The following is a 264,950-nucleotide window of genomic DNA, read 5'->3' as shown; positions in this document are numbered from 1 at the left end:
GTTTGGGAATGCCACCTACCATCATACGGCATTCGTCGCTAATATCACGGACCCCTTCATTCTCGGATTGGACTTTTTGAAGAAATATGACTTCACTCTCGACTTCAAGACTAATGAGCTGCACTCGATGAGAGAAGACATAGCCGTTTTCCCTGCAGAAAGTGATGTAAAATCCGCTCCTCAAATAATAGCTCAAACAGATTTATCGATTCCCTCAAGGTCAGAATCATTAATACCTGGCTCCCTTGAAGAAAGCAATAGTTTTCGATTTGGACTCATTGAATACCCTAACCTAAGCAATAACCTAAAAGGAGTGCTGGTAGCATCTACGCTTGTGGACCTTTCTAAGGATGTAATTCCCGTGAGAGTCGCCAACGTGAGTGAAAGGCCAAGGAATATCCGGAAAGGTGAAGTGTTAGCAACTTGTACTCCAGTAAACTGCATCATTAGAAGAATCAATTCCCCCGAGACTGTGTCTTCTGAGTCCTTGACATCGAAGTTAATTGGGAGTGCACCATTAACGAAAGATCAAAGAACTGCTGCGGAACAATTGGTGGACGACTTCAAGCATCTGTTTTCATCTACATCGGAGGATGTGGGTCGGACGAATTTAACGCAGCATAGGATCTACACTGGAGAACACCCCCCTATTAAACAGCATCCAAGACGACTACCGTTCGCTAAGAAGGAAGAGGTTGAAACCCTTCTGAAAGAGATGAAGGAGAATGATGTAATCGAACCTTCATCCAGTCCTTGGGCCTCTCCCATCGTCTTGGTCCGAAAGAAAGATGGCTCCACCAGATTTTGTGTCGATTACCGACGACTGAATGAAATCACCAAGAAAGACAGTTACCCTCTTCCACGGATAGACGACACCTTGGACACTCTTTCCGGACACAAGTGGTTTTCGACCCTGGACTTGAAGAGCGGCTACTGGCAGGTTGAGATACACCCTGATGACCGAGAGAAGACAGCGTTTACAACTGGACAAGGCTTATGGCAGTTCAAAGTTATGCCCTTCGGCCTCTGCAATGCACCAGCTACGTTCGAGCGTCTTATGGAGACAGTGTTAAGAGGACTCTCTTACGAATCCTGTCTGGTCTACTTAGACGATATCATCATCGTGGGACGCAGCTTCGAAGAACATCTGGCAAATCTTAGGAAGGTGCTGCAAAAGCTTAAGGAAGCCAATCTGAAGTTAAGCCCGTCCAAATGTAATTTGTTCCGCCGGGAAGTGAACTACCTTGGTCACATCATCTCTTCTGAGGGTGTGCAAACCGATCCAGAGAAGGTATCTGCGGTCAGGAGTTGGAGTCGTCCCGAAAACATCCATCAGTTGCGAAGTTTCCTGGGGCTTTGCACGTACTACAGGAAGTTTGTGAAGGGTTTTTCCAACATTGCACGACCTTTGCATAAGCTGACGGAGAGCAAGCAAAAGTTTCAATGGTCCAAAGAATGCGAAGATGCATTTCTACGACTGAAGGAGGCCTTAACAACAACGCCTATCCTCGCCTATCCTCAGCCTGAAAAATCCTTCATCCTGGACACTGATGCGAGCAACGAGGGCATCGGAGCTGTTTTATCCCAAGAAATTGACGGAAATGAACATGTCATCGCTTACTGGAGCAAATGCTTATCAAAGTCGGAGCGAAATTACTGAGTTACCAGAAAGGAGTTACTGGCCATAGTGAAAGCTGTAGAACACTTCCATCATTACCTCTACGGCCGAAAATTTCTGCTTCGGACAGATCATGCCTCATTAACTTGGCTTTTGAACTTCAAAAATCCGGAAGGCCAGATAGCCAGATGGATACAGCGACTCCAGGAATATGACATGGAGGTCAAACACCGAAAAGGGTTATCTCACGGTGATGCTGACGCTTTATCAAGGAGACCCTGTCCTGAGAACTGCCACTATTGTTCCCGAATCGAGAAACAGTATGGAACGATGAGCCCTACCGCCTATCAGGTGACAGTGACTCCAATATCATCAGAACCTGATCCATGGAGTGACGACCAAGTTCGAAAAGATCAACTTGAAGACCCCGACATAAAACCAATTTTGGAGTTCATGGAAAGTGACAGTCGGCGACCTAGCTGGCAGGACGTTTCCATCTTCAGTCCTGCAACAAAAAGATACTGGGCTTTATGGAACTAGCTCCATTTACGGAACGGCGTGCTACACCGAAAATGGGAATCTGACGACGGCAAAACATCTAGGTGGCAGTTACTACTTCCCCGATCAAGGATTTCAGATGTTCTGAAAGAAATACATAGTAGTGCGACTGGAGGACATTTTGGTGTCTTGAAAACCCTCAATAAAGTTCGGGAGCGCTTCTTCTGGAGTAAGGCAAAGGATGACGTGGAGAAGTGGTGCCATTCTTGTGACGCCTGTGCTGCTCGTAAAGGACCGAAGAAAAGAAGCAGAGGAAAGCTACATCTGTACAACGTTGGAGCTCCTTTCGAACGAATTGGGATCGACATCCTGGGTCCTCTACCAAGAACTGCTGATGGGAACAAATACATTCTTGTTTCCATCGACTACTTCACCAAATGGCCGGAAGCATATCCCATTCCAGATCAAGAGGCTACTACCGTAGCAGAGACTCTAGTCCAACATTGGATCTCGAGATACGGAACACCTTTGCAGATTCATTCCGATCAAGGGAGGAATTTCATCTCTGCTGTGTTTAAGGGCCTATGTCAAATTTTCGGAATTGAGAAAACTAGGACAACACCACTACACCCACAATCGGACGGCATGGTGGAGAGATTTAACCGCACAATCCTGAATAATCTCTCACTTATGGTCTCCAGAAATCAACAGGATTGGGACAAGAAGCTTGGCGAACGGTAGTCGTCTTGGGTGCTGTTTAATAGGGAGGTGTTCTCCAGTGTAGATCCTATGCTGCGTTAAATTCGTCCTGCCCACATCCTCCGATGTAGATGAAAACAGATGCTTGAAGTCCTCCACCAATTGTTCCGCAGCAGTTCTTTGATCTTTCGATAATGGCGCACTCCCAATTAACTTCGATGTCAAGGACTCAGAAGACACAGTTTCGGGGGAATTGATTCTTCTAATGATGCAGTTTACTGGAGTACAAGTTGCCAACACTTCACCTTTTCGGATATTCCTTGGCCTTTCACTCACGTTGGCGACTCTCACAGGAATTACATCCTTAGAAAGGTCCACAAGCGTAGATGCTACCAGCACTCCTTTTAGATTATTGTTTAGGTTAGGGTATTCAACGAGTCCAAATCGAAAACTATTGCTTTCTTCAATGGAGCCAGGTATTAATGATTCTGACCTTGAGGGAATTGATAAATCTGTTTGGGCTATTATTTGATGAGCGGATTTTACATCATTTTCAACGTTGAAGATGGCTATGTCTTCTCTCATCGAGTGCAGTTCATTAGTCTTGAAGTCAAGGGTGAAGTCGTATTTCTTTAAAAAGTCCAATCCGAGAATGAAGGGGTCCGTGATATTAGCAACGAATGCCGTATGATGGTAGGTGGCATTCCCAAACACTATTTCAAAGTCCACTTTACCCTCAATCTCAATTTTGTCACCTGTCACAGTCTGGAGACTTACGCGTGGCGATGTCCACAACAGTTTCAATCCAAATTCACGAGCCACATCTGTCCTAATGATTGTCACATTGGCTCCAGTGTCAACAATCAGTCTGCAGGGGTTCCCATTTACATGTGCGTAAATGAAAAGTCCATCACTGCCACTACTAGAAGAGGAAATCTGCAGAGCTCTGGTGGTGGTGATTTCCTTCCCTCGCGTAGCTTGGCGAGCCGGACAACTCCTTCGCAGGTGTCCTTCGCTACCGCATTTCCAGCACTTCTGCTCTTGCTTCTTTTGGGCTGTTATGCTGCTCAGATGTCTTGTCAAGTCACCGAGTTGTCTCTCAAGTTCAGCGAGATGGGACAACCTGGAATCAGACTCATCAGCTTCCTGAGTCCGGATTAGATGGCGATCCACACGGGTTGCTTCTTGGGCGGCCTCGTATCTCATTGCATACACAACAGCAGAATTCAGGTCTTTGACATCCGCCATCCGTAGAGCTTTCTGGATTTCCGGATCTCGAACCCCGTCGATGTAGTAGTTGAGTGCCAGGTTGTCTCGAACATCCGCAGGGCAGTCGTAAAAAGCAAGATGAGACAGTCTCTCGATGTCCGCCGCAAGCTCTTGCAGGGTTTCCCCGGTTTTCTGGAAACGGGATTTCAACTGGAGTCGGCTGAAATCTTTCTGGCACTTCTCACCGAAGCGAAGCTCCAACGCAGATGTGAGGGCGGCGAAATCCAGGCGCTGGCTGTCCGGAAGGGTCTGGAGAATGTCCGCTGCGTCACCTCTCAGGGATGCTGCAAGATGACAGGCCTTGGTAGCAGAGTCCCATCCGTTCGCTTCCGCCACTATCATGAATTGAGTTTTGTAAACCTGCCACGAAGTTTTCCCATCAAATGTGGCAAGTTTAATGGACGGTCGAGCAACCGATGTGGGAGCGCCAGAGCTGCTTTCCGCGGTAGCCAATCTCCTTTCCACGTCCTTAAAGATCTCTTCTTTAAGTAGATGAAATCTTCTATCTTCATCTTCAAATTTATTTTCTACAGCATTGAATCGGCTTTCAACGGTATCAAATTTTTCTTCAATTGCATCAACTCGATGCTCTATGTCATTAAATTTATTTTCCATCACAGTCTTTACCGAAATAAGGTCGTTTTTAATTTCTTCTTGGTTAGACGTTAAGTCCTTTTTCAGCACCGTTAAATCGCTTTTTAACTGGTCTTGATTTGCCAACATACTTGCAGTCAGATCACTTTTTAATTGTTCTTGATTAGCCGCCATATCATTTTTTAATTGTTCTTGATTAGCTACCAAACTTTCGGTCAAGTCACTTTTCACAGCATTAATTGCTTCCAGAAGTTGTTTTAATTGGTCATCCATTGCGCGAGTAATCACCATAAAAACAAAGACTATAAATTCAAACAGTCTTTATGAAAAAATGTCCAAAGTCACACTTACTCCAAGAAAGTCCAGAAGAAGCCCCACGTTGGGCGCCAAATTGTAACGGATCCGGCGCGACTTCCACTTTCTTGAAATGAAGACACAGTTCTTGATAAAAGCACAGGAAATTTATTTACACTATGTACAGGAAAGATCGTCAACAACTGCAAAATTATTCATCAGCAATTAAGCAATTATCACGCAACACCGTAGACTCAACGTTTACACACGTATTTACTTCCAAATACGAAAACAACACAGCGAAATGCCTCGCTATAAACAGAGCTAATACACACATTCAGTTCGAAATCTGAATCGAAACTAAACTGTTTATCCATCGCCAACGGCTTAAATACACCGAAAAGAAATTTCTCAAATATTCCACACGCTTCTGTAAAGTAGTAGACCGTTATCAATGAAAAGAAAGAAAATAGGGGTCGTATACTTTAGCCGAATGAAAAAGGGGTTGTATATTCATTACGGGAAACTATTTACAGGTTACGTTCCTACAATAATTACTATTTACAGGATTTGTAACAATATATATATATATATATATATATATATATATATATATATATATATATATATATAGATAGATAGATATATATATATATAAAAGATCTTTTCAAATTTAGGTGGTGTCGATGTTTCCGAGAGTTAAAGGTTTTTGGACCAATTTATAGGTATCATCGTTTTTTTTTTTTTTTTGTTTTTTTTCATTTTGAAGATCGATGTTTTAAAACATTGATGTTTTTCAATCGATGTCGCTTCTCTGTGAGAAATTGTATAATAATATTCAATTAAAATACGAAAACATGAACATCGAAAAAACATCAAACCCAAAACATCGATGTTCCTAAAACATCGAAAGTAAAACATCGATGTTAAAAATCTCGATGTTTTAACAAAAACATCGAAAAACTTGGACATCGATGTCGCACCACTACTTCTGTATGCTGTTTTTTTCCCCCTTGATGTACACTTGTTTCAGAAATGAGTTCAAATATAAAGGATACTTCTGTGTTAAAAATAAGCTCATAATATATAAAAATATGATCTCGTGTTATTCTGTTTTTATATTAAAGCTATAATAGATATTATTCAGTGACAGTACATGATGTAACAACGTGATAACGATAGCTTAAAGAAGATTACATTTGCGCATTTCAAATGAGCGAATTTTAACTTAAATGAATGCGTTGTGTAAAGTGTGCGAATGCAAAGGTACATTGAATTAAGGACGATCGACAGTCTTTTTCTGCTCCGTAGACCTAATTTTAAAGATCCTAGATCACATTGTACCAAGAAATATCGCTTCAAATTTTTAAAATTATTTTGGAAAGCTTCCATAATAAGTGTTTATTAAGACAAATATTAAGACAAATATTAAGTTTATTAAGTCATAAAGCGAAAATAGTTTTGTTGTTAATATTATTTAAAGACATTTCTTTAATGACGTGTTTTGTCGAAATTCCCCTACAACATGTCCTTCTTAATATTTTATACATAAATGTCATTATATTTATCTTAATTTTTTCTTAGTATTGTTTTTTTTTCCTTTGTAAAACAGTTCGAATTTTTATGAAACAATATTTCGGAAGAGAAAGCAATCTAGAAAATTTAGCATGTTTTCATTTTCTCTTTTCTTTTCTTTTTTTTTACATTTAGGAAAGGTTGTTCTTATTGTCGTAGTATTTATTTTAATTCTTTCTTTTTTTTCCAAACGTTTTCACGCACGTTTTACTGCATTTATTTAAGGTTAAATTGATTGCGTGTATTTTAGTCGGTTTTCTCTTCGTCTTGCTGTATTTGCAATGCGGATTTTAATTCGAAACTTTTTTTTCTTGAGGGTGCGGAATGATTATTTATATAATTTGCGTTGCATATTTATGTGAGCTAATTTTTTTTTTTTCTACGGGGGATGAAGGAGCGAGATTTTTTATTTGTTCTATATACAATATGTTTTTAACTACCTACTTTTCGAGAAGGCGAGAGAGCGCGATTATCGTTTAAACGCTTTCGTTAAAAGGTTGTGTCGCTAATCGATCGGAATTCGCTTCGCTCGCAAATCGATTGGGTTACGGTTGCGTGGTTACTTGGCGAGTTTGCAGAAAAAAACTACAGAGTTTTTTCATTGTTTTGCATTTTAAAGCAACTGTTTATGCAGTTTAATGTCTTTTTCATACATCAAAATATTTTTAAATGCAGATTTTTTTTTATTTTAGGTTTTCTCTTACAGAATGTACGCATTTTAGTATAAGAAAATGATTATTTTGAATCAGAGATGGGAGGGGGGAGGATTTTCACTTAGTCAAGTACCTTCCTTTAAATTCTTAACATGGGCTTCGTCATGCGGGTATAGCTTGTAATTAATAAAAGTACTCTCATAATTTTCGAAATGGCTTATCTCACCAATGCAACGGTGTGAATAGCCTGTGAGCAAGGGCGCCCATATACAAAATTGCAAGGGGGGAGGGCTCAGATATTTTAACCATGGTGTAGCAGGATATTTTCCCCATTGAAACCAATTTCAGGACAGATTAGAGTCATTAAAAATTGACATTTTTAATAACTTATTCATTAATGGCTGGAGAAGAAATGTTTTTAAATTTTTGCAAAGAAAAAGTACTAAAAGCAAGGAAGTTCTAGTTTCTAAGGGGGGTTAGAGCACCCCCCCCCCTCCGCTTGCCCTCCGATATGGGCGCCCTTGCCTGTGAGTACAGACTAATGGCACGAACTCGGCGCAAAATATGCTAAATTTCCCCTCTTCGCTATCTCGTTTTTTAATTGTCAATTCTACACAAATGAAAGCAGAAAGAAAAAAAAACATTTGTAGCTTTTCAAATCTCAAACTTTCTGCTTCCAACAAAGCATATTTCAAGAAAAAAAATCAGACATGACTGTATAATTAATTTCTAAATGGAAACAAGTCTTCATTGTTCGTGCAATAAGTCATTTCCAAAACATGTGTTGCCGACGATTAAGTTGCGATATTTGGATTTTCATCACTACTTTATGGCTAACTTTTTAGTCATGATTGATTTTGGCTTGAAGATTTTCCCTGAGATGTAATTTTGTAGAAATTCGGGTTTAAGAGGGATTTTAACTAGAACCGATTTTAAATAGAGTTCTGGGGAGGGGAGTACACACTAAATTCCTTACTTGTCATTAGGTTTGGTTTTGGAATGAAAATTATATTTAAAATTTGTGTCACAAACACTGAAAGGTTGAGAACCACGGCCTTAGGTTTAACAGCTGGGACCGGTCAAGTATTATGTAAGCAGAAAGGGGAGGCTAAGGGCTGCTTATATTCTCTGACAAGAGGAGTGGGGTCACAAAAATTCTTAGGAAAGCATTAAATAATGAAGCAGTTACAGTGCAACAACAAACTAGTATGTTGTGGCCATCACGAAACTTTCTTCTATATTTTTCCTTTTTCTGATCCCTCCCCATGCTTGACGAGGAAGCAATATTCCTAACAGAAACAAAATTACACATGCAAAAACTTGACGACCATCCCAATGTCTGAATTATTGTAAAAACAAAACAAAGAGCGAAAATTGAAAGCTACTTTAAAAGCCTTACTTGCATTAATTACAAATATTTTATTTATTAACAAACATAAGATGGCAACAGTTAAAAATTTTAAATCATTGAGATAATATTTCCGATCATTTCCATACAATTAAAATCACGAGAAATACGCAGACGACAATCTATTACGATTTATCTTTCTTATTGTTGCATTAATAAAACTATTTTTATTCGCAAAAAAAAAAAAAAAATCAACACCTCTTGGAGCGATTGGAGTCAAAATTGAACCAAAGCCTGTTTACGTATGGATTCACATATATTCCAAATTTCAACCAGAACGTAGCATTACTTCTTGAGATAGGGCACTCACAATGGAAAAAAAGAACGGGCGATTGCGCTACCCCCTTTTTAGCTGTTGACACCAAAATAAAATCAGCTCTTATACCCACTAAGGGCTACTTGTCAAAAAATTTTTGTTTGATTCCGTTCGTTATTTCTTGAGATACAGCAGTCACAATTGACGACAAAAAACGTTCTATAGCTCAACCCCCCTTTGAGTTATTGACACCAAAATTGAATCAGCACCTGCTCCTGTTAATGGCAACATATGGACCAAATTTTGTTTGATTCCGCCAGTTACTTCCTGAGGAATAGCAAGCACGCGTAACTCAAAAAACGTCCCATTGCTCCAACCCCCTTGGAGGAATTCGCGCCAAAAACAAGTTCACATAGGGGCACATATGTGTACCAAATTTCGTTCGATTTCATGCGGTAGTTTTTGCTGTAGAGCGGCCACAAAAAACTGGTCACACACAGACGTGACACACATACATACACACACACACACACATACATACATACACACACACACACACACAGACAGACAGACATTTTCCAAAAATAGTCGAAATGAACTCAGCACACCTCAAAACGTTCGAATCCGTCAAAATTCGAAATTCGAAAATTTGCACGAATCCAATACTTTCTTCTATATATTAGATATAGAAGAAAGTAAAAACATAGGAAAAGAGCATTCTGTGACGCACAATATGTCATAAAATCTTATGTAAGCAAAAGGAGAAGGGGTATAGCGTATGCTTATTTTTTCTCACCATGTGGATGGGGAGAGGGGGACAAAATGACCAAAAAATGTTTACTCAATACTTGAATGACACCTTATTAGCGATCGCATATACTTTCAACTGAAAGTATTCACATATAGAAGTGCAAATACGAGAACTACGTACTCATAGCTCAGTCGAAGATCTAACGCCAAGAGAAAGAAATTTTTTAGAGGGCACTAGAGTTGCTGGGGAGTGTTTTTGCTGCTCCTGAGATAAGTGATTTTTTTACTGTAATTGTTTATTTTACTGCTTTAGTTTTAGTATTTTTATTGTATTTTATCATATACACAGTCCAGTCACATTAATGTGACCACCACGTACTTTCCACGTCAGAGTTAAATAACCAATCACAGAAGGCAGGTGGCAGCACAGTGCAGTTGAGCGTATATAAAGGGTGTGTGAGGGCTTCGGAAAACATTTCAATCGTTGGCGTAATGCAGAAAGGAAGCGATTTATCCGACGTCCAAAAGGGCATGATCATTACCTTTCAAGCCAAGGGTGGAAGCATTTCCGAAACGGCTGAGTTATTTTAAGCTACCTCTGATGAAGTAAACTGAAGGGATAAGGCTTGAGGAGAGTTTTTTTCTTTTTCAAAACTATTTGACTGCTTTGGTTTTCCATACAGAAACTTTCAATTTCCAGAGAGATAGGTTATTTGTTTGAAATACGTCTGCAGCTTCAGTAAAAATACTTTTAATATTTTAGACTACTGTAATATTTTACCCTGATACTTTAAGTCTATTTTTTCTCTTTAAGTATTATGCCTCCTGAATCTTTTAATTAAGTTTTGTTTTACTTTTTTTTCTTGAATTCAAGTACTTAGAAAATCTGGTGTGATAATTCATTACAATTTTTTGAATCTTTCTATCTGTATTTCAGTTTTTTTTTTTTTAAACGTATTTCACTCGTCGAGGTAAGGTAATTTAATAATACAGAATCTCGATGTTCCTAAATAATATTTTAAGATTGCATTTAGAAAAAATAAAAGAAAAGAAATATATACGTATATATCTTTTTTTTTTTCACTTTCACTGTATTTACTCGTTTAACATCTAATTATTCATTTTTAAGAGTGTGAAGGTTTTCTTTTTTTTTTTTTTTTCTTAATCATTAAAATGAAATTGGAAGGTCAACTTCCAACAAAAAGGGCGAGGGGGTGACACATCTGTTATAAGAGGTGGTCTTCTTCTACTGTTGCAGGAGTTTTGTAGAAACCCAGAAAAGTTTCTTGGGGATTTAAAGTGTCTTCTAATTTTGACATAATGCATAACCCTGAAATTTCTGTCCTGCCATCGAAAATCACGGAGAAAATAAAAATGGATTTCAATTGATCTTCTTAATAAGATATAACGTTATCATTTGTACTATCTCATTTTGAATATCTGGTTGAGTACATTTTCTCTCCCTTTGAAACCTCTGCCTTAAAAAAAAAAAAGAAAAAGAAAAATAACTTGTGTAATGTTCTTTCCTTCACTGCAAAACCCTCAGTAGCTGCATAAGGTTTCCTTCATCATTGCCATGTCTTTGTGGCTTCCTTGTCTTGCGAGCAGGCCCACTATTTAGGGCCCTCTAGATTTGAGAAAATACTGTATTTGGCACATGTAAGTGAGCGAGTTTTTTTTTTTTTTTGTGTAATTTACATTGACCTTTTACCCCCCTTTACCCTTTGCCCCCACCCCCGTCCGTAAAAATTCGAAATGACGGACCTGCTTGCGAGGTAGCTTAGACTTCTGATAATAATTAGCAGAGCTTCGGCAGCAATTCTTTGCTTCTAAGATTTCATTCTAGACAGTTGCTTTACTTTTGTGCTCGCGAAGTTCATTTTGATTTTAATACATAAAAATTAAAAATTCCAACTGCATTTCACATGAAAAATTATGTTTTATGTAACTGTGCATTACGTCCTGTTTTGGAATTAAAACAGTAATAAGTTCCCGAAAATAACGGATTTGATTTTCACAAATTTCAATTTTTGAGGGGGTCCGGACCCCTCGGATCCCCGGCCGTGACGCCCATGAGGCGAAGACGGTTGCGGAGATGCGTTCGGGCAGATAGACGGGCTACCGTTGAGCAACTGACCACCAAAATAAACCAAGGGGCCACCAAAAGTGTCTCCCAAACCACTATTCAGCGAACATTGCTGCGTCTGGGCCTCCGAAGCAGACGCCTGGTTCGTGCACCTATGCTGACTGCTGTTCATCGACGACGAAGGCTAGAATTTGCACGCCAGTACAGCAGCTGGACGTCCACTGAGTGGCGACAGGTAACGCGTTTTCAGATGAATCGCGTGTTATGCTCCATCGGACAGATGGACGTTGGCGTATAAGGCGTGAAACCTCTGAAAGGAACCACCCTACAACCATTGCCGGAACGGTCCAAGCTGGAGGCGGGAGCATTATGGTCTGGGGAATGTTTATCCTGGCATTCTCTGGGTTCACTGATCATTGTGGAAGGCACGATGGATCAATACAAGTACGCATCTGTCCTTGCGGACCATGTCCACCCCTACATGCACATTGTTTTTCCTCAGGATGATGGCATCTTCCAGCAGGACAATGTGAGGTGCCATACAGCTGCCAGTGTACGTGCGTGGTTCGAAGAGCACCAGGATGAGTTAACCCAATCGAGCATCTGTGGGACCATCTCGATCGAGTTGTTCGCGCCATAGATCTTCAACCGCGTAATCTAGCGCAGCTGGCCACGGCATTAGAGTCGGCACGGCACAACATCCCAGAGAACACCTTCAGGGACCTAAGTAACTCTCTTCCTGCACGTCTCGCAGCAGTCCGCTCTGCGAAAGGTGGTTATTCTGGCTTTTGACAGATGGTCACATTAATGTGACTGGACTGTGTAATTAACTATTTTTGTGCTTTTAAGTCTTATTTTTGATTTACTTGCTTTCTTAAAGTGTTTTTCTATTCTTTGTCGCTAAGCCTAAATTGTGCTGATTTCTTGTTGTTAAGCCTGAGTGCTCTGTTTGGGGTGTAACTTGTTTATTTTAATTTACTGCTTGTCTTAGGATTTAGTAATATTTGTACCTTTTACTTCTAATGCTTTCTAATTCTAATAATTAGGATTATTTCTTCAATTTTGTATGTTTGTATTGACTTTTTAAGTGTACCATTTTGAGCTAGAATGGGAGTTATATGCATAATGAAGGAGGTTAAAAGTGGTAAAGGGGACAAGTGGATTTCTTGTGACCTATGTCAGATGTTCTGCTTGTTTAAGGGGAAGGATGAGTCTGAGAAGGATTTCATTTGCACTAAGTGTGTTGAACTCTCAGAAATCAGAGTTAGGATGCTTACTTTGGAGGGTGAGTTAGCATCAGGCTACAGGCGTGTAGATGGGGTAAACACTCCAGAGGGAAAGGGGGAAGTTAGTAAAAAGGAGGTGGGCATTAGCTGTGTGTTAGATAGTGGGAATATTCCAGAGGTAAAGGAGGAAGTTAGTAAAAAGGAGGTGGGCATTAGCTGTGTGTTAGATATTGGGGAAATTCCAGAGGTAAAGGGGAAAGTTATTGCTGAGGCGACTGACTGGGAAACGAAGGGTATAATTTTAGGAGATTCAATGGTGTGTGAGCTGGGAAACTCAATAGGCAGAGTTAGACGTAAGGTGGCTAAATGTTGTTTGTCAGGGGCTCGGGTGAGAGATGTAAATAGGGTTGCTGAAAAGAAGGGGGTATTTAATAAAGAGGATGTAGTTACTTTGTGGGTGGGAACTAACGATGTAGGCCATAGTAACAACGATGAGTTTGCAAAGGAATGGGATTCCCTGTTGGACAAAGCAACCAACTGTTCGGCAAATGTCCAAATGGTTGGTTTGCTTCCCAGGTATGGAGTGCATATGAGTTGGTTAAACCAACGGGCTAGGTGTATGAACCTGGTACTCCAGGAAATTTGCGTTAAGCGTAGTATCAGGTTTATTGATGTGTAGTAAATGTAAACGCGATTGGATTGCTAGGGATGTCCTGCATCTGAGCTCTACAGGGGTCAAAATGGTTAGTGATTTGGTTTTAGAGGCTTCAGAATCAAAAAACTAAGTTGGAATGGGGGGCATAGTATAAGGAGCAGAATTCGAAAGGGTACTCTATTGGGATTTTAGTAGAAACGGAAATAGGGTGGCTAATAAGGGAAAAGATTTTAACAGTTGAGATTCAAATAATCGTGCAGCATTAAATAAAAGTAAGATGGGCTTACTTAAGGTTTTTTATACAAATGCTCGTAGTATTAGGAACAAGATGGAAGAATTGAAAAGCATAATTATAGACGAGAGGTTGGATATTATTGGAGTTACCGAGACATGGGCTACCGAAAGCGATGATGATTTATTATCTATTGCTGGGTATAATTTGTTTAGACAAGATAGAGTAGGCAAAAGAGGTGGTGGGGTTTTATTTTGTGTCAGAGACACTTTAATTCGCAATGAATTGGTAATTAATGATAAACCTAATGAGATTGATATGATTTGGCTGGAGTTGATGAGTAATAAGGGCAAAAAACTACGTTTAGAGAACATTTATAGGCCACCCAACTTAAGTCAGGGTCAAGATGAACAGATGTTTAGTATTATTAATGACATTTCTAGCAAGGGGTCAGTCATCATAATGGGAAATTTTAATTTTTCAGGAATTGATTGGAATAATTTTTACCATAGTAATAGCAGAGAAGAGGAATTTTTGAAAGTAATTGGTTACTGTTTCTTAGATCAAATTGTAACTCAGGGTACTCGACAGGACGCGATTTTGGATCTAGTTTTCTGCGACATGGAAGGTTCTGTTCAGGGATTATGCGCAGGGGAACACATTGAAGATAGTGACCACAACAGTATAGGTTTGGGATTAAATTTGATATGCACAAAGTAGAGAATTTTAGGTTTGTGCCCAATTTCAGAAATACTGACTTTGTGGCACTTAGGCAGAGTTTGAAAGCAATTTTTTCTTCTGGATTGGACAATAGCGATGTGAATCTTCAGTGGGTAGAGTTTAAGGAAAATCTATCGAATACGGTTGGGGATCATGTTTCCTTTAGGAGAAAGGGTGTCAACACTAAAATTTGGCCAATGTGGTTCTCCAGGGAAACTAAAGACGCTCTAAATTACAAGCAAGCTGCTTTTCATAGGTTAAGAGAAACTGGTCACAGTGCAGATTGGCTCCAATATTGTAAGGCAAGGCGTTAATTTGTGTATTTGGTACGGATTCAGAAAAGAGAATCTGAGCAAAGACTGGCAGATAACATAAGCAGGAATCCCAAGAGGTTTTTTGCATACGCTAATTCGGGGAAAGTTCGAAATAATCATATTGGGCCACTGGTTCATGAGCACAGAATTTTAATTCAGGACGATAGTGATATTGCTAATGTTCTTAATAACTTTTTTCGAGTATTTTTAATGATAACTATCTCAACAGTTGACACCAACAAGACACAAGCTATAGTACAACTTGAGGACTTTGTATTTTCCAGGGATAACATTTTACTTCATTTGAAAAAAATTAAAGAGACTAAGGCTCCGGGACCAGATAATATTTATCCAAAAATTTTAGTTGAATGTGCGGAGGAATTAGCAGATGTAATCGCAAATATTTTCAATGCTTCTTATAACTCGGGGACAGTGCCAGAGGACTGGAAGCTGGCTAACATTACACCGCTGTTCAAGAAAGGGTCTAAAGGGAGTGCGGGAAATTATAGACCTGTGAGTCTAACTTCGGCGGTTTGCAAAAATTTTGAAACATTGATGAAAATTAAGATAGTAAATTTTCTAGAGACTAATAATCGATTGACTAGTTTTCAGTACGGTTTCAGGAAAGGTAAATCTTGTGCAACTAATTTATTACATTTCTATGACAAAGTTACCATGGCTTTGGACAATAAGAAGCCTGTAGATGTTGTTTACATTGATTTTCAAAAAGTTTTCGATAAGGTACCGCATGTTGCTCTACTTAGCAAATTAGCTGATATAGGAATAGGAGGGAAAACTTTCATTTGGGTAAAAAACTGGCTGACCGGAAGGAAACAAAGGGTAGTTGTAAGGGGAAATTTTTCTAATTGGAGTGAGGGGTCTTAAGCGGGGTTCCTTAAGGATCAGTGTTAGGGCCTGTTTTGTTCATTGTCTTTATGAACGATATTCATAAAAATACTTCTGGGAACATGAATTGTTTTGCTGATAATGTCAAAGTTATGGGGAGTGTAGAAAATGAAGAACAAGCAAATCAGCTGCAAGAGGATCTAGATCATATTACGCAGTGGGCTGATAAATGGGGTATGGCTGTTAATGTAGGGAAATGTCAAGTGCTACATTTAGGGCATGGAAATAAGTGTACAAGTTATTATTTGCAAGGTTCAGTCATTCGTCAGGCAGACAAAGTTACTGATCTGGGGGTCTTGATAAGTCAGGATTTAAAGTTTAGCCAACAGTGCAGCATTGCTAGTAACAAAGCCAATAAGATGCTTGGGTTTATCAATAGATCTATTTCAAACAAATCTAAAGAAGTTCTTCTGCCCTTATATAGACGTTTGGTAAGACCCCATTTGGAGTATGCTGTTTAGTTTTGGTCTCCTTATCTTAAGAAAGACATTAATGTATTGGAAAGGGTTCAAACGCGGGCTACAAGGCTAATAAATGGACTTTCCCACTTAGATTATGATTCCAGGCTCAGAAGGCTAAAAATGTACAGTCTTGAGCAAAGAAGAGACCGAGGGGATATGATTCAGTTGTTTAAATTTATTAAAATGAAAGATGTTATGGGGCTAAAGTTTAGCACTGAAAACAGGAGCTATTTAAATTTCAGGCTAACATTGATATTAGGAAAAATTATTATTTTAGCAGGGTAGTGGCACCTTGGAACAGCTTACCGGAAGAGGTGGTAATGAGCAAGCGAGTAAATAGTTTTAAAAGGGCCATTGATCTTCACTGGGGATTGTAAATTGACTAGGACCAGTCCAGCTGGGCCCAGAGCCTGTTGCTGGTCGTAACTTTTGTATTTGTATTTGTATAAAAATGAGGTCGAAGTTTTGAATATCTATTGGCACGATCTTCACAGGAACGTGGTAGCACACTCCAATCCCAACGAGATGACATTATATCAGCCTAGTCGGAAACTAGGGACCCGACTAAGGATCAAAGTAGTATAAATTTGACTGGTTTTATAGGGGGAGGCGAACCTGGTGACGAAATTTACAAGGGACTCGATTTGGCTCTCGGCGGCCCTGGGGCGCCCTCCTTTATAGTTTCTACCACTTGCACGCCGCGCCGTCACATTGGGAGCGACAGATGTGTCGTCTACCTGTTAATCTAAAATCTTTCGTAATCATTTCGGGCTTTGGTCAAGGATTCCCGGCCACTTCGCGAGATGGCCAGCCAAAGTAGAAAATACAATATTGCAAGTATTTCGGGCTTTTGGCCAAACCTCTTGGCCAATTCGCGAATTGGCCAGCCAGTTCGCAAACTTACCGAACTTCGGGCTTTGGCCGTAACATATATATGAAACGAGATTACCTTTCAATGAAATTAAAAACAATAAATTAAATTGGATATGTACCTATTAAGAGTTAAGCTTTATTTTAAGCGAGTGGTTTAAAAAAATAAACTTTTTTTAGCTAGAGTCCAGGACACCCCCCCCCTTTTTTTAAAGACTTACTAACAGTATTATGCTGTAAAAGTTTTAGTTTCTTACTCAAATTTTAAGAGGGTGCTCAATTTAACATTAGTCGTCGCATGGAAAATGTCACAAATTTGAAATCATTTAATTTCCCCAGCTGTGTTTTTGTAAATATTTTTTTTTGCAATGTATATTCCTATTACTTTTGTATATTATAATATGTAGCATTGGTTTTTCAGTTCAATGTAATTTTTAACGCCACTCCCCATACTTACGATGTTTGGGGGAGGGAGTTGAGCACCCTCTTTCAGCTGAAATAAGAAGTCAAAATTCTTCCAGTATATTACTATCCACAAGTCTAAAAATATCTAGGAGAAACTTTTTTTACACGTATTTTTGAACCACCCTAGTTAAGCTATTTACTTATTCACTAAAAAATAAACATACAGTCCTCCTCAACTTACAGTTAGTCAAAACAGTGAAAAAAAGAAATATGCATGCGTTTTATAAGATAAGAATTCTAAAAAACAGTCTTCTTTTCAGTCTTTGATAAGTTTTATTAAAATATTTAAAATACGAAAAGCATATGGTTTCCTTTTTTTCTTCGAGCATTTTATTTCAGGTGTTACTTTTCAAAAGAAAAAAGGAAAATAAATCAATGTTCTACGCTATTTTTATTCTTTCTTAGTTTATTTAATTCCATATTATTTCCTTTTTTCCTTAGAAAAAAGAAAGGTGTTATTTATTTTGATTGTTAAAAAATGTCTGGGAAATACACCTATATGGATATGAGACTTTATACGTATATGGTAGCAAGATTTTATCAAGCTCTCTGATGTGTAATTATTTTTTACTGATTTCTGAATTACTCAAACTTAGATTTTATGAATTTTTAATCATATATAGGAAAAGAATTATCTAACTTAACATCTAACTTGGGCATTTTAACTTGTTAATATCAAATACTATATTTAAGGGAGTCCGGGACACATTTTGAATTTTTTTTATTATATACTTTAGAGTTTAGAAATTTTTTGCACTGATTTACCATTTATTTAACAAGCAAAATCATAACATAAATACGAAAAAAAAAAATTTTATTATTTAAATTTAATTAGTTTTTTTTTTAAATGGGGTTGCTTTAAATTGCCATAACTCAAAATATTTTTGATCAATTTTAATTTTTTTTAAAATAAATTACGCACAAATATCTAAGCTTTAATTTTTCTTCGGCGATTTTAAAAATATTGATTCAATAAAAAATAAAAAATATTTGAAAAAAATTTTCGAAAAATTCGAAGATACCTTTTTTTTAAAAAAAATCATAATTTTTGCTGTAAACGTTTTTTTTTTTTTCAAATTCACCGAATAAAAATTAAAGTAAACTGTGTGAAAAAGATATGCTCCAAGTTTCATTACTTTATCTTTATCGGTTCCTGACTTATAAAAGCTTGAATGCAAGAAATCGAGAAAAATTGCCTCATGGAGAAAAACGCGTTTAAAGTTTTAAAGTTAAGTACACATTAGTTAGGTGCATGCAACAAAAATAATTATATCTTTCGTTCTATTTAAGGTGGAAACAAGATTCAAACGTCCTCTTAAGCAGAAGAGAACGGCATAATTTTTCACATGATAAAAGAAAATTGCAAAATTTGACGATTTTTGTGTTCCGGACCCTCTTAAATAAATTTAAATTCAAAAATTCTATTTAAATAAAAAAAATCCGATTTAAATTTAAAAAAATCCGAGTTTTATATACATGTATTTAAAAATTCTGATTTTTATCAACCCTGTTATGAAGTAAGATCCAACAATTTAAACACTATTTTATAATCTGTTTAATAAAATATGTAGAGTTTTTTGTTGTTCTTGAGTACTGATTAAAAATTTCCCGATTTATCTGTTTAAAATCACTGTATTCTGTCAGTGCATTATGTTTTTATACATCATTCATTAAAACTTTTTAAAGAGTTTAACCTCAAATTATTTGACAAAAATTCCCAGCAGATTCATGGCGGCCAATGGAAGCAGTATACGAGTCGTTCCTCTACCATATTATAGAACTCTTTGGTGCAGCACCCCATGGGCCCATGGCCCCCTTAACGACGGCCTTGCACCCTCCATCAGCGGGCTTGAGCCTTGCTTGAGCCCATGCGTAAAGAGAGATTGAAATTAGAGAATTTACTTATTACATAGCGGCATTTACATTTTACTGTATGTAGACAGGGCAACTGATTGGCCCGAAACATGACCGGCCCACAGGGAAAATGCCCGGTTGGCCGCAGGGTGTATCCGCTACTGAAGAAAACACGTGGAATGGAATGTTTTACTTTTTTCTTTATTAGTATTATTAATCACCGCAAAGTAGCGTATTCAAACTCTGGAGTTGCGAATAGCGGCACAATAGAATGCCTCGTCTATCTCGCAATGGTCTAATTTTGGGCGCCCCTTAAAAGTATGGGCCCTAGGTCAGCTAATAGCTACCTAGTACTAGCAACCCCAGAGGTATCGTTTCACTTGGAGGACATTGAGACCACGAGCATATTTAACGTGTCCCAGTCCCCTTTAATGACGACGGTGGGTCTTCGACCAGCGAGGATCGAGCCCGAGGCCACTCTCTGATTTAAAACACCCGCAGATGAAAGGACCGTTGTCATACTATTTTTAATGGTTCCGAAACTTTATGCAGATTTTTTTTTTCCGTTTTGTATTGCTTCAAGTCTATGCTTATCAGCTCAAAATCAAAAGCATATGAGATTGGGGAAAAAATTTTGTGTTATTGCTGCAAACTAATAAATGTGCTCCCGGCTATTCGCAACTCCAGCGCTCGAATACGCTACCTTGCGGTGATTTACAAAACTGCCGTAAAAACTAAAACATTGCCACATTGCGTTCCACGTAAGTATGTTGACTTAAATATAGGCAGTTTGTTCTGAGTAATTATTAACGCAATCGATGTGTCTTGGATTGCTTTCAGCAACAGAAAGTGTTCGAGCTCCTCAAAATAATGTTAGTTTTCATTATTTCCCTCTAAAAAGTGATTTGATTGAGAAATGATGAAAGCGCGTTAACACGTCCAGAAAACTCTGGATTAACAAACTTGGATAACGTTATACCAGGTAAAAATTTTATTGTTTTGTGTGAATTTGTAAGAATATGGTTTTTTTTAATCTTAAATTAATTTAAGAAACCATATTTTACAGCAGCATTTAGTTGGAATAGACAGTATGCAAAATTTTTTCGTGAATATATTATCGTAGAACGAAATGAAAAATGTTCAACAGAGAAAGAATTTATTTTGTTGCTTTTATTCTCAGCTGAAAGGTTTCGCCAAATTTGTTTAGGGTTATAGTTTTAGTATTGTGCGAGCTAAGTATCCTTGGCGAGATTTCGCGTTTTTAGTTAAACCATTTTTAATTTTTATCATGAGTGGAATAAAATGGTAGTAAGATTACAGAATTCGATAAGTAAAGAGAAATAATGGTCAATCAACTGAAAAGAAAACTACCACCATATATCCATGAGAATTTTGTTGATGATTCGCATAACATGACACAATTAAATCGTAGTTCAGAAATTAGAAAAATCGAAACAGAAAATTTTTAAATTAACCGATTCGGGAATTCGAGAGAAATAACTCAGCTACAAATGCAAAACAATAAGCGCTAGCCAAGCAAGGCAAAAAAGTATCATCTTCTTTCGATAATAATTTGTAATGTCATATTGAATTTTCTAGCATTAATTGTTATTCTTGTCAGGCCACAATTATTATTTAGTTTTATCAAGAATTGATAAATATCGAATTCAACATCGTGGAAATAGCTGCTTAGAACTACGAACTACGTAGTTTGCATTAATCTTTGACGTTTAGTAATGCTTCTTGAATTCTCATTTCTTTCTACGTGGGCCAGAATATCCACAAGACTTTGAAAATTAATTTAAAAAGAATAAAGCGAAAAAATCATGCATACGAACAAAATTTACTAGACTTATTACCATTTTCTTCGTTACCACATGCGTCTGTTTTAGTTTTTTCGTTCGCCATTAGTCAGTGACTGCAGTGCCCTCTATAGTTCGTTGGAGTTGCGAATTATTCGGTTCGCTGAGATCACCCAAAAGGCGTGGTTTAATTTCATGATCACCACGCCTATTTTATATGAACAGAGTGGGTGACAGTTCTGCAGCTAGCAGCTGTTCATTTACGTTGATGTTGTTTACAAACGTTTTGAGATGCTTAGCTCTATGTAAAAGACAGATTAATGTATTATGTTTGACCTGCTCATCTTGTTTCTGAACACTTATTTATTTAATGTATATCCTATTAAATTTAAGTAGCAAGGACATTTTCGTATAGTATGTCATATTTTTATTCAGTTCTAGACCATCACGTGAATTTTTTTATCATGTTTCATATATACTCAAGTTCTTCTTTGAATGATATCTTCAACATTTAGTGGTAATTGAGTAGAATTAATTTATTTGTTTAAGTTTAGTCAATTCAAAAATTACTTTACATCTTCAAAAAAGTGATCTTTTTGTACTAAAAAAAAAACGTTCTGTACGATGGACGATGCTAAATAAGTGAAAATACAAATAGGACAATATTTAAAGTTTCCACAACAGGGAATATTTCATTTGCTTTATTGTTATCCTATGCACGTCATTCGTCTGAATGTATGTATGTGTGTGTGTTTTCTCCTTCGATCCCTATTTGAATTGCAAGTTAAATAAAATATGAAGTTATGTGCCAGTTATTTATTGTACCATTATCTTTTTCTGTTCAAGTTTTTTTCTTTTCAACTGTGTTGGTCAAAAAAAAAAGTAAAATTAGTATTTACAGAAGACTATTTTTATGCTGATTTTTCAAAGTGCCCAGTTTGCTATTATGGGCTTAACAGAGGCTGGAGTGTGGCCTGATCCATAAGGGGTCGTCGAACTTGTAACTAAACGGGACCGGTCAGTTGAGGATCCTCCATGTTCTTTATTGAGGTCTGGGTCTTGTTAAAAATCTTGTGGATCAAAGTCCTCCAAGTGAATCAATATTGCTAGGTTTGCTGGGCCAGAGATTGCTCAGCTTCTGGTCTGGATCCAAAAAAAAAAAAACAGCTGTCTTCAAGTCCCCATCCAACCAGTTAAATCACAAATAGTGAAGGTACAAGTGATCCTGGGCAGTCATTCCAAGCTCGTCAACTTGCGAGATCGAGATTCTCGCTCACGTGATCGATTGTGACGTATAAATGTGGCTAGGTAGCATTTTAATCTACTCAAATCTAGCCACAAGATAACTTCGAGTAAATTAGAATGCTACTTTGCGACATTTCTGCATCACAACTGATCACGTGAGCGACAATCTCCATCTTGCAAGTTGACAAGCTTGGAATGACCGCCCTGGAGTGTGATAGGATATTATGGGCTTAACTGAACATTTATGGATTTAACTATCCTATATATTTGAGATTAGAAGTTTTTTGAAATCCCTGTTTATAGATTGAGAAATAACAACCATCAAACCTGTATTGCATGTTTATATGTTTGAATGTCTGCCTGTTTCAAATAAAATTCTTCCTTGTTTGCTCTATAATTCTGCCCCCCCCCCCTCTTTTCTTTTTGGTTATGTTTGATTGTTTTTTTTTTTTTTTTGGAAAGGGAAACAGCTGGAGCTGCCCTCCTCTGGTTACATTCAGGTGAATAGCTGCAATATTAAAAGAAAGGGGGTTCTTAGATTCTTTTGCTGTGCCTGTCAATGGACAATATTCATGTGACGTCACTGCGGGTCAAAATCGTCACTGCAGTGCACTGTGGGAACTGTAGCAGACGAAAATTCGGTACTACAGCATAGAATAACACTTGCTTTTGTGCGGCTTATCAACTCTTCTTTCTATTTAAAAATGAGATTTTTTAAGTTTTTAAATAAGAAACGTTGTAAAAAAATGATGAACGATTCATCTGATACAAAATACTTTCTTTATTATCGTATTTTCATGGGTTTAAGTCTCTTTGGTTCCTCATCAGAAACATGGTGAAAACTCGAATTCTCTTTTCCCTTTTCTCGGCATTTTTCATGCAGTCATAAGTTTGAGTAAGCTTGAAGCATGTTCATTATGCGCATAAAGTCCAGTAATCCTTAAATAAAACGAGTTTTCTTACCACTGCTGACCCTACGTAGTTGGTCAAAATACCCGCAGACGGACAGCTGATGGGACCGTTGCCAAACTGTGAATAAGGTCCATTCTAGTGCATGATGCACTTTTCAGCAGAGTTGTTATTTTGTTTACTTTTTAACAAAAAGTCTGGAGAGTTGAAGAAAATGGGCAAAATAGCCAAAATGAAAAGCCATATATGCTTAGTACATACAGTTATTTTGATGCTGTCATAGAATTATGAAATAATTTGATTACATTATTTATTAAAAGAGGAATTCTTTTAAATTAGTCAGTTTAAATTAGTATTTAGTAGAAACATAATGATTGTATTTTAATCATAATCTAATAAATCTGGGAGAATATTAGATTATGTTGCACAAAAGTATTTATACATTTATTCAACAATTTTTGGGCAATTTTTCATTGTTAAAGCAATTACATTAAAATAAATGAAATAGCTGTTGAACATAATTTGCATTATTGCTATTAAATGTAAAAAAACGGTTAGTTTTTATTATGATACACATATTTAAAAAAAAATATGTATAATAATAATAACAATAAATCCAAAATAAATACTGTATCATTAGTTTGAAGCAAAGAATAACATCTTGTTATGGAGGTAATTTTGATGAACATTATAAATAAAATCTTGCATTGAAAAAAAAGCATATTAAATAAAATGAGCTTAAAATGCTCCTTCTCTGACTCCTGAAGTTCCAATTCACAGCATACATTTTTAAATAGTCTTCTGCTGAATTAAGCTGGAAACTTTTTTAATGTCAGTTTTCTGGGCAGCACTTTCCACTCTGCTTTATTTTTAAAGAAACAAATAGCAATTTAATACATTTTGCAAAATAATAAACATTTGTAATGCATTTTTTAAACTAGTATTTGATTTCAAAATTGTTATAATTTGTAAAATAAAGATTTAAATATTTTAAAATTTTACAGATATTTCAAAATAGATCATATTATTACAAGAAGCTTTGACTTCAGTTCAGTTAGATAATTAATAAAAAATAAAACATAGTGATCAAAACCTTGAACAAAAAAAAAAAAGAGAGAGATCAGCTTTAAATTTATATTTATGTCATAACCAACTTGTTTTTTTTCCAATGTAACATTTTCTTCATTAATGTACTTTTCTTATTTCATATTTAAGGCACATACATTTTTCAATTTTTTAGATGTTAAATCAAACTTTTTATCTCTACAACTTTATGATTGCTGCTAAATGCATTAAAGCTTGATGTTAATATTGATGTTGATCATGATGTTTGCATGAATTGTTTTGCTGACGATGTAAAAGTTATGGGGATTGTCGAAAATGAAGAACAAGTAAAACAGCTGCAAGAGGATTTAGATCATATTACTAAGTGGGCAGATAAATGGGGTATGGCAGTTAATGTAAGGAAATGTCAAGTGCTACACTTAGGTCATGGAAATAAACGTATGAGATATCGTTTACAGGGTTCAGTCATAAATCAGGCAGAAAATGTTATGGATCTGGGTATCTTTATTAATCAGGACTTCAAGTTTAGCCAACAGTGCAGTATTGCTAGTAACAAAGCCAACAAAATGCTTGGGTTTATCAATAGATCTATTTCAAACAAATCTAAGAAAGTTCTTCTGCCTTTATATAGGAGTTTAGTAAGACCTTATTTGGAGTATGCTGTTCAGTTTTGGTCGCCTTATCTGAAGAAAGATATTTTTGTATTGGAAAGGGTTCAAAGAAGGGTAACTGAATTAGTAAGGGGACTCTCAGATTTAGATTATGATACCAGACTTAATAGGCTTAACATGTATAGCCTGGAGCAAAGGAGAGTCGGAGGGGACATGATTCAGTTATTTAAATTTATCAAAATGAAAGATGTAAATGGATTAAATTTTTGCGGGGAAAGCAGGACAAGGGGTCATTGTTTTAAGCTATTTAAATCTCAGGCTAACTTGGAAATCAGGAAAAACTACTACTTTAGCAGGGTCGTGGGCACTTGGAATAGCTTACCGGAAGAGGCGGTAATGAGCAAGGGAGTGGATAGCTTTAAGAGGGCCATTGATCTTCATTGGGGACTAATTAATTGACTAGGACCAGCCTAGCTGGGCCCAGAGCCTGTTGCTGGTTGTCACATTTGTATTTGTATCTGTTTTGTAAGCAGGCTACCTTTTAAATAAATTTATCAATATTTCCCATAATATTGTGCTCATACAACTAACTGCATGTGTGATTATTTGATGTAAAAAATCTTCCTTCAATAAGAAGAATCAATGTATTTATTTGTCATCGCTAATGGGCATAATTATATTTTGTCTGGGCAGTTTTTTCTGGGGTGGAAAAAATGGAGCATCTCTTCTTTTCAGGGCTTAGTTTGACTTGTAACCCTGTCTAATAAAGAGGTTATAGAAACCTCAAAAAATTTCTTTAGTTACATTATTATTGTATATTTGTTCATTTTTCAAGGACCATGCTCTTGGAGCTATGTGACTGGTGCCGAAAATGCAAGAGAGGTGCAGATGGCTATGTTTCGTAAGTTGTTTTTACTGAATATTTTATCACAGTTCTTCTTCATTTTTTAATTTAAAAATACTTTTCTTTTTCATAGTTTCAGATGCTAACAGAAACATTATACCTTCTTTTTCATCCAAAAGTGCCACTCTTTATGTTTACCATGCTTTTATAAATATGCAGAAAAGTGTCTAAAAAGTTTAGCATCCAAGAAGCATAGGCGGATTTACGGGGGTGCCAGGGGGTGCGCCGCACCCCCAAAACTTTTGGTTGGGTTTTGAAAAAAATTAGTATATTATATTTCACTCGGAAACGCAGTTATGGGAACAAATTCATAGCTGCTATACTAGTAAATTTACTTGAATCCAGTGTATCACCACACGTCGCTAGTGCTAGAAAAACATAACTGTGTTCATATTAAGAATTAAAGTAATTTTATCCATTTGGAAAAAAAAAGAAACCTAATAAATAATTTCATGCAAATAAAGAAACGTCTCAAACAATTTATTGTTCTTTATTGTTCAGTGCTGTGTTATTGTATAGAATAATTGCATGTTCTGTAATTGGGTATTTATTCGTATATCAATACCAATTTTTCTATTTTAAAACAACAATGGCTAATAAAGTCAAAAAAAAAAAAAAAAAAAAACATGGCTATTGCACGAAACTTTATCAATAAAATCTACACCAAAATCAACCGAAAACCAACATATTTTCAAAAATTTTTGAAAATGGACTCCCGGACATTTTGCTGCTGTGGTGCATCCAGGGGTGAGGAGGCAGAAGACTAGTGACCCTCCTCACAAAATGCTGAGTAGATGTTTTTTAAAAAAAATATTCTTTATTATTGAAGAGAAGAAAAGATCTCAGTTTGGGAAAACGCAGTTATTTTACGAAAAAAAAAAGAATGTTGGGGAAAAAAAATCTTAATTTCTTTCAAAAAGAAATATTGACATTTAAATTTTTCAACAGCTTCAGATTATTGGTGGTGAATTGTGTGCCTCCCCTCCCCTCCTCTCACAATCCTCTTTCTTCCATATCTCCCCCCTCCCTTTTTTCTTCATTTTTTCTATTTCATTTTCATTTTTTCTATTAGTCCTCAAAATTTTTCTTCTCCAAAGCCCTTTCTCCAGCCAAAGTTATTACAGAGTACATCAAATTTCGTTTATTGGGCTTCACTTTCGCAAAATTTCCAAGGAAGACCTTCTAATCACCTAAATACATCGAAAATCGTTTAAAATTGCGTTTTTGGAGCTTCAGTTTTGAAAAACTGCAGTGTCCCTAACGTTACCAAATATGGTCTTACACTCATGTGTTTAAGACTTTAATTTTGGAAAATATTCGAACAAGGGCCTCCGACCCTCTTTCTCTAATATCGTCAAAGAGTTAATATTTTGATTTTGAAAATTACTATTTCGAAATATTTAAGTGGGAGAATCCTTTTTTTAAATACCATGGAGTATTGCAGAAGAACTTCATTTTTAGAACTTCAATTTCGAAAATTTAAAAGGGGAGAGCTACAGAACACCCCGTCCGGTAACAACATCAAAAAAGTCCTCCGTGGTATTTTTGGAACTTCACTTATGAAAAGTTGAAGAGGTAGCATGGGGGAGGGGAGGGGAGGGGTTACGTATTTCTATCTGCTTTTCAAAAACTAGATTAGAGACAGTCATGAGTCTCATTCCTAACCCAAACTATAAATATGGACTATAATCACATTTATAAGACTAAAATTTCTAAAAATAGCTTTGGAGTCACACGCACTTTTCTTGCCCCTAAAATATCACCAAGAACTGTAAAACTGTGTTTTCAAAACTACTATTTCAAATTTGTTCTGGGGTGTGAATCCTATTCCAAACCAGTACCTGGATTCACCCGTTGCTTCTAATATCAACTTTCATTTAAGACTTTTTCTGCAGTTTGAAATGTTAAGAATTGCCCATCCCCTAATCTTACTAAATATGGTTTACATCACGTTTTTTAGACTTAAAAGTGTGTCCCGCCCTAAAAAATTTTGCTGATTTCGCCACTGCTTTGTTATTCCGGGAATCCCCCCCCCCCCCCCTAGATCCCTGTTATTGTTGCACCCCCAAATATTTCGGCCTAAATCTGCCTATGCCAAGAAGTATTATTTCTTTTGTACATACATTATTAGTACACATCCCCACTCTTTTGGGTTTTATTTTAAAGTATTCAAGAGCAATAGGCATACAAGGAAGTAATGTGGGGTTCCACATTGCTCCTCCCCCCCCCCTTTCACCCCACATTAGATTTTTTGATAATGGACTTGCACTACAACTAATGGAATTTCACCGTAACTAATAAACAGTCTTTTTTGGATCCCAACAAAGTTGCACATTTTTAATTTTTACAAAAAAGACTAAAAATAAACTTTTTATGATTTTAACTGTATTCACCATGTTATGACGTCACTCATAGCTTTGCAGGTTGTTGGTTGGTTATAGCTGTTTTAAAGCTTTCCTTCTTTTTCTCAGTTGCTTTTTTATACTTGCATTCTTAGTATGTATCAGTAACTGAATTCTGTAAAAGTTGTTTCTCTGCCAGTGCACTGTAAATGTAAAGAAAACAACTTGTCCTAGCTACAATATATTGAATATTAGGTGGGTTAGTTGTTTATTGTTTTGCTTTCAATAATTGTCAAGAAAAGCAAAAGGAAAATACTAGTAATAAAAATTAAGAAAGAAATAAAAGATTTACAGTTTAATTTATGCGTTGTATCAGTTTTAAAGTTATATTTACTGCTGTTCTCATTTTTGTGGAAAACCAAATGTATTGAATTTTCTGACATAAAATCAATCTCAGTATTTAATAAATTTTCAATCTAGTTATTCTTTTATCATTTCTTCTTTCCATCATATATTTTTTAAATATTTAATGGTGCATAGCTAAAACTAAAATCAAATTTTGCCATATTTTAAATTTTAAAATTTGTCTAGAAACCATTTTAAAAAATAATAATTTTAAAAAAAATTCAGATTTCTGAAAATTACTCCCCGCTACTGAAATAACTCTTTCTGAAACAAAATTTGTTCAATATAACTACAATTTGATTTCATTTTAGGAATTGTAGGACCGTAGATGTGATTTGTGGGTCATACATTAAAATAAAAAATATCAATAGTATATTAAAATAATTGAGACTGGTCTATTGGACAGCAAGCCCTGTCTACATGCTCTATGTCCCAAGTTTTTTCTGATACAATTTGTGAAAAGCAAATCTACCTGTTGTGTTAGAAGTAATATAGGGTGCAATTTTTCTCTTAGAGCCAAGCATTAATTAACATGCAGTAACACCCCTCCTAACGGAAACCCCTCTTATGCAGACAAAAAGAATTGTCCCATTAGTGTCTGCATTAGAGGGATTTCACTGCATTAGTGAGGTATTCTGGTAAAGATCTCTCAAACAAAAAGGAGTTATGCTCAATTAAGGAAACTATGAAAAAACCATACTTAAGTGCGTAAATCATAATGTCCTTAATAATGGGAATAACGAAAAATTATTTAAGATTAACACTTAAAGCCAAAGAAAAATGAAATACATATATTTCCAATAAATTATAAATGTAGCACTTGCAGTGAAACATGTTAGTGTAAAAGGAAAGCAAAAATATTGATAGTTCTGTTTCTTTGCAGGTTGAGAAGAGTTTTTCTTCTGGTGATAGTGTTGCTAGGTTTTCTGTTGTATGCGGGCCCTTCTATGTTCCGATGGCTGAGGAAGAAGACGCCCATTATGATAGGTGAGCTTCTAAAAATCATTAGAACGTGATGATGCAAGCCTGCAAGAATTGAAACAATTTAATAATGAAGGGCATACTAGAATAAACCAGGGCTGCGGAGTCGGAAGGAAAATGGCTGACTCCGACCCCGACTCCTGGATTTTGAAATGCCCGACTCTAAGTTCTGATTTTTTAAAAAACTTTTTTGAAATTGTATTTTTCCAATTCTCTCTCTCTCCCTTCAGGGGAAGGGGAAAAACCTCTAAACAGAGATTGAAATATTAATTCCTTTTTATGAAAATTTCACATTTTGTTTTTTATTGTAAACCCAAGATGCATACAACATTAGAAATTCAATTCAAAAATCAAATTTTCCAATAGTTACGAGTTTAAAAGTGAGATGACTTAAAAATCCCTTTAAAAAAATTGAAAAGGATTACTTGTAATCCCCCCCCCCCTTCCTTTTAATGTTTAACAAATAGATATTGATCAAATTGTGTGCTGTCAATTTTTGAAAGCTGTAACTTGAGAGAGAAAAAGCTTTTTTTCTAAGTCCAAGTTCTTGAGAGGGTGTGGTTTGCCCCGGGTGACACAGATCTGGTAGGTGACACCCAAAGTTAATTTCAGAGTTTATAAAAAAATATAAATATTTTAATTCTGAAAATTTCCCAAATATATTTTAAATTATATTTCTTCCATAAAATTTCAATTAAAATAGGGCGCATATACGTCAGGAGCTAATTTGACACAAAATGCGGTGGCATAAAATTTTGTACGAATAGCTATTACTATACCTATATTTCTTCTTCGCTAAATTTTTAATTTAAATTTTATTGGCTGCTTTAGAATTAACCTTAATATGAAGATTTTAAGATTAACTGCAATTATTGAGTTGTCAGGGCCGTGCCGTCCCTGTGTGCAAGGTCGTGCGGGGAACGACGGCGCCAAAGCCAAAAAGGCGCCGAGCTGTACCGATCAAAATTGCTACAACTGAAGGGGGAAAAAAACTCTAACCAAGAAAAGTAAAATTGAATTCTTCATTATATTTAATGGTGGCATTCATATTATATTGCTCACTGAAACATTTAATTCAGTCTCGCTGAAAATCTTAAAGGATAAATTATGACTTGTTGTGTCTAAACATACTATTCAAAATCGCAATCTTTTGCACTGCAAACAAGTGACTTTAATTAATGCATACATTAGCATTTTCCTTCTTAATATGGAGCCGTGAATGCTATTTCGGTATGTCTATAGTACACAAGTTTGAGCATACGAGACAGGCGCAAAAAGTTTGCTAACATCCATTTTGGTTCTTGCGGTGAAATACCTTGTATTATAAAATTCGCAATTGTAGTGTTTTTGTAATTTTTTATTCGTGGTAATTCTACTGCTTGGTGTTATCGTACATAAAAAATATGGTAAGCACATTTGCATATTATTTAGATGTGGGTAATATTTATGTATTGTAGACAATAATTTAGGTTAACTTTTTAATTCCGAAAAGTAACGACTTGATCATAATTACTCGATTCTCTCCCCCCCCCTTTATTTCTTTAACTATTTGTGCATTAAAGTTTTTAAAAAAGCTTTGGGGACATTATGTATTTGTTTTTGATATTAAACTCAAGGCCTTTTTAAAGGTTCCGTATTTTAGAATTTTTGATTTTGTTCGAAATGATTTCTTTTTCAAGGTTTTAAGGGGGAATATCCTTTACTCCAATTTAAAAATCTATTCTGTATTCTCTTGTCATGATTTGACAAGCATAAAACTTTGAACAATTATCTATTTACCAATTAGATATTAGGTAGATATTTAGAGCGGTATCAACTTTAATAGCTAAAATATTTTCTTTTTTCCAAAAATGCATTAGCACATCAAAGGCAGGGTTGGTCAAACCGGCCTGGTTTTCTTTTATTTTCAGGCAGGCATACGTGGAAAAACCCACTATCTCAGTAAAGTGGGTTTTTAGCAATTTTCTACATCTTGAAACATTTACTTAAGAAACAAACTAAATATTGATCAATACGAAGTCTAGAAATAAACATCTTGCTTTCTGGACAGTATATTAAATATTAGAGATTTTAAGTTGTGCAATAGCCGTTTCCCTTTTCTTTTCTTTCTTTCTATTTATTTATTTATTTATTTATTTATTTTTTTGAGTACTTATTAAACTAAAATGAACAATAATTATTTCAATCAAATTCCAAGATTTCTTTTCTTTTAATTTTGGGGGTAAAATACTTTGATTAACTGAAACTGGCCTCCTCCTTTTTAACAGTGGCTCAATGCAAGTTTTGTAAGAGGAAAAGTCAGACTTCAAAAGTTAATTTCGATCGCCCCTCCCTTACATCCGCTCTTACTTGAAATAACTTCGAGACAGGAAGTAAAAACGTACACTGCGTTCCAAAATTAAAAATTTAAACTGTTTCTCTTTTGTTAAATTAAATGCCAAACGTATTTTCTTCCATATTGCATTTGTCTACAAATCCTAATCCCAGGTGTTAACTATATTTTTCCTGCATAAAGGCGCTTAAAAGACATTTGCACGACAGCGCCAATCAGGCTTGGCGCGGGCCTGAGTGTTGTAATCAAGAAATCATTTACACTTATTTTGTTCCATACTTTTTAGTGAGAACCAAGCTTATAGAAATAGTCTTAATAAAAAAAAAAAAAAACATTAGACAGGGCTTCCAAATGATCCGCTTTTCCCGCCAAAGTCCGTTTTTTAAGGTTAAGTCCGCTTTAGATCATATCCGAAATTAATGAATGCATATTAAAGTTAGCAAAAGATGTGTTAAATAATATACAGGATTATAAAAGTCGTCTACTTCCCGAGGAGACACTAGGTTCTGGAAGAATAAGATATTTCACTTATACGCAGTTTTATTATCAACATTTGGGGGGGGGGACAACTTTTTTCTCCATTGTGTCTCCTGAAACAGGCGATTCTCGAAAAAATGTCCGTGCGTAACGCTAAGTTTATTTTCTTCAAGTAACTATTACTTAAATATGGGATTAACTGTTATGCTTTGATAGTATATTAAAGCATGTAACAGCATTAATTTTTAAAAGCTTTGGTTACCTGGAAAAAATACAAAATTTAGCACTATGGATGGGACATTTTTTCCGAGAACTGCCGTAATATTATTCTTCTATTTTTGAAGTCATTAATCCTTTTTCAAGACATTATTTATTGCTTTTTCATTTGCAAATGTTGCCACTACATGCTGACCAACTTTTACTATCACCATTATTTATGCTAAAATCATCTACATGTTCACAAATCCCTTCCCACGTTGGAGTTGAGGGTAATGAAAGGGCTGACTTTTTGGCTAGATCTGCTGCTGCGGAGGGTGTGAGCCCTTGTGGAGATCTTACTTTCAGTGAGATCTCCACAATTTCAAAAATGGAGCTCAATCGCCAATTTAAAACACCTCCCAGACACGCCTGGTATTTTGCAAAATGTCCTGGTGAGTCCTTTAGACTCAAGGGTAGACTCCTCCAGGCAACATATTCGAGATTCCTGAGTGGCCACACAAAAGCTCTTAGATTCTCTGGGAATATCAAGACTTTTCCGGAGTGTCACTGGTGCTCTGCTGGAGAGGTTTCACCTGAGCACATTCTATCTTGTTTGGATTTTACGAAGGACGAGGTCCTTAGTGACCCATTGCTGTTCTTGGATTTTTTGCAGATATTTGGATTCATGGGGGTTGTTTAGCATTGCTAAACATGCCCGAGATAAGTCAAAAAAAAAAAAAAAACATGTTCACAAAAATCAGCACTGTAGGGATTAAGCTAAGTCCAGTTTAATATCGTTCGAATTGATGAGCGTTTACTGTATATCGTTGTATAATTTAATTTTTACTAGGTTAGACCCTTATGTAAGCCACTGCAAAAGTGGCATAAATAATTGCTTTTATAATTTGTATTTGCACTAACAGAAGTTAGTTTTAAACGCATTCTATTGCATTTAGAAGTGGTGCAAGTCTTGGTTATACCATTTGCCTATAGGCTTTAATCAGGAAACGGAACAGCAGTAGTGTTTTGTGCAAAAGTAGTTCATTCTCAAAAACTTGTTTAATTGACTGAAACCACTTTTGCTCTCAACGGATCATGCAATAAATAAATAAATACTTAAACTTTCTGTTTTGTGTCCATATTTTGCTTTTTTTGTTTTCATTTTAGATCCCAACATTGGATGTGTTGCGGCCAACATGAACTCCTTGGTACGAGAATCCACCTACTTTGATGCAAGCATCTTTCGTTCATATGAACCGGATGATGAATTTCTCCTTCCATTTATAGGTGAGTCAGAGATGTCTTGTTTCTATTTTATGTTTTGCATGCATTATCTCCTTAGCTGTCCCCTTTTTATTTATTTATTAGAAGTAAATGACAATGTAGCACTGTTTTTTTTTTTTTATGGAAGAAGAAATAATTCAGATGTTATTCTAAAACATTAATGTAGTTAAACTGGATTAATAGGATAGGTGAAAAAGTCAGGGAAATTGTTCATATTAGCTGTTGCCAGTCGCAGATACAAGGGGAGGGTCATTGCCCCCCCCCCCCATCCCCCAAACCGTGAACAATAGTATCCGTCCATATTGTATTCGAACTTCATGAATAAAATGCAGGTCCATAACCAGACTTTTGTTTCGGGAAGAGTTTTGTTTTGCTAAGTACATTTCTCGGGAAATCTGTATAGTAAAATTTTATTTCATCTATTCATTCTTGTTACACTAATGCTACTTGTAAGTTATTTAAAGGGCTTTAGAGGCATTAATATTATAAGCATGTAAAAGAAAAGTATGTCAAATCTATTAGATGAAGGGGGGGGGATCTAATGTTTAGACTACATAGTTTCACCCCTGTTAAATATTCAATGTCTGTTTGATTATTCAAAAGAATAGATAGGCGCATTCGAAGTAATACTTCTTTAATTTATATTTTTGGACATTTAAAAAGTATCTTAAATATAGAGTTTGCCACTTTCAAATTTAAAGAATTTTTTTAGCGACATGTTTTCAAAATATAATGAAAAACGCTGCATTCTTTTGCAAGAAATGAAAAAACGTATAATGAAAAGCAATTTTAGGAATAGTTTTGAAAACTTTTGGAGGGAGTTTGAACACTAAAAACCCACTCCTTAAATAGGGCCCTGATATAACAATTTCAATTGTCGTTTCAATTCATTAATTATTTTTGAGAGTAAATTTTTGAAACTTCTTCTTTTATTGCTTATGAAATTATTTTGAAACATTTGTGCCTATTATAGTACAGTAAAAATAGGGATCAGACCCAAACATTCAAAAAAAAAAGTTTAAACCAGTTGTAAGTTGTTTATTGCCTTCCCAATATGAACAGGTAAAAAGTCCCACTCCACTGAGCGGCAGGTTTTGGAATGGGGGGGGGGGCTAAAAATTGCTATTTTGGGTATTTTTTAGGAATTTTTAGTGTTCATTTAAAGTGGGAATATTATGTCATTCTAAATTTAAAAGCATTAAATGAAAGGTGTTTACAAAAGACGGATGACACAACCCATCAATGCTAAAGATCCCCAAAGCAGTACCCCCCCTCCCATACACTTCAAGTGGAAATATTATTTTATGCAAAGTTAAAGTTAGAAATCCAATGTTTTCAACCTTTAAGAGGGATGGGGCACGCCCTCCCAAAGCTACAGCACACCCCCTCCCCACCACCACTAAATAAAATATTACCCCAATCCCCCCCCCCCACCTCTCCTTTCCATTTCAAGTAGAAGTATTATTTCATGCAAATTTAAAATGCATTAACTCAGTACTGTCCACCCCACAAGAACAGTGGCTCAAATAATATACTTAAAGATTACCCCCCCCCCCCCTGGCGGCATGTTTTATTAAATGGTCAGAAAAATGAAGTTGAAATGGCTTTTTCCCTTGTAGTATATATTGCTTTTTTGCAGTATTTAAAATCAAAATTTTTAGCTTACGTTGTATATTTCATTCATGCATGCCTCAAATATGTCGTCAGCTTGAGATTAACTCTCCGTCAGAACTGGAGTTTTCAAATAAATTCTCCTAAGGTTGTCACAAAAAGTTGTCGCTATCATGATTGTGTTTGGTATCTAGATCCTCGGCAAAATCATTATTGTTGCAGCTATGTCTAACCCAGTTTGTGCATATAGTTAGGCACTTCAATCCACTTTCAGACTTTTCAAACATTCACTATATCCAATGAAACCCTCAGAGCAAGCACAACATATGAGACCCAGAAAGTCTTTAGAGCAGAAGGCTTGGCTGTTGTAATAGGGCGCAGATGATATTTCTATGGTGCTTTCTCCTTCTTTGTACCCATCAAAAATGACACTATCTTTCCCATATTTATGAGTGACATATACACATCAGGATCGGCAAGGTTTTGGACACGACGGTTTTTACTGTCCTGTCCAAAACCCTTGTGTCCAAAACTATATTTTTAGAAAAATTGTATTCTGTGAGAAAACATCAAAAACACATTAAAAAGTATCAAAGTAATGTTTTATATTGAACATTTATTCAATGAGAACACTCAGCTTATTCATGCAGTTGATTTTAATTTAGTTACATAGAAATTGAATTCTTGATTAAAATTTCAATTTGTATGCATGAGTTTATTTGGTTATTATTATTATTTTATTTGTTTATTATTATTATTTTATTTGTTTATTTATTTATTTATTTATTTATTTATTTTTATTTATTTATTATTTATTTATTTATTTATTTTTATTTATTTATTATTTATTTATTTATTATTTATTTATTTATTTATTTATTTTTGATATTAGAAACCAAATTTTCCTATGTTCCCATATGTGCAAATAAAAGCAGGGTTGGTAAGGTTTTTACCAGCCTGTTCAAAACCCATGTCCAAAAGTGTACAAAACTACCTTTTGAAAAACTATATTTTGTGAGAAAATATCAAAAACCAAACAAAATGTGTCAAAATTATTTTTTTGACTATTTAACATATTTATTCAATGTGAACATTTAAGTATAAATATATATTTAATTTAATTATACAGCTGATTTTAATCTAGTTATATAGAAATTAAATTCTTCATTAAAAATTTCAATTTGTATGTAGGAGTTTTTTTTTCTTTCCATAAACCTTTTTTGCATGTACGCAAAAATTTATGCATGTATGCAAATGAAAGCTCAAAATATAGTGCAATAATTGATTTAAGTGCAAAAAATTACAATTTTTTCTAGTTACAGAACGTATTATATTAAAAATATGAACTAAAAGAAGAATAGCACAAGTTTTATAACCTAACTCTTTAATCAACAATTTCTTGTTCTTTAACCTATGATTTAAAAAAATTATTATTATTATTATTATTATTTTTTTTTTGCATCTAAATATTGCACATTTAATAACATTCATTCCTTTGAGTTATAAATAGAACTGAGATTAGTTGTCTTGGTTTTGTTGTGCATTTCCTTTCATAACTACCAACTGTTGCATAAGGAAGTTTTTATGTAATAGTTATGGCAGTATTTTGAATTAAAATATTTTTTAAATGAACATTTTGAAGAAAAAATTATCAAATAATCATTAATTAAACCTCATTTATACCTATATTTATGCATTATGAATATTGCAGTATATACGAATTGATTAGATTACACTGCTTTAGCTTTAGCATAGTTTTGGACACTTTTTGACAGTTTTGGACGGTGAAAACCACTTGTCCTGTCCTAAACCAGTTTTGGATAGTCCAAAACCCTGCACTGCATTGCTGGCATATTTCCTTGAAGCTTGCAGATTATTACCGGGAAAAAAAACATGATGGAAAAGGTATCTTTTATCTATAACATATATGACACCAGCTTTTTGTTTTGTGATGGTGGATGGGTTTTTTGTTTCAGTTAATAATACTTCAACAATACAGGATTTCTTTCCTTATGGAACCAGATTCATCAAATACTGATGTAGGATCAGCTCATAACTTGTACTGGAAGTTTTTAGCAATTTATTATTCGATCCTTACTGTACATACCAATTGGTGTAAAAGATGGTTTGAGCTTACACATCTTTACAAATATTAACTACTCTTGTAACAGAAGCTAGACTTAACTGCATACTTCCTGTACAATGAAATACCATTAAATTTTTTGTCTTCAATATAATTTTATGTTACTGCCTCAACGTTAAAGGCCTCATCACAACTCACCTTATTATCATCGACCAACCAGTATCAGCTAGCAATACCACTACCAACTTGAGTCAATACCCATAGAGAGGGAAGAAACTTCTGGTGACTTTAAAAATGGATTGTGATCCCCAAACTGGGAGAAAAGGTGTAAATGTTTAGCAATTTACTGTTGTATTGCTCATTGCTCTTATCAAAACTTGTTCTATCGTTGAATCACTACAGGTCCTGGACCACCGAAAATTGTCACTGCGTTGGATCGTTGGGTAGCTGATGTGACACCTTTATCAAATTTTTTTATTACCTAATGTACTCAAAATTCACATAACCGGCTTCATAAAAGGAGGCAGCTTGGTGTTAGCAAACAAGAACTTGGAATCCTATTTTTTCAAATATAAACCTTGAAGGGGCCAATACTGGTGTGTTCACCTTACTGCATATTGATTATATTTGAAATTGTATTCTTACAATTACAAAGAAAGCTGTAGCACAAACATTGATACAGGTCCCTAATTCTCAAAGTAAATTTTATTCCAGACTCAATATTTGTTTTCCTCATCAATTTTTATTCAGTAGGTATGTTACATGCATTATTGTTAATTAACAAACAAATTTTTAATTTTACCACAGCAAAACAAACAAGACCTTTAAAGTTTATCTGACAACTGCAGCACTAGTTTGTGTGTGTGTGTGTTGTTTGGTAGCAATCAATTTCTAATGTTCTCATTTGTGTGTTAGGAAAGAGACACAAAAAAAAAGTTTAAAATTTTAAATTCCTAAAAGTTACCTAGTTTTGCTGAAACTTTTCATCTTTTTACTTGTGAAAAGTATATTGGTTTTTATGTAGTTAAACATACACCTAAATTGGTTTTAGAATTCCATGAGTATTGTATGAATGTTCTTAAATACATGTACATTCAGTCTGCTACTTTTAACATCCCAAATATTAGTTTACAAATGTATTTTCTACACGGCAGTCAAAAAAAAAAAAAAAAAAAAAAAAAAAAGCTGTGCTGTTTTTGAGTTCAAAATTTTATTTTAATTTCACTTCTATGTACATGGTTATTCAAAAATAATAGTGGAGTTTCGTAAGACTAACGATCTGAGAGTATTGAGCCTACTGCTCTCTGGTGGAACTTTAATGAGATTGTGAATCTTAAAGTTTCATTTGGCTGTCGCTAGATGTCTCTACATGTTGTGGTAAGTTTCCCATTTGCTATTAATTATAAAGTTAGCCAAAATGGCTATCAGGAAGGGGGGGGGGGGTTGAGTAAGAATATGATTTGTTTTTATTATTACAGTGGATTATTTTTTATTTGAGCTAAAATAATTTGATATATTAAAAAATTCCGAGTAATATTTATTCCTCATCATTATTATGATGCCTGAACAAGAATTATGTGCCTAGCAATGAAAAAATATATGAATTCCTCTTGAAATCAACTCAGAGGTGAGGTTGCATCCATACTTAGTGACTTCTAAATGCTCTACTCAATCATGTATTCTGTTTTGATAGGAAATGGAAAGATGGGTGTCCCTCTGGATGAGGAAGAGAAGTTGTACCTCTTCTACAGGCGGTCCCTCTCTGTCCCAGTCCCCTACCGCCCGGTTGTACGTGTCGACATTCCCGGAGCCCCCCACAGAGGTGAGGACTAAATATCACTTTTCTTGTTGATAAATATATATATATTTATAACATATGGTTTCTTTATATAGCTATGTTGGGTTTTACAAATGGTTCTTCATTTAATAACACTTGATTTAAAGACGACTTTTCACGGTCCTTAAGCCTCCACTGTAGTTTTAGAAGAATTATGCTTAGGGACACATTCTACTTAAAGACCATTTTTTATGGTCTGGTGAAGATCGTTAAATAGAAATTCCATTCTATTTGTTAACTCTCTACCAAAAATTAAGCACAGAAAGAAAAATGTTTATTTCCGGAAACCAATCTGAATTGTCTACATAGGAGCTCCAAAAAAGGACCTGTTTATCAAACTCTTATTTTAACTGATAGACAAAGGAGCTCCCAAGACCCCCACATTTTTGCCAGATTGTTTCGGACCCCGTTGATTGTGAATTTAACATTTAAAAATAAATTTTATAACACTTTTCTCATACTCCATTCTACTTAGCCACTGTTACAGTTTTATCCCTTAGCCTCCCTGAGAGGCCATGAGGCCCCAAAAATTCATTCCGACAGGCCCCCCGAAGCTAAAGGTCTGTCACTTGTGGAGAAGCTGCTATTTACTGCAGAGGTAGAGTACATAATATATTTAACAATCTGTGCTTAACCTTTGGAAGTGAGAATATTATAGTTATACATCTTGCTCAGCCTCTTGGACCTTTAAATACAAAACAAACTAAAATGAAATAAAGTGAGTTAAGAAATTTTTAATTTATGTTAACCTCTCATTAACTTTAAAGAAAAAAATAAATTTATTTTTTTTAAAAAATCAGTAAATAGAAAATAACATTTTATTGTTTGTTTATTAATTTTCTTTTTTAAAATCTATTCCTGATTTTTTTTTCAATGCCCTACTAAAAAGAAAAATATAATTAACAGATATTTCATTCAATTTAATATTATAATTTTTGCCCCATTCATTTATTTAAGAAGTACAAGATGAATAAATAATTTTTATTTTATAATCACTTTTGTTACATCATTGTGTTGAGTTTAATTTTTTTCCCCTTGTAGAAGGGTTTGCCACTCAGTACAAGAATGGTATTGCTTACAAATTCCAATGTTTCAACATGGTATGTTTTCTTATTTTCATTCATTGATCTACATGTGCATGAGTTTAAATCTTTTAAGGGTATGTTTTTGAGGATAGCAATTTAATTACTCTCTGAGGAAAAACTGCAGTGAGATCAAAAGCATTTTGCAAAAAATTATTCTCTTTAAAAAATAAATGAATAAAGTAAAATAAATATCATAGAGAGTGAAACACATTTCACCTGCTTTTATATTAAAAAAAAAATTAGTTTCAATAGTTAATTATATACATTTTTCCAATTTTTAAAATGAGAGTCTTATTAGGTCATTAAACAGTAATATGCATAGTGTTACAGAATTTGTGTAAATATGTTGATGATTCTATTTCCTTGTAATAAATTATAAATTGGCGAATGATGATATCATCATCTACTTTAGAGGTTTGTTGTACTGCTGCTAAAACAATAGGAAATCTAAATGTAATAAAATGAGAATTGAGTAAAATTATTTAAAAATGCTTTATATAAGCTTGAAATTTAATCATAATAATATGAATTAGACCCAAAAAGTCAAATTTTTAATCAGTCACCAGTGGCTAATAGACACTTTCAGTTTGAATTGAAAATGCTTGTAAATTAAAAGAATCGTAAACAACATATTAATACACAAATTTGTAGAAGTGCTGCATACACGTCTTTCTGAACTTCAAGGAAGACCTTTTTCATTGACAAAGTAGTGCTCTTATGTTGGATGTTTTTTCATCCATAAGCTTGTCTGTTGCATTAAAAAATAGGTTCCTGGTAACTGTGTAACATTTGTATGCAACATTCCTGCTAATTTGTGCATTAATATGTTGTTTATTATTCTTTTACTTTTAGTTTGGTACTCACTTTATGCAGCACTATTTTTTTAGCAAAAAATCACTACACACACACACACAAAAAAAAAAAAAAAAAACAAGCTGTGAAAGAAATCATCGGCAAATGTGACCTAATTGCAATTTTATTCATATGCATTTCTTTCTCCCTCAGGGTGCATTCAAACCTATTGCAGCTATTAACGAGTTTGGTTGTGCTAGTTCTTGAGGGATAGATGGAATGCTAAGAATTTAGATTGTGTTACGTCACGAGCGACAAAATAGAAATTAGTTGTTTTGAAAAAACATCGATATTTTAATAACTATCACTGGTCAATTGGGTTTTTAAAAAGTAATCAGTTGAGTATTTTATTTAGTTGCAAGAGTGCATATAATTTTTTTTTTAATATTTTTTTTTTGTGGAATAAAAGTAATAAAAAGAATTATGCATTTTCATTCATTATTCTAAAAATTATATTAATTGACAAAAACAATGCTTTAAAATTCTTTAAATTGGTTTAGATTTCTTAAAAAATGTCCATCTCTAACAAGTCTTATGTTTTTGATTTCAGAGGAGACACCCTGTCAGTGTAATTCACCAGTTTTATGCATACCGAGTGGTACCCTCCATTTTCATCCAGCAGATTGAAATCACAAACCCATTGGTAAGTCATGTAGATCATGGTTATCTAAAAGGCAAACTTTAAAAAGACTTAAACTAAAAAAACACACTGTATTTTCTAAGCTGTCTGATAAGTTTCTTTGATAAATATTTCTTTTGAACTAAATGTGACAATAATATGATAAATTTCAATTTCCCATTTTCTTATTCCCCTCAGAGGATAAGCCCTCTTTCTAGATAACTGTATATTTTGTGTCATTTGGTGAACATTGGTGACACAGAGCTCTCATTATTATTTTTTATTACTGTATTGCTTGCAGTTAAAAAAATTAAGTATGCCTAACAACAATTCTTGGTGCTCTTATTATGCTTTAGGTATTACATTGAATCTCAGTATTGATAAAGAAAAGCTCTTTTATAAATGTAAGTAAAATGCGTACATAATATAATGAGGGGGCAAGGAAGTTAAGCCAGATCACTTCTTGGTTATGTAATTGAATTTGGTGTCAAGTTGAAATCTACGTAGCTGCTCAATTTTGTGTAATGATCTTTCACCCTTGTCATTTCAGAATGAAGATCTGACGCTGATTTTGAGACAAGAATCATCCGTCATAAATGATCACACTCCTTTAGTCATGTAAGCTTTTTCTAGCTACATCTAGTTTTGTTTTGGCTTCCAAAAAAAAATGTTTTAAAAATGCCTTTTTTTTGTGAAAAATATATTTATTTTTTTCATAAAACACACTCCAAACACAAACAAATTGTTTCAAATATACTTTAGTTTAAAAAACAAATACTTAGTTATAAAGACATTTGCTTTGAAATTTGAATAAAACCAAACCAAGATTCTAAAGGAAAATTTCATGTACCTGAGTTGAAACCTTTCCGGGGCTATTAGTTAATGGATATTCAAACTGTTTATTTTTAAAGACATAATTTATTACTTAGATTATTGCAGCATAGATGACTTATTTATGGTTGTCCTTCTAGTATCTGTTCAGAATGTTTCTTTTATGAGAAAATTGCTAGGACAATTTTATCCTTTTAAGGTGTAGAGAATGAATATTGACAAAAGTTCCTCGAATTTTAAAAAGAGGGAGGAAGCAACAAACTTTTAAAGACTCTTTTGTCTAAGCACCAGTTCTTTCCTAATTCAATAGCATGTAGCACTTTTAATGTTTCATCGCCTAGAATTGTGTCATGCCTGATATACAGGGAATAGTGCATAAGTGTTGTACAGATAAAGAAAATTCAGTAAAAAAAAAACTACCTCGAATAAGAATATTCAAATTAATCTTCTTTAATTTTGATCCTTTTCTCAAAAAGGTTTTCCTTTAGTTCTGAGAAGATTTAGACAATTTTTAACTTCACACCAGGTACTAGTACAGCCAGAATTATTCACTTTCGGAGGGGGGGGGGGTTGCAACAGTCCTTATATGGATATTAACTGCCGTACTAGTTTTTGTAAAAAATGATAAAACCAATGGTTCTGTAATTTGCGAATAATAAATATTGCCTTATTGTTACTCATTATCTGCGTGCCCAGCAGTGCAACCAAATAAAAACATATTTGGAACACCTTTATTATTATAAATATGTTATACTTTGTACTGTGTACTACTGTAGAAATATAAGAAATATTGCAATTGCTGCAGAGTTACAGCAAAATGCTAACATTACACATGACATCTGGCACCAAAAAAAAAAAGCAAACACACACACACACACACAAATAAGCCAAAAATAAAGAATTCAACATGTAAAAGCTGAATGTGAATAATTTTGGACATTTAACATCAAAAGAAATGCCTTAACTATTGAAAATAAAACAAACAAGCTTTTTTCAAAATAGTGCCTTTTATTGGTTTTGCTTCCCTGTGGTGGTGGTTATTTTCAAAAAGAATTACCACTTTTAGTTCAAAGGTTTTTTTTTTTTTTAAGTAGCAGTTAAAAGCATTAGTTTTAATTATAAAATGTTAAAAAAACTTTAAAATATTCAATTGTATAATGAAGCAATTTGTGTGTTTTTTATCTAAAAGCAAACTATCAAGCTAAGATCCCCCTAAAAGTCCTGTTTTGTTCAGGGATTTCTGATTTAGTAATTTCTGAAAAAGTGCATCAAACATTTTATGCATTCAATAGTTTAAGTTTTAATGATATTGAATTCATCATTTTGCATTGTAATAGTTTTGGACCCTGTTCAAACCATAGATTTACTGTGATTTTTACTTTCTTCTATATCTAATATATAGAAGAATTGGTTTCGTGCAAATTTTTCGAATTTTGAAGAATTCGAACATTTTGAGGTGTGCTGAGTCCATTTCGACCATTTTTGGAAAATGTCTGTCTGTGTGTGTGCGACCAGTTTTTTTTTTTTTTTTTTTTTTTGTGGCCGTTCTACAGTTAAAACTACCGCATGAAATCAATTGAAGTTTGGTACACTTATGTGCCCCTATGTGAACTTGTGCCCATTGGTTTTTGGCACAAATTCCTCCAAGCCTGCTACTCCCCAGAAAGTAACTGGCAGAATCAAACAAAATTTGGTCCATATGTTGCTCTTGACATGTACAGTTGCTGATTCAGTTTTGGTGTCAATAGCTCAAACAGGGGCTGAGCTATAGAACGTTTTTTGTCATCACTTGTGTCTGCGATATCTCAAGAATAATGGAATTAAACAAAAATTTATCGACAAGCAGCCCTTAGAAGGTACAAGAGCGGATTTTATTTTGGCTTCAAGAGCTGAAAAGGGGGTGGTGCAATCGAATACTCTTTCTTTTTCATTGCGAGTGCTATATCTCAAAAAGTAATGCTACACTCTGGATGAAATATGGAATAAATGTAAACCTATATGTAAACAAGCGTTAGTTCAATTTTGGCGCCAGTCGCTCCAAGAGGTGCTGATTTTTTTAAATTTTTTTTTGTGCGAATAAAAATAGCTTTATTAATGCAACAATAAAAAAGATAAATCTAAATAGACTGTCGTCTGCATATTTCTCGTGATTATAATTGTATGGAAATGATCGGAAATGTTATCTCAATGATTTAAAATTTTTAACTGTTGCCATCTTTTGTTTGTTAACAAAAAAAATATTTGTAAGTAATTCAAGTAAGGCTTTTGAAATAACTTTCAATTATCGCTGTTTGCTTTGCTTTTGCCATAATAAAGAAATTCGGACGGTCCTCAAGTTTTTTGTGTGCGTAATTTTATTTTTTCTGCAAATATTGCTTTCTCCTCAAGCATGGGGAGGGGTCAGAATTCATAAGAAATATATAGAAGAGAGTTTTCTGATGACCACAACATACTAGTTACCTTTGTTTATAAAACTAGCAGGCTCCGCCCCTTGCTCACTGTCCCTCACCAACCCCCAAAGATTGCTTTGCAATCTTATTTGATTTGCAAAGATTTAAATCATCAATAAATAAAAAAATAAAAAACATATTAAAAATGCATTATGAGTTCCCTTTGGAACAAAAAGCACCCCTTCCTTAGGTTTAAAAATAACTTGTACCAACTTGCAGAGCTGTAAGGGCTAAGGAGCTGCTTGGCATTGCAAAACTGCAGTTTTGTACGTTTGAAAAGTTATTTTCATATTCGTAGTGTCTAGTAATATATTTTCCTTTTAATTCGGCTTCAACCGAGTTGAATCTAAAATTTTCCGTTAAAATCAAAACTCTTAAAATTTGTGAATAAGAAAGAAGAAACAAATGAATCTAAAAGACGTAACTATGGCAAGGCCGAATAAAACATCAATAATTTGAATGGAGATAAAATTTTTTGAACCTGTTTAAAACAGATTGTAACTTTTTTCCCTTTGGAGATAGAAACTTAGTTTTTTCGACCATAGGTCGAGTTAGATTTGGAGTAAAAAAAACCGCTCTTTCCAGTGGTGTCACAAAGAAAACTGTGAGACAATTCTTTTTACTTCTTACCAATAGATTTGATGAAGAAAGTAGTGCCTAAATTTCAGCTAAGCCTAAAAAAATTTGTGCTAAAAGAGCAAATAACTCCCCCTGTAGTTAAGTTAGAGCATTGAAACAAATTGCATAGAACGTGGAAGATTCCACCCTTTCCAACGATATATAATATTAATATATGCAAGTAATTTTCACCCTTTTAATAGGCAACTTACATGAAATTTGGGCTTGAAAATTTAATTACAAAAAAACTAATTCAAAATTTAAAAAACAAAACTTCAAGTGCAAATCACCGGGTCTCGAAATAATTTTGTACAAAATTTCAAGGCTGTAGGTACTATGGGGTCTCCTGGATGCAGGCTCGCCACAGACTCCCTTTCAGAATTTCTTTGACCTCACCTTTTAATATTAAGAGACTAGAAACCATGATTAATATATATCTCTTTTCTTGGTGGACTTTCATATTTCATGTGGTATTCTCTTTCTCTCTTTCTGCAGAACACTGCCAAATGGAAACCGATTCGAGTACGGAGTCTTTTCGGATGTTGTGGCTATCCCAGGGTCTTCTGAAAAAATGGTGGTATCAGTGGCCACTACCAAAGTGCTGGGGACAATCGTAATATCCCCAAAGAGGTATGTTTCCCTCTTTTCACTTTATTGACTTTGCGTTGCAGAAATTACACTGATTCTGTTATGAATTTCATAGTACTGTTTATTAATCAGATATAATGCAACTAATCCAAGGCTGAGAGTTTAGGCTTTATTTCTCATGAAGAACAACACATACTTCTTTTTACTAAAATGGATCTTAGGTAGGTGTAAGAAGTAAAATGACGCTTGATTCAAAAGCGCCAATGTGGGGACATGATCATCTACAAATTTGCTAGTAACTTTTGCAAATGTCAGACACAAGCAAAAACATTAATTGGTTATAATTTGTAATTCTTTCTCTTTATCATTGGAGATATCGCCTTCGTCTGCTATAATTCTTATCATCTATGATTCCTTGACTTGCTCAAGGAATTAGCAAGGAACATTATGTATCATTTGGCCTTGTGTAACAGTGGTCCTGGTGTAGATAAACTGGAGGGTAGAATGCTCATACCCTCTTTATTGACCCTTTTTCCTGAATAAACTAATTATAGCCTTGGGATGTTTTTGCAGCTCAAAGAAGCTTGTGATCCGGACGGCCGTCCACTACTCAGAGCCGTCAAGTGTCTCAGAGTCTGAATCTGTGAAGCAGAAGCTGGAATCTCGAGCACAGATGGTGCGGCCACTTCCTTCCTTTATTGTGTTACAATCAATATGTATTCATATATGCTGGGTTGATTTGATCTAATATGCCAAACAAAAGGGATCATAGAAGAGCTGAAGAACATACAACCACACCCATGACCTTGTCCAATCCTTGACCATTTTCGAAGTACAGTAAATCAGAGAAAAACAAGTCAAAAAACAAATTTTTGAAAAAGAGCTTAATTTCTAAAATTACTGGAAAATCTACACACAAAATAAGTCCATACTTTAAAACAAGAAGACAAAAATCTTATATTAAAACATTTTCCTTCAAGATAGTTGAATTTCACAGCAAGCTACAAGCTTTGTAACATTGGAAGTACTCAAAACTGAATTAGCTCCAAAATCTGCAATCTGCATTTTCAAAAACAGCCATTTGAGTTACAATCGGTCAAATCTACCGAAAACTAGTCCACCCCATTAGCTTTCTAATTATACCACAGTAAGTCATATTGGGGTTCAAGTTTGGCAGAAACTAAACGCTTTCTTTAAAACTTTGAAATTGGTGTTTGTTGAAAGAGGACACTGATAATCCCTTTAATAGTCCTTTTAGTGCATGATACCACTGCAAATTTCTGCCCCCATGTGTTTTTTAATTAAAGCACAATTTTTATACATAGTTATGATTAGAAAAATAGGTTTTAACCCTGGTTGCTTGTCAAACTATGGTTTGAAATAAATGGAACTCTCAATTTTAGGTGAGTTTTTCATTTTACTTGCAAGTAGAGTCATGTGTTGATAAGTTAAGAAGCATAAAATTACTTTTAAAAGGTGTTATTTTTATTGTAACTGTTGGAGTTTCAGATATATTTAATTCCAAAGTTCGTGAATGTTAATCTAGAGTATGAGCTAAAAAGAAAAGTAAGTTGTAGGGAAGTAGTCAGTTTTTGAGAAATTCAACTTTGAAATTAAATAACTCTGCACCTCTTACAGCTACAACAAAAATTGAAACACTTTTTTAAAAGAAATTTTATGCTCTTTGATATATCAATGAATAATTTTACTCGTAATTCATATTTTTTGCGATATGAAATGAAAACTGAAGAAATGTACTTAAGACTCCAAGAAAGGGACGTGAGTTCTCTTTACTTCTAGCCACATTTTGGTAGGGAACCTGATAAAAAAATATTTTTCAAATTATAATTACGTATAAAATCGTGTTTTGTTTAAAAAACAAATGGGGGCAGAAATTTGCAGTAGGAGTTTATACTAAAAGGACTGGTCCTATACTGGTATCTTTTCCCTACCCCCAGCTTTACTAGTCTCCTTTTGTGACTCATGCCAATTTCAATGTCTAAACTAGTATGTTGTGGCCATCACGAAACTTTCTTCTATATTTTTCTTTTTTTTTCTGATTCCCTCCCCATGCTTGACGAGGAAGCAATATTCCGAACAAAAACAAAATTACACATGCAAAAACTTGACGACCATCCCAATGTCTGAATTATTGCAAAAGCAAAGCAAAGAGCGAAAATTGAAAGTTATTTTAAAAGCCTTGCTTGAATTAATTACAAATATTTTATTTGTTAACAAACATAAGATGGCAACAGTTAAAAATTTTAAATCATTGAGATAATATTTCCGATCATTTCCATACAATTAAAATCACGAGAAATACACAGACGACAATCTATTACGATTTATCTTTCTTACTGTTGCATTAATAAAGCTATTTTTATTCAAAAAAAAAAAAAAAATCAACACCTCTTGGAGCGATTGGCGTCAAAATTGAACCAAAGCCTGTTTACATATGGATTCACATATATTCCAAATTTCAACCAGAACGTAGCATTACTTCTTGAGATAGGGCACTCACAATGGAAAAAAAGAACGGGCGATTGCGCTACCCCCCTTTTTAGCTGTTGACACCAAAATAAAATCAGCTCTTATACCCACTAAGGACTACTTGCTGATAAATTTTTCTTTCATTCCGTTCATTATTTCTTGAGATACAACAGTCACAATTGACGGCAAAAAACGTTCTATAGCTCAACCCCCGTTTGAGCTATTGACACCAAAATTGAATCAGCATCTGTTCCTGTTAATAGCAACATATGGACCAAATTTTGTTTGATTCCGCCAGTTACTTCCTGAGGAATAGCAAGCACGCGTAACTCAAAAAACGTCCCATTGCTCCACCCCCGTTGGAGGAATTCGCGCCAAAAACCAATGGGCACAAGTTCACATAGAGGCACATATGTGTACCGAATTTCGTTCGATTTCATGTGGTAGTTTTTGCTGTAGAGTGGCCACAAAAAACTGGTCACACACAGACGTGACACACATACACACACACATACACACAGACAGACAGACATTTTCCAAAAATAGTCGAAATGGACTCAGCACACCTCAAAACGTTCGAATCCGTCAAAATTTGAAATTCGAAAATTTGCACGAATCCAATACTTTCTTCTATATATTAGATATAGAAGAAAGTAAAAAGGCTTAGTTTCTTCTGAACTTCTACCCAGTGCCCCCACATCAATCTGTGACCCCTAATGCCAGACCATATAAAAGGTCCTGCAACCATTACAGGTCGCAGGATACAGGTGCTGATACTGGACAGGTGCCCCCCCCCCCCCCCAAACATTTTGTTGTTGTTATTTAAGTTTACATATTTGTATGCATTTGATTCAATAAAAGCAGTTTGGAGAACAGAGATTATTTTTGGTGTTATATATATTTTAACTAACTAAATAAATAAAGCATGCAGTTTATTGCATGATCTTTGTTTTATATACATAGAAAAATATAGTTAATTACCATTAGAGGTAGATATGCATAGATTGTATGGATAGAATAGTAAGGTAGATGGTCAGTAAGAGAGAGGTAGTCCCGTTATTTAAGAAACTTCAATGGGTAATCAATGCTCCCCCCCCCCCCCCCCCCCCCACCGACTTTGAAAGAAAAACAGGGTTTGTATAGGTCATGGAAATCCTGGAAAGTCACGGAAAACAAACTAATTTCAGACCTGAAAAAGTTATAGAAAATTAATATTTTCAGTAAAAGTCATGGGAATTAATTTTAAGGCGTGGAAAAATGTCTTAGACAGTAACAGTAACTAAAAGAGAATTAGAAATCTTGAATGATTTAAAAGTATTGCATATAAATACTCGAAAATTGAACGATCCCAAAAACAAATCTGAGTTTAGGAATCTTATTGCATCCGCTTTTGTAACAGCCACCTTTTTTTTTTTTTTTTTTTTGTAATGTAATTTTACTGCTGGGACATAACTCATTTTAAATTCAACCTTACTTTCAGCGCCTCTTAGGTTATATTCTATAGTAGTGGACTTGCATGTTCTTGATTTTGCCAAGCCCTCTCAAAAAGTGTTATTCAATTGCATCAGAGTTTTTTTTACCACTCGTAAAAGAAAGCATCAAATTTATCAGAGTTTAATTTAATTTGTTGAGGGCTTTAGAAAGTAAGGAAAGAAAGTCAGGTGATATAACATAGAACTTGTGGAATTCTAATAGTTAAACAACATGCCCAACATACAGCTTGCAAAAATGATCCATGTGGGCCAGGGGCGGCATTTCACTATTTCATTTGGGGGGTCGAGTTTCATAAATATGTACAACCTTAAAGCGAAACCAAACACACATTAGCTAACAAGAAGTTGTCATAAAATCGTTTTAATATGAATAAAATTAGTGCTTAGAAACAATTAAAATTTTGATTCATTGACTAAAAAGTTATTATACAAAACATCTCGCTACTAAAGTTTTTATACCTTTTGGAAAAGTTATAATGCATTTTTTTTCGAATTTGGAAGAGCAGGGAATCGTGTTACTAATTTATCATTGTGTGCTGTTTTGCCAGTTCAGCTAAATGGAAAAGTTTTTTTTCCCCCCTTTGTGTGCTTCGAAAATATTTCTCTAACCTCCTGAGACATAAAAAAAATCTTTCTCTATTAGCTGAGCTGATTGTAATAGTTAAAAAATAATTGAAGTAACACAAAGTTATATATGAAAACACTTTTTATATCTTGCTCTTCGAAATCACCCTGGCTACTTCAAAAACTGTGAGGGGCTTAAACTTTTCATCATTGAATAATCTAGTCCTGTCAGCGCTCTCAGCTTCAATGAGATATCATCTGCCTCCAGCTATGTTATTCACTATTCCAGACTGATGAGTCCATAACACGGACGAAACTGCAGTCTCTGGATGTGAAAACCATTCTGTCGGTATATTGCTTGTAATTTTTCTTGCCTCATCTATTACTTCATTCAAAATATTCTAAAATCAATGTTTGATTTCACATCATCATGTGGATTTTTGTCACTTTTTCTTTTTTTTTTTTTGCGCCTCTTTGAAATTGTCTCGGAGGAAGAATTTTTTTGAAAAATTTCACCATTGATTGAATTATACATCTATTAAAAATCTATTTCCAGTTTCAATTGTAGATTGAACTGCGGTAGTATGGTGCACGGATCAATTGTAGATTGAACTCTGGTTTGAATAGTCGAGTAGCAGGAGCGGATTCAGAATTTTTCGAATGGGGGGTCAAGTTTCAATCGTCAGAGTGTTATACCATATAAAAAAAACTAAACAGGGTTGCCAATCCCCCCAAGGGTGATGGCATACCAACTCATAAGTTACGACTGCCCCACCAAAAATTTAAATCAAAACCCTTTCAAATTACCCCCTGCCCCTAAATTTTTCAATGGCGTAACCTGTGCCATGCATCATATTCCCCCAAATTTTCACTAAAAATCATATTTCTTTTCCAGACAGGCTGGTCACGTTACAGTATTAAATAGTTGGATACATTTACATAAATATTTTATAGCACACAAAACGTTGTGATTTGAAGTGGAAGAGTAATCGGAAAAAACTTTAAGCTCATTGGAAGTGATTGTTCGTTTGAAAATGAACAAAAAACTCTTAATAGCAGTAGCCCAGTATACGAACTCAGTCATATATCCTTTGGATTATGACGTATTGGGAAGAAAAACCTTATAGAATGAAGCAAAAATGGGAAAACATTAATTCTATATACTATTGTTTCGGATCTAAAAAAATTCAGTTTGAATGATAATCATTAAATAAAAATCTTGTCAGAGGGGGGTCAGCTGACCCTTTGACCCTCCCCTGAATCCGCCCCTGTCGAGTAGCGGATTGAAGATATAGATTTTGATAGAGTAAAGCATTTTTCAAAAACCTTTTCCCGATGCAAACAAATTTGGATAAAAATTCAAACGAAGTCATACATGCTAAAGTGCATGAGCTTTTTCACCACTGAAAGAATCGTTTTGCAATAATTCTTCCAGTCGCCAAATCACTGCTTTGAAGTTATAGAGAAATGTTTTTATCGTTTTAACTCTTGAAGATTATCTTGTGTCACTCCGCGATTGCATAATTATAGAGCCCTATAAAAAGGTATTTGGTTGATATGTCTTTTTTTATTCAATAATTACATGCATTTTTAAGAAGTTGCTATGAAAGCATTATAATGTATTGAGCAGCTGAAGCGTGTTTCTATCAGAAGAAAGCGATGAACACTTATTAAATAAATATACATTAAAAAAAAAATGAGTGTAAAAGTGATTGTAAAATATCAAGGAATTTTCTTGTGAAAACCATGCAGATACACCACTTTTCACGAGCCTCTCATATTGGACATACCATCGTTACACTGGGCACACAAGTGTGAAATATTTAGCCTATATGAGGCACTGTCTTCTTTAGTTAAAATTAACCAGGGTTCTCTATCAGTTTCCTATGTTTTGAAAAAGCCGAAAATGCTTCATGAATTTCCAAGTCATCATCCAAATAACGAAAAACACTTTTTCTGGTCTGAGAATGTGTCGAGTTTCATCAAATAGTTGCTGAGAACCTGTGAGATTTCCTTTAATGAACATTGATTTCCGACTTACATAAATTGAATTCACTCATTTTCTATCATTCTGCTCAAAAAATTTTGGGGGTGCGACCGCCCCCTCTTGACCCCCCTATTTGCCGCCCCTGATGTGGGCAGCTGAAATATCTGGTTCAGAAAAATGAATTAACTGACAAATGTGACTTGACTTCAATGAACGAAAATACTATCAAGCTACATGGATGATTAGAAGCCCTGTTGCAAAAAGCTGAAATTTTTGCTGAAGCCCCCAAAGGGCAATATTTTTATGAAGTAAATTTATAATTGGAAACTTTGTAATGAGTCATTCAAGCTTTGTTCCATTCACTACTACTCTGCCCTATTTATTAAATTATTATTAGACATTTAAACATCAGTGCATTTCTTCACTATATATTTTCAGTCACTATATTTTTTTCAGTGCTTCAGTGAGCTAGTGGCATTTACATAAAAGTTTTGTTCATCCCCATTTGCAAAAATTGGCAAGTTTGACATTAAATAGTACTATTTTCTTTGTATAACGAGGTCATGAAAATTTTTATGAAGTTTTAAAAAAAGTCATGGATATTTTTTATCCGAATTGAGTATGAGCCTGAATAAAGCATTTACATAAAAGAGGACGTGCTTTTTGTTATTTTCCGACAAAATGGGCATTGAGAGTACACCTCCCCCCTCCTCCCTTCTTTGGGGCTGCTTGCATAGAAAGGCAAATAAGCTGATCGCCGCAGGTGGCTATCTGTTTATGTGTTTTGGCGAATAGTTTTGAATTCCAAAGAGACTTTTATAGGTTTTTTTGAAAAGGTGTGTACGCATTTTAGTTAAGAAAAATCATTATTTTACATCAAATGGGGGGGGGAGGGGTCGGGGCGTGATTTTTTTTTATTCAACAGACATCTTTTAAATTCTTAGAAGAGGCATCGCCGTGCCGGTACTGCTAGTGTGTACCTAAAATAGATCCAGATCCAACCTCCCATCAGAAAGCAGAACCAGTCAGATATTATTTTTACAAAAAATGTCTACCATGTGGATTTGAGTAGGCTTATTATGAGATTAGTAATTAATGGGTTTCAGTGCAGCAAGCAAAAACATTTGAAAACTGAGGGAATTTTTTTAACTGATCAACATATTAGTGGAAAAACTTTTATTTATTAAAATCACTTTGATGCTTCAAAGTCATTAAATGAAAGCAAGTTGACTGTTACAACTTATCTTTATCCTGATTTTCTGAGAAATGATGATGTCAATAAATGTTTGTTTTATGTTTCTATTGAGACATGAATACGGGTTCCCAGACTATAACTAAAAATTTACTCTTGTAAATAGTGATATTATTTAGATCCAATTTTAATATTAATGTCTAGAAATGAAAAAGGATTCTTCCCTCTATCTTTTTTTTTTTTTTTTTTTTTGAATTTACTCTTTGATCTTCCATGGTTTACTGATTATTTTTCATCCTTGATTAGCACAAAACCAAAAATGAGGCAGTGAGAAGCAAAGAGATGTAAGTGGACTTTTTATGATTTCAAGTAAAATGTGTTTAAAGTTTAGATCCTAAGCAGGCTTTCATTATTTTTCTTTCTTAAATCATGCTATATAGCAGCACTCATCAGAGCTACTACCATCTCTTGCCCTAAAACAAAGGAGAGGCTCTCCTACCATTTGTACTGATTATCTCCAAATTTTTAATATTGCCACTTACATCTGTTTGCTTCTCACTGCCTCAAATGGTTTAATACTGCTTTTCAATGCATTTGGTGGGAGATGAAGAAATGTAAGATATGTTTTACATTGCAGGATCTTAGGAATGCCTTGGACTCTGATCCACTTTACCTGAGGATGAAGCATATAGAGAGTTGGAAGAAAGTAAGTCGTTAAACTCTGCAATTGCTCTTTATTGTGCTCCTGTTCCTTCCAAGAGAAAACTTGCTCATGAATGGTTTTACAATTTACTGCAAATAATTTTAGTATAAATTTCTTAATTCATCAAAGTGTGAATTCAATTTTATTAATTGCAGTATTTTTTCTTTGTAGTAATTCTTAAATACAGTCTCTATTAAACCTATTCACGAAACCCTAAAACTTTGGGCTGAAGTTGACAGATGTTGCAACTGTTGTAAAACCTTTCTTCTTTGGAGTGTTGGGGAATCTGCCAAAATGCAACAAATTCTGTTTCTTGCAACATCCTATCCCCCAGTAAAAATGTCGAAAATCATGTTTCTCACTAAATAAGTATCTACAGTGAAACATGAAAACAGTTCAACATGAAGTGATATAGTAGGATTCGTACTCAAGAAATAAAATGAAGGAATTTTGGAGGAGTTTTGAAGGACTAAAATGATATTTTGAAGGAGTACTTTTGGGATGTCCTTAAATGATGTTAAACTTTTTTTCCTAAATATTTGACCCCCTTTCCCTTCTGTCACAAAGTGTCATACTTCACCTTCCTCCTTCTTGTCTCATGCAGGGCTGGATTTGGGCTTAATGGGGCCCTAAGCTGTTTCAGGTATGGGACCCCTTTTGTAGTTTCAACAACGTTTCTCTCGGTGGTGTAAGAGGCAGTTTTTAACCCCCCCCCCCCCTTTTACTATGCTTGTCTCTTTCCTCATCTACATACAGCAATACTTTTACTTTTTTGATCATGTTTTCGTGTGTTTCCTCTGATGTCCTTTTCAGATTGACCTTAAGAGGGGAATGGTATCAATAGAGTGACCCAGGACAGTGGAGCATAGAATATCCCTAATTGTAGGTTGCCCTAGGGGAGGAAATTTTGAAAAATAAATATAAAATTCTGCATTTTGAAGCTTTATAATATGTAGTGGAACTACAAAAAATATCAGGACAGAAATAGGCAAACAAAACATTTTTAAAGTTATGTACTCTTTCGCAAAAAGATACTACACTGTAAAAATTGTTTTTGATTCGACAATAGGGAAGTTGCAACCTATTAAATGTTCATATTTTGGCTATTGCATATTGTTAATTGACCCTCAAAACTAAAAAATTCACCATCGCCGAATTTTAAAACACCGTGGTTGATTTTTAATGAATTTTTAAAAATCCACGCGCAAAAGTGCGCTCTTCTGAAACGTCACGAGCCTACGTCATAGGGCGCGAATGGGCAGCCTTCCGCCGAAGATCCCTTGTTTTCGCTAGGGACATTTTGAGCGCGCTGATATTTTTATTTTTTAGAAATTCAATAATCCTTTTGAACACACTATGGAGGCCGGATTCGTTAAAGCACAATCTAAATAATCTTCCTCAAATAATATCAATGGTGATATTCGAATATTTCCGAGAGGATGAGAGGTTTAATGTTCCAGAAACGCGAGGAGTTTAATGCGAGGAGATAAGCCTTTTACGTTTCATCTTCGAAGTCGAATGCACGTTCTTCGGTTTCTCCCATGACATGGGAACCGGTTCGCTAGCGTTTCTCTCCTATCGGACGTCACTTCCTATGCCATCTGACGTCACAGGCGCTTGAACTTTAAAAATTAATTTTAAAAAAACTACTTATCGTATCGCAAAAATTTTTTCACCTATGATGTTCATACATGTTACTCTATCATATAAAAATAAAATTGAAAAATCGAAAACTTCCCTATTCAATTACAGCAGTTGACAAAGAGAAAGAGCGCAGGAAGAGAAAAGATAATGCATTGATACTTGCTCACATTGGCTTTCAGTACAATTAGTTTTTAATCACCTCTGCAACCCACTGACAAATACAACAATGAATGATGTATAAAATGATCAATAGTAAAAAATATTTTTAAAGAAATGGTGAACAGATTTAGAGAGTAGGTAACAAGAGAGTAATATACTGCCCATTTGATTGAACAATTCATAATAATGCACTACTAGATAAAAAATAAAATTGGAGCCCACTTTGCTTAGGATTTTTAAAGACTTATCTCATTTTTTCAAGGACGCTAGAACAATTAAAACTATTTAACAAACTTCATTTGTACTTTCCTGTGTCTGATATTTTAGTATTTGATTATAAATTTTTATAGTCCGGTTCTAAATTTGTAAGAAACCACTATTTTAAATTTAAAAGAAAAAAAAACTACAGATTTCTCATGACAGCAAATTTTCTTCAGTTGTTAGTGGGGCTGAAAAAGAATAGGAATAGAGGTAGTGTATCCCCCCCCCCTCATGCTAAACAGATTGACAATATGCAGAAGAAGTAATGTAAAAGCAAGCAATAAAAGAATTCCAAAATACTGAATTATATAAATAGCAAGATACAAAACATGCGAGTCACTTCAGAAATGTAAGAACCATGGTTTTTACATTTTTGGAGCAAAATGTAGCAACGAGCTGAATTTGAAACATTGTCAATCCTTCTCCCTCCCCCCTCCTATTAGTGGTTTGTAGCCACACTTTTTCAAGCACTTGAAAATGAAATTTATTTTTTCAAGTACTTCTCTCTTTTTTTCCTGGAATGAATCATGCTAATTTCTGGGAGTTGGGGACCCCTAACAAAGCGGGGACCCTAAGCTTTAGCTTGTATGTAATTCCAGTCCTGGTCACGTCATGCTTTTCATAAACATACTGCTATAATAACTGTGTGATGTCAATTTTTATCACCCTTTCTCTTCTCTTTGTCAAAATTTTATGAACCTGTCTGCCCTTTCCCCCCTTTTACTATGTTCTCTAACTGGGTGTCGTGCTGTAAGAAGTGAGAGGTGCCATGAAGTGTCCATGAAATCAATTTATATGCTAGGTGGGTTTACCAAATAGATCAATAAAGCCATTCACATTTTTTTGATATAGCACAGTAAAAACTCGCTAGCGTGTGACTTCATTGTCATCAGAAAGTCTAATTGATGATAAAGCATTATCTTCACCTGGAAAAATGTAGCAAACATTATTACAGAAGAGTGATGTAAAAACTACCTGATCTTATTTTGTTGAAGTTTTGCTTCTACATGGTTCACTGTTAGGGTTAAATTAAATAGGGTTATATGAAGTATTTTAAATGACTGTCATAGAGGAAGATTATGTAGCCTTGAACTAAAAAAGAAGGATTTTTGAAGGAGTTAAACCAAATTGAAGGAGTTTGAAGGGCCCTTCAAAAAATTTCCTAAATGAAGGAATATTGGAGTAGTTTTGAAGGAGCGTATGGACCCTATATAGCAGTCTGGATACTAGACTGCAATTTAATACAAATCTTATACCACGAAAAAATATTTCAGTCCCCTCAGTTTCGTGTTAAACTTTTGGTTTTTGTTCAAAGCAACCCTTTCATGTGTGTTAATTAAGCACTAAATTTGGCAATAATGTTAAAACCAAGGCCTCTAGAGGGTGGTTTTACCCCTAAAACCCTCCCTTCACTGTGCCACTTCCATGAATCAGGTGCTTAATTGAAATAAATGGCCCTACTATAGAACTCAACATATGATACTGAAATGTTATTTTTACTCTTTGCTTATCCTGTTATTTATTGCAGCTGTGGCACAGTGGGTTCAGCATCAGTTATTCCAAGGCACAGGGTGCCCTGAATGGGGACCGCATCAATGCAACCCTCTATTATGTCCTGTCAAGTGCTAGAGATCCCCCTTCAGAGTCAGATGCTACCCCTGGTCAGAGAGCGGCTGCCCTCCGTTACCTGTACATGCCAGACAAATGCTACAGTGGACATCACACACTGTGAGTAACACAGCAACATATAAACACATCGATTCTGCTTGCAGTGTACAATACAAATCTTATTAAGTTTGAAGTTTAGATATAAGCTCATTGACCTTGATTGATACCTATAGTTGCTTAATGATATTATTATTATTTTTATATTTTTTACAATAAGTAATTAAGTTTATTTTCAAAAATTTTTAATATTTTTGAAGGCTTAAGCTATTAATTTCTTTATTTTCCTCTCTTTTAACTACAAGTTTACTCATCAGTGCAGTCAGTACCGAGTAATCTCACTATCTCAAACTTCCATCCTATTGAACTCAATAGATGTTCAACACCTTTCATTGATTTTTCTTTTACACACAGGCAAGCATCAACGCTATGGTCTGACTTGAAAACAATGAACGATGTTAACAGAATTGTGGATCTCTGGATTTTGACTCTGACCAAGCAAGGATGTCACCATCTACTGATGGCAGGTGAGACCCTGAGCTTGACTCAAAATCAGCGAATATGCAAAGTCTTGATGATTTTGGGCTTCCCTATTTTTAAGAGTAATCTCGGGTTTTTCTGTCTTATTTGTACAATATATTATCAGTTTCTGTTTTCCTCTGCTTTGTTTTTGATGCTTTATTTTCACACCTGTTAAAACCATGTATGTTCAGGAAGGAAGTTATGGCATAAGATAAGGCTCAACCTTTTCAGATTTCCCTTTTTCAGAATATATGAATGATTCAGCATTCTTTTACTTGCTGTTTTTTTTCCTTTCTTTTGTCACCATTGGGCCCCTTCCCAATCAAAGAAGCCAAGAACTCTTATTACCTAATCTTTCTTGATGGAAATAGTCTGAACTTTGCATGCATTATGAATATTACTCATAGCAACTATTCCATAAAAATTTTTCTTTTGAGGCAAGAAATCCTCTATCAAATATATTTTACTTTGACTCAAATCCGTACCTCAGAGCCAAACTATTGCAAGTCAAAAATTGGGATTTGCAGTTTATTAGTGCATTGTAGGAAGGATTCTATTCTGCATCGAGCCATGTGAACGTAATTCTAAAAAAAATCCTTTGTAATTATTTGCTAATGTTAAAAAAGTGCAAGTCCTATACTTAGTATGCACCAGGCAAAAGTTTTCTCTCTTCGTATTTATGTCACAGTAGTCATAAAATAGAAATAATGTGACTTAGATTAGTCTCGCTCTGATGTACAGAAATTAGATTCATTTTTTTTTGTCCGGAAAGAAATTTTATCTTATGAATTAGATTTTTGGGATGGTGTATGAAACCTTCTGAGCATTTTTTTCTTCCTCCAGGTGCTGAGGGCGTGATGCAAGCAATGCTGCTAAGTTTTGGTGGCTTCAAGTTCAGCCAGCACCACCTGGAGTGGGACACAGAACCAAAGGATCTACACCGGGACCTATCCTTCCGGCGCATGGTCTATGGCAATGCAACACATGTTAATGTCAGTGTTGCAGTTAGGCAAGAGGATAACAAGGCTGTCATATGGACAGCCCTGGACCGCAGTGACAAGGACTACTATGCCTGTGATGGGGGTTGCCTTGACCCTCCCATCAAGCTTGGGTTAGAAGGTTTTTTGTTCTCCTCAACGACATTATCAAGTTTTATTCATAGTACAGTTAGTATGAAATAAAGTTATCATTTAAACACTGTAGTTGATAGTTAAGTGCAAATTCAAAATAGTGTAATCTGACTAACAAAAATCCAGTATCATGGCACTTGATTCAGTCATTGTCTCAGTATTATATGGATAAAAGCACCATGTGGTTTAGTGTTTGTGACTGCTGATAAAAACTCATCTAAAAAGTTCAAAACGTTTGTAAAAAGTAGTAATTGCAATTCAACTAACATACTCTTTCTTCTACCAGATCTGATCCTGTTCAGCTGCCGGTCAAACTGACCAGTCCTATAACAGCCATCCTGTACATAACAGCGGACAAGCAACACATGGAAGAACTCAAGCACACCATACATGTGGCAGAAGTTGTTGAAGGTGAGCAAAAAAACACTTTTCTGGCCTTTAATTCATCCTAACCTCTTTAGACTCAATACTTAATTTGAATGATAATTTAAAAAAAAAATGTATGAATTGAATGGAAACACTTAGACAGTTCCGAAAATTTCTTTAAAAAAATTATTTTTACTTTTGAGAAGATTACTGTCTCCTAAAGGAGCTACATTAAAATAATAGGGTTTCAAATCAGAAGAAAGATTTGAAGGTGAAATTGATCATCTCACTTAAAAACACAATATTTAAGGGCCAGTTTTTATAAGAGTCAGGCAGGTCAGATACATGCCATTTTTGATTTCGCTAAAGAATTTACAGTGGTTTCTTTGAATGATTTTAGAAAACACATATTTTTTCTTTTCTTCCAAAAAAAATTTTTGTGACCCACAAAAATTCTGAAAGTTGGTCTTAACTTAGGGTTTTTCTCAAATCGACATTTTTTAATATTCAATTATCTCTGCGAATTGAGCATCAGCAAAAGTAATCTTTGTGATTACATCATGATATTACATCATGAAATATATTGTAAATTTTATGGCTGACCATCAGCGGACCCTGGCAGGAGTGGCTAAACTGTGCCGAAGAAACTGAAAATGTGTCATGTTTGAGGCATCCTTACACGGTTTTTTTAGTGATCTTTGTTTTTGTTAGTTCATATTTTGGAAATTCTTCAAATTTTTATAATGCTTCAATTCATGCTTTCGTTTCAAAATGAATACTCGTTTGTTCTTTACACTTATTGCTATTTTACTTTTATGGGTAAGGAAGAAGCTTGGTTTTTAATCACTTCAAAGCGGTGTGTTTTGAGTTTTTTCGGTTAAAACAGAAAATGAAACAAAGTAGCGATTGTTTCTCACAATTATTACTGACCCAGGCAATGCCGGGTATTTTTGCTAGTACATGTATATGTGTCAGTAAAACCATGCCCAACACAGCCAAAATGAAGGTATTAAGTTCTGTGCAATCTTGATCTTACAGCTTAAACTCCACTAAAAATGAAGAATGCACCATTTTAGTGATTTGCACTAACATTGCATACATGGAGTAATGCAGTTTTTGAAATGTACTAATGTTGTCTTATGCAATGTGTTTTACGCAGGGTTGAGCGATTTAAATCATGATTTAAATCAATTGATTTTTTTTTAAATCATGGATTTAAATTATAATTTAAATCAGTAGATTTTTTTTAATCATTGCTTTAAATCATGACTTAAAAAAATGGAATTTTTAAGTTCAAAAGGAATGAACTTAATGTGTATAAAGTTCAGAGTATTTTTATTAGAAAAAAACAATAAAACAGGGTTCGTACGGATCATGGAAATCCTGGAAAGTCATGGAAAAAAAATAAGCAAATTTCAGACCTGGAAAAGTCATGGAAAATTTAAATTTTCATTCAAAGTCATGGAAATTTATTTAAGGTCATGGAAAAATGTCCTGCGCACAGAGAAAGTAACTGTATCTAAAAGAGCATTAAAAATTTTGAGTGATTTAACAGTATTGCACATAAAAGTTATTAAAAGTGGAAAAGTGAACGATCCGAAAATCAAATCTGAATTTTGAAATCTCATTGTACACTAAAAAGTACACTATCCACTTCTGTTGCAGCCACTTGTCTTTTTTTTTTTTTTTTTTTTTGCAATGTAATTTTACTGCTTGCACATCACTCATTCTGAATTTACCATTATTTTCAACGCTTCTTGCATTTTTTATTCTGTAGTAACGAACTTGCACACTCTTGATTTTGCCATGCCCACTCAAAAATGCAATTCAAAATTGTATCAGAGTTCGTTTCCATCACTCATAAAAACTTTATTATTAAATTTATCAGAGTTTATCTTAATTTGTTGAAGGTTTTAGAAAATAAAGATCTTTAGTCAGGCGATAGTATACAGAAATAGGGGAATTCTAATACTCTAAAACAGTAGTACCCAACATACGGCCTGCAAAACTCAATGTCAGGAATCAAACACTACGTTCTAGAATTTTTAAACCTATTAATTAGTATGCATTTGAATATGTGCGAATAAAAGTACATTCAAATCAGAAGATTTATTCACTACTGAATGTTTTTTAAAAATAAATATCTGGTTGAGAAACATTAGTTTACTACAGAATGTGGCTTTACTTTAAAGAACCAAAATGCTGTTAAGTTATGTGGATGATTAAATGCAATGTTGATACTAATAGGAAACTTTTGAAGCAAATTTATTGAAACTTATTAATGAGCCCAGTGGCACAAAGTTTTGTAGCTGTCTGCGACAAGCTTTTAGAACTTCATAATCTGTCTGCAAAATTTCGGGAGTGGGTTCAATAAAAAAAAATAAACCAGTCTTTTTAAATAATTATTTTTGAAATAAGGCAGGACCCCCCCCCCCCCCCAAAGATGATGGTTCACTTCCCCAAATTCTTTGAAGCACTCCCATCCCAAGAAAGAGACCCCTCCCCCCAAACTGAGACTAAAATCTTTCTCAAATTACCTCCTAAAAGTTTCAATGGTGCAATCTAATGACCCCTCACCCCTCTGTCCTTGGTGGGCACCTGACATTTGCAAACATGTGTTGGCTATTGAACAGGGCTTTGTCCAGGATTTTTCACAGGGTACATTTTATTTGTGAAAAATCAATTCATTTTTTGAAAGTATAAAAATGGCTCATAAAAGAATTTTTTAAAAATAGTTTTAGAATTGCATTTTAGAAGCCTATGATAAACAGTTCATTAATATCTATAGACACAGTTGCAGAAAAACTAAAATTAAACCATCTATTCAGCAGTTAAGTTTTTGACTCAAACAAAAACAGAATTTCGTTTTAAAATGGTGTTTTAATGGACTTTTCATTTATTTGCTTCATATGGATGAAGCAAAGTTAGGTTGAAAAAAAAGAGTAAAATTTCAATTCTCATATCGGATGCAATCAGATTGCATTTATCAAAATGGAAGCAATAAAAGTATAAAAAAGGTAAATAAAAAAGTTTATTAAAATAAAATAATTTTAGAATTACCATTTAACCAGGGTGCATATTGAATTTTATTAATATCACTGACATATTCACCGAAAATTCGGAGTCTTGAAAAAAAAAGGATGCGTAAAGGTTTAACACCAGACACTAAATGGCGATAATTTTAAAGCTGGTAACCGTATTTGAAGTGATCGCATTTTCAATGCGATGATAATTTTCTTTTTTTTTAAAAAGTCATTAACGGGAAGAAAAAGTTCTTACACTGCGTTTTTAGAGAACTTTATAACACTGCTAACGATATAAAAACAAACAAGCAAAACTATTCACTACGTTAGTTAAGTATCGCTTGCATCATAGAAATATGCCGACTTTATTTTTTTGTACACAGAAATATGCGTTTTTTTTAATTTTAGATTTACTTTTCCAGTAAACAATTTGAAAAAGATCGTTTTGCTTTGGTTTATAAGTGCCGCAGGCAGGCAAACAAGAATAATCAAGTGTGTGATCATTCTCTCCCTGCGTCAGCAGTTCATTATGTCCGACAGGTGCGGACAGCTTTATTTATTTATTTTTTTTTTGCGGACAATTTTTATTTTTTATTTTTTTAGCGCGGACAGAACTGTCCGCGATAGGGTTCCGTTGTCCGCGACATCGTCGCCGTGTCGCGGCGTTTCTGCCACTGGGTTAATGAGTCATTCAACCTTTGTCTCATTCATTGTCATTCTGCCTGTTTACAAAAAAAAAAAAAAGTTAGACATTAAACAATCATTATATTCCATTCATTGTATTTTTACTTAAATTTATGTGATGAAGACAAATAAGAATAGCTTAGATTTTTTGGTAAACACTGATATTTTTTCAATCACAAGTAAGTGCTTCAATGAGGTAGCGGCATTCACATAAAAGTTTTGCTGATGCTCATTTCCAAAAAACTTGGCAGGCTTGGTATTAAATTGTACTATTCTCTTCATGTAACAAAGTCATGAAAATTTTTATGAAGTCATGAAAAAGTCTTGGAAAAGTCATAGAATTTTTTCATCCAAACAGAGTATGAACCCTGATAAAAAAGCAAATATTAATTATAAACAACCTTACCAAAAGAAAATAGAATGGTTCATATAGTTGTTAAATAAAAGTAAATTGAAACCAAAGAAAAATAAAACAAGAAGTTCTGTCTAGAACTAAACAAGCCTACTTTCCCATATACCCATGCTACTTTCTAGTACCTGATGAATATTCTCAAAAATAGCTAAAATCGCAAACTGTTTCAAAAATATTTTTTAAATATTTTAAGCTGATTTCTAGGAATAAAATATTCCTCACTCATCTAATACACTTTTTTCCATTAAAAAAATTCTTTAACAGCTTTCAAAACGAAAAAATAATAATTAAAATTAATAAGCTGATTAAAATAAATATATCAAAAAAAAAATTGTTTCTTTTTCCGCTGTTGCCAAAAAAATTTTTTTAATGAATTAATGCAATTACCAAAATAAATAAAAACAATAAAATGTTAACTTAAAGAAATAAATTTCATTGTCAAAAAAAAAAATCATCTGCGAATATCTTTATGTAGAAACATGAATGACTTCGAGTTTATTCGCCGAAAACTAAATACCTAAATTAAAACTTCAGCGTGAAAATAAAAACAAGTCATATCAACAATAATTATTTCACAGTTAAAACCATAGCTGTGGAGTCGGAGTTGGAGTCAATCTCATTTTGGGAGAAAAGAGTCGAATATCCAAAAATCGGAGTCGGTCATCTGTCCGTGTATAAATTTTTGCCAAAGCTACGGAGTCAGAGTCGAAGTCAGGGAGTTGGAGTCCGATTAATTATCGGGCACAGGAGGTGAGTCGGAGTCAAGTGCCCCTAAATTCTCGGAGTCGGAGTCGGGAGTTTGGCGTCAAGAGCTATTTCCAACAAAATTTGTTTGAAGTAAATCCGCCTTCAAGTACGGAATCTACATCGACTTTCAGTTTCCCCGTAGGCGCTAATGTTAAGGGATTTGAACTGTTCAAAATTGAACGGAAACTTGTGTATAAAATATATTTTTGATTTGAACAATATTATCATCAAAAGTTTTTTCCTACAAAGTTTGTATGAAGCAAATTCGCCTCAGAATTCGGAATTGCCTTAAATTTCCCGTAGGCGCTAATGTTAAGTTTTTTTAGAACTGTTCAAAATTGAACAAAAAATAGTTCAAATCAAAAAGTGAAATATGGGAATGAGGTGTCTTTGCCGAGATCTTTTGAACAAAAAAAAGTTTGTTCGAATCGGACTATTCATTCAAAAGTTATTAGGGGGGACATACAGACAGACCGACAGACATTTTCCCCCATCTCAATACCCTACTTTCCAATTTTTAATTTTTTGATATTTAATTATTTTTATTTATTTTTGACTTTTTTTTGTTTTTTGCAATATTTTTAAGATGCATTAAGCCTTTTTTCATGCTTTTTTCTTCTTTTTCTGACTTTTATTGGGAAAGTAGGCTAAAAAATCATGGTGTCAATAAAATTGAAAAGAAAAATTGCAAAGGATATATGAACTAAGACGTTTGTGTTTGGAATTAGGAGGGATTCATCTGTTGGGAGTTAAGCTATTAAAGGATTCATTTAAAATGAGCTTGTCATACAATCCTCTTCAACATTCAGTAAGTCAAAACAGTGCTATAAAATAAAATATGCATATTAATAGGACAAGAACTCGAGGGGGAAAAAGTCTGATTTTTGTTCTTGGTGAATTGCATTAAAGGTTTAAAAGGCAAGATGTAGTTTTTTTTTTTTTTGAAATCATGGATGTTATTTTATGGTTCTTTAAAAAAGAATTAAATAAAAATTAATAAAAAGCATTATTTGAAGAAAATAATTCAATGTTCTATGTTATTTTTATTCTTTATTTCTACAGTTGTTAGTATTAAACATACTTAATTAATCTTAAACTAAAAAACTTCTATTCAAATTTTAAAAAATCCTTTTTTTTTTAATCGTGATTTTTATAAAACCTGGTTTCAAGTGTTAGCATTCTCTTTTGTTTGTTACAGCACCAGCACACGAGCACCACATCCTAGCACAGCACCGCCACGGTCATCAGCTGGGTGGTCTGCCGGCATTCTTCTGGGTGTCAGTGGCCTTCCTCATAGCAGTCTTCCACCTGTTCTTGGCCAAACTTGTCTACAATGAATACTGCAGCTCCCAAGAGAAGTCCCGGGGCAGATACGTTGTCTGACATCCCCTGTACATACTTCTTTTCCTTCTTGTGTACATAAAGCTCTTTAATATATACACTTATTTATGACAGCTTGCCCTTTGACATTCATTTTGTTCTGATGTCTTTATAAACTATAAACCATCTCCCTCAAGTTCAATGATTGTAAGCATACATTGAGATGTCAAAGTTTTGAAAAGAATTGTCAAACTGCTTATATTATCTGAAGCAGCTGACGTTCTAACCAACATTAACTCCTTGTTCTTCATTTGGGGAGATGAAATTCAGAAAAATTCAGTAGTCTTTAGAGAATTGCTTCAGATCGCAAGTTAGGATGAGGGGGAGATTCAGCTAGATACCTTTTAAATATGATGCCCCTGACTCACTCCACTAAATTATATACAACCTTATGAAAGAGGAAAAAACATTTAACAACCACTGAACAAAATTAGTCTCCTCTAATTCAAACTTGATAGTTATCTTCCCGAGTTGAGTTTTCAATTTTAGCTTATCTAATGGATAAAAAGTAAACCTACTTAGTTGAACTTGTATTCACAAAATCAATTTCCTCTTAAGCACATAAAAAAAAAAGTGAACTGGAAATGGTATTCCACTATGTATACAGCCTTTGAACTTTTTTCATGATTATTGAAGTTGTGTGGTTCCCTAGTTAGTAGCACATCCAAACAGTGTTTAACCTTTATCATTTTTTTTTAAATTTATCATCTTTGAGACATTTTAAAACATTACTCAAACAAGTTAGCGATTCCTCCATTTTTCAGCCTTGTGAAACGTATGGTACCATTACAAATCTGGCAACACTGGAAAGAACAACAACAGCGGTAAATCAGCACAAACTAACGCAGGTTTAAGGAAATGAGAAATTAAGTTTAATCAGAAACCTGTTTCATGGTGCAATTTGAGAGCTCTACTAGCGTTTTTTAAATGAATTCTAACATTGCGGCTCGATTGGGCGATAACATAAGAAATACTAAGAAAGAAAGGGGGGGGGGGATTTCTTCAGATACGCTGCAGAAGTAAAATTTCAACTTTAAAACATGTAAAAGCCACAGCTTATCCACCCAAAATTACAGTAAGCGTTTTGCCGTAATTGTGCATCAATCTTTTCACATCCACTTTCGGTTAACGACAATTCTTTTTTTCTTCTCATAAGTATGCAATACAAAGGAGTCTATTGAAAAAAAGTAAAAAATCATTTTTAGTAAAAATATGTTTTTTTTTATAGTGTTGATTGGCACATTGCATAATAATAAAAAGCAACATCTGTGAATACGCCGCTGCAAATTATCTTCAAATGTTGTTTTAGCATAATGAAGCCTACTTTTGTTCAGATTGATCAAAAAATTTAAAAAAATCAGCACAGACATTAGCCAATCCAGGAAAATTGAGACAAATACCGCATGACAGGAGAGTTTTCAGTATTTTTTGCGTCGGAATCTGAAATCCGGAAAGGTCGCGGTCCCAAGCATTCTAGATTAGGGGTCCCAGATTGTATTTAACTTCGCCCAATCAACATTTTGCGGTCAAGCATTCAAAATTAAGAATAAAATAGCTGTTTATTCATATCTCTCCTTGGTTTCATACAGAAAAAAGGTTTCACTTAAATTTTCTACATTTAGCATTATTTAAAGCCTTGAGGCCAATATTTGCCAACAAGCGCATCATTCATATGTGACGGTTGCATTTGTGCAGATTCTTGATACTTGGGTTCAAAACCCTGAAAGTACTCCTTGTTTATGTACTGCTTGTTAACTTAAAGCTCCTTGTTTATGTCACTCAGTTTGCTTTGTAGCACTATCATAGCATCCAGATGGCACAGTAGCATTTACTTTATTTTCAATGATAAAATGTTTATTGCTATTCATATTTTGATAGTCACATAAGTGTTTCAATACTTATGTAAAGTTAATTAAATAAAATGTCTCAAATGCTTAAGGCCTTGATGGGTAAATGGATAATTTCAAGCATTCGAGTTTCCATTGCTTCAGGAGGGAGCCTTCTGAGACATCTTGGCAATCATCCGCTTTCTGAAGTTCTGTGAACGTGTAGTTTGCTTCTTGCGGTACTCTTCCTTCCTTGGGCAAGTGAATGTGATACACTGCAGAAGAGGAGAGAAAAGATTTTTTAAAAGTTGTTTACAAAGTCACCATTTCAAAACACAGAAAAGATGTTTTGCTATGAATCTTAGAACTGTTGATAAATTATTAGCACCGCTCAAAATATTTGTGGAGAACTGGGCTCCCTCACTACACATAAGTTTTTGAATTGTTCAAAAAATAACTTAAAAACAGCTAAATCAGAAAAATCTTTATCAAAAGCTTTTTCCGATAAAGTATGTTTGAAGCAAATCCATCTTTGAGTTCAGGATCTATATTTGCTTTAAATTTCTCCATAGACACTAATGTAAATTGTAAATGAACTGTTTATGAACTGTTCAAAATTGTATGAAAAATTTATCGCATCAAAAAGTGAAATGTGGGAAGGAGGTGTCTTTGCCAAAATCTTTCAAACAAAAAAATTGTTTAAATCGGGTTATTCACTCAAAAGTTTTATGGGGGGATGGGGGGACAGACCGACAGATATTTTTCCCCATCTCAATACCCTACCTTCCAATTTTTAATCTTTTGATATTTATTCAGTTATTTTATTTTTTTTTTCAACTGTTTTTTTTGTGATATTTTTAAGATGCATTAAGCCTTCTTTCATGCTTTTTTTCTTCTTTCTCTGACTTTTACTGGGAAAGTAAGCTAAAAAGGAGTGGTACTCACAGAAAAAAATATTGGTTTTTTAATTTGATAAATTTGATGGAGTAGAGGGGGGGGGGGCACAGAAAAGTGCAATTTTAGTAAAAATTTGATATTTATTTAAGCTCTCAACGCCAAAGCAATATTGAACGTATAAAATAATACATTAAAGTTTCTTGTTTTGGATAGTATTTTTTGCAAGATTTTATAGCTTTGTCCTCTTACACCTAGAAAAGAGGTATTTAATTTTAGCAAGTAATATCATACTTAAAACAGAGAAATTTACCACCCAGCTCTTACAGCTTGATTCCTAAAAACTTTATATTCATTACAACTTCACTAGCTACTCTTTAAATAAGCTCTCTCTTTTTTTAAACAGGACATTTCAAAAAATAAAGCATCAACATAAAATGTTTTTGTGCCTGTTTGACAATTGAATAAACTACATTGGAAAAGGCAATAATGAACCCACCTGCTCATCCAAAAAGTCCATCAGCTTCTGTATGGAAACTTTGATTCCTTTGTCTCGGAGTTCCTGTTGAAATTCCGTCAAATTCAGGGGCTGTTAATCAAAGAGTAAAAAGATAATTTTATTTATTTCTTCATTAACAGTTTCAAAAAAGGCATAATATATAAGAGTACTCATAGCCTTCAGCAACAAGCATTTGCCCCAAACAAGCTACTGAAGAGCATATTTCCGGATTTTGGAACTTACCGAACTTCAGTTCAGTACCAGTATTGCAACGAATAGTGATTTGGCTGAATACTAAATATTCAGACACAACTGGGGCCAAATATTCGGTCGCTGAAGAGTTAACTTGTTATTTTTAAAAGCAAAGCACAAGTTGCATTTAAATCATAATTTGGTGTGGTAGATAGTTCAATATACTTAGACTGCGTTCCCATACCTCGACTGATAGCTACCTGTCGTTTGATCACGTGACAGCTAATGACGTCAGCGGTTACAAACCGGGTAATGCTTCATTGAGCGCTTTTGGTTGATCACCAGTTACTTGAGCAGACAAAAAGACACAGGTGAAAAATACTTATTATTGGTTAAAAATGTCACGTGGTTCAATCAATCAGCTTAAATTTAGGTTGATTAGTTGATCAACCGGTGAGGCTAATAGAAGGACGTCGGTAGCAACCAGTTAACCGGTAGCTCTCATAGAATGCTGCGGTTAGTCACCGGTCGACCGGTTGAGGTATGCGAACGCAACCATAATGAAATATTTTTTTAAAGGTTTGGAGTAAATTTTCAAAAATTTAATAGCGTTAGTTTAAGCTTTGTGATTAAGATATGCAGGTGAAAAGATGCCAAAAAGAAGAATACATTTTCTCAGAAACAGTTCTTAAAGATCAGAGTTCTGTATTTAAGCTTTTAAGATACCATTTTTTTTCTGTTAGGTGCATTATTTCATAAAACTTCTGTTTTCCGAAATCTTAATGCTGCACCATTTTTGATTCAATAAGATTTGGAAGGCAATACAATAAAACCTGTAAAGTTGACCACCACCCTTGTGAGTTGACCACCTGTCTAAGTTGCATGCTATTTTAGGCACAGATTTAGATCTGTATAATATAATTCAACCTCTACATAAATTGACCGCCTGTTTAAGTTGAGCACTAAAGTAGTGCATTACAAGTGGTCAATTTACACAGGTTTCACATATTTTTTTCTTGAAAAATTTTATTTCTGAGATTTTGCTTTTTTTTTTGCTCCGCAGATGAGTAAAATTTGGTATTTTTGATCTTTTTTCCAAGAGCTCTAGTAAATTAATTGATTAAAAGTAGTAGGGAGATCAAATATGACTTATTGTCAAGTTTAGATTGTTTCTTTTTTATTTGTTCTTAAAAAAAAAAAAAAGCCTAACTAAAAATTGTCTGGGATCAAACCCTGGTTCAAAAACAACCGTTTTTGTTATTTTGAGCATAAAAAATAATCCATGAAGGACTTACAGTAGGAGGCTAATTTTTTTTCCCCCGTTGTGCTTAGTTAAACAAACTAGAAGCACAGAAAGAAGCATGCTAATACTGGACGTCCTTAATTATGAACAAATTGCTTAAACATATTAAGAAAAAATTAAAAATTGGCTTTTCCTTCCCTGAAAAATAATTGTGGGTTAGGTGATAAAAATTTGAAAATGCTAAGATTTTCTAATTTAGCTTTTACCTTGCCCTTTAAACTGAAACAAAAATAACAATGTAACATTATATTGCTAAAATCTACTACTTTCAGAGCTAAAGTGATTTATATCAAAATGGAACTTGGATTCACTTTAGCTTTGAATGCTGCAAATAGGAATTATTAAGTTCAGAAAATGTTGTAAGGAAAGTTGTGAAATACTTCCCAGATGGTCCCATGGTTTTGATCTGAATCTGTTAAGGGGTCTCGGAGAAATCCAAGAAACCTTGAATTTCACACGTTGTGGATATGTAATCCCGCTTACGTAAGCGGGCGGAATACGTCACAGGTCACATGGTTTTTCTGTGACCGGTGCATTTTTACAGCAAAGGTTTTCCTTCGTCTTGAGCGATAATTCTTTCGGTATATGGATGATTAATTTTTGCCACCTGTTAATTTTCACTTATAGGCATTACTAATGTTTTACTACGGAGCAAAGCAGTAAAAAATATATTTTGCTACTTTAATAGCTGAATCAATAACCTTAATCAATAAACTTAATATTATTTTAAACTAAAATAACTTTATTTATTCACTAAAATGTTTTTTTTTTTTTTTTTGATAATTCAGTTTTTAAACATATTTAGTGTTCAATACAAGGGGATTGAATACAGAACACCCCTCCCTCGATGATTTAACTTATATAATAACATGTTGTAACTGGTGTCTGATTTCTCAAGTTTGACCAGTCTTCTAGATTTACTGTTTCACAATGCCACAATCATTTTAATTTGAAATTAGGGTTATACTAATTAGCAGGCTCCAAAAAAAGGAGAACGTTCTGATCTTGTCGGATTTGTTTTTTCTTTGTACAATATTCCATAAATACTTGAAAACACCTGTACCCGGGGGGGGGGGGGGGGGAGAACACCTGTTGGCCCGGGCCTGAGTATGAAGGGAGCCCAATATTTTTTAAACTAGGTGTGAACTATAGGGGTGAACAATATGGAGAGAGGCCCGGAAAAGTCATTTGTGATAATATGCCATAAAACAAAGCTATGTGTTTTCTTTACCTAGAGTGAAAGAAAGTGCTAAAAAACATTATTATGAATAATCATAATGAACATTTTGAATCAAGGATTCTCTGAAGCAAATATAAAATTCATGCTAGTGGTTTTTTTTTTCTTCATCTATAATGTGGGCATTTTTAGAACCATGCAACTTTTATAACGAGTTACCTAACACGTATTGTTATGAAACATAAACTACAATTTACAATGTTACAATTTGTAATTTACAATTTTATGACTTGCAATTTACAGTTTTTTTGCAGTTTGGGAAACCGTAAACTTTTAAATGATTCTAACTAAATACTGAATCCAGTCTACTTTTCATCAGAAATGAGATGAATCAATTGTTGCATTTCTGCTAATGCTCGTTCATCGTGAGGTTTAGTTAAAAATTTAAAGGGTTCTAAATCCAATCGAGCTATTACTTCTAGTCTTGACTCTGCTGAGAGCTACGTATATTTGTCCTTTCGCAAAAATCTTTTTTCCTAAATCTATGACAGTTTTATCGAGGGTTGTTTGATATGTATTGTTGTGAAATATAATTTACAATGTTACAATTTTAAAACTTACAATTTTAAACTTGAAGCAACTTTTGTTGTTTTTTTAGTGACTCGTGCATTTGCTTTCGGAAAGTAAACTTTGATGAAGACAAAAAAGTTTTGTACATAGTTGCGCACTTGAAAAAGCCTTTCTTTACAGTCGTCGGAAGTCTTTGAGACACTATGGTCTATTTCTTTCTCTATCGTGCTCATCTTAGTTGTTTTCAGATTCATGTGCTCGACGATTTCTTACTTGAGATGCACATAAGAAAGACCTCAACGTCATGTATCACATACTCGATTCTATGAACGTATTTTATATTTACACCTCTAAAAAGCAAAGAATAAATTACTTTTAAATTAAAAAAAACGCCTTCAAAAAACACCTAGGAACTAAAAAGCAAAAAATAACAGATTACACTTACACACTATTTCCTACCCAAACCTAGAAATGAAATTTATTTTACAATTCCAGTACAAAAATCAACTAAACTAAACACCCAATTATAAAATAAACACTGATTTTAATTACTACATGATGAATTATTTTAAATACCCAACTAATTATATAAAATCTCGTAATTTTTAATAACCTTTTGAAGTCCGTCCCTCCTATAAACTACTACGTAACTGAGTAGATTTAGTTTTAAAGACTAATTTCCTGTTTAGATAAATTAGTGTTTAATTCAGGATTCGGTGGGTTGTCAGTTACGTCAGGTAGTAATTATTGGAGGCCCTGACTTCAAAAGGTTATTGAAAATTAAGAGATTGTACATAATTAGTTAGGTATTTAAAATAATTCATCATATAGTAATTAAAATCAGTGTTTATTTTATAATTGGTGTTTATTTTAGTTGATTTTTGTACTGGAATTGTAAAATAAATTTCATTTCTAGGTTTGGGTAGGAAATAGTATGTAAGGGTAATCGGTTACTTTTTGAAGGCTTTTTTTTTTAATTTATGGTGTTTGAAAATTACATGTTATGTAAACAACAAAATAGGCAGTGAAGTATTTTAAGAAGTCAAAAAATTATTTTTTACCTTGTAGTGTAAAATACTTTCAAATAGTTTTTCATCATTTAAAATTTGATCCCGCACTAATGAGATATCTCCTTTTCCTGGACCTTCCTCCTCATTGTCGTCTTGTTGTGAGGGATTCCATTCCACTATTTCATCCGCTCTGAAAATCAGATGGACACATATCCATAAGCAGAATATCTTCCCATCAAAAATCAAAAGCTTCCTGATAACTATAGCAACTAAACAAACTGTAAAATTAGGTGCAAAACAATTATAACTTTGGCTAGTAATTTCTCTTTCTGAGTTACCAGAATTTCTTGTTAAACTTTTGCAACATCACCAATATTTTTCAGAAATGCTAACTTTTTTTATATTAAAGCATGAGTTAAGTAATGTGGCATAATAGCTAATCTTGAAAACTAAAAATTCAAAAGAATCTGAAAAACTAAAATGAAAATATAGTGATAAAATTCTATATCCATTGAGGCAAGAGTGTGATGAGTTAAGACAGTTTGCATATACATGTTTAGATTTGAATTAAAAAGATAAATTGTTTGTATAGCTTACCAAAAATATTAAGATAAAAAGCCATCTACTAATGATGTCAAGTATGACAGTTTGACAATGGGGAGTGAAAGGGTAACAAGTGTGAGGTCTTTTCAACAAAAATAGGTTTATGAAAAATAGCCTAACCCCTTAACAATCGAATAATTTTCAAGAAAACAGTCATAAAAGTGTCTTTTTTATTTAAGAAAATTATATAAAAATAAGTGTAAGAACAACATGTGCATTCAATTTTTAATATTTGTTATTTTTTAGATTAAAATTTTAAAATATTAAAATTTTATGAAAAGCCTACATTTACGATTATTTTGACTGAATAATGGTTTCTAGCAAGCAACGAAAATTCAAGTAATACGTCTTTAAAAACATTAAAAGAGAATTTTATTAATCTTTTGTGTAATATAAGTAAGATTAGTAAATTTTTCTTGTGTAGTAAATTTCAAAGCATGAGATACAGAAGTCAACGTCACAATATGACAGTAGTACAGTTACCTTCCAGCATCTTTTATTGTTTTCGCCTATCCTGGAACAACATGCTTTGCATTCTCTTGATGCAAAGCCGGATCTACGGGGGGGGGGGGGGGGGGGCAAGCTGGGGTTCTTGCTCCGGGCGGCAAATTTTATTGGTGCTTCCAGGGGCGAACTGGCCAACCGACCCGCAGGCTGGTGTGCCCCCTTCCCTTTTTTGTACGTCCTTGCAACTTCGTTTTTTTTTTTGCGCCCTTAAACCTGTTTGCCCTTGGTTCCTTTTTTCCACCCCCGATTTTTATCCTCAATAAAATTGAGCCTCTTGTCATTGGGAAAAGTAAAATGCCCAGGTGTCAGAAGAATGTTAAAAAATATCCTGTTGCATACACTCACTCAAAAAAACGCATGGATGACTCAAAATATTTTTAGTAAGTGGCTCAAAGGCTTGGATAATAACATGAAAAGACAAAATAGAAATATTGTTTTGTTTATGGACAATGTTGGGAACCACAAAACTGAGGATTCCATAGGGCTTTCGAACGTTAAGGTGACATTTCTCCCAGCCAATACAACCGAAAATGCAGCCCCTTGATCAAGGGATAATAAGGTCATTTAAAGCCAAGTACAAACAACAAATAATCAACGAACTGCAGAAATTTTTGCATTCAGGCGAAGAGGGAGGCGACGAAACATTCCGTTTCTCGAAAAAGTCAACCTTTTGACTGCAGTGCACTTTTGCAAAAAGGCTTGGAACGACATTTCCTCTACTGTTATCAAAAATAGTTTCAGAAAAACTAACTTTAGGAAACCAAACTATGATGAAGAGGATTCATGGGATGCCAAAACTGTCATCTATGAACATGAGAAATTTCAGTCTGAAGTCTGCGAAAAACTTGGAATGACACAACGAGATCTTTTAGAGTTTATAGAGATCGAGAAAAACGATGAAACAGAACTTAATGAGTTTGACTCACCAGTTCAGAACAAAAATACTCACACCGAAGACGACGATGATGATGTAGTAGAACCTCCCCCATCTTTGAGCGAAGTACAGAAATCATTATCTGTTATACGAAGACACATTGAAAATTGAGGAGGGGACTATAATGTGTTTTATGGCTTGGAAAAGGAGTTAGAAAAGTGTTCCCAGAAGACACTGAGCAAGCAATCTACTATCGTGGCCCTTTTAAAAAAATAATGTAAAAAAAGTTCTGTAACAATGACTTTGTATCTCAAAGATGTAAGTTACTATTTTCATAATTTCCATACATATTTTAAATATATATATATACAACTTGATTATTATAGTATAATGTTGTTTCTTAGATTATTTCAAAAACTTCAGTTATTATTTCGTTTTGAGACAAATGTTGTCAATTTGAACAGGTAAAGAATATTTCCCCGCTTAATCAAATGCCTCGAATAATATTTCTTGGAACCAACGATATTCTGTTAAGCGAGGCCAACAGTATGTATTTTGACAAGAACATGTCTGTTGAAGCTTGCCTTTGTTAATTCTGCAAATTCTGTGTTATGCAAAGTGCATATTATGATGAAATTTGTTTGTACCCCCTCCCCTTACTGTAAACTACACTTCACTTGAGAAATCAAATTCCTGTATTTCTAGGAGGAAGAAAGAATACCTTTGACCTCCCCAACAGAAACAGTACGATGCAGTGACGAACATTGCAGATTTTTGTGAAAGTCTATAGATTATTTCATAGCTGGGGGTGAATAAGTACAAGAAAATTTTTAAGAAAAAATATTAAATTTCAGTGAACAAAATTTTGTAGCGTATAATTTGGGATATATTCCACAGGTAGAATGTGCTTGTAGATTTTAAGGTTAGCATCTTATTTTAATGCATTTCTCAGCTGATTTAGGTTTTAGAAGCAAAAAATTAAAAATGCAAGAAATGAAATTGGAACTTTGCCAAAAAGACGAATAATTAGTGAATTTAAATGTCAAGCCGTGGCATCGATATCAGTATTGTTTTTAGATTATTAGATTTATCTGAATATTATAGAAACATCAAAAGAGGGGAATCAAAATAACTGCCTGAGTGAAAAACAGGCAATCAAGCCTACAAATAAGAATGATCCATAAAAGATTGAGTTAACAATCCATAAAACAAAAAAAAACTTTACTAAGTACCTGTACTCATCACAACTCATGTCATCCTCGCTTTTGGGAACTGAATCTATCTTTCCAGATTGGCTCTCACTTCTGACCCTTTTGGCAGTCTCATCCTTTTTCTTGCATGAACTTTTCCGTTTCTTACGATTGACCACTTTCTTTTCATCCTTATCTGCAATGCTGTTCACAGGATGGATGATGGAACCATTTTCCACCCCTAAATATGCAAGATCATTTCTATTAGGGTTAGTATTGTAAGTCATATATAAGTCATTTTTATTTCGAAATTTTTAATGCTTAAATCCAGCTAGTAAATAACGTTATATGTTTTGGAGTGTAAGAATTATCATTGTAAAAATTGCAACCAGAGTCAGATAAAAATATAAAGTATCTGTGCACGCAACTCAAAAGTATCTGCAAGCTAATCATTGTCTATTACGTAAAAAATAGGGGGGGGGAATTGTCTGGATGACAAAAGAAAAAAAACATTTTTAATGATAAGAAATAAATACTTGCAGGTACATGCTTTGAGGTTACAAGGAAATAATTTTTATGCTAATTATGTGAGTCTATAGATGCAAAGACTTAAGCTAAACTTCAAAATTTTAAAACTATGCTTCTTTTAGCATATATCTTTGCATTCGTAAGCTCACATATTTTTGAAAACTATATCTCCACTAAAGATCATGAAATGAAATGAATGAAAGGGGGGGGGGGGGGCTCAACCGAACCAAGCACAGCAACCAGAGGTCTATTGTACTAGTCCCAAAACAGAAGTCTTAAAACAGACCAGTAGCTGAAGAAGAATTCAGCAAACACCTAATAGGAATATCATGAACCTCGCATGGTTCATGCACATGATGACCAAACCTATAGGCAGGAAACACTTCACAATCACACAGGGTGTGAGTAATATTGGGTGAGTGCAAAAGTTCGTGCGGAGTTGCAATAGATGGCGTTAGAACAAGCGTAACGTGTTGTCATTAATACCACTATCTACGTAAGTCAGATCGTTGGAAAGGTGACGTGTGCAGCTTTCATTCCAATCAAAATAATTTGCGCAGATACAAACTGCTTCGAGAAAGATCACTTTTAAAATGAGTGTTGATAAAGTGCATTTACGGCATGTTATGCTTTACGAGTTTCGGAAGGGAATAAACGTTGCAGCAGCCGTAAAATACCTTCAAGACGTTTATCAAGATCAAGCACCAGCTAAACGAACTGTGGAAAAATGGCTTTCAAAATTTCGTTGCGGAGATTTTAAGCTGGAAGACGAGCCACGCTCAGGTCGACCTTCCGACATTGATGACGATGTTTTGCGTTCTTTAGTTCAGAATACTCCGCGAATTTCAACAGAGGAAGTTGCTACAGCACTTAACGTTGACTGATCAACCGTTTTTTCGGCATTTAAAAAAATCGGATTTGATTTAAAGCTCGATATATGGGTGCCCTATTTATTGACCGAGAGCAACAAAATCCAGCGAATTTCTGCTGCCGTATCTTTACTCGGGCAGCTCAAAAACGAGCCGTTTTTGGATGGATTAGTGACGGGCGATGAAAAATGGGTCCTGTACAACAACGTTCAGCGCAAACGCACATGGAAACAGGCAGGTGAACATGGTGAGGCAATGGCAAAGGCCAGTTTGCACCCGATGAAGGTGATGCTCTGTGTTTGGTGGGATTGCAAGGGTATAATTTATTTTGAGTTTCTCCCCACCTGCCAAACGATTGATTCGGACAAGTACTGTAGTCAATTAGCTAATCTGAACCAAGAAATCAAACAGAAACGCCCGAGTTTTTCAAATCGCAAAGGCGTAGTCTTTCATCAAGATAGCGCTAGACCACACGTTTCAAGACAGACGCTACGCAAACTGAACAGCTTGAAATGGGATGTCCAAACTCCTCCACCGTATTCTCCTGATATCGCACCATCGGGTTATCACTTATTCCGGTCATTGCAAAATCATTTAAATGGAAAAAAACTTGACTCTTTGAATGCCTTACAAAACGACGTGTCTTCGTTCTTCGAATCTAAACCACGCAGTTTTTATGATCGGGGCATCCGTATGATGCCAGAACGTTGGAAGAAGATTATAGACTACGATGGCGAATATATCATTGATTGAATAAAGAGTTTTGCTTGCCTAATCACTGTATGACTTTCTTTCACAAACTCCGCACGAACTTTTGCACTCACCCGATAGTTTCCTCCTTAAAGATGTAACCTCTGCAAATTGGATCATTACTGACACCTATTATAGCAAGGTGCTGTTTTAAGGCGTAAAGTCCAGTAAGAAGACCAAAAGCCTTCCTAATACTATTTTTGTTAAGAAGCCTATTGCATTTTTGGCATATGATCCTCATAGGCGGATTTAGGACTGAGTTCCTGGGGGGGCAGGATTTTTTTTTTTTTTTTTTTTTTTTTTAGCAACATTTTTATTGCTTTCCACTCTCATGTTTTTGTCTGTTTCCTGTGATGCATAAGTCCATGCTTTACTTTTTTGTGTGTAGTTTTCATTAATGTGTGTTTTCATGCTGTCCTTTTTGAATTGACCTTAAAAAAGGGAGCTGGTATCAAGAGAGTGATGCAGGGCTCCCTTTCACGTGGGAAATGGAATATAGACAATTTTAGGGGGCCGGGGATTTTTCCCCCGGAGAAAATTTTGTAAAATGGATAGAAAATTCTGCATTTTGAAGCCTTATAATGTTTAATTGGATAGACATAGAAATTGATAACTACATTATACAGTTGTACAGTATTGTTCAAACTTTGTAAGAAACAACCATTTTAAGTTTGAAAAAAAAAATAAATAAACTATAGATTTCTCATTACAACAACCTTTTTTGAATTATAAGTAGTGCAGAAAACGAAAAGGAATAGAGGTAGTGGATCTTTTTTTTTTCTGGTTAAACAGATTAACAATATGCAGTAGAAGTAATTGGAGCCCACTTTGCTTAGGATTTTCAAAGACTTATCTAATTATTTTCAAGGACTCTAGAATAAATAAAATTATTTAACGCACTTCATTTGTACTTTCCAGTCTCTGATATTTAAGTACTTGATTGTAAATTTTTACAGTCCTGTTCTAACTTTGTGAGAAATAGCTATTTTAAATTTAAAAGAAAAAAAAACCCACAGATTTCTCATGACAACAACTTTTCTTCAGTTGCAAGTGGGGCAGAAAACAAATAGAAATAGAAGTAGTGTGTATTTTTTTCCGTGCTAAACAGATAGACAATATGCAGAAGAAGTAAGATAAAAGCAATCAATACAAAAGAATTTCCTAAATACTGCATTCGGGATTCAATAAATAGCAAAATATGAAATATGTGAGTCATAAAAATTTATTTCAAATGATACGTTACCAACGTGGGAACCATGATTTTTACATTTTTAATACAGGATGAGGCAAGGAGCTGAATCTGACATATTCTGGCATTCCTCCCCCTCTACCATTTGTTAGAAATTTTAAAATTTAAGGTTTGTAGCCACACGTTTCCAAATATTCAAGGTTTTCAAGCACTTAAAAATGAAATTTGTTTTTTCAAGCAATTTCCATTTTTTAAGGAATGAATCATGAATTTTTTTGGGAGTTAGGGACCCCCTTCAAAGCAGGGGCCCTAAGCAATAGCTTGTTTATCTTATAGGCATTTTTGGCCCCATTTGTAATTCACTCTTACCTGCAGATTTTGCTTGATTTTTTGCAATTTTAACGAAAATTCGTCAGTTTTTATGGTTAAAGGATTTTTACGATTTTACCAATCTTTGTTAGGTTTTTATAAACTTTTATAAAATTTCAGCAAATTTTTGCAAAACTTTTGATGACTCAATTATTTAGATTTCAATAATGACAAAGACTGACTCACTTAGACTTAGATGATTATGACTTATCTTACTTTTTAAACAGTATTTATAAAGTAAGTAAAATTGTACTCTCCCTCTAAGTAAAAAGATTCATTTAATCAAAACACAATGATAACTGAAATTTATTCAGTTTGCGACAGTATTTATTTTCTCTCTCTCTCTCTCTTAAAAAAGAGAGAGAAGGAAAAAAAACTATGTTTTTTAGAATTTCTCAAAAGGCCAATTAATCTACAAAGAACATAAATATTATGCACAAATATACTTTAAATATGGATACAAATCATAGATCGTTCTGTTAGCGCGAATGGGGGGGGGAGTTTTTTTCCCCTTTGCTTTAGGTTCTAATTTGTTAAAACAATCGTCAATTATTATGTGTTGCAGCTTAATGCATAGCTCGTTTAGCCTATATTTTCATTCATATACTTGCGCAAATGGTTTTCGTTTCAAAAAAATGAATTCAGACACATTTTCAGCACCCCAGTGACAGCTGTACTATTTGTATTTAATGTTCATTCCCCCCCCCCCCCCCTTTTTCTTTTCTCCTATCAGAAAAGGACATTTGCTTTTCTCTTCATTTTCATTGAACTATTCAGAAAAGAAAAAGTCATGATTTTTTTTGTTTTAAGATTTTGGAAGATGTGTTGTTACTATATAAAGTTCTCCAAAAACTGGGGTGCATTGCCCCTATGCCCCTCCTATAAATCCACCCATGCCCTTCTGAAATATTCAAAAAAGAAAAAATATCTGTATTTTTTTAATTTTTGGAAAATGTGTTGTTACTACATGAAGTCCTCCCAAAACTGGGGGGGCATTGCCCCCCTCTGCCCCCCCATAAATCCGCCCATGATGATCCTCAGAAAGAATCAGGTCTGTCCTCCTTAAAGAAAGACAAGCTGAATATGTTCAATGTCATCGCGAGATAACTTCTCCGATGGGAAAGTTTCTCTCATAACAGCCATCTGAAACATACGCATTGCTTGATCATAGGACTGTGGTTGACCAGTCCTAACTCTTTAAGATGCAGCAGTTTGTGCAGGGGAATGAGTTGAAACCTCCGATCAATGACGTTTGGTTTGTCCTACCTTCTCAGGAATGCGTGGCCCAGTGACGTTCGCCTTCTGTAACAGCATCCCTTCTCCTGCCTGTGCCTTTTGCATTTTTGTGCATAAATGAGTACTCCCTGCCCCCCTATTTCAGGTCAGTGGGTTGCACACCTGCGCACCCTCACCTCCTCCATCAGCAAGGTTACTGGTTCTCTCCTTCAAGCCAGTATTCAGCTCCAAAGAAGCTGGGAACCGGGCGCAGAGCCGCGCCATCCCTATGTGCGAGGTCGTGCGACGCACACCGGAGCCAGAGTCAAAAAGGCGCCGAACTCTACCAATCAAAAATGCTCCAAATAGGGAGAATCACTTGAAAAAACAAAATATAAATGATTTTTTAAATATATCAAGGACCCGATCAAGCCAAAGTGATATGTCCAGACTCTGCAAAATTTGATGTCTCTCTCGCAAGAAAATCTGCACATTTTTTATATGACAGTTTCCAAAAAAGGGAAGAAATAAAGAAATTGGTCCTGATTGTAATGGTGGCGGTGAAGATACACTGCTCATCGAAACAAGCAATCCTCTCACTGCCTATATAAAAGGAAAAATTATTGCCTTGTTGTGCCTAAACATGCTATTCAAAAGTGCAATCTTTTCTACTAAAAACACGTGACGTTAATGCATACAATAGCGAAACAAGCAATCCTCTCACTGCCTATATAAAAGGAAAAATTATTGCCTTGTTGTGCCTAAACATGCTATTCAAAAGTGCAATCTTTTCTACTAAAAACATGTGACGTTAATGCATACAATAGCATTTTTCTTAATAATGTGGAGCCATAAATGCTATTTCGGTGTGTATCGTACACAAAACTAAGCATATAATTCACAAGAAATTTGCTATTCTTCATTATCGTTTTGGAGCTGAATATATTTTATTGTAATTTGTGCAATATGCCTTTTCGTTGCTTGTAACTATTGTTCCTGGTAATTCGACTATTTCATGTTATCATACATAAAAATATACTGTAAGCCCATTTGCATTATTCAACTTGTGCGTAATAGTTGTATATTTGTTAGCAACAATTTTGGTTAACTTTTTAGTCCCAAAAAATAATGACTTTACCATATTTATTCGATTCTCCCCCCCCCCCCTTTTTTTCTATAACTATTTGTGTTTTAAAAAAAAGAACTTTGGACAACGTTATTGTTTCAGATATTATAGTCAATGCCATTTTATCAATTCCGCATTTTAGAATCACAGGCTTTACCGGAAATGATTTCAGTCCCAGATTTTTAAGTGGAATATCTTCTACGCTTCAATTCAGAAATATAATGAGTATCCTGTTGTTATGTTTTACAAGCCGTTATGCTTTACTTGGTTGCAATTTGCAAATGCGTTCAATAAAATGCTGAAATTTATACTAAACTATAATATGCATGAAAACAAGCTGATATATATGTACAATGCATTAAAATAATGCATTTTGAAATCACCTGCTAAGTTTATACAAGTACCATAATTACTATTAACTTAATTTAGTGACATAAAACCAAAAAAAAAATCTAGATTTTAAAAGTATTAAAAATATTGACAAGATGCAAAAGGATTGCAATCTCGAACACGATACGCAATTTTCCACAAAGTACAAGTTTAGTGTTGGAATGATTTCGAAAATAAATTTATTCATTAAAAAGAAAAACAAACGCAGAAAATAAGTTAATCTGAAGTGGCATGCAACTAATTGTCAAAAAATATTAATATATTTACAAGATGCAAAAGGATTGAAAGGTCAAAAGCGAGAATACACTTCCCGCAAAGCACGTGCTCATTGTCCGCATGTTTTGAAAAAAATAATATATTATAAAATTAAAATAAAAAAGAAAATAAGCATATATAAAGGTAGCATATGTAAAAACAAATTCTAGATTTTAAAAGTATTAAAACATTGACAAGATGCAAAAGGATTGCAATCTCGAACACGATACGCAATTTTCCACTAGGTAAAAACAAGTTTAGTGTTGGAATGATTTTGAAAAAAAATTACTCATTTAAAAGAAAAACAAACGCAGAAAATAAGTTAATCTGAGTGTCATGCGACTAATTGTCAAAATATTAATATATTTACAAGATTCAAAAGGATTGAAAGGTCAAAAGCGAAAATAAACTTCCCGCAAAGCACGTGTTCATTGTCCGCATGTTTTGTAAAAAATAATATATTATAAATTAAAATAAAAAAGAAAATAAGCTAACCTAAAGGTAGCATATGTAAAAATAACTTCTAGATTTTAAAAGTATTAAAACATTGACAAGATGCAAAAGGATTGCAATCTCGAACACAATACGCAATTTTCCACAAAGTAAAAGTTTAGTGTTGGAATGATTTCGAAAATAAATTTATTCATCAAAAAGAAAAACAAACGCAGAAAACAAGGTAATCTGAAGTGGCATGTGTCCAATTGCCAAATAATATTAATATATTTACAAGATTCAAAAGGATTGAAAGGTCAAAAGCGAAAATAAACTTCCCGCAAAGCACGTGTTCATTGTCCGCATGTATTGAAAAAATAATAGGTTATAAATTAAAATAAAAAAGAAAATAAGCTAACCTAATCGTGTAGCATATGTAAAAATAACTTCTATATTTTAAAAGTATTATAATATCGGCAAGATGCAAAAGGATTGCAATATCAAACACCGGAACTATTATTCCGAGAATAACGTGTTCAGTATTGAAAATTGCATTTATGATGTGTTTTGAAAAACAATTAAGCGCAATTTAATAAATATCTTTAAAAATAATAATAAAAATAAAAAAAGCGAATGAACCGCCTGCACTAATCAACAGGAAAACTACTTATTGTTTCGACTCTTGCAGTAGGACAACCATCGATGAATCCAGTATCTTCTTTTTTTCCAAAATCTTTACAAACTTTACATACCATCAGGTCTTCACCCTTTCTTTCCAACCACGGAAACTGCTTTTGCCACTTGATGAAAGTTGCAGCGTTGACACTTTTCCGTGTACATTTAGAAGTCACATCTACTTCGTCATTATTTTTTTCTATTTCGACTTCATCGGCAATCCTTGGCCATTTATTTCCGCTAGTATTTAGTGGCGTAAAATATGACTTTAAGTTACGTTTACTCATATTTTCAACAAATAAAAAACGATGGTAGCGATGATTAAAAAAAAAAGATGAGCGAAATCCTGTGCGAAAAAAAGGGATCCTCGTGCTCGCCGTGCGTTTGTGTTAACCCTGAGATGAGTCCGATTTTGGAGGGGTGGGGCAATCGGGGGTAAACAACACTAAGGGAACAAAGGGGAGAAAAGATTACTCCAGAAAGAGGAGGAATGGACGGGTGTGCTTGCAATGACACTGGCTGCTACAGTTCGCGGGCGAAGGTGGGGGGGGGGGGGGGATTGTTCAAGCTTTTCCGACTGAAAGCGATACTTCAAGGAAATTTTCCGTGATCGCAACGCACACAGATGTTTCTGGAGACAAATCTTCCGAAAGTGAAAGCTTAGTAGGGGGGAAAGCTAGGCGTCACAGTGACGACTACGTTTCAAATCGCGGTCATCAAAATGAAATTTACAATTGCAAAATACGACTAACGACCGCTAATTTCGAGCACTGCATGGTTGTCCATCAAATGAAAGTTGTTTTTTATTTTTCGAAAACGATTTCGAGGCATAACTGTTGGTACAATTGGCACAGATGTATCTTCTGCACTGCTCCAATACATATCTTCAGAAGGAACGGAATGGTACCCACTCAATAGCAGCATACCGAAACAGTGTAGGATTTTATCTCTGTCAACATCTATTGATTCCCCTTTTTGCAATGCATACAAGTTTGTCATATTTGCTAAGTGTTCAACATACTGCTAAGGTAAAATTTAAAAAAATAAATCAATTGGAGATAAATCCACTATATTCGGAAATGCGTGTCGAAGCGGTTCAATACTTTCTGACAAAATCAGTTTCTGAAAATTAGCTTTCTTCTGCCGAGTTAAATCCATTTTCAATCTTTTTCTACTTTTATTTCCTGATAATTTAAACTTTTTCTTTTTTTTTCCGTTTTCATTCGCTTTTTACTTTTATTATCTAATGATTTCAGACTTTGTTCTTCCTCCGATTTTTTTGTTAAATTTTCATGAGAGTTGGCGGAAAAAATGTCCACCTGTCCACATACATCAATTGGTGTAAATAGGTTGTAACTCGTCTTCTAGAATGTCTTCTTCCTCAGTGATATTGCCTGGTTCATCAGGGGGTAATTTGGCATATATCTACATCTGACAAATCCGAATCTGACAATGTCTCTAAATAAGCCACAGCTTGTTCTACAGTAAGAAATCTTGTAGACATTTTTTAACATTTATGAACAGTTGGTATACGTCAAACAGAATTTCGTTTCGCTCGAAAACAAAGCTAGCGAATTATTGAACTTCATTTAAAATATGAAAAATAAAACGCTCATTAATATTATTTTTTAATATCACGTGACAATGCAGCTGTCCCAGCTGGTGTGGATTCGGAGCCATATAGTCCATCAAACAGCAGACTGTTATTACTTTCTTTGCTAAAGAAACGTCATATCCTTTCAAAATATAAACTTACTTGGTTTTGCCAACATCTACATCAGAGTACATTCAAAATGAGAAGAAAAAAAGAAACATATATTAGGAAAGATGAAATTTCCCCTTTGAAGTCGAACGATTTCCTTCTTGGAAATTTGACTCCCTAAAAGCACCAATGTTCCAAAATTGGAACATGCTATTTTGAAGGGGTACACCTTTTGGAAATATCATTGTACATTTCTACAAGCATTTTAAAATCATACATTGAAATATTTTTTACAACTATAATAAATATCATCACATTTTCTGAAAAAGCCAATTTTTGGTAAATTTTATAAGAAAAAGTTGCAAAGAGCTAAAAAAAAAACACTCATCTTTGAAAAATCGCAATAAATAATTGAAAATATATAAACAATCAAGCAGGAAATCAAAAAATACTTTGAAATAAGACTAAACTGTGTTAAAAAAAACTTATTTTAACGTTATTTCTTGGGAAAATTTTCAGTTAAATATGGTGTTCCATTTTTGGAACATTGGCAGGTAAACGGAATAGCTCAATGCATACAAGGATTCCAAAACTACACCGTATTTTCAGACATAAGCGGCGCAGCACTTACGAGTAATAAAAGGTGAGAAATTGCCGATGCGGCGGATAGAGCAGGTGCGGCACATATGTTTTTTTTTTTTTTTTTTAGTTTACAACATTTTACAGAAAATAAACTATTTTGAAAAGAAGGAAAATGAAATGTTTGGAACTTTCTTTGAAATATCAGAAATGTGTTCAAAATGTGTTTTGAATAAAAAATAACAAAATTTTCCTTTTGAATTTCTGGTAGTATTATTAAACATGCTTTTTTTTTCCCCCAAGCGATCAATTATGCAAAAAATTGATGAATTCATAATCGGTGTGTCCAGCCTTTTTGGCACAGTTTACTGTAATTTAAGACCTTTTTAATTATCGGGAAGATAATATAAAATTATGCCAGAGTCTGTACTATGTCTTTAGTTTTTAGTTAAAAGGATTGAGCTAAAATCGTCCAAATTTTCGAGTAAAGATCGGGAAAATTTGCGGAATTTTTATTTTGCAAGGAAGTTTGAATCTCCTGATTAAAGCATCATTTTTTGGACTAAGGTGCTGAAATTTAAGCGAGTTTATCCCGCAATTATTTCAAAGAAAGTTCATAACTTTTTTAAACCTCCATAAAGGCCATCTTTCAAAGTGTTTTCATGTGCAATGTAAAAATTTTCAGCAGCACTCCGAAGTTCGGCAAAGTCGGTGGTTGTCGAATTAAGGTTAATTAACTATCAGTAAGTAATTAAGAAGTTTTATTTATTTATTTTATTTATTTATTTTTTGAAATATTTAATCTGTTTAAATTGCATTTCAGATATCTTCAAAAAAAAAAAAACTAACAGAAACAATTTTTCTTTCACATAGTGTGTTAAACTGAAAGTGCGGCGCTTACGCTGGGTGCGGTGCAAACTTCCAAAAATACGGCAAGTGCGAACTTGCTGGCCCCATATGATAAGCTTTAAAGCCACAGAGGTGCTTTTGTGATTTGATATGAGCACAAAAAAAGGGGGGGAAAAAGGAAATACAAAGCAACATGAAAAGAATTGCTCAGTTGTTACCACTTGAAAGGGAGGATTAACATTTTAGTAATTTTTTAACCAAAGGAAAAAAAGGATAGGTGGAAAACTAGAACATTACTTGCAATTATGGCGAAGTGTGCATGACCACAATGAATATTGTTAGGCATGAATGCCTGTTAGCAACAACAGAAAAGTAATCCTATCTCATCACCTCACAATAATAATAGTAAAAGAGCATGTTTTTCATTACTTACAATGCATTTTCAATCATCCTGCATGACTGGGGGGAAAACGCGTATCACCACTCATTCGCGTTGGTCGAATCAACCGAATGCAGGGTTGCCACGGAAGTTCAAGAATGAAATTCCCTGACATTTCCAGGTTTTCCAGGTGGTTTTGAGAAAAACTCCAGGTTATCGATCTCCACCTTCATTTTGCAACATTAATATATACATCTCAAATCTTGATAAAACTTACCTCATTTTCAAACTTTACAAACAATGGTTACCAAATTTAATTTTCTCAAGCTGAAATAATCAAAAATATGTACTAAGGGTGGTTTAATTTTTTTTTTCTCTTAGCTCGAGTCCAAGACACCCCTTATTCTTTTTAGACTTACTAATAGTATTGTGCTGTAAAAGTTTTAGCTTCTTACTCAAATTTTAAGAAGGTGCTCAATGACCCCTTAATTTAACATTAGCTCTAGCATAGAAAAAGTCACAAATTTAGAAACATTTAATTTCCCCAGCTGTTTTTTTTTTTTTTTTTTTTTTAATGTAAGTAATTATTTTATTGCAATGAATATGTATATAACTCGTGTAGATTATAGTATGTAACATTGTTTTTTCAGTTCAATGTATTTTTTATCCCCCTCCTCATACTTATGAAGTTTGAGGGAGGGGGTCGAGCACCCTCTTTCAGTTGGAATAGGAAGTTAAAATTCTTCCAGTATTTTACTATCCACAAGTCTAAAAACATTGAGTAATGTCCTGTTTTCTAGGAGAAACCTTTTTTTTTGAAGTGTATTTTTGAACTACCCTAATGTACTAACACAAGTGAAGCAAATCACGGTAATAAACAATTAATGTAAATGTAGCATATCTAATTTTCAATAGCGAGGAGCCACTGCCTTACATCAAGTGAAAGAACTGCAAAATTAACAATTGTGACATCTGTATCACAAAAATAAAGTTAATTGCTAAAAGAATCTGAACTAAAAACTTATGAAACCTAAACTTTTTCAATTATTGCCTTCTATCCCTCCAATCCATTGAACTCAAAGCGATTTTAGACTTTGGCCTGTAAAAAAATCATGCATCTTTTAGCTTCACATATTTCCCCGGTTTGTTGCTCATAAAACAGGGGTGCTCCTCCCCAAGTTCAATGGCACAACCCCCCCCCCCCCAATATTTCTGAACGCCTTAGCGCTTTTTTTATTTTTAACATTCTTTTTTATTTATTTTTTTTTTACCTATTTATTTATTTTTAATTATTATTGTTTTGAAAGAAAAGTGTGATCGCTCCCCAATAAAATACATACACACAGATGAAAATAATAAAGTAAAATAATATGAGTAAATAATTTGAATAAAAATAAAGTAAAATAAATAATTAAAAAATCCCCCCCCCCCCCAAAAAAATGATAGCGCAACTTGCGCCATAATCACTCCTGTGGGCACCTTGTCATACAATTAAATTTTGAGCATTGATCAGAAACTTCTCTGATGTGCAAATTTTTTTTCAATCGGATTACTTTTATTTTGAAAAAAAGAAGCGCATTGGAAGTCTTTAAAGATCACTACCAAACTACTAAAAGATTAGCGATACTTCTGTAAAAAAGAAACTTTCTAAGTTTAAAATTGTCTAATGAACTAAATTTACAGAACAAAATTGTTTAGAATAATACGATTTCATTAATTAATTTAAAGAAATAATATAAAATATGAAAAGATTATTGCAGCTCATTAAAAACTTCAGTCGCACTCGCAGACAAAACAATGTGCTGTGCATCATAACAACTTCAGAACTGCTGACGTAAACAAGCAGCGTTTAAACAGAACCCGCTCAAACGAGGAAGAAAAGAAGTACCTTCAGCGCATGTCCGCAGCGGACTGCTATGGCGCAAGCGCCAATGGCAGAGAGTTGATAAAAAGAACTGCAAGGGGAAGAAGAAAGAGGGGAATGACAAAACGACGAATGGGAAGGGAATGGCGGCGAAAAAAACAAGGCTGAAAGTTTTTTTTTTTTTTGACGTCATAAACCGCGGGCCGCGCTAAGAACGATCAGAAATATGCAATTTTTCATTTTCCCTGACATTTCCATGATTTTCGGCCATTTTCATTTTCCCTGACAATTCCAGGTTTTTTCGGTTTTCCCGGTGCGTGGCAACCCTGCGAATGTTAGTTTCACCTTTGTTCACTTCAGCGGAACTCAGTAGTGGATGACGTCACGTAGAAGCTTCTTGATGGAATCTGATGGCACATGTGCTCAGCGATAGCAGTGACCAGTGTCTGTTCATGTGACTCGGATATGCTAATGACCTTGGGATATTTAAACCGCTCGCGGTTTATGTTCTCTCTCTTTGCTTATCTCTCATTGTCGTAGGCGGTTGCTACGACAGCATTTGAATTTGCTTGTTCGTGCCACTCGTCCCTCTACAATATCATGAGCGTGTAGCAGCTTATTTCCTAATGGACTTATAGTTTTATATTGAAGCTTTAGTTGATAACAGTCATGCAGTTTAGATTTCATCAGTTTTATGTTAGTCATCTCGTACATAGTAGCATCTAGCACGAGGTGTGCCATAATTTGTAGTTGAATGTGAGATGCATGAGCGCCCATATGCAAAATTGTAAGTAGGGTGGTTCTTATAAATCCGTCTCGAGATTCAGCTCCACAAACTTTTCCTGAGACCTTTCCAAGACGAGTTTTACGCAGCGTTCAATAGTCTGTGTCTGCAGTGGGAATTGCTTGAAATAAATGTTCAAGACAGCCAACAAACTTTTCATCAAGACCAATTGGCCCTTTAGAGGTACTGGGCTCCATTGTCCTGCCATCCAACAGCTTAAACTTGTGGCGAAATGGCAACTCATTGAAATGAAGGAGACAAATTGCCCATTGCACAGGCAAATATCATGACAGAAAACTACAAGAATTTCAGAATGAAGACAGCTAGATCGAACTAAATAATAGTTTACTGAGATCACTACTGACATATGCAGACTGGAAAAACAGTGTTGTTTACAGTGTTGTTTACTACCCTGGTTGTAGGAAGGCGGGGATGGCTTGGAGGAAAGCACCCCCAGCCAAGCGAGTGACGCTGTCTGGATTGCTGTCCGACGTCTGCGCACGATATTTTATAAGGCTTTGCACTACCGGAAAACATTGACTCAACCTGACAGTTTTTTTTCTATCTCATTTTCAGTTCGACTGAAAAAATACTTTGTCAATTATATTTAAATACTGATTATTCATCAAATGCCGAAAAATCATAAAAATGTAATTTTTTTATTATTTTGGAAAATTTTGGTTTCTATGCGCGACCGAAAGATATCAGCTAATCAAAACCAAATTTAAACACAATGTTTTGAGGCTCTGTTTAAAGACGTTACAAACTATTACATTAAGAAAACATCTAATTTTTATAAAATTTTAAGTATCTCAAAAATAATGTTTTTTTCATATTTTGTCAAACTTTAGGCCCCATGCAAGAACGGAAGATATCAATGGATTTCCATAATTCTTTTTTTCCTTTGTTTTTCTTTATAATTCGCAACTTTTCCTCACTATTACAACTTCGAAATAAAAAATGAGTTTTTTCGGCCCACCCTACAGTATACGTGGCAATAACATTAAACATGATGCTAATCATTCTCTAACAACGCTAAGCAAGGAGCATAGCACTAGAGGAAAAACTCACAAGGATGTGTTGCATCATAAACTTGGGAGAGTAGAGCAATGGCTTTCCTCTTGGGCATGGCCTTCACTCCAATTTTTTTCAGTGCCATCTTGATGTGTGGAGTCATCATGCCACTGTAATTGGGCAAAGGAGTCACTGGAGAGTCAGATAGACTAAAGCTAGGCTCACCACTTGCTGTACGGGAGTCTAGATACAGGGGGAAAGATCATGAATGCAAATCAGCAAGAACATTTTCATAGTTAGAAAAGAAACACTCAGCTGGGTATACAAAATGAAAAATCATGAAACAAATATCAAAACATAAAATTTGTACAATACTTACACTCCCTTCGCCTATATGATTTGCTGTTATACTATTTGATCAGCACATTGCCTTTGAGGTTTTCAAAGCAATTGCGTTGCTTCACTTTTAAGGCTAACTTGTAATGAATTTTCAGCAGGATAATGAAAGACATATTTTTATCAATCTAAGACCTATTATGCAGAAATTCGGTTGTTTCCGAAATTTAAAAAACATTTTTTTTTCTGAAAGAGCATGCTTAAAAACATAGGACTTAAACATTTTAAAAATAATTTGACTAAGTTTAATATTTTTAAAAAATTATTTTAATCAGTGAGCAATTCAATTTCCTTTTTTACACTTCTGCTCATGACATCAACAGTGGTGAAATGTCATTCACTGATGCCATTAGCAAAAAATGCAATATTTTGGCATTAGATAAAAATATTATAGTGCAACCATAGTACTTAAGGTTGTACATAACATAGTACTAAGCTAATTTCTTGTTTGCTTCAGAAAAGCCTTCATTAAAAATTCTCATTATGGTTGCCATTAATATTACTTTTTAATGGCAACCTTTTTTGTTTCAAAATGGATAAACATTCAGTGCGCCAAAGTTCATCACTTGTGACGTCATACAGATCAAGCCTTATTTTCAAAATCGGACATTTTAAAAAAGTGACCAAAAGTAGTGCTTTTGACTGAAGGAAGCACCCTCATTCTTCATTTACAAAAATGCATTGTTGCTTTGACCTTTAAATCTTTAAATCTCTGCAAAGCATTAAACATATGTCATTTATAATTACCTAATGATAGACTGTAATGCCAGATAAACTTTGAAATATGTAGAGGCAGTATGGAAGAACATATCCATGGTCTTCTCCATTCTAAGCCAAGACTTGTACAGTACATCAATTACTACAGCAGTTCTAGCAGCACAATGTATGGATTTCATCATGCTTACAACTAAAAGGATTTAATTGTTGGTATTTTCAATCAAATGACGCTTGTACATATCATTAGATTCGATATTATTGATTTTTTTTGTGTGTCGCATTTTGGATACCCAGTTTTTGCTTTAAAAAAAAGGCAAAAAAAAAAAAGACTTGAATTTGCTTCTGACAAATTACTTTCACAACCTGTGCTGATTATAATTATAATATTTCATACATTTCAGTTAACCTTTTCAGATTTTTTATTCATGCTAAAAATCATACAAAAAGAATGCCCATGAATCGTAATATTCTATACATAAAGCAATAATCAAAAAATAATTTATTTATGCAGGAAGAAATGTACCCAATTATATGAAAGATACTGCTAAAAATTATGATATTTTAAAAAAGTAAAAGGAAAAAAAAATCATTTTAATGAAGAAAAAAAAAAAGAATTGACTTCAAAACTGCAGCTGGAAATGGAAATTGCTCAGAAAAGTGAAAACTAATTTCATTCTTTGAACAATATTGATACAACTTTTAAACAGAATTTTTGAAGTTGACTAAAAAACGATAGGTAAAATGATGTGTAACCATATTGCATTGATATTTTTGAGAAAATACACTTTCAGTGGATTTTTTCAAAATCCACTAAAAGTGGATTTTCTAGTGGAAGACTGGAATAGACCTTCTATTCCTCATGCTAATTTTAAGCTTGTGAAATAAATTAGAAAATGTAAAAAATCTGCTTAATGCTTTTACTTAGTCAATGGTGGTTTTGCATGATCAATAATGAACATAGCTTTACCTTTGACTTCAGAAACGGAAGGGCAGCTCTTGACACAGGAGGGTGCGCTTGAAACTATTTCATTTTTAGTTTGCTCTTGTTTCTTACTTGACTTCAAACCTGCAGCTAGAAATGGAAATTTCTTGTAAAAGTGAAAAATAATTTCATTTTTCAAACAATATTAATACAACTTTTAACAGAATTTTTGAAGTTGGTTAAAAACGATAGGTGGTAAAATGATGTATAGCCATATCGCGTTGATGTCTTTTAGAAAATCCACTAAAAAAACTAGAATAGAGCTACTATTCCTCATGCTAATTTTAAGCTTGTGAAATAAAATTGGAAGAAGTAAAAAATCTGCTTAATGCTTTTAATTAGTCAATGGTGGTTTTGTTTGGTCAATAACGAGCATGGCTTTACCTTTGACTTCAGAAACCGAAGGACAGCTCTTGACACAGGAAATTGCTCTTGAAACTACTTCATTTTTAGTTTTCTCTTGTTTTTTACATGGCTGGAAGTCCTCAAAAGATTCATTGCACTTTGTTCCGAAGAGTCTCTTTGACAGAGGGATGAAGGGGGAAGATTCAGGAGAAGAATTCTGACAGAAAGATGATATTTAAATAAAATCTATGCATTACACAATGCATATTACACACAACTCATACAATTGTCAAAAGATGCTTATTTGGTAAAAAGATATATATTTGGCTTTAAGAATTTATAAACTATACTATAAGAAATTAGATTTAGGACTCATGTTCAAAAATAGGGCAACACATCAACAGTAAAACATGAAATGACAGTTTCAGGCTATGATTTGTTGTGTTAAAGTCATGACCTCTATGAACCACCCCTTGGATCTGTGCTCGATTTAAACACACTATTCGTATTTTAAAGAGGAAACAAATCCACTGGTACATTATAAAAATAACATAATTGCATTTAAAGTAGAAACATTCAACAAATTCAATGAACTTCAAGGAAAGCCTGATATTACTGTAAAATGATATTCAAAGTCCTACTGTTACGTTCAAGATTCTAATATGCAAGCACGAGATATTTTTATTTTTCATGTCCAAGGTAAGCTTTTTAAAATTGCCTAAGAAAAGTTTTTTTTAATTTTCTATCAATTTTAATTTGAACTATTGAAATTATAACCTCAACCTCTACCCCTTTCCTTCATCCTATATAAATTACTATGTCAGTTTATTTACTTTCAATTTAAAAAACCATGTTGACACTAAATTTACGTTATTTTTATCCAAAATTTTTCAAATGTTAATGAAGAGTGATTTCCTTAGATGGTAAGCCAAGCTGAACCTAGGGGAGAGCAAGCCTGGGCTCCTGTCTGGGGTGGCAAATTCATCCTATTTATGTTTTTTGTCCTTGAAAGTGGATATAAAACTAGAAAGAAGATGGGTAAGGAGTAAAGAGAGCAGTTTCAGGTTCTGACCTAGCTCGGAACAATCGAAGATCTGGTTGACTAATTGCGGATAAATATTAAGAAAGTTGTATAGAATGATTTAGACATTTTTTTAACACTATTTTGAAGTAAAATACTTAGGATTTTCTTAATTCATGGACTGCACAATCAGGTTCACAATCAGGTGAAAAACTCTCTTGCGAATTGTCATTTTCTTCTACGGTAGTTTGAAATCTTTTCTTCTCAACTAAATATTCAGAAACACTAGCAGTATTCCCCTTAATATTTTCATGCAATAATGTATTGTGCTTTGCTTGACACAGCATACACTTTAAATGTGAATTCGGACAGTCTTTTACCCTGTGCAAATTTAAGCACAAATAACACAATTGGTTTCGTTTTACAAAATTCTTTCTCCCACTAAAATCCATGCTTTTAAATTTCACGCATTTAAACAAGGGATGCACTCCATGGCACTTAATGCAATTTTTAGTAATTCTGACATCTGAGCGATTTTTTATACCAACATTATTTTTCATTGGTTCTACTTTTTTTAACTCGTTGTTCATTATTAACTCAAGAGACGAACACCTTGTTTTCAAGAAATCAAAAAATGATTTCAAAGAAGGAAAGTCTACGTTAGCAGTCTCAGAAGACCAAAGCCTTCTACTTTCTGTATCAAGTTTTTGAAGCATTAAATAAATTAACCAAGGATCTCTACTTGATGCTTCCTCACCAAGAGCTTTCAATCCTCTAATAATTTCATCACTTGTATCCATAAAGTTCTTTAAATTTGTATCATTCGCCTGTGAGATACCTTTCTGTTCTAAAAATGTTCCTATCAAAGACTGTACAATTTTCTTCTTTTTATCATACCTATCCAATAGCTTTTCTCATGCTTCCAAATATGAAGCGTTAGATAAGGGAATTTGCTTAATTAAAGACGCTGGCTCATCGGTGAGCAACCCTTTCAAATATTGAAACTTTTGTACATTAGATAATGAATCTTGATTATGAACTGTTACAAGATAAAGATCTTTAAAATTTATCCAATCATTAAAATTGCCAGAGAAAGGCGTAATATTTAGCTTTGGCAATCGGAAATTACTTAAATATGTCTCCGCATTTTGCATTACAGTAGAACCACCACCATTAATTTGTACTTCTCTTATCTGAGACGGAACATGAAAGCTTTCGATTTTATTTTGATACTGAGCTTTTAATCTAAAATAATTTTCCTCAAATTCTGCTATTTCAGAATCTTTATCATCTAATAATACATCAAGTTTTTCAAATTCCGTAAATAAAGTATCTAACCTTTGAATACGTATCAAAACTTCATTTTTCGTATTTATATCATTAAATGTATTCTCAAGTCTTGTTACAGAAGCTTTAATTCTTCCTCTCGAAGCTATTATTTGAGTTCTATCTGCCCCTTCCATAATACTAAATCGAAAGTAATCGAATTAAAGTCCAAATTCTTAATTCAAATAAATTTATACATCTTGCATAAACCAATATCAAATCAGCATCAGTTCCAAAAAATTAAGTGTAATCCTCAATAAGAACTCATCAAAATATTAACCGTAAAATATTCTACAAATCAAATTAATACTTCAAATAATAATATTTTCATGAAACATCGGAAAATGATCTTATGCAATAAATACAAGTAAATAAAATATCAACTGTAAATCTTCTCAAGACGTCCAATTATCTTCTTAACAGATTTTATAAATAGAATAAAGAATTTTAGAATAAAGCACTTATCTTAGTATAAAGCACTTATCTCATCGTGTGCCTCCAATAATTTATGTTCTTCCAATTCACTCAGAAAATCTCATAAATCAATAATTCTAAACTTCATTAACTAATTCCAAAACATATTTAAACAAAGGAAGATATTTTATTGAATATACCATAATACAGTTCTCCACCGACGTAGGGCGAGAAAAAAAAACTATTCAACTACTACGTTGTTATTCACAAACTCCCACCTGTTCCGTTACAATTACGTTGTTATTCACAAACTCCCACCTGTTCCGTTACAATTCTTCGCTGTTGCCATACATAAAAAGAAATATAAACCGCAGACGATAAACAGAAAAACTATTAAGCCGAACATTGCACGTAAAAGGAAGAAGCCGTAACAATATTTATGAAATAATGCATAAAAAGTGCTAAGAAATAAATATGTAACAGCCTTTGTAATGCTTATCACTAATGATGTAACGACACTGACTATAACTAGATTAACCAAATACTTGATTCAATTTCTAAATACATAAAATTTTTCAAAAGTTTCAATTTTTCAGGGTCTAATCTCAACATCACTGGGCTTAAACTGAAAATTCATAAAGTCTTTGTTTTCTTTGTATTTTTGTCAATAAAATTTTTTAATTACATAGATATATGTAGGCTATTCAGTCTGGCTACCACAGGTGGCAAATTTTGAATTCTGTCAAAGTTACGTAGATATTCAAAAAATATTGCCACACATACAACAGAAGTTATCTGTATATACATAAAGCTGAACCAAAGGATCTCAAGTGGATACTGCTAACCTATAATAAGAAGTGAAATATTTACTTTCGTGGGTAAACAATTAAGGAACAACCGTGTTGCTCCTTAATTGTTCACAAATTGCAAAAAGATGGCATGCATAATAGATTTACATTATATTTACATTTTCATTACAAAAAAGTTATGAGCTTCAAAATGCTAAAAAGAAATTGGCTTCATTGTGACTGCAGATAAGTTCAATTTTTTTTTTTTTTTTTTTTTTTGCATAGATAAAAAGGGTTTCTTGTAAGTCCAATTCATTTGCATGCAGTATTTGTTTTGAAAATTGTGCAATAACAAAAAAAAAGAGCAACTAGAAAAAATTATGGAAATTATGCACTGGTATACTCATTAACACCATTAAATATTTTCCTATAAAGATAAAGAGATTTAAAAGAAATGATTGAACATTACAATAATATAATACAATATAAGTGTTCTCACTTCTTTTAGTTTGCAAGCGATTCCAATAGCCGAACCATCATCACTACTGGTGGCACTCTCATTCAGCTCATCAGTTAGTTCATCCTTATGATCATTGTAGTCATCCTCACAGATAAGGGGTTTGGACAAAGGATTTTCAGAAAATGATGTATGGTTAGAAACTACAACATTATTGCTTAAGCTCAACTCATTCTGAGATATAGTTTCTCCTGGTAATGGCTCGGAGAAGAGTTCATCATCTGAGCTGAAAATAATTACTTCAGGCAATGGACTGCTTAAAAGAAATTTTTTTGTGATTTTATTTGGAGAAAATGAAGTGAGTGAAGATACTTTTTGTGGTGTGGAGCAAAAGTTCTTTTCACTTATCGAATTTTGCACTTGACTTAGACAGCTTTTTTTAGTTTCTGGTCTTAACTTAGGGGAATTATCCTCATCAGACGTAGATGAAGCTTTGAAGGTTATAGGCCCAAAGAAATCTTCTTCTAAAGTTGAAATTCCATTTTGCAGGGCCAATTCATTTTGGGGCTGATCTATTTGGTCAACAGTTGTTGAATCACCAAAATATGAATCCATGTTTGCTTCAGCTTTAGATTGACTGTTATCAGCTGAACTCTTACTGATTGATTTTAAACATTTATCGCTTGAAACAAATGGTGTTTCCATTTGTTTATCACAATCGAAGCTGCTATGTAATACAAAAACATCATCTTCCATACTTTCAGCATCACTACTCCTCTGTCTATATTTTTTCATACCAGAAGTTTTGGATTGATAATCAAGATCCATATCATTTGCACAAACAATGTCAGGTTCATCTTTCCATCTTTCATCCATAGAGGAAAAACTATTCTCTTCATTATCTTTCTGGCACTCCTCAAAAGATTTCTCATTGTCTTCCATACAATCCTGAAAAGTGCCACTGTCACGTTTACTCATTGTAGTGGAACTCAAAGGATAAGGCCTCAACACATTTAAGTTAATTTCTCTAGAATCCCATGTACAAGAGCTTCTGGCTTCATGTTCCAGATCTTCACTTGAGTAGTAATTTTCAAAATTGCTCAAGTTAAGGTTTCTGGGGCAGGCATTTTCAGCCTCAAGCTCCACTTTTTCTCCTATTGATTGTGCAAATACAAGTTTGCTATGATCCAGATGAACACTAGAGTCAGATTTTAAAAGTTCTTTTTGTTTTTCAGATGGGGCAAAACTATACTGAAGTTCATTGTGAGCTTTGGGGCAAAGTTCATTAATGGAAGATGAAGAACTCCTTCTTTGCCTTTTACAGCCATTCTGCGAAACCTCCAAAACTTCTACTTCTCTACAGGAGGAATCAGAAGCGACGCTTTGGTTTTCCAATCTCATCACCTCCACACTTTCAGAATTACTATCGTCATCATGAACTACTGTCTCCTGAATATCACTCAAGTCAAGACAATCATGCTGAGTATTTTTTAAATCTTGTGAGGAGGGCAGCTGTTTGGCCAACTCTACTTTTTCCAGTTCAACATGATGTAGATAGTACTGGCTTCCACTATCACTGTCAGATTCTATCTGACAAGGACTGCCGACATCTAAGTGGCATCCAAGCTCACGTTTCAAGTCTTCCTGTGGTGTTGGACGTAGGCTGGAGTTTATGCAATTGTAGACTATTTCCAGGTCATCATCACTTGTTGTGGAGAGTATATCATCATTACAAATACTTGTTGTGGAGAGTTTATCATCGTTACAAATATTTCTAAGACATTCTGCACTTGCAATTATATTTTGCTGCAAGTTTGATTCAGTTACTCCTGAAAAAAAATAAATAAATAAAGAACAAAATTAAAATTCATACTAGTATAAAAAGTCAAAATTTGTTTATCTTTGTTTCTTTTTAAAAAATTGAGCTTGCTTTAACAAATTTTATGATTGAAATAAAAGCAGTTTATGTAAAGGGGATTCAAAAAGATGGACTCATTTTTTTAAATATGAAAAGTGCACTATATGTTGCTCTTGAATTCTCTCTATATTTAAAAGAGGATGCCATAAAGTTTGAAAGAATGTAACTCTGATGATACTGCCAGCAGAACATGTCTATTTTCCCACAAAATGTAAAGAGGAACACTAATACAAAAAAGGCGACCAGTAACAGGCTATGGCCCAAATCATTGGGCTTATAATAGTCAACCAAGGATAAAACATAAAATTTTGTTTTCTCTAAATTTTCTTTAAATGAAAATTGTCAAAGTACTCTTTTAGAGAAGAAAAACATTTTTTTTTTTTTAAATTTCAGTCCTGGAAACACTCAAAATGTGAAGAAGAAAACACATCACTTTCAAATTAAAAAAAATATCAAACTAAATATACTCATTTAATCCCTCATCACTCTGCAGGAAACAAAGTCTTTGATCTGTGGAACATTTTCAGTTCTGAGTATGAGAGCTTTTCGTTTTCTTTTACCCAGGACTGTACAGTGGTAATAACTAAATGAAGGGCACTTAATCTAGCAAGAAGCTCTAGATAGGTGCCCCTCATTCAAGGGGGGGGGGTGAGGACTAGAACCTCAAGCACAAAAAGGACAAAAGAGAACTAAATCAAAAACTGAAATGATGGGAAATTGAGAGATTTTCTTCTCTCAAAAGCAATTAAATTGGGAGTACAATGCTAGAAGGAAAAACTAAATGTATCCTCAGAAAAACAGTGAGGTATGAAATTAAAAGACGCATTAATTGTGCATAATAGATATTGCAGCCACATACATAAGGTGCAGGCATGAGGTTGTGGTGCTAGTTTAGATCGAGGGACCATAGTGATGCAAATCCGGCACATCAAACTGTCTGACCAAAAGGCATCTATCAGCTGAGTAAAAGTTGGCTAGCATTCATTGATTGCATGCCTCATGGTCTGTGCCCCCCTCCTCAAAGCCAAGTAAATGGACAGAATGGTGAGCTATGCAAGAACCAGATGGATACCATTACATAATTTTATATCCCATGTGGTTAAGTGGTTAGGATTGCTGTCTATTATCCAGAGAACCTGGGCTTAGGCATGGGAAGAACAAATTTTTTCTTCCGTATTACGTGGCAAAGAGTAATAGTTCCTACACTAAAATGTGGAGAATTGTGGAGAAAAATATTTTCCTGGGAGATTATTGATGTGCAAGAAGTGTAGTTTGTGAGAGAATGAGTAAAAGCAGAAGACATCACAAGCAAGCCTGCCTTGCTAAGCACAGATGTGGTTGGTATCTGCACATTTTGTCAAAATTGAGTTATTGTCACCGGGTGGTCATTAGTAATTTAGTTTACCTAAATCTCAAGTTTTTTGGCGATTTGTAAATGCGATATATTTAAAAAAAAAAAGCTTTTGCAAGAAAGCGGTATCTGCATATTTTGCGTAGTTTGCAGGTAATTGCAATTTGAACGTACTAGGCTTGAAAGGCTTGGTACATGACAGATACTAAGCCTTTAAAGTGCTATCTGAGCAGTTACCCTTTTTTGACTTAGTATTATGTAGGTAAGACTTTTGTACCTTAGTAAAGCAGCATATTTAATAATGTGGCAGTTTATTGTAACAGAGTACTAAAATTAGTTTACTTTTGAATAGTTGATATAGGTAGATACTAAAACCAATACAAATTTGAATAAATATTGTAAATATTCAGCTTTTACTATTTAAAGTTTTATTTTAATACAAATTCTTAAAAATGAAATGCATGTAAAATATTCATATCTAGTTCTTTCATGCAAAAAAAAAAAGCATTTCATTCTACGGTCAATTACATTTTTATTTAAGAATCGTCTGTTGTCAAAATTATATTCATGCTCAGTAAAAATGAATATAGAAAATAAAGCATTATAAATGATAACATCAACACATTCTTTGAGCATAAAGATCAGAAAATTATGGTTTACATTCTTAACTGTCCGGAATTTTGAAAATGGTATTTTTCAGAAAGCAGATTGTTGGATTTGTATCAACAAAATAAAGCACAGCTAAGTCCAAATAAAGCAGATGTTTTTAGTATTATTTAATGATACACTAAGCATGTTTTACTAAGCTATTTTCTGTGCAGATATCCCTAAAAATACCTAGTATTAGTCACTTACGGTGAAGTTAACCTAGTATATGAAAAGATTTTGAAGAGAAAATTTGTCATAACTGCATTCATTAATTTTAAATAAAGATTTTTAGAAAAATACGCTCTTACGTTGGTTAAATAAATTATTTACGAAACAACTATCATGATTGAACATTTAATTAAGTCCCAAATCAATGAAACGAGTTGTAAAACTTTTATCACCAATTTCTCATTTTGAGCTCTTCTGCAGGTACCACATCTGTGCTTAGCACGGCAGAAGAAACAATATCAAAGGGCCATGGTATCATAGCCAGACTCTATGATATGCCAAAATATCATAGAGCCTGTTAACTTTCAAGGTCACGGTCTCTAACTGTGGCAATAGTGTGAAAATGCTGTATGATTCCTAGTTCCTAATTGCAACAATTGATGGTAAATACTGCAGACGTATGCAGTGAATGAGGAGGCTGCAGCAATGGGTTTTGATAAAGAAATCTCTTCAGTGTGAACATAGTGCCTTGAAACACTTGACCAAAGGACCTATTATGGTTAGAGGAATGGTTTAACTGCATTTGTTAACTCATACACCACACAAGTGAAATTGAAAGCCGCAACAAAAGCTACACATGGAAACAGAATTACAAAAACATACATGTCCATACAGAAAAAGCTTATGATCCCTTTGCAAAAGTGAAAAATGAGGTGTGGTGAAAAAGCTTCTAATCATTTTCAGGATGTCAATAGAATGAAAGACTAGTGCAGCTACTTGAAAGAATAGAGATATTATGAATAAATATTATAAAGGTCAATGAGAACAAAATTAGCAAGAAACATTTTCTCTTTTTGGTATTTAGAATATAAAAATTAAAGTACGTGAGAATGACCCTAGATATTAATCAAACAAAATACAATTATCTGTATTTGGTTTTTGAAGGTTGAATAAGACTTTTATCTAGGCCTTGGCTTGAACTACTGTCAATTCATTGTTGATCATACTAAAACTTTATTATTACTTATATTTTGTGTGTACATTATTGTAGGTTGTTAATCTTAGAAGGTTAGTGAAAAAAATCTCTAATTTTAATAATAAAAAAAACTATGTTCCCTTAATAGTATATCAACAAATCTTACTTGAAGTAGTATTAACCACATCATCTTTTTCACTACCATCTTGTTTTTGATTTTTATTGGATTCAACATTCAACAGTCTTTCCAGTTCTGTGATATGATACCTATTGAAAATATAGTTTTTAGTTACCACAATTAAATGTAGTAGGCTCATTAGATTCTAACAGTCTTTTACTTCTGATACAATGTGGGTCAAAATTATTTGCTTTTGTTTTTGCCTTTTAATACATATACCAGCTGCGTGCCCGGCATTGCACGGGCTACCTAAAAATTGAGAGATGTACAGTAGTTGTTGTTTTTGTAGTACTCTGACATCAGTTTCAAATGCATTAAGATTGATTATGTGAAACAAAAGCATTAAGACTTAAAAAATATCACTAAGCATAATTTAATACCAAATCATCAGGTTCCAATTAAGCTCTAGTTAGTTTAGTTTAGTTAATGTGTTCTTTTAACTAAACAGGAAGGAAAAAATAGTTACAGGTATCCCTCGTATAACAAGGTTAATTCATTCCGTGTAATATCAAAACTGTGTTATACGAGACTATTTTATAAATATGTTTTTTACTTATATTTTAACCTAATTAATCATGTACATATCATAAATCATGTCAATGTGTATCATGTTGTATTGAAACCATGTTCTGTGTTGTATCAAAACCGTGTTATACGAGACCTTGAAATAATGTAAATCAAGGAATGTGTATTGTGTTATATCGAAACAAAGTCATAAGGCGCAAATTGTATAATTGCTGAAACTTTGGCTCAATAGAATATACAAACCAAAACTGGCTACCAGAACATACAAAGACCCACTGATTTAAAAATAAGAGTTGTTATAAGCAATAAAACTTAAGCATTTTACATACTTCAAATTAAAACTGTTATGCACAACAAGAAAAAACTTTATCAACTCTCTTAGCTAAGAACAAAACGAATTCTATAAGAAAAAAAATCTGAGCTTAACTATAGCAATAAAGTTTGTTTGAGCAACAACAACAAAACAAAATATAAAATGAAGAGCATTATTCTATTTATTTTATTTCATATTTTGTTTTGACTACATTTTTTATTTAACATTTGCCAAATTTAGCTTATGTTTAATCCTAATGTTATTTTCTTATAATGCATTAGAAATAAAATAATATTCATCTTTTTGCTTTTAGAACACTGATGAGAGAAATAAAGCATGTATTTAAAAGTTAAAAGTTAGAGTCATACACAGACAATTTTTTGTAAAAGTTTCATAAAAACAAAGTGAAAACTTAATACAGTGATTATCATACATTTTTAAGTGTATTGAACAAAAACGAAATTTCTTCTTTTAAAATTCGTGTTGCATCAAAACTGAGTACTATTTAAATTTAAGTTTTGTACCATGTATTATATCGTAACCGTGTCATAATGATCGCAAATTTGGTATTGTGTAATATCGAAACCATGTTCTAGAAGTGTTATACGAGGAGTGATCTAGAAGTCACAGTGTTATATGAGGGACGCCTGTATTATAATTCGAAAACTAACCCATATCTTAAATTTACCGAACTATGAGGACGGTAATGATAAACTTGCACTACAATAAATAAATATAACTAAAGAAATATTTTTCATGTGCTGAAAAGTGTTAAGAATGTTGGCTGTAAAAAATAAAAAAGGGCAGATGATAAATAAAGGTTATGTCTGAATAGAGCAACCGATTAACTCGGTTGTTTTGATGACGTTAGTCCCACTGAAACAATTGTTAAAATGCTATTTATTAACAGAAATGTAAAACGGCAACAGAAAGAAAAGGAGACAGCACCGGAGCAAATTGTTGGTTCTTTTATGCCGCTAGGGCTAAATTTCTTCCAGCTTTCTAACCTACATGTTTTTAAAGGCAGAGATACGACTGTAGGGTTAGAGGAATTTTTAGAGCGGGTGTCAGAGGCCGCGATCCAGTGGAAGTGGACAGATCAAGAAAAGTTGTTCGTGTTGAAGGATAGACTATATGGGGAAGCTAGAGAGTGTATGCGAGAATTAGGCGAGGATGCAAAGGATTTTGATAGCCTAGTTTGCGTACTTAAAAGAAATTTTAGCAGAACCATACCTCCTAATGTAGCATTACATGAATTTTTGACTTTCAGACAACCTCCAGATATGCCTGTAGAGCATTTTCTCGCCCAGGCGGAGCAGGAGAGTAGAAAGTTAGAAAAACAATGCATTCCTGGGAATATTATTTAAAATGAATGTAATATTGTGATAAAAACTGTAGAGGAAAGATGAGTATCTTTGAACGAAATGGTTAAGTTACCGCTAGAAATTGCTGGGATTACTAGGAGTGTTTTGTTTCATGTTGCTAATTTTTCGCTGTCTAAGAATTTCAAAGTAATACTGGGTAATATGTTTTTGAAAGAGAACAAATGTGTTTTAAATTATGACCAAAATTGTATTTCTTTTGATAAAGTTTTGTGTTCATGGTCCACAGGTAATGAGCACTCAAATGAGAAAATAAATTTTATTATGACTAATGAGACAATTAAACATGATGAGGTTATTAAGAATAGGGACACAGTTAGGAAGAAATCAAATGTAGTTTTATCTAATGAGACATTGAGGAAAAAAGTATTTTTGAAAATAATTATGCCTATGTGCAGGGTAAAAGTATTTTCCAACCTTTTTCACAGACTTTAATTAACGTTAAATTAAAAAGACCATTTGATTCGGAATTATTTATGGTTGAAACATGTAATAAGTCTGAAAAAGAACATTTTGTTGCTCGTTTGGTCCATAAGTTAAATGACAATTTGGTTTTTTTCTATTTTAGTTTTAAATCCCACTGATGATGTTATTCATCAAAATTGTTAATTTTTCACCAGTAGTTTCGGAAAATGAGATTGAAAATGAACTCTTCACAGTTGAAAATGAAAATCAGTGGGGAGAAGGCACTGAGGTTGATTTGCATTAGGATGCAATTTTGATTTCTCTCATTTATGTCAGGGAACTAAATTTAAACTTTTAGAATTTTTGGAAGAAAACAAAGATGTTTTTGCAAAATCTGTACTTCAGTTACCGGGTTGTGATAATGTTTTGCATAAAGTCCCTTTGACAGATGATGAGCTGGTTAGAAAACGTCCGTACAAAGTGCCATATAATTTGAGGAAGGAAATGAATGACCAGTTAAATATTTTAATAGAATCTGGAGTTCTGGAACCCTCCACATCGGCACTTTCTGCTCCTATTTTGCTTGTTAAGAAAAGCTCAGGAGATTTTAGAAGTGTAACAGATTTTAGAGCTTTAAATGCAAAAGTCGTCCCTGATTCCTTTTCTATTCTGATTATTAATGAGGCTATTGATAATTTTAGCTCGGGTACTATTTTTTTGACACTGGACTTAACAAGCGGATTTTTTCTGCAAATTGTGGCGCCCGAAGATAGGCATAAATTAGCTATCGCCTCACACAGAGGACTATATCAATTTACGCGATCTCCTTTCGGCCTTAGGACGTCTGCAAATTCATTTCAACGTCTGATGTCAATTGTTTTATCGGGGTTAGAACCCAAAATATTGGAATTTATATTGACGATATTATTATCAGCAGTAAGTCAATAGAGGATCATTTTCCTAAATTACAGACAGTTTTCGATCACTTGCGTCAGCATAAGTTAAAACTAAAACCTAGTAAGTGTAAATTCCTAACTGATACAACAAAGTACCTCGGTTTCGTTATTACAAAAGGAAAAGTTTATCTCTCCCGACAAAAGTAATCTCGAAATTGTTCAAAATTTTAATGTCCCCAAAAGTAGAAAGGACATTTGCTCATTTTTAGAAGCAATTAATTACTATTGTAGATTTGTTCCTGGTATTAGTCGTAGGGCTATAAATTTGACTAATTTAACAAAAGAAAAATTAAAATTTAATTGGAAAAAAAAAGTAGCTTAACAGGAATTTTTGGATCTGAAGTCGCTTCTTGTTAAAGAGCCTTGCCTTTCTTTACCTGACATGACGAAAGAGTTCCACCTTTATACTGACGCGAGTAATACCACCGATATGCAGTTTTTTATGTCAATTAGACAACTCAGGATACTATAAGCCCATTGCTTTCGGAAGTAGAAAATTGAATATGGCTGAAACTAGATACTCTGCAACTGAGAGGGAAGCTCTGTCCATTGTTTATTTTGCCAATTACTTTCGACAGTATTTGCTGGGTAGAAAATTTTTCATTTATATCGACCACGCCCCTCTGACTGGCTCTTTAAAAGTTAAAGACTCCTTTTGCAGAATTGCAAGATAGTCGCTTTCTCTATCCCAATTCGAATATGAGGTAAAATTTGTGCCGGGGAAAGTGAATAGCATGGCAGATTTCTTCAGTAGGCATGTTAGTACCTGTAGGGGGTACAGGTACTAACATGCCTAAAAGATGACCCTGAAGTACCTGTTCAGGGTCATCTTTTTATGTATGAACAAACTTCTGAACTTGATATAACTATTCCAGAAATAACTATGGAGATCATTAAGAAGGAACAGGATCATAAATGTAAGGAAATTCGGGAGAATATAAAAAACAAAATAACGAGTAAGCCATCAAACTTAAGATTTTATGAAAAGGAGGGCATTCTAATGTGTACTGACACGCACATCAACATTGAAAAAAGAAAGGAAAGGTATGTTATCCCCCAGTCTTTAATTAGAAATATTTTCCAAATCCATCACGATTCACCCTTGGCTTGTCATCCTGGGATAAGAAAAACTTTGAAGAAACTTAAGGAATTGTACTACTTTCCAAAGCTGTGACAACACACAATAAACTGGATTAAGTCATGCGTAAGCTGCATGAAGCGTAACGCTCATAATCCAAAAGTTAGTGCGCCTCTACAAAGAATTCCTTTGCCAGACGGTCCGTTTGAGAAAATTTCGTTTGATATCGTAGGAGCCCTGCCCATTACTGAATCTGGAAATAGGTATCTTGTCACATTTATTGACTATTTTACTCGATGGGCTGAAACTTTCCCCGTTCCTTCTATCACTAGTGATGTTATTGCTGATGTCTTGTTGCAATACATTTGTCGCTATGGTGCTCCTAAGAAAATAGTTTTTGATAGGGTTTTAAATTTGATTAGCGAAAGTATGAGAAAAGTGTATTCGGCATTTAATGTAAACAAAAGGGAGGTTATACCATGGAGGCCCCAGTCCAATGGCTGTATAGAGAGGGTACGTAAAACCTTGGGAAATTCTCTCAGTCATCTAGTGAATCAATAATTTAATGACTGGGATAAGAAAATTAATTTCGCTTTACTAGCATACCGTACGTCGGTTCATGAAGCGACAAACTTTATGCCTACTTTTCTAGTATTTGGAAGGGAATTTAATTTACCAAACAGTTTTTTAAATACTCGTGCCCCTTTTTCATACTGTGATAGCATAGACTTTGCTAATGAACTATTAGTGAATTTGAGTAAGACATATAACGCTGTAAAACAAAACTTGACGACATCTGCTGAAAATAATGAAAAACGCAGAAACGCAAAAGCTAAGGACAAGAACTTTAAAGTAGATGATATAGTATATTGATATAACCCTGCTGTGAAACCTGGCCAATGTAAAAAGTTTTATAAACATAACGAAGGTCCATTTAAGATCACAAAAATTTTATCTCCTGTAGTAGCCGAAATTTCAAAAATTAATAAACCTGAAATTAAACGTTTAGCCCATTTTGAGAATTTAACCCTTGCTACAAAAAGAAATGAAATTTTGAGCTCAAAGTCGGATTGTGATGGTCAATCCGAAGACGGAAACCAAGGTCAAAGCCATGAAACTGCTCTTGACCAAACTGACGTTCCTCCAAATGTTGTATTTCATGGAGTTATTGGTCTATTTGTACCTAGACATATAATTTACGACCACGTCGCCATGGTAGAGTTATGTACAACAGTAATAATTAACAAGGAAATTAATTCGTTGTATATATTTGATTATTAATGTATGATCTTCTAGTGTTCCGTTTCATTACAATGAAATTACACTCTGTGTGCAAATGGTATTTTGCATGTATTTATTGTATTCTGTATTCAAGGATATGTTTCATTGTTACTTTTAAAAAAAAATGTATAATGTGTACAACCTTTTATGTTAATTTCTACTGGTCCACACTGTGCTTCTATCTGATAGCTGTTTAGTGACATTTGAACTTGTAAGCACAAAACCAACTGTAATTTTTCTGAACATTTTGCTCCAACGGGACATTGTATTTGGGGGATTGTATGCACGCTACAGTCTTCTGAGTCAGCATTTCGGGGTTTGTTCACCTTTAGGAAACGAGTTTGGCTCTTGTAGCCTTCGTGGTGCTTTGATTTTCTGTTGTGAATAAGCTTGGGTCAATACCTATTTTGAACTCTTCTGTTCTAATTAGTTTCGATTTAGTTTGCGTGTGCCTTAGGCAAAGTAAAATATATATATATATATTTGTTTCCCGGGAGGACGTAGGTATTTGCACAGTTGATTTTGTGCAACAAAGGTCAATTAGAAATTAATAATAATAATAACAAAATAAGGAAGATTGGTCACCTTTTACAATGAGTCACGTTAAATAAAAAAAAAAAAAGAAAGAAAAATGGAATAGAACTCATGTTTGCAAAAGGAAGAGATCACCATGAGATTGGCCCACAGTTTTTCTGAGGAGACTCTCTGACTGACCCACCGGGGGGTAGAGGGAAGGAGAGCAGGTTTTTTTTCACGGAGTTGGTAGTTTGAATTTAGAAGAGGAAGGAGAAAGTACGACGGACGAGATTTCCGAGGCTGAGATCTGGAAACGGCAAGGGGTGAGAAGTCCCGTGGACGGGCGACCCCGTGGATGATGGAATTGATATGTGGACATAATGTTCAATGTTGCTGACCAGCGCAGTACAAAATGAATGTTCCCATTCTCCTGAACACCACTTATTCCATCGTTATCCCGGACTCCGAACAACACGAGATGACTCCCGATGACTCACAATTTATATAAAGGGGCCCCTAGCTGCAGTAAAATGCGGTTCCTTGCTACGAACTGTAAGTTATTTTACGGACATTTCTTTGGTGATCATGACCTAAATAGTTTTTGTGTAATTTAGATTAACAGTAAATAACAGTGCGTATGTCAATTGAAATAATTAATTAAAATTTTTATATAATTTTAATGAGTTGCGTTTTATGAGAATGCTGTAAATCCTTTTGGAATCTAAGAGTTTTTATTCTATGTTCTTATGGGAAAATATTGATGGCATTCCATTCATATCAATCTTAGGAATAGATATTGATGAAATTAATAGTTCTTTTCACTCTAAATATCTGCAATGTGAGGAGATTGAGATTCTCCGAACACGTGGCGTCGCAGTCGTTTACCTGTGCGAGTACGTTTGTAAGGTAAATAAACGCATTTTTGGATCTGTGCAGACGGTTTGATTGGTAATACTATACGATCATTAGTGTTCCCACTAGGCCGTTTTTGAAGGGCACAGCGCCCTGCCCTTTTTCACATCAGCAGAATGCGCCCTGCCCTTTTTTTAGATCGCAAAATGCGCCCCACCCCTTAAGAAAAAAGGAAATTGCACCTTGGGTTTTTAAAAAGATGCCTCAAGCATCGTTTGTACTCGCACAATATCGGGGCAATTTTACTTGTCCAGCGATCGTCCGCAAAAACGCCCATTTCTTATCATTATTCCCAGAATTTCATCCTGAAAACGGCCCCATAAATAAAAGGGGAAGCAAACACCATGGCAAAGAGGGGAAGGGGACGAGATTCTAGGAATTCTAACAGGCTTATCAGTAGGAAACAAAGGCATGTTCTTCCTTCTACTGAAGGTGGGTTTTTGACACTGGGTGAGAAGGGGTATGGTTCTCTGGGAAGGAAGAGATCATTGTTTCATTCATCCCCATCCTTGATCTTCTGAGAATCAACAATGAGAGAGGGAATGGGACATTTTCCTAGCATTTCAGCCCTTTGTGTCTGTTTTTCGTTTGCATGTGGAAGTTAGGCTTAGCAATTTTAATTGTGTAGCATTCTTTTCATATCTGTTTCTGGAAAATTAACTTTCTGATTGTTTCCTAAGTAGAAAATAGTACAAAGCATACAGAGCTAAAATGCAAGGGTATTTTTTGCCAATTGGATTTTTAACCCCTGTCCCCAGTTCAAAAAAAAAAATGCTTGAAATGGAAACATACAGGGATCAAAGTGACCAACTGACAACATATAGGACATTTTTTGAAAAAAATATAGGACACATTTTGAAAAAATATAGGATTTATAGGACATCAAAAAAAGATTAAATTTTGCATACACATCATAAAGAAGTTACCTTTCAGTGCCATTGATGAAAAAATGTATACAAAAATTGTTAGACATACCTTATTGATTCTTTCCTGTACTATAAAAATTTAAATTTCTCATACGCAAAAAATAAATAAGTAAAAACGATGATAATATTATGGGAAATAACAATTTATTTCAATTCAAAATCAAAATAGTTTAGCAACAAATTACATAGAACTGCTGACTCTGAGAAGCTTTTAAATTTTTTATTACCAGTGTCTGTTACAGCTTGCCCCGCCTCAATGTCAAGTCTTAATTTTTAATTTCCAATTCCCCTCATCTATCATTGCCTGAGCTGAATTAATGCTTTCGTTACAACCTCTAGTTCTATCTCAACCTTGAGTTAAACCTCTCAGTTTATCTCAAGAAGATTTTTTTTGTTACATCACTCAATTTAGGTTTTATAATTTTCCTTCTTATTTCTTTCAGTTTTTTTTCTTTCTGTTCCTTATATTTCAAGTGTGCTGCTTTGCACAGCTGGATTATAGTGCCTAGAAAGAATAGTGTGCCGATCGGCGCTTTTTCCCCTTCGATTCTTGAAGACAAAATGTATGAAAACCGCTAGAGGGCAGTGCGGTCGAGGTGTACGTTCAATTTCGCGGTGTTTACATTAGTAGACGCGGGATTTTGTTACAATTTAGTTCCGCGTTTCTCTTTTTTACCTTTATTTCGTGAATATTTCATGAAACAGCGTTTAAGGCTTTTAATGGAGGCATCAAAGTTTAATATTAAAAGAAGTAAAGCTTTATCTTGTTTCGTACCATGGTGCAAAAGTGGATACAAAACACGCAAAGAAAAAGTTTCGCTTTTTAAAGCTCCAGCAGATGAAGAAAAACTAAAGAAGTGGAATTCTTTAATTCCCAGGTTAGATAAAGTTTTTGATAAATATTGCTCAATTTGTGCTCTGCATTTCGAAAAACATTTTATTGAAACGCATAATGAGCATATTATAAATGGTGAGGAAGTTTTGATTCCCCGGGGAAAACATTATTTAAAAGACGAGGCAATTACGACAATTTTCCCAAATCTGCCAACATACTTTACTAAAAAAATACCAAAGCAAAGGTCCATCAGGAATTATGCAGTTAAGAAAAATGTTCCCTGTTTGAAAAAAATAAAACTTGATCTTTCCGCAGATGAAACTGAAATAACCACCTATTATAGATGAAATTGTTCATATTAATTTGCCTAACGAATATTGGGCTTGAATGAAATTTAAAAAATCTCCAAATATTGTAGTTTTTGTATATAATGAAAATTATGTGGAAAATAATATTGACGGTAAAAAGATCATTATTGAAGAAGAAGAAAATTTACAAATCAATGCTACTATTTTGGTCAAAGGTGTAAAAGTAGATTATCCTGTTCTTCGACTCAGACTGAGAATCCCTGATAATTTTAATTAGCTTCAAGAATTTAGAAGCAGTTTTGTTTTGTAACTAGCGGTACCCGCACGACTTTGTCCGAAGGAGAAAATTAAAAGGTCATTTGATTAGCCTGTATATTTACAAATAATGGATGATGAATTTCTCGCCAATTGGCTATGTTCATTCGCTCTTCCCATGTTACGATTCCACGTCAGGATAATTTCGTAATTTACTCGTCCATCTTATGATAATTCTGCTTCGGAAACTGTTTTTAAAATTTAAAAATAAAAAAAGAACAGAATCGAATTTTCGAAAATTTGCTTCGAGGTGCACACCCCCATGCTACAAACTAACTTTGTACTAAATTTCATGAAAATCGGCCGAACGGTATAGGCGCTGTGCGCGTCACAAGGATCCAGACAGAATTCCGGACAGAAATCCATACAGAGAGACTCAGCTTTATTATTAGTAGAGAAATAAGAGACGCGCTGTTATTGAATACTTAGGGGCCATTCATTAATTACGTAAGGATGATTTTGGCAATTTTCGACCCTCCCTCCCCCATGTAAGGGTACGTAAGAATTTTCACCCCCCCCCCATTCTTATGTAAGATTCCATTTCGTTTTTCAAAATTATAAAATAACAAATCTTGAATCGTTACATCACTGGAATCGTTATTAAATTTACATTATTAAATTAAACCTTTTGCGTAAAGAAATAGTTACTGAAAAGAATCTAAACTGAATGTTTTTTCGACTTTTTTTTTTTGATGTAATATTAATTACAAATAAACATGCCGTACGCAATGCGACTCCTTTATTATATTTTACACTATAAATTCTTTGTAAAACAAATAAAAAAACATCTTATCCTAACACGTTTCTTACCTTCCAGACGCAAATGGAACATAATCTCTGCCAAATCATTTGACCGCGCAATGTCTAATGTGAAATATCGACTTGGAAAATATCATGTAAGAATGAGTTTGACCCTCCCCCCAAGTAAGGGTACGTAGAGGCTTTTCCAACCCCCCTCCCCCTTGGGACCCTTACGTATTTAATGAATGGGCCCTTACAGTCTACTATTTTCATTGAAGCAAGGTAGTTTTATAATAAGGTAATAAGGTAATTTTATATGCTTCAAAAAATAAACGAACACCCATCTAACAATTAGCACTTATTACAGAATTTGTCTTTTGCGCAGAAATAAGTTTAATCCGAAAAACGGGGTTTTTAAACTGCGAAATCAGCATGCAATCGCTGATTTAAAACGAGTCTGATTGAGGAGCATAACGTACTACTCGAGTGCAGCGCCACCTGGATTTTCCTCAGATCTGACCTCACTTTTTCCCCGCCGATCGGCACACTACTCTTTCGAGGCACTATAGCTGGATCATTTTTTAAATTCACATTAATATTTTCCACAGGGAGATTTACGTCTTATCACTCGGAGAGCAACAATTGCGTCTAAATTCATGTTTGGTTTGTCACTACTAGTGACTAGTCAAAATTCTTTGTTTAAGCCTCTCTCCTTGGAAGTTTGGCCATAAGAGAAGGTCAGGACAGCCTTAACAAATTTGGTGAAATAAGGATAGTGCAGATTTTCATCCTTCAGGTTAAAGATGTCATTCCAATACTTATTGACGGGGTTATCTGCTATATTCTTAGGAATACCTTCGTCATTGATGTACATTAGGGTATATCAAAAAAAAAAAAAAGGAAAATTGTTTTGTTAAGTGGCACATCCTCATATTTTTCCTTCTATGTCAAAACTAAAAAAAATCACATAATTTCAACAACGCCAACCGTGCCGACTTGCGTCTGAAATTGTGAACCAGCACTTATGTACTAAGCTGAATCCAGAATTTTTTTTTTTTTTTTTTTTTTTTTGAAATTCGAAATTTCATGCTGGTAAAAAGTTGCCCCTACAGCCCTATGTGTAACAAAAACATTTATCCAAACTTTAAAATATTAAAGTATACAGCAAAAGCCCTTTTTTTTCAAAAAATTCAATTTTTCCATCTTTTTAACAAAGTTATAAATTTATATAAAAAATCAATTACAAAAATTATTAGCGAACACTTGTTTAAATCAACATTTGCAAATGAATAATAAAAAAAATAATGTATTTAAAATGAAAAATTTAACTGAAACATGAAAAAAAAAAAAAAAAAACATATTTTAGTGTACTATGTGAGAGAATTAAATATTGCATGAGAGCAAAATCTCCTACTTATAATGCTAAGTACCTACTTTATTATTTATATTTTTCAGCTTTACAATTTCTAAAATCTTACTTTATGTTTTTTAAAAAATATATAGAAAAAAAAGTTTCTTGAAGAAAGTTATAAGTTTTAGGCTAAGTGCAGGACAAGGGCGCCCATATGCAAAATTTTAAGCGGGGGGGGGGGGGGGGGGGGGGGGGGGGGGGGGCTCAGATATTTTCTCCATAGTTTAGCAGGATATTTTCCCCATAGAAATCGATTTCAGTACAGATTTAGAGTCATTTAAAGTTTGACATTTTTAATAAATTATTCATTAATTGCTGGAGAAGAAATGTTTTTACATTTTTGCAAAGAAAAAAGTACTAAAAGCAAGGAAGCTCTAATTTCAAAGGCGGGGAGGCTTTAGACCCCTCTTGCCCCCCCCCCCCCTCCCATATGGGCGACCTTGGTGCAGGACACTTCAATATTTTTTAACTTGAAAAAATGTTTTCGTGGTACATTTGGGGCAATCAGGGCAACGTTTTATCAACATGAAATTTCAAATCTTTTATTAGATCTAACTCAAGTAAATTTTCACCAGTTTTCCCTTTAAGAGCTTCTTTTTTGATGATGCAGGGCATAACTTTCAATGAAAAGTGATATAACTCGTTATGCATAAGGTGTAAAATTCCTCTGGGGTACCAAAAAAATAGGATTTTTATTGGAAATATAGGATTTATAGGAAATATAGGATGGTTTTTGACCTTTTTTGAAAAATATAGGATTTATAGGAAATATAGGACGACTTTGATCCCTGAACATATCGCTTTTCTAAGGAAACTTTCTGCGGCAAAATAATCAGGGCCCGATCAAGCCAAACTGGTGCCCAGGTCCTGAGTAGAGTTTGGTGTCCCTCCCCCATGAGAAAATCTGCACAATTTTAAAGCCAATGTTTCATACTAGAAACTACATTTTAAAGGAACATTACTACATTTAAAAAAGGAAACCTGGGATTAGAATACCAAACACTTGATAGTCACCAAATTAATCACAGTTAAAAATGCCTCTTAAGGCGAAAAAGTGTTAAAAAACAATTTAAAACTGCAAAAAAAAAAGAAAAAGAAAAAAAATCTTACTAATTCTGACAGCAAGCTTTAAAAAGTCTTCTTTCTGGCTTTAACAGAGGCAAATGTGTCGATCAAATAATGGAAATCTATGTTTGATGCAGGGGCGTAGCTAGGGGGGGGGGGGTTGGGGACAACCCCCCCCCCCCCCCCCCGAAACGTTTGTCTCAAAAAAAAGAGAAAAAAAAGAAGAAAAAAAGAAAAAAAATTCAAAAACCACTTTTTTCTGAGTAACAAAGGTCAAAAATTCACTTCGCCCCCCCCCCCCCCTCCATGCCATTGAAAATCTGCTCCTCAAGCATAAAGACGCCTCCCTCTACTGTGACAATTTTTTGATAATTGACTGAAATTTAACACTTCGCTTTAGAAATGAGATTGATTTGTTAAATCCATGTATATGCAGCCTTTCTTCGTCATCGATTCTGCAAATTGCTAAATATGTTTAATTTTATAAGTCGCGCAGTGGGAATATTGCATACAGTCGAATCTGTATACTTCGAATTTCACAGGGAAGAAAAAAATCGAGATAAAGAGGTTTTGAGATACGGGGGCTTTGAGAAACTTTATAAAATTTGGAATATGATGGTGAAAATTTGAAATCGATACTAAAGACAATGTGGGCTCTTGATTAAAATTCCTCTGTATTAGTTTTGTTAGGTATTTTTTCTATTATTACATTATTAAGTGCTTTATTGCATGTTTAAGGAATCATTTTGACAGTAAAAGAAATTTTAAGCATATCTATTTGAAGAAAAAGTCTTATTGCTTTTTGGTCCCTGATTTGATTTTTTTTTTATTCATTATTTATTCTCTTGAGGTTAGCAATTGCTGCAAATCTAACTTGGCCAATATTCTACGATTTTCCTTTTTTCATCACTTGAAAAAATCTTATACTTTCTTTTTACTCCTATCATTTTGGTTTTCTAAGGAATCACAATTTTAAGAAAGAGAGCAACCAAAGAACAGCACTAATCCAGATAACAGAGCGAAATGGCTTTTAACTTGTATGATCTTTAACCATGAACTTGAAATGTAAAACCTGTGAATTTCACCCCTTTACTCGTCTTCCAAGAAAAGGCGCGAAACGACTGTCCTTTTGTTAATCTTCCTAGAAAGCCTATTCGTGGAACGCATTTCTCCCTTTTTTCCACTGCCCCCTCAGCTCTAGGGCTCGACCGATGGCATTTTTTGGCCGATGGGGCCGATTGTTCAAAGATGGCCGATGGCCGATTGTTTTCTTCCAAATGGCCGATTGCCGATGGCCGATGGCCGATGCCGTTGGCCGATGGCAAAAAAAAAGGAAAAAAAAAATCAAACAGAAATAAATTGATGAGATTATCAGGAATTTAAAGGATCATTGAGTCATTTCACTTTGCTTCCTTTCTACGAATTAGGAATTGTAATCACAAAAAAAAAATCAGATTTCGACCTAAATTTCTATTTTACGATCACCCAATTTAAACTTTTTCGGCACATCTGTGAAATCATCATCATCATTCGGCATCATATGAAACCGTCAACAAATTATGCAATTAAAGTGGAAAGATTGCAAGTAGACATTTTTTAATCATCAAATTAAACAAAAAAAGGTAACAGATAAATTGCAATATTAAATCATAATAGGAATATTTTTGTACTTATTTAAATTTTATGAATAGAAAAGTTTGCATTTTTCATAAAAGCTATAAAGCTATAACAGTGACATAAATTTTGCTGAAAAAAGAAATAGCCATGAAAAGAGCGAGGTTCTTAAAACGCAGCTACAATAAACAAACTCAATATTTACACCAAGTTAATAACTGAATACATATACTACTTTATCTGATGTTTGCACACATAATATTGAACAATTTGATTGTTTAATCTTTTATATGAAGCTTTACAAACAAGTTCAAATTAAATTTTTCAATTTAACAATAATTTTCTGGAATTTAAAAGAATTACATAATAGAAAATCCTTGAAACTTTTCTATAAAAAACGAAAATATCGTTTTTTATAGAAAATTGATTTTATATAAATACATAAAAATAGTTACAACAGAAAAAAAAATCGATCGCTATTAATGATGCAAAAAAGATCGTGCATTACGAAATATAGGTGAAACAAGTATGAGAAATACGCAAAATGACATTTCTTGATCAAAATAAATAATCGTTAAATATTTACGAAATGCTTGAAACGACGAGGGAGGGTTAGCGGGGAGAGGGTCACCCTCTGATTTTGGAGTAACTGACACTTCGGCCCCAACTTCGGCCTCATTTTTTTAGTACAGAACCGCTACCACCAACGGCTCGGAAGAGTTTCTGAATCTACTTCAGCACTTCCGAAGAAAAAATTCATAAGTCCCTTTGATTTCCGAATTATTTCACCATTCAAAACGTCTTGAATCAATTTCTTATATTAATGCTTTACATTCTTTCTAAACAATAGATAAAGTTTGAAAAAGATAACCTTTAATTTTATGAATGGTGTTAGTTTTAAACAACTCAGAAGCACAACTAGAGTTTAATTTCAGAAATTGAGGGAGTGGGAAGAGAGCAGGCAAGTGTTTTCGGAAATTCAAAAAATAGTCATAAAAAATAGAGTTCAAAATAATCATAAACATGGAGCAGAAAAACCTTTTAAAACTCGCACCTGAGTTTGTTTTGACGTGCAGTGGCGGATTTAAAATGTAGCAAATGTTGCAATTGCGCGAGAGGCCCCATAACCATAGGGGCAACGTAGGAGTTGCAAAAATGCTTATAATAAATGTTTTACACTTCTGTGATAGAGAAATAGGGCCCCAAAATGTATTTCTACTGGCCTCAATTTTTTAACTCCGCCGAATCGATACAGAAAAGACTTCGTTACTGTGATTCATATTTCAAATATTGAAAAATTACCGTCGGTTCAACGGGAATCTAACAAAATGACACAAAAAAACGGTTTCGCCATCTCATATTTGTTTCTATGGTCGGCAATATTTCACCAAAGGATCGTCAGTCAGACGCTATATTAGTTTTGCATTGAAGTAAGTAATTAATAGCCACAAAGAATGAGTAGGCTTTTCAGAACACCTGATCGAAAACAAAAAGGGAAGTGCTCAACTAGAAAGTACGCACACCCCACATGTGAAAATTTAACCTTCAACAGCTTACCATTTTTGAGTTATGACTTATGAGAGATATATACGTACATCCAGCTGCAAGAAACAACACAATAATTAACTTGTTTGGTATTTGAATTAAAAACTCTTTTAGGAGTGACTAAAATAGAAATTCATTCTGAAATTTGAGTAAATTTTATATGAGAGCAATATTTCTTTTTATTTTGTATTAAAAAGTAAAACAGAAAGGTCCTTTTTTTTTTCAAAAACATCGGCCAATTCCATCGGCTTTTCAATGTATTTTAAGGCCGATGTTTTTAGCAAGTTAGCATCGGCCGCCGATGGCTAAATTGCTGAACCATCGGCGCCGATGCATCGGTCGAGTCCTACTCAGCTCTTGAAGACAATTCCTCTGTTTATGAGTTTTTGTTTGCTGCTTTAAAGATCATTTGGCTTTGAATCCGAAAATGATAGCATAACTGGAATTTGAGACGATAGAGGTTTTTGTTGGTCTGGTCTCTTGTGTGTCATAGGTCATAGTTAAAACGACCTTTGCTAACCACAGTATACATCGCAATCACATTGATTTTTCATCCAGTATTTACTGCGTATTCTTTTGGAAACATACAGTCTGTTTAAAATAGTACATTCTAAGTGAGAGTTGATACACAGTGGAGTGAGCAAAACCGACAACAAGCTTTTTTAAACCCTAAGAAAAAAATGAAAATGAAGAAAAGGATTGCTCTAAAAAGAGAAAGTTAACGTCAGCCTAGTCCCATCGGACCCTTCTGAAGGTGATTTTATTTTAATTAAAAAGAAAAACTGCATAGCATTACATGAATAAAATGTTAAAAAACGAAATGAATCTAGACTAATTCTGTTAGCTTGGTTCACATTAAAAAGTAGAAAATAAAAAAGACTTCTGTTTATAACACTTGAAAATTGCTGTTGCTCTCTCAAATATATATTTATGTAAATTCTAAAGCAGCTAATAAAAATAAAAATGTAAACTTGAGAGGAGAACGCGCGGTATGCAGCTTTGAGCGAATAACTTTCTACCAACTATATTTCTTCCCTAGTTTTTTTCATTCAAATTTTATTAACTGCTTTAAAATTAGCATAAATGTAAATACATAAAAAGCAACATATAAATATAAAGATATGAAAAGCAATTTCATTTTTTGCGGGATTATAATTCAAGAAGTCTTTTTTTATTTTTGTCATACTTTTAGTGCAAACCAAATTAGTAAAAAGTCTTTATAGTCTGTCCACCAATGAGATTGAAAGTCAAACATCCAGTTTACAGGCGGAAATGGAAGTATTTATTAGCTTTCAGGGATGCCAGCTTTTGTAGATGTGTGTTAGCCTCTAAATTAAGCAGTCACTTTGAAATGAATGGAGCACGCTCATTGGTTTGGATTGACTGGTTTTGACAAGACGTTGCTAGAAAATTTCACTTTAAATTAAACGGAGGATAAAGAAAAAAAAAAGTTGAATTTTCCATAACATTAGAAAAATATAAAAAAAAATTCTTTGCTTTTGTTTTGTTTGACACAAGTATCAGGCTTAGGGGCATTCAATTCCAAAGTATGTAAGATTCACCTCCCTCTTATTTTTTTTAATACTAAAAAAAGTTTCACACACACACACACATATATATATATATATATATATATATATATATATATATATATATATATATATATATATATAGGAAGTAAACTCCCCCCCCCCCCCCCGAAAGTCGGGTCTAGCTACGCCTCTGGTTTGATGTCACAGAATTTTTAATGGTCAATAAGGGAAAACACCTGTAAATTATCCTGAGAAATGCAGCTTCTCAAATGATTTTTGATTCTTTTCAAAATTGAAAAGGAACCTTCACTGGAACAGCTGCTGATAGGCAAGGTAAGAAGAAGCTGCAGGGGTGAATCCACATTCGGAAATGTATGTGTAATGTTTAGTGATCTTATCCTTTTAAAACATTCTCCAGGAGAAGGGTTACGTTTGCAAAAATTTGAAAATGTGTTAATTCTTCTGGAAAATGTTCATCTAGGTCATCCGAGTAATTTTTTTGAAATTCCAGACCTAAGGAACAACGACTTCTTTACGCGATTTTTTTTTAACTTTATGAGTTTTTGAGTTGATTTAAAAAAAATTTTGAGCCCCTTCTTCCTTAAAATTGAGAAAAAGTAAAATAAGCTTTTTTTTTTTTAAGTAAGTGAATTTAGACTAGGTCATTTTGGTGCCCCTAAATTTGTGGTGCCCAGGTCCGCGGACCCGCCGGACCGTGCATTAATCAGGCCCTGAAAATAATCATTTTTTTCGTTCCTTTGTGCTAAATATTTTTATTATCTTTGAATATAATTCGTATAACAGAATATTTTAAAAACTTATTGACATAATTTTCACAAAAATTGTCTGAGATAAAAATTTTGGATTGGCCAGAGCTGCTTACTTTTGTTTTGCACCTTGCTACGACTGCATTTTTGAAGCACTACACACAGTATTTTAATTTAATTATTCTGTTTGAAGTGTAATATATTTAAAAAGGAGAATTAACATTCATCATTGTTTTGATGTCTACTAAAATATGTAATGGCACAATGCACATTACTAGACAGTTTTTTTAGGTTGGAAGGGAGATCAGTAATTAAATACTGTTCTTCTTAAATTGAAATTCATAGGGTTTTGAAATACCTATGAATTAAGGCTTGAAATTTAAGGCTTGAATTTTAAGGGAAAAAAATCAATTTTATTCAAATAGGACCCAACAGAAAAGCGCATTACAGTAATTTAACGTATTACTTCAAAAAGGGAATAAAATGTTTTTTAAAAACTCTGAACTTATTCTTTCGGTTATAAGAAGTTTGTTCATGAAATAAAATATAGCTATCACATTCTAGTTTATATTCAAAAAACCATTTTCGGCACATTTTATGAATAATATGCCAAAAAATTAAAATAGTATTGTAACAGAAATAATGCAAAGCACAGAACATATGTAAACACTAGCCGTCACTGCAGCTAGATTAGCAACCTTCAGCAGCAGCCTTGAAATATGGAAAAAAAAAAGCAATACAAATGCTTACAATCTTCTTAACTAATTAATCTCATTTTATAGTTGAATAGGGTTTCTTTGACAATAATTTTGATCCTAAAATGAATGTAAAATTTTAGAAATACAAACAAAAATGCGTCAAAGTCATGCTCAGGCATCACAAATACTTTGCATTTGTTTTAATACAAACAGTACCTATACAAATTAGTTCTTGCCCTTATAAGACTAGCAAAAAAGGTGGTGTAGACTGAAATGTATCGCAAGAAATGAAAAAACCCATGATTATATTTAACGTTCACAATCGATAGAAGACAGATTAATCTGAAATTCAGAAATCTTGGCTAAAATAGAAATGATAGTTTTGAAATGGTATGTTACTTATAAAACATCAGACAAAATTGTAATTCCACAATTTTTTTAGATGCCTTCCATATTAGAAATCTTTAGATAATACAATTTCATGAGTGAAAAGCGAAAGCGTGCTGCTCACCTTCTAGCTAAATTAAACACTTGTGAGAGATCTTTCCTCTTCCATTTGGCGAAACCTGTGTAAACATATCGCAAAAACTGAATCGCAACATCAGAGGATATATCCTCCAAGCTCAGGATGTATTTTTCTTCTCCATCAGGAATGTATAATACCTGGTTAAAAAAAAAATCTTCACTTGAAACTCTTCTTTAACAGTTACCAGTCATTTGCAACCTCAAAAACTAATCATACTATAAGAATGCATGGAGAGGAGCAATCCTTCCTCAGATCTCACTACACAAAGAGTATTCAGAATTTTTCGGCATTGCCTTCTTCTTAGTGAATTTTTTAGCAATTTCGCAAAAATACTTGACTTTTTTTTTCTGAGTAAAAATAGATTTCTATGAAGCTTTTCCCCTATGCCAAATAATAATAATAATAAATTTAAAATAAATAAATACACTTTAAAAAAATGAATAAAACAAAAAACTGTCGACTCAAAGAAATGATTTTCATGACCAAAAATTTAAAAAATCCGCTCAATTCTGTTTTATGTTGAAACATGAAGTACTCCAAATTTCAATTTATTTACCATTGCCAAATATAAAATTAATAATTTAAAACTTTAGAATAAAATAAAAACAACTATCATCAACAATCATTATTTTACAGTAAAAACCAAGGCTGTGAAGTCGGAGTTGAACTGATTTTGGGATAAATGAGTGGGAGTCGGGAGTCCAAGGATTTAAATTCAGACTCCGAGTCGGACATTCTCCCTCTAAGGCCACAACTCTGTCAGAGCTTGCGGAGTCAGAGTTGGGTTGATTTTAGGATGAAGGCGTTGAAGTCAAGGGTTAATGACTTTAAAACTCAAAGAGTTGGAGTTGTTTACTTTCCTCCAAATCTGAATTTCAGCCAAAGCTGCAGTTTCATGAGTCAGAGTTGTGGTGTCAGAGTCGACTGCTCTAATACTCAAGGTGTCAGAATCAGGAGTTGGTCATTTCCCTTTGACTCCACAGCCCTAGTTAAATCACTTGCACTTTAAATTCATTCAAGTAAATCCGCCCTTATAAGTTTAGGATCTATATTTTCCTTAAGTTTCCCCGTTGGTACTAATGTTAAGGTTTTTTGAACTGTTTAAAACTGAACTAAAAATTGTTGAAATTAAAAAGATTTTTCTATTACATCCTTCATTGAAAGCTTTTTTCAACTAAGTTTGTTTGACAAAAATTTGCCTTTAAGTTTGAGATTTATATTTGTCTTAAAATTCCCCCCAACATGGCAAATTTTTGCCGGTTGTTGTTTTCTGAAATTTGCAGTCACTGAACTTCGTGGATGGTGTCTGCAAATCTTCAGTGAAGTAAATCCAGTGTCTTACTACTCATATGATGTTACTGTTTCTCGATACCTCAAACAATCTCCATAGCATGCTATATTGATGCCCTTGATCTGCTGAAGAAGAACAAATGTGATTCTTCAATCCCAAAATGAATTCAATCATGCAAATTTGCGGACTGAATTCACCATTAGAATATTATTTTTAAATTTCAGGTTTATGAGTCAATGTTCCACTTGAATATACTTTTTTCCTCATACGTTTTGGACTTAACTTTGCTCTAGGCTCAGCTATCAACAGTTACTATTGTTAGCAGCCATTCTTATTTATGATTGTATATTTTGCACCCTATTACTGTTGCATACTTAATTACGATTATAATAGCCATTTTTAATAAATAATTAATTTTACTAAGCTTGTTTTGTACTCTCAATGACACGCCACAGATCTTTTTGTCAGCTTAAATTTACTTTTCATTTCAGTTTTTAATTTTTATTTAAATTTCACTTTTCTAATTACCAAAAGATATCTACACTAATGATTTTCCTTATTACTTTGGTTTTGCTGATTGTCTACCTACTTTTTAGCATTAGTAAGCCTGAACTATTTGCATGTGGTTTTTACTGTAATTTATCATTTCTGAGGAGATTTTTGTTGTTCATTTACACATTTAAAAGCAAATGCATAACAGCACTTTTAGAAAACACTCCTTAAAACAAAATTATTTTCAGGAAAAATAAATACCTAAAATTCATTTACATTATCATTTCAAAGATTTTTGATTAAAAATCAACACAATATATCTTTTTTTTTTTTTAATTCTATTTCTCTAAAAAAAAAGTCACCACTAAACGTTTAGCAACTGCTAACCTCTTGAAGAGTGGGGCATCTGACTATCAAGATAAGTCTGTGTGCAGGAAGAACAGACCCAGATGCAGCAAGGATATCCACATCACTCAGGCTTGGGTTCAGAACCAGGGAGCTCAATGCATCAGCAATGCCAGATGGCTCTTCAATACAGACATCATCCTAAAGAGCAAAGAATTAAAAAAAAATTAATTTGAATTTTGACATCTTGAATTCAAATTACGAGCAATCACGAGTATGTGTATGTAGGCGTGTGTGTTTATGTGTGAGGGGCAGGGGCGGACTGGCCAGGTCGGCTAGTCGGGGATCCCCGACTAGCCGACTTTCCCGGAACTGAAAATAAAGCAGCGTGCTTAATTTGACTAATTTTCCACCAAAACATTCACTTCATGAAACTAAATATTTATGCAAAGATTCGATGAAAATTTCAAAAATTTGCAAAATTACTTTGTTTTAAAAGTCATGTTAGTCATTGTTCTTCTCTCAACCAAAGTCAACAAATTGTCAGTTAGTTTTGAAACAAATTACTACTGCTTCTTGACTGCCACCAAAAAAAATCCACACCGTAATTTTAGGACTTGAGAGAAAACGAGGGTATTCTTAAAAAGGAGAGTGAATTTACTTCTTATCTGCAGAATAAATTAACTGAAGAATGTTACTTCGTCGATATTGAGGGTTTTCTACCAGAAAAGGGAATTCCAAAAATAAAGCAAACTCCTGATGAATTATCTCATGATTAAGCAAGGCTGTTAAATTCATCATTCATACAGTTTGAGGTGAATATCTACTACAGTATTTTGGATACTACAATTGCATTACTCAATCCACGATTTGTTGCAAATGAACCACTTTTATAAGACATTGCTTGGCTAGATCCTGTTAGTGCAAAATGTACTGTGCACTTTATTGGATTGTGCGAGTGTGCAAAAGTAGGCAAAAATCGCTTACATTCAAACATTGGACAAGAAATGCTAGAGGACTACATGCTGATTCATGTCGAGCGATCATTTAATTACGACTATGATAAAGTGATTGACAGTATAGCTTCCAGTTCATCAGAACTATCTCGGTTGCTCAACGCTTGAGTGAAATTAATTTCTTTATTTCAATGCCCAAATTTTACAGTTCAACCTTTTTGAGCTATTCCACGGAAAAACCGCAACTTTGTCACGCACATGAAAGCTTATCTATATTATCAAAAAGGAATAATTTTAAAATGTAACGAACAAATTTTTTTTTCATAATAAATAACACATACATTTGGGATTCCTTAAGCACCAAAATTTTGTTCATTAACCTTCTAAATTATTACTTTTAATGAAATATATGAGCTGTCATGCTCTTGACAAAATATTCGTTTTTCCGTGGAATGGTGTTATTGTACCATATATTCATGTAATTTAAATACAGATTAAAAACTTGTTTTTTTTTTCTTTCCTTTTTTTCAATTTGAGTTCTTATTGTTACACGTGTCTTTAACTTGTTATAAACATTTAAGTTTTGAAGTATGGTGGGAATAGGGGGCCCGATGTCGTTTTGCTTATATAGAAGCAGTATTCATTTGTTTTTTTTTAAATTCACAATGGTGGGCCAAAATATGATTTTGCCGACTGGGCCGAAGGTAGCCAGTCCGCTGGTGGGGGGTATGCGTGTTTGTGTGCAGGGGGTATGTGTATGTGTGTAGGGGTATGTGTATGTGTGTGTAGGCATGTGTGTTTGTGTCTGTGTGCTGGCATAAGTGTGTGGGTAGTTGTGTGTATGAATGTGTGTGTGGGGGGGTATGTTGTGTAGGCATATGTGTGTCTGTGTGCAGGCATGAATGTGTGGGTAGTTGTGTGTATGCGTGTGTGTATGTTCTTGTGTTTGTGTATGTGTAGGTGTCTGTATGTATGCGTGAGTGTATGTGTTTGTGTATGTGCGTGTATGTGTTTGTGTATGTAGTTGTCTATGTATGCGCGTGTGTGTAGGACATGGATGCAACCTGGAGACGCCTTTCGCTATAGGAGCAGCATCATGAGGAGCCGGTCGACGGTGATGGTGCAGAGGGTGGCGGTGGGAAAATAAAATGATAGGACGCCAAAAACAGTCAAATGAAAGCAATAAGCAATTGTGATTGCTCAAAAAAAAAAATTGAATTTCGATATCTTGAATTCAAATTATGTTTTTCGCAATCACGAGTGTGTGTATGTAGACGTGTGTTTGTGTGGGGGGGGGGGGGTATGCGTGTCTGTGTGCAGGCATAAGTGTGTGAGTAGTTGTGTGTATGAATGTGTGTGGGGGGGGGTATGTGTAGGCATATGTGTTTGTGTCTGTGTGCAGGCATGAATGTGTGGGTAGTTGTTTGTATGAGTGTGTCTATGTGTTTGTGTGTGTGTGTGTAGTTGTGTATGTAGGACATGGATGCAACCTGGAGCCGGCTTTCGCTATAGGAGCAGCATCGTGAGGAGCCGGTCGACGGTGATGGTGCGGAGGGTGGCGGTGGGAAAATAAAATGATAGGAATTCAAAACAATCAAGTGAGAACAATAAGCAATCGTGATTGCTAAAAAAAAAAAAAGTGTGAGAAATTGCATAAATGTTTCATAATCGCAAAAGAGCACATAAATTCTTCAATTTTCTTTTTTTATATTTAAATCACATTGGAGTAGAGACAATGAAGTCAAATTGGCTTCCTGAAAATTACGGTAATAGTAGATAATGCAAACTTTAAAATATCAAAAGCAAAAGAGTTGAATCTCCTGATAAAAATTTGCAGTAGAAGTTGAACAAATTTCCAAATTTTCTTTGCTATCTCTTCTGCAACATATATATGAATTAAATTTGTAAGAAATTAGTTGATTCATATAAAGACCTGAACACTAAGATATACATACATGAGTGTGAAAAGAGAGAGAATTTTTGTTAAAACCTAGCAACCCCTGGCAAAAATTGTGGAAAAGTGGCCTTCTTTTTTTCAATTAATCTCAGCAGCATTTTCGGTAATGTGTAAACTAGATTTTGAGCTGCAAATAAATAAAAACCTTTGTGCTTGTTTAACATCAGAGCTTTAACAGAAGTAATGATGGTGCATGGGTAGGATAGATACAGTTTTCTAAGTTGAGTCACAACTTATAAACCTACTTACTTTTTCACAATGTTATGTAACAGTAAAAATTTGAAACTGAATTATTACAAACTAGCTGCCTGCGGCGACCAGCTGGTTCGCACTTTTCCCCCATTACCCTTTATTGAAGCAGTCGCCTACGGCGGCTGTTTGGCTTCCTTGTCATTCACTTTTTTAATCCAAGATTGCCACCCTTGGCGGCTGTTTAAATAAAGTTGTCTGCTGTATTAAGCAATCTATATCTTTATCAATATGAATACGAATAAAATATCTTCTATATCTATCTCCTGTTCTGTTTTGGGCCCTTCATCTTTTTACCCCAAGAATGCTGCCTGCGGTGGCTTCTATCTATGCATACGATCTGTCTCAAAATTTACTATTCCATCTCTATTTTAACCTAACCGTGCATTCTCTAACAATAGCAAAAAGATTTAAAAAAAAAAAACTCTCTTATATGTTCCCTGTAGTGTGCAAAAAGTAGCCTTTGCAAAAAAAAAAAAATCACTTTTTATTGAAGAGTGTTGCCAAAATCAATTGTATTTTTATTAGCCCCATTATCGATTATTGGCATAGATGAGGCTAAATATCCTAAGAAAGCAATGATGGCGAATAAATTTCATGCTTGCTCAATAGAAGCTTTGATTCAAAATTTTCATTATGATTACTATTAATATTGCTGTTGTAACAAGGAAACGAATTTTTGTAACTATGGGTTTTATATTTAATCATTCAATGGGGGAAATTAAAAGAAATTTACTATTTCCCATAATAACTTTTTTAAACTAAGTTTGTTAGGAATAAATTATAGCCTATGTTTTTCCCTGATAATGTAGCTATCTATGGTGAAAAAATGGTTAAAATCAGTTCAGTAGTTTTGAAGCTTACCCCGAAATACTTACATACATACAGAAGTAGCAATTTATATATATAAATGAATGATATGCTGAATTAAACGAGTCAACTTCTAAAAGACCAATCGACTACATTTGCATGTATCAAACTTAATGTTTGCTATGCCTTTACCTATTATCTAGTGTACATGAGCTGCAAAAAAAAAGTTTATTTTATATGCACAGATGGATTTTTATTCATGTCAACAAATTAAATTTGTCTTTAAAAATATTTTAAATATTGAAATTTTGAAACATAAATATTTAGCTTCCTTTTCAGGAGGGAGCACAACCTACATCTTATATCTTTAAATGGGCAATTCTTGTGGCTGACTATATAAATATATATATATTTTGTATCGCGGAAACGGCTCTAATGATTTTGATAAAATTTTGTATTTAATTGTAGTTTCGCATTCTAAGTTCATCTACATCATCAGCATTTTTTCTGCAGAAACATGATTTTTTATGAAAAACCAGTTTTTTAATGTAAAGTCTAAGTTAAGCCTTGAAAAAAACTGTGAATTAACACATAAGGCAGACGGTTTGCACCCATAACAATGAAAATACGTCTCTTTTGGCTTTAAATTTTTAAAACTTGCTTAGTGTTGTCAGGCTTGGCTGATATTAGCCATTTTTTACTTTGTTTTGTTTTTTTTTTTTTTTTTGAGCAAAACTATTGTTTGACCAACTTATTTTATTTTATTTACTTTTCTTCTTCTTCACATTTCAAATAATTTTCTATGTTTTTTTTTAAATCATGCATCTAAATTTTATTTTGCAAAAACATACGTCTTGAGACTGCTTATATTTTGTTAAGACTGTTTATATTTTGTTGTTATAATTTGTTGGAGTGCTTTGTGGATCACATTTTTATGGATAGTATGCTGCATGTAGCATTTTCTGGCATGAAGGGATCAACTACACTAAAAGTACTTATTCCAAATGAAAATCTTGATTGGGATAAAATCGTGAATCGCAACATAGTATGAAAGAAATTTTTGGGTTAAAAACCGAGTAAAATTGGGTTCGCCGTAGTAAAATTGGCTCCAAGTTTAAAATCTATGACTTAAAGACAGGAAAATTGTATCGTGGAAACAAAAATGTAACAGATAGTTTAAAGCAAATTGTTGATTTAATTGCATTCAGAATCTTCTTTGTTTGGTATGTGGTCATCCCGCATTTTCAATCCATTTTTTCATATTTATTGTCGCCATGTTTGGTTTTAGAAATTACTTCCTTGCAATACCGTGAGTTAAATATTTATACGCAACCAGCTCAAAACTTCCCTGGGTGGATGTCTGTGTGGGAGAGCAGGCCTATATTCGGTAGTAGTCTTCTTACAGCTGAAATGATTATAATGCTGATGGAAGTGTTTACATGTAGGTATATCACTCGCTTCTCGGAAGCATATCGAACGACTGGAGAGAACCTTAGAAAAACACAAGTTAACAAAAAATAATTCTTTTAAAGCCGAGCAAGGCTTGGTCGTCCAGTTAGTTCAAACAATTTGTTGAATGGTATAATACATTATTCCCCACTGTTTTACCAAGTGTTACCATGAAATCAATAGAATTTAAAAGCAGTGCGAATATCTATGCAAACAACTATTACCATAATATTCTGCAGATAGTTATGGTAATTATATTGCCAACAGAATTGTCCAAGGTAATGATAAAACACGCCAATGATTTTAGTTGAATCAAGATGAAATATAATGCAAAAAAAAAGGTTATAAAGACTTGCCTCTTCCCCCTCCTGGTCATGCACTGAAAAGGAGTACTCGCAAGGTTGCTGAGTGTAGATCCTATGTCCAGGAACCTGAGAAAGGTCTGCCACTTTGCTACCAGGCTCCACTTCCGAGGGCTTTACAAATTCTTGCAGATCTTCTACATAATAGGAGTCTTTCTCCTCTGCCTTGCTTGAGAGAAGCCACACACGTGCAGCCTGCTAGGAAAAGCAAAAAAGAGGAATTCTTAATATTGTGAAATGCAATAGTACTGAAAAAAATAACTAGAATTTGTTCAAATTGCCAAACAAGAACAAAAACTTTGATGCCAATACATGCAAGCAAATCCAAATTAATACTTCTTTTGCATTCCCTTCTCTATGCTTCCACTACACCCCCCTCTCCCATCTTGCGTGAAACTTCGAAAAATGCAATCGAAACACTCCAGATGCTTCAAAAGGCCTTCAAAGACAATTGCCAAATGGGATGAAAATGTGATGTTTACAAACATAACATGCTAATTTTTAATGGTTAAAAAAGGTAACATTCTACATTTAACTAATATAGTGGGCCGAAAAACAACTTTTTTTTAAATTTTGATGATGGGTAATGGAAGCAGTGCCATTGGTAGAGCAAAGTGCACATAAAAAATTTGAATTTTTCTGACAATTTCTTGATTTGCCGCAATTGCATTGAAGTTTAAAAAAATGCTGTTTTTTCACATTTTTAGCCAAAATTAGTAAAAATAGTATGTTTTTATTTTCGATAATGAGTATAGTTCTTTCCTTTGCCATAAATGAGTGGAAGTTTTAGAAATTTTCAGTTTTTTAATGTTTCTAATAAATTTTCTCAAATAGAAAATTTTTTGTTTTTGCCATATTTCTCTGCCATAATTATATAGTTTTATCACATGTGATGCATTTTTAGACGAGTAGTGTGTCATAAATTAACAACTTATTGAGTACAAATTTTAAATTCGAAATGTGTAATTCGAAAACTGTGCAGTTGCATTTAAAGTTAAGGTTAAACAGCACAGAACTCAACAAAGAATTGAAGATGGTGTGGATGTACAGAAAATTTCTGCTTTTACTTTCAACAGAGTTTTTATCTACACCGTTTTATGTAAAAAAAGCTTTTTTTGAGTTGAATTTCTGCATTTTAGTGCTTTAACTTCTGCACAGTCCAGTTGAAACAGTTGCACAACTATTAATTATGTGTTTTTGGTCTGTGCTCAAATTTTCAGTATTTTCCTTTTCTTTTGCCAACGTAGAAATACATGACAAAGGTAACCTAGAATGATAGCCTAAGTACGTTTTCGCATGCCATCAGCTTAGGTTTGATTGGGTTAAAAAGCTCTTAGGTTCAATACTTTCTCTATCTTATTTATCAGGTGTCAGACCGGGAGTTCATTCATATGAAAAATGTACACCGAATGTTGTAGTTCTTTATTATTTCCATCCTTTTTTCAACACCTGCAATGACACCGGTGTTTTTTTTTTTTTTTTTTTTTTTGCTTTTCTTTTCATGTTCTTACAGGAGTGTCGTTTCACATGACTGTTTTTAGTTAATAGATAACTTTTTTCTTATTTTAAAAGATTAACCAGTGATTAAGAACGAAATATGCCTTACTCCCATTGGTTTTAAACTCTAATTAAACAGAGAGCTGCATTAAATTTTTTAATAGCATATTTGAAATTAAAAAATTAATACGCAGTAAGTAGTTAATTTATAACACACCACGTATCTAAAAATGCAGCACATGTGATAAAACTGAATAATTACTGCAAATAAATATGGCGAAAATAAAATTTTTGCTATTTGAGAATTTTTATTGAAAATGTTAAAAAAAATGAAAATTGCTAAAGCTGCTACTCATTTGTGGCAAAGGAAAGAGCTATACCACACACCCCAAAATTGTTATTGGAGTTTAGTGCCACAAATGGCACCTTTTCCGCGCAACTGATAATTAAAAATAGAACATACTATTTTTACTAATTTTAGCTAAAAACATGAAAAAAAAAGCATTTTTTGAAACAACAACCCAATTGTGGCTTACCAAGAAATGGTCAGGAAAAATTCAAATTCTTTGTGTGCATTTTGCTCTACCAATGGCACCTTTTCCGCACTACCCATCATCGAAATAAAAAAAGGTGTTTTTTGCTCCACCCTAATAACTAAGCCAAAAACAAGTTCAGAAATGCAAGCTTATTTTAATTTCAATATGACAGTCCTAAATGTAAGATTAAAATAACCTAATACTATACAACTGAAGTCAGATTGAAACAGTATGACATTTTCATTTGAAATCTGAAATTTGCATTTGTAAAATGAAAGGGTACTGCAGATACATTTATTAAGCATTCAATGCTAAAAAGCTCAATATGTACACTGTACAGCTTCTATCCAAGCTTCGGCCATTTGTTGGGAAAAGCTTCAGTATTCAGCGCTTCATTTCATCTCTAATAGTGAAATTATAACAAATATATTATATTTATCATGATCTTTAAAACCTCTTTTCTTACTTGATGTTGGGAAGTAGCCATTGTGGAAACAGTTCCTTCAACCTCTGCCAAGAGATTGGGAGGTATAAGGTCAGGCTGAAAGAAAATCGGTATTAAATTATTTCTGAAATGCAATAATAAAATTTTAATGTAAGTTAATGTTGTATCGTTAAAAAAATGCATTCACTAAATAAGAAAAATAGCTAATATTGTGAAAGAATTTTATTCACTTGGCATTTTTTCATAATAACCTTGACATTCTTAAAGTTTGACAGTGGTTCACTTCAAAAGGGTTTTAAAGAATTGTTTATTTATTAATAGAAATGTGCAGTCAATTAATATTTTATTTAGGAAAGAAAAGTCTTATACCACGGGTGCGACAATGGAGGTGACTCTGTCCAGAAGTAATTTCTGCCTTTCTTCTTCAGTTCGTAAAAGCAGCTGTGGCGTCTCTGTCCTTCAGTACAAGAAATGAACCCACATGTTATTTGACAGCAAGAAGTGATCACACAGAGAAAAGTTGATTGAATACACACATATAGCCACTAGCGCAACCAGAAATACCTTTTGGAGGGGGTTTTTTGATCAAAAATACCTTCTGGGGATTTTTTTTTTAATATCAAAAATACCTTCTGAAAGGGTTTTTTTAAATCAAAACAGCCCTTTCATATTCATAAACTAATGTATTAGAAATTGCATCTATGTTAAAGCCAATGCCTCTGGGGAGGAGGGAGTTTCACACTCAAACCTCCCCCCCTCCCCCCTCGCTGCGCCACTGCATATAGCTCAAATGCAATTTCATGGGAAAAAATTAATGACTTATCATTAACATCTAACCCTTACAAATAGAACAGAAATGACTAAAATGACTTTAGCTTCAGAAAAAAAATCATGTTTCCCTTTTATAAGAAGGAAGTTATCATGAACATTCCTCCCACTTAATCATTATAAACCCATTAATAGAACGGTTGTCAACACCTCCTTTTCAGTCAAAAGTCCTAGAGGAAACTAAGTGCTAAACAAGGTGTTGTCCGATTTGTTTAGATGCATGGGTGCTTGAGTAGGGAGATGCCTACCCTCTACTTCTTAGTGAGATTGTAACCTATTCGGAATAATGCTAGTCTTGATAACTCTTCTGGGTCATTCCACAGAATAAAGGTAATTTTGTCCCCCATGTGACGCTTCACATATTTTATTAAAACTAATAATTTAAAATGGTAATGATAAAAATTTTATTGCTTAACAAATTCGAAACAAATGTGTGATTCCTTGAGCAAAATATTTTGCCATTATTTTTTTATATAATTACTTTTTAATCAAATAAATGAACTGTCACATGTGGGACAAAGTGACTACTTTTTTATGGGCTGACCCAGTGAATAATTTTTTCAATGGTTTCAAACATTGTTTCTTAACAAATGATATATGTTTCCTTTACATTGGAACCTTTGCTCTCAAAATCTACAAGTTATTTGAACATTAATACATTAATCGAGCAAAAATATTTACTAATTTATAAGCAAGTTACAAAAGATTGACTTTGATGTCCCACACGTGACGAATGCAAATATATTTAATTTTAAATAACAAAATTGTTTAATAAAAATATAACCATGTTAGGAGTATCTTTGTTTCAAATGTAAAGATTAAAAACTTGATTAGCCCAGTTTCATTAAGTTACTAAGAGATATGACAAAAATGTTAATGAAAGTCAAGAGTATTTTTGTCCTGCTTGTGATGGTGGAATGGCCCTCTTCTGTTGTGGTATCACTCAGAACGTTTTTCTCAACAAATGGTCTCAGAAAATTTCTAAGCTACTTTCTAACAGAAAAAAAGATACTTTATTTTTCTTACGTCCTACTACTATACAACTAGGAGCTTAAGAACCCAAATATTCACTTTTCATTCAGAAATCTGATAATTATCACATTTTTACAAGGCATCAATGAAGTTTTATTACATTGTCTACAAAACAATAACAATAAATTAAATTAAATTGAAAAAAAACAATTTCAAAACAAGCAAACTGATTCTACACTTCAATTTACTTACAATCCTTTTTTCTTCGTTAGTTTCTTTCCAGGCCTATGAAACTCTGAGGGAGGCAGCAATTCGAGGGCAGATATGCTACCCTCCAAGGGTACATCTAAAAGAAAATCCCCTTTCTTTTTCCGCTCTTCTTCTTCCAGAGATAGAGAGAGGGCTTTGGCTAGCTGTATGTCTGATTGTACCCGACTGGAAGAGATTGTTCAGATGAAAATGACACTTAAAACATACACATTATCAGAAGTACTGAGGATATATTAGCTCAGAATGAACTATACATAAGTATATTAAAAAGTATAATAATGAGTTTTCAGCAAAATCAATTCCAAAATGGAACTTAAAGGGACTGTTCACAAAAAAATTAATGCTTAAAAACTGAAATGTGCGCTTGCTTCTATAATTGCAATTTCGTGAAGGACCACATTTTGAGACACAAAAAAACAACTCTTGGTACATTATTTAGGGATTATCTCACCCCCAGGGGCAGATACAGACTACCATTTTAGGGAAGGGGTCTTGCTAAAGAATGCCTCCCCCCCCCCCCACACACAAACAAACCTACAGTTTTAGACACATTTTTTTTTAAAATACTAGGGTGTCTATCTATTTTTTCTTTTCTTTTTTTGTAATTTTACATTTTAATAAATCATTTTATGACTCAATATTTTTCTTTAGCTGATTTTTTGCACATTCATGAAAAGAAAAAACAATGCACTGTATCTCCAAATGAGTTTCTTCAAGGTAACTTTGACCAAATATGGTGACAAATAAAAACTAATCACCAAGATTTAAAATGCACCATGACATACTTATAACAGAAAAGCACTTAGTATCAATGTGATACCGCATTTGTCAACAGGTCTTATGTGTATAATACACAATAAGACAAAACATATATGTTTATTTTACACTGCACTGAATCATCTACTGACTTTTTGTTTCTACATTCCAAAGTGTGCTAACTGCATAATGTATACTCTGAAATGGATGTTATACACAATGTGTATGCTACGAAAATGCATACACACTATGTATATGCAGTTTCATGGTATTGCACTCTCCTGATTATCTAGTACTTCAAAACAAAAATCTATAAAAAAGATGCAAAACTATATAAAGTGCCTAAACATATAAACCAGGCTTGGAGTAATCGTAATCTGAGTAATCGATTACGTTTTTATGCAATCATAATCTGTCGATGGGATATTCCCATAATCGTAATCGAAATCATAATCAGGCTTTTCATGCGTAATCGTAACTGTAATCTTAGTAAAATAAATCATAACCTAGCTTTGTAATCCTGTATTCTTGACTTTCTGAAAGTGAAAAAATTTCAGCCGCCCTTTTACTATTGTATAGAAAGATAACATAGTTCAATAGTAACATAGAAAACGACTTCAAGCTATCCAGTGCTCATCCGGGACCGCCGCAAATCTTAGAGAGAAGGGGGATGTAAGATTCGCGGTGGTCCTGACTCATCTCTGTTTGCAAATGAGCGTCATAAATTAAGACCTATCTTAAGTGTTTAGTACAATTAGTATCCTGAGGAACGTCTTAGATCCTCTGGGGAAATGTCTTCCCAAATCCTTACAATTGGTCATTCATCAATTTTCCTTTTTATCTGCCAATGTTAGGCAAACGAGCGAAGTACATTGCCGTCTCAAAATCTATTTTAGCAGAAAAAGTACAATGATATCAAAAGTACAATTAACTTCTGCGCAACAAAAAGCTTTTGATTATTTTTATACTTTCATGAGAAAGTGATGGATGACTGAAAAGATTTTGTCAAAAGAAAACCGAATTTGCATTTGTGTTTCAGTGATTCTTTAAACACCCTAATGTATGTATAGCCTTTATTTCTTGCTACGTGATATCTAATCTAAATCCTGGTAAATAAGATTTTTTTTAAATATTTTCAAAATAATTTCTCATTTTGTTTCATCAACATAGTTTCATCTTAAATGTATTTTTTATATGTTTACAACTGATATTATGTCAAACCTCCAACCAAAAAAACACCCTAATGTATGTATAGCCTTTATTTCTTGCTACGTGATATCTAATCTAAATCCTGGTAAATAAGATTTTTTTTAAATATTTGTTAGATTGAACTTTTCATTGTATCTAATAGTGGCGGTGAAATTATACTGCTCATTAAAACAAGCAATCTGCCTCGCTGCCTATCTGAAAAGAAAAATTATTGCCGTGTTGTGTCTGGACATGCTATTCAAATACACAATCTTTTATACTGAAGCACACATGATGCTAATTGATGCATGCATTAGCACTTTTCTACATATGTGGAGCAGTGAATGATATTTCGGTAGGTCTATAAAAGGTTGAGCAAAGGAAGCACAAGAAATTTGCTATTCCCCATTTTGGTTCTTAACGGTGAATATGTGGTATGTATTATATAATTTATGCAATGTGTCTTTTCTTGATTTTTAACTATTGTTCGTATCAATTTCACTGCATCATGTTATCATACATTTTTAAAAAATGAAATTAATAAAATACGGTAAGCACATTTGCATTTTTGGAGCTTTGATATCGAAAGATTCGAAGTTATCAAATATGGTCTTACAATTGCATTTTTAAGACTTTAATTTCAGGAAATATTCTGGCAAGTACCTCCAAACCGTTTTTATTTAATATTTTATCAAAAACTAGGTTTTTTAAACATGACTTTTGAAAAAATTTAAGTAGAATAGCCTTTGAACCTCTGCTCTTAATATCACAGAATATTGCTTAAGTTTTTAGGACTTTAATTTTGAAAAAAATATTCCAGGGGAGAACTCCATAATCCTCTTTCTGCAAAAACCTTTAAAGTTATCTACAATTGCGTTTTTGGAAGTTAAATTTTGAAAAATTGGAGGGGAGAGGAGAAACTGATTCCCATCTATTTTTCAAAAAAAAAAAAAGATTGGGGAGAGTTCCATCCTTTATTCTAATATCAATAAATATGTCCTATAATTGTGTTTTAAGGCGTCAACTTCTACAAATTTCTGGTACCACGGGCCCCTTGTACCTTTCCCCCATAACAATACAAAAGACAGTCTAAAATTGCATTTTTAAAACTACGAGTTCCGAAAATTTTTCCGAGGAAAACCCCCATACCCCTCTTTTTAAAGGGTTTTCTTTTCTATGTGCCCCCACAAAACTATTTTCTAGTTATGCCACTGCTCCTGTTTTGTCATATTTTGACAGGTATAAATGTTTTATCAATTATTCATCACTTAGAGTTTAGATTGTATTCAAAGTGACGCTGACTTTGATATTTAAAATTTTTCCTTTTTTCAAAGCGCAGTTTTAGCATATCAGAGGAGCTGCTGAACTGGAAAAAATATCGAAACATAAAGTAAAAATGTACACCAAATTCCAAAATTAAATATTCACACAGTATTTTTTGAATAACTTAAATACCAAACATATTTTTTTTTTTTTTTTTCATTTTATATTTGTCTACAAAACTTCACTCCAGGTGTTAACAACATATTTTCCCCGAACGCCTGGGCATAAAGGCCCTCAAAAAACCAGGGGTGGCATTTCAGCATTTCATTTTGGGGGTCGAATTTCTTAAATACATTTCATTTGGCTTACAGCTAGTAGTCATGATAGCAGGAGAGGGGGGGGAGATTGTATAGTTGCGGAGCCCCCATAAGTGATATTTGTTGATGTGAGAGATTTTTTTTTCAGAAATAATATGTATTTCTAAAGAGTATCTATGAAAGCATACTATGCATTGAGCAGCTGAAATGTGTTTCTAGCAGAAGAAAGTGATGAACACTTATTAAATAGACACACTTAAAACATGAGTGTAACAATGAATGTAAAACACCAAAGCAGTTTTCTGTGAAAATCATGCAGCCACACCACTGCACGGACCTCTCATAACCGTCGTTACACAGAGCACACAAGAACGAGCTATTTAGCCTGTATGACGAAATTACGTCTCTAGCTAAAATTAACTATGATTTCTCATCAGTTTTTTCTGTTCAGAAAAGGCCGGTAAAAGATTGATGAATTTCTAATAATTTAAAAAACGGAAAACACTTGCTCATGTCTGGAGATGGGTCGAGTCTCATCAACCATTATGTGTAACAAGCAAGATTGTTTTTCTTGAACATTGATTTGCGATTTACAAATTAAATGTGCTCACTTTTTATCATTCCTCTCAAAAAGTTTGGGGGTTGACCGCCCCCTCTCGACCCTTCTATTTGTCGCTCCTGCAAAAGACATTTGCACAACGGCGCCGATCAGGCTTGGCGTGGGCCTGTAAACAGTAGTTGCAATTATCTCTTTAATATTAAATCAAAAATCATAACTTTCAACTATCACGTTGTTTATGCAAACGAGTGATATATAAACATTATGGGTTTGTTATTGAAAACAAAATCATAATCGGCATATTATAATCGTAACCCATTACATTTTCTACATAATGAAATTGAGTTGCTGTAATCCTAATTACGTTTTAACAGAGGATTATAATCATAATCCTAATTGTAATCCCTTTTTTCGTGCTCGTAATCATAATCGTAATAGATTACATTCCCTTGTAATTGACTCCAAGCCTGATATAATCAACGCACAATGACTCCAAGGTATGAGGCACCGTGCTGATGACATCTAAGTTGTATGATGTCTGAAACAGCCGGGTGAAACCTTGTTGTAATTTGCCTTGCAATTGTACAGGGTGGTTGTGTGGATGCTGACCTTTTACCACCTCACAGTTCCCAGCTCCCATGGAGTTGGAGGCTGACTTGAAGGAGAAAACCAGCAACCTTGCTGGAGAAGGTGAGGGTGAGGGTTTGCAACCCACCGACTCTGCAGTAAGGGGGCAGGGAGTACTTAATTTTGCACAAAAATGCAACAGGCGCGGGCGGGAGAGGGGAAGGCTGATACAGGAGGCGAAAGCCACTCGGCCGGCCTTTCCAGAGAAGGCAGAAGAAACCAAACATCTTTGGTCGGAGGTTTCAACTCCTTCCCCTGCACAAACTGCTGCAGGAGTGAACCAGCAACCTTGCTACTGGAGGAGGCGAGGGTGCAAGTCTACAACTCACTGACCAAGAGGGTGAGGGTGCATGTCTGCAACCCACCGACTCTGAAGTAGGGAGGCAGGGAGTACGTATTTGTGCACAAAATTTCAACAGACATGGGCGCAGGCAAAAGAGGAAGAGGCTGGTATGGGAGGCGAAAGCCACTGGGCCAACCATTCCTGAGAAGGCAGGAGAAACCAAAAGTCTTCAGTCGGAGGTTTCAACTCCTTCCCATGCACTAACTGCTGTATCTTAACGAGTATGGACAAATCAGCCACAGTCTTATCTATGCTCAAGCAGTAACAATGTTTAAGATGGCTGTTGTGAGAAAAACCATCCCGTTGGAGAGGTTATCTCACGATGACATTGAACATATTCCATCCTAAGAAGGACAGACCTGATTCTCTCTGGGAATCATATGCCAAAAATACAGGCTTCTTAACAAAAATAGTGTTGACAAGGCTTTTGGTCTTCTTACTGGTATTTACGCCTCAAAGCGGCACCTTGCAATAATGGGTGTCACTAATGATTCAATTTGCAGAGGTTACCTCTTTAAGGAGGAAACTATTACTCACATTCTGTGTGACTGTGAAGTGTTTTCTGCCTATAGGTTTGAACACCTTGGTCATCGTTTGCTTGAACTCTGGGAGGTTCATGATATTCCTATTGGGTGTTTGCTGAATTTTACTTCAGCTGCTGGTCTGTTTTTAAGACTTCTGTTTGGGGACTAGTGCAAAAGACCTCTGGTCCCAGTGCTTGGTTCGGTTGAACTCCCCTTTCTTTCAATTTATTATTATAAGCACAATGGCATTTCGTGAATTTTAACTCTTATATTTTTTGTAGCAGCAGAGAACAAATAAATAAAGTGCTAAAAATTACATCTAGCAATTTTCTTATATTTTTCATTTATTTTTTGTCACTGATTGAAGAATTACCAAATGTTTACCTTTTGGGTTCAACAAGTCTCTTGATGCTCAGCTTCTTCGGAAGTTTTTGAGGCCTGATTGGAAGAATTAATGAAAGTCACCAATTTCTATATATAAAACGGCTATAAAACAATATGATCTTAACATGACCAGTTTTATACAATAACATATTTATTCATTTTCAAAATAATGAATAAATGAGGGGCTAACAGCCATAGTAGACCTTACTCAATTTTTGCCTTTGATCTAATGCCAAAAGTATAGCTATGTCTACTTTTCATTATCCTAGTGAGTTGATTCTACAGGTTCAAGACCTGCTGCTAGCCGAGTCAAGGTACATAAACCATGACTCGGCTAGCAGCAAATTACCATAAAGGCTGACTATGATGGGGCCTGGAAGAAGGGGGGCATTTACTAATTTGATTGTTTTTTCTTCCTGAATTTTTAGAAATTGCTGCTTTAATCATTAATCACATTTTCAACTAATTAAAATGTAATTTTTTTTTTAAAGTTTTTACCTTCCTCCTTATTATTAATACTAGAGGCTGGTCCCGAACGCGTTTGGGTTGAAAAATTATTTGACTTGAATAAATATTATGCAGATTTTTTTGCTTTAAAATATCATGATACTATATAACTTTTGTGTTCCGTTTTTATGAGGTTTTAAAAGAAACTGATTCACTTCATTTCCTAATCAAGAACTGTTTCTTCCCTGGGAACAAAATAATCTTCTTAAGTGTAATGTCATACTGCGTATAATTGTAGGTTTGACCTTCAGTTTTGATGATGGTGATGGCATAAGAAATTTTCATTGGACATTGTGATTACTTATATTGGGCAATGGAAATGTGCAAGAACCATGGGAATTCAAGGAATATGAGCTGACTTACCTGTTTCTGGTCCAGTAAGAATAATACTTTAAATCATATTAGTCCATATTGATTCTATTTGTGGGTCCATTTCCATTATATGCATATAACAAATTAAAATTTTGCTACAAAGTTATTGGAATACTGCCTTTAATTTTAATAGAATTAATATGGGCTTTTAAAAGTGTTCTTAAGATGCAGAGATTGTACAGAGTTCCTAAAAGGAGATGACTTTGAACAGGCTTGAAGTATATCTGCAAGCGTTCATCTAGGGAACCACTGGAATAGTTTGATTAAAATCAACGGCAAAGGCGACGATGACGCCTCTCATAATGTTGTCTTAAGCTTTTAACTACACCGGTTGTCTTAACAACACCAAAAATCTTATTTTTAAGCCAATGTTACACAAATTTGTTAGAATTTATCAAAAAAAAAAAAAAAACTATAATAGAAATTTAGGCCATTTTCTGTTTTATCTAAAGGTTTAAAAAAAAATTTGATACATTCATAAATAAAAAAGTTCTAAAAGTTTCTGTAAAGTGCTAGTTTCATGAAAAGTCGACTCCACAGCTACTGAAAAGTGGTTGCCAAAAAAAAAAAAAGTCTGAAGGTTTAAAAAATTTTAAACCACTGTTTCAGACTCCCAATATAACAGTTAAATAATAGGCAAAAAATTTTAAAAATCAAAAATAGTGATTAACATTTTTTTCTTTTCCTGTATGATTTCACATGGATTGACCCAAAGGATGTTTAATGATCGTGTAGGACCTACTCTTCAAAACATTCATTAAAGTTAAAGTTTAAAGCGTAAGATTTATTTTATGTTGGTCCCCTCATTTATGTCACATTTTCAAATGGATGTTTTAAAAACTTTAGGGAACCATAACTTCATTCTTAACATTTTAAAGGCTACACCCATCTCATCTTCCAAGCAAAGTACCTTCTAGAGAGACACTTACTTTTGCGGCTTGAGGGGCAGTCCCATCGAGATCCTCTCCAGGGCATGCTTCTCCTGCAGCTGCAGGGCTTTGAGGATGCTCTGGACACCTAAGCCTCGAGACTTCCCACACTTCTTGATGTGATTAGAACGAGCCTACAGAAAAGAGGGAACTAAATAAGTATCTTCAGTTTTATTCATTAAGAGGATGATTAATTCAAAAATCTGAAAACAGGCTCATTGAAATATAATAACTTGACAAACATTTTAATTAATTGTATGTCTGTGCAACATTGTTAAGATCACTGAAAATTCAACTTACAAGAGAAAGCACATTTCATTTCAGTATTTTGTATTTGGTCAAAATCATTAGACTGATTTTCATGAAATTAGCCATAAAAGTAATCTGGTGGATAGGGATGTGCTGTCCTTTGATTTTATTAAAAGGTGCACAACACACCCCTTTTCTCCAAACTAATAAAATCCAAAATTTATGCAATCTTTCTTAATGATTTATAGTATTTTTGCAGGTTTAAATTCATTAAAACTATTTTTGAAAAGCAGACCATACTTTATTTATACAGGAAAAAAATTAATAATGTTCTATCTTAATTATAAATTTTTTTTCTGGATAAACAATAATTACGAATGATAATTAAAAATAACTCATACTTAAAATGAATACAGTGAAGCATCGTTTATATGTTTTTGAAGGGACTGTATGAAAAAAGCATACAAAAGAAAAAACATATAATAGGTAAAGGTTAATGTGTATTAGACTTTGCAGGGACCAATTTTAAAAACGTATAATTGATAAAAACATATAAAAGAGTAACATATAAACAGTGCTTCAATGTATTATATTTTTTTCAATCACAGCATGAACTTCAAATAAATTATCTTTCGTGTATTCTATAAGCTTCAATATAAATATTAAATAGATACAAAATATTTGATGCACATTAATGAATTCATGTGAAAAGTTGGCAAAAAATTGGAACGAAAAAGAACAAACACAACTTTATTTTTATTAAAACAACTTTGAGATGAACACTCAAATTAAAGCATTATAATATTATTCATGAAAATTAATCTAGGGTCAACCATCCAAACAGACACATTTATAATCCATAATAAACTAAAGAAAAAGTTTTGAAGTGTTTTCAAAGAGCCCTGTAATGAAAACCTGTAATTATTATAATAATAATGAATTTTACATTTTACTGAAAAGAAGGAAGAAATGAAATATTGTAAAGAAAATGTTATTTTTCATAGAAACAAGAAGTGTTGTGACAAATTTAGTTTTACCAAAGTAGGAATTGCAGAAATGGGAATCACAAAACCGAGAAGACACCATGCAAAATGGGTACTTACTTCAGGTGCCTGAAACTGTCTAAAACAGAGGGGACACTCAAGAATGAATGTGCATGTCGAAGTGGATGTTGCTGATGTTGACACATCTGGATGAGATGCCTTGTCAATGCACCTGTATTGAATAAGAAGATTTATGAGAAAAAGGAATTAAATTTTTAACTTGTCTGTAATATGATCACCATGATGTGAAACAAGAAATTACTTTTTAAATTTTCTTCTTTTCTGCCAAAGAAATTTATAATTTGGGTTAAATGTAGTTCTTCTTGCATTTCTTCAAATACATAGTTAAAAAACAAATTTAACACAAAGATAAAAAGAAAAATACCACATAACTGCAAACCTTATGAAGTAACGATTTCAGAAAGGCATGTTCAAAAACAGGAAGATTTTTTTTCTCAGACATAAGTTAATGTCACTCTCATATGTATTTATATATTTCTAATTTGCTAGGAAATGATGCAATTAGTGATTAACTATCAGAAATATTAACCTTTTCAAATTGAAATGGAAGACACAAAAATAGAATATGTTTATAGAAAATTAAAAGGAAATATTTCTTTTTCGGAAAATGTGCCCCCAGCATGGTCTGAGGGCTTTAAATGAGAAGTCTTTCATCGAGTTAGTAGAGTATCCCCCCCCCCCAATTGTAAATATGAGCGTTAAAATCGTAAATCATAGAAGTTGACAGCTTTACAATAATATAAAGCAAGGAGCAAAATACTACTATTGATCTCCTTCAATCAGCTAGAAGAGAGGGGTTTCCAGCTTTCACCAATGATACAAAACAAAGAGAAGAGAGTACTAACAGGATAGAGGAAAAATAGAACAAACTGCTATGCCTGGAATGTTTCTGGAAGGGGGAAAGGGGCTGTTGGTCAAGTTTGGTGCCCACCGGGGGAGGGGGGGGGCTAAATTTTGAAGAGCTTTTCTGGGATTATATTCATAGCTTACCTATTTTGAAAACAAATCTTCTGAAATGGAAAGTTGCTTATTCGAAAGGGGGGGGGGGGGTTAGGCATCAAAATGACAACTAAAAGTAAAACTGGTGTTCAGGCTTCCCGTTTACGTGCTATAGTGGTTTTTTTACGCAAATTCGCGGGAAAGTGACGCAACATTTAGAAAAATTCCGGTCCTGAGGACACATAAAACCCAAAAGATAAGAACCAGAAGAAAAAAAAGGGAAAAATGCTGAAGATCTATTTAGTAATTGCTTTTAAGCTTCAATGACTAGGAGAATGAACAGAGAGGAATTAAAATGACCCTATCTCTTTATTAGATATTCAAACACATCCCTATTGTTGACCAGTCAATAGAGTTTTAGTGATAAGACTGGAGTTTACAGTAACCTCCTGGACAGAGCTCAGGGAACAAAATATTGCACATTCATAAATAGGCCATTGTACTGTATTCTAAAAATAAGCTCTCCCTCCATTTTTAGCTTGGGGAAACTCCTAAAAACAGCAATGAAGACTAAAAGTAAGAGTAATTTCAATGAAATCTTCAGGATTAATACAAGACAATAGGGAAGTTGCAACCTATTAAATGTTCATATTTTGGCTATTGGATATTGTTAATTGACCCTCAAAACTAAAAAATTCACCATCGCCGAATTTTAAAACACTGTGGTTGATTTTTAATGAATTTTTAAAAATCCACGCGCAAAAGTGCGCTCTTCTGAAACGTCACGAGCCTACATCACAGGGCGCGAATGGACAGCCTTCCGCCGAAGTTCCCTTCTTTTCGCTAGGGACATTTTGAGCGCGCTGATATTTTTATTTTTTAGAAATTCAATAATCCTTTTGAGCACACTATGGAGGCCGGATTCGTTAAAGCACAATCTAAATAATCTTCCTTAAATAATATCAATGATGATATTCGAATATTTCCGAGAGGATGAGAGGTTTAATGTTCCAGAAACGCGAGGAGTTTAATGCGAGGAGATAAGCCTTTTACGTTTCGTCTTCGAAGTCGAATGCACGTTCTTCGGTTTCTCCCATGACATGGGAAACGGTTCGCTAGTGTTTCTCTCCTATTGGAAGAGCACATGACGTCACTTCCTATGCCATTTGACGTCACAAGGGCTTGAACTTTAAAAATTAATTTTTAAAAAAAACTATTTATCGTATCGCAAAAATTTTTTCACCTATGATGTTCATACATGTTACTCTATCATATAAAAATAAAATTGAAAAACTTCCCTATTGTACAGTGAAAGCATATCTATTTTTTATTCATGTAACCAGAATGACTTTTGAAATACATTATTTTGTATCTTCAATAAAGGGATGGGAGAAAATAATCCGCGAACATTTTCCTGATCGCGATTAACACAAAGTTCTGAACTTCACACCTTTTACTTGATAAATTGCTTATGAATACTTGAATTTTATACAAAAGCACTTTAACCTTGTTCTCTTTCTAGTAATTCAACTCTTTTTAATGGGCTATTTTTGTTTGGACTTGCAAAAGTCAGGTATTAATTGATTTTAAAAACAGCCAAAATAAAGTTAAATTTTCTAATTTAAGATTGAAAATGAGCAAATTTTCACTCATGTGAGAGAATCGTTCGTTTTTTCAATCATGATTTTTGGGTTAGGTTCATTTATTCGCTTGAGATTTTTTCTTCTATTTCTGTAATGGCCAATGATGACTAACAATTCCAGGAAAATAAAGGTTAAGAGAGTTCTTTCTGCTTGATCAATCAGAGGCACTTGTTTAGTATTTTAAGGTAAAATCCAACTAATAAAAGTAAATTTTGAAAGATATTACCTCATTGTAACTGACCAAATAGTTTCTCACATTACTAAGTCTTGCAAGTGCATTATTTGAAGATAATTTTATAATGATAATCATAAAAAATAAGGGCAAAATTAACCAATTTAGTTTATTTTATAACTTTTTTAAATCACTATGTGGATATAGTTTTTTTTTTTTTTTCAAGTATAAATATTTTTATATTATTCATTTATACAGTAAGATTTTCTGTTTAAAATTTAAGGAACTCATTTTTTCCACCAAAGTACACAAATCTGTTTCATTAATGGATCCCTAGGGCTCAGGTACGGATAGTTGACTGGGCCCTCAAAACAAAATTTATAGTTACAAAATATGACTAATAACAGTTAATTTCCATCATTAAGAAGGATAATATGGTTATTCATCTGAAAAATGTTAAAAATCACAAAATAATATAAAAGAAAGTTTTAAAATACAAAATAGAGATAATTGACAAAGAGAGTAGACATCAATCAACAAATTCATGTACCGATTGACATGAACAGAACGTTCTCCTAGGTCCAGTTCAGAGATATCAGCCTTACAGATCTCGCAAACAAACACCTCTTCAACTTCCACTCTTTGAGGTCCAGGCTTGCGTCTCACTTCAGGTGGGCTCTGGAAATCTGAATCATCTTCCGAAATATGTTGTATAGGTAGGTTGATTCTGTCTTGAGGTAGTACCATCATGTTCGACAATCCTTCTTGATGAGGAGGAGGATCTAGACCTCTCACATTTTTTCTCTCCTTCTCCACTGTCTGCGTCATCTCATCCTGGGCATCATGATTACTTCCACCGGTTCCAAATTTGTATCTTAGAGGAATGTATCTGTATTTGCTAAAATTACTATCAGACCGAATGATATCGTCATCATTGTCTCCTGGAAAAAAAAGTATGATTTGATGCTTTTCTTAAAATAGATTGAGCCACACCTTCATGACATCAATAGCAATCAAACACAAGTAATTTTAATATGAAAACAGTTCAGATGCTGTTGTTTAGTAAATAGTGTGAAAGAGACCTTGACTGTGAATGCATTGAATTTAACACTGCATAGTTGATTTTACGTATAGTCTGGAGCAAAGGAGAGTCAGAGGGGGACATGATTCAGTTGTTTAAATTTATCAAAATGGAAGATTTTAATGGGTTAAATTTTTGCATAGAAAGCAGGACGAGGGGTCATTGTTTTAAGCTATTCAAATCTCAGGCTAACCTGGAAATCAGGAAAAATTACTTCTTTAATATGGTTGTTGGCACTTAGAACAGCTTACCGGAAGAGGTGGTAATGAGCAAAGGGGTGGATAGATTCAAGAGTGTCATTGATCTTCATTGGGGATTTATAAACTAACTAGGACCAACGTAGATAGGCCCAGAGCCTGTTGCTGGTTGTCACATTTGTATCTGTACAATATTATGAAACCATAAATTAAAAGGCATATATATATTCTAGTTCAATATTTCACTGGTTCAACAATGGTAAGACAGGTAGGGAAGCCCTAGGTAACACTTGAGAGGCAGAAACATAGAAGTAATGAAACATGCTTTACAAGAAGAGTAAAAACTTGATTATCTCGAAAGTGACCAGGGCTCTAAACGGGTTTTTGTTTTTAGGCCCGCATTTTGTGAAAAAAAAAAAAAAGAATTTTGTGAGCACTTTTAATTTTTGCAAAAAAGAACTATATTTTTCTTTACTATCCCGTAGGTTATTTTGAAATAGAAAAAATCTTGTCACATCATAAAGAGATTTTTTGCGAATCACAATTCTAATATGAAATCACTTTGGCTCTAATAAATATTTCGTTCAGAATGACTTGAGAACTGTTTTTTTTTTTTTTTTTCAGTAGAGTTGATTCAGCTTACTAATTAAAAAAAGCTGTTTTGAGGAATGAAATTTTTTGAAAGAATTAGCTCTAAGGAATGAAATTTTGAGAAGAGGCTGCATAACTCTTTAGATTTTTTTTAAGGTTCTACAAAATGAACCCAATTTGTATTTTAATCGACCTATGGCGACAAATAGGTAGCCAAATTTCAAAGCCATAATTTTTCTGAATAGTTGAGTTCTTAGAAGAAAATAGGTGCAAAACACAAAAGGTAGTTTTTGAATTAAAAAGTAAAGTACCTATTCTTTCTTAATTTGTAAATGTGCATTATTACACTCTGTAACAAAAAAATCGAAGCACCAAGAAGGAGTTGTCCGATTGAAATGAAAATTTGTGGATAGGAAGACTGTACAAAATAGTAAATGGTTAAATTTTCAGAACAATTGAAAAATTTATGTCAGAGTTACAGTAACAAGTTCAATAAGGTGTCGACCCACTTCTATCCTGGATACAAGTTGAAGCACGGTGTGGCATAGACCGATAAAGCCCCCGGATGGTTTCCTGGGGTATTTCCTGCCAAATTCTTTGCAACTGTCAAATGAGGTCATCAACATTCCATGCCAGATGCAATCGCCTTCCCATCATATCCCAGACATGCTCGATGGGAGAGAGATCTGGCGATCTGGCAGGCCAAGGAAATGTTTGACTTGCTTGCAGACAGTTCATAGCAACACGTGCCATAGGTGGTCTGGCATTGTCCTGCTGAGAAACCAGCCGAGGGTACTGCAAAAGGAACGGTAGCAAATAAGGTCTTTGGATGTCGTTGATGTACCGCTGTGCAGTAAGTCTGACTGTAATTATAACCAAAGGGGCCCCGCTATCAAAGGAAATAGCATCACAGACCGTAATGCCTTGTTGAGGGCCTGTGTGGCATGCAATAGTGAAAGCACGATCCTCCCTCTGCTCTGGGTGTCTCCAAACACGTCTTTGATGATAGTCAGGACAGAGTTGGAAGCAGGATTCGTGGCTAAAGAATATATGTCCCCAGTTCGCATCATTTCAACCTGATTGAGCCATACACCACCATAATCTGGCTTTGCAGTGTGCAGGCGTCAGTGGCAGGTGGCATAACGGTCGGCGCGAGCATAGATTTCGCTGTCCCAACCATCTGTAAATCGTCATGCAGGACACTGGTGTTTGGGTTGAACGTCTGATGGTTCATAGAGATGAAGAAGGTGCTATGACAGCTGATCGGACAATCACTCTGTCCTTACGATCTGCTGTGGCCCTAGGTTGACCGCTACGGTCCTGACGCTGAACACTGCCATTTTCCAGCCATCCTTGGCAGCATCTTCCAATTGCCGCACCGCTTCGACTCAAATGCCGAGTGATTCTTCGACTTGTCCAATCGGTCTCTTTCAATCCAATGATACAACCTCTCTCAAACTCTGACAGTTGCTTGTAATGTGCACGAACCCTGCGGCAAGGCATTTTTTAAATTGTTGAAAGGTAATCCGATTGCAATCAAACCGAAAATTTTAACAACTGCCGAAGAACTGTGTACTTATATACCTCTGCTGGATGAGCAGTTCCGATGCGGTGGAGATCAAACTATTCATTCATTGAACACCAAATTCTAATCATTTGCATATCTGGTCAATACACTCATGCATAAGAAATTTCAAAGCAATCGGATGATTGCTTCTTGGTGCGTCGATTTTTTTTTGTTATAGAGTGTATTACTTTTCTCTCCTTTATTATTTTTTATTTTAAATAAATGTACAACTATTATGGCAGAATTAAATAACGAATTTCTTATTTTCTTATAATAATACTAACTGGAAATAACAATTCCCTCGATCAACACAAATTAATTAAATAATGTACTTTAGAGTAACCAATCTGCAGTACTGAGACATTTCTGTTCCATAGCTTTTGATTTTAAATTAACTTCAACAAAATTCTCTAGCTTGTCACACTATTCTGGGGGAGAAAACTCACCAACAATACAAGGATACACGGTATAAATCGGTACCATCTATTATTAAGACAATCTATTTAGTGTGTCAGCCAAGTTCGGATTCATTTCTTTCAGCTTTCCCACAAATCATGTGTCCTTTTGTTTGTGATGAATTGTGAAATAAAATTTACGGAAATTTCTAGTTGAAAAAATCTGACGAATCTAATTTCAAACTATGTTGACATGTGACGTACACATAAAAATAAAATAATTAATACGTTTTGAACAATATTAAAACTACAATTCCCTGATTTCGCCACTTTAATGCATGAATGAACTGTAAATACCTGTTTTCATCACTTTTTTGTATGAATGACACGGGGAAAATGTCTACAGAATTTTCATCTTATATGTATTTTAAAGTTTAAATTCATTCGAAGTTCCATTGAACAACAAAAATAAGCACAACATAGGATGCATGAATTGTATCCTCTGAATCATTATCTTTTGTATTGGTGAGAAATAAAAAAAAAAAAAAAAAAAATATGCAATTAAACTAGAATAAGTGCATGAAAGTATGGAAAGAGCAACATCAAATCATTGTTTTGATTTTGAAAAAATAAAGTAGGGGGGGGAGGGGAGGAAACGATATTAAGTTGAGTTGTGCACAGCTTTTGAGCTTGACACGCGTAAATCAATGGAAATTCCGATAAATCTTGACACACGCTGTGCATTAGAATTAGAAAAAACAAGTGTTGTAATTAAATCTATATTTTTATGCGAAAATTCTTTTCTAAGAAGTTTTACATGTTAAGCTAATAAAAAGAATACAAAAGGTAGCAGACAGCAGCTTGACTTCGGTAGGTAATGGTCGTCAAGTTATGCGGCAACTGCGAGGGGCAGGGGGCAAACACAGGAATTGTGCAAACGAGATAGTAAACAAATGAATTTCCGTTTCTTGGTAAGCATCTTTTTTCATGGCAGATTTGCGCATTTCTTAAAATGTTCTATGTATTCTCTGTTAAGCAACCATTTATCTTTCTACTTCTTTAAGTTCTGCTAGCAAAATATTTACTTACCCACTGCTATGTATAGTTGGTGCCTTCTGAAACTTAAAATTGAAACCCTAGTTTACTCTAAAAGATTATCGGAAAAAGTATTTATCTTATCTAATATCAATGCTGAAACTATTTACCGATTTTATACGTTATTTCTTTATCATGTTCTTAGTTATATTTGTTTTATTTTAAATATTATGAACTCTGTGGATACAAACAAATTGTTTTTCAGGAAGTCTCCCGAATGCTTTGTAAATGCCTACTTAATGCAAAATAGCCAAAGCTTAAACTAAAGGTAAAGCATTTAAATATTTTATATTTAGAAATTTGCAAAAGTTTGGATACGTGTAAGGTTAGCAATCAATATACGCAATTTATTTGTTAATTGGAAAGCGCTTCTGTTTATCGAAAATTGTTTAAACACCAATAGTATTCAGGCCTTTCCAAATTATTGTTTTATTAATAAAACTAGGTGCAATAAAAATATGATTAATATTTCAAAAGTTCAGTGACAAAATACTGAGTAATTAATAGGCTTCTGTAGCAGTGCTAATCTTCAATTTTTCCCAGTCAGGGCAAATCATGGAACTGCCACCCTTACCCATTTCCTTTCACGTTTTTACATCTGCTACATTCAGTGGCGAATCTAGAGGGGCGGCTGTGAAGCTGTAGCCGCCCCCAGACCAGAACTAAAGGGGTTTTTTTTTCTTCAATTTTCTTTTCTTTTTTTTTGTATGGGGGGGGGGGGGGGGGTTACAGCGGTAGAGCTAGCAGAAAAAATTGGAGCTAAATCAAACTAACAGTGGGGTCACTTTGTCAAATGCAAACTAATCTGTCAAATGCAGATCCAAGGGTGCCCATATGGGGGGGGGGGCAAGGGGGCTCAAGCCCCCTTTAGAAATGAGAACTTCCTTGCTTTTAGTGCTTTTTTCTTTGCAAAAATGTATAAAAATTACTTTTCCAGCCATTAATGAATAAGTTATTAAAACTGCTTAATTTTAATATCGCTAATCTGTACTAAAATCGGTTTCCATGGGAAAAATATTCTTCTAAATTTTTGAGCACCCCCCCCCCCCCCCTTAAAATTTTTAAAATGGGCGCTCTTGAGCAGATCATGATAATTACGTTTTTAAGGCCTTTTGGAAACTAATAAACGTATAACCTAATAACGTATAAACCTTGCCTTCCTTTAACATAACCAAAAATATTTTTTATTGCATTTTTCAAGCGTAATTTCAGAATTTTTTCCAGGGTAGAATCCCCTGAGACTCTCTTTTTCTACATTTTTCCTACTGTTTTCCTTCCCTATTTCTTCTTTTTTCGAATGTATGGTTCAAAATATGTTCAGAGCAACAGTAAAGCAAACAGTTCCTCAGAGCAACAGTAAAATATCTTAGTATTATTTTTAGGATTAGATGTCTTACTGTTGTTCTGAGGCTACGACATATATATAAAGTAATTAAGCCCCCCCCCCCCTCCCCCTCCTAAAAATAACTTTTTGGCTGCGCCACTGCCTCAGCCGCCCTCGGAACAAAATTCTGGACTCGCCACTGGCTACATTCAACAAAACAGGGCCTACTTACTAGACTATGAGTACAGCAAATCAGGAGATTTGTGTTATGTATGCAGAGTTAGAGATAGAACTTCAGTAATCTGGACTAAGGGTGGCTTCAGATTAGAGACGTACCGAGTACTCGGTAACTACTCGGTACTCGGCCTACTCGGCCCATTTGCCGAGTACTCGGTACTCGGCCAAATTTTGATCAGATACTCGGCCAATACCGAGTAGTTGCAAAAAATTGAATATTGTCCAAGACAGATATTAAAATTTATAAAAAAACACAATCACATATAATATTCTGCAATCATTTACAATTTAAATTTAAATTTTGAGAGTAATGAAGTTTGTAATGCTTCAAGGGAATAAATCTTTATTTTAATGTCCCCAAAGTTCATAAAACTTATTTATTAAAAATTGTGCAAAAAAGTAAGTATAGAAAATATGGAATTTTTATATTAAAAATGTATTTTTGCTACAAACAAAAATTAATTATAAGAAATATAAAAATACCTTTGCTTAAAAATAAAAGGAAATAAAACAACGTTAAAAGCACAGTGCAGACACGTGTTTTGGCATTACAAGTAATTCCTTTTTCAATGCACAAAATGTGAGCTTGTTTAAAGGCATCCGACAAAAATCGGATTCTTTTGTCGAATGTCTTTACAGTCTTTAGCTAACATTTTATGCACTGAAAAAGACGTTCCTTGTAACGCAGAAACACGTGTCTGTAGCGTTCCTGCACATTTGTTTTATTTGCTTTTAAAAATTATTTATTTTTGGCGGACAAGAGCTATAATAGATTGGTGCAGTTTTGTTTTAATTCCAACTTGATTAATCATACCTTTTATATTTATTTTTAATTTAAAAAATAATTTTTTTGTAAAATTTTTGTCAAATATATATATATATATATATATATATATATATATATATATATATATATATATATATATATATATAAATTTTTTTTTAAATAATGAATAATTAAATTTCAGCAGGAATTTAGTTTTAAAAACTATTATATGGACATGGAGGTCTATACAACTATTCCAATAAGTTCAAAATTCATCACATGTGTATCGGTGGTTCTTCTTAAAACATAATTGGTACTTGGTAACTCGGCCGAGTAGTGAAAGGACGAGTACTCGGTACTCGGCTAAAGTGCTACTCGGTACGTCTCTACTTCAGATTGTCCAAATTAATAATGTACGGTTCGAATAAAATAACGTATAAAATGAGCCTAAGTACATAAACTACTGTACACCGTAAAAATTGTATTGTAAATTCAGAAGAATGAAATGTAGCACTATGTATACACGTGCCAAATGGAGTACTACTATAGAATACCTATACAACACAATTCTCTGTAAACTGCAACATGGGGCATGCATGGGTGCACATATGCAAAATTTTAAGGGGGGCTCAGATATTTTCCCCATCGTTTAGCAAGATATTTTCCCTATCGACACTGATTTCATTACAGATTACAGCTATTAAAGTTTGACATTTTTGGTAAATTATTCATCAATGGCTGGAGAAGACATGACTGTTTTTACATTTTTGCAAAGAAAAAAGGTTCTAAAAGCAAGGAAGTTCTAATTTCTAAGGGGGGAGGGGGACTTGAGCCCCCCCCCCCTATATGGGCGCCATTGAACCGCAAAACTTTTCAGAAATACACTAAAAGTTTTGCAGTTAATCAAGTTTTGCAGTTAGCAATCTGGCTTTCATCAAAAGACCTGAATTGTTGTAAAATATTAGTGCCTCTCTTTTGTATATTTGTTAAGTAAAATTTTTTTCTTATAAATGATGTAGTTTTTAGAACTGTTGCTATCCAACAGAGAAAGAAAAATTAGAAATGAGTAATTAAGAGCAAAAAAGGCAGCCCAATGATTATATTTTAAACTTACCTACCACCATTTAAAAAAAAAATATATTGAATTTTCTGTATATGTGTTAACTTGAGAGGTAGCAATTTAAAAGGGGGGGGGGGGGGGGGTAGCATCAAAAAATTCACTTTTTTACAGCTAAAAAAAAGTTTGGTTAATTTATTAAATCCTTTTGTGCTCAATTGTGTATGGTTTATGGCAGCGGTTCCCAACCTTTTCCCCTACGCGAACCCCTTCCGAACTCCGAAAGAAGTTAGCGAACCCCTTGGGTACTAAATTAATAAGTAACAAGCAAAAAAAAAAAAAAAACGCGTGCACGCACACACATAGACAATAAAATTTGGGAGATTTTTCTCTTAGTTTGATGCTGCTCCATAGTTTATAACAAGAGCGAAAACATAATTATAAAATATAGAATTACAAATATTTTTACGAACTAAAATGATCGCTAAAAATGAATGCAAAACAAATTCATCAAAAAATAAACACAGTAATTGTTCTACGTCGAGCTTCAATCAACTTTTTAAAAAGAACTTGAAAAGTGGATATTAGTGGAATAAAGAGGCCAAAGCTTGGCTGAAATTTTTTTCTGACACAGGGGTACTTTCATCTCTATTATCACTAAATCAGAAATCAAATAAAGAATGATCTTTAAAATACCTTTCAGGGGACCGTCTCAGATTAAGTAAATGATTTTTTTTCTTACAGCAAAATGAGAAAGATCTGAATGTTTAAGTCTTCTTGAAAGGGACTACGAACCTAGCTGATTGATAAAGACATATTAAGTGCATCAGTCGTTTGATTGCTGAAAAGTTTTCTTGTAATTAGTGCATAAGTGAGGAGTAAAATGCGTATATTAAAAAATAATAGAAGCATCTATGCTCAAAATACGCATTTACTTTAATTTTTGCACAAATAAGGTAATTTTTAACAAAAGAAATATTTTTTTGCTCACTTACCTCAAAAGACACTTTCTTCACAAATTTCAAATTCCTCATTTACGTGGAGTGCAGATTAAGTTGCATGATTAAATTCTGCTGATTTTTTTTTTTTTTTTTTTTTACTGCGTAAACAGTACAGAAAGTTTTGCAATGTAAAACAGAAAGTTTTACATTGCAAAACTTTTTATAGTAAGTAATTTTTATACTTCTTGTGCTGTTTTTGGGTTGCTAGCCATTCTTTTCCTTTTTCGACGATAAAGCTCGAAGTAAATTGTAGAATATGTAGTGTGAAAGTTATATCAACAAACAACAGAGTGATCTCACTTCTATGCATTTCTATGCATTTTTGGCTCAACACAACAGCAAAGAAATAGCTCTTCCTCGGACTCAAATTAATGGTCAAGAAACTTAACATCAAAATATTTTAGATATTTATACGTATATTCATAATTTGCTTGAAATCGCTTGAACCATGAGACTTTATCAGAAACAGGCATATTTAAACTCCGCCATTACAATATTTTTTTCCCGAACCCCCTGAAAACCTCTCGCGAACCCCCAGGGGTTCGCGAACCACCGGTTGGGAATCGCTGGTTTATGGTATGGACAGCTGTCAGAACTGCTGTAGTTTTCTGCAGCTGACGGAGCTACAGTTTGAAGGAGCTGAGACTGAATACTTGATAACTTTGAGAATTTTGCTGGAAACGACTTGAAATTTTGGGAACATATTTTTGAAATGTTTAACTACAAGGCGAAACAAAAAAGAAAAAAAATCACTTTTTTGAAACTGAAAAACCCTATCCCCACCTTAACCTGAAAACTAAGTTTTTTAAGGATTGGTTACATTCCTGTGTTTGCCAATTGCAAGTAAACCATTACTGTCATTTTTACTATTTTGCTGAGAGACATGTAGCCAAAAAATGTTTTGATGTGCCAGCTCTGCTCCCTGATAATAAGACTGCTGCTCCTGCTCAGTATATGCTCCAGCAGTTTTACAATGTATTTACCCACCTTTTAGTTTTAGATGTTAGTTTGCAATTTTTATTATGAAAACTAACTACCAAAGGGCACGATCTTGAGGGTCACGGATCTGGACAAAATTCTGGATTTAGGTAAATTTCCACTAGATACGAGCCCGGGTTAAGTGGTTAGACTACATAGGCCCTAGTTTGGCCGTAATGGGGGTTCAAAGTTTCTAGTGTGGCTTCAGAAAAGCAATGATTTTTGCTTTGAAACTTTTCCTTTTTTTTTTACTCTTTTCTTGATGTTGCATTGCAGTATCGCCCAACTGAGTGCATTCACAGTATTGAGCAAATTTCACCAGCCCTACGTTATACTAACAAGAGACGCGACAGATGTAAGGAGAGCAAATATTGTGCAAAAGTTTCAAATTCCAAAGAAAATGCTTTTGCAGTTCCGGAGACAAGCAAGCAAATTTAGAACCTCCTTGCAGCCGAACTAGAGCCTATTCACTCAAACTATATTACCAGGGCTCATATCTAGTACGAATTGACCTAAATACAGAAGTTTATCCAAATTTGCGACTCGCAAATTTTTGTTGTCTGAACCACACTGCTTTGCATGCCTCCTGAATTGCAATGGCGTTTTCATAGGAATTTGAAACTTTGGGATCTACCTTCTCAAGAAATTCGGCGTCTCTTGTCAGTACAATGAAGGGGGGAGGGGCAATTTATTCTATGTTGTGAATGCATTTAATTGGCTCTTACTGCAATGCAATTGCAAGAAAAGCGTAAAAAATGTTTAATTTCAAAGGAGAAACCATCGCTTTTCTGGATTCAAATAACAACTTTGGACCTCCGTTGCAGCCGAACTAAGGCCTATGTAGTCAAATCGCTTTATATGGGTTCATATTCAGTGCAAACTGACCTAATTCCAGAATTTCATCCAGATCTGTGACCCTCAAGGTCGTGCCGTTTGGGTGTAAGGCTAAAAAATAACAACATAATGGACTAAACAAAAATTTCTTGTGTTTCGGTTTTTTTCATTTCTTGAAAAACATTCCACTCAATATATTGTTTTTTAGATTATATGAGCATACCTTATCTTTACTTTTACAAGCATTGATGGTTGAAGCAATATTCTTTTTTTTTTTTTTTCCACCTTTTAACTTTCCTCTTTTCCATTTTATGAAAAAATGCACTACAATGTAATAACAGTCTCGCATACCGAACCACACTAATTCACTCCCTACATTTCAGCAATGTGGCTCTTAAGATTGCTTTAATGTTTGCACAAAAAAAAGAAAGACCCTGGATTATGATTACTATTTATATACTGATTATTATTAGTGATTACTAATAAGAAAAAGTGGTTATTAAATGAAAAGTTTCCAAGGATATTTAAAAGACTAGAAAAAAAAATCTAAAATAATATTTAAGTACTGAAGAGCCTTGGAGCATGGAAAAACTTACAACTTTAGCCCCAGATAGAACACTGTCCTCGCTCTAGCTTTGAGTCCGTGTTTTTATTGCAAATTTGTCAATTCTGTTTTTTTTTTTTTTTTTTGAGTATGATTATATTGCAATTAATATGTTGCTTTGTATCCAGGGGTCACCATGCCATTCCTGCAGCGGGTGATCGAGCCAGTACATGTGTGTCGGGGCACGCTACCCCTGGATGGCCGGGGCTCCCTGGCTGTAGAGGTACCCAACGAGCTGGAATGTGTTACTAATGGCACCCTGGCCAACATCATCCGCCAACTGTCTTCTCTCTCAAAGCATGCAGAGGATATGTTCAGCAGTCTTTTTCGGGAGTCCTCCTCGATTGTGGCCCGAGCCAGTTCCCTACAGGGCAGGATAGACAGGCTGGCTGTCAAAGTCACACAACTTGACTCCACTGTCGAAGAAGGTGAGCAGCCAGCATATATATTCTTGTATGTTGAGCATTTTCTATGTCAGAGGTTTCCAAATGTTGATCCCAAGCTACTAGTAACTCACCGGAATAATAGTTCCAACCGCAATTATAGTAAACATAACATACACATTGTATTCGCTATATTTCTGACATCCAATTTTCTTTGCATTTATTGATTGACAATTGACTTGCGAATACTGTTTTCATTGAACAGCAACCAAGTGACTCAAAATGATGTATGGACTTAAATGTCGGAGAATAATAAAACATGATAGCTGTTAATGTTTCAATTAGGGTTTCCAATGCCTGCCAATCTCAATCCCGCAGGATTTCAGGATCGTAAGGAGCTAATCCCACGGGATTCCGGGATCCTGCGGGATTGACTTTATTTTTCTAAAACTTAAACTTTTATGTAAAAAGTTGTACTTTTTAGAAAGGACTGACTACTTTTGTTACATGAATTATTTGTATTTGTTATCTTTAATTCTGTACACTAATTGTAGAGTACTACAAAGTCACCTTTCAAATAGTGACTATTGTTTAGTATGCAAAAGTGTAGTTTAAAAAAGCCCAATGCTTCTTAACAAACCATCGCTCGTATGGGATAGGAAAAGATTTTTGGGTAAAAAAATAATGGGCTTGATTAAAACGTTAGATGCTGCTCTATTGCAGTTGGTTTTACTGAGATTAAATAATTGTGGGCATTTAGCAAAAGTTCGTCATTAACTTCACCATCTGCTAAAATAGTTTTTTGTTTTTCTGTTGGAGATCAGGTTAGGGATTTTTGCTTATGAATTACAATTTTCGAACTTAAACGATATTTGTTTGATTTGTGTATTACTCTATCCAATTTAACTTGCCTTCTTGTTACACTAACATTGGTCATTGCATCAGTGCATTTGATTCGTTTACCGGGGGGTGAACGATGATTGGGTCTCCATCACAGTAAAAGTTTTTGAAAAATTTCGCTAATTGTACCCCTTACTTTAAAGAGAGTCAAAAACTTGAGCAGCTTAACCAGGGGTGCCTCCCTAATAGCAAGGGTGAACCATCCGCCCTCAATATTGAGAAGACCCCTCTCTAAAACCAAGAACCCCTACAAAAAAAGCTCCTGAAAATACCCCCCCCCCTAAAATTACAATATTGCAGTCTGTGCCATGACCCCCCCCCCCCCCTAGGTGGGCACCCGTGGCTTAACGTACTGCATTGTCATTCGAGTTATTCAGTGTTTCATCTGTCACCTATTTTAGAGTCGTGCCGAATATTGAAGATTGCTGAGCTAACTCATCGAACATAATTTTCAAAAGGTGCCACCCACATTTATATTATTGGCTCCACGGCGACAAAGACATCGACAGGCACTTTCTACAGGTCAAAGAGCATAAATAAAAAATAATATCAGGTTTTTTTTCATTGCTTTCTTCTTTGGAAAAAAAATTCTGTATAAGCGTTCCAACATTACATTCAGGCTACTCCAACGGATTTTGCACTCTGTATTACTTTCCTCAATTTCTTCTAAGGCCCAACTTTCTGGTTTTCAATATGTAGTCGTGATTTTCGAAAATGCTTATAATTTTTAAGCATTTTCACAATTGCTGAACATATGAACACTGAAACCTCCGAATGAGAATACCAATCCATTCTCAGAAAAATATACTCTATTTTTATTGTTTTCTTGAATGGTAAATTTTCAAGACAAAGTTGTTCTTACTCTTCTTGCAGATAAACAGAGAGGTAATTAAAACTTTGGGTGATACTTGTAAAAATATTCGTTTAATGGACCGAAAAAAGTGGGCGACATTTGCATGGAAAACCTTTGCGGGATTGGGAATCCTACAGGATTTCGTTTTCAGTCCTGCGGGATTTATCCCGCTAAATATTATGCGGGATTACGGGATTGGAAACCCTAGTTTCAATACTGTAGCATGTTCATTCTATCTGGAATTTAAAACCTTATTCTGATTTAAAATACATATTTTTACTAAGGGTTTTTAGGAAGGGAGAGTTTTCAGAGGTATTTTTCTCTTTTCTGGAGGGGGAGGGGGCAACCTTGCTAATTGTACCATTCAAAAGCTAGTTTAATAATGATCTGGTTAAAATGAGAAGTTGGATAAGATAGAAAGCACGAAAAAATCTAAATAGTGATGCAGTTGAAAGTTTTAATACTTGTGTCAATTTCATGTTATATGACTCTTAGTGCAGGGAAAATAGAAGTTAATAAAGCTTTTATAAAATGAAGGTATTTTTTGAATTTTAGACGTATGTGTGTGATATCATTCCTGGCTGCAGCATACAAAATTAATTAAACAATTTGAAAAAAAAGAAAGTTAAATGGATATGCCACTGTCTATATTTCCAAACCTTTGTTCACTGAATGTATGCCCAGCTAATAACTGATGTGATAAATCCTCCTCTTAGTATTTTCTGAGTTTCGGGGGCCTGTTTGAAAATGTTCTATTGCCTATTTTAAAAGAATTTTGTTCATTTGATGTATCTCGCCAGATGTTCATCTTCAATTCTTTATGGACTAATGTATCTATTTTTTACCAGTATCTCTGCAGGACATTCACATGCGCAAGGCTTTCAAGAGCTGCATCGTGTTCGAGCAACAGGTGGTGTCTCGAGAGTCCATGCCAGCTGCTATGAGGGAAACTTATCTGATGTGTGACAAACCTCCACCACTTGACAAACTTAACCCCTACAGGTGAGTTACTTTTTACAGAGGTTAAATTTGTACCTCATAGTCAAGCTGACATAGGGGCAAAAATTGCAATTTTCTGTTTTTTAGTGCATACAGAAATATGCAAGTATCTTGTGGTCATCAGCAGGGAGCCAAAAACTTTTTGGTGCAACTGGTTCCAGATATGCTCTAGCTCCCAGGGGTGCCCCCATCCACAAGCTTAATGGCTCAAATCCCCCCCTCCCCCAAATCTTCCTCGATTTCAAATTCGGTTAAAAATGGAAAAACCCAAGTTGAGAATTTTTGCGACCTTTCTGATATATCCGTTTTTGGTGATCGGCAACTACAAATTGCAAAGGGAATTTTATTAAGTGGTATTTTTAAAAAAGTTGCAATAATCGTGCAATCCGGCTTTCCAGCAAGAACCCTGGATCGGTTCATATTGGACTAACGTTTCATGTTTTCTCACATTTCATCTGCTACGTTTTTCATAGGAAAAAAATGACGAAATTATAAATTTGCAAAAACATTTAAAAATTCACAAGACAGGGACCTGAAAAACATTCTTTCACATACACCTGGTGAAATACTAACATAAAGTCGGAGCCGTATTTAGAAGTGTGGAGGCCCCGGGTCAACGAAGGAGTGGAGGCCCCTAATCAGGGTTCGAAAAGATCATCATATTTTTGAAAATATCCGATTCTTTGATATATATCTGAATATTTTGATATATATGTATATATCCGATATTTTCGATCAGCACTTTAATAGTAAATACATCCTGAAGTTTCTGCTATTTATTTTTTTATATTATTATTTATAGGGGAGAAAAAACCTAAAATTTGCTGACCCGTGAAAGTTAAGATATTTTGAAAAAAAAATATTATGGTGGAGGCCCCTTTGTTGTGGAGGCCCCGGGGCAGTATCCCCGTCTGCCTTCCTCTAAATCCAGCCCTGCATAAAGTAGTTTAAATATTTAGGCAAGATAAACTGGTGATAAATAATGCAAAGTTTTCAGAAATCAGATAGGCCACATCTATTTCAATTTTACTTTTCTCATTTTTGCAGAGAAGACGGAAAAGATGGCCTGAAGTTCTACACAGACCCCAACTATTTCTTTGAGCTATGGAAGCAAGAAATGCTGAAGGATACAGAGAAAATGATGCATGATCGAGGAAAGAAAGTAAGAACATGCTTTTTTGAAGCTGTTTTGTAAAAAATATAATTTGTAAAATATGAAAACCAATTTGTTCAAGCAATGAGTACTAGTTCTAGTGTCCATATGTGGCCAATGACTCAGAGTAAAAAAGAGATAAGCCCTTCATCAGATTTGAGTATGCTCAGAAGCTTTCAAAAAGTTGTTTTAGCATGTTATTTGAAAAAGAGAAAAAAGGGGGGGGGGGACTAAATCTCCAAGTGGTACTAAAAAAAATGAGCAAAAGCTCTCAGCACTCAGGCCACCTAATTTATTTATTTATTTATTTTTTTGGTAAATTTTATCTCCTACTCTTTATTGGGTAATTTGAAACTGTTCATTGTTCCTTTTGGACTTTAATTTAGTGCTGTTTCTGTGGTCATTAGAAAATTTCTTATGACCCTTAGAGGCACAGGTAGTGTACTTAGAGGCAAGTACCTACAATCTCCTTCGTAAAAAATAATAAAGAAATTAATATTAAAGCTGGTGTTAATGTGAGAAAAATAATCAACTTTGGGTCAGGAAAAAGCAATGTGATAACTTACCTGCTGATCAAGCATATTGCATGCCTTTTTTTTCTTTCCTTTTTTTTTTTTTTTGTAATTAATATTGTTGCCCAAAATATGGCAAAACAGGATTAAGTTTTATCTAGTAAATATGTGCTTTATGGTTTTAAAAAAAAAAAATCAAAGTACGTTAAAGACTCAATGACTCTCAAGTGATAAGAATAAAATGCAAAACTAATTGATGAATTTTTGAATTTACCTTTGAATAGAATTTAAGGTTTTTAATGTTTTGACACAGAAATTTCAGTTATTTTGCTTATTTAGTCCTGTATTTTTTATTGCACTCTTAAAAAAAAAATGGAATCTTTCCAGAATGCACCAGCAGTGTCTGCCATCTTTAAAACTTAGACTATGAATTAACACTTCACCAATTCAGTGCCATAAATTAAATCATACCAAACTTAGAGTTTACTCATGAACTAAGAATTTTTCTAGAATTTTTTTTACTTGGGAATTTTATTGGATACTACTAGGCTCTCACCTCTGTGTAGGTTTAATGATATAATTTTATATTTGTATTCATATGTAATTGTATAATTAGTAATATTACCTGCAATAGATTTCTTTTAACTTGCTTAAGTGTCAATTATAAATTCTATTAATGAATTTGTATGTTTTAAAATTATTCAATAATTTTCATATGTTGTATTCATTTATTTTCGTTTATTATTTTTATTCTAGTTAATAATTAGGATTAAATGGTTATACACTTTTAAACTAGCTCGTTTAAATAGACTTTTTAAATTGAAGTCAATTTAAAATAGACCAATGCTATTTTCCTTTAGAATTAAGAATATAACTTAGTACCTACTTATTCTTTAATAAATACTGTCAGCCCCCTTAATCGAATATCTTAGGTTCCAAGAAATATTATTCGATTAAGGGGGGAAATTTTATTTACCTTTCTAAATTGACAACATTTGTTATAAAGCGAATTAATAATAAATCAATGGCTATATAAAGGAAATAATGTTATAGCTAAAAAGTTTTTGAAATAAGCTAAATAAATAAAAGCATAGTTTAATAATTAGTGTATATTTTACAAGTACGTATGAAAATTATAAAAAGTAACTTACAACTTGAGTTATGAAATCTTTGTTTTGGCACCTTTTTTTCAGTACAATATTTTTTGAAAAATTCCATAATAGTGGATTGCTTACTCAAGGCCTTTTGGGAACATTTTTCTGACTCCCTTTTTCTCCTCCTTGTCTACCATATCTTACATTTTACATTTGTCAATTTATCATCGTCTAAAATGTGTATACAGTAGACCCTCGTTTTACGCAGTTTCGACTATACACGGTTTAAGATTTAACACCTTTATTTTATTTTATTTTACGAGAATGAGGTTCGGTTTTACCCTGATGTGGCAATGCAACCAGATAAAATTTTCCCTTCTTTCAAAATCCTAATTCCTAAACTTTCCAGATTACACGTAATAAACTGCATTATGGCGCGCTAATAATGGAGCTTGGGCCACTGGAGACATTTTATGCAATTGGTTCCAGAGCTCTTTCCAGGAGAAAAACTCACACAGTTCAGAATTCACTGGAAGAAGAGCTTTGAGAAACGACAAAGGAGGACAAAAACAACGAGGATACCACATCAATGACACAGAACCAAAAATGTTAACATTAAAAATTTTGAACCATTCCTCGACAACAGAAATGATCTTTCTGATTTGTTAGTGAAGAAAGATTCTGTCATGGAAGGAAGAGTATATTATGGAAATGATCATGGATGCATTAATGCTCTGCAAAGAACTACAGAGAAAAATTCTTGACTGCCAAAAGACTCTCATAGCCAGCTCCTTTTTATAAACTCTAAATTAATTTGTGTTTTCTTTATGCATGTTGTGCATGGAAATCGATATAAGTACACATTAAACTTATTATGCATTAGTCACCACTAGAATGAAGTTTTTTTTTTTTATCTACGGAACTTAACTCCTATTTTAACACTAATATTAAGTCTTAATTTACACGGCATTTCCATGGAACATAACCCTTGCATAAAACGAGGGTTTACTGTATTTATTTGTGTATTGCAATTTAATTATCGACTGCTCAATATTTTTTTTTTTTTTTGTAATGATGAACATAAAAGAAATTTGATAGAAAAGTGAAAATGTTTTGATGAATTATGAATGTTTTTTTTCTCGCCCTTTATAGGCGATAAATATTACTTTCTATTTTAACGCCGATTGTTCTTACTTATTTCTTTCTAATATGTTCAAAATTTTTCTCAGCAAAAATATTTCCGAAAGCTGATTAATATTATTCGATTTTCCCTGGAAATTATTCGATTAAGCGGGGATCTTTAACATTGCGTCTATAGGGAAATATTTGGTTCAGAGAGGTTTTATTCGTATAAGCGGGGTATTCGTTTATCCGTTAGCCAATTAAGCGGGTCTGATAGTACATTTTTTCATTAAAAGTTTATACAAATGAATTTCAAATAATTTAAGTAAGTTGGTTTTGTGCTAGAGTAGATTTTCCTCTAGAATGGTTTGTAAAAGATTTTTACGTTAACAAAATTGTTACTTGCAATTTAATGTTATTACAATGTGAATATTGCCATAATTAGCTTGAATACATTGTGCATGTGTTAAGAAAAAATTCACCTTTGTTGTATTTAGTAATATTTTTAATGATCCATTTTCAAGCTGTCTCACTCAAAGGAAGGACCAGAGGTGATAATTTTATGCTATTTAAAGTTCAGTTTGTGTTTTCACTTTGCTAAGCTTTAAACTTATAATGGAAGCTTTCATATTTACTTGTTTATAAAGTTTACTTGTGTATAAAACATTATATGCATACATCAGACAGAACTCTTTTAAGATTTTCTTTTCTTTTTATAAGCAATCACAGAAAAAAGTTTTGGTTCTACTGCCAAAAATGGCTAATTCTTAATATTTATATGATTTTTGTAGAATGAACTTAGTTTCTCAATGTGTTTTCATTTTTTTTAGTCATTTTGCTCACTGTATACAACATCAAAAATTAAAGAAATTTAGACACTTAAAGAAAATTACATTGGTTTCACTACACAGTGGTATTTTATCAAAGCATCAATTGCAATGAAGTAACCAAAAGCAACAAATTAACTTTGGTCCTAAACCAAAACATTTTTATATTATTAATGGCTTTTTACCACCTTTACATATTAAACATTTATGCATCAATATTCTTTGATTGAACTATTCTGATTTCATTACCATGGGGTAGTTAAGCATGTGCCATTTCTCTGGAAAGTAAAAATTTAAAAGCTTGGGGTTGTACCACTAAATTTAAAATTTATTTTGTTAACTTTATAATAAAATGCTATATGCATATGATTGTCCCTCCTTCAGTTGATCTTTTTTTTTTTTTTTGTAATTTGCATAACATGATACATATTTATAGTTTTATTCAGATTTGTCCAGTAGAACTAGAGTTAGAAGCCTCTGAGTACTGTCAATTTAATTTTAACCACTCTGTATTTGATTCTGCAACTTCAGATAACTTATGAACTTATTTTTTGAAACTTTCCCTTCTTTTTCTCCCCTAGAATATCACTCAGAGAATAAGACCAGAGTGCAAGAAACATAAACGCAGCAGACCACCACATGCATCCAAAGACAAGTATCGGCAGAACTTCCCCTCGAAGAGTGTGGAGGCAGGTGGTTATTATTCTGTTCAGTATGGTGGGGCAGTGCCCAGGATGGGAAACCACATTCAACCAGAATCTCAGCCTATAAGACCCAACAGCCTGGAGCTCCATGCTCCATACTTCAACCGACAGCAGGCACCTTATTCTGATGGCACAAAGCCACAGTACCCTCCCCCACCTCCAGCTTACACAGAGCATCCAATTTCACCACAGCAACATTACCCACCTCCACCTTACATGGCAGCAACTCCAGAAAAGCAATCTGCCTCTCCAGCTGGCACTCCTTCAAGAGCCATCTATCGGATCAACTCAATGCGTCCCTCGCAGCCGCCTCCAGCACCCCCTGTGTCAAGTTCAGGCAGCTCTAGTGGATCCTCTACACCCACGGTGTCCGCTGGCACCACGCCTTCTAGCGGTGCGGGAAGGTACCGATCTTCGCAAACCAGAGACAATCTTCCACCACCCCCTCCACCTCCTGTGGCAGAACCTGTAAAAGAAGAGACTGTCGTTAATGACGTTTCATCAATAAAGTCACCTAGTCCAGAAGAGAAGGTACTGATTGCTTGGCTTGTTCATCTTTTGTTACAAGCCTTGTGTGCTCTAGTATTCCTCTGTCTAAAGTGTGTGTGTTCCTTAAATATTGAGCTATTTTCTCCCCCCCCCCTACTTGGACTCTTTCCAGAACCATATCTTCAAAGCCATGTAGACATTAAAGCAGTGTTGCCAACTTTTCATATTTGCCAACCTCCTCATTAAACTATACCCTGGCATTGAAATCCAGGCACTTCAAAAGCACACTGCAGTCCATGCATTTCTAGTTTTAAAAGCTTTAAGAAGCTAACAGTCTGCTCCAGAATTGCATGCTGTACATCTAGCATACTTCCCTGATCTTATTTTTGGCGGAAGTGCTCCGAATTAATGTGATTTATATCCCAATTTTTCGATCTAATGATAAAATTTCGAATCAAGAATTTATTTGAGTATTCATCTCTCTTTGTGTTTCTTCTCTAAGGAAGAAAAATAGTTCACATTGCATTGTCTGATTTTGTACAGTAATAAATGAAAGTGTTAGTGGCAAGCATAGTTTCAAAATATCTACTATGCATGTTATTTTTTTAATGGTTGATTTTTATGTTCTGATACAATTTTCTTCCATTTTGTCTCTGAACAACTTATTCATTCTACAGCTTCCAAGTCTAAGATAAATTTGATCATGAAAAAAGGTTGAAATTGTTACTTATTGAAATGATCATATTCAAAATTATGTTGTTGTAGAAGTTAACCCATAAAAGTTGCCCTTCAATTTTGTTTCTCTTCGTTTTTTAAAAAATCTTTTGAGTATGACGCATTTCATTACTGTAAAAATATGAAAACTCTTGGAATATAAAGTGTTCATAAATGTGTAAAGTCAACTAAGTGATGTAAAAGGAAGCAAAAAATGTGAGTTGGCTAAGCAATTTATTCTAATAATGTTCTTTCCTGTACGTTTTTACAGTGGCAATATGGTAAGTGCTTGGATTAAGCATCACTACCTACAAAAAGGCCTCATCAGTGGTTATCCTAAATGAGCGATGATGTACTAGAAAACGACTGAGTCAAATCCTTATTTGACTGTTTAGCACTCTCAGCACTCGGCAACGCTAGCACAAATCTCAAATTAAGTTTCGAATTCTTTGCCATTTTGTTTTCACTAATGCTACTATACAGCAGAGTTCACTCTGGATTTAGTAAAACTCCTTTTTATAGTTAAATTAATTATGCAAATATAAAAACATTTTGGTAATATTATACTGTAGTGAAGAATAAAAAGGATGAAAATCTTTGAGCTTTAATAATAATCTATAATGGATATAATTTACAACATAAAAGCTTGTAAGAATTTTTGTTTTCTTTTTCAAGCCATCAATGGCTTGTTCTTGCAAATTGCATTTTTGCAATGAAAGAAATATTTACAAAACTTTAACATTTTAGATATTTTTTTACATTTTGCATAAAAGAAATTCTGATCACTAAATATTTTGTCATCATTTCAATAATTTTAATACAATGCAGCTACTAATTTCACAAAATTTTAAAAGAATAAAGCTAAAACCTTGTTTTAATTGATTTTGGAAGATACAACTTATGTTACCAAGGAAAGTAAGCAGGAAGAAAATATTTCACTCACAACTGACATTTTTTTAAATATTTCTTTCTGTTTCGCAAAATATTCACTTGATTACTTTGTTGCAGATAGTGACGCATGATTGACATAATTCCCATGTGTATTTTCATATTTATGCAGAACCCATTTCATATTCAATTATACATTATTTTAGAATACTTTATTGGGACAGCCATTGTGTTACAAAGTATGTAAACGCTTCTACGATAGTGGATGGGAAAATTTAAAGTATGTCATTCTTGTTTAAATATGAGTCTATGATAGTCAAAATTTAAATTTTTCATTTATGTTCACTTTGTTATGATAATTGATAATTAAGACATCATTTTTCGAATCTAATAAGAGTCTTTAAAAATCATGCGGATATGATACAATTTATTGAAAATTTTGACTACTGTAATCTTGTTATTCTCTTATTTCCTACGTTCTTTCTTATATATTTGCTCAATTTAAAGAAAAAAAAGATCGTTAATTTAGAAAATAAACTTTTGATTTCTCCTTTGATCAATGTTAATATGTTTAGAGAACTACTGTTCTCAAAATAATAGCTGCAGTATGCTAAGCAACATAAATTACGATTTTCATCAGGAAATTTCCTCTGAGTCAGACTCTTTTGGTCACGTGACAAAACCAGTGATAGGACTTTCTATGTAGGAGGTGGTGGATTAAGCTGGTTTGGAAGTGAAACTTGTTTTTGGCAGCGGCTTTCCGCCAAAATAAGACAGATTCATTCCATATTGCTTTGTGTCATGATAGTATAGACAAAAACGTCTCACATTATGAAAAAAAAAGTTTGGAAAATACATAGACAGGGTGGCGACAGATCAGGAAGATCAGGGGAAATATCAGGGAATTTTGAAAAAATAACAAAAAATCAGTGAAAATTGATTTTATGAAGAAAAAAAAATCTTTTTTTGCTTTACAAAATTAATTACTCTAATTCCCTACTCATTTTCCGCCAATTATCTGTTAAAAAAAAGGTAAAATTAATGAGGTACGATTATACACTGCCGCATATTTGTGCATCTTTTTTCCTCAACATCAAAGTATTGAATCTTACTTATTAAAGACAGAATGAACTTCGTAAGATTGTTTCTGTGTCTGTTAGGATGTTTATTTTACCTAGCTTGAAATTCCCTTTTATGCGTTCAATGCTATGTAAAATAAACAACCATACAGGCAAAGAGGAAGCCTTCATTAATGCCTTAGCTCCTTTGTCTTTATTCCATTGTCTCGAAGTAATTAGCGTGCTGTAATCACGATTTCAAGAAGAAATCTTTGGTTTTTGAATCATTACTATAAAAGCTTAAAAGTTATTACTTCTTAGTGTTTTTAATTTAATTGTTAAAATTGAACTTTCAACAAAAAAAAGTTTGTTTTTTTCCGTTATAGTATTTGTTCTCACCGCAGATTATAAAGGTTTTCTTTTCTTCAGACTTAAGTGATTCTTTAATTTTATAACCAAGTTGTATTCTTTTATATATTTTAAAATTAACTAATTGCTTATTTTTTTCCTTTTTTTTCCTTGCATTTCAAAGTTGTTTGTTACAAAAGCAATCTAAGATTTTTTTGTTACATACTGAAATCATTTGAAATAGAGTTAACTTGTGTACTTAAGTAAGTATTTTTATTTTTTTATTGTTAGAATGCTGTATTCATTCATTAAAACCTGTGTTCTTGGTTAGAGAAAAGCTCCCTATGAATGGATGTCAAATGGTTTCATCTGTTTTGCATAAATATGTCAATTTGTTATATAAGAATAACTACATTACTTCTATTCTTTCATTATTACTTGTTATTTTTGCAACAATTATACTGTTTGAAAACTTAGTTCAAAATAATTTCAATTACTTTTTAGTTCTACCCTAAATACACATATGTTTTTAAGAGTAATTTTAATAGTTTCTTAAAATTCTTACGCTAAGTGGTTTCTGGTAAAAAAAAAATAAAGTTTTTTTTTTTTTTTTTTATAATTTTCTATAATATTTCCATGTAGAAAAATTTAATATATTGTTTTGTGGGAGTTTTTTTCCCAAAAAAATTGACTTGATATGTTTTTTTTTACCATTTTATTCAAAAAAGTAGCATTTTAAAATATATCTTTAGTTCAACAACTTTACACAACTTAAAACGTTTAAAATACTGCATTTTATACAAACATACAATGGATTTCAAGTAGAGCAAAAGAAAACCATCATCATTGGTAACGTAAATCAGGGAAATTCGGTGAACTTAATCAGGGAAAAGTCGGGGAACTTTTTTTCACAATTCCTGTCGCCACCCTGATAGAGTGAGTGGGATTTGATACTAAATGTCTCTTGTATTGAAATTGCATGTCTGTAAATATGAAAATTGTTTGCAAGTTAATTTTGATGCTTGATAATTCTGAATGGAGAACCGCATTTAGCTTAATTATTTCCTCCTCTATGCTTTATTTTCTTAGAATTTAGTGGAGGTTGAGAATACAGATGGCAACACCAGTCCGAAGAGCGTCACTCTGCGTAGTGAGGACAGTAGCGGGAGCAACAAGACCAGTCCCGAGAAGACCATAGAGGAGCCTTCGATCGATGAGCTGGACCTCCCCCCACCGCCCCCTTTGCCCCCCGGACTGGAGGAGCTGCCCCCCGTCATAGCCTCTCGCCCTCCACCTCCACCTCCCCTGCCGCCCCCAGAGGATGTGATGGAGAACGGGGTCCTGTCTTCCGAGGGCCAGAATGTGGAGGTGGTGTCCATCACATCGGAATCTGCCAGCGAGACTTCCAGCGTAAGCAAGCTAAGCGAACATTTTGAGGACAAGGCGAAAATAGGGGGTGTCAATGATGGAAGGAGTGACCTTTTGGCAGCCATCAGAGAAGGTACTGAGAAACACCTGCTCCACTTCTTTTTTATTTTCTTCTACATCTAATATATAGAAAAAAGTTTTGGATTCGTGCAGATTTTCGAATTTCGACAGATTTGAATGTTTTAAGGTGTACTGAGTCCATTTTGACCAGTTTTGGAAAATGTCTGCCTGTGTGTGTGTGACCTTTTTTTTTTTTTTTTTTTTTTTTTTTTTTTTTTTTTTTTTTTTTTTTTTTTTTTTTTTTTGTGGCCGCTCTAAAACTGCTGCTTGAAATTAAATGAAATTTGGCACACATATGTGTCGTTATGTGAACTTGTACCCATCGGTTTTTGACTTGAATTCCTCCAAGGGGGTTGGAACAATGGAACGTTTCTTGAGTTATGTGTTCCTGCTATACCCCAGGAATTAACTGGCAGAATAACACAAAATTTGGTCCGCATGTGTCCCCTAACATGTACAGGTGCTGATTCAATTTTGGTTACAATAGCTCAAACGGGGTGACTGCTATACCTGAAGAAATAATGAAGGGAATTAAACAATAATTTATCAACAAGTAGCCCTTAGAGGGTACAAGAGCTGATTTTATTTTGGCGTCAATAGCTGAAAAGGGGGTGGTGCAATCGAACATTCTTTCTTTTTCATTGCGAGTGCTGTATCTCAAGACAGGGCCGAATTTGGAAGTGTGGAGGCCTCGGGGCAACAAAGGAGTGGAGGCCCCTAACCAGGGTTCGAAAATATCATCATATTTTCGAAGATATCCGATACTTTGATATATATCTATATATCCAATATTTTCGATCAGCACTTTAATAGTAAATACATCCTGAAGTTACTGCTATTATTTTTTTTATATTATATTATTATTATAATAATTTATGGAAGAGAAAAAACGTAAAATTTGCTGACCTGTGAAAGTTAGGATATTTTGTAAAAATTTTATTGTGGGGGGGCCCCTTTGTTGTGGAGGCCCCGGGGCAGTAGCCCCGCCTGCCCTCCCCTAAATCCGGCTTTGTCTCAAGAAGTAATGCTACGTTCTGGATGACATTTGGAGTAAATGTGAACCTATATGTAAATAGTCCTTGGTTCAGTTTTTGCGCCAATCGCTCCAAAAATGGCTTTTTTTTGTGCCAATAAAAATAGCTTCATTAATGCAACAATATGAAAGATCAATCGTAATAGACTGTCGTCTGCATATTTTCCATGATTTTAATTGTTGGAAAATGACCAGAAAATCAATCATTTAAAATTTTTAACTGTTGCTATCTTGCATTTGTTAACAAATAAAATATTTGTAATTACTTTAAGCAAGGCTTTAAAAATATTTTTCAAGTTTCGCTCTTTGCTTTGCCTTTACGATAATTTGGAAATTGGGTTGGTTGTCAAGTGTTTTGTGTGCTTTTTTTTTTTTTTTTTGCTGGGAATATTGCTTTTTTGTCAAGCATAGGGAGGAATCAGAATTCTTAAGAAAGATTTCGAAAAAAGTTTCGTGTTGGCCACAACATTCTAGTTGTCTTTGACTTTTCAAATGTGTTTTAAAAAAACCTAAAAGACTGACCGGAACTTAGCAAGGTTAATGATGGGCAAGGTCTGACATGAGACAGGGTGCAAGGGGGCAACTGCCCCTCTGTCGGAGAACTCTTGCCCCCCCCCCCCCCCTCCCCCCCCCCCCTTCAATTGGGGAAAATTCCTAGCTCTGTCGGGGAATTTCAAAAAAATTTCAATGCAAAAAAAAATGATTTGCTAAAAATTTTCTTTCAATCACATGTTTGTTCAATGTTGCTAAAATTTGTTACTTGTTACTTCCAAAAAAGAAAGGTTTCTACAGCAATTTCCTGGGCAATTGTGTACGGATAACATCCTCTCGACGGGAGCCCGGGGTATTGCCGTGTCGTGAAGAAACAGAGAGACTGAACTGGTCTGTCTGTGCAGCAAAAGAGATACAATGTGAAACAGATAGAGGAGGTTGTAAAAAAAAAGCCATAGGCGACAGACTATCGGGAATTTTCAAAACAGAATAAGGGATGTGTAATCTATCCGTCAAGGGCCACCCCCCCCCCCCCCCACTCAGCGATTCCCTCTGCTCAGACATGAGCAGAGTGGTCCTTAGGGGTCGGCATCTGCAAGTAAACGAAGAAACCTCATCAACCCTTCGCCAGATGGCATCAATTATACGAAAAGGGTTTTGTCACAGGAAACTTGCCGGAATGCAGTCTTTGATCATTTGATCATTTCTAGCTTGACTCATCAGAGTACAGCAGATGATTTTGGTTATTGCTGTTCGAAAAGTTGATATGATGAATTTATGGGGCGTAAGTTTGAAGAAAGTGCTGTTTGATATTTTTTTCATCAAAATTGGCCAGAAGGCATTTTTGTTGAAAAATTTTTCCTGTCGGAGATCCAAAATTCAAATTGTTTCCTCGATCAAAATGGTAAGAAGTAAAAAGGTTATTTTTTCATTGAAAGAAATGATTTTAATTTGTTTTTGAATTCGTGTATTATGCTTTTGTGAAATGATGTGCATAAAAAAAATACCCGTGATAACAATTAATCCATAGTTTAATTTAGGGGTGTGCCGATAAGCAAATAGGTCGAGCACTGATCAATCAGCTGTTCATAATTGACCAATTAATGATGATGATGATATTTAATACTAATTTTTTCCATTACTGTTTATTTCCCTCCTTTTTTTTACAGAATACTTCAAAACTTTGTCCAATCTCTGGGACCAAATTTTCTTATTATTTTTAATGAAGTTACATATGTTAACTAAACATGAAAATTAAAATATTTAGTTACTAGTTGTCAGTGTTCAGCAGGCGTTTTTAACATAGTAGCTACTTTTTTGTTTTTAGTATCTACTAAATCCAAGACTTTTATTCTTGGAAAACAAGTTATAAGATAAGCAATGAAGCTAAAGATACAGAAAAGTATTGACATATAAAGCATGTTGCAACATCAAAAATGCGCGTATTTCTTCAAAACAGAATACAATTAAATTAACAAAAATAACTTTACTTCAGCCATCAATTTTTGACTGAAAACTTAAAATATGTACATGAAGTTTTTTAAAAAAATCAAATGATAAGTGAAATGATAAAGTGAAGGCTTATTTTGTGTAGGAGGAATTTTTTAAGAACCAGTAAAAAATACTTTTTGTCCTGACAATCCTGAAAAACTCATGTTTTTGCAATACTATTATAAAGTACCTTGCCTAAATTTTTCATAATAGTGTTACATGAACTTCAGCTGTGCAGATTAATTTACATATTTCAATGAGTTTTACGCTGATTTTGTATTATTTTTCTTTCTTCAGTATACTTTCATGCTACATGTTATACTTATGTTGCAGAAAATCACGTTCATTCATTGTTAATAAATTTATTCATCTTGGTTTCAAGCTTCAAAATTCTTAAAGATTTAAAAGTTATTAAAATTTATTTGAAAAATATTTTCCCGCCAATGAATCGGCAAAATTTGGACGGTTATGGCCCATAACAAATTACTGCTGATTACTTGGTACATCCCTAGTTGAATTATGCGGTATTCCAAATCTAATACTTTTATTGTTAATGTCAAACGATAGTCGTAGAATGTAATCTCCTGTCTTGACATGAAAAATTATGAAAAACCTCAATTTCAGATGTGGTAATAAAATTTAAATAGAACGAGTAGGATGTATAAGGGAGAGGTCAGTTCTATACCATTGTAAGAGTTGTTGTAAATGTAGAAATGCAATTAATGCACTGAATGATATAAAAATGTACAAACTAAAGGATATCCCAAGAAAACATAAATGTGAAAAAGGAGCCAAGTTCGGTTGAAATGAGGTGCGGAAAAGAGGTTGTCACCGGCAAAAAAAGTTCAGATCTAAACAGTTACCAAGTTCCATAGCAGTTCCTTATAGAAGTTGGGTTTTTCCACATTCTTTAATTCATTTAGAAAACAATTTTTTACTTTCTTTGATAATAGATTTTAAACTTGCGGTAAGTTTTAGTCATCACTATTTTTCTTATTCTTTTTTTCAAACTTGCCAAGTTTTAAATCCAATATCAAAGAAAGTAAAAAATTGTTTTCTAAATGAATTAAAGCACATAGAAAAACCTATAAGGAACTGCTATGGAAATTGGTAACTGTTTAGATCTGAACTTTTTTGCCGGTGACACCCTCTTTTCCGCACCTCATTTCAACCGAACTTGGCTTCATTTTCATTTATGTTTTGTTTGGATATCATTACTTTTTTAAAAGCTAAATCAAAGGTTATGTTCTAATTTAGACAGTTATAAATGCAAAACGTATATTACAAATATGATTTCCTTTTTTTTCCTGCTGTTACGGTGCATTGGTTTGCGGTTTCTTTTTATTAGAAGTTATGAAGATATTTTGATAACTGGGGACTTGGTGCGATCGCCAATTTTGGGCAATAATCATTTGTTTCCCCATTTATCAGCAAGGCCAATGTACATTAGCTCTTGGTCTTTGGCTTCTTTAAATTTGTCGACAATTAGGAAAATTGCTTAGACTCATCTCAAAATCTATCTGGAATTTCTTTATTGTTCGGGGGGATTATCATAAAGTAGATCGTGAAATATGCGGAATTTGCAAAAATATTTCTCAATTGTTGAAATTATTGCTGCCATTTTTGCTCCTCCTGTAAAATTTTGCATTTAATTGAGATCTAAAGTTTTTATAAAATTTTAAAAGCCGTTATTTTTAATTTTAAAGACTGAACTCTAAATTTGCAATTTTAATTACTTGATGGATCATTTTTCATTTTAGCGGAACTTAAAGTATTTTTTCAAGCCCCATTTTGGTTGGAAATTAAATTGTTGATTTAAAACTTCAACAACCTTGTTTTGGCAACGTTTTACGAGCCCATTTATTTTGATTTATTTTGGCGAAATATTTTGCAATCGCGCGGTGAAGTGATTACGCCGTGATGCTCATAAAAAAATAGCATAGTTTTTGCTTTTTTAATGTAGTTTTTTGACTTTTTAGATTTTTCCCTTTACATATGCATGAAAATCTATCTTAATGACAAATTTCAAGTATATGAGACACTTGGAAGTTCGTAAACATTTTGATAAGTGAATGACTGAGTCAGTGTAAAAAATGACCCTTTTCAGATAGTAATAATTCCATAACTATAAGAGGGAAATTCCTGAAATTTAGGATTATAGGTCTGCTTGGGAGCTCTATTAGACGTAAATCATTTCAAGCACGTAGATTTAATAGCTTTTGAGAAATGAGGGAGTCAAAGGTAGCTTGAAATGGTTTGCGTAAGATACACACTGGCAGATGTGTCGCCTGATTTCCGAACTTGGCTGACACACTGCCGTGTGTCTAAATTTTATTACACTTCAGAAAAAACATTTTCCTTTTCTTTTCTTTAGTTCGAATCGATAATGAGGAAAACAAAAGAATTTACTCTCTCGCACTTTCTTCATCGAGGACTGTTTCCACAGGGGACTACACCTACACACCCCAATTTTTCAAAAAAGGCTCCGTAAATTTTATTTTTGTGACGAAAGTCAAAAAGAAGGAACTATTCACATTGTGAAATCTAAAGAAATAATAACTTACAGAAAAATGGCAAAACGTAATATTTTTCTGTAAAATGTAAAAAAATGCAATCTTAAAATATTGTTTCGGAATACCCGAATTTCTGATGTATTAAATAAAGAAACATACGTTTTATTTAAACCACTTTTTTACGGAAAAATCCTGAAGACTCTAGAACAGGGGTTCTCCAACCTTTTTCGCTCGTGGGCCGCATTTCAAATTTTTGGAGGTGAAGTGGGCCAGTCCAACAATATTTTAGATCAGATGGTCTATGATTTAGTGCCGCTCCCCCCCCCCCCCCTCCATGCATCGCGAATATATACATATCATTTTTTAACTAAGCTCTCAAGGGTGGTTTTAGAAAATTTCTGGGCTTGCTACTAAGTTATATTTTCTTATACCTATTTGCTGTTAGCTAAATTAAATTATATTTCCAGTTCCCTTAAAGATCTTATAATATAACAATAGGGAGTCTTGTAAAATTTAGAATAGTTCAGAAAACTGAAATAAAAAGTATTCTTTGTCACAAAATAAAATGAAGTTTTTTTTTTTTTAAAGGCTAATGAGTGGTTGGTACAAGACAAAATTATTGCAATGTACTACAAATTTATTTCATTGAATTAATGATGATTAAAAACTTAGAAATAAATGAGAACACAACACGTGTACAGCTTTTAAAAAATTTTAAAAAGATAAAAGATTAATGGGAAGATTGCGTTTGTTTACCACTTAAAATTTCACTCCATTCAGGGACAAACTTTGTACTTCCAATCATTAAGAGGGATTTTAAATGTTCGTCTGATAAAGAAGATCTTTATTTAGATTTAATGTACTTCAATTTTAAAAACGTCTGTTGACACTTGTAAGTGGATGCAAAAAGAAAAAACATCGCTCTAGCATGATTTTTTTTAAAGTTTTTAAAGTCTTTTTCTGGAAGAGAGCTTAAAATGGAAGTAGGTAAAATTTAGAAAAAAGTGCCAAACTGCTTCGTGGTATTAGCAAAAAAAAAGCCAACCTGAGTGAAAATCGTCCTCTCTTCTAGATAGAATTCTTAAGGGGTTGGGAATCCACTTTCCCATATTTCTTAGCTAAATAAAAAGTCACATGTGCATAAAGGAACAAAATTATGAAAATGAAAAACGAAGAGATTCATCTACAATTGTTGATGTTCTGTTTAAAACACTATTTGCAGGAGACTTTCGATTTCAGTTATCAAGTTTTTTCGCAAAATTCAGAACCTAGCATTAAAGTTAGGCAACAAAATTTTTTATCTGCTGTCAGCCTCCCTCTCAGGCTGAACTGACCACTAATGATACACGTGAAGAGGGGAGTGAGCGCATGTTTTCCCTGGGGCCAAGAAATGCCAGGGGACTTTATTTGTAATTAAAAATAATATCTCAATTATATTTCCCACAAGGCTGTCTCTGTTCCGAAAAAAAAAAAAGTTTGTAAGCTTCCCGCGCTTCTTACTACCATTTTCGATAGCATTACAAAAATTGTATAAGTACTTTCACAAATATCATACGTTAAAATTGCTGCCTTCACATAAAATTATTTTGAAAATTGGGTTATTCACAAAAAGATATAAAAAATCGGCACTGTACAAAAGTCCTCATTTTAGACTTGAATTTCATTTACTCATGAAATAGAATGTTAAAATGAATGAATATTGTATGAGTAAAGACTATTTCATTGTATTTTAAGTCTTTTTTATCTGTTTTTTGCCAAAATGGACTTGCGAAATATTAAAACAATCTTTTTGCATGTTTTTGGGTTGCCATTGTTCAAAATTACCTTACCTGAACACAGTTCAAATCTAATTGAACTAAATAACAGATGTTTCATTTGACTTTTTTTTTCATTCTCCCCCCCCCCCCTAAAAATAATCAAATGCAAAATAGGATGACATTGCAATTTGAAACTTAAATTTAGTTTGCTCTAATTTTCTTTTATGAAAATTCGATTTAAAAAAAAAACTTCCACTGAATAGAATGAGCTCTCTTCCACTAAAATAGAATGTTGATTTAATACGTCTACAAAAATTGATAGTGAGCTAAAAATCCCGAAATCGTCTTGACTGTCCATTTGCAGATTCCATGGCAACCATGGTCGGACAGTAACTCCTATCCACTGCCTCAGTTTGAAAGTTATGTGATCCTCTTCCTTGCAGGCATCAAGCTTCGTCGGGTGGAGGACATCAAGCAAAAGGAGGTAGAGAAGGCGGCTCCCCTGCATGACGTGGCCTCCATCCTCGCCAGGAGGGTAGCTGTGGAATACTCGGACTCAGACTCACAGTCCGGCAGCGAATACGACTCTGATGGGTGGGAAGAGGAAGGGGAGCACGTCAAGACATAGCCGCCCAGGGTGAGTCCCAATTGGTATTTTAATATTGTAACTCTTCGATATGTCCTGCTTGTCAGGAAACAACTAAAATGCACGCTGTATCCCATGTCTTTATTTTTGCCTCTATAAAAATTAATTTGTGGATCCTTTGGCTACATTCAAGACCATGTAAAACGTGAATGCAGTCTTGAGCAAAATGATAGGCAACTCTTGTATGCCTGGATGAGAAGGGGTGTGCTCCAGAGAATGTTTCTGAGCAAGCAGAGAGATACTAAATATTCGCCCCAGATTTTTTATCTTACTAACAGTAAATCAGATAGCACATCAGCCTGAGCTTCGTATGCATATTTAATGCCACTGAGCAGCTAGACCTAGATGAAATTTAAAACTGTTTCCGAACTCAAGTGAGTTCTTAAAAATTTTCTGCAAAAAAACGCGGTACTCTACCTGAGTCTTATATCGTGGCCAACAGAAAAAAATGTAAAGTTGGAAGTTAGTATAGAGCTGTTGTGCAACCAAAACGCTTTTTTAATTATGTTTACTCTTTTTATAATATTATTCATTGGGGTACTACGAAATTGGAGATCAGAATTTGTTGCTGATCAAAAAAAAGGTAATATTATAGAAATCTGTTTAAAAAATATCAAAATTTTCTGCACAAACTTAACAATTTTTCTGAGAACGGCATTCGCGTGTTCGTCTGTATTATTTTGGTCTACTGAGCACCCAGATTTTCTTTGCTTGTTTCATCTTCAGATGCACTCTTTTTTTTATTTCAACAAATTCCAATTAAGGCCTCATGTACAACTCAATACTTATAAGCGCTAACATGCCAATTTGTTTGGGCAACATGACAACAATCACAGACCTTACGTTTCAAAGGATATTTTCGGCCTGATTCAAATGTCTTAACTTAGTGCTTATGTCTACAAGACCCAACAATGTCAAAAAAAGAGATTTTAACATAAATATGGTTAGTTTTAAATGAAGTGTTTGAGAATAAATTAACAGTTTACCCCATCGGTATGATAACTGTGTGAGCAGATTTTGCTTTCTGACAAAGTATTGTTACAAATTCTGTAAATAGTAATTATTGTAGTAAACGTAACCTGTAAATAGTTTCCCGTAATGAATATACAGCCCCTATACATTCGGTTGGAGTATATGAGCCCCCTATTTTTCATTGATAAGATTCGTGAATGAATAAAAAGAAGAAATAAAATAACGGTCTACTATTTTCGAGAAGCATTTGGAATCTTGTGGAATATTTGAGAGTTCTCTTTCGGTGTGTATAAAAAGCGTTATGCATGAGAAAGAGTTCAGTTTCGATTGAGAATTTGTACTGAGAGTGTATTAGCTCTGTTTATTGCGAGGTATTTCGTTGTGTTGTTTTTCGTATTTGGAAGTAAATACGTGTGTAACCGTTGACTTTACGGTGTTGTGTGATATTTGCTTAATTGCTGATGATTAATTTAGCAGTTGTTGACGCTCTTTCCTGTACATAGTGTAAATAAATCTCCTTTATTTTTAATCAAGAACTAAGTCGTCCTTTCAAGAGAGTTGGAAGCCGCACCGGGTCCGTTACAGTATAATTATGGCAAATATTAAGTTATATCATTGCAGAAAAAATATGGTACTAGAGCTTCTATTGCCATTGAAAAGTTGTGCTAATAAAAAAAAGTTTAAATTATCTTGTTACATCAGCAAATAACCATGAGCCTAATGTATTTCTTATAGATGGTAATAGAGTACCTCAAGGTCTCATCAGGATGGGCCATTTACACCATCTCTGCTATGATGCTGATGGAACAGATCAAGGGGGTGACTTCCCCGCACCTTGTGATTGCCAATTCCTTCAGTAGCTGTTTCTTACTCTTTTAGGTATCTTAGTTTGATCTCACGAAAGGACTACATCAGAAATGTTCTTTCAATGTGGACAGAGTTTCATACACATCTTGCAAGCTGGGCACATTTCGCACACGGCTTGGAGGTTTTACCCAAATGCATTCCGGTCATTTTCTTTTAATTTTCATTTATATCGGCAATCATTGTCGCATTTTTACGGGTCAGTCAGTGTCTAAAATTCACATAATGTTAGAGCTGGGTAATGTACAAATTTCTGTGTTTTGATGCATCATTGAATTTATAACATAATGTTTGATCTATCACAATAAAAAAATAATAATAATAATATATTTCACTGAAATCAAGAAAAAAATTAACTACATCTTAAACCAAAATTGGTTAAATTTAATCAACATTTCAAATTTGCGTGCAGTTTTTATTATTCTTTTTTCTATTAACTGCTCAATATTTTCAGCAGTTCAAACATTAGGTTTCAAGGAGCTTACCTGCATTTGGAAAATATTTGTTTGAACTTTACTTAGATTGGGGCCAAAATTGAACCAACGCCTGTTTACATAAGGATTGACATTTATTCCAAATTTCATCCAGAATGTAGCATTACTTCTTGAGATATGACACTCACAATGGAAAACAAAGAATGTTCGATTGCCCCACCCTCTTTTCAGCTATTGACACCAAAATAGAATCAGCTCTTATACCCTCTAAGGGCTACTTGTCAATAAATTTTTGTCTGGTTCTGTTCATTATTTCTTGAGATACAGCACTCACAATTGACAACAAAAAACGTTCTATAGCTCAAACCCGGTTGACCGAAATTGGACACCGAAATTGAATCAACACCTGTACCTGTTAGGGGCAACATATGGACCAAATTTTGTTTGATTCGACCAGTTACTTCCTGGGGAATAGCAGGCAAGCATAACTCAAAAAATGTCCCATTACTCCACCCCCCTTGGAGTAATTCGTGCCAAAATCCAATGGGCACAAGTTCACATAGGCACACATATGTGTACCAAATTTCGTTCGATTTCATGCTGTAGAGCGGCCACAAAAAACAGGTCACACATATACATGACACACGCCCCCCCCCCCCCCTTTACAGATGGACCCATTTTCCAAAATGGTCAAAATGGACTCAGCACACCTCAAAACATTTAAATCCGTCAAAATTGGAAAATTTGCACGAATCCAATATTTTCTTCTATATATTAGATATAGAAGAAAGTAAAAATCGATGCCAAGGGTGAGAATTACATTGTTGCGTTACTTCAAAACCAGTTTTTTAAATTTTGAATGAACATTGATAATACCTTGCCCAGCCCTAACTCTTCTTTTTAGTTTTTAATTTAAAGCAACTGAATATTGAAAGAATTCTCTTGGCTGAAGTTTATCTTCATAATTTGAAGAGTAATCTCAGAAAGGACAGTTTTGTTCTTAACAAGCTTCAGCCGCTTATCTAGACATGGATTGTGATGGTGAGAAAGGGATATTAATGGTGACATAAATGATTCTTTTGGAAGTATAATGCCTTCAAAGAAAGCCTTTGTTTTTAATTTAGTCCTGTTTTAATACAGTAATATTTTGGCATGACCCAAGTAAAATGCTTTTTGAGTGTTAAATTCTTATATATAATTTTTTTTCCATCCCTTTTGCATTTCAACTCGGGACAAAACTTTTAAGTTGAGTTGTAATCTAGAGCTGAGCCATGTGGTCACACTGGGGGGAAAAGAACAAGAGAGCGTATTATTATTATTAATGAATCAAACAATTGCTGCTTAGAAATTCTGTGCTAAAAGTAAGCAAAATACTCAAATGATAGCGTTAAAAAAATTTTTTACAAAGTGATTTATTTGGACAAATTTTTTTATATCATTTTTTTTCCTAAGAAATATTTATGTATAAGGAATTGTTCTCTTCAGAGGGGGACACATGGCTCAAACTGTGCCAATGAAATCTTTAGGGGATTATTTCTAGTGATATTTTTTCTTTTTGGAAAGGTCTTAGTAATATTGGGGAAGGGGGGGGTGCACCATCGCTCTTGGGTAGATAGTCTAATCTGATATAAGTTCTGCATAAGTTTTAAAATATGATCATAATTTTTCACTAAAAATAACAGAATAATACAATTAATAAACTGAAATATGTTAACTTTTAAACTGCATTTCATTAAATGTTTTGAGAGAGTTGACTAGACTAAATATATATTCCGCTCTATGAATACAGTTTCCAATCTTTTTGTCAAGTGATACTCGTAAAAAAAAATAAACAGATATCAAAAAGAGAATACCTTAACCCGTACTATGTAGAAACATTTCATTGTTGCTGCATTGATGAAGACTTGACCTTTTAAATTTTTATTTAAGTGCTAAAAAGAGTAAGAACTTTTGTGATTTATTTTTCTTAAGAGATTCGTTTAAATTTTTTATGCGCTCATGTTTGACGGATGAATCTGCTACTCTTAATTATTGCAAACATTGTGGTTAGAGAAAGAAACTCTAGTCCCAAGGTTATACAAATCAAAAATGTGATTTTTTTTTTCTTTTCTCATTCTTATACATTGTTATTATGTTTTTTTTCTTTGTTTTGTATGTGTGTATAGATAATCATGTATATACTCCTAATTGCAAATAATGCTCACAAATCTAGAATTAACTCAAAAGAGAAAAAATGCTACAAAGCTGGCCATTTTGAGTTAAGGTTGGAATGTGGTTTGTAAAACTGCTATAAATATGCGCAGCTATGTCAGAAGCCGTTTAGTATGAGTTTACAACCAATTAACTACATTTGGTTCTGTCACCTGATGTCATTTAGTGAAAGAATAGTGATTTGGGCAGCTATTTTTTCCTTTAAAAATCTTGAAAATAGATATATAGAATAACATTTGATATACAGTCAAACCTCATTACTATGCCACCTTTAGGACTGTCTACAAATTGTCCTCATAGTCAGAGCAACTTCTTGACTGGCATGGTTTTAAAATTTAGAATTAACTATTGGTTTATAAAAATTAGGGACTTAATAAATTAGTTCATAATTTGTTATTTTTAATCAGACTCATATACCGTAATAAATAAATACCTTTTTGCGGAGACATAAATGTTAATCAACAACCTTTTGACACACAAAATTAGCAGATTGCTGCATAGAGGTGCTTCTAGGTTTCAAGGAACCTCTTTTTCGATGCTTTTGATGAAAAGACATCTGATAAAAGGTAGTTTTGGATGATTGGCTATTTTTTTTTTTAAATTCATTCTAAAATACTTTGTTTGATTTTTCAATACCATTTTTAACTCTCGTTTTACTTCCTATAATGTTTGTTTCTATTGAAGAAAAAGTGTTGCCCTAGTTGTCAATGAGAAATAAATAAATTACTCTTCACTTTTGTGGACGATCTGATTCGATTCCGACTGCTAATTCACAGCCTTGGAAAAGGGAAAACACGCTTCAGATTATTTTCTATACTTAACACTTTTATGAAGTTGTGTGTTCCTTGTCAATCTTATAAGGGGCTCTTATCTCTTTCTTTCATTGGAAAAGCTTGCAACGACCCAACTACTGCTAAAGGTCGCTATGATGTTTCTCTTCTCCAGTCCAGTTTTCAATTCTATCTACCTTGCATTCCCTTCTGTGTCCCTCATCTCAAAGGCTAAAATCTATTGCTGTTAGAACCTATGTACATGCCCCACAATTCTTGAGGTGGCACCATGGGTGCAAGACCTTCCTCTTAGGACGGATTTCCGTCTTGGACAAAATTTCCGAGATGGAAAGAAATTCGATGACTTTCCTTCAGTTTTTACTTAAAAAAAAATATTTGAGTGTTTGAAAAATATGCTTTAATTACTGGACCATTCCATAACCACGAATTTACATCGACATTCTCTCGAATTTCCGCCATGGGCTTGTTTTGTGTGCGTGCTTTTGAAGGAGTGGCTTTTAGACTTGCGCCGTTCGACTCTTTTTAGGTTGCTCTGTTATTTCCAACTGCAGACCGCGGAGGTGCTCGCTATTCTCCCTGATTTTTCGAATTAATCGTCTCTTATTTGAAAATTAAGCCTTTTCTCTTGCATTTTTGATCATCCTTTCGTTTTTTCTTCATTTGCATTTTTTTTTTTTTTTTTTTTTTTTTTGCATACTTTACACGTTTACTGCCTACTATTGCGTTTTTTGGACTTCATTTAAAAAAAATTTCAGGGAAGAGTCCCCCAGGCCCCCCCGTTATTGGCGACTGTTGGGTTTTTGGAATTACTATATCAAAACGCTTAAATATTACCATTTAAACTAGGTTCATGTTGTTAGAAAAGTCAAAATCTTAAAATACAAATCAAATTAAGATTCCAAATCTAACATAATTAAAATCTACAACATTCATACATAACTTTTTTCCTTAAAGCACTCATACTTGTGAGGGGGGGGGCTGAAAATATTTTCCGTCTTGGACACATCACCAAACTTGCACCCATGGGTGGCACACAGGTCTAATAAGGACCATTCCATGTGACGGAATGGGACATTTGAAGTAGATTTGTCATTAGATTTTTGGTTCATAAATACAAATAAAACAAATCTAGAAATTTGTTTTTGACAACAACAGTAAATATTTGAAATAAGAACTATGTATAGCATCAAAAGTTGGTCAGCTTGTACAAAATTATTTAGCTATCGTTTCTTTGGTAATAATAAAGCTGAAAGTATGAATCTCTGTCTGTCTGGATGTCTGTTACTCGCATAGCGCTTAAACCATTTGGCCGATTTTCATGAAATTTGGCACAAAATTAGTTTGTAGCATAGGGGTGAGCACATCGGAGCGATTTTTCGTAAATTTGATATTGTTCTTTTTCTATTCCAATTTTTAGCCCATTTTACCTAGCAAATTACCATACCATGGATGAACAAAATTACAAAGCATATTGGTGAAAAATTCATCATCCATTGTTTGTAAATATACGGGGGAACAAACTGACGTTTTAACTTTCTACTATGGGCAAAGCTGTGTGGGTACCGCTAGTATGCAATAAAATGCCTGTGATGGAACAAGACTCATATAAGTCTCGTTTTGTCACGAGCATCTTATTTCAAATTGTACAATTGTTTTGTTAAAAAACAATATCTTTTCTACTTAATTCTAATGCCAAATCTTTACTATTGTTGCCAAAAATAATATTTCTAACTTGTTTTATTCATATTTTTGAAACAAATCTACTGACAAAACTACTCAAAATGTCCCATTCCTCCCCCCCCCCCCCCCAATGACCTTTATTGTTTGTCGGAACAAGGTTTGACTGTATATACGTACATATTGAAAAATCGCCCTATGTAGTGTAGACCAAGTTCTCAGATAGCAGTTACATCTGTACCTTTCTTTTCTGTTATAAATTCCTGATTTTTATTTCATATCCCTTGTTTTATCACCTTCATTTCATATCTTTGTATTTGTTTTTTTATGGGCAAAATTTAACGTTCTGACCAGTAAATGGCACTGTTTTAGCATTAGGATATGTGACAATTTTTGCTATTTATTATTGTAGCATATCTGACTCATACTTTTGTAGGGTTTGCTGTTACACATAGTGTTGTTACTGCTATTGTCTAAAAATTTTGCTGTGATTTTTATTTTAAACTTCTATTTGTAGTGAAACTTTTTTTATCTGATTTGCATTTATTTATCTGATTTTAATTTCCCATGTGTAAGTTGTTCATGTAAGACAATCAAAATATCAAACATAATATACAGAACAGTTTCATATCTCAAATAAAAAATGTTCTATTGTAATGTAAATAACATATATTTCTCAAAATTTGAACTTTATCTATTCTATGTATATTTTGAATCAAATAATATGATTGAGAGGTGTGTATTTATTGTGTATTGTCTAACATTGTTGAAGTTTTTAATTAATGATTTAAAATTGTTAAAAATTGTCTGTGAGCTTGTTTCAGACAAACAATTGAGTTGACTTCAGTGTCTTTGAATCTGCTCTAAAAGTATTTGATGTAGGCTTTGCTTTTAAAATACAGTCAGTTCACCTAATCTGCTAACACATTGTCTGCAGCTCTTTATTATCCACCATACTTTCTCAAGTAATCAGAGGACTAGCATTTATTTTTTGAGTCAGTTTCAGCTGGAATTTGTAGGAGTTTTTTTTTATCTGTTTTTTGATAGCCAACTTTGACATAATTAACAAAAAGTTCACAAATTGCGTTTTATTTTCAAAAACAATTAACATTAGTTTTTTTGCTTTTGTAAAAATAAATCATAGAATTATGATGATATTGGGTATAAATAAAATTTAAACTAACTATGAGCTTAAATACTGAATAGCTCATTACGGCAGTCAAATATTACATCTTCACCTTTCTTGGTAATCGTCAATTTTCAATAGCCATAACCGAGCTGAAGGCGAGTAACTTCATACATAAGCTGAGTTTATTTTCTCACTGATAGCCAAAATTATTTCAGCACCACTTTTCTCCACATCACCCCACCTCTTAGCGATGCGCTTTAGGTTTTACCATCTGGGGGGTGGGGTCCTCGTAGCAGGCCGCCGCTCGGCTGGGATCTGCTGTCGAAAGTCATACAGTTGCCACGGACGGCATGTTACTTATTGCGATGAGGAAGATTCCCTTGCTGAACGTCAGCCAATCTAGGATTTTACTCCTTTATGTGTGAGCCTGGGTTACCGCAAGATGTGGTATATCTTATTTCAGAACACTAGCAAGAGGATCGCAAACAAGGTGCAAGTTCAACTCGAAAAATTATAACAATAAACTAAGGTCTAAAATCTAAGCTACAAGTTAGCCCCACTCTCATAGCCAGAGCTGATGCAAAATTACAAGCTTCTACTGAACAGCTTACTCCTTTCAGCAGCGGTCGGTAACCCGTCGATCTCAAGCCCATTTTAGTCGATCGTAACAATATTTTGGACTATACTTTCAGTCACAGTACCATTAATAAACATTACTTTCTGGAACAAAATTAAATGTAATCAAGACATCGTAGTCTGAGTTGAAAAGTCTAAAATCGCCGGAGTCGGTAATTTTCTCTTTGACTCTGCATCCCTGGTTTAAGGTCGAAATTGATAGTTATTTGAAAATTTACACTTTTATACTGACTGGAATTTTCAGCCATTATTCAATCAGTTTTAAAACAATCAATGTACTATTTAGAAAATAACTTTAATTTGAGTTAATAGTGATCAGATAACATTATTTTATCAATTCAAGCAACTATTAAATATCAAAGTCTGTTTTGATAAGAGTTAACCTACAATTTGTAATCAGCACAGTCTCAACCTAACCATGTGTGCTTCACAGTCGTTTAAGTCTATGGTGCATACATCACCTCCCCCCTCCCAATCAGTCGATCTTTGTGTTCACCAAACTTTAAAGTCAATCCTCAGTCAATTTAGGCTGCTAACCACTGCATTACAGTATCTAGACTGGCAATCAGTCACGAACTTTTCTGTTTGGATGAAGTGACGGTCTGTTCAGTATTTGCTTGCAATTTTACTTTATCGGCAATAGGCTATGGGATGGCAACTTGTTCCTTATGACTAGGACTTTGCTGCCCTTCTTACTACACTTTTTTTTTTAAATATAACAAATTTTCAAAAAAGTAAAACTTTAAGATTGAATGCTTTTAGTTAGAAAGTGTTTATTTTTAGTTTTGTTAGTTTCCAATTTAAAATTTCTTTAAAAAAGTCCCTGAAATAAACTAAACAAAAATATTTTCTGTTACATTTGATTGCTAGTGTTGCAGATTAAAGTTGACTTTATTTGCTGAACACTACTGTGTAATAAATAGGTTATGTCTTACCATAAAAACACAAAATGGCTCATGTTAGCAGAAAACTATCAAACTAATCCTTAATATATGGTACACAACATTGAAACCAACCTGGATTTTTTTTTTTTTTTTTTTTGAAAAAATAATCCATGAGGATCTAAATGGTCTTCCTAAGATAAATTTTCCTCCAGCAATATTTTTAAAGTAGTAAATATATAGGATCTGATGATCACATTGTGTAAAGATTCTAAAACTGTGATAAAAAGTGTTGAGTATGATTCATTAAATGGATGGAACTGGACATAAAATAACACTTTAAGTGGTGGAATCCTGATTACAAAGTAAAGTAGAATTATAACTCACCAGTTCAATTCAATGCAAATCATTGTGGTCTTAATTCATCTAGCTCTTCATCTTATACATTAACATGCAGCAGTTGGATAAAAATAATATGAGATCTTATGAAATAAGGCAAAATTTTGATTATATCAATTGTTGTTGAAGCAAGACATATTAAGTTATCAAAATAATTTAACAATTTTTATTTCAAAAAAATATTCTTTAAAAATGTTACTATTTATGAACATTTGCTATAAATTTACAACACCCTGAATTGAAGAGACAAAGAATTTGTGACGTGTGGCAGATAAAATTGTGATGAATTAATGATGTATTGAGACCATTTTCTTGATTACAAAATAGAATTTCGCTGATTACATTTTTCGAAACGAAAAAAATGATTTATAAACTAATTCACAAAACATGCTCCTTCAAAGATTTTTGCAGAATATTATTTTCTTGTTTGCAGTCATTCGATTAAATCATACAAGAACTTTTGTGTGTGTGTGAAAAGGACATAGTAATGAAACATTTACTGAAAAATTCAAATAGTTACACAATTTAAGTAAATTGTTTTCAGTATTATTATTTTTGTATTATTAAATTCCTATACCTCAAAATTGGCATTTAACTGAAGAGTAACTTATTGAATGTAGACTTCAACATGATTTGCATGCAGCAAACTGTTTGATTAGGAAGGAGCTGGTTAAAATGTCCTAATTCAAGAAAAATAATGCAAATGATTTTTATAAAACTGTGAATAAAAATAATGTCATTCTTGTTTTCAGGGCCAGCTCTAGTAGTTCTGTCTCCCCTGGTGATTTTATTTATCTTTCATTTTTGAAGAGACAGTAAAAAAGTGTGATATATCTGAATGAACGGTACAAACAGGCGCTATGTAATAAGCAATTGCTGTATTCACAGATAATATGAACAGAAATAAATAGTGCCCTACTTGTTTCTGAAAACAAGTATGAACATTTTTGATTTGATCATGATTTTTTTTTATTCTAGAAATGTTTTACCAGATTATTGGTTTTTTTTTTTTTTTTTGCTCATTTTATATGTGTAAATTTCAATTTTTTGAACAATTTATACTTGTATGCAACACTTAGGCAATTTTAAGAACTGGTGTGCATGTATCTTATGAATTTTATTACTTGTTGTATGTGAGCAGTACAATGCTTCCATATTTTTCTAAGTGACAATGTCTGAGATTTAATCATTAAATGTTGTAGTAGTACTAACTACAAGTATCAAATATGATTACAATCCAATGTAAAACACCAAAAAGAAGTCTCTCTCCAATTCCTCTAGAATGCAGAAATGATCTAAGTTTCAAAGAACTATGCTTTTTTTCCCCCCACCTTTTGCTATGTCTTTGCTAAGATCTACTGCCATTTTACATTAAATATGAAAACTATTTCTCCCTGAATGCCATTTGAGATGTTTTGCTTAAAATTTCATAAAAATTTCTGTGCAAAATTTTGTGCTTATGATCCTGAAAAAAAAAAGTTTGGTGTTGATTACCAGCATCATGACCATATTTATTCCTCCTATGAGCCGTATCTGTGCTTGCCAAATGTAAAAAACAAAAAAAAAAAAAAAGACTCATCTTCAGTGGAGTAAAGTTATATCTTTAAAATGTGTTACAAGTCATTCAGAGTTTATCAAATAATTAGAAGAGAATTAGCTGTTAAATTAAGAAGAATGAGCTCTTACAGTTTGCTTTGTCATATAAAGATGAAACCCTCTCACCTGGTTTATTCAGGATTGCTTATTTTGATGAGAGAACTAAAATACTATAAAGAATACAAAAAAAAAAAAAAATTATATCGCTCATTTGGAAGAAGAGTGCCACAATACAAAGAAATGAAATTTTACAGGAGAAGCGTTTGAAGCTCTTCAGGCAATTTGCATTAGGAACATTAAGTTTGCTGTGCTCTCCATGGTTAATATTAGAACAAAAAATCTGTCATTATTTTCCAAAGAAGATAACACGTCCTTTGAAGTACTTAAAGCGAAAAAAAAAAGAAAATTAAAAATTTTGTATTGTGGCATTCTTTTTCCAAACGAGCCATATATCTATGTACATGAGTGTATGACATAACAGATAAAAAAAATTTATCTCAGTTCAGAGGGAAATCCAGAATAGTTTGTAGTTTTAATTGTTTAGCACAGTTTAGAAGTTTTTACATAGTAAGTGTTAGTGGAAATTTAGTTTATTAAACTTACAAATACTCATTCATTTCAACATTGTTATTGGTTGGCACAATCAAAACAGAATATTGTTAATTTCTATTACATTTTTTAGTAAAACTGTTTGGTCTTTTTAATATTATTCTATTGTTTTGAAAATTTCTAAAAACTGCCCTTGTTAATAAAATAATGACTCATATGCAATATTAATTACATCTAACAGCTGCTCCATTGCATAGCACTGCTAAAAGGGCCCTAATCTCACTTCACTTACTCCACTTCGCGTGAATCAGCACTTTGCATAAATGCTGGGGGGGGGGGCTCAAGGCCCTCCCCCCTTTGAAATTAGAACTTCCTTGCTTTTAGTACTTTTTTCTTTGCAAAATGCAAAAACATTTCTTCTCCAGCCATAATGAATAAGTTATTAAAAATGTCAAATTTTAATAACTTTAATCTGTACTGAAATCGGTTTCCATGTGGAAAATATCTTGCTAAACAATGGGGAAAAAATTTGAGCCCCCTCCCCCTCCCCCTCTTCTTTCAAATTTGCATATGGCACTTATGCCATGGCACTTTTGCTCACTTGATAACAAAAATGGCAAAGGGAGCCATGAAAGAGTCTGAAAGGTCCCATAAACCGTTCGCTGACAGAACTAGATTGCCACTGATCAAAGAGAATTTTAGTGACGAAGGACCAGATGAGAAGGTTTCCATTGTGGTGAAAAAATCTCATTTAACTTGAACTGGTTATTTATGACTAATATTTTTCTTGCTGCTCTAAAGTATTTGAAAAGTGAGGGATTTAATGTTTTTATGCATCTTGTCTAGTAGATATTCCATTCAAAAATAGAATTATATGTTATTCGTTCAACTAAATGACCAAAAATGTTTAACAATTGTTGCACATCAAAGTTATTAAATGATGATTGTGTCTGGTAAGAAGCATTGTGAAAGCTTTAAATGATTGTTGATAAGTAAAAGTATTTTTTAAAAAATCCTGTTGTCACCTGTTGAAAATGTGTTGTTCTAAGTAAAATTTAGAACAGATGAGAGAGGAATTGTAGCAATTAAATGTTTGAAGTAATATGTAAATTCAGTTATCTACCAACTCGCATAAATTGGAATATGTTTGTAATTTTAATATTAGAATATGATCATCATCAAGCCAGTATTGAGGCTTGTGAAGTTGTTCTCTGTTTTTGCATTGTGATGGTATAGTTTGGCAGTGGAGCAGTTTTTTTTTTTTTAATTTATTGAGAACTAATCTTGCAGTGCATTTTTTGTAATGCTGAAACTGGTTACTCTACTGAAAAAAAATTATGATGACAAAAACAGAGCCAACCACCTGGTTATTTACTCTACAGTCAACACTGATTGCAGTAAACCTCAATAGTATTTTGCTAACATTGAGGAAGCAGTGTAGTATTGCGAGTCAAATCTTGTTAGCGCAAAATCGTATAACATGAGAAATCGCTTTACATAAAATTCAGGTTTAGCCCCATGAGGTCCCACTTAATAATTTATTGGGTAAGATGAAATCGGTTAGCATGAAATAATCATCTTGTCCCCTTGAATTTCCTGTTAATGGAAGTTTGAGTGTAATTGAAGCCCATCCCTAAATACTGGCCTGATGATGATATTTTCCCCCCTATTGGATAAACATGTATGCTGTAAAATGTGTTGGTGATAAGTGATATTTCCTCATCTTGTGTGAAGTTTACATTTCTATTATGTTGTTGAAAAATTATTTGAGCAAAGTATATCTTTAATAAATTAATTTATGCATATGTATATTATAGACAAATAGTGGAAATCTAAATATTATTGAAAATCTTTAGTGTAATATATGGCAGCCCAATGTGGTGTAGGAGGTTAGAGCTGCTATCTTTCATCCTGATCACCCAGTCTAAATCCTCAGCATGGGAAGAACCTACCACTTCCACCGTATATAGCCATCCAAAGGTTTCACTCTGAAAGGTACAGAGTTGTTGGAGAAAAATGCAGTATACTGCATTAGTAACTAACATAATGAGTATATTAATAAACTCCCCTTCTGAGTGGGATAATATTGTAACAAAATCTATCATAATAAAGTATGATAAAGTTTCGACACAACAAGTGGTATTCCAGTGTATGAAAATCTATGTGATGTAATTAAGTACCCTGACCTAATTTTCAAGACATTATGTTAAATTCAGTACCAAAAAAATTCAAATTGAAAACATTGGTTATAATATGTTTTCTCACCATGTTTTCTAAATATTCTAATTTTCCCATTGAAAAAGAAATTTATTTCTTTTTGAATTGGCAGATTAGTAGTGTAGTCAAAAAGAGACACCCCCAACTTTTAACTCATGTATCTCTCCACTTATTAAATGATTGTCTCTAATTTCATTCAATTGAGTGCAACAATCTGAAAGTGCTTTTTCCTCCCAACCTTTTTTTTTCTCCCCCCCCCCCTCCCCACCAGCGTTTCACCGCTGATATAACTTCATTGGCAGAAATAGAGCAAAATGTGATAAACCATAAATAAGCGTCATCAAGACATCTGCCATTTTGTATTTCTCAGTTTACTATCATTTGTTTTTGTATTATTACTTAATTTGACCTTTTACTATAATTTGTGTTTACTATGATCGTTTGATATTGTTCTAGATTAATTTTCCTCTTTTGATAAATATTTTATATATGTGATCAAAAATGAGTGATTCGAAATCCTTCTTCCTTTGCGAGCTTAAACTGCATCAAATCTGAAATGAAGCAAAAAGAATGCTAGTGAATGTTATATGCAAAGAATACAATAATAGATTTAATTTTCAAATTTCGTGAATCACGAATGGAGCAAAAATATATGTCAAAATATAATATATGCAAAAATATAATAGAAAGAACAATTGTCCTTAACAAAACATTCACTCTTGCAGCAATTGAACGAAACACTTAAAAAGGTAATCAAAACTATTTCTTCATTGGACATGTTTGAATAGAGCTACAAGTTAACCCGGGAAGTTGATTTCTTGACATTTGATAATATCAGTGGTAGTGCAATGAGTTTTAATAGAATGTTTTCATATACAATCGACTGACCTGTAATCTATTGGTAATCTATTGGTATCTATCTACTGGTTAGTCACTGGTTAGTCCGGGTTCACCAGTTGCTTTGTTCGGACATACCTGCTGTAGGAATAAGTTTGCTCCTGACATGGAATAAGGAAGAAAATACTCTTAAGTGATTTCTGAAATCAGCTGGCTTCTCAAAATATTTTGTTCTCAAAGCATCTACATTCATCAACCATCCATTGTTCATCTAATAGTACTTAAGTTGAATATCTAATGGGTAATTTGTTCTGATTCAACAGTTCAAAGGGAGTAACAAGGAAAATATTACACCACTGCCTGTCCTTTCAATGCTGCTGTTTCGTTTCACTCATTTCTGCCACTTAGTGTTGGTTCTTTCATTTTAGTACAATCGAAGAAATCTATTTCGAATGTTATTGCCAAGGTGTACATAATGCTAAGCTGTACGACGATGCCAAACAATAAAAGAACGATTTTGTTGCAACATCTTTGTCATTTTCCTTGTCTCTCGTGCGAAGCCATTCTGAAAACATGTTTTTTTTTTTCTTTCATAACACATTGCTCCAGGGGTGGATTGGGTCCCTCGAGAGGGCGCCATCCTTGGGGGGGGGGGAAGAACAATGATTCTTAGGTCTGCAAGCCAAGGTTTGCGTTTTGCGAAAAGAAAAAGAAAGGGAGAAAGGGAAATCGCACAGGCTTGTGAACACAAAGAAAAAAAATAGAAGGAACAAAAAGAGAAGGCACACAGGTTCGAGGGTATGCTGGCAGGAGGGCATATACTTCGGCAGAAGTCTCCCCCCCCCCAAGAGACTAAATCTCACTTCTGGGGTGCTATGAATTCAACGTTAATTATAATACACTATTAATTGGTAATTGCCTTCGGCAAACTTTTATGAAATGCTTTGAACATTTTTAAACGTAAGGGAAAAAAACAAAGGCAATAGGTTCGAGGGTGCAAGGAAGCAGGGGGCAGAGATTTTCGCTCAGGATCTCCTGTCTTCATCCGCGACTTGGGTATTACATCCCGGGTGCTATGCATTCAAAGTCAATTATAATAAAATGTTAACTGTGAACTCCTTCAGCAAACTGGATTGCTTTACATGTTGTGAACGTAAGAGACAAAAAACAAGGGCCACAGGTCCGAGGGCGGGAGGATGCACAATCCAGAGGGCCCTCACTTTAGTTCAGGATGTAGTCTTCCCGCCTTATCTATAAAACCGTGGGTGCTATGATTGCAATATATTATTCAATTATAATCCAGTGTTAACTGAGGACAACAGACTTTTATGGATCGCTTCAAAATTTAAAAAAAAAAAAAAACGAAGGTGTACAAGTATAAGCAGGAGGTTTGGAAGAACAAACAAGCCAGAATACGCTCACTCTGTCACAGGATCGACCCCCCTCCCCCCGACTTACAAAGAAAAGGGAAGTTGCACAAACAGAAAAAAAGTATACCGTAAACTGGGGTGACATTGCCCAGTTTTTAACTTTAGAGTAATTTTTTTTATACTTGCTGCAAGAATATTGGGAATAATGAAAAATTTGTGGGGAACATGTCTGAGCCTCCCCCCCCCCCTTAAAATTTTGCATATAGGCTCCCTTGCTACCAGCTTGGAACAAGTAATCTTTAGTAATGATGTGTATATCCATTGATGACAGCGGCATTTCAGAATCGGCGCACACTACAATTTGTTTCGCATTTCTCTGGCACTGATAGGCTTGTTTTCCCCTCAGGTTGTTTAATGTTTTTACCTTGAGATTTTCCAAAGTTATTCGGAGAATATGATACTTTTCAGCCAAAAAAACAACCTTACCAAATCGAACACCCTAGGTCAACACCATCACAAATTGCCTTGTTGAGCACAGCATTTGTGTATGGGACATATTGGCGGTGCCCCCAGTTTTATTTTATATGTGCGTGGCATTTCACTAAGATTGTTCGAAACAAATAATAATGCAGCTTACAGACATATATTAATGGTAATCACTATTCATTCATACATTTTCAAGTAAGCATCCATTTTTTGTAAGTATCAAGTGGGCAAAGTGACCCAAAATTTGTTGTAGAAGCCGGGGGGGGGGGGAATTGCCCACAGGGGATTATACCTAGTGTGTATTAAAGATGTGTCGTTCATGAACGGGTCAAAAAGAACGGATCCGTCCGTTCACTTAAAAAATGAACAATCGTTCTTTTGAACAGTGAGCAGTTTGGAACATTGTATTGATGCACTTGTGATAAAATAGCATTTAAAGAAAAAATTACATTAATCTTCAAATTCTTCTCTCAATCAATCTCAAATTTCCTTTTTCTCAGTTGCAGTACAATATATACATTTCGAACCTTTTTACTTTCGGCTTTATTCTTAATTTTTCTTCACACGCAGAGTAGAATTTGGGAGATTTTATTCAGTGTTATGTTGCTCATCAGCTCATTACAAGAACGAAAACGTAATAGCAAAATACAGAGGTACAAATGTGGCTACAAACTAAAATGAATACAAAAAATAATAATCAACAAATAATAAACCCATAGTGATTATTCTTTATGAGCTTCAGTTGTTTGAAAAAACGCTTAAACGTGATATTTGTGTAACAAAGGAACTAAACTCAAAGTTTGGCTCAACTACCTGAGTTATAGTCTTACATTAGGTATACATACAGAAACAACTGCAGAGAAGTTGCTTCTGTATTTATCTCTGTAAAAATTGAAAATCCTTCTTCACAAAGACGCGCTGTCTCTTCGAGTAAAAACTTATAAAGGTCAATAAAATTGTCTTTTGGAAAAGGTCTATGGGCTCTAACTTGTTGATAAGGATATAATGTACTAATAATTTGAAAACTGAAGAATTTTCTTTCCTTACGCTAAAATTGCGGAATAAAATGCAAATACGTATATTGAAAAAAAGGAAAAAGAAATGAGCATAATTAGCTCTAATTACTAAACAAAAGTTACTTTTAAACAACAAAAATATTTTTAAGTTCACTTATTACGATCGTACTTAGCGTATTTTTAGCACACCACAAGAGTAAGTGCGATAGCTGTACGTCACACTCAAATGGTAAAGAAACAAAACATCGAATATTAACTAAATATTTTTCAGACGCTCGCACAGGCACGAAGTAATATTTTCATTCAAGTACGCAAATTATTGAGAAAACTAGAAGAAATTTTCTAAAATCAAATGCACTGCTTGTAGGGTAACACCCCCAGTAATTGGCAGGTCACCACAATCATGGGCGGAACCAGGGAAGGGGCCATGGCCCCCACCGCCCCACCCTGAAAATTTCAACAGCAGTTAAAATACCCTTTTTTTGAGCAGAAATGCAAAACATTTCCCTTTTAATACATACAAAGTCTAACAATAAGGAAAACAATGAGAAGGGCCATGGCCACCCTGATAAAGTTTCAAAGATAGTTAAAAATCTTTTTTTTAGAGCTAAATATTAAAAAAAAGCCTTATTATTTCTCGAAGTCTAGCAAGAATATAAAAACAACGCCGGGGAACCATAAAACCACACTGAGGAAGTTTAAAGTATAGTTTTTTAAACCCTCTTTCGGTCGCTTAAATTGGAAGAAAAAAAAAAACTTGTAATTCATGTGAAGTCTAACAAGAATGGAAACAAATGCAAGAGGAGGGCATGGTCATCCCACAGAAATTTCAAAAATATCAAGTATATACCAAATATTTGAGTTCGTTTAGCACAATGAGCTCGCTCGTTACATGCGTTTACTTTCCCCATGGGGGAAAGAAAAGGGATATGTATTAGTAAGTGTCCGATAAAAAGTTATACATTTAATGATTGCGCATTAAGTTAAAGTAAGATTTATGTTTTAACCTGGCTTAATGCAGTGCTATGTAATTATTCTTCATTCCCTTTTTAATGTGGGACCCTCCAAATCATGCCTCCTGCTCTTGTTAATATTACCAAAGATCGTCTACAAACCACATTTTAAAAAATAACTTGTAAAAGTTTCCAGGAAGGGTCCTCCACATCTCCTTTTCCGCCAACGTCGTTCAAGATCGCCCTAAATTTTGTTTTAAGCGCTTGAGTTTCAAAATGTTTCCTGGGGGGAGGGGAGAACTCCTCTATCCCTAACATCATTGAAAGTTTCCGAAAATGACGTTTCTGGAGCTTCAATTTCGAAAAATTGCTGGTCCTCTAAAAGTTTCTCACGAATTATATGGATCATTTGCAATTTTAAAAAGTTTAATTTTGAAAAAATTTTGGGAGTAGAGCTCTAGGGAGAATCTCTTTAACTCTTAACCTTGCCAAAGATAATCTGGAATGCGCTTTGAAGTCTATAAATTAGTACAATTTCCTGGGATGGGCCTTTTCATCTCTCCTCCTCTGAACATCACCAAAAATCGTCTAAAACAGCCTTTTTAGAGCTACAATTTCGAGGGGAGCGCTCCAAACCTCTTCTCTCCTGCCATTACCAAACATAATTATAGACTGCATCTTTAAGACTGCAAATTAGAAAAATTTCTTGGTGTGGGCCCGCGAATTTCTCCTTCACGCATCATTACGAAAAGATCGTATTAAACTGCGTTTTTGACTCTACAGTGGCAAAAAAAAAAAAAAAAACTCCGGAGAAACCCCGGACCTCCCTCTTAACATTATTGGAGATAATATTTGCGTTTTTACAATTTCGAAAAATGGGCGGGAGGGGATAGCACCCGAACCCTTATTATTACGAAAGACAGTCAAAATGCATTTCTAAGATTACAAATAAGAAAAAAATCCTTAGATGAGCCCTCAAATCCTCTAACTCCCTCTAATATCATCAAAGATCGTCTCAAACTGCATTTTTAGAGCTACTATTTCGAAAAATAGACAGGGGAGCGCCACCGAACCTCATCTCTCCAAACATTACCAAAGATCGTATAAAATGCGTTTTTAAGACTACAAGTTCGAAAAATTTCCGGGAGAGAAACCCCCGGGCCCCTTTGACTTCGGAGTTAATATTATACTTACGGTTGGTTCATATCGGTTTCCTCTTAAATGAGAAGTCCTATACAGTCGCCTCAGAACACAGTACTGATAACAGGAATACCACTTTGAGGCGACGATAAATGCACACGTTTGTTAAGAAAAGAGGAAAAGTATTGGGAAGGGGTTGCAACCGCTATGTTAAACTCGCGACACCAAGTGAAAATTCCAGAAAAAATGCTCTAGTTACAGGTAGGCTACATTGATACTTGTAAAATTCAAAAAATTTCCAAAGCATCCTATTTTCCCAAATGCCCCCCTCCGAGAATTCTGTCTGGATCCGCCCTGTCACCAGTGGTTGGCACTTCCAACAAAAATGTTTTAAAGAAATGGATCCAATCTTCTAAAAGTAGAAGGCTATATATCAACTGAACGTACATTTACTTTAAAGATTACAGCAACTTCAATTCATATTACTAAATGGTAGCAGTGCATAGGAAAGAGAAAAAAAATGCGGCTTGTGTCAAATCAGCCATTTTTGTTGCAAAAGCTTCTTCTCTGGCTTAAGGAAAGCATGCGCATCAATCCATTAAAATCTGACTTAAAATATATTTTAAATTTTAGTTGTCGAAAATTTTGTCTAGTTGAAAGGTTTTAGTTTGGGTGGGTAGAAGTATATTTTTGATCCTTTTTGGATTTTTGAAGTAATGATAGATACCATTTAGTGCTGCTTCAATTTTGCTAGTCTCCAGTAATTGGCGCATGTGCCTGTAAACACTAATTTGATGTGCAATATGTCACTAGTTTGATTTCTGATACTTTTACAGCAACTATATTAAATGGGTTCTACTATTGATTTGAATCCTACATAGAGATGAAAACAGTCGGAAAAAAACCGGAAAATTTCCGAAAAAAAACGGAAAAAACCGTTTTTTTTCCGAAGGAGTAAATTTTCACTTCGGAAAAATTGAAAAAAAAAATGAATTTTTCCAACTTTTCAGGGCTTTAATTGAAATTTTCAGCAAAAACTGATTAGAAATTTCTCACGCTTAAATTCTGATGTAATTTTCTCCCCCCCCCCCCGTTTTATGTTAAAATACTGTGTAATATTAATGCAAGTTATTGTATGACAATATAGTTTGCATATATTGCATATAGATCAAAAAATGTTTAATAATACTTTTTGCAAAAAAGCTTAAACCAGTAACCTTAGTGAAGAATTTATTTTCCTTCTTCATAAAACAAACAAGCATAACCTTAATCACAAAACTATGTTTCTGCTCACTGTACGAACCAAATGTACAGGGTGCGGCAAAAAAAAAAAAAAACGGGTAAGCAAGTTTCCATGAAATTTTAGTAAAAATAAATAAATTAACAAAACACAAAAAATAATAATATGAGAAGACCTTTAGTAATCAATAAATTTAATTGGTTTCAAACAGGCAGCCTTTTGCAGTAATACAGAGATGCAACTGCTTGTTGAAATTTTCATTCAAGGGCTCTCTGCCAGTCCTTTAATCAATCCTATTCCCTATAAAGCAATTGGTTTCGAGAGTTCAATTTTATGTGTGTTTAGGGTAGACCTTTGACTCCAAAATAGGCCATACAGTGTAACAAATGGGATTGATGTCGAGCGAGTAAAGCGTTCACTCTAAAGATATCATGTCAAAAACAATGCGTCTTGCAACACTCTTGTCTTTTTGGCCATATGAATCGGTGTGGAGTTAAAGGAAAATGTCCAGTCTACAATGCTGAAGTGCTCTTAGGTCCACAGAAGTACAATAACTTCTAAAATGTCCTTCTGGTTCACTTTTTGATTCATTTTACGGCCCTCATTCACAAAAAACTAGATTTTTTGTCGCTTGTGCTGATTCCATCTCAGACCAAGCCTGACTTCGGATTTTGGCGATATCTAACACTTTCTACGGTGCTTGGAGTGTCTACAGACCAAATCCTGTGGTTCTGGGGGATGTGAGCCGGTTGAACGGTAAATCAGTGAAAGGTATGTCTTCCAGCTTGGATTTACGGCCCGTCTCAAACGTTTCTGGCATCTTTGTAGTCATACAAATGCGTGAACTTTTTGGAACTCGTAAAACTTCTGTTTGAGCTGTTTTTTCCCTTATTCCCACTTATCGGTCACAAATTTCCATCTTACGAACTACTTCTCTTGTGGAAACCCAAGGATTTCATTGAACTCACTTTTGGATGACCTAACGATTAACTGAAATGTTCACTGTTCGTTTTTGTACACATTCCCGACTATCATTTCCAAGCCACTTGAAACGGCATGCCGTTTCAAATACTGTTTGTCGAAGGACAACAAATAAACGAACTGTCGTTCTACTTGGTTAAACAACTTAAAATAGCAGGTATTTTGCTTAAAATTGTGAGAAAACCGAAAAACAATACATAAACTAGGTAATATATTGTAAATTATTTTCTAATAAAGTGAAAGACAAAAATAAATTAGGCACTCATTAAAATGAAATTACCTTTCTTCTATTCGATGATATAGCTTGTCCGATAATTTTTTTTTTTTTTTTTTTGCCGCACCCTGTATACTGCCGTGCTAAGCAAAAAAGGGGAATTTGCAGTTGTGCTCAAGCTGAGATATTGTATTTTAAAGTGTGACTCTTCCCTATATTTGATTCAGATGTCTTTTTTTTTAAAGGAATTTTTCAAAACAACAGTTTTTGATCAGATGACCCTAAAACATCTTATTTATTAAGTAAAATAAGAAACAGAGAACAACTTGGTTATAATAACTCAAATTTGTTCAAAAGTGCTAGTATGACTACTTTTACTACTATGCTTATCACGGTCGTATGAATAAACGGAAACTGTAGTTTTGGTTCAGCTTAAGAAACACCAATTTAGTTTTGATTTGGTCTGAGACTGGATTGGAAAAAATCAAAACTCAATAGCTTTCATTTTCAGACAGTAAAGTTACATTGTATTGTTTTTCTTTCAAAAAAAAAAAAAAAATCAGTCATGTTTTAAAGTCGAAAATTTCAATTAATACTTCAAGTTTCAAAGGCAATCTAAAATAGAAAATGTAATTGTTACGATTAGACACACATTACCCAATATTATTGGTTGAATGACGACTTGACTTATTTCTGGTGTTTGATCATGAAAGCTCTCAGTTATAAAACAAAAAGTTTTTTTTTTTTTGGTTCTAATTAATCTTAACTTTATGTGTATTTCTGTCACGCAGATGTGTGGATAGCATATATTTCTTAATGCTTAACCCTGTTTATGTTCCAAGAAACACAGAGCTATTAAGAAACCCTAATTTTATTCATTAAAAATCAAATTTTCCATTTTTTCTAATTTTCCCCGAAAAAAACGGTTTTTTTCCACCATTTAAAAATTTCCGGAAATTTTACACCTCTAATCTTACAGAATGTACTGTTAAATTTTTAAGAGAAGTAATAAAAAACAAATATGTTTGGCGATCAGTCAGACATTGCGACAGTAAAGAATTCATTTTTATGGCCCCTTAGAAACATCGGGTTCTATTCCTTTTTTCTGTGGAAACAGCTACTATTTGTAAAATCAAATCTGCAAACCAACTAATGAAATAGCAATAATCTCGATACATTTTTTTCCCCATGCAACTCTACCATATGTATTTTAATTTCTCTAAAATACTTTTTCATCATCGAGATGTGTGCTTTAACATTAATTTATGTAAAATTACCTACTTTAAATTAACATTAATTATGTTTCTTATGATGATAAACTGCGTATGTGTAATCTAAAAGGGGAAAAAAAAGATTTTCCAGTGCTATTAACATGTGCCAATTACTGGATCACAAGATGTCATACACTTGGGCATCAGATGCCAATTACTGGTGATTTTGATAACTATTTATATAGGGTAAAGACCCCAGTAATTGGCACTTTAAGAGTTTGTCCTTAAACTTACCTCTGTTTTCAGTACTTAGAAAAAAATACTCTCTTACAAATATTTTTGTCTCAAAGAGTGCACATCTGTGCATCTATTTAATTCACTAAAATCAAAAATATTTGAATCGATACTTTTATAAAAATATGTATATAAAAAGTTACCAAAATCCCCAGTAATTGGCACCTGATACCCCAGTGTATGACACCTTGTGGTCCAGTAATTGGCACATGTTAATAGAACTGGAAAATCACTTTATTTTTTAGTTTCAAATTACATACAAATTTTGTCATCGTAAGAAACATGAGTAATGATAATGTAAAGTAGGTAATCTTTACTAATAATAAAGCAGAAAGTCTCTCTGTCTGGATCTCTGTCTGTCAGGATCACTGTGACGCGCATAACGCCTAGACCGTTCGGCCGATTTTCATGAAATTTGGCACAAAGTTAGTTTGTAGCATGAGGGTGTGCACCTCGAAGCGATTTTTCGAAAATTCGATTTTGTTCTTTTTCTATTCCAATTTTAAGCCCATTTTTCATATAAATTTGACAATTTGAGGAAGAATGTGTTTATCTTTCTTCTTTTTTATCTTTACTAATAGTAAACCTGGAAGTTTCTCTGTCTGGATCTCCCTCTGTCCGGATCTCTCTCTGTCCGGATTTCTGTCTGTCTGTCAGTTTCTCTGTGACGCACGTAGCGCCTAGACCGTTCGGCTGATTTTCATGAAATTTGGCACAAAGTTAGTTTGTAGCATGAGGGTGTGCACCTCGAAGCGATTTTTCAAAAATTCGATTTTGTTCTTTTTCTATTCCAGTTTTCAGCCCATTTTTCATATAAATTTGATAATATGGGGAAGAATGTGTTTATCTTTCTTCTTCTTTATCTTTACTAATAATAAATCTGGAAGTTTCTCTGTCTGGATCTCCCTCTGTCCGGATCTCTCTCTGTCCGGATTTCTGTCTGTCTGTCAGTATCTCTGTGACGCGCATAGCGCCTAGACCGTTCGACCGATTTTCATGAAATTTGACACAAAGTTAGTTTGTAGCATGAGGGTGTGCACCTCGAAACGATTTTTCAAAAATTCGATTTTGTTCTTTTTCTATTCCAATTTTAAGCCCATTTTTCATATAAATTTGATAATATGGGGAAGAATGTGTTTATCTTTCTTCTTCTTTATCTTTACTAATAATAAATCTGGAAGTTTCTCTGTCTGGATCTCCCTCTGTCCGGATCTCTCTCTGTCCGGATTTCTGTCTGTCTGTCAGTATCTCTGTGACGCGCATAGCGCCTAGACCGTTCGACCGATTTTCATGAAATTTGGCACAAAATTAGTTTGTAGCATGGGGGTGTGCACCTTGAAGCGATTTTTCCAAAATTCGATGTAGTTCTTTTCCTATTCCAATTTTAAGAACAAAATTATCATAAGATGGACGAGTAAATTACGAAATTATCATAACATGGAACCGTAACATGGGTACAAGCCAATTGGAAAGAAAATTCGCCACACAAACCAGAGACCAAAAGGCAAACCAAAAGACCTTTTAATTTTTCTATTACGAGCAAAGCCGTGCGGGTACCACTAGTTTTATATAAATTAATGCTAAATCACTCTCCTCATGTTGGAAAAGTATTTTAGAGAAATAAAAACATAAATTTGGAATGTTCCATGGAAAAGATATTGAAATTAATGCTGTTTCATCCTTCGGTTTACAGTTTTGATTTTACGAATGCTACCAAGTTAGGTTTGCCCCAAGTATAGTTAAAAACTCATAGAGCATACTTTTTTGCATAAGTTTTCCTCTTTTTTATTTATCAAATGCAACAAGTCGGTTTTCTTTCTCTTGAAAAACCACTCGTTGCAGGCGGCATTGAGATACCGTAGGTGGCGAACGGGGGTTAGCGAGCGAATCGAGCAGAGGACGGAGCCCCCAGTATAAAATTAATTACTGACTAACTTTCATTTGGATATTTTTCTGGTGAAAGTCACTCCAATTGACAAAAAACCGCAACTTCAAAACTTGATGATTTTGATGCTTTTTTTTTTTTTTTTTTTTTGGACAATTACTGTACAAAAGCTATCGATTTCAATTTCCACTTTATCATATTCGTAATCTACGCAAAAAACTGAAGATAATGACACTTCACTCAGCTTTATCGCGGAAATGACGCTATTTCCCCAGTACTTGGCACACATGCCAATTACTGGGGACTAGCAAAATTGAAGTACCAGTAAATGGCACCCATCATTATTTTAAAATTACAAATAGGGACGAAAATATACTTCTATACATCTAAAGTAACACCTTTCAACTAAAAAAAACTTTTGACAACGAAAATTTAAAATATATTTTCAGTCAGATTTTAATGGATTTATGTGCATGCTTCCCTTAAGCCAGAGAAGAAGCTTTTGCAACAAAAATGGCTGATTTGACACAAGCCACAATTGTTTCTCTTTCCTACGAACTGCTGTCATTTAGTAACATGAAATGAAGTTATAATCTTTACAATTAATGTACATTCAGTTGGAATATAGCCTTCTTTTTCAAAAAAATTGGATACGAGTCTTTTTTTAGGACATTTTTGTTGGAAGTGCCAATTACTGGTGCCGTGCCAATTACTGGGGATGTTACCCTATGCATTTTTATAAAAATATCAATTCAAATATTTTTGATTTTAGTGAACTAAATAGATGCAGAGATGTGCATTCTTTGGTACAAAAATATTTGGAAGAGAATATTTTTTTTCTAAGTAATGAAAACAAAGGTAAGTTTAAAGACAAATTCTTAAAGTGCCAATTACTGGGATCGTTACCCTAACTGAAATTCACTTTTTCTTTCTTGATTTTCTCATAAGCACGTTTTTAAAGTTTTATTTACGCCAAGAGCTCTAGCGAAAAAAGTATTCCCTCTAAAGATTTGAAACGTTAGAAAAACGGTAATTGAACATATTACTCTGATATAAACCTCAACAAGTTAATGTATGATATCATATATGGGTGGTTTGGAGATAATGATCAATTAAACTTAGGGGGCAAAAGCACGTTTTCGGTGGAATTTTTCAAACATTTACCCATAAAACCTGTTTTTAGTTAATTATTTCAAAATTGGAGCATTGTATCCCTCTCTGGTATCTAACGAAAAGATAGGCATAAAAAGTTTTAATAAGTACGAAAAAGTGAATGAACTAGAAGTGTTAAGGAAATGGCAGTTTTTTGCTAAAAATATGGCTTTTTTATTAAAAAAAAAAAACCTATAGAATTTTTTTCAACAAATAAGTAGTCAAAATATGTTATTTATGTCATATTTAATAATCGTATAAAATTTTATAAGGGTGCAATGAACATTGAAAAAAATAGTTGTTCTCCTAACGTAGTCGAATTTTCTGATCAAAAGTTACTGAGAAACCTAAGAATTCGTAATTCTTTCAATTGAATACATTGTATTCAAAAGTGGAATTGCTTCGGCATGTCTTCAATTTCATCATTCTCAAAGTCAAAGAAAGCGGAAAAATCCACAACTCGTAATGACAAACATCAAATATGCTAGTATTTTCCTTGCAGAGAATATCGAATGTGCGGGAGAACTAAATAAAAGTTGAACAAAAACCGCTTGAATTTAAGAATTCATTTCAAACAGGCATGATAAAGTTCCGGCGTTACAATATTATTTTCGCGAACCCCTTTTATCCCCTTCGCGAAGTCCCAGGGGTTCGCGAACCACCGATTGTGAATTGATGTTCAATAAAACCCCTATACCCCAACATCTATATAGATTTGGCTTTATTTTTAAATTGATTGGCGACTTCGAAGTCGCTTACTTTACATTCAATTTCCAGAGATTTTTAATAAGGATCATTACTGTCTAATTTTTTCTCCCATTTAAAAAAAATGTTACGTTTTTTTTTCTGTTCTAATGGGTAGTGTAGAATAATTTTGAAGCTTCCTAATATTTAGGCGAGAAACGAATAAATACCTTTCTGCTTGAAAATATAAATGAATCATTTTTTGCAGTTGGAACTATATGCATCTAGGACTAACTGTTACGAAAATAAAGATCATGCAGGGTAAAACGGAACACCCTGTATATTGTGACGATCGCCAAAAGCACCTTGGAAACAGCGGAGATGACCTTCGGAGAGTGGCGCGCGTGACTACGCAGGACCCCTGGTGCGCTTGACCCCGAATGTCGCCCCTCGGTCTGGGTGTTGAATGGAGCAGTGGACACGGTCTGGCCTTTGGCGGTTTCAACTCCTTTCAACACGGACTCCAGCGCGGTACTTTGTGTCTGGTTTTTTGCAGTGTTGCCAACTCTTCGAAAGGACTGGGGCTAAGTCAAGCTAAAAAAAGGGCTAGATCAAGCCAACGCATGGACGAATGGGGCTAGATTCAGTAGCGCCATCTGTAGTATACTGCCGTAAGCACAAATATGGTATCCGCACATTTTATCAAAATTTAATTACTGTCGCTGGCCGGTCATTAGTAGTTTAGTTTACCTAAACCTCAAGTTTTTATTGGTTCATTTGCGAACGCAAAATATTAAAAAAAGCTTTAGGGTATAATTGGTGCATATTTCTAAGGCAAAGTGACAAATACTAAGCCTTTAATGTAGTATCTGCGCAGTTACCCGTTTTTTCCTTAGTTATTATGTAGATACAACTTTTATACCTTAGTAAAGTAGCATATTTAATAATGTAGCAGTTTTTGTAGCAGAGTACTTAAGTTTAGTTTAGCTATTAACTGAATAGTTGATAAAGGTCAATAATAAAAACTAATAAAAAATTTTCTAAATGTTTAAATAGATATGTGGTTTCTAGTCGAACTCAGTCAGTTGATCGCTGACAGTTAATGACGTCAATGGTGCACCAACCGATGCTCCATGGAACTAGAGCCGCACAGGCCGACGCATCAGCTTTAGTTTAGCCATTTTGGATCGGATTTTTCATTGCTGCGCTGCTAGGGTTATCACAGCAAAGTTTCGGGTTTCGCCAAATTTGCCAAAAATAATACTTCATTTAATAAACAATTCACGTGCCGCTAAGAATCGCTTGCAGTGAACAATCACCAAACTCGATTACTCGCCAGAAAAGACAACCACTCTAACACGCGCTCCGATCCAAAAAGGCTGATCTTAAGCTGATGCACCGGCTCGTATATATTATTTTCGGCAAATTTGGCGAAATCCAAAACTTGGCTGTGATAACCCTAGCAGCGCAACAATGAAAAATCTGATCCAAAATGGCTAAACTTAAGCTGATGCGTCGGCCTATCTAGATAGCGGAAAGATTTTTGTTGATAACGTAGTTACTTGCACAGATGATTAATACTTATTATTGCTCAAAAATGTCAATCAACCAGTTAAATCGACTAGTAGCGCTATGCCAACGCGTCTGCGACCTTTTGTCTCATCTAGGAAAACTGTAACCGATGCTGGCACGTCGGTTACAGTTTACGTATGAAGTTCAAATAAAAATTCTGATGTTGCAAAAATGGGAGATGTATTTTTAAAGGTTAATAAACTAACTCAGCCAAAAACATTATTGAAAAAATAAAAAAGCGTTAGGGGCTAGATTCGGGGCTAGGTGCTAGATTTTCTTCTTCGGGGCTCAACGAGCCGAAAAAGGGCTAGATCTAGCCCCAAAAGGGCTAAATTGGCAACACTGGTTTTTTGCCGCGGACCGTAGGAGGGATGCAGACCGAGTGGAGCCAACGTGGTAGCAAATGGGAATTGCTCCCTGGATCAGGAGTCGATCGCCACGCCACCACTCATCCAATGAAATTAAAATTCTGGACAAGACAACACCCCTTGATGAGAAGGCGAGAAGAAAAAAATTCAAGATTTGGGGACTGGGAAAAAAGATCTTGGAGAGATGAGACGCGTCCGAAGGTGAAGAGCTCAACGCGAGCTTGACTTTGATAAGATGTGACTGGCCTCGGAGGTAGACCTCGTCGTGAGGACTGGTTACGAAACCATGTGTACCACGAACATTGCTGTTTATATCTGTAAATATGTATTTTAGCCAAGAGAAGTACTCCAGATCGAAAGGGTGTACGAGTATATTTTTATAAATAAAAAATTTGCAGTAAAAAGACTGAGTCTGTGACAAATATAGTTCGCCGCCGGATCCCATGCTACCAGGTGAACCCCCAAATTCGTTACAGACTACATTTTTGGTGGCAGCTAGTGGATCCGTAACTACACACAAAATGAGGACACCTAGTCCAGCAAAACGAAGGACACCAAGTCCGGTATAAAAGGACACCTCGTCCGGCATAAAAGAAGGACACCTAGTCCGGCATGAAAAGAAGGACACCTCGTCCAGAGAACGATCTCTCGTTCAGCGAAGTCGCCGACGCCCTGCAGTCGACGGAAGGACACCCTGTCCAGAAAAGAACTCTACGCTCCGTAGAAGAGGTCGCCGCCTGGTAGATTGTTGACTGGCAGTCGACGGAAGGACATCTCGTCCAGAAAAAACTTTGTATCGTGAAATTGGTCGACGGAAGGACAGCTAGTCCAGAAAGAACTTTGTATCGTGAATTGGTCGACGGAAGGACATCTCGTCCAGAAAGAGCTTTGTATCGTGAAATTGGTCGACGGAAGGACACCCTGTCCTGAGAGAAGTCTACGTCGCGTAGAAGAGATTGACGACCAGCAGTCGACGGAAGGACATCCCGCCCCGGAGAACTACCCCTCGTTCGCGAAAGAAATCGACGCCCTGCAGTCGAGTGCAAGACGTGAAGTGCCCAGTTTGGCGACACCCCGTCACCGAAGGATTTATTCATATTGGTGAGATTGATTTCTTTCGTTCCTAGAGGCATTAAAATTGTTATTTCAGTCTAAGTAAAAATTAATAACTTAAATGATTAAATCAACAGAATTTTTGTAAGTTAGTAAATTTGGAAATTAAAATTTTTTATGGATCAAAATTTGAGTGCACCTGCACAAAATTGTTCTGAAATTCAAAGTGAATTCAACGAGTAAATTAAACAGCAAATTAAACTTAGCTCTGTGAACGATGTTTTACCCTAATTTCCACCATAGAATTTATGTCGAATTAATTTCTGCATTTGTGAAATGAAAAATGTTAATGATAAGATTTGTGAATTTTGACTAGTTGTTCCAGTAGAATTATCTTATGCACATTATTGAACTTATGCTTACTAAAAATCATAGAAATCGAATAGTTGAATTGATTGATTTCATGTGTACTGAGATATTTCGGTAAATTTTCGTAATGGAATTATATGTAGGTTGATTATACATTTCAGTTCTTGATATTTATTGGTCGAATATTTTATGCATTTCACAGTGTTGAGAGTTTGTGTTGTTTGGGAAAAATAGAATTAAAATGTCGTTCTTGACAAGGCAGAGAAAGGCTGATCTCAGAAGCTTAGCTTATGAGATGGGGATTGAAATTTCTGATAATGATCGGGTATTTGATTTAGCAGAAAAAATTTAAACAAACGCGCGATACGTGGAAGAGGACGTAAAACAGTTATTACAGGCAATAATTGAGGAAAGGAATGAAAATGATCAGAATGAGATTAAGGCAGCCGAAAGACAGTTCGAGCTAGAAAAATTAAGGCTTACTCAAGCTGGGGACACGAATAGTGTTAATTCCACCCATAGCGAAAATGGTAGGTCAAAAAAAGGTTTGAAGGCTGTCATGCAAAAATATGATCCGGAAAAATCCGACATGGCATTGTATTTGACTTTATTCGAACGTCAAGCGAGAAAGGCTAAAATTGACGAGGAGGATTTTGTTACGCATCTTCTCGGGCTATTGCCCATTGAAATAGCTGAGATAATTATGCGGGAGCCAGAAGAATTGTCGGAAGATTTTGAGCATGTAAAATCGCTTTTGTTAAATCGATATAAATTAAGAGCGGAGAGTTTTCGTATTAAATTTACCCAACACCAAAGGCGACCAGGAGCTCCATGGAAGGATCTCATTTTTGAGTTAAGAAGTTACCTAGAGGGATGGTTACAGGGTGTTAAAGTGGAAGATTTTGACACGTTAAAAAAGTTGATGATTGCGGACCAAATCAAAAGACGCGTTCCCTCGGAGATAAAAGAGCATTTCTTAGACGACTGGGGTGCACTGGTTGACCCAAGTGAATTAGTTAACAAACTAGACGAATATGAGTCAACGAGGCGAAATATTCGGAAACCAAATAACTTTAAAATGCCAGATAAAAAGGTTAACGAGAAAATAAATTCAAATAGTAGACAAACCTGGGATAAAAAGAACGATAGTCAGAAATCGGACCAAAAAAATTGGAGAAATAATTCACAAAACGCGGATTCCAAGTCGCGAAATAGAGAATTTGAGAGACGAAAGGCCCCGGCCTGTTATCAGTGTCATTCTACTGATCATTTACGACCGCAGTGTCCTGAACTAAAAAGAAATGTTGAACAGGTAAACAATGTGTCGTTTTCAACAAATTTTGCACCTTCATTCGCCCCCTACTTAAGTAAAGGGATAATAAACAATCAAGAAGCTATTATTTTAAGGGATAGCGGTACAAGTCTGGACGTCTCACCTTATCAATTGGTGCAGCCTGACGATTATACAGGGGAAACTGTATGGCTTAAGCAACCGCTCGAAAATAATTTCCGATGTTTGCCCATTGCTAAGGTACGGATTGAAAGTGAAGAGTTCGGCTCGGTAATCACTAAAGCAGCAGTTGTAGATAGGTCCGTCCAATTAGATCATTATTTAATGGGAAATCTAACCCAGGAGTTAATTGATGGAACTAAAAAGAACCCGCATTTAATAAATGCCGTAATGACTCGTAGTCAAACTACTCGCGGAAAAAATCCAGAATCAGAGGAAAGAGAGGAGGGTGAGACGCCAGAAATCCAAGATGCGACGGCTCAAGACATAGGGAAGGAAGACTTAGAATTGCCTCCAGCAGAAACTCATAAAATTGCGCTAATAAAAATAAGTTCCGAAGAATTCAAGCATGAGCAGAGTATTTGTTTAGATCTCAAACCACTTTGGGAGAAGGCTGAGTCCGGAAAGTCGCAGGAATTGATAATAGAAAATGGGTTGTTATTTAGGAAAACACTCGATCACCGAGGAGATGAGAGGAAGCAATTGGTTATTCCCCTTAAATTTAGACAGCAAATACTAGAATTGTGTCATGAAGGTATTGCTGCCCATCTGGGAACGACAAAAACAAAAGATAAGGTTCTTAGGTATTATTATTGGGTAAATTGCATTAAAGATATCGAAGAATACGTAAGAACGTGCGATCCTTGTCAAAGGGTAGGGAAGTCTGGAGAGAAAAAGAAGGCCCCGTTGAAACTTGTGCCTATAATTAGCCAAATTTTTAATCGCATAAATGTAGATTGTGTTGGCCCCCTCTCCTATTCAAATAAAGACAACCGGTATTTAGTAACAGCGATCTGTATGGCATCCAAGTACCCTGAGGCGATACCTGTAAAGGATATAACTTCTCCGTCCGTAATAGAAGCCTTAATGATCATTTTCAGCAGATTAGGATTTCCAAAAGAAATCCAATGTGATTATGGCGCTTGTTTCACAAGCAACTTGACGACGACCTTTTTTGAAAAATTTGGAATCCAAATAGCCCATAGTTCCGTTAGACACCCCCAAAGTAATCCGGTCGAAAGATGGCACCGTACTGTAAAACGTTTACTTCGTGTTCTTTGTCTAGAGTCAGGAAAAGATTGGGAAGAAAACCTCCCTTCCGCATTATTGGCTCTACGCGCAACGACGCATGAAAGCTTAGGATTCTCTCCTGCTGAGCTAGTCCATGGCAGAAACTTGCGAACCCCTGAAACATTGTTATTCGAAAAGTGGGTGGATCCGGGGGAAGAAGAGAATCCCGTAACAGAGTACGTTTTCAACCTGATAAATCGCATGAAGCGCTGTCAGGAGCTCGCGACAGAACACGCTTCCGAAGCTCAAATTAAAAGGAAAGTGTATTATGATAAGGGCACGGTACAGCGAACCTTTAAACCGGGTGACCAAGTTTTAGTTATAGCGGCCTCAAAGCCCCACAAATTAGCAGTACAATGGGTGGGACCTGGGGTGGTAGAAAGTCAATTGTCAGAAACAAATTATGTAGTTAAAATGCCAGGAAACCCAGGAAAATCTCAGGTTTACCATGTGAACCTATTGAAACCATATCACCAGAGAGCAGAAGTGATAAATTTGTTAATTTGCGGAGAAAACGTTGGCACTTCGGATTCTGATTTGGAAATACCGTATCCTGTATGGGATCCAAATGTGTATGATTTTGAGGAAATCGTAAGGAATAGGGAGCTCAGAGGAAATTGCACGCCAGGGCAAATTGAGGAGTTAAAAAACTTGCTGGAAAAGCACAAAAAAATATTTTCGAATGATCCGGGTAGGACACATTTAATCGAACACGACCTCGAAGTAATAAGCAATCAGCCTGTCCGATCTAAACCCTACCGAACTTCACCCCGACAAACGGGAATATTGAAGAATGAAATCAAGAGGATGCTTGATTTAAAACTGATAGAAATAGGTGAAAGTGACTTCACGTCACCAATGATTTTAGTTGAAGCAGCAGGGCGCGATCCTCGGCCTTGCATTGATTACAGAAAACTAAACTCGATAATAAGAACTGAGTACTTTCCGTTGCCGAATATTGACGAAAGAGTTGAAACCGTATCGGCAGCCAAGTATATCACAGTGATCGATCTCACAAAAGGATACTGGCAAATACCTTTAAGTCCTAGAGCTCAACGCCTGGCGGCTTTTGTCACGACTTTCGGGACATATAGGCCATTGGTTATGCCCTTCGGCCTAGTCAATGGGCCATTTTGCTTCTCCAAATTTATGGCGCAATTATTAAATGGGTGCGAGGAGTTTAGCGTCCCATTTTTAGATGACATCGCCATATTTTCAAATGACTGGAAGGAGCATCTAAAGCAGTTGGACATAGTCCTACGCAGAATTTCCGAGGCTAATTTGACCATTAAACCGTCTAAGTGTCGTTTTGCTCAAAGTAAAGTCAAATATTTAGGGCATGAGGTAGGTGGCGGTCTGAGATCCCCGGCTGAAGCGAAAATAAAGGCGGTAGTCGATTTTCAGGCACCTAAAACAAAAACGCAGATCCGGCAGTTTTTGGGATTAGCGGGTTTTTATGCAAGGTATGTGAAAAACTACGCTGTCATAGCAGCACCGTTAACCAATGCGCTAAAGGGGAAAAATCGGAGAGAAACTGTAGAATGGACTCCTGAATGCGACAAGGCATTTAAGGATTTAAAACAAAAATTGACTGAAAAGCCGGTACTGCACGCTCCGGATTATACGAAAGAATTTATCATACAGACAGATGCGTCAGACAACGGAGTTGGGGTAGTGTTGGCTCAAACAGATGGGGGAAGAAAAACCAAGAGCACCCTGTTCTCTACTTAAGCAGAAAATTCACTGATCGGGAAAAAAAGTTCTGCGTAACAGAAAAAGAATGTGCAGGTATTATCTATGCGATAAAAAAACTAAAATGTTACATTGACGGTCAAGCATTCCGGATTGAAACTGATCACAATTGTTTGGTATGGTTGAAAAATAATACAGGAAATAACCCCAGACTATTGCGGTGGGCATTGGCCTTGCAGCCATTTAATTACACAGTCAAATATCGTGCTGGCAAAGACAATAAGCATACTGATTGCTTAAGTAGATTGGATTAGAAAAAATAATAATAATCCAAATGTAAATAAATTTCTTTGTGAAATTCTAGTAGTCATAAGTTCATATTATGCATATTATTTATTCGGAATGTGTTATAGTTCTAGTTATTTATATTCCTTGTAAAATGAATGTAGTTGCTGACATTGCTCAGGGGATAATTGAGTGGCCTCTAGTAATGAAAAACAATCAAAATGCCTAATCTATTGCCTTTCAGATTTTGCGATAGTACGCAAAATCTCTCAAAAGAGGGGAGGCGCTGTGACGATCGCCAAAAGCACCTTGGAAACAGCGGAGATGACCTTCGGAGAGTGGCGCGCGTGACTACGCAGGACCCCTGGTGCGCTTGACCCCGAATGTCGCCCCTCGGTCTGGGTGTTGAATGGAGCAGTGGACACGGTCTGGCCTTTGGCGGTTTCAACTCCTTTCAACACGGACTCCAGCGCGGTACTTTGTGTCTGGTTTTTTGCCGCGGACCGTAGGCGGGATGCAGACCGAGTGGAGCCAACGTGGTAGCAAATGGGAATTGCTCCCTGGATCAGGAGTCGATCGCCACGCCACCACTCATCCAATGAAATTAAAATTCTGGACAAGACAACACCCCTTGATGAGAAGGCGAGAAGAAAAAAATTCAAGATTTGGGGACTGGGAAAAAAGATCTTGGAGAGATGAGACGCGTCCGAAGGTGAAGAGCTCAACGCGAGCTGGACTTTGATAAGATGTGACTGGCCTCGGAGGTAGACCTCGTCGTGAGGACTGGTTACGAAACCATGTGTACCACGAACATTGCTGTTTATATCTGTAAATATGTATTTTAGCCAAGAGAAGTACTCCAGATCGAAAGGGTGTACGAGTATATTTTTATAAATAAAAAATTTGCAGTAAAAAGACTGAGTCTGTGACAAATATAGTTTGCCGCCGGATCCCATGCTACCAGGTGAACCCCCAAATTCGTTACAATATACGTATAAACAGTGCTCTAGCTGAAAAAAATTTAATAACTCAATTTTTTAACTTGCTGAAATAGAACCTGCGATTTTTTGAATGGAAGACCTATCTTACCATTTGGCAACTGAGAAATAACTCACAAAATGAGCTGTAATTGCTTTATACATCTAAACCTGAACAAAAAAATTTTGAATCATTTTTATAGGTATATTTATCGAATGTACGTGAGTATGTTGTGCAGAGATCACATGCAAATTTTTAAATAAACGAAGTCGTTCAAATGTTGTTGTTGTTTTCGTATGCCAGCTAGGCTGGCAGTTTGGGGTGCGCTGCTTCACTTTTCCAACTGTACCGTAATGTGGTGTGAAGTCCGACTTCTACAGTACACACATGCCATAAGGATCCGTTTATAAAGTAGGCAACCATTCACAGCACAACAATACATTCAAACAAAGACAGGAGAAAGAAAGTACGTCCGTGCCCGAGCCGGGATTCGAACCCGGACCTTTCTGTCGCAGTCAGACTTCTCTGACCAAAGGCAGGCGGCAGTCGTTCAAATGAGCAAGTTAAATGAACGGATATTTAAAATGAACGACATTGCCTACCTCTAGTGTGTATGGTTTTGAAGAAAAAAAATTAAATGCTACCTATTCCTTATATCACGGAAGTATGAAGTTCGTGCTTGTGGCACTTGGGGCTCCGCCCCGTATCCGTGGGCCGGTCATGTTTCGGGCTAATCAGTTGCCCTATCTACAAACAGTAAAATGTAAATACCGCTACGTTAATTCTCTAACTTCAATCCCTCTTTACGCATGGGCTCAAGCCCGCGGATGGAGGGTGCAAGGCCGTCGCCAAGGGGGCCGTAGGGGTGTTACACCAGCCCAGTTTTTCAGAAATAGGGCCGCCGATTTCATTTCAGTAATGCAATAAAAAACAGAAAAACAAGGGCAGTATTTAAAAGTTAAAATACTTTTGTCCATTTTCCAATTTCATCTATGAACTGCAATTCACAATTAATTTACTTATGAATGGCAACTCACAATTGTTATGAATTGTAGTTCATAACAATTACAATAAAAGTGAGGATTGCAATAAGAGTTTTTCAATAAAGCTTTAACATAAAATGCAATCTTTAAAACAAAATTCTGTATTATAAAGATTATTTAAGTAAAGGCCTCCTAAATGTGCGTTTCTAACATTTTTTTTTTTTTTTTTTGCGAAAAATAAAATATATTCAGTTTCTCTCACTCAATATCCCTCGAAGGGTTTCAAACCCACGGTTGAAGACCCTTCAGTTTAAAAATGATTATGTAAAAAAATATGATTCTCAGGGGCCGCCGGTACACCAACATTTTCAACCATTTAGCTTTCCTATTTTTTTTAATGAAAAATATCGACCTGAAAATCAGAGTTATGCATATAAATAATACACAGCCCCCCCCCCTCCCCGAAATATGGTTTAACTAGGAGAAAAATTAAAATATAGCGAAAGAGATTGAAAATAATGAAATTAATAGTCACACCAGTAGTTCGAAGTGTTTGAATGTAAAAATCGTGTTTGAATTGAAAATTGAAATAAAACTTTATCAAGAGGTAAAGAAGGAATGATATTTAAAATAAAATAGTGAAAAAAAAAAGACCGAAGATCATTAAGGTTATTTAAGGTCACCAAAGCACCAGATCAGTTCAAGAAAAGTTTTTTTACCTGGGGCCGCAGATAGCTTGCATTTCAAGCAAATAAAAATACTAGGCTGGAAGTTGAAAATTTTATTATGGGGAAATCTAAATGTAAATGGTTTTGAAGAACACTGTTGTGGAGGGTGTTTCATATTTTTTATCAATAAAATAAATAAAAAAATTGGGACGTAGCCAAAAGGGGGAAGAGAGGGATCTAAAAGCTTATATCTTCCTTTTTAGTCACCAAAGCTTGCCTAAAGTGCGTTATGAAACATAGCTTTTTAAGGAATTCCTGGGAAAACTCCCGAACCCCATTCAATAGTTTAACGTCATTAAAGAGGGTCTACAACAGCGAATTTGGGATTTCAGCTTCGAAAAACTTTGAGGAGAGCATTTCCGCCGCAATCGACCTTGAAACGTTCCCACCTCATCATTAAAGAGCGACAGAAATCAGTGTCGAAACAATTTCGGAGGCCCCTTAAGCATCTAATTCCCATAATATCATCGAAGATCGCCTAAAATTACCTTTTTTGGGTTTCAATCTCAAAAAAAAAAAAGGAGGATAACCTCTAAATCGTCACATTTCCCATATCATCATGACAGGAGATTTTTTGAACTACTCCCAAAAATTAAATTAAAACCTCAAATTTAAATCTAAACACCACTCACCAAGCAATTTTTGCAACTGGCCACAGTCCTTTCCCTATCGATCTACTTGGTTTCTTACTTTCAGATTCTGTATCATGTAAAAGTCCATGTCATGGTGTCATGGACTCACAGGCACACCAGACCTTTATATCTTCCATTGTCACTTACATCATCTTTTCGCATTAAATATTACCCCTCTAATTTCTCTTTCCGAAGTTTCGATTGTTTGCCGGGTGAAAATCCCTCAATCCTCTCTTCTTAGTAACATTATGAAATATCGTTTATAACTCTATCTTCGAATCTACATTCTGCAGCATCGAAAAATTTCAAAGTCCCCTCCCCCTTCGTCATCATCAGTAAAGCAGGTCAGAAATCTCGTTTTTAATGCTTGAATTTCGAAGAAATTCCAAGGAGAGCCTCGCCATAACTCCTCCTCCTAAAATCATCGAAGGTCGGTAAAAGTTTCGTTTTTGGAACTTAACTGTTGAGTAACTGTCGATGTCCTAGTTTTTATTTAAAAAAAAAAAAAAAAAAAAAAAAAAACTTACAATTATCTTTTTAAGATTTCAATTTCAAAAAAATTATTGGTGGATGTTGCTTGAATCTCTCCTTTCCCTAGCATCACCCAAAATCTTTTAAAACTGCGTTTTCAGAGCTAATATTTTGAAATTTTCCCAGACCCCATCTTCCTAACATAATTGAAGATAATACAGTGGCTCCCAAAAGTGTTCGTACACCTACGACTTTCAGCGAAATTGGCCCCCATCCATTAGTTAGAATTAATATTTCGGAATAGGTATTTAATTATAAGACCTATGATCATTTAACAAAACTACGTAAAAAGTTTTTAAAAAATATTGAAACTTAATTTTTTAAATATAAAAAACCAAAAAGTGCCGGAAATTTAATCTCACAAAAGTCTTCGTACACTTTAAAAAAATGTCTATATCTTATTGAATAATCTATTTTTTATAAGGTTATTATTTAGTAGAATATCATGCAGTATCAACAACACCTTTTAAACGCCTGGGAATAAATTTTATTCTTTTTTCTTTTCTTTTTTTTGACTAATTTCTAAGTAAGTGTTCAACCACACTTTGAGTCTTACTGTTTCTAGCTATATTTTCGTTTCAAAGCCGCATTTTCGTAATCTAGCCACCAGTTATCTCTAAATATGTTGCATTAAGTTCAAATCTGGAGATTGAGGGGGTATTTTCTAAACTTTAGGACAATTTTTGAGGCACTAGACGCAAACGTTGAAAACCGTGTGCTTCTTATCGTTATCTTGATAAAAAAAACAAAGTTGTTTCCAATAACCAAATTTTTGGCTAAGAGTTCAAAATTGGGTTTTAAAATATTTAAAGGAACGGCATGATTCATTATTTCATCAAAAAATTCCAAACTACCAAATCCTAATGCTGATATGCACCGTCACACTATAACACCTCCACCGTCCTGATTAACTGATCCAACTAAGTTCTTTAGATTAAGTTCCAAATTTTTTCTTCTACTTACAGTTATACAACAGTTTAACCAAAAATGTTGAATTCATTTTTATCTGTAAGTAAGGCGTAATTGTAAAATTTATTTATCATTGATTTTGCGACGAAAAGCGTAAGCTTTCTGTTTTTCGCACGGCCACGAAAATTTCTGCTGGAAGAGGTTCCATTTAATCCAGCTAATCCGAGAACTTGGTGAACAATTTTAGGTGAAAATTAAATGTAACATTTTTCATTTAACTCTGCAGAAACATTTACAGCACTCAAATGTGTATTGTTTATAATTTTTTTAACTTTAAATCTCCGATCACGCGTTGTTAACTTTGCCAGTTGACCTTTTCTTACCTTGTTTTCGGTCCGAGACTTTTCTTTAAAGCATTTTATCTAGCACTTTACTATGGAATGGTATAAATTATCTAATTTTGCGATATTTTAAACCAATTTACCGCTACTGTGAGGAAAAAATCAAATTTCGAATGTTTGTTTTTCCAACACAGCCATTTTAAGAAGCACAATATTAAGGAATAAATAAACAAAAAATTCAATCCAAATGACTTTTAAGGGTCAAAACAATGCAAAAATATTAAATAAATGGCATATGATAATTTTAATCATGAATTTATTCGAAAATATTTGAGTGTACGATGACTTTTGTGGCGTGTTTTTTCTCTTTTCGTTTTTGGACCCATTTCAAAAAGAAGATCCGCCAATATTTAGAAAAAACTACTGGTTTGTATTTAGAGTGACATAGGAATGATGTGAAAAAATATTGGACTTCATATTCGAATTCAGTTTTGCGTTATTTTGGTTTTACTAAAAAATTTCAAAGTGTCCGAACACTTTTGGGAGCCACTGTATATAAATGCAAGTTCGAAGTTTCACTTCCGAAAAGTTGCCGGAGGAGGGACCTCGAACCTCCGCTCTCCCTGACATCACCAGAGATCATCTAAAATTGCTTTTTTAGGACTATAATTTGAAAAAATTTCCGGGGGAGAGACCCAGGACCCCATATTTATGACTCAATGTTAAACTTACAATTAGGTTTCTAATGCTAATATTTAATGACTCCCATATGCAAGAAAATCAATGTACTCCCTATCTCTCTCTGTATTGATACATGTTTGTCAAAATTAAGGGGTCACACACACCCCTCGCCTCTCTAATAACCTCCCTATTCTAACTGAAGTAATGTTAGAAGAAATCATTACGGAAATAATCAATACAGCACCAGGCAACGTAAAAATACTTAGATTATTACAATCACCTCTTTTTTTACAAACAAAGGTTTAGCTTATCTTGTATCAATTGTTCACCATTAAAACACAGAAAAGAATTCCATCTGTTAAATTTTATTTAAAAAAAAGTATTTATTTATTATTATTATTATTATTTTATTTTTTTTTTTTTTTTGAATTATTTCCTCATATTTAAGTGATATCGTTTCCCAATCTTTTTTGTAAAATTTAGTATCTATAGAAGCTATGGGGCCGCAACATCCCTTTATGCCAGGGCCGATTTCTTTAACCAATCCGCCACTGCCCGGGTGCATGTATTCAAAGTTAATTATCATAAAATATTAACTGTGAACTCCTTCAGTACACTTTTATGAATTGCTTTGAACTGAAGAGACAAAAAACAAGGGCCACAGGTCCGAGGGCGGGAGGATGCACATTGCACAGTCCAAAGGGCGCTCACTTTTGCTCGGGATCAAATCTCCCCCTAACTATAACAACGCGGGTGCTATGATTTCAATATATTATTCAACTAGCAAAAATACCTGGAGTTGCCTGGGTCAGTAATAATTATGAAAAACATTCGCTACTTTCCTTCGTTTTCTGCTTTAACTGAAAGAACTCAAAACATACCGCTTTGACGTAATTAAAAATCGAGCTTCTTTCTTACTCATAAAAGTAAAATGGCAATAAGTATGAACAACAAAATAGTTTTCTTTTAAAAACGAAAAAACGACATTTCAGTACATTCAAATTTTGAGGAATTTCCAAAATATGAAATTAAACTTCACATGTTTAAAAATATTTATCAGTTATTATTATTATTATTTTATTAAACATTGTAGTCTATAAAACCTTCTCTATATGGCTATGGAAATACAAACTGTTTTAAAAATATGAAGCCGCCACTATATTTGCATTAGTTATTTTGGCAAATTTGAACTAATGCGGGTTCTTACTGTGATTTAAAAGTTACCAAATTTGCTGTAATCGGCGCCAGGAACATTGGACGCCGAGCACATTGGACCGAATGTTCCCCAATATGCACGGCGCTCAATGTGTTCAGCGCCCAAAATGCTCGGCGCCCAATGTTCCCGGCACCTAAAATGCTCGGCGCCCAATGTTCCCGGCACCTAAAATGCTCGGCGCCCAATCTTCCCATTTCAAAAATTTCCACCTTTGTAGTTCAATACTGTAGAACTTCGGTATGAACTCGTGTCGATTAATTTTTGCCGCTTACAGCAAGCTCAAGGAAACATTTTTCTCATTAAGTTTGTTCAGAATAAAAGGGAATGAGTTTGAAATACTATTTAAAAGTACAAGTATAAAAATACTGGAAATTTATAAGTGAAATGCAAAAGTTAATTGGGGGGGGGGGGGGGTCACGGTTGCAGCCACTCTTCTACCCTCTCTACTCCCGCTCACTTAACACATATTATTAATAGAGCTGTTACGACAACTTTCGACTGGCTGTTTTTCCTATTAAGCACTATGAAATGGGAAGATTGGCGACGGGAACCGGTCTAGCAAGATTGAACGCCGAGCATTTTGGGCGCCGTAAACATTGGGCGCCAGGAATTTTGGGCGCCGAGCACTTTGAGCGTCGGGAACTTTGGGCGCTGAGCACATTATACCCAATGTTCTGGGCACCCAATGTTCCAAGCGCCCAAAGTTCTCGGCGCCCAATGTTCCCGGTGCCCGATCTGCATCACCCAATCTTCCCATTTCGGGGTTTAAGGGTGTGACTTTGTTCCCCCTAGTTTTGGGGGAGGGGGAGAGATTTTACTTTAATTGCTTTTTGTTTGAAACTTTTCAATACTTTTAAAATAAATTTAAAATAATGTTTTAAGAAAATAAAAAAGAAATCAATTCATGTTAAGCAAAGGACAAATTGCAATCATGTAAGAACGTACACCACGATCAGTGGCGGACTGGCCCTTTACGCCATTGGCCCGCGGATCGGTGCATGGGCTGGCCCGCCCCTATTCGGCCTGATCATCCTCCCTCCTCTGCGCCCACGAACATGTAGTCCTTTAAACTTGTGTCTCTTCGTTTTTTACTTTCTTCTATAGAAGAAAGTATTGGATAAGTGCAACTTTTCGAATTTTGACGGATTTGAACGTTTTGAGGTGTGTGAGCACATTTTGACCATTTTTGGAAAATGTCCGTGTGTGTGAGTGTGTGCGTCACGTGTGATGTGTGTGACCAGTTTTTGTGGTCGTTCTACAGCAACCTTATGAAACCGGACGAAATTCGGTATATTTATTTGCCCCTATGTGAACTTGTGCCCATTGTTTTTTGGTGTTAATTCCACTAAAGGGGGAGGGGGTTAGCAATGGGACGTTTTTTTAGCTATGCGTGTCTGCTATTTCCCAGGAAGTAACTGGCGGAATCAAACAAAACTTGGTCCATATGTTGCCTTTAACAAGTACAGGTGCTGATTCAATAATTTTGGTGTCAATAGCTCAAACGGGGGTTGAGCTATAGAATTTTTTTTTTTTTTTTTGTCGTCAATTGTGATTGCTGTATCTCAAGAAATAATGAACGGAATCAAACAGAAATTTATCAACAAGTAGCCTTTAAAGGGTATAAGAGCTGATTCTATTTTGGTGTCAATAGCTGAAAAGGGGGTGGCGCAATCGAACGTTCTTTTTTTTCCATTGTGAGTGCCATATCTCAAGAAGTAATGCTACGTTCTGGATAAAATTTGGAATAAATGTGAATCCATATGTAAACAGCCGTTGATTCAACTTTGGCGCCCACCGCTCCATGACCGGGGGGGGGGGGGGGAACTGATTTTTTTTTTTTTTTTTTTTTTTTGTATGAATAAATATAGCTTTATAAATGCAACGAAAAAGAAAGATGAATCGTAATGGACTGTCGTCTGCGTATTTCGCGTGAGTTTACCTGTTGGAAAATAAAATGACCAGATAATCGCGATGATTTAAAGTTTTTAACTGTTGCCACCTCGTGTTTGTTAACAAATAAATGTTTGTAATTATTTTAAGCAAGGCTTTTAGAATAATTTTCAATTTTCATTCTTTGCTTTGCTTTTCAGATAAATCGCGAATGGGGATATTCGTCAAGTTTTGACGTATGTAATTTTGTTTTTGTTGGGAATATTGCTTCCTCGTCAAGCATGGGTAGGGATCAGAATCATAACAACAAAACTACAAAATACATCACAAAAATTACTAAACTCATGTTCATGTCTATGAGCGCCAGCAACGGGTGCATTTTCACTCCCGTTGACTTTTAACAATAAAATAAAATTAATTCGGAACTCCAGCGCTCGAATACGCTACCTTGCGGTGATTTATAAAACTGCGTCTGCACCTAAAACATTGCCACGTTGCGCATCACGTGTGTCTGTTGACGTAAACACAGGCAGTTTGTTCTGAGTATTTATTAACGCAATCGATGTGTCTTAGTTTGCTTTCAGCTACAGAAATTAATTCGTCCCTTAGTAGTATTCTCGAGCTTCTCAAAATAATGTTAGTTTTTCTTATTTCTTTCAAAAAAGTATTAAATGGTGGAAGCGTAAACAAGAAAAGTCTGGATTAACAAAATTGGATAACGTAATACCAGGTAAAATTTTTTATTGTTTTGTATGAATTTGTAAGAATATGAGTTTTTTTTAATCTTAAATTAATTTAACTAATCATATTTTACAGCAGCATTTAGTTGGAATGGACAGTATGCAAAATATTTTCTTGAATTTATTATCGTAGAACAAAATGAAAAATGTTTAACCGAGAAAGAATTTACTTTATTCCTTTTATTCTCAGCTGAAAGGTTTCGCCAAATTTGTTTAGGGTTATAGTAGTTTTAGTATTGTGCAAGCAAAGTAGCCTTGGCGAGTTTTCGCATTTTTAGTTAAACCATTTTTAATTTTTATCATGAGTGGAATAAAATGATAGTAAGATTACAGAATTCGATAAGCAAAAAGAAATAATGGTCAATCAACTGAAAAGAAAACTACCACCATATATAAACTGTGAGTACACATTTTATTTATTTTGTTCTGAGTGAATTTGAATCAGTTTTTCAATTCGATGGAAAAAAAAACGAACTTAACAACATTGACTGGACACTTTTCCTTAACCTAATTCCACATAAATGATTTAAATAACCTTTGTTACTACAGTATCCTACTGAAATAGACAGTATGCAAATAAATTTTCTTGAAAATATTTATCGCAGAACAGATTGAAAAATCTAGAAAGAACGTTAAGAATTTGAACAATAAAAAATAAAAGTTCGCCAAAAATCTGTTTATAGGCTTATGGTTTTAAAATTATGTGAAAGAATAATGTATCTTGACAAGATTTCGCATATCAGGTAAATCATTTCCATGACGAATGAATTAAATGCATGATTTCTTTGGATATCCAATCATATAGTCATAGAAATAAATTATCTAGTGTTAAACGTTACTCTTGACAGTCTTGCCACGTATGTGCACTATGTGACAAAAATGTCAACAAATGCTGGAAATGTCACGAAACTGAACTTAATATGTACTAATGTATAGAAAAAACGGTACAAAATGAAAATGCCGTTCGAAGCGAACCAAAAATTTATGAATTCCGAATTCAACATCGTGAAAATGGCTGCTTCAGAACAACTTACTGTGTGTTCTGCATTAATTGTTTACTTTCGTAATACTTTTTGGTTTCTAATCTCTTTCTATATGGGTCAGAATAACCAAAAGACTTTGAAAAATCTTTTCAAATGAATAAAGCGAAAAAATCATACATACGAACAAAAATCACAACACTTTTAGCATTTTCTTCGTTACCACATGCGTTTGTTTTAGTTTTCAATTCCGCCATTAGACAGTGACTGCAGTGCCCCCTATAGTTCGTTGGAGTTGCGAATTAAACAAGGTCTACAAATACTTATGAAAAACTGCAAAATACATCAAGGAAAATATGGTTCATTTTCATGTCCATGAGCACCGGTAGTATGGGCTGCTTCAAGAGAGTGCACTTTCAAACCTTGGGTTTTAAAAATAAAATTAGTTGATTTTAAAAAGTAATATCACTTTTAGTCTTTTATAATGTTAAATTCCTTTTATTTATTTTTTACTTATTGCAAACCGTTCCTTTACTTAACTTAACTTTCTTCGCTGAATAGTTTCAACAAAGATAAAAATACAACTCACTATTCGCTTTAAAGAAGCCCAGTGGCTCTAACGCTTAGCGCTTTAACGCCACAGATCCCAGTTCGATTCCGGGTTGGGCTTGGTCGACTCAGTCATTCATCCCTTCAGTTGGTTGATAAAATGAGTACCAAGAGTGCTTGGGAACTAAACACTGGGGGTCCCACGTTATAGGCTGACCACCTAACCGGAACATCTGCTCTTGCAGGGGCGGATTTACTAGGGGGGAGGTGGGGGCGACCGCCACCACCTCCCCCTACTTTGTTACCGTCATTTTCTGAAACCAATGATATAGAATTGAAAGAACTACTAGCAATCGCTACTAATTTTAATCAAGTACATTCCACAAATTTGCTTTAAATTAATTTTAGAAAGTTAGTGTAGTCGAGGATGGACCGTGTTACCGATTTTTTAATTTGAACCTAAGCTCGCCTCTTCCCCTTTTTTCGAATTTTGATAATTTTTATATTTCTATATGTGTTTTTCAACCCTTTTCTTCCAGGACTACACTATATTGGTATGATAAGACATTGCTATGATTTAGAACAGTTGTTTCCAACCCTCTGGTGATGATCAACCCCAAAGGGGCGATTAGACACTACAAAGGGGTGAAAATTCGTTAAAAGGGAATTAATATTTAAAAGACAGGATAAGGAGGAGGGCATTTGACTCCTTGCCCCTCTACATGACGGGTCGGGGGGGATGGCTTTCACGGTTTTCAACCGCCACCCCCTTGAATAGACTGTAAATCTGCCCCTGTGCTCTTGCACCCCACAACCCTTAGTCAGGAAAACTGAGGTGGGCACATTAGTCCAGGGCCCTCATGGGCTGTCGTTCCATTGGGTTTGGTTTATTCGCTTTAAAGTAAATAAATTAATCTATATAAGTAAAACAAAGAATATGTGTGTACTAGCAAAAATACCCGGCGTTGCCTGGGTCAGTAATAAATATGAGAAAAAATCGTTATTTGCTTTTGTTTTCTGTTTTAAGTGAAAGAATTTAAAACACATCTTTTTGACGTGATTAAAAATCGAGTTTTTTCCTTACCCATAAAACTAAAATAGCCATAAGGTATAAAGAACAAAATAGTATTGATTTAGAAACGAAAGCACTATATTTAAGCATACACAAATTTCCAAAACATGAAATTAATCTTCTCATGTTTAAAAAGATTAATCTGTTGATACTTTTTTTTTAACATGGAGTCTAAAACCTTCTCTGCATGGCTATTGAAGTACGAAGTTTTTAAAAAAAAATGTAGCCGCGCTCATAATCCCCTTGTACTTGCTTTAGTTATTTTGGGAAATTTCAATCATTGTGGGCTCTTGGTGCGATTTTACCGAATTTGCGAGAGTCGTTTTGGGGTACCTTCGATGATGCTCCCCCCTTCTTTTTTACTTTGTAAAACGATATGATATTAACTTTCATTACAGAGATATCGTCACCAGATGCTGAGATACTTTTGGTCACCATAAAATGGCGGTAAACAGTTTCATCCGAAATGTTTCCAAAATAAGTAGTAAAATCTGGTGATTGTTTGAAATTGTGCAAAAAGGAAAATTAATGGAAGTTTTTGTGCTGTTTATGGATTTGCCTAATTTAGTTGCTGGATTATTTAACACAGTAAAAAAAGTCTTTTGAAAATTCTTTGATTGGCGATATTTTGTTTACATGGTGAAAGCGGAGAAACATTATGACGTAGTCTTCGGCTTCAAAAACAGCGACGTTGAAAAAACTGCCAAATGCATCAGCTACGGAAATCTTTCTGCAAAAATTTTGGCGATCTGCTGGTTGATTGGATAATGAGTAAGTGTTCAATCAGCATAAATATTAATAAAAACCATTAATTACATTAAAGTTCCGTTTAAGTGGAAAATGATCAGCCAAATCATGTATTATTTGCCAATCTTGTGCAAAAATCTTACTTCAAGATTTGACTTGAGAAAAGCCTTGAACAGTCACGAAAAGCAAAGATAGTCAACAATACAACAACTGTCGCTATCGACAGGGAGTTGAGATGATACACTAAATACTGTATTAAGTTGAGGAAAGCCTTCGAACATGGAAGTAAAAAGCTCATAACTCGTTTTTTATTCTACTTAGAAATTTTGAACAGGTGCCATCTTCAGCAGAAAAATCAGAGCTTTCGATGGACATATAATGTAAATATGTGCAAGTATATTTTCATCCCAATATTAGAGAATTTATACAAAAATTGTGTTTTATTGCCCCCCTAAGGGGGTTTTGCCCCCCATAATGGGACGAAAACTACCCTATGTGTTATTCTGATGCATAAGCTATATTATTGTAAAGTTTCATCAAAATCCGTTCAGTAGTTTTTGCGTGAAAGAGTAACAAACATCCATACATACATCCATACATCCATACATCCAAACAGACAAACTTTCGCATATATAATACAGTCAACGCTCGATATAACGACCATCTCCGTCCCAGAGAAAAAGGTCTTTATAACGAGTGGTCGTTATAAGAGGTATAAATTTAAAAAATGTACACCGTCATCATGCATGCCCAAGTAAATGCCCAAATGTTTTTTATCATAGGAATTTTTAGAAAAGTAGTGTGCAAAATATTATGACAGAATATTAAACAAGTTTTAAAGCAGAAAATATAGGGAGGAAAATGTTACACCCTTTCAGATCTACTACTACTACTACTACCAAAACAATTTCTGAAGATAAAACCAGAAACAGAGGTCTGCCTTTTTAGCAGACGTGATTTTTGCAAAACATTATCTTCTGTTTCAGATATAGGTGATAAATTGTGTTTCTCTTGCTTTCCAAAGAAACATTTAAAAGTCCCTCGAGAACCCCAAATCTTTAAAAATACTAGATTCAAACACCAAACTACCAATACATCTGTCAACTCCCTTTTCTAAGGAATCTGGAATTTTCTCGATTTTTTCTCCCATTATTTTTTCTGTGCTACCTGTGGTGGATGGTAATCCCCCCCACCCCCACCCCCTCTTAAAGTTGGATTTGACATTGAAAACTTCAGGCAGATGTCCGTAAATCAATGTCATTTTAAGCTACAAATTTGTTTTATTGGAAAGAACACAAGAAACCGCTGATTCGGTCGCTGTATTGGATTAGACGATACAGAACGGTCGTTATAACGAAAGCAAATTAACATAGAGTTTATAGGAACAAAGTTGGGACTTCTACCACTGGTCGTTATAATGGGACGGTCTTTATAATGTGTGGTCGTTATAATGAGCGTCGACTGTAGTAGTAAGATAAAGTATATGTGTATGTATATGTGTGTTTGTTCTCTATACAAATCCAGTTTATTGTCGGATCTCGACCACATTTGGCAGGAAGGTACTTGGGCATCCGAGAAAGAGCGTAGGGGGGGGGGGGGGGGGGTTCGAGTGCCAAAAAAAGGACTGAACCGTTCGAATTTTAATTTTGAAGCCAGAAAATGGCATTAAATGGTCCTTTCCACCCAAAATAATTATCAGACATCTTTGATTCAGGTCCCATTCTAAAGTCGGCGAAAAACACCCATAGAGTTCCATCCTTTCCTCCGAGTTTCCAAAAAAAAAAAAAAAAAACGGAAAATCACCAGAAAAAATTAAAAAACACTGCGAAGCGTAATGGAACAGAAATTTTAATGCGGAAAATTATCGTTTATGTGACCTCATTTTAAATTAGCGTTCAGAAGGTTGCCACTTTTTTACCCCCTCGGTTGTGGCTTAATAAAATTTTTTTTTTTTTTTTTTGAGGTAAAATTTTCCCTTTTTGATTATTATTTAGCGACTTATCTTCTTTCTTTTTTTTAGGACTTTAGTTGTATTTCCGGGGGTTTTTAATTTTTTTCGGGAACTTTTGATTTGCCATTTTCTTTCTTTGAGAATGTATTTTGACGGGAAATTTTGTAGTATTTCTTTCTCCAATTGAAGCATGATTGTTAAACACGCGTCACTTGAGAATTCTTTTTTTTATTTATTTATTTATTTATTTATTTTATTTATTTATTTATTTATTTATTTATTTTTTGAGGTAGACCGTGCAAAAAGCCGGGCAATGCAGCTAGTTAAAAATAAACGAGAAAAAAAAACGATGATGAAAAAAAAAATTTTTTTCGCAATTTGCAAGCAAGTGAACCCCACCCCTCCCCCCATATTTGGTTCTGTCGGCGCACATGGGTCTGTTTTACCTCTAATTGTGTCTGATAATAATATTTTTAGAAAAAATGTGCTTAATACTTTCCTGGAAATACAAAAAAAAAAACAATTACTTTTTTAAACACACTTAACCATTCATTTACTAAAATTAATTCCTTCACTTTTGTTACTGTCAATTGGCGTGTAAAATAGGGGGCTAAGTGCCACCTAAAGAACTTTTAACCCCCTCCCCCCTTGGATCTTTCTAAAAAGATAGTAAAAATTTCGAGGAATATCTTCATTCCTGTCCCCTATCAACCCCCTTTCCCAGCTTGCCAAATAATACTTGAAATTGAGCCTCTAAGACTTCAATTTTGAAAAATCCCAAAAGAGCCCTCCCTCCCCAGCCCCACCCTTTTGTTTAAACACCAGAAATAAAATAAAACGGGTTTCTTAGGACATCATCAATTTCAAATACAAATACAAATGTGACGACCAGCAACAGGCTCTGGGCCCAGCTAGGCTGGTCCTAGTCAATTAATTAGTCCCCAATGAAGATCAATGGCCCTCTTAAAGCTATCCACTCCCTTGCTCATTACCACCTCTTCCGGTAAGCTATTCCAAGTGCCCACGACCCTGCTAAAGTAGTAGTTTTTCCTGATTTCCAAGTTAGCCTGAGATTTAAATAGCTTAAAACAATGACCCCTTGTCCTGCTTTCCCCGCAAAAATTTAATCCATTTACATCTTTCATTTTGATAAATTTAAATAACTGAATCATGTCCCCTCTGACTCTCCTTTGCTCCAGGCTATACATGTTAAGCCTATTAAGTCTGGTATCATAATCTAAATCTGAGAGTCCCCTTACTAATTTAGTTACCCTTCTTTGAACCCTTTCCAATACAAAAATATCTTTCTTCAAATAAGGCGACCAAAACTGAACAGCGTAGTCCAAATGAGGTCTTACTAAACTCCTATATAAAGGCAGAAGAACCTTCTTAGATTTGTTTGAAATAGATCTATTGATGAACCCAAGCATTTTGTTGGCTTTGTTACTAGCAATACTGCACTGTTAACTAAACTTGAAGTCCTGATTTATAAAGAACCAAGATCCATAACATTTTCTGCCTGATTTATGACTGAACCCTGTAAACGATATCTCATACGCTTATTTCCATGACCTAAGTGTAGCACTTGACATTTTCCTACATTAACTGCCATACCCCATTTATCTGCCCACTTAGTAATATGATCTAAATCCTCTTGCAGCTGTTTTACTTGTTCTTCATTTTCGACAATCCCCATAACTTTTACATCGTCAGCAAAACAATTCATGCTTCCAGAAATATTTTCATTGATGTCATTCATAAATATAATAAACAAAAGAGGCCCTAAAACTGATCCTTGAGGAACCCCACTTAAAACATCACTCCAATTAGAATGATTTCCTCTCACAACTACTCTTTGTTTCCTACCAGTAAGCCAATTTCTAACCCAAAGTAAAGTTTTTCCTCCTATTCCAATGTCAGCTAACTTGCTGAGAAGAGCAACATGCGGTACCTTGTCAAGAGCTTTTTGAAAATCAATATAAACAACATCCACACATTTTTTGTTATCTAAAGCTGAGGTAACCTTGTTGTAGAAATGCAATAAATTAGTAGTACAGGATTTACCTTTCCTGAAACCATACTGCAAACTAGTCAACAGACTATTGGTCTCTAAGAACATCATGATCTTAATTTTGATCAAAGTTTCGAAAGTCTTACAAATCACCGAAGTCAAACTTACAGGTCTATAATTCCCAGCAATACCTTTAGACCCCTTCTTGAAGAGTGGCGTTATGTTAGCCAGCTTCCAGTCCTCTGGCACCGTCCCCGAGTTATAAGAAGCACTGAAAATATTCAAAATAACATCCACTAATTCCTCTGCACATTCAACTAAAATTTTTGGATAGATATTATCTGGTCCCGGAGCTTTAGTTGCTTTAATCTTTTTCAAATGAAATAAAACCTCCTCCCTGGAAAATACAAAATCCTCAAGCTGTATAATCGCTTGTGTCTTGTTAGTGTCAACTGTTGAGATACAGTCATCGTTAAACACACTGGAAAAAAAGTTATTTAGAACATTTGCAATATCCCTATCGTTTTGGATTAAATTTCCATACTCATCAACCAAAGGCCCAATTTGACTGTTTCGAGCTTTCCCAGAATTAGCGTAAGCAAAAAACCTCTTAGGGTTCCAATCAATGTCATCTGCCAGCCTTTGCTCCAATTCCCTTTTCAGAATCCGTACCAAATACTTAAAATTTCACCTTGCCTTACCATACTGGAGCCTCTCCGCACTCTGACCAGTTTCTTTAAACTTACGAAAAGTGGCTTGCTTATAATTAAGAGCTTCTTTAGTTTCCCTGGAGAATCACATGGGCCAAATTTTGGTACTAACACCTTTTCTCCTAAATGGAACATAGTCCCCAACGGTTTTAGCAAGTTTATCCTTAAATTCCGTCCACTGCTGATCTACGTCGTTATTTTCCAACCCTGACGAAAAAACCTCTTACAAGCTCTGCCTAAGTGCAACAAAATCGGTGTTTCTGAAATTGGGCACAAACCAAAAATTATCATCTTTGCACACTTCAAATTTAACCCGGAACCTAATGCTGTTATGATCACTATCTCCAATATGCTCCCCTACACTCAACCCTTGAACAAAACTACCTATGTCACAAAAAACTAGATCCAAAATGGCCTCCTCTCGAATTCTCTGAGTTACAACTTGATCTAAGAAACAGTCACCAATTACTTTTAAAAATTCCTCTTCTTTGCCATTACCAGGATAAAAATTATTCCAATCAATACCCGGAAAATTGAAATCCCCCATTATGATAACGGATCCTTTACTGGACATGTCACTTATAATACGGTACATCTGTTCATCTTGTCCCTGGTTTGAATTAGGTGGCTTATAAATGTTTCCAAAGCGTAGCTTTTTGCCCTTACTGCTCATCAACTCCAGCCAAACCATATCAATATCAGTAGGCTTATCATTTATGACCAATTCATTGCAAATAAAATTGTCTCTAACATAAAATAAAACCCCACCACCTCTTTTACCTACTCTATCCTGTCTGAACAAATTATACCCAGCAATATGTAATAACTCTGCATCAGATTCGGTAGCCCATGTCTCTGTAATTAAAATAACATCCAACTTCTCATCCATAACTATGCTTTTCAATTCATCCATCTTGTTCCTAATACTGCGAGCATTGGTATAGAAAATTTTAAGCATGCCTAAGTTGCTTTTATTTAACACCCTGAAATTTCCTAAATTACAATTGTTAACATTACTACTCTTGTTCGTCACTTTATTTCCATTCCTAGCAATACCCAAAAAAATTTCATTCTCTCGATACCTGATGCTTGAACCATGCCCCCCATTCCAACTTAGTTTTTTGACTCCGAAGCCCTTAAAATTAATCCACTAATCATTTTGACCTCTGTAGAGCTCAGATGCAGGCCATCCCTAGCAATCCAATCCCGTTTACAATGACTCCATACATCAATGAACCTGATACTGCGCTTTTCGCAAATTGACTTCAGTAGCAAGTTCATACACCTCGCACGTTGAGCCAGCTCCTATGCACTCCATACCTGGGAAGCAAACCAACCACTTGGACATTCGTCGAAAAGCTGGTTGCTTTATCCAACAGGGATTCCCATTCCCTAGAAAACTCCTCATTTTTACTGTGGCCTACATCATTTGTTCCCACCCACAAAGTAACCATATCCTCCTTATTCAATACTCCCTTCTTTTCAGCAACCATATTAACGTCTTTTACCCGAGCTCCTGGTAAACAACACCTAGCCACCTTACGCTTTACTCTCCCAACTGTGTTACCCACCTCCCTTACCATAGAGTCCCCCAAAATTACACCTTAGTTTCCCAATCTAACTCCTCATTTGAAACTTCCCCCTGAATCTCTGGAACATTTATACCCTCTACAACTGGCCTACACCCTAATGCTAACTGGGCTTCCAAAACTAGCATCTTAAGTCTTAAGTCTGAGAGTTCAGCACATTTAGTGCAAATATAATCCTCCTCAAAAACAGATTCATTTTCCCCCTTATACAGGCAGAACATATGACATAAATCACAAGAGATCCACCTGTCCCCCTTCCCACTCTTTACCTCTTTCATAATGCATATAACACCCATTTCTACTCAGTGAATATGTTCCAAAAGGAAAAACAGAAAGATAAAAATGCAAAAAAACACAGAATAAGTACTAAAAACAGCAGTAAATAAACAGAGTTGCTACACCCAATAAAGCACACAAGATCAAAAACCAGGAGATCACCACATGTTAGGCTTAGCTCCAAAAAATGCAAAAACACTTCAAGAATACAATAACAGCAAAAATGAGCCCCCAAAACACAATAAAACTAAATTACATGATAAAGTGAAGTAAAAAAACCTAAAATTAGACAGTAATAATGAAAAATTATAGTAAAAAAACACTTATCATATTAGCAGCAATAACACTCCCTGCATCACAGGCGCCCTCTAGTCGCAAAATTTACGATGGAGAAATCTCGAATCCCCTATTCTCGGTCTAGGAAGATTGGGCACCGGGAACATTGGGCGCCGAGCACATTGTGCCAAATGTTCCCGGTACCCAAAATGCTTGGCACCCAAAGTTCCCGGCGTCCAAAATGTTTGGCGCCCAAAGTTCCCTGCGCCCAATATTCGGCGTCGGGCATTTGGGTGCCGGGAACAGCGGGCCCAATGGGCTCGGCGCCCTATGTCCCCGGTGCCCAAAATGCTCGGTGCCCAATGTTCTCGGCGTCCAAACGGCTCGGCGCCCAATGTTCCCGGTTGTCAAACGACGGCTCCCAATTTTCCCAGACCGAAGCACTATGCTGGTAGAGAGATAACTTTTCCGAAATTTAATTATTGCTATTGAATGATCGCTTTAGAGATTAACTGACATCAATCACCCCCCCCCTTCCTTTCGTCCTTGAAAAAACCATAAAGCTGGTGCTTCTGCTTGAATGTTAATTCGAAACAAAATCTATAAAAAAGCAATTTTGTCCAATGTCTTTAACACTAAAAAATATAATAAAAGTGCCTTTTTTTTTCAAAAAATAAAATGATTGGTATTTGAAAGGAAATACTTATTAAAGATCATTGACATACTTTGCAAAAACAGAAGTACACTGTTAAAAAATTATTTTCTCTTTCAAAACTGGAATGTGGGGGAATTAATTGCTTCTTTTTTAACTTGTAATTCCCTGTCTCGACTTCTAAATATTCCTCACCCCTCGCCCCTATCGCCCTCACGAACTTATTGAGGAGCCAAATTATTCCCTGGACAAGAAGAGTGGATCCCAAAGTGGTCCTTTTCTGTCTATAGATCCATAATTAAGGATTTGCAACTTTTGGTATCCAACTTCCTTTTACAGTATATATGTATGTAGTGCCTTGAGCTGAGCCCTACTCCTCGAAAAATTTCTGGCGACGCGGTTATGACTCCCCCTAGACCGAGACCCACGTGATAACAGGCCAGACAACTCCTCTCCCCCCCCCGCTTCGTTACGCCACCAGTCGTCGATCTTTGAACTTGGCGCGAAACTTTGAAAGCAGTGCAGTTTGCAAGCAAATAGAGTGCTACTTGCTCTGGTTGAAATAGATGAAATAGGAAATATGTAACTTCGGATGCACATTCTTGAACACAATACTGTTGGATTTATCTCATCCTTTAAACGTACCGGAATGTAGAGGCAATTAAAATATATTTATATATATATAATAATAAGTGTAAGTGTCTGAGTGTCTGCTGAGAGAAAGTGAGTCAGCGATTTGCGCTACCGAACAACCTGCATGAGAAGAAAAAAATCGGGCGCCTCATGGAATAAATTTTAAAGTTCGGAGGTAAGTACTTTTCTCAGATAAATAAATTAACATTTTATGCTTCATGCAGTTAAGGTTACTTAACTTTTCCTCCATTACACAAACAATTGTCAGTTTCCTTTCTGATATCTTTGTCTGTAATTTGTAATTTCAGAATACTACTTTAATATTTGAAACGGTTAACTTGCAACTTTTTATTTCTTTATTTTTTCAACCTTGTACACGCATTTATTCGAAATTGATTTTCCAAGCTGACAATATACATGTGTCAAAATTTTCTGCGAATATACTTGTTGCTATCAGAAGCAACAAACTTGGTGTTGATATTCAGTTAATATGTAAACAAGTTTATTGAAACAGGCTTTTAAATGAACTAATCTTATACTTTTGGTTTCGATTAAATTGTTTCATACGCTAGCATGTGTTATTTTGATCAAAAAGCATTCCTTGATGGGCTTCGTACTTCTGATGTAATAAGATTAGCTTTGAACGTCGGAGGTGGTGGGTTCGATACTCAAACATTTTCCCCCAACTACGCCCCTGCAATGTTATTCAAACAAGCTGGTTCTGTGCGCAAATTAAAAAAAAAATCTGTTTTTTTTTTTCACTGTTGTCTTTAAGTGTTATGATATTTATGTACAAATTGTGGTTGAGTTAACATTATGATATTCATGATTTCTGGGCTTGCGAAAGATTACTTTTGAGCAGTGGCTACAACGTGTTTTTGCCAAATGCTCTATGCTTGTTTGTTATGCTTAAAAAAGGCAAAATGTCTTGAACTATATAATTTTTGAACACCTTGGGTTTTCTGTTAAAAAGCTTTCAGGAACTCCGAAACTGTAACATAAATTGAATTAAGGGGCTGTCCATAAAGGATGTTGCAAAATGTTGAACAAATCCCCCCCTCCTTGTTACATGTAACGCTGTTCAACATGAGCATATTGTTATAAACAACGCGTGATGTCACACTTCTTGTTATCCTCTCCTTTCCCCCTGTCACAAAAATGTCACACTGAATTCCTAAAAGAGCCTACTCAGCAAAATGTTGATCTAAATTTAACATATATGAAGTTTTAAGTATTGAAGAAAGTTGATAAAATGGTTATTCTATGAGAAGTTTTTTGAAAAAGGTTACTTTGTCATTAATTAATGCTCTTTAAAATAAATTTTCAAAAGCCTAAAATGCTGAACTATTAAAGCCCCCCCCCCCACACACACAAAAGAATCATTAGCAGCAGAAAAAGCTGAAAATGGAAAAGTAGCCAAATTCCAAAAAAAAAAAAAAAGGCTGCTTTGATATTGAATACATTTTTTGATGTACAACATACAGTATTCATGATGTTGTATAATTCATTCTTTAATTAACGTTTTTCAAGTTGAATTCTTGTGTAACTTGTCGAGAGTGCCCACCGAAGGGGGGGGAGGGGTAGGAATCATAGTCTCATAATAATGATAGCTCTTCAACGGCTATAGTTATAAATAACTGTGCCCTTGAAATTTTAAGGGAGATGGGGGAGATGTTTATGGGGTATTTTTCTTGAAGTTTTCATAATTGAAGGAGGTAGGGCACCGTTTACTGTGGGGGATGGCACCCAAACATTCATATCTTTTTAAAAGTATAAATTTGCTAAGCTAACATTAATAATCTGGTATTATGTATTTTAATTTGATGTTATGTCTTTGAAACATATTGCAGTTATGTTTCTCGTTTACTTTAGTAAAAATGTTTATTTATATTTTAAAATTTCATTTTATTCTTGTTCAAATACAATGGTAAAATTATTTTTTGTTTTGATGTAATTGAAAAATGAAAGTTCATTTAATTATTTGAATACTTCTTAAGACTTAAAATGTTTCAATACAATATACGAGTAGTTAAAATGCGATTAATGTTAAAAAAATTTTCAAATGAAAAATAAAACTATGTTTATTTATCACTTCGTTTTTTCAAGATTGTAAAATAAAATCGTGTTTAGTTATTTGAATACTTTGTAAGACTTATAAATGCTTTTATGTGAAATACTATGAATTAAGCTCAGTGTATTTTTTAATGTATGATTATTGGTTCCTTTTTATGTTTTCGAATGAAAAAGTAGAAGTTTTAATGCTACTAAAATAGTAGAAGACAATAATAAATAAACCAAATAGTTTAATTAAACCAAAATACTAATCGAAGTGCTCACTTCCCAATATCATTGTGGATCGACGAACGATGACGTCATTTGCTAGTTGGATGGCCTGCCTGCCTCGCCTAGACTCCCCCAGTTCCTACGCCTTTAATATCGGGTTTTTAATTTCCCGAATTAAATAGTGCGGCTTGTTTGTCGGCTGCGACAGGTCACGTGACTCCCTTTACCAGCCGGGGAAACGGACACTGCATATTATGTTAAGTGAAAGCTTGAGGTCGCTCCGCTGTGCGCTGTGAAGATTCGCGCTCACGTAGGTTCTTTCGTTATTGCGTTTAGTTGTACGGTCATTTACGCACTCACGTTATTTACTTGAAAACGTGCGTTTTTTAGTATTGAAGACATAGTCAAAATATGAACTCCGAAACAAAAAAACGTCTTGGGCACGTACTTAATCTAGTCAAGACTGCATTCCATTGGGGGTTTATTCCCACCATCGTGTACTTAGGTAAGCTGCTTGCTTTGTTCAAACCAATTTTCAGTTTTTCAATCAATCGATATATCTTCACAGTGCAAATTTCCCTTTTCCTGGGATTTTCTTATTTTTATCGACAAATATAGCTAAAACATTAGATTAGAGCTTTCAAAGGTTCTTTGGTTTGCATCAGGTGTAAATAATTCATTGTACTTTTTCCTTTATCGTTTCAACATCTCTGAAATTAACTGTTACAAATGTTCTGATATTTTAGCGAGAACATTTATCTGAAACTAGTTTTCTCTAAGATTGCAGCTACATTTAAAGATATCAATATTAGGGTGGAGTCTTGACGTGCGCTAGGCGTGCAATCAACGTTATGAACATCCTTCAAACTGTTATAAACCATTATCTAACTACAGTACCCCCTCGTTGTATCTCGCTTTCCAGGGAACAAAGAAAAAGAGCGATATATCCGAAAGCGCGATATAACGGAGGTCATTAAAAATAGTTATAAGTCCAATACGCAAGTAAATTAGCATTCGTTCTTTTTGACATGATTTTCTAATGGTTTCGATAATGTGACTAGACGTCCCGCTTTTTGTCTTACTGTCCCGCTGCGGGAGTGTTCCGCCAAAGTGTCCCGCTTTGTCGAAAAAGTCTCGCTTTTTTTGTTTAAATTCCGTCACACAAGAAATATAACATACAATCTAGATTTTTTAAACGCTTTTTTCGATTTTTTACTGTCATTAAACCTAAGAACGCCATGTAAAATGTTATTTTGATAACATTTTACATGATCAAAATTATTATAAATAATAATTTTGATTAATAAGTTTGTTGTGTGATGCAATATTCTTTACATCAATACTATTAAATTATTTTCAAATTGAGTTCTTTATTGGTACATTTGAGTTATTTCTTGGCATTTTTCTGTTACGTAAAATATTAAGCCTATGGAAAAAAAACTACTCCCCCCCCTCGCCATGGTCCTGATTTTTAGCTGGAAAAATCTGGTCACATTAGGTTTCGATGTAGTTCACGAATGTACTATCACACCTATTGAAATTTAAATAAGATTGAAATTTAAGTAAATTTTCACTGTCATGTAGTTAAAAACATCAAATAGCGAATGAAGACTATCTTTTTGAGCTGCCGCGAAATAAGAGTGAGCATTCCAATACCCTCTTATTCCCAATAGACTTTCTAATCCGTTTGACTTGCTGTAGAAAGGATGTGAAAAGTAAAAGTAACCACATTGTTAACAGAAAACTCTTTCGCCCATCCAGATCATTCTTCCTTTCTTTGGTACAAATCCCGGTTTGTGCAACCAATCACAGATCTTTTCTGTACTAAACGAAGGGAGTATGTTCTCTTCTACATGGGCTAGTATGACATGACACTTGCTTGATGTCTCTCATTCATTGTAAAGGCAATGCATCAATGCAAAAGAAGATGTCAAGTAGTTTACAGACTATCTGAAATATACTCTGCGGGTATGTACATTTGGATGACAGGTACTGTAGCATTGGACTGCTGCTTTTCCAGCGAATCAGGAAGAATAGCTTCCTTTTGTTCATTGACAAAATAAAGAAGAAAGAAACCTTCTCTGAGCAATATCATATGTTTTCGGAAATGGTTTCAAATTTAAAGCAAAGTTTTTTTTTTCTTATTTTAGACTTTAACATTTCCAGAGACAGAAGAAAAGTACAATCTATCCGAATGAGCCCCAAAGCAGAATACTTGACGATGTTCTGCAACGTTAAAATTATTTGACCAAAATTGTCTGCAAGTACTTCAAGCATTGTATATACAAGCAACCATCGTGATTTTTTCCAAAAATCGGGAGCCGTAAATCAAAATTGTTTCGTACAAGAGGTTTTTTTTTTCTTTTTTCTTAAAGCTTCACTGTTGCTTTCTGTGGAACCTAAACTAATTGAGATTCTCCAAAAATATTTTATACGTTTTCTAAAGTGCATAGAAAGAGCAAAGATGCAAAATTTTATAAGAATCCAAACCTAGGTGTCAACCATGTTTTTGTTTGGTTAATTTTACATGGCATGAAAGAGCAATTAAAATAATGTTAATAAATAAATTACTAAAATAATAAATAAAATGAGTCGAGTTACAGTAGCATATAACAAAACACTTCAAAACATTCTAAATAATTGAAATATTTTCAGAATGCAAAAATGTTGAAATCCCAAACAAGGCATGCAATTTTTAGCGATGGACGTGTTTCAATGTTGGCATGTTTCAAAAATATACGTTTATGGAGTAAATTACAGTGGATGAAGATTGATTCAGAAAAATAATAAGAGGAACCAAAAGCGCTAGAAAAATCAGAATATTTTCAAATTTAGAATATGAAATTTCTGAAGAAACTGCTGATTTGCTACAAAGATCTTCTAGTCCAATATCGAATTTTGCACAAATTCTGCAGATTTCTCAAAGTTTAAAGCAAATAAAGTTCCTGCAGATGGCTTAGCAAATACAACATTTTTCCCGAGCTATCCGCCGAATTATCGTAATTTCCGAGAATTTTGGATTTTTTTCTGATTTATAGAAATCTGCAGAATTTGTGTTAATGGAAGGAATTTGCAGTTTCTGCAGATTTTCTGCAGATATTTCACAGAAATCTAAAATTTCTCTGAGTTTTCTGCTCACATTTGAACAGAATTGTTCTGCAGCTCAGGAATCTGTTCTGCGATGTACGTCGCAAATTTAGTAGTATTCTGCTTCGGGGCTAATGAGCAATATAACGAGGGGCTACTGTATTTATTATCATTTCCCTCATAAAGTAATGAATGAATAGTTCATTAGAAAAAGATGTACAGCAAAATACTGTAGGTTTAAAAATGCACAGAATTAATTATCACTGAGAAAGCACTATCAATTTTATTCAGAGTTGGCTTTCTGCCAGCAGAAACTGGTTTTTGCCCTGCCAGTGTCAGAAACTGGTTATAACTGGCAAAAACTGGTATTTTTAACATTTATGTTGAGTTCATAACGTAACCTTTTTTTGCCATAACTTTTAAATTTACTGTTTGATTTGCAAATTATTTGAATATGAGTTGGAGTGTTGGTAGGAGAAGCTCAAAATAAAATAATATGCTAATAAGCAGTAAATTAACAAGTTATAGCAAAAAAAGGTCATGTTATGGACTCTACATAAATGTCAAAAATACAGTGAAATGACCCCTTTAATAGTTCTAGTAATTACTAAATCACATTTGTTTAAGTAAACTAAAAAATGTAAATTCATTCCATCATTGTAAAAAGTAAAATCCATAGCTATTGCCCTTGATTTAGTTTGGAAAGAGATTTGTTTAATTACATTTGCTTGTAACATTTTGATTATACTCTAACAAAAGACAAGATTCTTATTGGTGCTTATGAAAAAAATTAGACACACGTATTTAAACAGGGAGTTATCGATTATCATTTGCTAGCTTATATGCTTCCTCCAAATTGCTTGGGATTGAGGTTAAAATGTGCTCAAGAAGAAAGTGACAGAATTTTACTTGCCAATATTAACATAAATTTTGTACAAAATATAGCTTTGCGAAACAAAGTAGCCCTCGAAACATATTTTTCTAGTCTAGTTATTATAACTACCCCAACTACCACATGGTTGACCAATTTAAAAAAAATATGCAATAGACGAAAATGTTAAATGTCTTTTGAATGGTGATAATATTGTACGTAAATTGCACTTTGGTTAACATTTAATTGTTTTTCACGATTATTTCCTATCACATGTCGGTAATTACTTTATATAATTCGTGAGTTTCTGCCACAAGTGTGGCAGAGAGTGGTTTTTGCCATGTCGGTTTTAACCAGTTTCTACTAGTGGTTTTAACCACCATGGCAGAAACTTGCCAACCCTGATTTTATTAGTACAGTATAAGATAGTCAGAATTAGTCTTTAAGAGTCTTTTTTTTTTTTATGCGGGACACTTTTGATAGTTGACTTCTTCAATTTTAGTAAAAATTTCAAGATGTGTTAGTGGTACTATGTTCAGAAAAAGTGAAGTTCCTTTTTCTAAAAAACTGATTTGTTTGTCCTTGAGTATATCCACATATTTTTGCTTTTAGTGAACTGAATAGATGCACAGGTGTGCATTCTTGGATACAAAAATATTTGCAAGTAAATATTTCTTTTTTAAGAAATGAAAACAGAGGTAAGTTCAGTGGCGTAGCTACACTTTCTGCCGCCCGGGCGATTCCTCAATTTACCGCCCTTTATGGTAGGAAATAGATGACACATTAAAGAGTCAAAAGTATTTTAATAAGATTTCAAAAAACAAGAAAAGAAACTTACTTTTTCCTTCTTATTTTTCTTACAGAAGAAAAAAAAAAGTAATTTAGAGCCCCACCAAAACATTCCAAAAGTTAAGTCAAGATTCAGAATTTTAAGGAATGTTTAGTAACGTTTATAAAAAAGATGCTTGGAGCTCCCTCAAGACTTTTTTTTTTCTATATTAAAATTAGTTTTGGGTCATTCCATGTCAAGTGATCCAAAGTTTTTTCCCTCACCTTTTTGTATTTCTTTGAAATTTGGCTCATCGATTGTACCCTTTGAGGTAATCAAAAGTCCAAATTTTTAGATTTTTATCTCTATTATTTTTTTATTTGAGATAAAAATCTAAATCACTATCACTTTGATTTTTCGAGAAACCCGCTTTTTTTCATGGATGCTTGAACATAAAATGGACGATAACTCAGCACCAAATATAGATAGAAAGATTTGGTAAAAAGCATTTTAAAATACATTAGTTGCTAATTAATGGGATATGCAACATGACTAATTTCAAAAAAAAAATTTAAAAAATAAAATTTAAATTTTAAATTTATATTTCTCAGAAAAGGTATAATGAATTTTTTTAAAAAAATTCTCAAAAATTTGTGTGTATTTCATCTTTATTTGTGCAAAGTTTCAAGTTGAGATCTCAATGAGATCATATTTTTATGAATTTTTAAATAAAATTTGACTTATGAAATAATGACATTTTCAGATTCTAATTAGTTAAATATTGGGTTCTTTTACTGGGAATGGTCTAGTAAGTAGTAATTGATCATGAATATGCTTGAAATGAACTGACATGACTTTGTATATTAGTACCCCCCCCCCCCCTTCCGCACACAACCACTTTTTATCTTTTTTTTTTCAAAACTGTATTTAAAAAAAAAAGCCGGCACGTAAGAGTTATAACCATAGTAAACTGGGACGCACGCTGCTAAACATCAGTAGTGACTAAAGCTTATAAAGGGGGGGGGGGTCATAAAAACTAAAAGTCAGAAAAACTGAAGAGAACCACTCATTTGCAGCTTTTTTTTTTTTTTTTTCGGAAAGTGACACAGTAGGGCGAGGGGGGGGGGGCAATCTGGAATGAAACATAACAACATGGAAGGTTATGCTCAAATTAGCAAAATTTGTTTGATCTATAACTGCTTTTAATATATGTATAAATAGATCTCGCTGCATTGCTCTTGTTTACAAGTGAAATTAAAAGGAAACTAGCATTAAAGAAAAGAAAAAACAGCTGCACTCCAAATGTTGAAGAAAGACAGTTTTATGTGGACAGACATATGACCTGATACTTAGATTTAGTTTTAGTTTAGTGTAAAAAGAATGAAACAACGGGGGGGAAACACTCCTATTTTGCTGTGATCTTGGGGCAAACTATTTCTTTCTTCCATCCAAAATTGAAAGTTGGTGCAGGGGTAAGGGACGAAATGAATCATAACTTTCCTAATCAGATAGTGAAATAATCAAGTACACTTTGTGAAGTTCGGATTGAAAAAGAAACACTTGGTCTAAAAAAAAGCATCAGGTGAAGCGTGATACTAGTATAGTGTTAATTGTATGTGTGACTGAGTGTGTGTGGGGGGGGGGGGGGTAATGTACTTTGTCTTGCTTTAAAGAAGAACATTTACCAGCTTTTAATATTTTTTCTATTCATTTTGTTTTATTTTATTCATTTATTTTTTAAATTTTGAAAATAGTTTTGGAAAAAAATAATAAAAGTAGTGGCTTGTCTTTTTCTTACTTTAAAGAAGAACATTTACCAATTTTTAATAAGTTTACTATTCATTTTGGTTTTTTATTCATTCATTTATTTTTTACATTTTGAAAATAGTTTTGAAAAAAAAATAAATAAAGGTGGTGCGGGGGGGGGGGGGGGTGCTTTCCAATTTACAAATTCATGTCAGCTCATTTCAAGCATAGTTATGATCAATTACTACTTACTAGACCATCCCCAGTGAGAGAACCCCATTTTTAACTAGTTAGAATCTGAAAAATGTCATTATTTCATAAGTCAAATTTTACTTAAAAACTTTTTAACAAAAAAATTGAACCGCCGAAAAAACTGAAAAGCAAAAAATAATAAACCATTTTAATTAAGCCTTAATAACTAAGTTCTTATACTGATGTAAGTATACCTAAGTATATATTTTTGTAATAATTTAGAGTTTTTAATTAACCTTAATAACTCAGTTCTTAAATTAATGTAAGTATACCTAAGTAGTTTTGAGTCGGTGCCAAACAAGCAAATTAATTATTTTTGTAAAGCGTGAGGCGCAGCGGTGGCGTATGGCGACACGCCCCTTCGCCGGAAAATGCCGAGCGTTCACGAAGTTAAACCCGAACGTCGTCGAGTGGTCTCGAAGAAGCACGTGTCGAGTATTTGGCTGCTACTGAGCTTTTGCCTCATATACAACAGTCAAAATGTTTATATCATTGTTCATCATACTGAAGAAGGATTTCTCATCTTGTTAAAAGCTCAAATAAATGGTTTTGTGGGTCATAGTATTATTCAGCGTAAGTATGGCATAACAACTGTAGCCGTTTATTGCATACATGATCCTGAAGATTTTTCTCACTGGTTGTTTGCCTCTCTCGTGCGAGGCCCCAAAGGTTTCAAAGCTCCAACGAGAGGTACTTTTTGTTGTATACGATCTACTAGTATTCATGATTTAATGATGGCGTGTGGAGGGAGCATTTTTTGAAACATTTATGTTTATCGCCGGACATTTCACATTACATTGCTAATTTTATTTGGTTATTTCTTTAAATGTAGGCAATTTAGGGATCTTTGTTTATTTATTGTTTGGCACCGACTCAAAACTACTTAGGTATACTTACATTAATTTAAGAACTGAGTTATTAAGGTTAATTAAAAACTCTAAATTATTACAAAAATATATACTTAGGTATACTTACATCAGTATAAGAACTTAGTTATTAAGGCTTAATTAAAATGGTTTATTATTTTTTGCTTTTCAGTTTTTTCGGCGGTTCAATTTTTTTGTTAAAAAGTTTTTATTTTATAATTTTTTGTGGCTATAAGCTACTAATCTGGCTATAATCTGTATGCTTATATTTTTGATTACTTTTAAAATAGCTACCTACCTTACTTTAGCTATTAACACATATATATAATCGTATTTTAACAATTATATGTTGTGTTACATAAATAATTTTAAAAAAGCAGGCTTTATATACTAACATGGGTAGGCCTACAAAAAATGCTGCTCGGATGAGGAAAAGATGTTTAGAAGAATCTATTAATGAGAAAGAAAAAAGGTTGGAAGCAAACAGAAAGAGAATTACATTAACACGTTCACAGGAGAGTTTAGGTCAGCGCGAGGAAAGACTGTCGAGAATGAGAAGCTACAATCAAATTTCCATGGGACCAAATTCTAGGTATACTCTTTCCAATAAAAAAACAACTATAGAAATCAGACTATTCTGTTAAAGTTATGCGTCGTCTTACACGAAAAAAAGTAAAAAACTTGTGAGTGAACAATAACTCACCATTGTTTTCCATCCTTTAGGATAGGAAATTTTTTTCCAAATTTATATGGGAACAACTTCTGGGAAAATTCTTTCCAATGAAAAAAGAACTATCAAAATCGGACGAACCTGTGAAAAGTAATGCCTGGTCATACATGAAGAAAAGATCTTATATATACGGATCGACTTGAGAACCTCCTCCGTTTTTTTCGTCGGTTAAAAAACTAATCCTAATTACAAATACCAGAGATTGAGAGGTCTACACTGCCGTGGGCAGGTCAAAGGCAGTAACTGCATTTTTTTTTCTTTTTTTCTTTTTTTTTTTTGCATTTTGTCATCTATTGTACGTTAGCTTTGTTGTACAAATTAACTTATTTGGTTTCCGCTGAAAAAAATATATAACTCCAACATTTTCTTATTGTTAGTACTACTGAATCCAACACACATTTCTTTAAATATCTCGAAAACTCATTTCTGCAGATACTGCCGCTTACCTGCCCACGGCAGTACACACGAGAGACATACAGGTCTGAAGCTCATTCATTGTGAGCTTTTTTTTTTTTTTGTAATACCCAACTCAGAATCAAAAAACCTTGGAGTGGGCAACTAATCACCCCCTCTCCCCCCCTTAGGGTAGGAATTTTTCCCTCAAATTTATAGGGGAATTACTTCAGGCTATACCCTTTCTAATAAAAAAAGAATAATCAAAATTGGACTATTCTGTAAAAAGTAATGTGTGGTCATACATTAAAAATATATATATATATATATATATATATATATATATATATATATATATATATACGTGTCGACTTGAGAACCTCCTCCGTTTTTCGTCGGTTAAAAATAGTCACCATCACTAAACTTCGCCCTATTTTTTCATACAAATCCTGAATATAAAAAATGTTTGACGACTGGCTCTGAAAACTAATCCTAATCACAAGTACCAGAGATTGAGAGGTCTACACTGCCGTGTGCAGGTAAAGGGCCATAACTGCAATTTTATCTTTTTTTTTTTTTTGCATTTTGTCATCATTGTTTGTACGTTAGCTTTGTTGTACAAACTAACTTATTTCGTTTCCGCCAAAAAAAATATAATTCCAACATTTCCCAGTTGATAGTTCTGAATCCAGCGCACAATTCTTCAAATATCTCGAAAACTCATTTCTGCAGATACTGTCATTTACCTGCTCAAGACAGTACACACGAGAGACATACAAGTCTGCATCTCATTCATCGTGAGGTTTTTTTTTTTTTTTTTTTTTTGTTATACCCAATTCAGCATCAAAAAATCTTAGAGTGAACTACTAATTGCCCCCCTTTCCCCACCCTTAGGGTAGGATTTTTTCCCTCAAATTTATATAGGAACAACTTCAGGATATACCCTTTCCAATAAAAAAAAGAATATTCTAAATCGGACTATTCTGTAAAAAGTTATGTGTGGTCATATATAAAAAAATCTGTGAGTGAACAACAAATCTCCCCCTTTTCCCACCCTTAGGGTAGGAATTTTTTCTCCAAATTTAAATGAGACCAACTTCAGGGTATAACCTTTCCAATAAAAAAAGAATTATCAAAATCGGACTATTTTGTAAAAAGTTATGTGTGGTCATACATTAAAAATCTGTGAGGGAACAACAAATCAACCCCCTTTTCCCACCCTTAGGGTAGGAATTTTTTTTCAAACTTTTTATGGGACCACCTTCGGGGTATACCCTTTCCAATAAAAAAAGAATTATCAAAATCAGACTGTTCTGTAAAAAGTTATGCGTGGTCATACATTAAAAAAAAAAATATACGTGTCGAATTGAGAACCTCCTCCGTTTTTTCGTCGGTTAAAAATTTATAAAAATATGATCCCATTGAGATCCCAACTTGAAACTTTGCACAAATGAAGATAAAATACACAAAAATTTTTGAGAATTTTTAAAAAAAAAAAATCATTATACCTTTTTTGAGAAATTTAAATTAAAAATTTAAATTTCATTTTTTAAAAATTAAATTTTTTTTGAAATTAGTCATGTTGCATATCCTATTCAACAGCAACTAATGTTCTTTAAAATGCTTTTTACCAAATCTGTCTATCTATATTTGGTGCTGAGTTATCGTCCATTTTATGTTCAAGCATCCATGAAAAAAGGCGGGTTTTTCGAAAAATCAAAGTGTCATAAATAAAAAAATAATAGAGATAAAAATCTAAAAATTTGGACTTTTGATTACCTCAAAGGGTACAATCGATGAGCCAAATTTCAAAGAAATACAAAAGGGTGAGGGAAAAAATTTCCCTAATTTTGGATCACTTGACATGGGATGACCCTTTTGTGCATTCTTTCATGACGTTAGGGGGTAGGAACTTCTCAAGGAAGTTTGTCAAAATTGAAGTCTTAAAAAAGCAATTTTAGGCTATCTTTGGACACGTGAAGATATTGGGGAAGGTTCAGTAGGGCTGTCAACTAAACAGAAAAACACGTAAATGTAGGCTGTATCTAGCAATGTAAGGGCCTCCCCTAACTCCAACAAAGACTGGATTTTCTCCCCAAAATATTTTCAGACTTGAAATCAATTTTCGTCTATCTTTGATGACGTTAAAGAGAATAGGAAATGTTCGGGAGCTCTCTAGAAATTTTACGATGCCAAAGTTTCAAAAACGCAATTGTAGGCTATCTTTGACGGCATACCTTTCCAACTATTTCCAAAAATGTTGTAAAGTCAAATGGTTTTCCCGTCTCCTTATGAAACTTTTTGAAAATGACGTCCTAAAATCGCGACTTTAGCCGTTGTTTGACGGACGATGTCAAGAGAGAAAGTCCGGAGGGTGGTTTCACTTTCACACTTGACATCGTTTTCGAAACTGTTGACTCATTTTAAACTCTTCATCACTGAGAAAAGAAGGCTTTGCGATCTTCCCTCAGAAATTTCTAAAAACGAAATTTGGAGAAAACTGTGATGACGTTAAGTGATTTCGTGCACATTTGGGATCCCTACTTTAGAATTTTTCTGAAATTCTGTTTCAAAAACCCAATTTTAAGCTATTTTTGGAGACACTGGATGCGATAGGGATTTTAAAGTTCGAAGTTGATGTCCTTAACACATATTAAACTATCTTTAATCACTTACAAGAAGGGTCAGGGGTTGATGCTCTTTTAGGAATTTAATGGTATTGAAATTTTAAAAAAATCAATATTGGCTAAAGGATGAGATGTGAAGGGATAGGGTGGGCGTTATCCCTTGGAAATGTTTCAATGCTTAAGGCCTAAAACTGCACTTTTGGGCTATTTAGTGGCGTTAAAGGATAGGAAGGTTTGGTTGCTCTTCCCGAAAAATGTGACGCTGTCCTCAATCTGTAACTGCAGAGGAAGGAAGAGAGAAAAAAATATAATGAGATGTCTACAAGAACAACACATGTTTTGTATTTACTTGTTGAAAAAACACGTTAAATTTTTTCGCATCAAAAGTGAAATTAACGCCTCCGAAAAGCGGGTGGACCGCCCCATCTACCCCTCCCTAGCCACGCAACTGGGTAAGTTTAAGGACAAACTCTTAAAGTGCCAATTACTGGGATTGTTACCCTATGTCTTCTCGTTTAGAATATCATTCAAGCACTTGAACTGTATCGTTTGTGCAAGCAAAAGAACTGATAATTTTAAAAGAGTTCGGAAGGATGTTCGTACTATGTACTGTGATTGTGATGCAGGTTTGTGTATATTGTATTTTTCAAAGATTCGTCCCACAACTCTGTTAATCATGAGTAGTTTTTAAACTTTATTTTGCACATCTGTTTGTTGAAAATTTTCTAAACATGAAACGTAATATGGGCAATTCCATATTGTCAGACGTAAAAAATGAAGAAAAAGTTCTCAGTTTTAATTCCATTTACCAAATATAAACTGTTCCAAAATGATCAAATTTATTTACAAGATACTTAATACTTGGGCAGTTCTCAAAAGGTTGGAACAAAAAAGTTAACTTTGAGCAATTTCAAAAATTTTCGAATTTGACATCAATTTTGATTTTATTCTATAGTATGCATACCTAGAACACAATATATGAACATGAAAAGACAGCAGGTATTTGTAAAAATTGTTAATTAGCAAATTAAATCAGCAATCTGTAGGTAACAGATTTTGGACATTGTTTTCCTGTAGGTAACGGATTTTGGACATCATCATAACGTAAGTTTCATCATTTTTGACAATTGTTAATCTGATTTTTAACTTTTCCAATGAAAATTTTATTTACTACTTTTTAAATTTTGCAATTTAATAATAAAGAGGATATTAATGAAATACTTGAATGGCTATACATGCTGCTCCTTACATTTAATAAAGTTTTGGAATGATTTTGAAGAAATTGATGCAAAGTTAAAAAAAAGCTTCAAATTAAAAATAATACAATTGTAAAAAGTGACATCAGTTTTAATAATGAATATTTTTTCTAATGTCATAAGAATTAAAATGATGTCTAAAAAAATTATTGAAGAAAGAAATTCGTATTTCTATTTGGAGATCGTTAAATTATGTTTCCAAAAGAAAGAAGAGAAAAAGAATTCTAAAATAATAAAAGCGGAAAAAAAAAAAAAAAAATTGCTAGCGCAGGTGATAAAGTCGCCAAAACTGGTACAGCTGACGATAAACTACATTTGTCAAATAGGAATTCCCCTCTGGTAACCTTTAGCTTATCATATACTGTGTTGTCGCTACCGGAGGTTTGCTTGGCGATTTTAGCGCAAAATGGCTTTCGGTTCGATCATAAGCAGCCATGTTTCTACTGTAATTTATGTATTGTTCAATGTGTAACATATTAATTATGCAGAATACCAATGGATTAAAGAAGATAACATTATAATAACGTTTTTTATTGAGGTTAGAAGACAGTAGATCATCAAAAATTATGAATAAATGGACAGAATTATCGGCGTCAAGATCGTAACGCCATTTGGACATCTCACATGTACGTTTAAAAAAATATTTTTCTTCTAAGATACTGCATAAAAGCTTATGAAAACACTTTTAAACAATTAAAAATTGATTCCGAGACTCGATAAATACCTTTAAAATGAAAACATCATATACTTAGTTCTCAAAAAATAGCATTGTAAAGATCGTAAATTTTGGACATGCACCAAATTTCAAACTTACTATTTTCTAAAATCGTTTACAAAGTGAATAATCTGTCTTTACTTTTGTTATTTGTGTAAAATATTAACAAAAAATTATTCAGTGTAAGATTCATACCTTTAAATTTTTTTTGAAACGTATGGAAATAATTTTTAAAAAATTTTCTTTAATGGTACATTTGCTCAGTTAACGTTTTGGTATGTCCAAAATTGCGCCTTTTAGCAAAGAAAATATTTTTTAAAGGGCATTTAAAGAGCATTTTTTCCATAATTTATGTAAATTCTTGTCCCTATACAGTATTATAATTTAACTCAAAAATTTTTGAGGTTATTAAAATGAAAGTTATTTGGTGTTGACGCTTCAAAGTTGAGGTCTGTGTTTGCTCCCACCTTTTGAGAACTGCCCACTTCTCACTGAATAAAAAATCGTGTTAGTTTTTCAAAATAGATCCCTAAAGTATAAATTCAAATTTTTTAAAGAGTTGGTTTCGGACGTAAACACACAAATAGTAAAATTGATGGTTCACAAAAGTCTGTGAATTGGCTTACATTTTAATTTTTAAAACAGCATACTTCTAAAGTACACTTATGATTGAAGCATATATCACAGTTTTCAAATGATATTATAAAGAATAAAACTATTTTAAAAAATATTTTTAGCTTGGTGTCGGACGTAAATTTTCGGTGTTGGACGTAAATTGTTCATACTGGATTTAAACTATTGCTCTTAAATGTAAATACATAACAATGATTACAGTTATAAATATGTAAATCATAGGTTACATATACTGAAACAAAATTTACGAAGTAAATTCGAAAGTAGGTTGATTGGGGGAAGTGGGACACTGGGGTAAGTGGGTTACCCCCCAAAAACTGAAATATCCATATGGTTTTTATACTTTTTTCCATTGATCATGTCATGGTTCATCATAGTGATTAGTTTTGCATATATTTGGGTTAAGTGGAATTTTTTTCTAGGTCAGAGAACTTAGTCAAAAAAAAAAAAAAAAAATCTGAAGAATAAATAAGTAAGAAAATAAATATAAAATAATTAATGAAATAATAATATAAAACATAAAATAGACTAAGGCTATGAACACTGTTTTGTTTTTCATCTTTTATTACTATTTGCTTACTTTTATAAATTGTAAATTTAATTATTGTGTTAAAACAAAACGAAGTGGAAAAAATATCCCCAGGTACCAGTTCCGTCTGGAACGTCAAGAGTAATTTTTACAGGAGTCACAGACAGGTGTGTTTCATATGCCTTTTTAGGACTTATAATTTCGAAAAATTTCTGGGAAGATTTCCCAAATATTTCCTTACATTAATTATGATCCAAAAACGTTTAAAAACTGCATTTTCGAAGTATTTTTTAAAAAACTTCCGGGCGAGAGTCCCGAAAACCTTCTCTTCTTATCATCTTTAAATATGAAGCACAGTAAAATTAGGCCAAAAAATGACCAAACCCAAACATCTAAAAAAAAAAAGTTTAAACCTGTTGCAAATTACTTCTTACCCTACCAGCAAGAAGGGGTAAAAAGTCTCAGCATTTTGCGCGTTGGGTTTGGAGGAACAAGGGGGGGGGGGGGGGGGGGGGGGGGGTACAAAAAAATTCCTCTTAAAAAAAAAAAAAAAAGTTTTTATTACTTAAAAAAATTACTTGCATGCAAACCAACTATAATTTTTATTGTAACGCTTAAAAGAAAGATACATTAGCACAAAATAGTAACAAGATGAAGCAAAAAGGTATAATTTTCTATCCAACACTGGCTCACTCACAGAAGGGGGTGAGGGGGTAAGGCTCTCTCAGAGATTAAGCCCCCCCCCCCTTCCACATAAGGCCTAAGAATGCAGAATTTTATATCTCTTTTTCAAAATTTTCTCCGTGGGAGAAACCACTGGCCCCATAAAATTGGGGATATTCTATACTCCAGACTCCACTGAAAAAGGTGGCTCTGCATCACAATCCTCCCCCCTCCCTCCGCTTATAAGGTCAATATAAAAAAAGAAAAAAACCTTTTCTTCAGAACAAATGATTGAAAAAAAATTTAAAAGAACGCACCTTTTACAGATTTTGTAAAAATAGTATGAAATTTCATTCTAATGAAAGGGTAAGTAAGTAAAACTTCAAAACACGTGTTTTTTATGCATAAAATTAACTTTAGTTTTACAGAGTTCATACGGGTCATGGAAATCCTGGAAAGTCATGGGAAAAAAAATAGGCGAATTTCAGACCTGGAAAAGTCATGGAAAATTGAAATTTTAACTCGAAGTCATGGATATTTATAAATGGTCATAGAATTTGTCCTGGGCAAAGAGAAAGTAACAGTAATTAAAAGATCAATAGAAATCTTGATTGATTTAACAGTATTGCACATAAATTCTGTGAAAACTGGAAAATTGAACAATCCCAAAAACAAATCTGAATTTTGAAATCTCATTGCATCGACTTCTGTAGCAGCTGCTCATCTTTTTTTGCAATGTGATTTCAGTGCTTGGACATCACTCATTTTTAATTTACCATTACTTTCAACGCTCTTTATATTCTGTAGTAGAAAATTTGCACGTTCTTGATTTTGTCCACTCATAAAACCCAATTCAACTGTATCCGAGGTCGTTTCCATCCCTTGTAAAAACTTTATTATTGCATTTGTCAGAGTTAATCTTAATTCGTTGAAAGTTTTAGAAAATTAAAATCTTTGGTCAGGCCATAGATTTATGATCCTATTAATTAATATGCATTTGAAAATGTGCAAATACGAGGCGTATCCGGAAATTAAGTACCGTTTTGAAAAAAAAGCTATAATTTTTTTTTAAAGATTATTTAATGTTTACATGAAAGATCATACCTTAAATTATTTTTCAACATAGCTTCCACCATTGTTGAGGCACTTGTCGTAGCGGCTCACCAGCTTATTTATACCTGCCTCAAAGAAACTTGCCGGCAATGAAGAGAGCCATAAATTTACAGCGTTTTTTGCGTTTTCATCACAAGCAAAGCGCCTACCTCCAAGTTCTCGTTTCATGTGCAGGAACAATTGGAAATCAGACGGTGCCAAGTCTGGGCTGTACGGCGGGTGATTAAACTGCTCCCAACCGAACTGTTCAATTAGTCTTTGAGTGTCACGAGCAGTATGGGACCGAGCATTGTCATGCAGCAACACAATTCCTTCACTGGGCATTCCTCTACGTTTGCATTCAAAAACCGGATCACAGAACAAATTTCACAGTCGGCGGGATCATCGATTTTTTTTAACATTATTTAACTGATTAGTTTGATAATCCTTAAAGTATTCTCGACATAGGTGCCAAAACTCAGTAAAGCATCCAAGCAACATTTGAGCCGAGAAACAAATGTTGCTTGGTACGGTACTTTCTGACCATTTGGTTTGGAAAACCTGAAGCATTGATCCGGTCACATGGTTCAACTACGGCGACAGAACACACGTTTTGTGTGAACCTTCCAGTACTTTGTATTTTAAAATATATCTCGGACCTAAAATCGTTGCTTTCAAGAAATGAAGGCTTCACTCTCTCTTTACGTTTTATCTATTCTCAATTGACTTATCACAGTAGAAAATTTCATTACGAAAAGCACAACTGGCTTTCTTATTGTCCTTTGGCATCGAGTTAAATATTTATTTCAGTTCTCGCTCAACAATAGGTTAAAATAAATATTCATCACTTGGGAGATAATCATCCAATTTTTAAATTAATTAATTAACAAAACCGTTTCCGATTCGATCCATCTCGCTTCGAAACCATGCTTGCCACAACTTAATTACACACAAAAAATTTGATCAAATTCTGTCCAGCCGTTTAAAAGCCTTATGGTGACAAACGTCCGCACAGAAAGTTTTTATATATTAAGATATATATACTAGAGGACCCGACAGACGTTGTTCTGTTCAAACTTTGTAAATTGAAAGGTTAAAAAAATTCAATCAACTATCAAGTGTTTGAACCGTTTTGTTGAAAAAAATAAGAAAATGTTTTAAGCAGCTTGGTGTCAGAATGCGTATATTTATTACAACTTGATTTATCTAATGCCCACTGAGCAGTTGTTTTATTAACTATTTTTCTCCTGTACTTGATGGTTTGTTCCTTCAGCCATACTCAAAGGATAAAAATCGTCTTCAGACGTTCAGTGTAAAAAACTACCCATCTAGAACAAACGGGAAATCACGCTACAACATCCCCCATATGAAAAAGAATTAAACAATAGAAAGGATATCGTTTAAAAAAAAGATAAAGGTAAAAACAGTTCTCTGAATAAGCGAAATTCACTCTCTCCCCCCTCTCTATATAAAATAAACATTCTTCAACTTAAAATGACTTAATCTTGTAAAACGAAAAACAATTCTTTGCAATTTGAAATATTTCGCCAAATAAACAAAAAATACAATAAATTACATTAACAGTAGATTTAAAATGTAAACAAATGATCACACAACTCTATTGTTTATAGACAAAGTTGCCAAGCTACCACGTTACTGCAATCCAGTCGATCACTGAGCGAAGCCAACTCCGACCGACTAGCGGTCCGATCTTTTGAACGAAAACTTAGAAAACTTCATATATTGCCTAATTTGTTCTTTCCACCAAAAATAAAGATCTTCCACTGCACTGATCTTTTGTGTACAGAACTACCTTTTTGTAATTTATCTGGACGAAAATAAAATTTGTTTCGTCTTTAAATTCCATCATCTTTTCCTTTAATAATGTACATCCGAGAAACAAATGTTGCTAGGTACGGTACTTTCTGATCAATTGTTAGGAAAACTTAAAGCACTGATCCGGTCACATGGTTCAACTACGACGACAGAACGCATGTTTTGCGTGAACCTTCACGGGACCTTCAATCGTTGTTTTCAAGAAGTGAAGGCTTCACTCTCTCTCTCTATGTTTTATCTATTCTCAATTGACATATCACAGTAGGAAATTTCATTACAAAAAGCAGAGCTGGCCATGGGCGCCCATATGCGAAGTTGCAAGGGGGAGGGGGGGCTCAAATATTTCCCCAGTGGTTTAGCTGAATATTTTCCCCGTGGAAACTGATTTCAGGACAGATTAGAGTCATTCAAGTTTGACATTTTTAATAACTAATTCATTAATGGCTGGACAAAAAATTTGATCAAAATCGATCACGCCGTTTAAAAGATTTATGGTGACAAACGTTCGCACAGAAGATTTTTATATATTAAGAAGATACACAGTAAATATATTATATTTATTCGCTAAAGGGAAGGGTTACGGTAGCGTGGTGGCTTGGCGTGTTATGCATTGAACTATACAGTTGGAAAATTATTTTAAGTTTTTATCTAATTTAATGTTTTGGTGAATAGTTTTAAATTCCAAAGAAACTTCAAGAGGTTTTTTTTTTTTGAAAAGGTGTGTGCACATTAAAGTGAAAGAAAAATGATAAATTTCACATCAGTGTGTGTGGGGGGGGGGGGCTTGCATTTGTTTTATTCAACGGACTTCCTTTAAATTACTAGCACGGACATCGCCGTGCGGGTACTGCTAGTCTCTATACGTAAAATAGCTTGTCCTGACTGGCAATCAGCGCACAGCCAAAACTACTAAGGTTAGAAAACTGAAATTTGGAACATAGGTTTATTTTATAACGTAAGCGCTTGCGAAGAAAGGATTTTTGAAAAATTCAATTTTAGGGGGATGAAACGAGATGGGGAACCTTGCGCACTTACATGCGAAATTCTCAAGAACGGGCTTAAGTTCAGGGTCGAACCAGGTATTAAAAAATTCAAGATTTTACTAGGGTCACGAATATTTCAGCTTGAACCACGTAGGACGCTAATTAACGAAGATAAAAATTAAAAACTCAATTTTATGTCTACTTGAACATACGTCTATGCCAAGAAATGGTCCGATTTTTTTTTATTCTTGCACCGTTGGAAAGCCCATAAAAAATAATCATTGCAAAAGTATCCGCAAGAACTAGAGCCGCGGACAATCGAAAAATGACTACAAAAAAAAGTTATAAGCGTTTGAAGTAAAAATTTATTTATTTCAAAAAGAAATTTCTTCCTCATTTTTTGTGCGAGATTAATTTTTACTTCTGAAGAAAAGCTAAACAATATTAAGTGTTGCCATTTCTTGCTTGAATACCTAGAAGTAAAATTTCTTGCAATCGGTTTTTAGTGCATTGGGGCTTTGTCTATAACAGGGCATTTAAAATATATTTTCCTTTTGATTAGGTTTTCGCAAGTCGATCTTTTCATGTACGATTTTAATGGATGTGTAGTCTGGATCGTATCGCTAATCTATCAGAGTTCGCTTCACTCGCTAATGGGCTGGGCTACGGTAGCAGGGTCACATCGCAAATTTAGTGATAAACAGTAGATTTGCGAAACTATTTACTTTTGAAAGCTACTGTTAATGTAGTTTGATGCTTCTTTTCGTTTATTTGGCAGAAAATTTTTAATTAAAAAAAAATATCCACTTCACTCGCAGTAAGGTCGGGTTCCGGTACCGTGGTCGCTTGGCGAGTTAGGCGATAAGAATAGTTGGAGGAAGTTTTAAAGCAACTGTATGCGTAATTTAATGTTTTGCAGAATTGCTTTGAAATCCAAAGAAACGTTTGATTTGTTTTTAACGGAATGAAATGCACTACCTTTTCCCTTTTCTGACGGCGATTTTCGAATGTCCCATGGGATTTTTTTTTTTTCGTTTTTACTTAAATGGGATAGCTAACCAGTTGGAGTTTTCTTCGCTCACTAACAGCTGGGTTACGGTAGCGTACGTGGTCGCTTGGCAATAAACAATAGAGTTTCGGAATTATATTACATTTGTAAGATGCTAGTTGATTCTTTTTTGTTTGGCAAAACATTTTAAATTGCAGTACAACACCGCTTTATTCGCTGAAGTGCAGGGTTACGATAGTGTGGTGGATTGGCACGTTATGCATTGAACTATGCAGTTGGAAAATTATTTAAGTTTTAAACCTAATTTAATGTTTTGGTGAATAGTTTTAAATTCCAAAGAAACTTTAATAGGTGATTTTTTTTTTTTTTTGGAAAAGGTGTGTGCACATTAAAGTGAAAGAAAAATGAGAATTTCACGGCTTGAGTCAATTCAGAACACGAGAACCTCGTGCAACAACTACAGGTTCCCAATTTTCGTCTGCTTTTTGCTTTGTCCGAAACGGGGAAACGTCCCTTTCTTCTTTCAAACCAGCTGGGTCGTGTGACCTTGCAATTCAGCCCCTCGCCTTTGGTCCATCAAATTGCCATTGGCAAAGTAGAAACAAGCATTTATTGCCACTTTCGTCGTATCCCACAGTCTCATTGCCGTGGTTTTCTTTATTTCTTTCTCCTTTCTTTTTGGATTTTCGTGGATTCCGTAGACGCATGTTGTACGAAAGACAGCCAGAGTGAGGTGTGTTCCTGGTGAATCAGAAATTGAATTCCGATTCTTTTCTGTTTTAACACGCAGTTTTTCTCTATGCCATACTTATAGGAAACATATCTTGAACAAAATTTTTGTATGCAAAAGGAAATTAAGTTTACCCAAGCTAGGTAAGTCGCAGTGCTCCCTTTTAAAGTTTTCTTAATAATACGAGCAGTTTTACGTGTTAATGTGTTTTTCCATTTAAAAACTAATTTTAGATTCTAAGTCAGCGGCGAAACAAGAAATTCTACACATTTCGTGTGTTTGAGGATGAGAAAAAAAAAATTATTGATTTTTTTTTTTTTTTTCATTTTAACTCTTTATATTTTTGGCATGGTTCATTTCAGATTCATTTTATATTTTAGTAAAAGTTTTATTTGAACTTTTAGATTATTTTTAACATCTCTTTCCTTTCTGAGTAACAAATTACGTAGACTTTTTACTGATATTTTCCCCCCAATATTTAAGCATTATCATGGAGCATATTAAATGCCCAAAAATAATTCGTGTTGAAGGTAAAATTAATAAAATAAATGAATAAATAAAACTTGAAGTTGATGTAACAAGCTTTTCGCGGTATCAAAATTTTATAGAAAAATGAAATTGAAAATTACTTGAATATTTTACTGTGATCAGTTTATGAAATTACAAGCTAGGCCATATTAACGCATGCAATAAGTAATTTGTTAGAAATTATTACTTTTAAATCTTACTGAATTGTGATTCTATGATTCCAAAAGAAAACAGTCAGTTTTTAATTGACGAAAAAATCTCTTATTCGATGTTGTTCCATTAAACATATTTGTATTTGCATCATTGGAATACATTTTCTGATTGTTATTCACTGGCTTTGTACTAAGGAGTTATTTAATTAGCATCTATGCATCCATCTTTAGTAAATTGAAGGTAGCATTAAACGTAACAAAAAACAGACATGTGCATTTAACTATAAATTACTAGGTGAAAATTACCGCTATTTACTGCGTTACAAGCAAAGAAACAAAAAAGGTGAATACGAGGTAAATTGTTTTGAGTTTTTCGTTTCTATATTGCCTTTTTTTAAAAAAACTCTTATTCTCTTCAAGCTGAAGGTATTTACTATTTCTTGCAATAGAGTGTTTTGCTAACATCGTATTAAAAAAAATCATTACCTGCGTCGTAAAATATGATATGTATTGTTGTTAAAATTAACATGTTGTTAAAATAAAATTACACAGATGCTTAATTTAATTCATTAGGTATACATTCCATTGATCGGCATGCAAAAGATCCCTTAGGTCGTTTGACTGTGAATCCTCTTGACAAAATTAAATTCCTTTTGCAGTTTCGCATCGAAGAGAGCTCAGGTGTCTCCATCTGGTGGAAACTGGGCATCAAATTTTCCTGTGACATTCACATCCGCGCCTTAATGGTGGCATATGCCATATCGTTGGTTCGCACTTGTTCCGCAAAAGGCTAAAGCCTCTAACACAGCCCCATTAGAAAGAAAAAAATAATGATAAAAAACGGCAATACGCCTTTTTCAGTATTTAAAATTTTTTCGAACGGCTTTCACCCGTTGCGGAATAGTGACTTCACTTGAGAACACCATTTATTTCTTACTTCTCTTTTTTTTTTCAGCTAACTGAAATCACTGTGTCAGTTGGCTGAAGAAAGAAAAAATATATATATATATAAAAAATGGTTGCATCAAGGGAAGCCTCCGTCCCTCAAAGAGTTAATAGTTTGTTCAAGCTTTTAATTGATGATTAGTAATGATAATTAGAAAACGGATAAGATTGGAAATACCATTCTATTTCGTATTATCAAAAGAATATTATTAATGTAAATAAATAAAAACTAATTCAAACTTTTTAAATGAAACCTTGTTAATATTTTCGTTGAGAGTTGTGGGGTTTTGCCTGAAATGTTGTTCAAATAGGACAGGGTTACGTTATGTAACATTCATATAGTTATACATTCGACTCCAGAGATATAGATTTATTTATCCTCATATAAATAATGCCGATGATCGAGTAACCCGCGTGTTTCAACAATGAATTCGCGCCACGGCATGATATGTAATTTGATAATATGTTTTGGTAATGTTTAACATGCAGGGAAAGGCTTTATTGTGACAAGGCTGAACTTGATCCGGTAACTTAACAGTTTTACTGGTAAGACTGTCATCTCAGAGGAATGAAGAAACGAAAATAATGAATGCTATCTACTTGAGTTTAGGGTTAATCCACTGGTGTTAGAGTTAAAATTTCAACTATCAAAATATCACCAAACAGGCAATTGCTTCGTTCAAATGAAGAAGAGTTGGAGCAATTTGACGGGTGACTTTCTAGTTTTCAAATAAAATGGCATAAGTACAAATGAAATATATTACAAAGCTTTAATATTTTATTAAATTATCGCATGCATTTTCCAAGTAATTTCTAGATCAGTTTTCGTTTTCCGTTTTTCTTTTATTGTGTCCATTTTATTAATAGAAAATATATCACTTATTTTCAGGAGGACAGAGGTTTATCCATATTTGGAAACTTTTTATGTGATAACTTTCAGTTTAATGTTAATTTACAAACTGACAATAATTAATTTACCACTTAACATAAAATTTTTGTTAACCAATTTTAACTAATGACTCTATTAATTTCAATTATTTAATTAATTTTAGGTTATGATCATATTTTAATGATCAGTTTTAATTGGATTTATCTTGAGTAATTATTAGCTACTAATTCTGCTTTAGCATACCTCCTCTTTTGAAGTTCGTGCAACCTTGGACCCCCCCCCCCCCTTAACAAAGTTCTAGCTACTCGCCTGAATGTAGAAAACTTTACTTTGTTTTTTACTTTCTTAATACGTAACATGTTCAAGGCATTTCTAAAAAATTGATAACCTTGAAATTCAAAGGAAATTTTATTTGATTTGATATGGAATGACGCAGCTGTGACTTTTTTCAACCGTATTTTTTAATTACAGAATTTGTGTTATATATTTTTTTAATTCCGTAAGAATTTTTTTAAGTTAATTAAAATTTTTTCTTGCAGGCTACAAGAAAGGAGCAGATCCAGGAATGCCAGAGATCACACCCCTTAGGTGAGAAGTTCAGTGTAATTATAATCATGAATTCTTTACTTCACAATTGCTGCACAGTCTATAATTTTTTGCTATTTTGATTTTACAAGAGTTTTTCTTGAATGTAAAACAGTTATTTTATGAATAACGTTTGAGCTTACAATTAAGTTATATTCTTATTTTCATTGCAGTTTGCTGTGGCAGTAACTCATCAATCCAAATGAAAACAAGGAAGCTGTCGATGTTCCTTGGATCCAGGGGAATAGGCAGGAGGCGACTTGTATATAGATTCATGTGCATGACCAAATGTAATAGAATGTTGAATAAACTGACTAATTCTTGACTCAGAGTTATCTTCCATACCTTCTTCGTTTTCAGTGTTTGCTGGCTTTTACGTTGCAAAATTGTTAAACTGGTTATAGCTGAAACAGGGTGGCGACAAATCCAGGGAGATCAGGGAACTTTATCACTCAGGGAAATATCAGGCAATTTTGAAAAAATAACAAAAGTTGAGGGAAAATTGATCAAATGAAGAAAACAAAATCTTTTTCCTTGCAAAATGAAGTACTTCGATTCCGTACGAATTTTCCATCAA

General features: G+C 34.2%; 3 protein-coding genes across 4 annotated transcripts; 2 read left to right on the top strand and 1 right to left on the bottom strand.

Moving 5' to 3' along the window:
- Positions 1-21,453: 21,453 nt before the first annotated feature.
- Positions 21,454-67,061, top strand: LOC129232136 (uncharacterized protein KIAA2013 homolog). Of its 2 annotated transcripts, none has more exons than XM_054866380.1 (16): positions 21,454-21,722; positions 25,871-25,936; positions 29,570-29,673; positions 33,842-33,961; positions 39,346-39,474; positions 40,531-40,589; positions 41,977-42,069; positions 42,596-42,663; positions 46,440-46,574; positions 47,106-47,208; positions 54,896-54,964; positions 58,554-58,753; positions 59,105-59,217; positions 60,056-60,323; positions 60,629-60,753; positions 66,773-67,061. In XM_054866380.1, the coding sequence occupies exons 2-16, from the start codon at positions 25,875-25,877 to the stop codon at positions 66,955-66,957; spliced, it is 1,833 nt and encodes a 610-aa protein (XP_054722355.1). In that variant the 5' UTR covers positions 21,454-21,722; positions 25,871-25,874; the 3' UTR covers positions 66,958-67,061. The 2 variants fall into 2 exon arrangements, with proteins under 2 accessions (XP_054722355.1, XP_054722362.1); XM_054866387.1 differs by having other exon boundaries at positions 21,456-21,619.
- Positions 67,062-67,178: 117 nt separating this feature from the next.
- Positions 67,179-148,996, bottom strand: LOC129232126 (uncharacterized). The gene is made up of 19 exons (XM_054866369.1): positions 148,750-148,996; positions 145,485-145,596; positions 144,133-144,266; positions 142,325-142,378; positions 136,346-136,528; positions 134,663-134,750; positions 134,315-134,389; positions 131,810-132,013; positions 126,075-126,233; positions 123,890-124,041; positions 104,242-104,342; positions 99,057-100,843; positions 95,048-95,225; positions 94,649-94,753; positions 92,626-92,811; positions 77,642-77,840; positions 74,477-74,615; positions 70,174-70,263; positions 67,179-69,055 (listed from the first exon to the last, which is right to left on the bottom strand). The coding sequence occupies exons 1-19, from the start codon at positions 148,947-148,949 to the stop codon at positions 68,942-68,944; spliced, it is 4,260 nt and encodes a 1,419-aa protein (XP_054722344.1). The 5' UTR covers positions 148,950-148,996; the 3' UTR covers positions 67,179-68,941.
- A 3,936-nt stretch (positions 148,997-152,932) lies between these two features.
- Positions 152,933-183,220, top strand: LOC129221263 (actin-binding protein WASF3-like). Its single transcript, XM_054855722.1, has 10 exons — positions 152,933-153,001; positions 153,331-153,393; positions 160,055-160,354; positions 162,911-163,064; positions 164,109-164,223; positions 167,467-167,493; positions 168,351-169,004; positions 173,060-173,471; positions 181,188-181,381; positions 183,098-183,220. The coding sequence occupies exons 3-9, from the start codon at positions 160,063-160,065 to the stop codon at positions 181,370-181,372; spliced, it is 1,839 nt and encodes a 612-aa protein (XP_054711697.1). The 5' UTR covers positions 152,933-153,001; positions 153,331-153,393; positions 160,055-160,062; the 3' UTR covers positions 181,373-181,381; positions 183,098-183,220.
- Positions 183,221-264,950: the final 81,730 nt, after the last annotated feature.

Source organism: Uloborus diversus, chromosome 1 (genome assembly GCF_026930045.1).
Source record: "Uloborus diversus isolate 005 chromosome 1, Udiv.v.3.1, whole genome shotgun sequence".
Taxonomy (NCBI): domain Eukaryota; kingdom Metazoa; phylum Arthropoda; class Arachnida; order Araneae; family Uloboridae; genus Uloborus; species Uloborus diversus.
This window is presented reverse-complemented; position numbering and strand designations above follow the sequence as displayed.

What these genes read in the sequence shown, in the direction of transcription:
- LOC129232136 (XM_054866380.1), top strand. Translation starts at nt 25,875, where the DNA reads ATGCTCTTGGAGCTATGTGACTGGTGCCGAAAATGCAAGAGAGGTGCA. An exon ending in TTGAAATCACAAACCCATTG is followed by an intron (nt 42,070 to 42,595) that starts GTAAGTCATGTA and finishes TTGTCATTTCAG; the next exon opens with AATGAAGATCTGACGCTGAT. An exon ending in GATCACACTCCTTTAGTCAT is followed by an intron (nt 42,664 to 46,439) that starts GTAAGCTTTTTC and finishes CTCTTTCTGCAG; the next exon opens with AACACTGCCAAATGGAAACC.
- LOC129232126 (XM_054866369.1), bottom strand. Translation starts at nt 148,949, where the DNA reads ATGATGGTACTACCTCAAGACAGAATCAACCTACCTATACAACATATT. An exon ending in ATGACCAGGAGGGGGAAGAG is followed by an intron (nt 126,234 to 131,809) that starts GCAAGTCTTTAT and finishes TTTGCTCTTTAG; the next exon opens with GATGATGTCTGTATTGAAGA. An exon ending in TTATGATGCAACACATCCTT is followed by an intron (nt 77,841 to 92,625) that starts GTGAGTTTTTCC and finishes TTGCATATTTAG; the next exon opens with GGGTGGAAAATGGTTCCATC.
- LOC129221263 (XM_054855722.1), top strand. Translation starts at nt 160,063, where the DNA reads ATGCCATTCCTGCAGCGGGTGATCGAGCCAGTACATGTGTGTCGGGGC. An exon ending in TGCATGATCGAGGAAAGAAA is followed by an intron (nt 164,224 to 167,466) that starts GTAAGAACATGC and finishes TCCATTTTCAAG; the next exon opens with CTGTCTCACTCAAAGGAAGG. An exon ending in TTTGGCAGCCATCAGAGAAG is followed by an intron (nt 173,472 to 181,187) that starts GTACTGAGAAAC and finishes TCTTCCTTGCAG; the next exon opens with GCATCAAGCTTCGTCGGGTG.